Here is a 275,671-nt window from a genome sequence, read left to right as displayed (position 1 = left end):
GTCATTGTAAATTAGAATTTGTTCTTAATTGACTTGCCTGGTTAAAAAAAATACAAGTGTAAAGGTAAGCCTTCACTGTAGATCATTACACTACTCCTATGCCAAAATAAATATATTTGTCAAACTCACTTTACAATATATTATGGCATGTTTATTACAATTATATCCAAAATTGAGATTAAACCTATGGTTTGAACAAAAAATTGCCCCTTCCACCCCCTAAACATTTTTATCAACTGAGGATGCTTTTACATTCACCCTCCTGGCGACCAGGGAAAACCATCCCCTTCCTGTGGGTCTGAGAGCAAACATTGTAAAAAAAAAAGTCAAGTCAAAAGACGCATCTCACTATCAATTGTTCGAATTGCTGCACAAACCACTAAATGACACCAATGGGAAGAAGAGACTTGATTGGGCCAAGAAACACGAGCAATGGACATTTGACGGGTGGAAATCTGTCCTTTGGTCTGATGAGTCCAAATTTGAGATTTTTGGTTCCAACCGCTGTGTCTTTGTGAGATGTAGAGTGGGTGAATGGATGATCTCCACACATGTGGTTCCCACAGTGAAGCACGGAGGAGGAAGTGTGATGGTGTTGTGATTTATTTAGAATTCAAGGCACACTTCACCAGCATAGCTACCACAGAATTCTGCAGTGATACGCCATCCCATCTGGTTTGCACTTAGTGGGACTATAATTTGTTTTTCAAAGGACAATGACCCAATGCACCTCCAGGAGGTGTAAGGGCTATTTGACCAAGAAGGAGAGTGATGGAATGCTGCATCAGATAACCTGGCTTCCACAATCACCCTACCTCAACCCAATTGAGATGGTTTGGGATGAGTTGGACTGAGAGTGATGGAAAAGCAGCCAACAAGTGCTCAGCATATGTGGGAACTCCTTCAAGACTGTTGGAAAAGCCTTCCTCGTGGTTGAGAGAATGCAAAGTGGGAAAAGCTGTAATCAATGCAAAGGGTGGCTACTTTGTAGAATCTCAAATATAAAATATATTTTGATGTAACTTTTTTTTGGTTACTACATTATTCCATGTGTGTTATTTCATAGTTTTGATGTCTTCACTGTTATTCTACAATGTATAAAATAGTAAAAAATAAAGAAAAATCCTTGAATGAGTCGGTCTCCAAATTTTTGACTGGTACTGTACACTAAACAAACATACAAACACAACATTTAAAGTGTTGGTCCCATGTTTCATGAGCTGAAATAAAAGATCCCAGAACCCAGAAATGTTCCATATGCATTGAAAGCTTATTTCTCTCAAATGTTGTACACAAATTTGTTTACATCCCTGTTAATGAGCATTTCTACTTTGCCAAGATAATCCATCCACCTGACAGAAGCTGATTAAACGGCATGATCATTACACAGGTATACCTTGTCCTGGGGAAAATCAACGAACACTTTAAAATGTGTGGTTTTGTTACACAACACTATGCAACAATGTCTCAAGTTTTGCGGAAGCATGCAATTGGTATCTTGACTGCAGGAATGTCCACCAGGGCTGTTGCCAGAGAATTGAATGTTCAGTTCCACAAGCATTCTGGCCCATGTTGACTCCAATGCAACACCCAAAAGGGGTGGACCATTCTTGATACACACGGGACACTGTTGAGAGTGAAAACCCCACTAGGTTTCAGTTCTTGACACAAACCAATGCACCTGGCACCTACTACCATACCTCATTCAAAGGCACTTGTATATGTTGTCTATCCCATTCACCCTCTGAATGGCACACATACACAATCCATATCTCAATTGTCTCAAGGCTTGAAAATCCTTCTTTACCTGTCTCCCACCCTTCATCTACACTGATTGAAGTGTGTTTAACAATTGACATCAATAAGGGATCATAGTTTTAACCTAGATTCACCTTGTCAGTCTATGTCATGGAAAGGGCATGTTATAACTTCTAATAGTAATTGTATCCACTGGAGAATTGGGAGAGAGTGAGGTGACAGCCATCTAAGAGCCAACATTTTTTTTGCTGCAGTACTGCCTGCTACCAGTAATCATCTCTGATTGAGAGATTCAAGGGGCATTCATCGTTAAGTAATATAGTAGATGCAAAGCATGGAATATTTACATTCATGCACTTCGAAATACATTTTGTAACTTTGCCCCAGAAGCATTGAACTGCAGGGCAGTCCCACATCATATGAAGGAATGTGCCAACCTGATTTAAGGGACACAGTGAACAGTTGGCAGTTTGGGCCAATTTCATCATAAAACATTTTTTGGGTGTAAAATAGTCTGCGGACAATCTTAAAATGTATAAATTGATGGTTCGGATTACGGGATGACAAGGTCATATTTTTCCATATTCTGTTCCAGTTAAAGGGTGGTTCAGATTCACATATCTGTGAACCATTATTTTTTAATGGCTCGCTCAGAAAGCTTCCTAAAGTTATAAACTCAGCAAAAAAGAAACGTCCTTTCTTCAGGACCCTGTCTTTCAAAGATAATTCATAAAAATCCAAATAACTTCACAGATCTTCATTGTAAAGGGTTTAAACACTGTTTCCCATGCTTGTTCAATGACCCATAAACATTTAATGAACATGCACCTGTGACACTAACATTTTACATACGGTAGGCAATTAAGGTCACAGTTATGAAAACTTAGGACACTAAGAGGCCTTTTTACTGACTCTGAAAAACACCAATAGAAAGATGCCCAGGGTCCCTGCTCATCTGCGTGAACACGTCGTAGGCATGCTGCAAGGAGGCATGAGGACTGCAGATGTGGCCAGGGCAATAAATTGCAATGTCCGTACTGTGAGACGCCTAATACAGCGCAACAGGACGGACAGCTGATCGTCCTGGCAGTGACAGATCACGTGTAACAACACCTGCACAGGGTCGGTACATCCGAACATCACACCTGTGGGACAGGATGGCAACAACAATTGCCAGTTATACCAGGAACACACAATATCTCCATCAGTGCTCAGACTGTCCGCAATAGGCTAGGCTGGACTGAGGGCTTGTAAGCTTGTTGTAATGCAGGTCCTCACCAGACATCACCGGCAACAATGTCACCTATGGGCACAAACCCACCATCGCTGGACCAGACAGGACTGGTAAAAAGTGCTCTTCACTGACGAGTGCGGTTTTGTCTCACCAGGGGTGATGGTCGGATTTGCGTTAATTGTCGAAGGAATGAGCGTTACACCGAGGCCTGTACTCTGGAGCAGGATCAATTTGGAGGTGGAGGGTCCGTCATGGTCTGGGGCGGTATGTCACAGCATCATCGGACTGAGCTTGTCATTGCAGACAATCTTAACGCTGTACGTTACAGGGAAGACATCCTCCTCCCTCATGTGGTACCCTTCCTTCAGGTTCATCCTGACATGACCCTCCAGCATGACAATGCAACCAGCCATTTTATTTTTTTTATTTTACCTTTATTTTACTAGGCAAGTTAAGAACAAATTCTTATTTACAATGATGGCCTAGGAACAGTGGGTTAACTGCCTGTTCAGGGGCAGAACAACAGATTTGTACCTTGTCAGCTCGGGGGTTTGAACTTGCAACCTTCCGGTTACTAGTCCAACGCTCTAACCACTAGGCTACCCTGCCGCCCCAGCCATACTGCTCGTTCTGTGCTTGATTTCCTGCAAGACAGGACTGTCAGTGTTCTGCCATGGCCAGCGAAGAGCCCGGATCTCAATCCCATTGAGCACATCTGGGACCTGTTGGATCGGAGGGCTAGGGCCATTCCCACCCGAAATGTCTGGGAACTTGCAGGTGCCTTTGTGGAAGAGTGGGGTAACATCTCACAGCAAGAACTGGCAAATCTGGTGCAGTCCACGAGGAGGAGATGCACTGCAGTACTTAATGCAGCTGGTGGCCACGCCAGATACTGATTGTTACTTTTGATTTTGACCCCCCCTTTGTTTAGAGACACATTATTCAATTTCTGATAGTTACATGTCTGTGGAACTTGTTCAGTTTGTCTCAGTTGAATCTTATGTTAATTCAAATATTTACACATTAAGTTTGCTGAAAATAAATGCAGTTGACAGTGAGAGGATGTTTCTTTTTTTTGCTGAGTTCATGGAGATCAGTCCTTTCGGGAGCCCAGATCATTTGTAAATCCCATCATTTGATGGTTTGGTAGCAGGGTTTCCCCAAGGGCCTCTATAGGCAAACATAGAAGACCTAAGTTGTAAATATGGGAAATTAGTTGCCTGGTAATGTTATGTTTCAAATCGTGGAATGTTCTCAAACCATTACTGTCCATATATCAGCAAGGGTATGGATTCCACATTTGGACCAATGGTGGATGCAAATGGCTGCCCTCCAGATCGCAAGGCATTATTGCAAAATTTGAGAGTAGTATGGGCATGTCATTTTGATTCCAAAATGTTTTCTTCAAATTTTCCACCAAATAGAAATGGTGTGAGCAATAATAGGACCAAAGCATAGTTTACATTGTTTAAGGGCTGTATAAGTAAGACCTCCTCTTCCAGGACAATAGGAGACACAATTTGTATCTTTATACTCAGCCAGGGGGCGGAAGATTCATGTCTAAACCAATTAAGGATGGGATGAAATGCTAGTGCCTGTGAATACAATTTAAAGTTTGGTACGGATAGTCCTCCTACATCTTTCCCCCTTTGCAAGTGTTAAGATGGAAATACGTAGGAGGGCTATCTGTACCAAACTTTAAAATGTATTTCCACTAGCAAAAACAGCACAATTTTCAGCCGTGGGTATTTGAAATTCAAACCTAATTTGGACACTACTATAGTGGCCGACTTACTCTTAATTAGGATAGTAATGGATGTACAGAAATAGTAACAGATCATTTCCTGTGAGAGACAAGAGAAGGTCACACGCTGCTGATAGCACCACAGCCCACTGGTGTGGACAATTTATTGGCAGGTAAAGTTTTTTTCTTCTTCACTTTCTTTAAAAAAATGTGAAATAAATAATACAAAAAATGTATGAATGTTATAAAAAAATAATATAAAATGAAAGCCGAAGAATTAAAAATATATTTTTTAAACTAACAACGTATCCCAAAACACACTAGACTGAGCTAGTGTTGTGTTTGGGGGGGTTGAAGCTGTGGGCCACAGCTTGAGGCCAGGATGTCAGAGAGGGACCATGGAAGATGCGGGTGTGGGGCAAGGATAGGATTAGCCTATATTATAAAGGGGAGTGGTAAGGGAACTGGGCTGAGGGTGTGGAGCTGGCATCAGGATACACTGCGGGCGCTGCTCTCTGGTTCAGGGGAATCAGGACAGCGGTCCATATGAGGAGATGTGTACTGGAAGTTACAGCACACGTAGAGGGGGAAGGACAACAGCCGACTGTCCAGGTTCATCACCACATACTCCTGGTAGGAAGAAAATAAAAAAAGAGAGAATAAGAAATAGGGGGAGCACAGAACGTACAGCAATAGTTATATGGTCCGATTCAGGCAATACTTATATAGTGATGTGTTAATTTCAAGAGGGGAGGAAAGTTTCAGAACATGTGGATTACGTGTGGTCTGACTGACCAATAGACATTAAAACAAGTAGATAGTGATAGCGCTGACGTCATTCCACGTTTTCCTATGGAAAACTCCTGATGGCGTAATGAAGCCGGAAGTATTCGAAACGCGCAATATTGCTGAATGGGGCTGAATGCCCCCCCAAAAAAATGTAATTGCAAAGGATCATGGTGAAAATGGCCATAACTAGCAAAGGACCATGGTCGATGTAGTAGTTTTCATCATGCCTGAGAGTCAACCTTAAGTCTATGGAGCACACTACATTTGTCAGCACAACAAATGTAGTAGTCAATGGATCACTATTTAATTAAATATCTTGATTTTCAGTTAACTTTAAAATAATTCACAGTGGGGATTGAACTTGATCATAATAAACCAATTTTAGAGCCCAAAACGGCAGTTTTGGTGATCGTAATTTACAAAAGCTTTCTAAAGCGGACCAGGGCTTTTATGCACCGCTGAGTTGCTACGCAGTAGCTGAGTTAATACGCAGTAACTACACACTCCAGACCGGATACTGTGGGACTGACCTGGTCTTTCTCCAGGGTGAGTAGCTGGTAACCAGTGGATCGACTACACACCAGTTTACCACTGTTATCAAAGGAAGCCAGGCGTAACCTGAACAGGGCGAGGGAGAAACATTGAGTGAGATGTGAGGGGCTAGTCAGGCCTGGTAGAACACAGGTAAATCAAATACTCAACAAACTGGATGCAGTCTATCACAGTGCCATCTGTTTTGTCACCAAAGCCCCATACACTACCCACCATTGCGACCTGTAAGCTCTCGTTGGTTGGCCCAAGCTTCATACTCGTCGCCAAACCCACTGGCTAAAGGTTATCTACAAGTCTCTGCTAGGTAAGGCCCCGCCTTATTTCAGCTCACTGGTCACCATAGCAGCACCCACTGTAGCACGCGCTCCAGCAGGTATATCTCACTGGTCACCCCCAAAGCCAATTCCTCCTTTGGTCATCTTTCCTTCAAGTTCTCTGCTGCCAATGACTGGAACGAACTGCAAAAATCTCTGAAGCTGGAGACTCATATCTCCCTCACTAGCTTTCAGCACCAACTGTCAGAGCAGCTCACAGATCACTGCACATAGCCCATCTGTACATAGCCCATCTGTAAACAGCCCATTCATCTACCTACCTCATTCCTGTACTGTATTTATCTTGCTCCTTTGCACCCCAGTATCTCCACTTGCACATTCATCTTCTGCACAGCTACCATTCCAGTGTTTAATTGCTATATTGTAATTACTTCGCCACCATGGCCTATTTATTGCCTCAACTCCCTTATCTCACCTCATTTGCACTCACTGTATATAGACTTTTTGTTTTCTTTTGTTCTACTGTATTATTGACTATGTTTTGTTTATTCCATGTGTAACTCTGTGTTGTTGTATGTGTTGAATTGCTATGCTTTATCTTGGCCAGGTCGCAGTTGCAAATGAGAACTTATTCTCAACTAGCCTACCTGGTTAAATAAAGGAGAAATAAATAAATAAAACATGGCAGTTATACAGAACATAATTATATCATTACTACTCCACACACAATGCAATGCCTACATTCGAAATCTGTAGCTATGTGTGTTGTGCTGACCACAGCCTAGGTCGTGTCAGCAGATTGGAACACTAACCGGTATGCTAGATGCCTCCGAGGCTGCATACTCACAGCTCCCCCACATGGCTGGCTCAGTGTATTCCTCTTGAACACTATGAAGCGGTTGGTGTAGGTCACCAGCAGGTCAAAGCCAAAGTTGAAGCCTGTCCAACGCCAACAGTACTGAGAATATAAAGTTAAAACATTCTCTTTTGTGATGTTTTGTTTGAAGTTCTTATAGTGTGATTGATGTCCTTATTACACAGACTAATAGTCTGACTCACATCACCATCTTTGGTCAGTTTCCTGCCACATCGCATACTACTTGACTCAAACTCCTCCTTGTTGGCATCCTGTGGGCTACAGACACACAACAACACACGCCTTATTATACAAGCGAAAATATATTTTCAGTCACTGAAAATCACAGAATGAATGTTGTCATGGAGTGATGTTGCTGGTTTGGAGCTCCAGTTCTCACCCATTGTCATTGTCGTGCTCTGTCCGTAGCATGGCAAACCACTGGCTCTTGTACACGGATGTCAGCCAATCTGGTATGAGGAGTTTTACAGAGGACATAAAAATGACTACTAAAACTCTCACAAGTGAATGTGAAACATAAATCACTATCCAAATCATCACCCTTACCGGGTGGGAGAATGTTGTCTCTCTCCAGGATGCGTGCGGAAGCCAAGTCATTGATGATGTATTGAAGGCGCACATGTCTAAAGACAGGAGTAAAGGGGGCGCCGTCCTCTGCTTTTAAAAAGGGCTCCTCCTCTCCCATCTCTGCAACAGCATGCACATAAGAGCTATTAGAAAAGACTGGTCAATCAGTGTCTGTGTGTATATTCTACAGCCCTGTGTTCAGATGGGTGTGTAGCTAGCTGTGGACATGCCCTGTGGAACAGAACGTACCAGTCCTGCGTTTGCAAAGCCAGGCATCGGCATCAGCCAGCAGCTGCTTGATGGGACCGTCCCAGGATGGATTGAGCTGCAGGAACATCCACTGAGGAGAGAGTTACAAAGAGAGGGTATGAATGAGAGAGAAGGGATAGGGAAGGGGAGATAAATCAACGGTCTACAAAAACAGCCTTTAGAAACTGTCCCAAAGGCAGTTACAGTAGTACCTTTTTCAGAGTGGTGTAGACGTCCATCTCCACCTGCATGACGAATAGGTCAGACGACTGGATCAGTAGTTCGATCACATCCACTCTGCAAATACAGCACAGAAACACACACTGCTCACTGACACCAACCACACAACACTTAGACTATTATGAGTATGTATAAATTCTATGGAAAAATAGGAAAACATTTAAGATACACACCCCAGCTCCTTCATGAGGTCAACATTCTGATGGGTCATGAGGTTATTGAGGAGCCATTCCAGACACCTGCAGGAGACACACAAGCATATGCATGTAGAGTGATAAGAACAAGAACAACTGTATTATTCGATTAACTAATATTACTCAATAGGAATGTAATGATGGGGCTTACTTCTTCATGACAGAGTCAAGGCCGTAGATGCTGGCAGAGGAGTAGTAGACACACACAGTTTTGACACCAACGTTCTCCTTCATGGTCTCACCACACTGCTGGATCAGACCATCCTGCAAAGACACACAGGCATATTATGGCCTTTGATCATCTATTCTCGTTCATTAAATTGCATTCCAGCAAGTTCAACTTCCAACTCACACATATCACCATCATCTCAGCATTCCATGTAAAGATCCTGTAGTGTGATATGATGATAATCTACTGACCAGTTGGAGCATACAAGCTGCTGCTAGGATACTGACGACCCTGCTGGGCTTGATCAGAACATCATCCCGGTACAGAGATCCAAACACTACCTGCAGAGCTACACACACACACACACGGAGAAAATCAAGATAAATGTGTATAGTAACGGCAAAAAAGGAGTTCAGTGACATAAACAAAGCAATTTGTAGTGTTTTATTCCTGGCAGTGACTGAAGTCCTCACCCTCTGTGTCGATGTTCTGGTCTGGGATCTCTAATGGAATGACCATCATGTTGGACTCCTTCCAGGAGCCGCTGAACATGCTGGAGAAATACCCTGACTACATAAATAAGAACATCATGGGGTGGGGGGTGAGTCACAGGCATTGTAGATCATTTTTATTTAACCTTTGTTTAACTAGGAAAGTCAGTTTAAAACAAATTCTTATTTACAATGACGGCCTAATAAAGTGTGTAGTGTACACAGAACAATGCACTAACCTGGCACAGGTACACTTTGTGCAGGTTCCAATCCTGCCCCAGGGCACAGATACGGATGTCACTGTTCTCCCCGTTCAGGAACAAGGTCTGATAGATGTACTTAGATGTGCTTTTCAGCTTCTTCCTGTTACAGTTCCAAAACAAACCAGAACAACGCAGGCCAAGGTCAGACACAGGCTGGCCATATGAAAGACATGAAAGATATGTGAATACCTCACCTGTTCTATAAGTGTGTTTGTCTCTTACTCCGGCCTGCTGTGTCTGTTGGTTTATGAAATTGTGTGTATTTCCAGTGTGATGTGTGTGACTCTTCTCACCTCCGTGGTGTGTCCAATAAGGCGTCTTCTTCATCAGGCTCACTGTCGCAGTCACAGCGTGCAGTCCGTTTCCTCTTTCTGCATTCACATCCATGCTTGCCACTGGCACATGTAGTCTCAACTGCTTCCTCAGGATCCTGGGAGGGGGTATGTAACCGGCTGCCCTGGGTGCCCATCTCTCCCCTGCACACTACACACAAAACAAAATCATCTGCAACATGAAATGGATGGATCTATTGTAATTTATATGAACTTCATTACGCAGGGGTATACAATAGCAGGTCACTTTTGTTGTTGAGTAACCATTTCTGAAAGTTATTATTTAGGTTCAGACCAGGAACACTCTCGCGTAACAGTTGTTCATACATGTCAAAAGCATGAATTCCGAACACACGTCCTGTCCTCAGGTCTGGCAACAATAACCTAACAACCTCAGGCACTGTGTTCAGCTAACCTATCATTACATTGTTGTGATTGCAACAGTTGCTGTGGTAGATAGCTAGAAAGCTAAACTAGCCAGCTACCCACACAAGAACTAGTAGCAACCCATAGCTTGTGACCGGGAAAATAACGAATGCAATAGCTTGCTAATGTATTGTATTACAGAAACGTACCTGATGTATCTACAACGCACAAGGCTAACTGGTCGGTTATTAGCAAGTTGTGTTGTCAATTAGGTGGTCTAGTTTGCTAGCCAGATCAACAGTGACAAGTTACTAGAAGTAAACAACAAGCCTTATCAGCTATGTTGCGTTCAAAAGTATTGAACAAAGACAAGAAGATATTACGACGCTAACGCGAATCCGGCCAAATCCGATCTACCAATAGCTGGAGCATCATTATGAATGTTTCAAAGGATATTTCAAGAACACATTCCAAGTTGTCTTTCAATTATTCATACAACAATGCAGATTAGAGTCCACAGGCTAGCTAGGTCCATGTCGTCTTCTAGCGTGCTAACTATAATGTGCCTCTGCGTATTATTGCCATCTACTGTAGTAGTGGCGATATGCCAACGTGGACGGGCTACCTGGTAACTACAGTAGGGAAGTTTGCATTGGAGGATTGTTTAGCCAGATGTATAGATCTTTGAAAATGGGTCGGTGACCACTCCCAGAAACAATCCAACGAGGGGATACGATTATCAGGCCCGGGTTACCCCGGTGGGTAGTTTGCACTGGGTGAAAAGTGATTGCATTTGTTTTGGAACCGGGCTATCTTTTATCTCTCAGGCATAATCCAGGTCCCCGTTCAAAACTCACGGCGAAATCGGCACACAAAAAACCAGAGTGACATAGTTTAGGGATAGGCTAGATTAAGCACGTGGAGTAATGAATAGGATTATGTGTTTTCACATGCAAAAGTGATTGCTTTTTATAAAAACGCTATATCTGCCTTTCCAATGAAAACTAGTTTGAAAAATTCAAACATATATTTTATGTTAAATAGATGTTTTTGAACGATGCACTATGCTGCCTTGTTGACAATATGACCGAGCGGTGCAGATTACTGTTCGATTTGAGAAGGGCGCTCCTCCTTCAACGTTTTTGCCCGTTCACTGTCCATCGTTGCGGACAAAAACCGGGGCACGGAGTCGTCATTAGTTAACACAGCCACAAAGTCATATTAACCCCGCCTATTTCTACATGTTATGTTGTTAAACTCTCATTTTAAATCTAACCACACAGCTAATATATCTTAAATTAAGACCAAAATCACGTTTTTGTTTTCATACATTTTTACGATATAGCCCATTTTGACATTGTGGCTGTGCTTTTTAGTGGAAACCGGTGCACCACGGCTCAGGTTAAAATAACTTCCTCCTTAATTCAGGAGGTAAATATGTTTTTCCCAACTAAAGATCCTACGGACGTCCCTACCCTACCCTAAACCTCAAACCAACCTAAGGTCGATGTCCGAGCCCCCGCGGAAATTGAAATAACAAAATATCAGTTGAAAATAGAGATCTGTTCTTTTGCATTGGTTATGTCTCAATCCACCGTATCGCTGGACATTTTTAAAGATGTTTTTTTAACTGACTTGCCTAGTTAAATAAAGGTTCAATATAATAAAAGGAGTGTGCAAAGCTGTCAAGGCAAAGGGTGGCTACTTTGAAGAATCTCAAATATAAACACTTTTGATTACATGATTCCATATGGGTTATTTAATAGTGAAGTCATCAAAACTATTATTCTACAATGTAGAAAATAGTACAAATTTAAGAAAAACCCTTGAGTAGGTTTAGCAAACTTTTGACTGGTACTGTAAATCTATATATTTTTTGATAAATACTTTCGGTTTTGTACACCAGCTTCATGCCTTCTACATTAGGTTATTCTCATCCCAACCGCTGGGGGCATACAATTTCCGGAATGCCACAAGGTGTAGTTTGTCTCGTGGAAAAAACAACCAATAGACTCTGAGCACTGTTTCAGGTTCCCTGTCGATTTTCCAGACAACCTTCCTTAGGCTAGTACACGGACTGACACGTACCCAACGGTTTACGTGTGTTGAATATCTCATTGGGGTAGGGACAAGGAGGGGAAATTGTACTATTAGGGTGACATCCCTGTCCAAATAGTATATATTTTTTTGCATAACCGAGTTGGAAGCATGGAAGCAGGGGCGTGCGACAATGCTAATGCAGGTATGTAACAAGGGACAGCATTGTTGTTGTTTTGTAACCATTGATCAGCTCTGCTTTCAGTAAATTGAAACAGGGTATATAGTAGTCAGCATACCCGAACCGCTTGCTTTCAAGCTGTGCTAGGGTCGGACAGCATTCTTGTGTATATTAAGACTATTGCCTACCTCCTCACGCCATTTGCACACACTGTATATAGACTTATTTTTTTCTATTGTGTTATTGATTGTACGCTTGTTTATGCCATGTGTAACTCTGTCGCACTGCTTTGCTTTATCTTGACCAATTGTAAATAAACTGCTTCTCAACTACCTTACCTGCTTAAATAAAAGGTGAAATAAATGTTTTAAAAAGACACCAAAGGAGCCTGCTTGGAAAAGAGAAAACGTACCTCAATCCAGGGATGAGAAATGCCTTTTACTCCGAATTGTCCCATTATCCCAACTGTTACACCAATAAGATTCAACTATTCGTTTAAATAAACTACCGTTTTCCTTCTTATGCTAGCAAGCAGTGGCAACCTCAGCCAGAATGGCGAATTGCGTTGAACACACAGCGGGGAGAACAAATATTTGATAACCTGCAAACTCGGCAGTGTTTCCTACTTACAAAGCATGTAGAGGTCTGTAATTCTTATCATAGGTACACTTCAACTGTGAGAGACGGAATCTAAAACAAAAATCCAGAAAAATCACATTGTATGATTTAAGCAAATTTGCATTTTATTGCATGACATAAGTATTTGATACATCAGAAGAGCAGAACTTAATATTTGGTACAGAAACCTTTGTTTGCAATTACAGAGATCATACGTTTCCTGTAGTTCTTGACCAGGTTGCACACTGCAGCACGGATTTTGGCCCACTCTATACAGACCTTCTCCAGAACCTTCAGGTTTTGGGGCTGTCGCTGGGCAATACGGACTTTCAGCTCCCTCCAAATATGTTCTATTGGGTTCAGGTCTGGAGACTGGCTAGGCCACTCCAGGACCTTTTGATGCGTCTTACGGAGCCACTCCTTAGTTGCCCTGGCTGTGAGTTTCGGGTCATTGTCATGCTGGAAGACCCAGCCACGACCCATCTTCAATGCTCTTACTGAGGGAAGGAGATTGTTGGCCAAGATCTCGCGATACACGGCCCCATGCATCCTCCCATCAATACGGTGCAGTCGTCCTGTGCCCTTTGCAGAAAAGCATCCCCAAAGAATGATGTTTCCACCTCCATGCTTCACAGTTGGGATGGTGTTCTTGGGGGTTGTACTCATCCTTCCTCCAAACACGGCGAGTGGAGTTTAGAACAAAAAGCTCTATTTTCGTCTCAGACCACATGACCTTCTCCCATTCCTCCTCTGGATCATCCAGATGGTCATTGGACATGCGCTGGCTTGAGCAGGGGGACCTTGCGTGCGCTGCAGGATTTTAATCCATGACAGCGTAGTGTGTTACTAATGGTTCTTTGAGACTGTAGTCCCAGCTCTCTTCAGGTCATTGATCAGGTCCTGCCGTGTAGTTCTGGGCTGATCCCTCACCTTCCTCATGATCTTTGATGCCCCACGAGGTGAGATCTTGCATGGAGCCCCAGACCAAGGGTGATTGACCATCATCTTGAACTTCTTCCATTTTCTAATAATTGCGCCAACAGTTGTTGCCTTCTCGCCAAGCTGCTTGACTATTGTCCTGTAGCCTATCCCAGCCTTGTGCAGGTCTACAATTCTATCCCTGATGTCCTTACACCCTCTCTGGTCTTGGCCTTTGTGGAGAGGTTGGAGTCTGTTTGACTGTGTTGACAGGTGTCTTTTATACAGGTAACGAGTTCAAACAGGTGCAGTTAATACAGGTAATGAGTGGAGAACAGGAAGGCTTCTTAAAGAAAAACTAACAGGTCTGGGAGAGCCGGAATTCTTACTGGTTGGTAGGTGATCAAATACTTGTGTCATGCAATAAAATGCAAATGAATTACTTAAAAATCATACAATGTGATTTTTTGAATTTTTGTTTTAGATTCCGTCTCTCACAGTTGAAGTGTACCTATGATAAGAATTACAGACCTCTACATGCTTTGTAAGTAGGAAACACTGATGATTTAGCAGGTTATCAAATAATTGTTCTCCCCACTATATATACATTTCCATCATTTTTTTTATTGCAACAATAACAATATTACACATCAATACAGGGATATTCCTGTGAATACACAAAAGGTGAAGCCCCCTCCCACAATTATAAAAAAAAAATATCAATAATCCAGGACATAATTTGATTGGCTGACACTGCCATTCAAAATGGCTGCTGTGGCTTCTGCTGCCGAGCATGAGGACTGAAATGCCCAGTCGTTCAATCTTTTCAGTTTAACAGTTAGGATAATGGTACAACACATTTTAGTCTCTGGATTGAGGTACGTTTTCCGAACCATATCTCGCACCAGCTCCACGGTGTCTTAACATACACAGGCATATGCTTTCCGACCCTAGTGCAGCTGTAAGTAAGCGGGTTGGATCTGCTGACTAGGTTTATAAAAACGCGAGACTGATAGATGCAATGCATCTCACGATAATCAATGTATCACCGTGATTGAATTGCAATATACACATCAGCATATAATCAGGAACATCAAGTTCCTTATGACTTGTAGTACACTGTGGCATAAATACTGCACACATACCCATGGCATTCTTGTGAACCGTAGGGTTAAGGTGTTTCTCTGAAGTGTGAATTGGTATGCATATTTTCCCATTCTCTCATAGGTGCTCCTTTCATTGAGCAGTCCTCAGGACAGGGAGACTTGTCTGGGAGCAGTGATGAGGGAGAAGGCACCATGGACACGGAGACAGTACCAGCAGCAGAGAGGGCAGTGGAGACTGAGAGCATGATGAAACGGCTGTTTGGGTTTGAGAAGGAGGACCTGTCCTCCTGGCATCGCTTGGTGTGTCTCCTAAACCGCCCCACTGACCCTGCTTCTCTGGGCATTTTCCGCTTCCTGTTTGGTGAGCTCTGTCATCTCCACTAAGATTAGTTACCCTTGGTCAAAATGGCTGCAGGGTCTGGCATTTTCATTTGTGCCTGAGAATTGAATTAATCGCATTGAGATGTTGAGTTTCGTATGCAAGTCAAATCATCTGCTGGCGATCAGGTGAGTGTAGACTTGTGCAATCTCTCTTGTTGTGCTCATCTTCTGTGTGTCTTCCCCTGTCTCTGTCCCCCAGGCATGATAATGGCTATAGACATTACACAGGAGCGAGGCCTTAGCCACCTGGACTACAAGTACCTGGATGGGGCTCCCGTGTGCCGCTTCCCTCTCTTCAGCTTCCTGCAGCCGCTGCCTCTTGATTATATGTACCTGGTCTATGTGGTGATGCTCTTTGGTAGGTCAAGTTCTGAGTCAGTGATTGGAACAGCTGCTGTATGTTGTCTCCTTTGTGCAGGTTTATGTGATAGTGTTAATATGCTTTCATCTTTTCAATGTGTGCTGAAAAGTGCCTTCGACCGAGTGGCACATTGGTCTAAGGCACTGAACCTCAGTGTTAGAGGTGTTACAGCCTGGAATCCTACCCATGGTCTGTAGTATCACAACCGGCCGTGATTGGGAGTCCCATAGGGTGGCGCACAACTGGCCCAGCGTTGTTAGGTTTGGCCGGGGTAGGCCGCCATTGTAAATAAGAATTTTGTTCTTAACTGACTTGCCTAGTTAAATACATTTTTTTTTAATTGTCTCTTTTTATAGGTGCTGTGGGAATCATGTTGGGCTGTTTCTACCGCCTTTCCTGTCTCATGTTCATATCCACGTACTGGTACATCTTCTTTTTGGACAAAACAGCATGGAACAACCACTCTTACCTCTACGGACTCATTGGCTTCCAGCTCACATTCATGGACGCCAACAGATACTGGTGAGTTGCAGAACTTTTATGAAACCATTACTATACATTTCTTAAACGTATAATATATTTGGTTGATTGAATCTGTGTGTGTGTTTGCCTGAGTGTATCCATGCATTTAAGTACATGCAGTATATTATTATTTTCAGGTCAATAGATGGATTACGTAATCCCCAAAAAAAGAATTCCCAAGTGCCACTTTGGAACTACACTCTTCTGAGGTTTCAGGTCTGTGCCAAATTCTTTCTATTGAGTTCATAGAAACTTTACTATATCAAGGGTATCTGCCTTGACATGTGCCTGATAAACTTTGAGGACACTACTATAATATATCTTTAATCTTTTTCCTTGGTAGATTTTTATAGTATACTTCATTGCTGGAATCAAGAAACTGGATGCAGACTGGGTAGAGGGATATTCCATGTCATACTTGGCACACCATTGGCTTTTTGACCCTTTCAGGTTAGTTAACATTTTTAATGACATTTTAGTAATTTAGCAGATGATTTTATCTAGAGCAACTTACAGCAGTGAGTGCATATTTTTTCGTACTGGTGTCTCGTGGGAATTGAACCCACAACCCTGGTGTTGCAAGTGCCATGCTTAGGTCCAGGTGTTTTTCTCTTTCTACCCTGCATTACCATCATTTGACCTCAAGAGGCCAATAAAGGCAACTTGTCACACAACCTGTAAATTGTCAAGTGTGCATTCATAGACCAGCGAACAATTTAATTTGAGAAAATGTAGACTTAAAATTGTTTTGCCTTTATTATTAACTATAGAAAAAACAAATGCTGAGGATATGGCTTTTCCAAGCGCCAACACTCAAAAAAGTAGATAATCCCAAAATGTGTGCATTCATTAACACACGTAAAGAACGGAGGTGCAAAATGGTAAAAAAAAAAGCATCTCCATAATAACGGATGAATCCACTGACAAGACTGATATGTTCATTTTTCCAAGGAGAACTGGGTGAAGACGTTCGTTATTCTAGCTAATATAGTATATTTACTTGAATTATTCAAGTGTCAATATTATTCTGAGTAACTGCGCATTCACATGCGCTTTGTAGAGTATGAGAAGCGTATCTCCATACACTGCATTCAAGAGTTGGAGAAGTTGGGTTATTTCTATAACTAATAAAAATAGGCTAGACATTTATGTTCTGAAAATAGTCAACATTTTCCCCTATCAAACCCATATGTTAAGAACTGACAAATACATTGTGAAATGTGTTGATTGATGTTGGCTTGTTATTACGTAAGGATGAGACTGTCGCTATATACTCCACAACCGTCAATGGTAGAAGCATTCTTAATCAAATGCTAAATTGCAGGTTTTGTAGAATATATTGTCTGCAAAGAGTGCCCCAGCGGGGTATTGGCATACTTTTAAAAACATTTTTTTAGCGATATTCTGATATGGAATTTATATTTTCCTGGTTGGATTCATAGTCCCACTTTTATAACCTCCGATCAGGGATTGAGTCTGTTACGCACGCCTCTTGGTGGAGGGAACTCGACTCCCTGTGGAGTGAAAGAGGTATGGGATTGTAGGTGCGGGTAAGGATGACAGAGAATATTACCATTTACAGGGAATTTATTTCCATTAACACGGTAATGTGGGGAAAAGGGTCTGGATGGAATCCAAAGAAAGTTAGAGCCCCCTCTCCTACCTACCCACTACTTATCTATTCTTAACGCACTAACAAAAATACAAGTGGGTAACCAAAATACAAAGTGAACAATTTCAATAATGAAAAACACTGAGTCCTATTGGCACACGCATACCTCAGAAGTAGCGGCTACAAAATACTTTCAACAAAACTGTCTCTGAACAACACAGAACATCCAAGAAGCTCTCTTTCTACTAAATGGAACACAGGCTTTTTAAGCTGCAGAAGGAGTTGGTAATTGCAGACAGCTGTATCTCCTGACGAGAGGGCGGGGTCAGAGCTCCAATCTGCAATGGTGCCGACCAATCAGCTGCTTGGGGGAATCAAGGAAGCCATTTCCTGAAATATACATATACACAAACCCACAACACAGAAACTGGGAAACATAACAGAGGATCAGCTTGAGCAAAGTGAGGTGTAGAATCACTGATCTACAAATAGTAGTCCTTGCCAAATAGTAGGCTTTGTGTAATTAAGATTTGTATGCCACTCTTCCCCTGGTTTAGGACGCACCACCAGACATTGAATGATTGATTGGAGATAGCTTGTGTCAATTAAAGAGAATTTCCAATGATTTTCTGCCTGCAGCAAACCTAGTGGATAATACTGGGGAAATAGTGGTCAAAGAAAACCCTCACAAAATATAACTAAAACGCCTGGCCCTAGCCATGCTCTACTAGCTGACCCACACTGGACCACACAGATGGTATTTGTCAGACTTCAATACAGATGTATTGAGGGCCATGCGCCCTCATATTTTGGAAAAGCTTCTATAAAACTGCAACATGTGGGATTGTATGGATTTCTTCCCCTTTGTGTCTGTCCCACAGGATGATTCTGCCTAATGAAATGGTGAGTCTGCTGGTGGTCCATGGAGGTGGTCTTTGTCTGGACCTGTCTGCCGGCTATCTGCTGTTTTTCGATGCCACACGCCCTTTTGGCATTTTCTTTGTCAGCTACTTCCACTGCATGAACTCTCAACTCTTCAGCATCGGTGAGTCTTTTCAGTCATCATAATGAGAATATCAAATGTTACTGAATTACAGAAGCTACAAAATTCAACACTTTGTATATAGAGTCCATTGTACTCTGGGATGATGTCCTATTTTGAATAGTTGATGTGCAGGTAGCCTAGTGGTTGGAACATTGGGCCAGTAACTGAAAGGTTACTGGATTGAATCCCCGAGCTGACAAGGTAAAAATCTGTCGTTCTGCCCCTGAGCAAAGCCGTAAACCCACTGTTTCCTGGGCGCCGAAGACGTGGATGTCGATTATGGCAGCCCCCGCACCTCTCTGATTCAGCGGGGTTGGGTTAAATTAAGAAGACACATTTCAGTTGAATGCATTGTGAGTGCAAGATTATGTTATAATACTTTTATTGCATCAAATGTTTGTTTTATCCAACAGAATAGAGTATTTTGTTAACTATTGGGTGTGTGTTCTACTAAGTATGGGCCTCTAGGAGATAACACTGACAGGAGATTTACGATGTCTTTTAAAAACCAAAGGGCATTCCAGAGCATGAGTTAATGTTTCTGTTTCATACCAGGGAGAGATGGTTCCAGTTTGGAGTCAGAGGGCCAGTCACTGGTCTATACAATGAAAACCGTTAACACAGCCGTACTTATAATACATAGCAGACAGTATCGTTCATACAAATCTTACCCTTGTGACCCATTCTATATATCTGTTCGTCATGTAGGTTGAAAGGGGTGTATCTTGGCTATAAAATACCTTTTGTACTTTTGTCTCGGGGCTCTCACCGTGAATCGTTGACTGACCAGCCATCATTATCGTAGAGCACTCAATCGATTCACTTTGTTTTATTTATTTGTTTTTTATTTGACCTTTATTTAACCAGGTAGGCTAGTTGAGAACAAGCTCTCATTTACAACAGCGACCTGGCCAAGATAAAGCAAAGCAGTGCGACACAAACAAAAACACAGTGACACATGGAATAAACAAACATACAGTCAATAACACAATAGGGGAAAAAAGTATAAATACAGTGTGTGCAAATGAGGTAGGATAAGAGAGTTGAGGCAATAAATAGGCCATAGTGGCGAAATAATTACAATATAGCAATTAAACACTGGAGTGGTAGATGTGCAGAAGATGAATGTGCAAGTAGAGTTACTGGGGTGCAAAGGAGCAGTATATTGGTAGTATATGGGGCGTTGGTGACAAAACAGATGGCACTGTGATAGACTGCATCCAATTTGCTGAGTAGAGTGTTGGAGGCTTTTTCGTAAATGACAGTTTACAGTCTAACCAGACACCTGGACAACTACAAATACTTAAGTCAGAACCGTCCAGAGTAGTGATGCTGCATGAGAGGGCATGTGCGGGAAGCGATCCGTTGAAGAGCATGCATTTAGTTTTACTTGCATTTAAGAGCCGTTGGAGGCCACGCGAGGAGAGTTGTATGGCATTAAAGCTCGTCTGGAGGTTAGTTAACAGTGTCCAAAGAAGGGCCAGAAGTATACAGAATGGTATCGTCTGCGTAGAGGTGGATCAGAGAATTACCAGCAGCAAGAGAAACATCATTGATGTATACAGAGAAGAGTCGACCTGAGAATTGAACCCTGTGGCACCCCCATAGAGACTGCCAGAGGTTCGGACAACAGGCCCTCCGATTTGACACACCAAACTCTGTCTGAGAAGTAGTTGGTGAACCAGGCAAGGAAGTCATTTGAGAAACCAAGGCTGTTGAGTCTGCCGATAAGAATGGGGTGATTGACAGAGTCGAAAGCCTTGGCCAGGTCGATGAATACAGCTGCAGTGTTGTCTCTTATTGATGGCGGTTATGATATCATTTAGGACCTTGAGCGTGGCAGAGATGCACCCATGATTCAAAATGGTCGGTGATCTGTTTGTTAACTTGGCTTTCGAAGGACCTTAGTAAGGCAGGGTAGGATAGATATAGGTCTGTAGCAGTTTGGGTCTAGAGTGTCACCCCCTTTGAAGAGTTGGATGACTGCGGAAGCTTTCCAATCTTCGGGGATCTCAGACGATATGAAAGAGAGGTTGAACAGGCTAGTAATAGGGGTTGCAACAATTTCGGCTGATAATTTTAGAGAAAAGTCAACTTTATATGAAGGTCCAGATTGTCTAGCCATGCTGATTTGTAGGGGTCAAGATTTTGCAGCTCTCTCAGAACATCAGCTATCTGGATTTGAGTGAAGGAGAAATGGGGAGGCTTGGGCGTGTTGCTGTGGGGGGTGCAGGGCTGTTGACCAGGGTATGGGTGGCCAGGTGGAAAGCATGGCCAGCCATAGAAAAATTATTTTTGAAATTCTCAAATATTGTGGATTTCTTGGTGGTGACAGTTTTTCCTAGCCTCAGTGCAATGGGCAGCTGGGAGGAGGTGCTCTTATTCTCCATGGACTTTACAGTGTCCCAGAACTTTTTGGAGTTTGTGATGCAGGATGCACATTTCTGTTTGAAAGCCTTTGCTTTCCTAACTGTGTGTATTGATTCCTAACTTCCCTGAAAAGTTGCATATCGCGGGGGCTGTTCGATGCTAATGCCGTACACCACAGGATGTTTTTGTGCTGGTCAAGGACAGTCGGGTCTGAAGTGAACCAAGGGGTATATCTGTTCCTGGTTTTACATTTTTTTTGAATAGGGCACGCTTATTTATGATTGAGGAAATCACTTTCAAAGAATATCCAGGCATCTTCTACCGACGGAATGAGGTCAATATCCTTCCAGGATACCCAGGCCAGGTCGATTAGAAACTCCTGTTCGCTGAAGTGTTTTAGGGAGCGTTTGACAGTGATGAGAATTCAGACAAGGCTAGGACATCCGCGTTGGCAGAGTGTGCTAAAGCAGTGAATAAATGTGTGCGTTGTATTGGCCTGCTCCCTTATTAAGTGATTAAAGATTTAGTTTAAGTATAACTCTGACTTGTGTGATAAGTTTGTCTCTCCTCATTTGATAGTAAAGAAATCAACCACCACACTAGGTATCCCCCTTTCCTGTCCCATTATCAGTAGAGGATTCCATTGATAAGGAAATAAGATTAATTTTCGCTTGTACTGAGGGTAACATAATGCATGCAGACTCCTATGTCCCAGAGAGCATTTTCAAAGCAATATTTTCTTTTAATGATCCACTATTTAAGTTAATCTATAACCCCCTATTGATCACAAATGCTACTATTTTCCTATATTTTATCTCCAGGTATGTTTGCCTACACTATGCTGGCCACGAGTCCTCTCTTCTGCTACCCCGACTGGCCCAGGCACTTTTTTGCCCGCTTCCCGGCGATCCTCAGGCCCGTGCTGCCGCTCACGTCTCCTCCCCCACAGCCCAGCACCTCTTGTGTTTACCCAGTGACCCAGCACACATCTACGGGACTACAGGACTTGTCCCCTGCCCCCAAGGCTTCCAAAACACGGTTTAAGCACAAGCTGGCAACCCTGTTCACCATTCTGTACCTGGCTGAACAGTTCTTCCTGCCTTACTCTCACTTCATCACACAGGTACTCCTGTAGAAATGGAAGATGAGTTTACAGTGACAAACCTCTTCTAATCCTTTCCATGTCTTGAATCAAGAAATCAGCAGCATTTGATTTGAATGCCTTGATTTAAATGTCAGCTGTGAGTCACTGGGTGTACGGCTGTCAGCTAAAGTTATTTCCCAACACTACGGATTACCAGAATAATTGCTCAATCAGTGTCAACACTGCTATCAGTCTGCAGTAAACAGTAGTGTAAACTAGCTTGAGTCAGAAAATGGTGGGGGTTGCAGAGGGGTGTGGAAAGAGGCTTTGCATTAGTAAATACTGGTCCATACATCCTGCTGTCCTGATCTGGAATGCATTTTTGTGATTGATTAGCAAAAAAAGTGATTTGATATTCCTTTAAAAAAACATTCTTTTTTTTTACAAATATGTCTAGCTTTTTTCTTTTTGACCTAGGGCTATAACAACTGGACCAATGGCCTGTATGGGTACTCCTGGGATATGATGGTTCACTCCCGATCCCACCAGCATGTCAAGATCACCTACAAAGATGGAAAAACAGGAGATGTCGGATACCTCAACCCTGGAGTGAGCCATTGAACAATATATAAAATCCGACTCATAGGAAGGGTTAGAAAGCATATGGAAAAAGGGAGGAACTTTGGGAGACATGGGGAATGTGACATTAGGGATAATAAGCTCAAGTCGATTATATTAACCATTCAACATTCCAACTAAACAATTATAGCGTGTTTGGTCCCACTTTAAATTAACTACAGCATACAGAACTTCATCATAAGCCTACATACAGTAGGACATTAGCGATATGAACACGCCGGGAATAGAGGTTGTTCGGGAATGGGGGTGGCTCGTAATGTTCATTAATTGACTTAAAATGTATCAAACCTTTAATAGAAAAAATTGATTGCATATTTACATCTTATAATTGAATTAACTTATCTGTGACAATATCTGGGAGAAGGAGGATCTGAGTACCTCATACTGCAAAACTTTTAAAGGTGGTATGACTGGTTCCATAAAGGTGAAGCAAAGTGAAATTGTTATGTGGCGCACCTGTAGGTGTTCACTCAGAGTCGGCGGTGGAAGGACCATGGGGACATGCTGAAGCAGTACGCCACCTGCCTGAGCCGCCACCTGCCTCACTACAACATCTCTGATCCAGAGATTTACTTTGATATCTGGGTGTCCATCAATGAACGCTTCCAACAACGGTACTACATAGCCTTTTTGTGATCTTTTACATCCTCCACATAGATAGAAATGTTATTCGCTGTACAGTTTGGTCTTGAATTCTCTTTCCATCCATTAGTATCTTTGACCCCCGTGTGAACATTGTGAAGGCAGACTGGTCACCATTCCGTCCAAATCCCTGGCTCATGCCTCTGCTGGTGGACCTCTCTCCCTGGAGGACCAAGTTCCAGGAGATCGAGGGCTCGTTGGACAACCAGACAGAGATAGTCTTCATCGCAGACTTCCCAGGTTTGGGGTCTCTCCCTCATTGTCTTCAATTGAGAATATTTCATATGGTGATCACTGATTCATCATTCAAAGTCCATTTCAATCTAGCTCGTATGTGTTGGTTAATTTTTCCTTTAGGTCTCCTTCTAGAGAACTATGTCAGTGAGGACCTGGGCAACACCAGTGTTCAGGTGCTGCAGGGCCAGCTGAATGTTGAGATAGTGGATGAGAAGAAGAACTACACGCTCCAACCTGGAGAGCAGAAGCAGGTATGATCCCTCTTCAACCTACCTGCTTCAGCCAGCCTGTACTGACACCCTTCACCTGGATGACAGCTGTACTGTAGTCATTATCATGGGCTGAAACTTACTGTTAAACATAATGTTCACATTCCAGTTGCCATGGTGTGGCTAGGAGTACTCATTGTGTGTGTGTGTGTGCGCGAGAGCAGCTTCCTGCTGGTGCCTACCATAAGGTGTACACAGTGTCTGAGGGGCCGTCCTGCTACATGTACATCTACGTCAACACCACAGAGGCAGCGCTACAGAGGAACTTCACTAAGCTGTTTGAACTGCAGGAGAGGGTCCGCAACGGAACAGGTCAGGTCTTAAATATACACACGGCAAGAATTAACACATACAACAGGAACCAACACACTTGATGGCAGTGATGAGCCAACACAGCGTTTCGCCCCACAGAAACGGAACCCCTCCCTCCAGAGCTCCAGTCGCTCATCACTGGAGAAAATGAGGGGTCAGAAGCCAATGTGATGGATCCCGTTGTTCAGCTATTCCTACGGCGACAGCGGAGGATGAAAGAAGTAAAGAAGCGCAGAGAAGCCAATGTGTGCGAAAGGCTGAACCGGTTTACTGTGAAAAAGTACTACATGTTGCGTCGAGCGTGAGTGTTGTGTTTTCAGTGCAACTACCAAAACTCATGACAACCATGTGATTCCTCCAGTTTCCACGTGTATCCTGCAGTGGCTTGGTTTAACGTAGACATTCGCTTTGTAGGAGTAAATGTCATAGACTAAATATAAGGCACACGTGTTTGAGGATATCATGCTCTGTGTTGTAGGTTCCTGATGACAGCCATTGCAATGCGTAACCTGGCGGTGGGCCTCCCTCCTCTGGAGCAGCTGACCAGGGAAGTGGCCTTCGCGAACATGAAGGAACCAGAGACTGAGGCCAGCCAGGACCTCAAGGATGAATTGGGCCACGAGGAGCTCTAGGAGTGTGTAAAATAATTTTTACGTGAATGTGCTTGAATAACAGAAGGCACTAGACTGTTACTACACTGGGTACACCAACCCAGTAATCAAACAAAGGATTTTCATTTGAATGGTTTTGAACATTTTGGAAATATGGAAGAGAAATTACTTTAATTGTTTGGGGAGAAGTGGGGTAAAGGCTGCATTGTATTTGAAAATATGTTTGAAATTATGCAGGGGCATGTTTCTGATTGATTTGTCTTATGACTGATCTTGCAGTTTAACTGAAAATACATTCCTAGGTTGTTCAAGATCACATTGTTCTTTTTGGTCTTATTTCGATATTGCCATAAGTATTATAATTGAAAATCCAACATGCACCTTCACAAAATGTATGGTTTTTTTCTATCCCTAACTTTAATGAGGTCTTTTTTTTTTTAGACTGACTCCAGTTGGGAAAAGTGGTGATCAACTTTATATGCTACAGGTAACTGCCAAAATAAAGGAAAAACCCCCTAAGGTCGATGTCCGTGCCCCTGCTGAAATATAATTAGCATAATAAAAAATCTCCATAAAAATGTGTCAGTTTAAGCTAGAGATTTGTTGTTGTCTCAAGTCTCCGCATCCAGGTGACAGCGTTAGAGCGGTGTTTGTCAGACCATGAGACATCCTGAAACATTCTCACACAAGAGTCTTGGGATTTCTGTCTGTAGCATCTGAATAGTTTGGGCTACACACACTAATATGACCCCTCTGTGTTAAGTTGAGACTCTCACGTACATGTCGCTCAGAAGACTCATCTGAAGGTCCCCCGGTACCAGTAGAAAGAATATGGATGTGCAGTATATATGAAGACTGTTCAGTGACAAATAAGGGGTTAAGTACATCCCAAAAAAATGTTTCCTGATTTTTATCTCTGATATAGGATAGACCCTTCAGAACAAACTTCCTTTTAGAGTTTTATTTGGGAAAGTTGTTCCATGTAGTGAATCTGTTATTCATTGCGTTTGTATGGGCTAATAGCAGTAAGGCCAAATCAAATCACAAAATTATCCTTTGACTCTTATAGGTTAATAGGGTGTTGGGCCACCTCGAACCAGAACCGATTCAATGCACCTTGGCATAGATTCTACAAGCGTCTGGAACTCATGTTGGAGGGCGGTGACTCCATTCTTTGAGAAGTTGTTGATGGTGGTGGAAAACAATGTCTCTGGCACTGCTCCAGAATCTTCAAGTGTTCAACTGGGTTGAGATTTGGTGACTGAGATGGCCATGAAATATGGTTTACATGAATGTCATGCTCATCAAACTAGTTGGTGATCACTCTTATCCTGTGGATGGGGGCATTGTCATCCATTCAGGGCATAGCCACGGTAACCAAAATAGCCTGCCCAGCATTTTTATACATGGGATGATTTTTGCTTAATTAACTCAGGAACCACACCTGTGTGAAAGCCCCTGCTTTCAATATACTTTGTATCCCTCATTTACTCGAGTTTCCATTATTTTGGCTCTTACCTGTAGCTTTACTTTCAGGCCAAATTATGAACATTGTTAAACATTGTCACCATTTGCATTCCAAAATGCAGTTGGTACTTTTCAAATAAAGAGCCTGAACATGAAATAAATTGCATTCTCAGTGTTTGAACTTAAAAGCTAATGACCATGCATGTTTCAGATTTTTGTAAACCTTAAAACATGGGGGAAATTATTTGAGGAAAAAAAGAAACCATGAAGGAAATGTCATGCTTTATTGCCATCAGTCTTAATCATGATACTTTACAGATCACTGTGCTCTGCCTAAAGTGCTACATTATCATTACTGGTCGGGTGTCATGGCACAAGATACATACTGTACAGGACATACATATACAAAGTATATACCAAAACAAAAATGGCATGATTTGTCAACACAGGCATGATTTTCTCAGTTGAAGTGGACAGTTCTATACATGACTGCTCAACTAAACCAAGTTTACTTCTCATTTAACAAATGGAAAATCCTCTACTTTAAAGCTAGAATCCTTAGTTATTACCAGGTGAAATCACACATCAAAATGAAAATATACTCAAACATGCTATTTTTTACCTAGAAAATGTGTGCTTTAGTATTGTTTTCTTTGGCAACTGTGGTATAAGCGGAGTAAACACCTCTGTTCTGTACATTACCCTGGAAGAATGAACCTCGAAGGGACTGCATCATCCATTATTTCCAAGGTAATGTCCTGAAAGTTGGCGTTTATCCCTTACATACCAATTAATTCTTGAAAAATACAACTTAAAAATGCCTGACAGCCGTACCCATCAGAACCCAAAATATAAGCTTGTTTTAATCCAATGTTTATAAATGTAAACAAACTATCCTCAAAATATAGTTAAAACGAATGCTGATATCAAAGATGGTCCGTCCTTGCATCCATAGCTCTGTCTATGAATTTGAGTGGCAACATTTCTCCTGCACCATCCCTCAGCTTTTTACTGAAACAGATGCAGGATTACCACTGTTGTTTTAATAAAGGATTCAAGCTTTAAGTGTGTTAATGTTCGCCCGGTCTCAATTCAGAGACCACATCGGATAGAAATATCAAGGATGGCAGAGAACTCTCGTCAATAGAAAGTCCAGACCATCCTCATGTCTTTATTATTAGCCATCCATAATTGTCTAATGAATGACAAGCGCAAAGTAATGTCAGACCAACTAAGCTGAACTTATTACTACGAAAAAGCATCAGCTGTGTATGAGGCTTATCAATTACACACACAGCATTACCATATGCGGAACACTACAGCATCACGAGGAGTTTAGATCTGTACGGCGTCAGTCACTTTAAATTGGATCAAAACTGACTGGCGTGTGAATGGCCTTGTAAGTTTACAGCAGCAGTCCCACGTTCAAAAAGAGCAACAACGAACCACATTGATCTTCTTTAAAATAAAAAGGGACACACTCAAAGTTGAGATAAGGCAGAGACCAACATAAGACATCTTATTACACTGACAGCACAAGTTCAGTTTCCCTTTTTATACTTCAGCTTTTTAATCACATGTTTGAAATGTTTGATCGGTTGCCCTTCATTAATTCATAGCTAATATATTAGAGTTAAGTGTTTGACCTAGTAATGTTATTTCACCGTGTAAAACTTCAAGGTCTCACCTTCATTTGAGTGAAAAGACCATTAGCAGATGGATACAGCCTGTGGGTCCATGAGGCTGAATATATGCATCATCTTCAATGTTGTCATAACATCATGATAGTGTTCATCTTTGAATAACACTCATTCAGAAAATGTATTTCTATGAGTCGTTTCATCTCAAATATTATCAAGATATCCATTAACACAGAAACAAACCACAAAAGATTATATCATAAACACACACAACTATTAGAATGTTTACAAAATTGACTCATACAAGCTGTTCATTTCTTAATCTTCTCTTTCTCTTCATGAGTTACTAGTAAGTCCTCCAAGCTGGCATACAGTAACTCTACCTTGGTTGAAGGTCTGGGAAGAATATTCCATGTATCACTCCTTCTATGACAACATTTGAAAATGTATCTATGGGGAGAAAAAAAGCAAAGTAAAACTGCTTTTTCTATACAATATTACATTCCCGCTTCAAATGATTATTGTATTTACAAGATACATTTGTATTCTAATGAGCTTCTATTTACATATTGTATTATTTTTTTTAAATATTCTTATTTGTTGCATTATTGAGGAGGAGCATTGTGTATCCGGTGCATATGACAAATAAACTTGACTTGATTAAATATGACAAAATAGATTTTTAATATTGCAACCATATTGAATGTATATTCATGGGCAGCCTGAAGATGTGTAAAGATATATGTTACCTTGGGAGGACGGGAGCATGTATGGGTCTCTATGGTAGAGCATTGCTGGTTGGTGGGTCAGTTTACTAGAGAGAGACCAGAGAGGAGAAGGAGAAGTTTCACAAGTCTAATAAAGCCAATGTTCTGACAAGATTATTCAGAATAGTTAGCAATTTGAACTTGCATTTTGGCATTATACTTTCAAGTTAGCCTACAACACATTCACTACTACAAATCTAATCAACATAAAATCACTTAACAAACCTTGCCTCTTCAGATTCAAATGACCTTTAAAGAAAGACAAATAATGCAAGATAGAAAATCAGTTTGGGGATATTATATAGAGGAACTATTTTCTTTCCCAGATGAGATGTTATAAAAGTAGCCTCACTTTTATAGGACACATTGTATAAAAACTCACCCACAACTTTCTGTTTTTGTCAGTGAGGGAAAGTGGCGGATGTTGAGGAAATCCAGGAATATCTTTGGGAGAACTTCATTCTCCATAATTATAGTCTGTGGAATAACGGACACAAGAAAAACAAAAGCAAATGGTAGTCAGGGGAAAAAGGTCAGTGGTCCTATTAATACAAAAGATTGAGAGTGTGTGGATTCAGAATATCTAGTCAATGTAGCCCTGTGGTTGCATTCTCATTACCTGTAGATATAGTTCCAGACCATGTCTTCTCTGCTCTAGAACTTTGGGAATCCAGTTCCGTACATGCTTAGAGGGTATCTCAGGAGGCGTCATACTCTTCTTCAGCTGAAAGAAGCAAATATCAAATTGAGCATGGTCACATGGCAATCTGTGGATGAGGGTAGAGGAGTCTTTAGAAGCCTAGCTCAAGCCGATTCCACTAATTATCACCCCACAAACCTAGACCAGCCTTACAATATCATTGACAATGATGGCTCAGGATGTTGCAGAGTACAATATATGTTTAGAAAGTAAAGTGGGCTCTGTTCTTGCACCAAGAATAGTCAGTCAGTCTTTTGCATGGCCGTGACAGAAAATAATCGATGGTACACAAAAACTCACTATTTTATGGAGGTGATGAAATTCACTGTAGCGCTTCTTCACTGTATGCTGTCTGCCATTCATTAGCACGTCGATTTTAAAGACCTGGAGATGAAAAAGAACCACAGTCATGGTTAGGAAATGTTAAATAAATGTGAACGTACAGGCTGACAGACGTGACCCTGATTTGAACAAATTCACATTTGACAGTCATAGCCATTTAAAACAATACGCTAGTTGGACAAAACTGCTCTTTCGTGACTTTGTTATCAAAATGAAACGGTCGGGAGTTTCACACCCTGTCAGGACTACCAGTCAAAATCTGTTTTTAAGGTCGCTGGTCAAAATTCCTAGAATGGATCGCTCTCAACCGGGGTTTTCTTTACTCCCACTCTAGTCACGTCAAGTTTGCCTTGATAGTAGCTAACATTGTCCAAATTGAAGTAGCTAAGATACTCTTGGTTTGTTTTCAACCATGTGTTGCAAACCTGCAATGCTATGATTGTGGTTCTGCGGTTTTTGCACAGGCTTAACGTTACTGGTGCAGAGGACATTCAAGATCTCTTACCGTGTACCCTTTCTCAATCGGATTGTCCTCTGAACGGAACGATGGAATGAAAATCCTGACGTTATGCATTTTGGAAAAACAACTCCAACACTAAATGCATGAAGCCCCGATATATATGAACTTGTAAACACATATGGAAGTTTTGGGAGCCAGCTAGCTAGTTAATTTCGCTGAAATGGATTCTTCTTCTTGTTTTGACTGTAGCGTATGGAAGTACAATAGTCACACTGCTGCCCTCTACTTGGGTGGAGAGGTATTACGACCGCGAGCCTCATTAATCAATTAACCAACATAATTTGTATCTCAAATTAATCAACTGTGTGAAAACCAGCTACAATATATTTCGAGGGTTTAAATAAGAAAACAAAATCACAATGAATGTCACAATGATTTATTCAAGTAGATTTCCTGGAATACATCAAAACGGTGCAGTTATATGAGCTTTATCATTGCATAAATATCAAACAAAACAGGACAATAGAGATAGCTCGCAGACTAACCATAAGTAAAAGCATTTCACAAAACAAATGAATCCTAATTCTGTTTGAATATTTGGTTCAGAGCACAGGCACAGTATGTACAGTATCCAGTACTATATGGAAAATACTTTTACTCAGGGATGGGCAACTTGTGAGCAAAACATTTTAGTGGCCCACCTCTTGACAAAATTCCTGCAATTCTACACATTTTGCCATGGGGCGTAGAGAATATTTTTCCATTTGATAACTAATTTCATGCAAAAATTTCATTTTTGGAAGTTGATTCCTGGGCCTACAAAAAACTGATCTGTGTACTGCTAATATATACCAATTTTCAAACCCTTTAATGTAATTTAAAAAATCTAAAGTGACCTTGAACTTGAGTTGTAAACATACAAGCTATAGCAAGCAAATGTGAATAATTATAGAAAGAGTGGATTAAAGTGATGATATGTTTGACGTAAAACACATACAACGATGAGGGAAATATGCCATGGTTAAAAAAATAACTGTATCTCACCATGCGCTACATTTTGTGCTTTTTAAGCAAGCTGAAGATGGATTCCATACAATGTGGTGCTGAATATTGTAATTGATATGTAAAAAACAAGTCATTTCGAATTTTGGTGGGGTTTTAACATCTGAAATTCAATGTATTGGTTGGTTTAGACCTTTTAAAACCAACTATAGGCTATGTAATATAGAGGCTATACTTTTAATTCTAAACCTATCAAGTAATTAGATCCATATTTTATTACCTCCTCATTGAACATACAGAATGGCTTTACAAAAACATGCTTAATTTAGGAATAAAATTACCCTTAAAGAGTTTGTTTTTTTACATTAACCGGAAAAATTGGTCAACTGTCAATTTGGTAAGAGTATGGCCATTTTTACATAATTGCAGTTATCCATGTGTGCTTTATCCACAAATTTTCTGTCATTTTCTGCTATGGAGTTTTCACAGAATTGCTTCTCAGTGGTTTGGAGAGTGACATCCCCCTCTTAATAGCTGAGAAGAAAATAAAGAATTCCATCACATACAGCACATACAGCAAAACACACAGCATAATATTTCCTGTAATGTGAGTTCTGATTATTAGATGGTCACAATAAGTTTATAAAGGATTACTGTCTGGCACACTACAGTGAATAAGATGCTGAGTAATCATGTGTTGAAACTTGGGCTGGTTTCCTAGACCTACTCCTACTCCCGACTCCTACTATAAAAAGCATGCACAATGTTATGCAAAATGAGATGAGGGATGTCAAGACTCACTGTGAGACGTGACATCCTGACACATAGGCGTAGTTGCCAGTATAGCGGACCTCACAGCGCACAATGTTGTTGCTGTAGTCAGACTCTGGAACCTGATAGCTGGGGTTCACACTGATCTAAAACACAAAAAGAGACAAAAAAGAGTAGAAGTACAAATGTTTCATAGCGTTTCATAAAAACAACAGAAATTCTTCTTAGAGATGGTATGGGAATGTGTGACAGTGTTCAGCTACAAAGTGCCAATAATGTCATCTGTTTTTGTGACAAACCTTCAGGACATAGTTCCCAGGTTTCACATCTGTAATATCAATCCACTGGCAGTCGATGTCTGCGTTATAGGTATCATAACATCCTGGACTAAGGCCCTATAACCAAAGGAGCAACATGAAACCTCTGATTAGACAACAGTAAGAAGCACCTACATGCCATGACAGAGTATCAGGGTAGGTGTCAATTCTATTTCAATTCCAGTAATTTTCAAGAAGAACATTGAAATTCCATTTATGTTCAATTATTTTAAATGAGGAACATGTGGAATTGGAATTTGGTTTACTTTCTGAATTGACTGGAATTTAAATGGAATTGACCCCAACCCTGCAGAGTATTTAACTGCATGTATGTGTTTTGCTGGACATCATACCCTGGTACTAAACAACTAGTTATACAATCTAGACATTCAAGAAGATCAAAATTGGCACTGTCCAGTTATTAGTTGAGAGACGAGATGAAGCAGGAAAATAATCCATGGTTGGACATTTATGATTTATTTTTTTATTATTAGGATCCCCATTAGCCGACGGCAATGGTGACAGCTAATCTTCCTGGGGTCGGATTGTCAACATGACATAAAGCCACAAAGGTTGTGTTGGTAACCTGGGTGTGTGAGGTGCAAGCAAAGCGTCTGTAGTATCCGTAGTCACAGGAGCTGTCCTCCAGGCAGAAGCTGGCCTTGTGTCCCTCAGCCACACTCCTCCCACCGGAATCCAGCAGGTCATAGTGGCTGAACTCGTCCATGCTGTGGTAATGTCTGGAGAGAATCAGGACAAAGGAGGTTGATCAGTGTAAAATAACTGATTCAATAACTTGGTCATCACTTTGGCTGGCATTCAATCAAACATGCACTGTAGAAAAATTCAAACATGTTGTTCCAATGCTGAGGAATGCATTTTTTAAGGTTTCAGGTCAAGATCCAGTCAATGAGACTGAGACTTACAAATCAGTTGTACAAAAACCAACTACAGGATGTAAGTCAATATGTTAACTGGAACTCTGCCAAACGTACCCCATACTTGATGTTAGTACATTATGTGACTTACTTCAGAGCATAGCTATGGGCTGAGGTAATGTGAAATGCAGACGTCTATGGAATCAAGAGAACTTGCATATTTTGAATGTATACAGGTTATAGACGTCTCTCTCTGAAGGTTCTGGCTACACATCCAGAATCACATTTCTCAGGTGCAGTACAAGTTGTGTTTTGGAGTCAAATATTTTGAAGTGGAAATTGGAGTCAAATACATTACCATAAAATTTTGCAATGCTATATTTGACAGACCAATGAGTCTGATGAGACCAGCATGTTAATGATCAATAAAAGGACATTAATCTACTCCGTAAGACAGAGAAGGAAAAAGAAAGAACAGCACAAACGATACAGTGTTTGTGTAACTGACAGATTGAGACAGAGAAACATACAGATCTGGACATAGGTGGAAAGTCATATAGACAGACTGGGAGAGACTCACTGGTGACAACTGTGCCATTCCCAGGAGTAGCGCGGTCTGCTTGGCAGGAAGTCAGCCGTCCCCTGGTTCTTCACACGTTGTGGGAACCTCAGAAGCATGCGGGTGTCATAGTCTCTTGCTCTGTAGGCTGAACTGCCACACCAACACAACATCACAAACTGAATACACTTTGGACACAGAATTGAATAGAGTGCATTTATAATCCAAATACCTTCTTTTAAATAAAGTGTTTGGTCTTACATTTATGGGAAAGGTTTGGTACAGCGAGTAGTGATTCCTTTTGAGAAGGATATGGGTTGTTTGCGTTAGTTTTGATAATGAGTTTACCCGTTTGACTAGTGATGATTTCTCCATGTAAACTGAGGAGTGTTTAAACGGTTTGTTGAATTCTACCAGTCGACACTTACAACTGGCAGCAGGATTCTATTTAGGGCAAACTTAAACCACAAATGCTCAAGAGTTACAACTCACACAATCTGACTCACACAAATGAAATTATTGGACAATAACCTTCTCTTTAAATCTGTAGTGTTTGTTCCAATAGTACCTTGACAAGCAGTTCTCTTCATTTGCACATCGGAGGTTGTACATAGGAACTCTCTGGACATATGCAGAGGCTTGAATGTAGTATGCATCTGGCACAAGATCAGGCAGACCTAGAGGATATGTATTTGTCTTAATCACAAGTTAATGTTATATGAAGAAAAACAATAACACAGAACTTATCTTTTTAAAGCTACATGTACTGGGAAAATAATTCTGCAGCAAATGCATCTCAAATTCCAACCAATTCAACCATTCTTACCGTTCTGATGGTACCTTGTGCCATATCCAGGTCTCTCTCTGCGCCTGGGACTCTCGTACACGTCATAGTAATTGTAGTAAGGATTATCTGAATCTGAGGTCTTGTATGGGTTGTAAGGATCATCTCCTGCCATCATATCTTCTCTTCTCGGCGATGGGGACGGTTTGTCCTGTGTCCCATTCGTCGTGCCATTGGCCTTCGTTTCTGCAAGGCCACTTGGATGGGCATCCTGTTGCTGGTGCCCCTGTCCCCTAGGGGGCCTTGAAACTCGAGGTGGTATCCAGCGCGGGCGCGCTCCTGCGCCGGACACTGTGTGAATAGATGAGGGAAGCGGTCTCGATGAATCAGAGGGTTTGTTGGCTTCCCCATCGCTAATGATGGTGACAGGTCTCTCTTGGACTTGCTCTTTATCGGCGCCTCTTTGCTTTGGTGGTCGATATTCCGAGCCGTGACTCAGAAGGCTAAAAACTTTACCATTGTGCGCCCATTGTATTGTCTGACGTAATGTACCTGCGGCTTGGTTATTTCCTGGCCTTGTCTCTGGTGGATTCCGCTGAGATTGGACAGTTTGCAGTATGCAAACGAATAAACATACATGCGCACACGCATAAAGCGTGACAAATGAACGCACTCCCATAATACAACTAATTCAACTAAATAGGTTATGACTGATAATTACTAATATTTTACTTTATGTGGTATATCATTTTCCCGTTGAAAATAAAGTACATTCAATGACTTTTCAAAGTAAGCCTAATTTACACTACATTAAATGCTGAAAAACCTGCACCAGTATTGCTATGTTCTCCACGCAACCTCACGTCGTTCTGTCCAGAGTCTAGCAGATGCGCTAAGAGTGGGGAGGAGGAGGAGTTGAACACATGAAGTTTCTAATTCCGTTGTTAGACAAGCCCAGAATGGCATGGTGCTCACGTAACAACTGGATGGATAGGCTACTTGACGCCGACCCTCTTAATGGGTCTACTACAGAGTTTGATAATATAAAACCATGTTATGTTTTTCTTGCACTGTCTGACGTTATTATAACTGTCAGGCATGTGCGGTGTAATTAACATGAGTTTTAGATGTGTAGCCTACAAACTAAACATGTTAACTAACTAACCAGTTAAATTACAAATATTTCTATATGAAACATTTTCAACAGGTCCCTCAGTTAGTAAAATAATCACTATGTCACCTTGGTCATCAAGGTAGAATCACTGATGTGTGGACTTTGCTAATGACTGCTTAGGGCTTGCAAAAGCACATCACAGTATAAACACATAATCACAGTCACAATGCCTTTCTGCAATTACCCCACCCAGGAAATAAATCTGGGAGAGAGCACACACACGCACGCACAATTTTATAAAGTCAGACTACTTAAAACAATTCTGATTTTGCAACAGCAGGCCTATTTCTTATAGTATGCGATAAGAAAATAACAAGCTCATTGGCCAGATCAGCAGGAACGCAAATGTTAGGATAAATAGCACTTACTTTGTTGGATGACCTCTGACAAAAGTGCAACCTCATCGTGCCAAAATGGTCTTTGCACATCAACTTTCTCACAGGAGCTCTAAAATGTAAACATGTCATTGCGATGTTCACTCACATAAACAAAAACTGAACAAAAAATTCCAGCTTCTTTCCCTTTGGTCCTTTTTTTGGCAATGTGTTGCTCTTATTTTTAAGCGTAGCTATATGAATTTATGCAACAGTTATTCTATGCAATAAACTCATTGCGGTCTCTCTGTTCTTTCATTTGGGACTGTTTCAATGTTGCCTCAGATTGCAGTATGACCACGTTGATTCCTAAAGTCCTGGACATATCGGGAACTTTTAATCTTCCCTTACAGTATGCCAAAGAAAACACTTCCCTGTTGTTAACACTAGGGACATAATATATAGTTGGGTTACCTTAAATCAATGGCTTTCATTTTTCTCTGTCATGTCGTCTCGGAAATGTATTTTTTAAATGACTGACCACAGTCACCACGACTGTACTGCAGTACCAGATTTTAAAAAATCACCAGAACGCAATACATTCTAATCTCTCAATCCACAGTCAACATTGCTGGACACTATCAAAATGCATACTATGTCTTTTTTTTTAAATATATTAAAAAAATATACACTAAGATCTTATTTTACATATCCTGAAACTAAAAGGCAGCCATATTATTTCCATACCCACATTTTACACTAGGGGGCAGATTGTAGCAAACTAAAGTAATGCATCTGGTTTCTTACTGTCCCATAGTTTTGTAACAGGAATGTTTTCCATTGGGGACTGGGCACTTTCTATTAATAATGATTCATTAAACCGTATGGTACGTTGCAGTTTTTTTTGGCTAATCAATATATCCACGAGGCCTTTTCATCGACCACACAAAGAGACAATCTGAATGAGAATCTGGAAAGAAGCACTTGTGTATGACCTCCGATAATTATAATAAATGACCATATAATTTATTTTGTCCCTAAATCTTCTTAGAATTTGTCAGACCACACACTGTGGAAAAATCCACATTTATAGAATTGGCTGGCCAGTACTGAATTATAAAATAGTCTTCTCTGCACGTTTCAGACCAGAGTCACATGACTTGACATCATTCCTTGTGTAAGCTCTCTGAAGGCGAATCAGAGCCAAGAGGCATGATTTGATCTCCCCCAGAATGTCCTCCCTCCGAACGTCTTTGAATTGTCTTAGACTCAGAGATGTATAGCAGACGTTTGATCCAGTGAGGTGGGAGTAGCCATCGGCCTCAGATATAATCAAGACACACAGTTCAATCTAAAATAAGAAACAATGACAACCATGGGGATACAATGATCTATTTACGTTTACAGGGCCCTCAAAAGTAAAAATACTTCCCCGTCTTTGGAAAGAACATCAAATCAAATGTTATTGGTCGCGTAAACATATTTAGTAGATGTTACTGCGGGTGTAGCGAAATTATTGTGTTCCTAGCTTCAACAGTGCAGTATTATCAACAGTGCAGTGTTAACAATTCACAACAATAAAGATAAAATAATGGAATTAAGAAATATATACATATTAGAACGAGCAATGTTGAAGTGGCATTGACTAGAATACTGTAGAATGCAGTATATACATATGACATGAGTAAAACAGTGTGTCAGTGGAGGAAAATGTATATTTAAAAAAAGAAAAATGAAAATTATAACTAAAATATAGTTGTTGCATAAGTATTCAGCCCCTTTGTTTAGGAAAGCCTACATTAGTTTAGCTATAAAATTTGGCTTAACAAATCACATAAATTACATAGACTCACTGTGTGAAATAAGAGGGGTTGACATGATTTTTGAATGACTTACCCTTCCTCTATCCCCCATACATACAACATCTGCAAGGTCCCTCAGTCAAGTATTGAATTTCAAGCACAGATTCAACTACAAAGACCAGGTATGTTTTAGAAAGCCTCATAAAGGACAATGATCGGTAGATGGGTAAAAATAACAAATCAGACATTGAATATCTCTATAAGCATGGTCAAGTTAATAATTATGCTGTGAATGATGTATTAAACCACCCAGACACATCTAAGATACATTCATCCTTCTGAACTGACCTGTAGGACAGGAATTAAACTGCCCAGGGATGTTATCATGAGGCCATTGGTGATTTTAAAACAGCTACATAGTTCAATGGCAGTGATGGGAGAAAACTGAGGATGGATCAACAACATTGTAGTGACTCCACAATAATGACCTAAATGACAGTGAAGAAATTATACAAATATACAGAATTAAAATATTCAAAAAAATGCATCTTGTATGCAAACAAGGCACTGCAAAAAAACACAGAAAAGGGATAAACTTTTTGGCCTGAATTCAATGGGGCAAATTCAACACAACACAATACTGAGTAACTGCCTACTTATTTTCAAGCATGGTGGTCGCTGCATCATGGGTATGGCTATCCTTGACATCTGCTAATACTGGGGAGTTTTTCCAGGATAAAAAGAAACGGGATGGAGCTAAGCACAGGCAAAATCCTAGAGAAATATTTGCTTCAGTCTGCTTTACACCAGAGACTGGGAGAGGGATTCACCTTTCAGCAGGACAATAACCTACAACACAAGGCCAAATCTACACTGAAGTTGCTTACCTAGAAGACAGTGGATGTTCCTGAGTGGCCAATATACAGTTTTGATTTAAATCTGCTTGAAAATCTATGGCAAGACTTTGATTGTTGTCTAGCCATGATCTTGACAGAGTTTGAAGAATCTTTTAACGAATAATGGACCAATATTGCACAATTCAGGTGTGAAAAGCTCTTATAGACTTACCCAAGAAGACTCACAGCTGTAATCGATGCCAAAGGTGTTTCTAACATGCATTGACTAAGGAAGCTGCATACTTATGCAACAACTATTGTTTAGTTATTTAACTTTTATTCATATTTAAATCATGTTTGACTTTTTCTTCCTCTTTGACATTACAGAGTATTTTGTGTAGATTGTTGACTAAAAAGTACAATTAAATACATTTTAATCACACTTTGTAATACAATAAAATGTGAAGAAATCCAAGGGGTCTGGATAATTTTGCAATGCATTGTATGTGGTGGCCCCACAAAGCTATGTTAAGATCACGAGCGTCTGCCAAATGACTCAAATGTAAAGTTTTCCATTAGGTCGTATAGGCTACATAGATTTCTTATAAGTAGAGTTCTATTTCCAGTAAAAATCCAACAGATGGCCTATCTTTCCAGAGAAAGAAGAGGGAAGACATTTTAATGATTCATTTTGATTATGTTTTGGACATGATTTGATTGCAGAGACTAGACTCTTATGATTCAGCATACTAAAGTAACATACCATAAGTTCCCCAAAAAGTAAAAATAATGCGCAGGTGTTTTTGGGTTGGTTCTTCTTGGTCCACCGAAACAGAACCATCTGTACTGGTTCATTTTTGTTTTTCCTCGTAACTCATTGAATCACTTCCCATGCAGCCTCCGCACTCTCCGTTAAGGGCAGCAGTGTTCCCTAGACAGTGGAACCACATCTGCAAGCCATTAGCCCAGTTCGTTTGTCCACGTTGCTGGAATTCTCGTTTTCTGACTTCGGGCCCAGACAGACTAGTGGACACACGAAGAATTATTCAAAGACTGACACTTATGGACAGCAAAATCAGCTAAAAAATAAATTAAAAGTTTAAATAAGAAACCATTGTCAGCAGTATAAAATGAGGCAGCAGGCATAGTGGTGCTCCTACTATGACCTTCTCCTCCTCCTCACATTCACCCCAATACAGCTTATTCCTTTAACCCCTGAACTCTTCTATCCAGGCACAATTTCCGCATTTATATCCCCTTTACAATCTCAGTCAAATTATTTATCAATTCTTCACTTTCACATCCATCACCAAACATTTGAAACCAGGTTGCCACTTCTACACTGCAGACAAATAAACATCCAGACAGACAATTTCAATGTTTTCTTTCATAGACAGCAGGTTTCCATTACTCAACTTAAGAGTCTAGAACTGAATCTGGGCAGCACACACATATACACACACCACAGGCAACGTGGCATTCTGCACGTAGGCTGCCAAATACTTGTAGGCCCATACACAGCATCCAGGAGGAGGAGCCTCTCACACTGTACTGCCCTGGCCCACAACTACACTGGAGCTTCTGGTTTCACTCCCACCCCATAATGATCAGTACTTTTCAACCTCATAAAGTATGGCATCTGAAATGCATGGGAGGAGATTGTCTGTGACTCCAAGTGCATGAACCCTGGACTTCTGAATATTTGAACTTTGCACATACCAACCGCATAATGTAATGATGTCTAATTCATTTATCTTCTTTCCCTGGAAAATCATCAGAGTGCATTGTCTAGGAAACATGAAAGCAGATATGGAAAGAAATGTACAGGATGTAGTAAAAGTAGGAATGACAGAGATGTGAGGGGGGAGAGTAATATAAAAGAGAAAGCCAGGTCAGAATGATAACACAAGCATTTTCTCCTACACCCGCAATAACATCTTCTAAATATGTGTATGTGACCAGTAAAATTTGATTTGATAACAGCTTGGACTAAAAATATTGGCCTAATTCAAAGCAAATGTCTTTGAGGTGGTCATAATGAAGTCACAACAACTCACTTCACAATGCATATGAAAAACACATTGGCACCATCTATTGGGCGTATAATCTATTGCAGTCAAACAGCAAAACAGTGCTGTGGTGGCCCTTCAGTTTTGAAGTTATTGGGCAAGGTGCGAATTACAGGGAAACCAGGGGGAGCTCAGGTTCACTGAATGAGAAGTTAGCTCCCATAAATGCTAATCTAAATAATGCTAATTTAACCATTCCCTATTTGTTAAAAAGGTAGTGTTAAATATGTTTTACAGTGGTAAATTAAAATAAACACCTCCATCTATCTGTCATGGTTTAAACCATTTATTTATATGTGGAGGCACTGTCCACTCAGTAGTGTTGAATTTCAACCTCAGCTGAGCCCCTGTCTGCATAGATTTTCCTTTGTATGTCTTAATTTTGCCATTTGTTTGCTAAGGCTCATTGATAAAAAAAATAGCCTTTATTCCAACATATTAGATTTATCCATTGATTTATCATTGTTTTGCTTTTGTCAGCCAGCTGTTTAGAGCACTCATTGTATTGTTTTTCAGGTACACGCAGGTACTGGTGTTCTCCGTGCCCAGAAGTACAAACAACATGAAAGAAATTCTAGATTTGACTGAGTTACAGTTCATATAACGAAATCAGTCAATTGAAATACATTCATTAGGCCCTAATCTATGGATTTCACATGCCTGGGAATACAGATATGCATCTGTTGGTCACAGACACCTTAAAAAAAAGGTAGGGGCGTAGATGAGAATACCAGTCAATATCTGGTGTTACCACCATTTGCCTAATGCAGCGTGACACATCTCCTTCGCATAAAGTTGATCAGGCTGTTGATTGTGGCCTGTGGAATGTTGTCGCAATCCTCTTCAAACGCTGTGCGAAGTATCTTGATATTGTTGGGAACTGGAACATGCTGTCATATACATAGATTCAGAGCATCCCAAACATACTCAATGGGTGAAGTCTTGTGGATATGCACGGTATCTCTGTGCATTCAAATTACCATTGATAAAATGCAATTGTGTTCGTTGTTCGTAGCTTATGCCTGCCCATACCATAACCCCACCTCCACCATGGGGCACTCTGTTCACAATGTTGACATCAGCAAACCGCTCGCCCACACGACGCCATACAGTACACACTGTCTGCCATCTGTCTGGTACAGGTGCACTTGTGTAATGATCATGCTGTTTAATCAGCTTCTTGATTTACCACCTGTCAATGTGGATGGATTATATGGCAAGGAAAAATGCTCACTAACAGGGATGTAAACAAATTTGTGCATACAATTTTGAAGAAATAAGCTTTTAGTGCATATGGAAAATGTCTGGGATCTTTTATTTCAGCTCATGAAACATGGGACCAACACTTTACATGTTGTGTTTATATTTTTGTTCAGTATAGTAGACCATTTATTTAGCTTTATAATTTTTTAGCTTACAGCTAGACACCAATGCACATCCAGTCAATCCAACAAGTAGGCTGGCTACACGATAATGACAGTAGGCCTATAAGGTGATTCTTTCGGTCAGATTATTTGGGATTTGTATGCCCGTGTGGAATGTTTCCACGGTGAAACATAATGAAATGTTATGAAGGCACAGTTACACTTGCAGTGCATTTTCCGAGATCTCCAAGATCCTTGATTTGTACAGGGTTTAAGTTCAATGTTTTAATTCAATTGTTAATATGCCTAATAAAGACAAATAACACTGTAATAAATGTCATTAACATATGGAAAGAAAGGTATTGTTTTGTCACGATATGTGAAGACTACATGCATTAACTCATGAACTATGGACAACTCATGAACTAGGGTGTAAAACATGTTTTGAGTCAACTCATGTATTATATTGAATATAGGCTACATGTTCTGCATGTATTCATGTGTAAAATTGCCTCGGCAAAGAGGGTAGGCTACTGGCAGTGGTGTCTGCCTGGTGGAGGGTAAACGCAAGTAAACGCAGTTATCCAAACCTTTTCAGAAGAATTCACTGTATAGGGAGTTTTTTGTTTGTTTTAGAAGCAGAGTTTACCCACCTATTGTTTTTACCACTACATCACTGGCTACCGGTAAGCCTATTTGAAGGCATGCTGATACACATTGTAGCCTAGTGGAGTAAGTTGACCGTGTGTGTTAGGGTGAACAAATTGAACAAAAAATGTCAATTTGTCAGCAAGAAGCATGTAGGCCTAATCAATGACCATAGCTGAATGTCATTAGGAACACTTCTTGATGTTCTGTAACAGATGTCTACTTCCATTCATCAAATGGCACGAGTAGACATGCAGTTTGGATCCAGGAATTATTTTTGGAATGGAAACATACACAGGTAGCCTACTTTTCGAAGTGATTTGTTTGACAATCTGATGAAAATATGACTGGTTGTGTTCATGACACATTAAAAGGTAATAAATGTTTACCATTTAAATGACGTCTTTATTAATAGGCCCATACAACCATTTCTAGAGCCCCCAGAATGTCATGGTGTAATTCACTGGCACTTGTGGAAGAATAGACAGTGCCACATTTACTCAGAAGTTGCAGGTACCAAACAGTGGTACGTATCTTGGTGGGCATTTCACAAAGCAGTTGTATTTTAAGAGACCTACAAAACATTATTTGTGTCTCCAACTCGCTATGAATGTCGTCTACCTTGTACGGTGGGTGGTTAGGATTGGTTTGTGCAGATTACATTCGTGTGATGTGTCCTCAGTAGTGTTCTCCTCTTACCCTTGGCTTGCAGTCAAGAGGCCCATCCAAGCAACTGCATCAATTGATCAATTTTGAGATAACATTCCATGACACAATGTTAAAAGACATGTAGCTTTAACAGTCATAGGTTGTCTTGCAAACACAGTGCCTTCTCACTCACCTTAAAACAAAAAAACACATACAGCACTGTACAGCTACTATTTGAACACATCCTTTCCCTTCAACCAAAACGACCAGAGGAGCCTGTTTATCAGAAACTGTCATGGTAGGAGATAGCACATTTCCCTCCATTTCAAGGGTATGTCTGGGATTGAATCAACAATGAATGCATCTATGTGCTGCAAGTCCAGGGCATAGATGTCATAGACAGGCTATCCTTTATATTAAAAGAAAAAAAAAGTCAATTGCCAAAGAGGAAAACACTGAAATTGAGATGGCCAACGATGGAGGTAAAACGACAACATATTCCAAGGTAGTTCAGATTATTATGTGTTTCTTTAGTAGTTGGGTGCACCTTGTTTTCATAGAAGGTTAACGCACATGACGTAATTGAAGAGGTCTGCCGAAAGAAGGTGTAAACAAGCATCCACTTAATGTGTCTGCAGCCTGTGACAATACTTATTCATTCATATGATAACTTCTGCAAGATTCGTAAATGCCGCTTTCAATGTCAGGTCAGAGAGAACACCTGTTTTCACATCAGAACACGGAATTATCTGCCTGGAGAACCTAAACTGCATCAGTATCAACAGTCTGGAGAAGGTTTACAGACTCTGGGGAAAGTTTGTCGTTTGTGTAGTCCAGGAATGTGATGAGGGCTGATGTGCGGTGAGTGTGCCTCCCTAGCAGAGTCTCCAGCCAGTTTGAGGATTTCATTGACCAAGTACTCCAGCACGCCAGCCAAAAACACGGAAGCTCTACACCCGACCTGTTCCGCGTACTTCCCAGCCCGCAAAAGTCTGTGAATTCTTCCGATTGGGAATACAAGTCCAGTACGGACAGAGAGATTATTTTCTTTTGCTTTGCCCTTCCCTTTCATACTTTTTATCCCAAGAATCAGAATGTGTGAAAAAACCATACTATGAATAGAAACACAGTCCAGGCCTGCCCTCCACATGCTCTGTACACAAATAATATGCGCATGCGTCTTCCTTTACTTCTTCTTCTTTGGTATCATGGCGTTCGCACATTTGTTTGTGCATCACGCCACCTACCGTACGATAGTGTGTGGATCGTTATCTTTTGTGATACAAAAATAAAAAGGAAGGGGAAAAAGACTCCACCAACTCACCCAACACTTAGATACCACTATTACATACACAAATAACAAACAAAAATACCTCCATTCCACTACTTTGACCCTAACTGATCTTACACCTCTTTCGTTCTACACACGTTGTAACTCTTCTGCAGGAAAATCTTGTACACCCAAGTACTTTTCTGCAGCTGCCACCACAACATATATTTTCTGGGATTTCAAATCAAATTGATTCATAAACCCTTTTTACATCAGCAGATGTCACAAAGTGCGTATACAGAAACCCAGGCTAAAACCCCAAAACAGCAAGCAATGCAGATGTAGAAGCACAGTGCCTAGGATTTATGTTACATTTCTGAGGTACAACTGATTTTTGAATTGTTTAATTTAAGATTTTATCTGTTATTTTACCAGGTAAGTTGACTGAGAACATATTCACATTTGCAGCAACAAGCTGGGGAATAGTTACAGGGGAGAGGAGGGGGATGAATGAGCCAATTGTAAACTGGGGATTATTAGGTGACCGTGATGGTTTGAGGGCCAGACTGGGAATTTAGCCAGGACACCAGGGTTAACCCCCCTACTCTTACAATAAGTGCCATGGGATCTTTAATGACCTCAGAGAGTCAGGACACCCGTTTAACGCCCCATCCAAAAGACGGCACCCTACACAGGGCAGTGTCCCCAATCACTGCCCTGGGGTATTAGGATATTTTTTTTAGACCAGAGGAAAGAGTGCCTCCTACTGGCCCTCCAACACCACTTTCAGCAGCATCTGGTCTCCCATCCAGGAACTGACCAGGCCCAACCCTGCTTAGCTTCAGAAGCAAGCCAGCAGTGGTATGCAGGGTGGTATGCTGCTGGCATAAAACATGTCAATGAATGTTAAGAAGAAAATCTTACTGAAGCACCAATTCACAGTCTGTATTGGCCTAGGCCTACTACTTACCATTGACCCATCATCATCATCATCATCCTCTTCACTGCCTCAGCATATGACACCTTCTATTCTACTCTGACCCCGGCAACCTCAACCTGTATCCCTAGCACTGGGCACTTCTGATCCCCAGCAACATGGGCCTCCCCACAATTGACACACACTGTTTTTTCCACCGACACATTCCTTTGTCTCATGCCCTCCTACACATTTCTCACATCTTGGAATCTCCCTCCTACACACTGCACCTTAGTGGGTTCTTCACAAAAGCTTTCACAAGATAACTGACATATCCTAACATGACTTTGTCAGGTAAAGACTGCTTCAAAACGCAAAAGGACAGACGATGTCTTCTCTGTTCCGCCACGCTGGCCACCGCGTCTGTGTCGCACCAAACGGCAGGCGTCACAGATACAGGGAATCTTCCATTTCTGTTGTTCCACCTCAACACTTAACGCCACCCAAGTAATCACACACCGAGTTCCCAGTTGTTTTGAATGCGGCACGAGTTGCCGAGTTGTGACGTTTCACCACTTACCTTTTACATTTTCAACCAAAAGATAACAATAATTATTTTTTTAAATTACAAACTTATCAAAGTGGAAAATGTAGATAACCAATTTTGACAATATTGTCAATGTCTAGCAAGCTAGTTAACTTTATTATTAGCAACGTTAGCTAGCTTATTAAGCTAGCTAAAATGTAATTGGTTGAAGAATTGGTCCGACTTCAAAACCACTAGAACACAATCATGTCGGCTTTACGACCTTCCACTTTCCAGTTTCCCACTTCCCAAGAGCACATGAATGCCACATTCATGTTGTGAGTGATCTGAAGAATGACTTGTCTGCTTTGGAGGAACGACTTGGAGTGTTCAAGTGCTGGGGGTAATGCAAGAACCATTCTCACCATTTGCAGCTGAAATCACAGCCATGTTTGTTGACATTTTCAGTTGTGCTTGACATCAGAGTTCAGAGTCCAGGGATGATACCTGAGTTTGCTGGTTATAATTACGAGGGAGGGGCGTTCATCTGCATTTTTCCCAACAGGAAGGTCATTTTTACGAGTTCACGACATGAATGCGGCATCTTTTTTTTTCATCTCAACATTTGGAACAAGGAATAAATTAGGTCAACAGTTCACACCATGAAAAATATTTTGCCGTTTTAGTTAAGAATGTTTATTTTCTGATGCAGTTCAAATTTATGCAATAAAACACATGAATACAGTGTTTCAATAAAATAAAATATTTGTGAAATAAACCATAAAAAGCGTCAGAGAAAAAGGATACAGGTGCAGTACACATTTAAATAAGCACCAAATTCAGGAAGTGTGCAGAATCTTAATTTCTATTATTTTGTTGTATAATATTAGTTTTTTTCATTATATATATACAAAACAGTTGATAACTGACTTGAACATCTCACCGAACAATGTTAAGATTTTTTTTAATAAACTAATTACACAATTATAAAAAATATGTTACTAGAATTGTTAGCTAATTTACAGTAGATGCATATAGATGAATTCAGCGCTAGTTTTCATTTTTGTTTATTCATAAATGTACTTTATAATTTGTAAACGTTTAGATTTTTTTTTAAATAAAGTCGTCTTTTTCATTCCTTTTGCACAAATAAATGCATTAAAAAAATTCATACAGTATTCCTTGATTTGTTGACACAGAATGAGTAAACAACACATACAAAGTCACAGTAACAATGGCATAACAAAATATCAGATAGAAGAATGCAAATATATATATATTTTTTAATGCAAAGAAAACTATATCGCCAGGCACCCCTATTTGGAACAACCCCACATTACCTCCAGCGTTTAATTACAACTCCTGGTTCCAAAGTGGCACGTGACTTTTTGAACATGTGTGCTATGATGGCTCTCTACTGTCATTCAATCGATAACAAGAAAAATGTGGGTTAATCATGGTCAATTTCTTTAAATTCTTACAACTAAGAAATCTTATTCATTCACTTCAACAGAATTTGGATTAACCTAAGGCATATAGCATAGAGAAAACACTGAAAGAAGCTGCTCTGCCAAAAAAGTTGATTGCCAAGTTATAACAAGGGTTGATTGTGAAACTCTACCTGATGGTTCAGAACCTATAAGGAACATTTAAACAGATCTGAAGGAAGAAATTGAGGAGAACTATTGATCACAGATATGTGAAAATGTTCATACCTGCTCCTACAACCTTAGACATACATTATTGCAATTCAAGATAATTCATAAGACATACTACACTCCTGCCAAAATGTATTCTATTAATCTAGAAATGTCATATCTCTGTTGGAGATTTGAGAGCTCCAGCCCCATCCCCTGGCAATTTACCAAAACAGTTGTGGGTGACCGCTGTGTTATTGTTATTATTTGATTGCCCCTTTAAAGAATGTGATATTTCTGTGTGAGAAAATTGAGAACCCCAGCTACTTAGTTTGATATAATAAAAAGCTACTATGTATTTTTGTATGCTTATAAAGAAATATGGGTATACAGTAATATGTATCAAGCTTAATAAGTGTGTTAGTTTTGTATTTCTGCTTTGTTGTTTATATGTATATTTTAAACATTACCATAAAATGTTTCCTTCTAAATGTAGTTCAATACATATAATGGAAAGTGGAGAACTGCAGGGTTGGGTTGCTGCTGGGTCCTGAGGGTCAAGCAGGCCTCAAATCAGGGGATCTAGAAAGGAATACAGAAGAAGAGGGTGACGTTAGAAGAGAATGATGAATGGGTTATGGATGGGTGAAATGCCAACTCGGTGCAGAACTATTAACTTGTACTGAAGTTCAACCAATTACCTCATTGTCCTGGTCCTGTTGTTGTTGCGCCTGGTTCTGATCCTCCTGCTGGTTATGGTCCTGGTTCTGCTGTTTGGCCTCTGTAGGTCTCTCCCTCCAGGATTGGAGGTTTAATTGCTGGATAGTGCTGCAGTTGATGAGTCTGTTGTTCCGATTATCAGGGATTCTGAAGGGGTCACGCGGCACGGTCAAAATGCCAGTGTTGTCACAGATGATCCGACCCAGAGAGGCACGACTCAGGCTAGCCCTCTGTGCCGAAGTGAAGACGCCTGGGTTTTCATACCACAGCCTGGGGACAACAGGCAAGATTAGGACACATGCATGCTCTGACAGATGAAACACACTTGAACAACTCCCTACACCACATACAAAAACACACACCTGTCTCCCTGGCGGATCCTCTGGAACTGGGTGGCGATGAGGCAGGCAAAGAGAGGCCCTACGCGGCCCCTGCGTACAAATGGTTCAGCCACGCCCCCCATCCACACGTCAATGTTAGCTGGGGTGCCATAGAGCTGCAGCAGTCTGCGGGCCAGGTCTCTGTTGTTCAGAACTGCACCCAGCTCGGCCTCATTCCTAGGCGTTGAGAGCCCACAGAATGTACGCCAAGCATTGTAGCCTAGGTTAGGGAAGAGAAAGAAAATAATGACTGCATGGAACAGATTGGTAGACATATATTGAGGAAGAGAGAGAGAGATGATTGACATTTTGGAGTTGGTGTTATCAACCCTAAAGCATTAGCTGTAATATGTAAGTAGAACGGTATAGATGTGTTTATCTGTGGTGTCAGTATAGTGGTATGGAGGATAATGCAGGTGTGTACCAGGCAGGCCATGGTCACGTCCACGCTGCATGTTGAGGGAGCCCAGGTCCAGAGCCAGGTGTTCTACAAACTGGAAGAGTCTCTCCCTCACAGCGTCCACCAACATGTGATCTTGGGTGTTCAGCTTTGCTGGGCGACCCACCAGACCACGGATCAGAGGGTCGATACCACCTAAAGAAGGACAGCGAGAGAATAGGATGTTTACATTTGTAACCTTTTCCCCGTTATATACTGTTATTAATCCAGAGAGTGAATTAGCTTACAACTGGCAAGAGGTCTGCAAAGCATCCATCCCCTTGTGTCCCACCACTCACCCTCAAAAATTAGCCTCCAGGGGGTGAAGAAGGCCTTGAACAAAGGCACATTGGGGAACATGGCATTCTCCATGTAGTTGCTGTCCAGGCGGGACAACATGGGCTGGATGGCCAGGTGGGCAAAGCGGTAGGCTGCTGTAGCAAACACGTTGGCAATGCTGGGATCAATATTTTCGTTGTATCCAGGGTAACGGCCCAGCTGCCGGGCCATGGCGTCTGGGCCCACGATGTGCGGCAGGTAGTCCCGGAACACAAACAACTGGGAGGGTGAGAGTAGATTTATTTTTTAGGTGTGTATTTGATAGGGAAGCTGTGTCAATGTGAGAATATTCAAGAATAGTTATTTGTGTGAGAAGGAGAAGCAGAGGGAAGGAGAGCATGTGTTAGAAATTATTCCCTGGATGTCTCGTGGAGACAATGAACTGACACCATGGCTATTAGTGATATATGTCAGCTTGTGGTACCTGGGTGTAGGCGCCCATGATCTTGCGAGCCTCCTGATAGAGTGTCTCAGCATCCCATTGTGGATTGAGACGACTCAAGGCACGGGCCAGACGGTTGTGCTCACGCATGAACATTGTGTGAATGGATGTTAATGCTATGTTCTCATCCACACGGGCATCACCTGGCAAACAGAGACTTACTGGTGAGGCCAAATAGTGATTGAGATGAACATCATACACATTGTGTGTCTGTATCCAGATAACTATTGTACATGAAAGTCAAAGAATGACTCTAGTTTTCTATTTTTGCCATCATTCTGTTCCTTCAACTTTTACCTAAATATACATTGGTCTACTCCTCAGACAAACATACTTAAAAGGCTAACCTGCAATGAAGCAGGGCACCTCTCTGGCATTGGTGTCATTGGTGACTCTGCCGCGGGTGAAACACATGTTCCCCTTCAACTTAGTGAAGGGTAGAAACTCGCGCCCTTTGTCTGTGAAGTTTTTGTTGACACGCAGCAGGCCCCCATTGTTGGTGAGGTCACGGAGGTCACGTGCCAACCCCTCCTCAGAGCCGTACACTTGCCCCAAGTCAAGGAAGGCCGTCAGTGAATTGATCTGCTCCCTCTTCGTGGCCACACCACCGAAATTGAAAGCAGACTCTCCTGTGCCGCATGCGGGCGCTGATCGGAAGACTGGGATGCAGCTGTCTGGGCCAGTGGGCAAGCGTGGGTCTCTGGGAGGAATCTGGGCATGGAGGAAAAGACATGGTAGAGGGTGAAGACCTAATAATCCATGGACCATGGTTAGAAAATACCAATATATACAGGGATGACTGTATACACTAAGAAAAAAGGGTTCCAAAAGGGTGCTTTGGCTGTCCCTTAGGAAATCCCTTTTTGGTTCCAGGTAGAACCCTTTTGGGTTCCATGTAGAACCCTCTGTAGAATGGATTCTACATGGAACTGAAAGGGGTTCTATCTGGAACCGAAAGGGCTCTATATGCAACCAAAAAGGGCTCTCCTATGGGGACAGCCGAAGAACCCTTTAAGGTTCTAGACAGCACATTTTTGTCTAAGAGTGCCTGCTGTAAGTGGTGTGATGTGAGAGCTGTGACTGACCTGGATAGGGAAGCAGGGCTCGGAGCGCTCACATTTCTCGTTACAGTCCAGGCCGTTGCTGAAGGAGCGGATGCTGGGAGAGAAGGGCGTAAATGTCAGGTCATGGTCGTTCCACTGGCCAAAGAGGGTGACAAAGTGTGTGAACTCGCCATCGTTCACTATACCAGAGTCATTGGTTGCCAGGATACGGTTAGAGACCTCCCTTACCTGCACAAAGGGAGGGAAGGAAGGACGGAGGGTAGAGGGAGAAAGATGAATACAATTATGATACTTTATATCTAACTTGTGGCAACATAGTAGCAGTTATTCCAACTATATGCATTGTTATCATACCAGAGGGAGCACAAAGTTGTTGAAGCTCGTGTTTCGGTCCCAGCCTTTGGGTCGAGAGACCCCATCGTCATACTGAGCAGGCAGGAAACGAGTGAAGGGGGTGTTTGAGGCTCCAAGACGAGGGAACTTCCTAATAAGCACAAAGAAAATACACATCAGAATTGAGAAACCTCACTTGAGAAACTCAAGGGATATGGCCTCATCTACTGCGGCCTCCGTAGCCAGACCTCAGACATACACTGATTGCTCTTCCCCTTATATTCCAACCTATACAACGACTGTGCACATTACACAAGGCTATCAAATTGTTGAGTGAAAATATTAAACCCGCCATGCCCTGATGCTCTTACAGGTTGTTGCAGACGCTGGTGGCTGTGCGGTACTTGTTCATGTTGGGTGTGCTGTGGCAGGAGGGTTTGCTGACACGAGCTGCACAGCCAGTTACCCGGACAATGGTGTCTAGCTGCTCTGCTGTGAGCAGGTCTGAGAAACGAGAGAGCGATAAGGAAGACTTGTAATAAAGAAAGTGTACTTATTATGACTGTGTGTGTCTATGTCTGAGTGAATACGTATGGGGAGTTTGTCACAAAGTGAATGTGTGAGTATCTGTGACGGTGTGTGTGACTAACCTGTTGCGTTGAGCGAGCGTTTGTGCAGCCTGTGCGTGCTGTGGACTTTCTCATGGATCAGTCTCAGGGTGTTCTCCAGGTAGTCTGCAGACCGTACAGCAGAGCGTGTGTCCCTGGCAGGCTGCTTCAGGAGACGTAGGACATCAGAGGGCCTGGTGGACTGCCCACGCACTCTCTCCAGACTCCTAGGATATGGATAAGTAGATGAAAAAAAATATGAATAGAAACATGCTCCTATCAGTATACATGTAGATTTAGTGTACTAATCATTAGAAATGACATTACATGTCTCTTCGACTGACTGAGAAAATTGTGCTAGCGCTAGTCATTTCATTTGACACAATTTACAAAGACAGAGATTGACGACTACATCTGAAGAGGTCAACTGTCAGGTTCACTTACTTTTCTCGGGAGTACTTGTATGCTTCATCTACAAGTCTCTTTGCCTGCTCCACTGAACTGTGAATGAAAGGGCCACCCAAACTTTCCTCTGTAGACAGGGCTGGCTGGCTGAACATCAGGTACCATCCCAATGCCAGGAGGGGAGGAAATGGCTTCATCTCTGAAAAAAATGGGAGGATAATCAGATGTCATCCTTTGAAAAAACATCCTGCTTCTTAAATGTAATGTGTGCATCTTTTTGCTAATAACTTGTCTTGTTAACTACAGAGACATCTCTAAAGTATTCAAAAAAATACAGCTTTTGCACACAATATTAGTAACACAATCATGCATGGGTCAGAATTACCATGGACAACAGAAAGAATTTGAATAAAACCTGATTATCAGATGAGACAAGAGAAACACTGTATAAAATTGTTACCTGTCTTTTTATTAGGTCAACTCTTGTCTGAAGATGTATGGTGCGCTCTCTAACTGTTCTATTTATGGTCCATGTTGCAAAGCCCGCCCCCTGTCATCTGTCATTTCTCAGATGGGGTGACTGAGAGTATGTAGTTCCTTCTTACTTCTTCCCTAAAGTCTGCCCTTGTCTTAACCTAATCAAACCATTGACTGATAATATTATTTAACATTTTACTGTAGTGGGCAAAATAAGGGTCACACTGAGTGTTTCTGGGTAGTCTTAAACACATCTACTTTGAAACAAAGGTATACACCTCACACACATGGTTATGGGCTTAAAACAAGAAGACACCTGTACCATGTCAGATTTCAAATTCCAATACTACACTTTCTATACATCACAGAATAATGAAATATAACAAAACTGTTTGACATAGAAACACTGAAATGTTTATTAATTATGAAATTGTGAAAAATATTCATAACATTCCACCAATGAGGCAACTAGTTAGTTTGACTGCAGGACAGGGCAACTATGGTGATATTGATTCAATCAAGGCAAATGGTATTTGATTGAACATGAAAAATAAGACTTACTCTCAACTGTCTTTGCTTAGTCTATAATCTAGCCAGCTGTTTCCTGCTAGAGCCCTTTTGCAGTAACATGAGTTATGTGATTGTGATGATTAGCTATATCTTCATGGTATATGGTCTGGACAAAGAATAATTAATTAATAACTTTATTCTGGGCTGTATACTCAGAGCTTCTCAATATAGGCACACTTACAACCAGCACAATAAAACAAATTTGTTTTGACCTTTGACTGTTTTAGTTTTTTTTGCAAGGGGCTCCCAGCCAACCAGCAAAATGTATAAATAGTTCAGCACTCTTGTTTGCGCTGCATTTCTTCTGTGTATTGTCTTAATGAATACATTAATATATTATTTGATTTTTTTATCTAGAACCTAAAAGGGTTCTTTGCCTGACCCTGTGGGAGAACCCTATGAAGAGCCCTTTTTGGTTCCAGGTAGAACCCTTTTGGGTTCCATGTAGAACTCTTTCCACAGAGGGTTATACCTGGAATCTGAAAGGGTTCTTCAAAGGGTTCTACTACTAGGACAGCCGCAGAACCCTTTTGGAACCAATTTTCGTAAGAGTGCAGTTATACAATATAAAAATTATTCAGGGAAATTGACATCATGCAACAGACTTGTGCATTGTGATTGAAATATGTGCTTTAGGATTGTATCGTAAAGCATTTATCTCAAATCACAATTCAACTTTTCTAAAATTAAAAAGGGTTTGTTGTGGTCAGATCTCAGAGTTAGCTATAGTCTGTTTTTCACACAGGTTTTGCTTTTTGTTGTTGCGTGTATGTTGTCATCATGCTCTTTCAAAACTTGAATTGTGTTGTTAACACACGGAAACTGTTACTTGAGAAAGAGACCTCAATAGGGAAGTTTCTTTCAGTAAACAAAGCAAGGTATTTAACTCCTAACATGACTAAGCTCATTTGCAATTAAATAGACACATAAATGCTTTGGACCTTGTTCAGATATTCACCATCATACTTCCTTGTTTCAGGGAGTGACACTTTATTGATATTATCACGGGAATGGTGTTGTACTGTAACAATGTGCGGATGCACTGAATTTGCACAGGGACATTTGTGGTACCATATTGTTATTTTGTGTTGTTCTTTATGGAATGTGGAATGAGGAAAGACAAAAGGAAAAGCCTGTGGTGATATTCTGCCTGTGATGATGTGTGTTCCATGATTAATCAAGTTTAGGGTTTGTGTCTGGATGAGCATTTAGTCTCCTGTCTGTCAGTGATACTGCAGTATTACCTGTTTCCGAACACTTAGACCAAAACAGAGTTTTACTTTGTCTGGCTGATTACTAATTGCTTGGACATGGCCAATGACAGACATGTAAGACAAGGGTTGCAACGTGCATTGTTCCCTGGGGCATGCCGCTCTGTCGTGTCTGCCAGCCTCTACCTTGCATGTATCTGTTGTAGATTCTCAGAACTCATGTTTTACAGATCCACTAACATAAATATCACTGGGGAAACTATGAGTCCTTCTGTGATACATGGCCCACACAGGAAAGTGTTTCTCCAGTCCGGACAGTTCCCTATATTGAGGTTTTAGCAACATTTACCAAGACATGGTTTCTCGTTGGCTAATACTATGACACAGCAAAAACGAATTAGAAGCCACTTGATTGCAACAGTGGTGGGAGGCTTGCAAACTGTCGAGCAGTTAGTTGCCCCCTAGCCCCTACACCTTAGGCCATATTGCTCCATGGCCTATCCAGTCCTCTCAGAATCCTGCCATATGGGGACAAAACATAATAGGTTTCTTACACCTATGCAAGTCAACACATTGTGGTATCAAGAATCAATGTAAATACCTTGATCTATAGTTAAGGTATGACCCAAGAAGTGGTCTTATTTTACAGTTTTCTTTTCAATTGCTTTGGTGCAGATTTCACAAGTATGTAGTACATTTTCACAATGCTTAGTACAAAAATCTAAACAGATCATCAAACAGGCAGTCGTTTCAAAACTCTAAGACCATTTTTAATTGACTTAGTACAATGCACAAAATTATACAGTAACTTTTTCACTAAACTTGAGTGTTTCATCTAGAAATACCAAATATGGGTAGTTGAAGCCGAAAATGGCGACCGGAGTATGGGCGATTGGGTGTGTGGAAAGGAGTGGGTTTATGGAAAGCGAATCAGCTAACTGGGCAGATTTGCTGCCAGACCCTTTTGCATGGCAGATTGGGCTGCAGGGCGAGTTGATGAGCCGGCGACCAGTGCATCGGTGTTGTGTTAACGTGCCTGCTGACCTGAAGTGCTTCTTACTGGATATACCAGCCGTGTTGCCTTCATTTCTTTTCTCACATGATTTTATTTCAAGATGGATAGCAGCCTACACAAGAAATAACTAATATTGATGCATGGTGACAACTGTTTGGTGGGGCTGTTTTTCATGGTTTGGGCTAGACCCCTCTGTTCCAGTGAAAGGAAATATATATATATATATTTATAATATGTTTAGAATTTTCCAATAAAAATGTTTAGAATTTTCCAATAAAAAATCAACAAAAAAGACAGAGATACAAACATTGACATTCATTGTACTGTTGAATGGGATGGCAAATTTAGAGGACAACACTTAACTCACACATACAAAAATTAAAACAAATTCTATTAGGTGGTACATATATAAAAAGACAGCATATAGTCATTACAAGCAGTGTAGTTAAGCCAAAAATAAATATTGAGTGGAGTACAGCACAGAGTAGCAGCAGACCATCAACCCAGTTATGAAGCGGCACTAGACCATTTATCCAGTATCGGCTGCCATATTTTGTAAAACATTGGACTTCAACTGGAGGGATTGTATCGAATCTTTTCCATATGTTTTACAGTCTCCAATTTCCAAAATTGTAATATGATCCTTTTGGCTAATAGAGTACAAAGAGAGACAGCCTTCCCTTCCTGGTTATTCCCATCAACAGTACCAAACAGAGCGATCAATGGGTCTGGGGCTGTAACTATATCCAATGGCTTTAGATACTGTAAGTAATCAAAAATGAGAGCCCAGTAAGCATGTAACTTAGGACATGTCCAAAATAAGTGGGTCAACGTCTTCACATCCTAATTGTTCCTCTGACACAGTGGTGAGGTGTCTGGGAATATCTTATGCAGATTCACTTTTGAGTAATGTAACTTGTGTATCACCTTAAACTGAACAAGGTTGTGTCTGGCATTCACTGAACTGTGGTTTATATTCCTGAGAGCTTCTACCCAGTCCTCATCTGAGATTTCTGAACCAAGTTCCTGCTCCCAAGCTATACAGTCTAGAGACCGATCATTTTGAATGGGGTTTGACAAGGATTAGGCTATTCAATGTAGGGTTATTTGGCTTAATGCCACACTGTAGGATATGTGTCCTTAAGACATTCCTGATTTGGAGGTATTCGAAAAAATGTGTTGTTGGCATGTTAAACTTACCCTGTAATTGTTGAAATGAAGCTAACTAACCATCACTGTATAAGTTAACAATTGTTGTGAGCCCCTTCTCCCTCCACTGTGAAAACACCATATCATCCAATGCAGGGTGAAAAGCATGATTCAGGCAAATTGGGCTGTCAAGGTATACAGTGGGTATGTGTAGGCCCAGTGAGTATACATTCTGAACCCTGTTTGAAGTCAGTAGGTCACATGACCAAGGAGCTATTGAAATTTAAAAGTTTGAGAAATGCATGTAAAATCGTGTGAAATGAAAACGGACAAACTAAAGAGTGTGCAATATAGAAGGGTAGTCAGTAGGTCACATGACCAAGGAGCTATTGAAATTCAAATATACAAAAGTCACACCCTTTAGTTTGTCCATTTTCATCTCACATATTTTTATATTAATTTTTCAAACTTTCACATTTCAATAGCTCCTTGGTCATGTGGCCTACTGACTTCAAACATGGTTCAGAATGTACACAGAGTGGGCCTACACATTTCACAATTTTTTGTTTGTCCATTTTCATAGCACAGAATTTTACATTAATTTGCCTGCTATGCCCCCGTGAAGGACAGTGTCACTCACACACCTATTCACTTGGGACTTCTCCCATGGGCCTTCCTGACCTCCAGGCAGGCCCCCATTGACCTGGTGACCTCTGACTCCTGGTCTCTAGGCCTACACTCCCTGCCCGCCTGCCTGCCCTCTCCCTGGGTCTGAGAGTGTATAGCTTACTCCCTGGAACTACAGACCTCCAGGCCTCCACACCTACTCCCCCTACCTGGTCAACACCCCTCTCCCCTGGCCTTAGAGTATAGCTTACTTCCTGGAATTACTAAAATGTCTATAGTCCCGCTGTCAGGAACCACATGCACCTTGTAACCCATTACAGGCTCTGTGCACGTGGTAATTTGAAACAGGATCTGTGCACCTGCTAACCCGAAACAGACTCTGTGCTCCTGGTGACCCATCTCCTGGTGACCCAAGTCCCCACTCCAACATCCATGGTGCTGCCCCCAGCCTCAGAGTCCGGCCGCGCTGCTTGGACTCGGAGTGCTCCCCACCTTGACGGAGGCCTCCTTGTGCACCTGGTAACACGAAACAGGCTCTGTGCACCTGGTGACCCACCTGCTTTTATCCGCTCAGAGACTAAGTCCCCAACCCAACCAACATGGCCTGAGTGCTGGCCCCAGCCCCTGAGTCCGGCAGCCCCTGCTCGGACTCTGAGTGCCCCCTGCCTTGGGGGAGGCCTCTTCGTACACCTGGTGACCTTTTGACTTCCACAGCGAGTCCCAACCTGACTCACAGTCCCACCAGAGGACTGTGCTTCACTAATTAGATGACGAGGTATTTGGCTACCTCAAGAGACTCTAAATTATGTCCCGCCGTTTACCCCTGCTTCATCGAATTTCCTCACTTTGACATAAGGGGGTCACAGCCACCCCGAAGGTGGTTTGAGTGCGACCGCGAAGGGTAGCATGTTACAGTCAGATATAATCAAATTGACATCCATAGAGTCACGCCCGGTGGTATCATCAGAGGCTTTTCTGTCTTACAAACTGGGCAGTTGCCCGCTACGAACCTTCAGCGGACTTTAACTGGGTTTTTACACCCAATCGACATCAAGTGCCAGCGCAATACTTACAGGCTTGAGAAGCAAATACCCCTCGCAGTATCTAGCAGCACCATCGACCGGGTTTAGCAGTCGTGGATGAACAGGGAATACAGGAAGGAACTAAGCATGCATCCCTGAAGGGTCCCCGTGTTGAGGGTCAGCGTGGCGGATGTGTTGTTGCCCGAGTAGCTTTGAGAGCGCTATGGTGTTGAACTCTGAGCTGTTGTCAATGAACAGCATTGTCATGTAGGTATTCCTTTCGTCCAAGTGGGAAAGTGCAGTATGGAGTGCAATAGAGATTGCGTCATCTGTAGATCTGTTGGGGTGATATGCAAATTGGAGTGGGAGGGTTTCCAGGATGAAGGTGTTGATGTGAGCCATGACCAGCCTTTCAAAGAATTTCATGGCTACAGATGTGAGTGCTGTGGAGCGCGAGTCATTTTGACAGGTCTCCTCTGCGTTCTTGGGCCCAGGGACAATGCGGGCCTGCTTGAAACATATCCAGGTATTACCGATTGGGTCAGGGAGAGGTAAAACATTTCAGTGAAGACACTTGCCAGCTGATCAGCGGATGCTCTGAGTATGCATCCTGTTAATCCGTCTGGTCCTAGGGCCTTGTGAATGTTATCCTGTTAAAAAGGTCTTCTTCACATCGGCTATGGTGAGCGTGATCAAACAGTCATCCAGAACAGCTGGTGCTCTCACGCATTGTTCAGTGTTGCTTGTCTCGAAACGAGTATAGAAGGCATTTAGCATCCACTTTACCGGACCACTTCCGAATTGAGCGTGTCACTGATACTGCCTGTTCCTGAGTTTTTGATTGTAAGCAGGAATCAGGAAGATAGAGTTATGTTTAGATTTGTCAAATGAATGGTGAGGGAGAGCTTTGTATGCGTCTCTGTGTGGAGTAAAGGTGATCTAGAGTTTTCTCCCCCTCTAGTTGCACAGGTGACGTGCTGGTAGAAATTCTGTAAAATGGATTTCAATTTTCCTGCATTAAATCACTGGCCGCTAGGAACGCTGCCTCTGGATGAGCATTTTCTTGTTGGCTTATGACCCTATTTAGCTCTTTGAGTGCGGTCTTACTGCCAGCATTGGTTTCTGGTGCTAAATAGACAGCTGCAAAAAATGTAGATGAAAAGTCTCATGGTAAATAGTATGATCTACACCTTATCATGAGGTATTCTTACTCAGCCAAGCTGAACCTTGAGACTTCCTTAATATTAGTGATTACACACCAGCTGTTGTCAACAAAGACACACATGCCCCCGCCCTTGAGTTAACAACACACTGCCGTTCTGTCCTGCTGATGCATAGAAAATCCAGCAAGATTTATATTAACCATGTCCTCGTTCAGCCACGACTCCTTGAAGCATAGGATATTACAGTTCTTCAGGTCCTGATGATAGGATAGTCTCCAATGGTGCTTGTCTAGTTTGTTCTCCAGTGATTGTAAATTTGCCAATAGAATAGAGGGCAGAGGCGGTTTATTTACTAGTCACTGTAGTTTCATGAGGCTTCCCCCACGTCTGCCTCTATATCGCCGTCTCCTTCCTTTCCGATTGTCTGGGATTAGGGTCTGGTCCCGGGTGAGCATTATGTCTTGCAACGATGAGTCATTGAAGTAGAATTCTTCATCCAATTTTTGAGGTTAGTGATCTCTGTTCTAATGTCCAGAAGCTCTTTTCGGTAATAGGAAATGATGGGGGAAACAAGTTACGATCATCACAAGAAAACACACAAAATACAGTACCAGTCAAAAGTTTGTATACACTTACTCTTTCAAGGCTTTTTCTTAATTTTTACTAATCTCTACATTGTAGAATAATTGTGAAGACATTCAAACTATGAAAAAACACATATTGAATCATATAGTAACTAAAAGTGTTAAACAAATCAAAATACATTTCATATTTGAGATTCTTCAAAGTAGCCACCTTGATGACAGCTTCGCGCACTCTTGGCATTCTCTCAACCAGCTTCACCTGCAATGCTTTTCCAACAGTCTTGAAGTAGATCCCACAAATGCTGAGCACTTGTTGGCTGCTGTTCCTTCACTCTACGATCCAACTCATTCCAAATAATCTCAATTGGGTTGAGGTCAGGTGATTGTGGAGGCCAGGTCATCTGATGCAGGACTCCATCACTCGCCTTCTTGGTCAAATAACCTTTACACAGCCTGGTGATGTGTTGTGTCATTGTCCTATTGAAAAACAAATGATAGTCCCGCTATCGTGGACGGAGCAATTTGTGTACCAGGACGTGATGCAACCGGTCATGATGCTCTCAATGGTGCAGCTCTATTATTTGGAGAAGACCCTGGGAGGCATGCCAAATTTCTTCAGCCACCTTAGGAAGTGGAGACGCTGTTGCGCCATCTTGACAAGAGTGGTGGTGTTGTTAGGCTATGTCAAGTCCTCTGAGATGTGGGTGCCGAGGCACTTAAGACACCTGTCTCTCTCTACTGCAGTTTGTGGTAGCAGAATCAGAATTAGTTTGGTAACATCGATAAATAAGATGTTTTATTTACATAATAATGCTTATGTGAGATATTAGTCATTAGTATGTCTTCTTTTGGATAATACTGTTTGCAGTTTGCAGTTATCCCTTCTCTGCTCGGGCTTAGTCACTAGGGGCCCAGAGAGGGGAGAGGTCAGGCTTGTCTTCATATGTCAATATACAGTGCCTTGCGAAAGTATTCGGCCCCCTTGAACTTTGCGACCTTTTGCCACATTTCAGGCTTGAAACATAAAGATATAAAACTGTATTTTTTTGTGAAGAATCAACAACAAGTGGGACACAATCATGAAGTGGAACGACATTTATTGGATATTTCAAACATTTTTAACAAATCAAAAACTGAAAAATTGGGCGTGCAAAATTATTCAGCCTCCTTAAGTTAATACTTTGTATTTTTGCTGCGATTACAGCTGTAATTCGCTTGGGGTATGTCTCTATCAGTCTTGCACATCGAGAGACTGAAATTTTTTCCCATTCCTCCTTGCAAAACAGCTCGAGCTCAGTGAGGTTGGATGGAGAGCATTTGTGAACAGCAGTTTTCAGTTCTTTCCACAGATTCTCGATTGGATTCAGGTCTGGACTTTGACTTGGCCATTCTAACACCTGGAAATGTTTATTTTTGAACCATTCCATTGTAGATTTTGCTTTATGTTTTGGATCATTGTCTTGTTGGAAGACAAATCTCCATCCCAGTCTCAGGTCTTTTGCAAACTCCTTCAGGTTTTCTTCCAGAATGGTCCTGTATTTGGCTCCATCCATCTTCCCATCAATTTTAACCATCTTCCCTGTCCCTGCTGAAGAAAAGCAGGCCCAAACCATGATGCTGCCACCACCATGTTTGACAGTGGGGATGGTGTGGTCAGGGTGATGAGCTGTGTTGCTTTTACGCCAAACATAACGTTTTGCATTGTTGCCAAAAAGTTCAATTTTGGTTTCATCTGACCAGAGCACCTTCTTCCACATGTTTGGTGTGTCTCCCAGGTGGCTTGTGGCAAACTTTAAACAACACTTTTTATGGATATCTTTAAGAAATGGCTTTCTTCTTGCCACTCTTCCATAAAGGCCAGATTTGTGCAATATACGACTGATTGTTGTCCTATGGACAGAGTCTCCCACCTCAGCTGTAGAGCTCTGCAGTTCATCCAGAGTGATCATGGTCCTCTTGGCTGCATCTCTGATCAGTCTTCTCCTTGTATGAGCTGAAAGTTTAGAGGGACGGCCAGGTCTTGGTAGATTTGCAGTGGTCTGATACTCCTTCCATTTCAATATTATCGCTTGCACAGTGCTCCTTGGGATGTTTAAAGCTTGGGAAATCTTTTTGTATCCAAATCCGGCTTTAAACTTCTTCACAACAGTATCTCGGACCTGCCTGGTGTGTTCCTTGTTCATCATGATGCTCTCTGCACTTTTAACGGACCTCTGAGACTATCACAGTGCAGGTGCATTTATACGGAGACTTGATTACACACAGGTGGATTGTATTTATCATCATTAGTCATTTAGGTCAACATTGGATCATTCAGAGATCCTCACTGAACTTCTGGAGAGAGTTTGCTGCACTGAAAGTAAAGGGGCTGAATAATTTTGCACGCCCAATTTTTCAGTTTTTGCTTTGTTAAAAAAGTTTGAAATATCCGATAACTGTCGTTCCACTTCATGATTGTGTCCCACTTGTTGTTGATTCTTCACAAAAAAATACAGTTTTATATCTTTATGTTTGAAGCCTGAAATGTGGCAAAAGGTCGCAGGGGCCGAATACTTTCGCAAGGCACTGTATCTGTTAAACCATGTGATGCTATGAAGAATATCAGAAGGGGAGGAGGACAGAATGGAGGCTTGTCTTCTTATGTGGATGTGTCTGTAACTATTGCATGTCCCCTCTGAGGTTGCCCTTATCTTGATTTAGTATATGACCAAAGAGGCTCACTGTCTTTTCTGATCTTGTCCAGGAGGGGGTGTATTTGAGATGGTAGTATCTAGAATTGACAATTGATATATGCCATTGGATGAGGTAATGGTTTGGTACTACAGTGGGGCAAAAAAGTATTTAGTCAGCCACCAATTGTGCAAGTTCTCCCACTTAAAAAGATGAGAGGCCTGTAATTTTCATCATAGGTACACTTCAACTATGACAGACAAAGTGAGGGAAGAAAATCCAGAAAATCACATTGTAGGATTTTTTATGAATTTATTTGCAAATTATGGTGGAAAATAAGTATTTGGTCAATAACAAAAGTTTATCTCAATACTTTGTTATATACCCTTTGTTGGCAATGACAGAGGTCAAACGTTTTCTGTAAGTCTTCACAAGGTTTTCACACACTGTTGCTGGTATTTTGGCCCATTCCTCCATGCAGATCTCCTCTAGAGCAGTGATGTTTTGGGGCTGTTGCTGGGCAACACAGACTTTCAACTCCCTCCAAAGATTTTCTACAGGGTTGAGATCTGGAGACTGGCTAGGCCACTCCAGGACCTTGAAATGCTTCTTACGATGCCACTCCTTCGTTGCCCGGGCGATGTGTTTGGGATCATTGTCATGCTGAAAGACCCAGCCACGTTTCATCTTCAATGCCCTTGCTGATGGAAGGAGGTTTTCACTCAAAATCTCACGATACATGGCCCCATTTATTCTTTCCTTTACCCTGATCAGTCGTCCTGGTCCCTTTGCAGAAAAACAGCCCCAAAGCATGATGTTTCCACCCCCATGCTTCACAGTAGGTATGGTGTTCTTTGGATGCAACTCAGCATTCTTTGTCCTCCAAACACGACGAGTTGAGTTTTTACCAAAAAGTTATATTTTGGTTTCATCTGACCATATGACATTCTCCCAATCTTCTTCTGGATCATCCAAATGCTCTCTAGCAAACTTCAGATGGGCCTGGACATGTACTGGCTTAAGCAGGGGGACACGTCTGGCACTGCAGGATTTGAGTCCCCGGCAGCGTAGTGTGTTACTGATGGTAGGCTTTGTTACTTTGGTCCCAGCTCTCTGCAGGTCATTCACTAGGTCCCCCCGTGTGGTTCTGGGATTTTTGCTCACCATCCTTGTGATCATTTTGACCCACGGGGTGAGATCTTGCGTGGAGCCCCAGATTGAGGGAGATTATCAGTGGTCTTGTATGTCTTCCAACTCCTAATAATTGCTTCCACAGTTGATTTCTTCAAACCAAGCTGCTTAGCTATTGCAGATTCAGTCTTCCCAGCCTGGTTCAGGTCTACAATTTTGTTTCTTGTGTCCTTTCACAGCTCTTTGGTCTTGGCCATAGTGGGGTTTGGAGTGTGACTGTTTGAGGTTGTGGACAGGTGTCTTTTATATTGATAACAAGTTCAAACAGGTGCCATTAATACAGGTAACGAGTGGAGGACAGAGGAGCCTCTTAAAGAAGAAGGTCTGTGAGAGCCAGAAATCTTGCTTGTTTGTACGTGACCAAATTGGGGCATGTTCAATCCTCTGCTTCCTGAAGTCAACAATCAACTCCTTTGTTTTGCTGAATTTGAGGGAGAGGTTGTTGTCCTGGCACCACAATGCCTCGTCGTGGTGTCGTCGACAAACCTGATGATGGAGTTGGTGTCGTGCAAAGCTACGCAGTAGTGGGTGAATAGGGAGTACAGCAGAGGGCTGAGGACACACCTCTTGGGGCACCTGTGTTAAGAATCTGTGTGGAGGAGGAGTTGTTGCCAATCCTCACAGCCTGTGGTCTGCACGTCAGGAAGTACAAGATCCAGATAGATAGATAGATAGATAGAAAGTAGAAGTAATGATAATTGAATGAAATATTTAATGTCCTTCAAAGTTGAATCTCACTTTGCCTTTACCTCAATATGAATTTAGAGAAAAAGCAAGAACATCCTGGTATTAAGCCATTGTTATCTGATATGACATCCTATTACCTTTACTCCATACAGACATCAATCAAAGGCACTTAAATCTTTTGTATTGCCCAATCACCTTCTGAATGACACACATACACAATCCATATCTCAATTGTCTTAAAAAAAGGCTTAAAAATCTGTCTTTAACCTGACTCCTCCCCTTCATCTGCACAGATTGAAGTGGATTTAACAAGTGATGCCAAAAAGGGATCATAGCTTTCACCTGGACTCACCTGGTCAGTTTATGCGAATTTGTGAATTTTTATAAGAATCCCCATTAGCTAATGTCGTAAAGTTATGTGTATCCTGGGATGTCTACCCCAGGATTTGGTGATAGAGGGGAGGTACATGCCACAATGTTAGCTCCCTCTGCTGAGAGTACACGAACTGGGCACCACAACACTCATGACTCCAAGTAGAGGCAATTAGGGGAAAGTGCCAATCAGCCGTGGAGGCCACGCAAAAGGAGCACTGTGGCACACCGTGTGAGAGAACAGAGAGACCAAAACAGAGCAGAAGCACTGATTCAACCCTACGTGATTTCATTATGTTAATTTTATTGACGCGTAAAGTCGTGTTTGCTGACTAGAACCTCCCTGTTTCTGTGTTAATCTCTGGACATCCAACCCAACACCCCACAGTTTAACACAGTTAGCTAATCTTCTTGGTGTCCAACACCAAATAATAAGACATTACAAACAATTCCAAATGAAGACTTAACAAACATTTAACAAGTAGACAATACAGACAATTAAAATACCTGATAGGATACACATTTAACATTCAGTTGATGTTTTCTATTTCCTGTCCAGTCATGCGGTCACATTAGATGTTTTTTTCTTTTTTTTTCTTGAAGGTGGATTTACTTTTTTGCCTGAGAAATATGGATTGGTAAAGAGTTCCATTCAGCTATGGCTCTATATAAAACTATAGATTTAAGGTGATTTGTCCTTGGCTTGTGTTGTTTTAGATGCCCTGAATTGACCTGTTTGGTTTGGTGGTTATGCATGTTGCTAGTATGACTAACTGGCCTGAAAAGTACTGTGTTTAAAAATAAAAAAACATTCCTAAAGAAAATCAGAAGACTGGATGGTAATTTGTTTTCAACGTGAAGACATGGGCTATACTCGGCCTTGTCTCAGGATGGTAAGTTGGTGGTTGAAGATATCCCTCTAGTGGTGTGGGGGCTGTGCTTTGGCAAAGTGGGTGGGGTTATATCCTTCCTTTTTGGCCCTGTCCGGGGGTGTCATCGAATGGGGCCACAGTGTCTCCTGACCCCTCCTGTCTTAGCCTCCAGTATTTATGCTGCAGTAGTTTATGTGTCGTGGGGCTAGGGTCAGTTTGTTATATCTGGAGTACTTCTCCTGTCCTATCCGGTGTCCTGTGTGAATGTACGTATGCTCTCTCTAATTCTCTCTTTCTCTCTTTCTTTCTCTCTCTCGGAGGACCTGAGCCCTAGGACCATAATCTCCACCCGGCACAGCTAGAAGAGGACTGGCCACCCCACATAGCCTGGTTCCTCTCTAGGTTTCTTCCTAGGTTTTGGCCTTTCTAGGGTGTTTTTCCTAGCCACCGTGCTTCTACACTTGCATTGCTTGCTGTTTGGGGTTTTAGGCTGGGTTTCTGTACAGCACTTTGAGATATCAGCTGATGTACGAAGGGCTATATAAATACATTTGATTTGATTTGATTTGATTTGATGCGAGAGTCTAATGCATTTGAATAATATTCATTGTGGGTTGGCAGGTAGCCTAGTGGTTAGAGCATTGGGCCAGTAAACAAAAGGTTGCTAGATCTAATCCCCAAGGTAAAAAAAATCTGTCCTTTTGCCCCTGAACAAGGCAGTTAACCCACTGTTCCTAGGCCATCATTGTAAATAAGAATTTGTTCTTAACTGACTTGCCTAGTTAAATAAAGGTAACTTTTTTTTATTTAAATACAGCGAGAGCAATGAAGATCTAATCTGGTAGCCCTGTTTTGAGCCATTTGGAACTTTTGTTCTATCTTTCTTTGCTGCAGATGACCATATAACCGGACAGTACTCTAAGTGTGGTAGGGATTGAATCACCTGATTCAGAGTGCTAGATGTTACATACTCTGAACATGTTCTTGTAACAGCAATTCCCATACCCATCTATAATAACAATATTTTCCATGTGTTCTGAACATGATAAAGATGCATCCACAATAAGGGCTAGTAGTTGTTGTTTTCACTATGTGCATTCTGGTCAACGACAAATTCAATTGGGGATCATCAGCAAGCATATATCTTCAACCAAATACAAAACATTTCATTTTAGAAGTGTTCAACACCAATTTGTTCATATCAACCCACTCAGACACCATTCTTAGTTCACTACTCAGTACATCTGTCAGCTCATTACATTTTGATGCTGTGCTACACATTGTAGAGTCATCAGCATACATTACCCCTCATGCTTTGTTCATTACTGCAGGTAAATCATTAGTAAAGATGGAGTAGAGAAGTGGGCCTAAGCAACTTCCTTGAAGAACACCACAGTGTATATCTTCACTGTTTGAAAAGCTATTAAAGGACGCCTTTTGCCTTCTCCTGGATAGATAGCTTTCCATCCTGGATAGAGCTGCAGACTTAAAACCATAACATCTGAGTTTACAGTTGAAGTCGGAAGTTTACATACACTTAGGTTGGAGTCATTAAAACTCGTTTTTCAACCACTCTTCAAATGTCTTGTTAACAAACTATAGTTTTGGCAAGTGCATGACACATGTACTTTTTCCAACAATTGTTTACGGACAGATTATTTCACTTATAATTCACTGTATCACAATTCCGATGGGTCAGAAATTTACATACACTAAGTTGACTGTGCATTTAAACAGCTTGGAAAATTCCAGAAAATGTCATGGCTTTGGAAGCTTCTGATAGACTAATTGACATAATTTGAGTCAATTGGAGGCGTTCCTGTGGATGTATTTCAAGGCCTACCTTCAAACTCACTGCCTCTTTGCTTGACATCATGGGAAAATCAAAATGACTCAGCCAAGACCTCAGAAAAACAATTGTAGACCTCCACAAGTCTGGTTCATCCTCGGGAGCAATTTCCAAATGCTTGAAGGTACCACGTTCATCTGTACAAACAATTGTACACAAGTATAAACACCATAGGACCACGCAGCCATCATACAGCTCAGGAAAGAGATGCATTCTGTCTCCTAGAGATTAACGTACTTTGGTGCGAAAAGTGCAAATCAATCCTAGAACAACAGCAAAGGACCTTGTGAAGATGCTGGAGGAAACAGGTACAAAAGTATCTATATCCACAGTAAAGTGAGTCCTATATCGACATAACCTGAAAGGCCGCTCAGCAAGGAAGAATCCACTGCTCCAAAACTGCCATAAAAAAGCCAGACTACGGTTTGCCACTGCACATGGGGACAAAGATCATACTTCTTGGAGAAATGTCCTCTAGTCTGATGAAACAAAAATAGAACTGTTTGGTCATAATGATCATCGTTATGTTTGGAGGAAAAAGGGGAGGCTTGCAAGCCAAAGAACACCATCCCAACTGTGAAGCACGGGGGTGGCAGCATTATGTGGGGGTGCTTTTCTGCAGGAGGGACTGGTGCACTTCACAAAATAGATGGCATAATGAGGATGTAAAATTATGAGGATATATTGAAGCAACATCTCAAGACATCAGTCAGGAAGTTAAAGCTTGGTCGCAAATGGGTCTTCCAAATGGACAATGACCCCAAGCATACTTCCAAATTTGTGGCAAAATGGCTTAAGGACAACAAAGTCAAGGTATTGAAGTGGCCATCACAAAGCCCTGACAACAGTCCCATAGAAGATTTGTGGGCAGAACTGAAAAAGCGTGTGCGAGTAAGGAGTTACACCAGCTCTGTCAGGAGGAATGGGCCAAAATTCATCCAACTTATTGTGGGAAGCTTGTGGAAGGCTACCCGAAACGTTTGACCCAAGTTAAACAATTTAAAGGCAATGCTACCAAATACTAATGTATGTAAACTTCTGACCCACTGGGAATGTGATGAAAGAAATAAAAGCAGAATTATTTATTTCAATCTACTATTATTCTGACATTTCACATTCTTAAAATAAAGTGGTGATCCTAATTGACCTAAAACAGGGAAATTTCACTTGGATTAAATGTCAGGGATTGTGAAAATCTGAGTTTAAATGTATTTGGCTAAGGTGTATGTAAACTTCCGACTTCAACTGTACATATTAACAGTTCATGATCAATTACATCAAAAGCAACACTGCACCACCTAACTTCCTGTCATCCATACACTTTAACCAATCATCTGTCATTTGTGCTAAGGCCGTACTCATAGCATGCCCTTCTTTGTATGCAGACCATTACATGAGAAATAATCCTTAATATGTACAGACACAATTTTTACCAGTCATTTACTTAACAGAGGCAGCAAGCTTATAGGATGACTATTAGGACCAGTGCACTCAACATTCATATCTCCCCAAAAATATATTTCCCTATTTTCATCAGATACCATATCCAACATTTCACAAATTACATCAATATATTTCACATCAGCACTGGTTGGCCTATAGCAGCAACCAACTAGTATAGGTTTCAAATATGGTAAATGCACCTGTACCCATAGTGCCTCTAATCCATTCAACATTAAGTCCTTACGATGTTTTGCTGGAATATGACTCTGCATGTAAACTGCAACTCCACCCCATATCTATTTCTGTTGCTCCTGAACAAATTGCATCCATGTATAGAGATCTCAGCATCCTCAAAAGAAGAGTCAAAGTGAGTCTCTGATATTGCCAATACATGAATATGGTTGACTGCACTAAACAGCATATTTCATGAATCTTGTTCCTTAAACTGCATATATTTAAGTGAGCAATTAACCTCACTAGGGTAGGGTGCACTATTTTCACCTCTGGATGAAAAGCATGTCCAAAGTAAACTGCCTGCTACTCAGGCCCAAAAGCTAGTATATGCATATAATTAGTAGATTTGGATAGGAAACACTCCAACATTTCTAAAACTGTTAAATTAATGTCTGTGAGTATAACAGAACTGAAATGGCAGGTGAAAACCTTCTTTGCCCACTTTGAGGTTAATGCGTTCTCATTATCACCACTTCACCATCAAGCATAATTAACTGTATCAGGTAGTAAAGACAAAATACTTTGTACTCATACCCACCCAGTATGTTAGGACTGTCTTGCAGCTCGCCCACACCCAATTTCTTGGGGCACACCTGGGGATGGAGAAAACCAAGGAGCAGATCGGAAATCATCTCCACTGGCCTAGAATCAAGCGCACCGTAGAGGACTACTGCCATACCTGCCCGGAGTGCCAGATCACATCTCCAAGCGCACATTATAGAAACTCTTTGGTCCCTTGCCCATTTTAGGGGTGCTGTTTGAGTGGGTGGCGATTGATCTGGTTGGTCCATTGGTGAAGACCGTGAGGGGACACCAATCCTGGTAATCGTGGATTACGCCACCTGGTATCCGGAGGCAATCCTGTTATGCACGGCGGCAGCGAAAGGTATTGCACGGGAGCTCTTCCATTTATTCAGTCGGGTGAGTATTCCGCGGGAAATCCTGACGGACCAGGGCACTGCATTCATGTCTCGTGTAATGAAATATGTCTATAATCTTGAGATGGAGGTACTAGAGGAGTCCCAGAGTTAGTGGTCTAGCCCTGTAGTGTTGGTACCAAAACCGGATGGAACCGTCCGCTTCTGCAACTATTTCCGGGGCCTGAACAAGGTCAGTAAATTCTACGCCCACCACACAGTGACAGTTGGGAGTCCCATCTCTGTAGGTTACAGGCGGTGGTGGATGCGCTAAGGGATGCGGGGCTGACCGCGAACCCCCACAAGTGCAAGGTGATATCCCGGGAGGTCTACCCCAGGGGTTGGTTATAGAGGGAAGGTACGTGCCGCGACGTTGGCTCCTTCTGCTGGGAGTACACTGGCTGGGCACCCCGACACTGATGGCCCCAAATAGAGGTAATTAGGGGAGAGTGCCAACCAGCCATGCAGGCCACTAAAAAATATATTTTTTATTTATTTATTTAACCTTTATTTTACATGGCCAGTCAGTTAAGAACAAATTCTTATTTAAAATGACTGCTTACACCGGCCAAACCCTAACCCAGGCGACGCTGGGCCAATTGTGCGCCACCCTATGGGACTCCCAATCGCGGCCGAATGTGATACAGCCTAGAATCTAACCAAGGTCTGTAGTGACGCCTCTACCACTGAGATGCAGTGCCTTAGAATGCTGTGCCACTCAGGAGCCTATAAAGGGAGCACCGTGACACACCGCAAGGAGAGATGTAGAGACAGACACGGAGCAGAATCTGAGAAGAAGGACTGAGCCAAACCTAAGTTATTTTGTTGTTATGTTTATTTTGTTGCCCAGTAAAGTTGTGTTTTCTGACTAGAACCTCCCTGTCTCTGTGTTAATCTCTGCACGCTCAACCCAACACCCCACGGTTTACCACAAGTATTTATATGTCCAAACATGAATCAGCAGAATCTGAGAGAGAGATACTGGAATTAATGTGTCTGTCACTCTTCCTAATTCCTTTGGAGGGAGGGTGAACAATCAGTTTGTCCTCATTGATGAAGATGTCGGACCCTTTAAGGCTGTTGTCAGAATGGTGCTGAAGGGGATGGCTGCCGTCTTATCGGCTTTTAACCAACCACGCTATTTTGTTTGTTTTTTCGCGTTTTTCGTAAATTGTTTTGTACATAATGTTGCTGCTATCGTCTCTTATGACCGAAAAGAGCTTCTGGACATCAGAACAGTCATTACTCACCTCAGATTAGACAAATTCTTCTTCAATGAAGTCGGACGGGAGGGAAATACTACAGACACCGGACTGGGCCCAGATCCCCGTCATTCGCTCTAGAAGGATCAGGATGCCTTGTGAGGATCAGGCAACAAACGGCTAATCTGCCTTTGCCTTCCATCTTGCTAGCTAATGTTCAATAGTTGGAAAATAAATTGGACAAACTGAAAGCACATATATCCTACCAACGGGACATTAAAAACTGTAATATCTTATGTTTCACTAAGTCGTGGCTGAACGACGACATGCATTTAAGAACACACAGCTAGCGGGTTATATACTCTGTCGGCAGGATAGAACAGAGCCTCTGGTAAGACAAGGGGCGGGGGCCTATGCATCTAGGTAAACAACAGCTGGTGCACGATATCTAAGGAAGTCTCAAGGTTTTGCTCGCCTGAGGTAGAGTATCTCATGATAAACTGTAGACCCCACCATCTACCTAGAGAGTGTTCATCTGTATTTTTTGTAGTTTAGTGCCGATGCTGGCACTAAAACCGCACTCAATGAGCTGTATACCGCCATAAGTAAACAGGAAAACGATCATCCAGAGGCGGCGCTCCTAGTGGCCGAGGACTTTAATGCAGGGAAACTTGAATCAGTTTTACCTAATTTCTATCAGCATGTTAAATGTGCAACCAGAGGGAAAACAATTCTAGACCACCTTTACTCCACACACAGAGACGCATACAAAGCTCTCCCTCGCCCTGCATTTGGCAAATCTGACCATAATTCCATCCTCCTGATTCCTGCTTACCTGCAAAAATAAAAGCAGGAAGCACCAGTGACTCGGTCTATAAAAAAAGTGGTCAAGATGAAGCAGATGCTAAGCTACAGGACAGTTTACGTAGCACAGACTGGAATATGTTCCGGGATTCTTCCGATGGCATTGAGGAGTACACCACATCAGTCATTGGCTTTATCAATAAGTGCATTGAGGATGTCGTTCCCACAGTGACTGTACGTACATACCCCAACCAGAAGCCATGAATTACAGGCTCTTGGACCAACAGGCTCCAAGACAGCTTCTACTCCCCAAGCCATAAGACTGGTAAATAGACAGATTAATGGTACCCAATTAATGGTACCCGTACTATCTGCAATGACTCTATCTTGAACTGACCCTATGCACACTCACCAGACTATATACAGTACCTTCGGAAAGAATTCAGACCACTTGACCACATTTCCCACATTTTGTTAGGTTACAGCCTTATTCTAAAATCGATTAAGTTGTTTCTTTCCTCATCATTCTACACCCAATACCCCATAATGAAAAAACTGAAATATCATATTTGCAGAAGTATTTACTCAGTACTTTGTTGAAGTACCTTTGGCAGTGATTACAGCCTAGAATCTTCTTGGGTACGATGTTACAAGCTTGGCACACCTGTATTTGGGGAGTTTCTCCCATTCTTATCTGCAGATCCTCTCAAGCTCTGTCAGGTTGGATGGGGAGCGTTGCTGCAGAACTATTTTTATGTTTCTCCAGAGATGTTCGATCATGTTTAAGTCCGTGCTCTGGCTGGGTCATTCAAGGATATTGAGACTTGTCCCGAAGTTACTCCTGCATTGTCATGGCTGTGTGCTTAGGGTCGTTGTCCTGTTGGAAGGTGAACCTTTACCTCAGTCTGAGGTCCTGAGAGCTCTGGAGCAGGTTTTCATCAAGGATCTCTCTGTACTTTGCTCCATTCATCTGTACTTTGCTCCATCCATCTCTATTTCATCTCTGAAAAAACATCCCCACAGCATGATTCTGCCATCACCATGTTTCACCATAGGGATGGTGCCAGGTTTACATTTACATTTACATTTAAGTCATTTAGCAGACGCTCTTATCCAGAGCGACTTACAAATTGGTTCCTCCAGATGTGACGCTTGGCATTCAGGCCAAAGAGTTTAATCTTGGTTTCATCAGACCAGAGAATATTTTTTCTCATTGTCTAAGAGTCTTTAGGTGCCTTTTGGCAAACTCCAAGGGGGCTGTCATGTGCCTTTTATAGAGGAGTGGCTTCGGTCTGGCCACTCTACCATAAAGTGCTGCAGAGATGATTGACCTTCTGGAAGGTTCTCCCATCTCCCCAGAGAAACTCTTGAGCTCCCCCCAAACTCTCTTTGTACGCTACTGCTACTCTCTGTTTATCATATATGCATAGTCACTTTAACTATACATTCTGTACATACTACCTCAATTGGGCCGACCAACTAGTGCTCCCGTACATTGGCTAAACGGGCTAGTAGCATTGTGTCCCGCCACCCACCACCCACCACCCACCAACCCCTCTTTTACGCTACTGCTACTTTCTGTTCATCATATATGCATAGTCACTTTAACCATATCTACATGTACATACAACCTCAATCAGCCCGACTAATCGGTGTCTGTATGTAGCCTCGCTACTTTTATAGCCTTGCTACTGTATATAGCCTGTCTTTACTGTTCTTTTATTTCTTTACCTACCTATTGTTCACCTAACACCTTTTTTGCACTATTAGTTAGAGCCTGTAAGTGAGCATTTCACTGTAAGGTCTACTCCACCTGTTGTATTTGGCGCAAATGACAAATAAACTTTGATTTGATTTGATTCTTGGTCACCTCTCTGACCAGGGCCCTTCTCTGTGTTCTAGGGAACCTTCAATGCTGCAGAATGTTTTTGGTACCCTTCCCCAGATCTGTGCATCGACACAATCTTGTCTCGGAGCTTAACTGACAATACCTTCAACCTCATGGCTTGGTTTTTGCTCTGACATGCTCTGTCAACTGTGGGACCTTTATAGAGACAGGTGTGTGTCTTTCCAAATCATGTCCAATCAATTGAATTTACGACAGGTGGACTCCAATCAAGTTGTAGAAAGATCTCAAGGATGATCAATGGAAACAGGATGTGCCTGTACTCAATTTTGACACACACACACACACACACACACACACACACACACACACACACACACACACACACACACACACACACACACACACACACACACACACACACACACTCACTCACTCACTCACACGCTTTTACACTCACCATTTGCTGCTGCTACTTTATTCCTAATTTGAATCTTAATATTATCCTGATGCCTAGTCACTTTACCCTGCCTTCATGTACTTATCTACCTCAAATACCTTGTATCTCTGCACATGTATCTGGTACTGGTACTCACTGTATATAGCTCCATTCTTGTGTATTTTATTTTATTCCTCTTTTGTTACTATTTTACATTGAACAAACATAAGCACAACATGTAAAGTGTTGGTCCCATGTTTCATGAGCTAAAATAAAAGATCCCAGATATGTTCCATTGTAACGGTCTGTCACGCCCTGACCTTAGAGATCCTTTTTATGTCTCTATTTTGGTTTGGTCAGGGCGTGAGTTGGGGTGGGCATTCTATGTTTTGTGTTTCTATGATTTTCTCTTTCTATGTTTTGGCCGGGTATGGTTCTCAATCAGGGACAGCTGTCTATCGTTGTCTCTGATTGGGAATCATACTTAGATACCCTTTTTCCCATTTGTGTTTGTGGGAAGTTAACTTTGTTTGATGGCACATAGTCTGAAGCTTCACGGTTTGTTTTGGTATTGTTTATTGTTTTGTCGGCATCATTTTGATTAATTAAAGAAAATGTACGCTCACCACGATGCACCTTGGTCCAGTTCTTCAAACAGCTGTGACAGATCTTCCCACCCCCAACGGACCAAGCAGCGTGGTAAGGAGGAGCAGCGTGAAAGGGACTCCTGGACATGGGAGCAGCGCTATCTGGAGTATGAGACAACCTAGGAGGAGATAGAGAGGTGGTTGGTCGACGCAGGGAGAGTGCCGGAGCCCGCCTGGGATTCTCTAGAACAGTGCGAGGAGGGATACCGGAGAATGGAGTTGGCGACACGAATACGGCTGGCAAGGAAGCCCGAGAGGCAGCTCCAAAAGGTTTTTTTGTGGGGGGCACACGGGAAGTGTGGCAGAGTCAGATAGGAGACCTGAGCCAACTCCCCGTGCTTACCGTGGCGGGCGTTGTACTAATCAGGCACTGTGTTATGCGGTGGAGCGCACGGTGTCTCCAGTACGCTTTCTCAGCCCGGTGCGCTACATCCCAGCTCCCCGCATCTGCCGGGCTAGGGTGGGCATCCAGCCAGGATGGATTGTGCCAGCCCTGCTCTCCAAGACCTCCAGTGCGCCTCCTCGGGCCAGGATATCCTGCGCTGGCTCTGCGCACTGTGTCCCCAGTGCGTCTGCACAGCCCAGTGCATCCTGTGCCTGCGCCTCGAACTAACCCTCCTATATGTCTCCCTAGCCTGGTGAGTCCTGTGCCTGCTCCCAGAGCCAGGCATCCTGTGTGTCTCTCCACTCCAGTGATGATCCATGGCACGAAGCGTCCAGTGATGATCCATGGCACGAAGCCTCCAGTGATGATCCATGGCACGAAGCCTCCAGTGATGATCCATGGCACGAAGCCTCCAGTGATGATCCATGGCACGAAGCGTCCAGTGATGATCCATGGCACGAAGCCTCCAGTGATGATTCATGGCACGAAGCCTCCAGTGATGATTCATGGCAAGAAGCCTCCAGTGATGATCCATGGCAAGAAGCCTCCAGTGGCGAGATATGGCACGAAGCTTCACGTTTTGGTATTGTTTACTGTTTTGTTGGCGTCATTTTGATTCATTAAAGAAAATGTACGCTCACCACGCTGCACCTTGGTCCAGTTCTTCAAACTGCCGTGACACGGTCGTCTGATGAAGAAGGATTGGACCAAAGCGCAGCGTGGTAAGTGTTCATGATTTTCATGACCCAAATCACACCCTGACCAAATCAACATAGAGACATAAAAAGCTCTCTATAAGGTCAGGGCGTGACATCCATACGCAATTTTTATTTATTTCTCTCATATTTTGTGAGCATTTCCACTTTGCCATGTTAATCCATCCACCTGACAGGTGTGGAATATCAAGAAGCTGATTAAACAGCATTATCATTACACAGGTGCACCTTGTGCTGGGGACAATAAAATGCCCCTCGAAAATGTGCCACAGATGTCTCAAGTTGTGAGGGCATGCAATTGGCATGCTGACTGCAGGAATGTCCTTGAAAGCTGTTGCAAGGGAATTGAATGTTCATTTCTCTACCACCATCTCCACCTCCAACGTCATTCTAGAGAATTTGGCAGTATGTCCATGCGGCCTCACAGACCACGTTGTATGGCATCATGTGGGCTAGCGGTTTGCTGATGTCAACGTTGTGAACAGACTGCCTCATGGTGGCAGTGGATTTATGGTATGGGCATTCATAAGCTACGTACAACGAACACAATTGCATTTTATCGATGGCAATTTGAATGCACAGTCATACCGTGACGAGATCCTGAGGTTCATTGTCGTACCATTAGTTCACCAGTATCACCCTATGTTTCAGCATGATAAAGCACGGCCCCTGGAAGTTGTAAATGTCCCAGTTTTCTATGGCCTGCGTACTCACCAGACATGTCACCAATTGAGCATGTTCGCGATGTTCCGGGTCGACGTGTATGACAGTGTCTTTGGCCTGCGTACTCACCAGACATGTCACCAATTGAGCATGTTCGCGATGTTCTGGGTCGACGTGTATGACAGTGTCTTCCAGTTCCCGCCAATATCCAGCAACTTCACACAGCCATTGAAGAGGAGTGGGTATCTGTGACCAACAGATGCATATCTCTCTTCCCAGTCGTGAAATACTCAGATTAGGGCCTAATGAATTGATTTCAATTTCCTTATATTAACTGTAACTCAGTCAAATCTTTAAAAATGTTGCATGATACATTTATATTTTTGTTCAATATATTTGTATTTATTTGTATTTTTAAAGTATGCTTTGTTGGGAAGGGCTCGTGAGCAAGCATTTCACTGTAAAGTCTACCTCAGTTGTATTCGGCGTATGTGACATATACAATTTTATTGTATATTATTGAACAGAAAAGGTGTATTCAGCAGTAGTTTATAGGATCAACCTTGAAATGCCTTTCTTGCAAACACAAGAACAGTAAAAATAAACGTTTTGTCAAACGCAAAGTATAAAGTACGGGCTATACCACGGCTTTCATCCCATTATTCAGCGCTCAAACCACCCGGATTATAACACAGTATATACACTGAGTGTACAAAACATTAGGCACACCTGCTCTTTCCATGATTCAAACCATGTTTCCATCCAACCTTTTTATGCAATAAAGTACGTGTTGGATAAGAAATTTCAACTTTCCAAATGTCCACAAAACAAAATACCTAGACAAGGTGAGATCTTTTTGTGTTGGTAAAATGAATTATGTGCGAAATTTCAGTGGAAACCATTTTATGTGCAAATATTACCATCATATCAAGTAAATTTGTAGTCATGTGATGTGTGGTCCTCCCACTACTAATCGTTGGGAAAGCATGCAGTTTATGGAGGCTATTACAAAATAGCCTCCAACACTCTACTCAGCAAATTGGATGCAGTCTATCACAGTGCCATCCGTTTTGTTACCAAAACCCCATATACTACCCACCACTGCGACCTGTATGCTCTTGTTGGCCTGCCCTCGCTTCATATTCGTCACCAAATCCACTGGCTCCAGGTCATCTATAAGTCTTTGCTAGGTCAAGCCCCGCCTTAACTCAGCTCACTGGTCACCATAGCAGCACCCACCCGTAGCACGCGCTCCAGCAGGTATATTTCACTGGTCACCCCCAAAGCCAATTCCTCGTTTGGCCGCCTTTCCTTCCAGTTCTCTGCTGCCAATGACTGGAACAAACTGCAAAAATCACTGAAGCTGGAGACTCATATCTCCCTCACTGGCTTTAAGCACCAGCTGTCAGAGCAGCTCACAGATCACTGCACCTGTACACAGCCCATCTGTAAATAACCCATCCAACTACCCCATCACCATATTGTTATTTGATTTATTTTGCTCCTTTGCACCCCAGTACCGCTACTTGCACTCATCTTCTGCACATCAATCACCCCAAACTTTTAATTTGCCATACTGTAATAATTTCACCACTATGGCCTATTTATTGCCACACCCCTCTCATCTCACCTCATTTGCCCACGCTGTATATAGACTTTCCCTATTGTCTTATTGACTGTATGTTTGTTTATTCCATGTGTAACTCTGTGTTATTGTTTGTGACGCACTGCTTTGCTTTATCTTGGCCAGGTCGCAGTTGTAAATGAGAACTTGTTCTCAACCAGCCTACCTGGTTAAATAAAGGTGAAATTAAAATAAAGAAAACATGGGTTTTGTTATAGCAACCAAGATACTGAAACTAAAGTTACAGCTTATATTGAATTGGGACCCTCATTACTTTTGTACAACTCAGTTCCGCAATACCAAAGAGAATACAAATAGCTTATCACACTTCAACCTGTGGTTTTCTGTCAAGCTCTGATTGGCGAGGGCTTTCTGCGGCAGCTGGCCCCTGTCTATACCCCAACCCTACATTGAGTGGTTATTCATTTTCCAAGTAGTCTTTGAAAGAGACTGACTTATGATGGCCTCTTTCAAGCTTGCACTCGTTATCTTAATTTCTTACCAGACCACAGGTATGCTATACAATTGCACACAGTTTCGGTTAATACTATAATATATGAATATGATGTTATAGTATATTTAATTCAATGTACATTATTGGCATATACATTCATGTTCTAATTAAACATGTAATTACAATATATAATCTTGTTCATGAGACATTTAGAACCACAAATGGAAAACGGTGTTTATAGAGACACATTTTTAGAACAGATTTTCTTTTTCTTCATATTTTCATCTTTCCCACAGCTTTGGCAAGGGTTGTCGGTGGGGAGGGAACACAAAACGCCTGGGACAAGCTGAAAGTAAGAACTATTTTTATTTTGAAAACAATGATTCGCCCCTTTAACCCACAAAATATAGGAATACCAGTGTATGCAACATTGTGCTGCATACTAACAACCACCTGGCAGGATTCAAAAAGCAAAAAAATAGAGAAATATTATTGTGTTTTACTAAGAGAAAATTACCAGATAATGAGCTCCATAATTAATATCATTACTACAGTATATAAATCAAATAAAGTATAAATATCAATAGCATTATCAATCAGATTAGTTCCCAGGGGTTCCCAAACTTTTTGGGCCCATGATCCCATTTTGATGAATTAAGACGTTTTTTTGTGTTCTCACCAAAGGTGATGTAATCAACGGCCAATTTTTCTTTAATATTTTAATTGGGGCCATGGCAGTCTATTACAAATCAGTCTGACAATACCTTTGACAGTATTTCAAGTTGAATGAAGTATGTTTTTTCGCTCAAGTTTTCATGTATCAAATACACATCTAGAGTTCAGTGGGTTTCAATGGCATGTTCAATGATTGCGTAAAATAGCAAATGTGCCTACTCTGTGCTTGGCACGTGCGCTCTAGCCAAAAACACGCAAATACAGAGCGGGTAGACTGTGCGGGCAGGCTAGTCACATGAGATTATTATGGATAACAGCCAGAATATTTGTATTTGTCAAACGGCAGTCAAGCATCGATCATCATGTCACCAGATTAAGACCCTAAATAGTTATTGGAAAAGAGCATCAAACTCATCGCCGTGCACTTTCACCACCCTCTGAAGTTCATCATAAACTATTTAATATGTAGTTTAAAAACTGCATGGTTTCCCGAGTAGGCCTAGTAGTGGGAGGACCACACAACATGTCATCGCGTGATTCCAAGTTTACTTCGATATGATGGTTATTATTTCAATATTTGCACATAAACTCGTTTCCAACGCCTTTTCTCGAATAATTTTACCGACAGAAAAAAATTACTAACAAATGATCTGTTTGCATTTATAAAATTGTACCGAAACGTCCTATTTCCATCACAGCTGTGTTGATTTTTTTCTCATACAGTATGACTTTACTTGCATAAAAACTGTAGATGGAAACTTTTCTCCCAGTCTGATTTAGTGCCTGGTCTTGTCTTCTCTGTTCAGAGGGGGTAGGTGCCGTTTAAAATGAGGGAGGATAATTGATAATTGTATATTTTATGAGTATGGCCTTATTTTTATTAGAGCATATTGGATGACTGTCATTCATATTCCATTCACCCAGTTCAATGTAACAGCGATAGGTTTATGATACTCAAAATGTCCCTGTTCCCATCATGAGGTTGCTACAACCTAGCCTATGAATGAAAGTTTATAATGTAGGTGCTGTACAGGTTGAGATAACTGAGTAATCAAGGTGACACACAGTAACATATTCAATACCGCCTTGCACACTCTTGCTTGCATCTAGCTGATCTAGGATGTAATCATTAGTCCAACAGTTGCAAATGAGAGTTTCTATTGGAATAATTCAGGTATGTTTATCCCCGTTTCGTTCCATTTGCTTCCGTTTAAGAAACTTTTTTCAACAGAACTGGTGGAATGAATACACCCCAGATAACACACATTCATAGTTGACTTTCATAGCAACCATATAAAAACAGCATGATCACTTTGCTCCTTGAATATATAATTCATTCTCCCAACCATCCCAAGTCAAACCTTCATATCATGACTGTTAACCGTCATTGTCACCTCATAGTCAACATACACAACATGACCAAAAGTATGTAGACACCTGCTCGTCGAGTATCTCATTCCAAAATCATGGGCATTAATATAAATTTGGTCCCCCTTTGCTGCTATAACAGCCTCCACACTTCCGTGAAGGCTTTTCCACGAGATGTTGGAACATTGCTGCAGGGACTTGCTTCCATTCAGCCACAAAACATTAGTGAAGTCGGGCAATGAGGTTGGAATCTGTGCAGTCAAGTTCTTCCACACCAATCTCTACAAACCATTTCTGTATGGACCCGCTTTGTGCATGTGGACAATGTCATGCTGAAACAGGAAAGGGCCTTCACCAAACTGTTGCCACAAAGTTGGAAGCACAGAATCATCTAGAAATGTCATTGTATGCTGTAGATTAAGATTTCCCTTCCTGGGCCTCCTGGGTGGTGCAGTGGTTAAGGGCACTGTACTGCAGCGCCAGCTGTACCACCAGAGACTCTGGGTTCAGGCTCTGTCGTAACCGGCCCCGACCGGGAGGTCTGTGGGGCAAACCACAATTGCCTAGTGTCATGAGGGTGCGGCCGGTAGGGACGTCCTTGTCTCATTGTGCACCAGTGACTCCTGTGGCGGGCTGGGTGCAGTGCGTGCTAACCAAGGTTGCCAGGTGCACGGTGACACATTGGTGCAGCTGGCTTCCAGGTTGGATGCACGCTGTGTTAAGAAGAAGTGCAGCTTGGTTGGGTTGTGTATCAGAGGACACATGACTTTCAACCTTCGTCTCTCCTGAGCCTGTATGGGAGTTGTAGGCAGGATATTCATTATTTTTATTTTTATGAAATTCACTGAGGAGGATGGTCCTCCCCTTCCTCCTATGAGGAACCTCCACTGACCCTGTTCTAATGAAGCTTGCATAGGGAAACAGAAGACACACATACATGTTCTTGAGAATGTTATCTTTCAGTGATGGGGTCATAATATTTTGTGTCTTAATTAGAACTGAGTCAATTTCACTTCTGTTTTCTTTAAAACAGATTTTCAGTCTATAGACTATAGAAGCAGGTATAAATGAGAGGAGACATGTTTTGCAACACAAAATAATATTTCATAGAAATCCAGCACTGCTTTTCAGGGAGTACCTTCAGGAATAATGTCAACTTCTGACTTATATACTAAGTAGAATAAATGGATGTTTTTGCCTCAATATCCCGCCACAGCTTTGAGTTGGCATTCTTCTCTTTCCCTCTCTTCCTCTCAGAAAGGGGACAGCTGCCAGGACTGTACCCAAATAATTGAACTCCTTAAAGACATTATCTCCAACCCGGACATACAGGTGAATGAATTGACAGAACATGCATCCCTGAACCATACATACCATACATTTGAATCATTCATAATAACACCCAGAAACATGCATGTATAACCATCACATCAGTACTACTTGTATGTGCATATGATGCTCCTTCACCTGGGTAATTTTTTCTTCCTATTTGTGGCTGCAGATAGAGCATTCAGGTTTCTTTTCCGCAAACAATGAAAAACAACAGACACTTTCAGTTCCTGAAATGGTTTTCACCTGTTTTTTCCCACAAACCCTCACTCAACACAAGTGGTACAGTTTGTGTTTCTGTTCTGCGTTGCTGTTTTGGAGAGTTAGAAAGCCACTTCCTCTTTTCTATATAAAAATAACTATAAAAGCTGTTCACAGTGTATTTCTGAATTCTAAGTTCCCCTTTCCTCTGAGGCTGGTCAGGCACTTCGGACGGTGTAATCTCACCCCTGAATAGTTCATTCTTCTTAAACACAATCATTGGCCCAACAAACCAGTGGTATGCAAAAAGAAATGTACTTCACTGTAGCTTTTAATACATATTCTAATATGTCTTAATGATTGTAATACACATAATTTACTTAATGTGCCTCAAAATGATTTCAACTGATGCCTCCCACTCCTCCATCCCCAGACCGAGATCAGGGGCGAATTGGAGAAACTATGTGACCTAATGCCAGGCCCTGCGTCCCCCAAACTGTGCCAGGAGCAAGTGGATAAGAACCTCCCCCTGGTCATCACCTTCTTGACCAGCTTCTTCGTACGTGCTGATGGGAGGTTGAGAAAGATCCTGGTTTGTAATTTGTTTTATAATTCTGACTGAATGAGCCTGAATTGAGCCTCTCTCCTCTCCCACAGAAACCCACTGAGGTGTGTACCGTGTTGGGACTGTGTGGCTCCCAGTCAGACAGCCAGCAGCAGAGCCTGCTGACCGATCACATTCAAGCGGGTCTGAAGTCAGCCATGACAATGACAAAGGTGAGACAGAAAGAACAGGACTAATGCACTCTCTCTCTGACCTCTACTCTGTGTCCCTCTGACTTTTTTTGTTTGTCTGTACCTGACTGTTTGTCTGTCTTTATCTTGTTCTCTTTCTCCCTCTGTTTTCTTTCTGTTTTGTCTACTAGGTGCAGTTCACGCCAGAATGTACCTTCTGCATTTATCTTATCAAGTCACTGGAGAGTATGCTGCCGAAAATAAGGACTGAGGTAAGGCATGCCATAGAAATATAATTAGTGCAGGGATCATCAACTAGATTCAGCCAAGGCATGCACACAGGAACACACACACCCCAGCTGTTGTTCATATCTTAAAAATACTGTTATTCAATCGAGGGGTTGCCTGTGTTAGTGTTATCTTTTTTTCAATCACTTTGGCACATTTTTCAGATGTAAGTTGTATATTTTAAAAACTCTTAGAAGAAAACTATAAACTAATAACACTTGTTATGTTCAGAACCTTTGATTGTGTATTCATAGAGGTTAGGGTTAGGGTTCACCCATGAGTCATTCATGCAAAATTAATGAAATGCCATGAGAAAATGCAATTTAGTCACCAATATATCAGGTAATGACAGGCTCGCCATTTAGGCATTTTAACTACCATTTAGTCCAATACCAAAAAATACAGGAAACGCATTTCAAAACTTCTTTTTGAAATGCTGAATAGAAAGAATAGTAGATGGTAAATATAATTTTCCATACAGTATTTGACTATAACTTGCAAAAATATATATAATTTGTACCCAATGGCAGATTGTGAGCATGTTGAGAAATATGTCTGTCAGTTTTACATTTTATTATTCTTATATTGTAAATAGGTAGGACAAATCATCAGAAATGGGGGTATTGTAAAGGAGTTGGCTACTTTGAAACGTAGCGCGGTGTTGTATGTTATTTATGCCCCATGCTACATTTTACAAGATCACCTTATCTACGGGATTTGTCAAATGATACAGTATCACCTATCTATATCTGCTTGAAATTCATCAGCTTACAGTGTATCAATGAAATTCAGATAATGAGTGGACTATATTGTTGTATATAATGCAGGTCTTTCATCAGATCATTGTACAGTACATTATCGTTCCAAATGGTAGCACAGAGTGACTCTTTCCACTTCCTATTGAAGCACACTGGCACATACATATATGATTTGGTTTACCTTCCATCATATATTGATGTCAGATTGATACATTTATGAGGCAAACATACAGTGCCTTGCGAAAGTATTCAGCCCAATTTTTCAGGTTTTTGATTTGTTAAAAAAGTTTGAAATATCCAATAAATGTTGTTCCACTTCATGATTGTGTCCCACTTGTTGTTGATTCTTCACAAAAAAGTACAGTTTTATATCTTTATGTTTGAAGCCTGAAATGTGGCAAAAGGTCGCAAAGTTCAAGGGGGCCGAATACTTTCGCAAGGCACTGTACACTGTAACACTGTTAAAAGGGCAACACTTTGAAAAGTCTTTATTAAAATACATTCTGGTGGTTCTCATGTAAACACTTAAAAAGCATTAAATTGTACATCCACAGTGTTAAGCTTAACAATCAGAGTTTGCTGTGCACTAACACACACATTTGTATCCAAAGCAACTAGGGTTAAGTGCCTTGCTCAAGGTCACATTGACAGATTTTTCATCTAGACAGCTTGGAGATTTGAACCAGCAACCTTTTGGTTACTGACCTAACACACTTAACCACTAGGCTACCTGCCACCCTACATGTGCATACACACAAACAATCCTTTTCCCAATGCCCTGTATCTGTTTCCCCTCCCAGGTGGCTGTGATTGATCTGCTAGGGAAGGTGTGTGGTATTCTACCCATGTCCTACAGGAAGCAGTGTGAGAACCTGATAGAGAAGTATGGTAAGATGCTGATGGACATGCTCCTGACCTACGCCACCCCTGAGGTCATATGCACCCTCGTCGAAGCCTGTCATGGCATGGATACGCCTGTCCTGGGTGAGTTCATGACCACTTCATCGTTCATCCCTCCTGCCCTGCTTTGCATCACCACCATATAATCACTTTTCTCTCTATCATTTCCTCTTCTATATTATCCCCTGTTTTGAAATGTCTCTCTCTTCTTTCCCTCTCTCCTCTCCCTCTTTCTCTCCCTCTCAGAGAGTGCTCCTCTGTCTGACTGTGACTCCTGTCTGACCCTGGCGGTTCTGACTCATCTACAGCTGGGCTTCAATGCTTCAAAGCCCCAGACCTCCTCCTTCCTGGCCTCTGTCTGCCAGCTCCACCCCAAGGCCCTGCCCAAGGTCAGCCCTGCCCCCTGGTCTACATCTCCCTCATCTCACATAGGAGCCTTATAGGAGCCTCTGAGCTCATGTCTTATTTCTCTCTTTTCAGTGTGATGGCTTTACCCAGCGTCATGGGCACCAGTTGAAGGGGGTTCTGGGTAAACCAGAGTCAGCCCTTGATGTGTGTGAGGTATGTCATGTTTAGATTCACTCGACTACACACTGTAACGTAACATGAAAGTCACTAAGGATCTGACCCTTTTTTCAATTATCTCCTAAAAAGACATACCCAAATCGAACTGTCTGTAGCTCAGGACCTGGAGCAAGGATATGCATATTTTTGATACCATTTGAAAGGAAACACTTTGAAGTTTGTGGAAATGTGAAATGTAAGAGAATATAACACATTAGATCTGGTAAAAGATCATACAAAGAACAAAACATGCGTTTTTTAAATTTTTTTTTATACCATCATCTTTGAAATGCAAGAGAAAGGCAATAATGTATTATTCCAGCCCAGGCGCTATTTCTATTTTGGCCACTAGTTGGCAGCAGTGTATGTGCAAAGTTTTAGACTGATCGAATTAACCTTTGCATATCTGTTCAAAATGTTGTATCAAGACTGTCCAAATGTGACTAATTGGTTTATTAATACATTTTCAAGTTCATAATTGTGCACTCGACCTCAAACAATTGCATAGTATTATTTCACTGTTATAGCTACTGTGAATTGGACAGTGCAGTTAGATTAACAGGAATTGAAGCTTTCTGCCCATATCAGACATGTCTATATCCTGGGAATTTCTTTTGTTTCTTGCATTAGCCTACATTAGCTCAACCGTCCCGTGGGGGGACACCGATCCCGTAGAGGTTAAATCTAAATTTCTATGGGGTGGGGATGTACTTTAAGTTTGTTTGTTTCTCAGAGAGTGGGCCTGTGTGGAGGAGTGATAGAGGCAGGAGAACAGGGAGGGGACCCATGCACTCTGGGCACCAGTTACAGTTGCAGAGACCTCAAGACTGCCCTGGAATGCGGGGTAAGGCTACTGAACGCACCAACAAAGTTTTATTTTATTTTACCTTTATTTTATCAGGGAGTCCCATTGAGACTAATGTCTCTTAAGACTAAAGGGGCCTTGCATCACACAATCACACAAGAAATGACACAAAAGGAAATACATCAAGAAAATACAAAAAAGTATAGTAGACATTTCATAACAGAACAAAGGTGTTTAAATCTTTGCATGCAATTTGTCTTATATAGATGGTGTCAATCTGCCAGAAGTTTGCGTGGAAGTAAGAACCTCTGCCCAGTACCTACTCTCAAAGTGGACGGTAAGTTGACTCTTGATGTACATACAGCGCCTATTAAAAGTATTCACCCGTCTTGGATTTTTTTCACATTTGTTGCTTTACAAAGTGGGATTGAAATGGATTTAACTATGACATTTTGCCATTGATCTACATAAAATACTCCATAATGTCAAGGTGAAAAAAAATCCTGTACATTTTTAGAAAAATATGCAAATTAATTAACTAAAATACAGTTGTTGCATAAATATTCATGCCCTTTGTTTTGGCAAGCCTACATTAGTTCAGGAGTACAAATTGGCCTAACAAATCACATGAATTAATAGGGGTTGACATGACTTGAATGACAACCCACTGGACACACACACTGGTTTAATTTTTGTTTCAATGTAATTTGTCAACGTATTGTGACGTAGAATCAACATGGAAATACATTGGATTTGAAAAGGGTCATCAACCAGTAAGGGAGAGGGGTAAATTGAGGGAAAGAGTTAGTTAAGCCACCCCTAGTTTCTAAGAAACCATACACAAAATGTATAATTTTACTAAATATTTAGGAAGAGATCATCTTTTTATACAGTATTATCATTCATTCATGGTTGAATGGATCTTTGGAAGTTTATTTTTTATGAAGGACAGTGGGTTGATCTACAAGTTAGTAATATGTTGGATTTATGTCTCCATCTCAACCAAAATTCTAAGTTGAAGAATAGGACTAAATCAAATAAAACTATATTTGAAGTGCATTTAAGTTGAATTTGATTTAGTGCTATTCATTAACTGAGAGACGTAAATCCAACATATCGATCATTATTTTGTAGACAAACTGGATATTGAATTGTGAACATTTAATTATGAACACAACCACATATCAACATTTGAAGGAGATGTATCTTCTGCTTGGATAGTGTATACATACAGTACCAGTCAAAAGATTGGACACATTTACTCATTCATGGATTTTCTTTATTTTTACTATTTTCAACTTTGTACTTTGAAATAACACATATGGAATCATGTAGTAACCCAAAAAGTGTTAAACAAATCAAAATATATTTTATATTCTTCAAAGCAGCCACCCTTTGAGTTGATGACAGCTTTGCACACTCTTGGCATTCAAACATACCATTTTACTATCAACATTGAAACAAGGTAAAATTATATATGTCTAATCAAATATGAAATTCAACATACACTGAACAAAAATATCAACGCAACATTCAACCATTTCTAAGATTTTACTGAGTTACAGTTCATATTAAAAAAATCAGTTATTTTAAATTCATTTATTAGGCCCTAATCTATGAATTTCACATGACTGGGAATACAGATATGCATCTTCACATAGAGTTGATCAGGCTGTTGATTGTGGCCTGTGGAATGTTGTCCCACTATTCTTCAATGGCTGTGCGAAGAAGCTGGATATTGGCCGGAACTGGAACACACTGTAGTAGACGTCGATCCAGAGCATCCAAAACATGCTCAATGGGTAACGTGGAGGAACTAGGATATTTTCAGCTTCCAGGACATGTGTACAGATTCTTGCAAAATGGGGCTGTGCATTATCATGCTGAAACATGAGGTGATGGAGATGGATGAATGGCACGACAATAGGCCTCAGGATCTCGTCACAGTATCTCTGTGCATTAAATCGCCATCTCAAGTGCAATTATGTTTGTTGTCCATAGTTTATGCCTGCCCATACCATAACCACACCACCACCATGGGGCATTCTGTTCACAACAGTGACATCAGCAAACTGCTCGCCCACAACGCCATTCACGTGGTCTGCGTTTGTGCACATTTTAGAGTGGCCTTTTATTGTCCCATGCACAAGGTGCACCTGTGTAATGATCATGCTGTTTAATCAGATTATTAATATGCCACACCTGTCAGGTGGATGGATTATCTTGGCAAAGAAGAAATGTTCACTAACAGGGATAGAAACAAATGTGTGCAAAAAAAATGCTTTTAACACCTATGGAAAGTTTCTGGGATCTTTAATTTCAGCTGGTTTATATTTTTGTTATGTATTTTGTGTAAATCGCTGACAAAATATATATATATATATTTTATTTATTTATTTCACCTTTCTTTAACCAGGTAGGCTAGTTGAGAACAAGTTCTCATTATTACAATTAAATCCATTTCAATTCCACATTTTAACACACAGGGCCGGTTTAATGCAGGGGCTTACAGGAGCCCGCTCTCAATGTTCAAAATACACCAGAGAGCATAATGTAGCCACAGAGAATAACTGTGGATTAAATGTTATCGCAAGCACATACAGGTAACTGCCAAAATAAAGGAAACACCAACATAAAGTGTTTTAATAGCGTGTTGGGCCACCACGAGCTGCCAGAACAGCTTCAATGCACCTTTGAATAGATCCTACTAGTGGATCTAAACCATGCCAGGGTAATGCACCCCACACACCATACCATATACTTTGTATCCCTAATTTCCTCAAGTGTTTTTTTTATTTTGGCAGTTACAGGTATGCCTTACAATTTGGGCAGCATGCTCGCCAAATATAGAACAGTTTGTTGCATTATGGCCATAGACACATTTCCACAGAAGGGTTTTGAAGCCTCTTACCCTAGAAATTTGACTGTTAAACTCATGGCTACACTAGAAATGGCTGCCAGTCCTGATTTGAATGGAACAGCCATCTATGGATTATATTTCTGTTGTTGGCTGTTAATTTGCCTTTTGCAAATTTAAAAATACAATCACAGGAAAAACAGTTTGGAAAGAAAATGCCTACTGCTGAAAAGAGAAGAATAATCTTTTTGTTAGATTTTTTTTGTTTGTTGAGCGAACAATATCACTATTTTTCAAAGTAGTTTATCTTGAGATATGCTATTGCCACGAACAGCGCATCGGCCATCACCGGTGAGTACTAGCCTAGGCTTCTTCATCATTGGGTGAGTCAGTGTGCCACTTATTTAGTAGCCAACTGTAGCCTATAATATACTGTAAATTTAACCTGGTCAGGCTGTCATGGAAAGAGCAGGTGTTGGTAATGTTTTGTATACTCAGTGTATTTCCTCCTAATATTGTAGGCTTCATTGGCCACAAGGCCAGATTGTTTTTATTGATGCATTTTACACTGTCAGAGTAGCCACTCTCACAGTCATTTACTTGGCATTAAGAGATTCTGGTAATGTTTTGTAGAATTGCATGAAAAGGCACATTTTCCAGACACAGCAACAATTTAAAAAAAGTGGAAATCTAGTCAATTGTAGCCTATGCTTTATTACAAAGGGGCTTTTTCTTCAAGGGTACATTTATCACACAACTAATTGCATTTTTGTGCACGGATTGGGTTTACAAAACATTAGGATGTGTCAGGAAGGGGGGTATATAAAACAAAGACACGGGGCCTATGATTTATTACGCCGACCCTAGTAACACAAATATGAATAAATCTTATGATAGGCATGCTATTTAGGTTTCAGATGAACTGGTTGTCACACACACAAACGACTCGGGTTGTAAATGTTCCGCCCACTCTCTTTTTAGATTGATAATCCAAGACTTTGAGCGAGCCTGAGGCCTTTGCAGCAAAGGAAGATCCCAAAGCTTTCAACATCAAATTACAAATATTCTATTTACTGTGTCAATATTTTTTCTAGATGATAACACTTCTTTAACACATGAACATTGCACTGAATATTTTGCCAATGGATATGATTTTATAAAACTCTTATGTACTTTTACTTTTGGGCAGCACAGTCCGTATTAAATGAATGCATTCCTGCGAGCTAGGGATTAAGAGAACATGATAAAGACAGAAACTATTTAGAGACATTATATTAGCAGTAAAAGGTGGTCTACAAAGCTAAATGTACATATTACCTTGCTTGTGATTTTAGCTTTACATGTGACCTCAATTCTCATATGAATATTAGTTGCGTTCATGCTCATTCTTTTATGGTTACGGACATTATCAAAAACAAATCACGTCATAAATAAAATTACTTTTCCCATTGACTGACCCTTTCGTGGAAATCATTTCTACAAACAGAAGCGATTGTGTCGTGAAATTCCAAACATTGTACATTAGATTGTGTCCTCATTAGGGACATGAGTCTACCTCTCCCAATTAAATGTATTTGTTTCAGTAACAATGGAGGTTAGTGATGCAAATTGAATATTGAGAATTAAAATTAAATTAAGGAATTATGTACAGAACATCAGGGTAGACTTTTATTCAAAGGTTTCACATGGAGCATTTCAAGTCTTTAGGAAATGGGAACATTTGAGCCAAGGGGAGGAGTCTGTAAGCATCACAGGTGAGGGGTTGGAGATAGTAGCAGGAGCAGGCAGGGTGTGTAGTGAGGTAAAAACATTAAAAAGGCACTTTTACACCTTCAGTAACCAGACAGCCTCACCACCAAAAATGTAAAAAAAAAGAAAGATTTAAAATAAATGTAGAGAATGCAAATGATGCAGTCCGCACATACCCAACAGAGAGCATTGTAAACAAGGCCGGTTTCTCTGTACAACACCCGCCAGACTTTTGCTTTTATCAGTGGGCATGTGGGAAGAAAAAAAAAAAAGGTTAAAATACTTCTGCAAAGTCAGTCATCTCCCAAACCCTTGTCGCTAAAATATAGATAACACTGGCAACTGCTTAGCGCACCACCTAGTGGCTGCAACCCAAAGGTTTTCTGTGGACCACTTTAGGAACCAGAGGGTAAAACAATGCTAATGATTTTTAATTGTTGTTTATTTATTTTTTTAAAGTTAACCTTCCTCACTTGTCAGCATCCATGTTAAAAAGGTCCCCAAAGGCAGTCAAAAATGAAGCACCCACATTTGTTTTCAAGTATTGAGTTATCAAATGGTAGAGCCCCTCAACAGACTGAAGAAGTTTCTCTAGCGACACCCAGTGGTCACTGTCTAGAGGGGAAGTGCCTTGCCTTTATCTTAGTCTATCAGAACATTCTAGAACTTTCACATGTAATCTTAATTTGACAAAGGATGTGACAGAGGGAATAGAGATGCAACATACATCCCAACAGAACCAGAGTTCATTAGAAGTTTCTGACTTCTCTGTAACACGTCAGAAAACATGGTCTGAAGGGATGACTGTTCCAAACAAGGTACTATAGTTCAAGAAAACTCAAGTTCTGCAGTTCCACTTTGACAAATGGGTTTTTGGTTACATCTGACAAATACTTAACTTTTAATCAAAAAGAGTTAAGGGGACAAGCTTTACATCCTAATTACCTATTGCAACTCCTAGCATTCTTCAGCGCTAAAATGTGCCATCAATTATTTCTCCAACCAGAGAAACATTGGGTGGGGGATAGGTACGGAAACAGGAGGGAGAAGAGAGAAAATACATTTCTGTGAAGATAAACAACTGTCAGAGGGAAAGACAGGCAATTGATTTCAGGGGGTGTGCAAGCAATTGCAGATGGGTAGAGAGGGTACAGAAGTATAAAATGTTTCCTTTAGGGATGAGAATTTGGGGGTGATTGTGGACATTCATCTCTCCCAAGAGCTTGTAGGTTTTTCTGTAGTACACCCATAGCTCAGGGTGAGGGATTCAGTATTTGAGCTTTTTGGGGACCTCCCAGGGAAAGGCCTCCCGCCCAAAGTGGCCATAGGCAGCAGTCCGCTGGTAGATAGGCTTCTTCAAGTCAAGCTCCCTGGAACACAGAAAGCACAATAGTGTTGAACTGGGTAAATAAATGCACAGATTACTAGAGGGCAAACCAAGCCATCGCCATTCAAATGTAAAACCCCTAGACCCATGAAGACCAGCTCCGACCCTATGGGACCCCTGATAAAATATGTTCCTGGCAGCCACCATTGTTCCACACTACCTAACAATGACACCAGGGCGGAGGTCAAAGTTCTTCTTGACGATGTCCAGCAGCTCCCTCTCGCTCTTCTGAGAAGTCCCATAGTGGAAGATGGAGATGGATAGGGGATGGGCCACTCCAATGGCATAGGCTACCTGACAACACAGCCACTTCTTATTAACACACATGATCAAGATTCACATGACAGGTTGTAAAATATGCTATTTTTTATACTTTTCATCTCATTGTTATACATAACAGTTCTAAGTGAATGACTCATAGCAAATAAAAACCTGAAAACGACCACAAAAGACAAATACAATTTAGGTTGCAGCCATTAGCTCAATCCTGACCTGGACCAGCACGCGCTTGCAGAGCTCAGCCTTCACCAGGGACTTGGCCACCCAGCGGGCAGCGTAGGCAGCAGAGCGGTCCACCTTAGTGTAGTCTTTCCCTGAAAAGGCCCCTCCACCGTGGGCCCCCCAGCCTCCGTAGGTGTCCACAATGATCTTACGTCCAGTCAGGCCAGCGTCACCCTGCGAGGGGGAGAGTCAGCCAAGGAGCCCAGGACAGTCTTAGAAATGTCTCTCGTGTTGACAAGAGCCTACTTTAAAAAACCAATCTGACTGACTATATAGCTACTTGGATAGTCATTTTCTAGAGTCTATTGAGGTCAGTGGTGTACAACACATCTCCCAGTCTCACCTGAGGACCTCCGATGACGAAGCGGCCGCTGGGCTGCAGGTGGTAGATGGTGTCGTCGTCCAGGTACACGGTGGGCACCACAGCCTTCACAACCTGCTCCTTAAGCGCGTCACGCATCTCATCCAGGCAAATTACTTCATCATGCTGCACGGACACCACAACAGTGTGCACACGCACTGGGAGCATGGCCCCACGGTCCTGCCTGTACTGAACAGTCACCTAGAGAGGGAGACATGGTATCTTAAGTGTCATTCAATGAGTACACACATCTGACAAGGTAAGGCAAGGTACTTGGATACCTGCATGTGATTGGAGTGCATCTGAAAAGCTGGCTTCATTACGAAGATCTGGACAAGGGATTTACATGACTTCATTGCCATATTTGGTGCATGGGTGTTCATGGGCTACAGTGCTGAATCTAACCTGAGTTTTGGAGTCTGGCCTCAGCCAGGGGAGGGTTCCGTTGCGGCGCAATTCAGCCATCTTGGCATTGAGCTTGTGGGCGAGGACGATGGTGAGGGGCATACACTCCTCAGTCTCATCAGTGGCATAACCAAACATCAGACCCTGTAACACAAAACACAGTCAAACACTTGGAGCGGGGACAAAAACAAACACTATCATACGGTCAAGGCCCAGTCACTTCCTCACACAAACACTCAAAGACAGGAACATTCTAACCTGGTCTCCAGCTCCCACATCCTCCTCTTTGCGGTCCAGGTGAACACCCTGAGCAATGTCAGGGGATTGCTGCTCCAGAGCCACCAGGACATTGCAGGTCTTATAGTCAAAGCCTGTAGGAAGGGAATAGTCAAACCTCAGTGTTACTTTCTGTACCTACTAAAGCAAACCCTGTGACCTCTTAAAACCATGTTTTCAATGGAAGTGAGCGATTTAATCTCTCATCAGAGCAAATTCGCCATAATACCCTTGGAGGAGTCGTCATAGCCAATGTACTTGATCGTGTCCCTGACGACCTTCTGGTAATCGACGTTGGCCCTGGAGGTGACCTCCCCTGCCAGCAGGATCATCCCAGTCTTAGCTACAGTCTCTGAAGAAAATGCAGACAGAAAGAGAAAGCATGTGAGAGAAAGAAGGGGACAAACAGAAGAAAATCAAGTGAAGGAAAGTGAGTGGGAGTGAGGTAAATATGGGCATTAGCTATTCAGGGTGATAAAGGGGGGACAGAAGCACGGTCATGTTAGTGCAAAATGGATAAATCTATAGAAATGTTTTTAATGGATGCTTGATCATTACCACATGCCACTTTGGCATCAGGGTCCTGCTTGAGATGGGCATCAAGCACAGCGTCGCTGATCTGGTCACAAATCTTATCTGTCAAACAAGAAATGGGAGTTATGGGGTGTATCCTGCTTCATTTTATTTTTTTAAAGACCCCGCTGAACACTTCCCCAGGCAGTTTATCCCTGCAAATGCAAAACCAATAACCTTTAATGGACCAAACTTGCAACAAGCCACTCAGCAGCCATTGCCATGTACATGAGCGACAGCTGCAAAGCACCACAGTAGCCACATTCCTAACCACAGCCCATTCACACCATGGCTGGCACCCCCCAGCCCTGCAAGGAGGGGGACAGTCTTCATAACCAGTCTCTACAAGACTCTCACCAATAGCACCATGTTGGCTTTTAATTCAAAAGATTATCATATGCACTGAATTGTTACAACAGTGACTACTTGCTGAAAGCAGCTTCTTGTGACAAAAGGTACATAATGCGACAGGCTGCCCACAGTTGCACTGCAGTCCCTGGAGAAGAGGCCTAGGCCTATATTTAGGGTGGAGGTAAGCCTAGATAATCAGCTGCAATGGAGCTGTCTCCCTCCCCCAAATGTCGAGTGAGCATTGCACTTAAACCTGTACATGAGGACTGTAGCCAGAAAACCTGGCTAGCTACTGTAATGTAACTGTGAACAAAAATATAAAAACATGAAACAATTTTAAAGATTTTACCTCACAAGGAAATAAATTCATTAGGCTCTAATCTATGAATTACACATGACTGGGAATACAGACATGTATCTGTTGGTCACAGATACCTTTAAAGAAAAGGTAGGGGCTTGGATCAGAACACCAGTAAGTATCTGATGTGACCACCACTTGCCTCATGCAGCTCGACATCACCTTCGCAGAGTTGATCAGGCCGTTGATTGTGGCCAGTGGAATATTGTCCCACTCATCAATGGCTGTACAAAGAAGCTGGGTATTGGGGGGAACTGGAAACAGCTGTCATAAACATTGATCCAGAGCATCCCAAACATGCTCAATGCATGACATGTCTGGTGGGTATGCGGCCATGGATCTGGGACATTTTCAGCTTCCAGGAATCGTGTACACATCCTTGGGACTGTGCATTATGGGGCTGTGCATTAACATGCTGAAACATGAGGTGATGGCGGTGGATGAATTGCACGACAATAGAACTCAGGATCTCGTCACGCTCTCTGTGCATTCAAATTGCCATCGATAAAATGCAATTAATTGTTTGTTGTCGGTAGAGGTGGGGCATTCTGTTCACAATGTTGACATCAGCAAACCGCTCGCCCACACGACGGCATACATGTGGTCTGCGGTCGAGGCCAGTTGGACTTACTGACAAACTCTCTCAAAAGACATTGGAGGTGGCTTATGGTAGAGAAATTAACAACAATTCTCTGGCAACAGCTCTGGTCGACATTCCTGCAGTCACAATGCCAATTGCACACTCAAACTTGAGACATCTGTGGCATTGTATTGTGTGACAAAACAGCACATTTTCCAGTGGCTTTTTAATTGTCCCCTGTAATGAACATGCTGTTTAATCATCATCTGGATGGATTATCTTGGTAAAGGAAAAATGCTCACTAACGGTGATGTAAACAAATTTGTGCACAACATTTAAGAGAAATAAACTTGTCGTGCATATGGATCATTTCTGGGATATTTTATTTCAGCTCATGAAACAAATCGTGATTTGAGATGAAATGAGTACACTGTGGTCTCATGCTTCAGTCAAATCAAAATAAATCACCGACAATTGTTACTATACACGCATTGAAATGAACTAAAATCCACCACTGCTAGAGAACTCCGTTAACCCAGTGACCAGATAACAACAACCTACTTGGTCCGCGCTCGCAGTAGCATTACGTGCACGAGCTCGCAGTCTACTGATGTAATACCGTTGTTCGACTCGCCCAAAATGTGCTAATAAATTCAATGAAAGGAAAAACAACGAATATATAAAAATATGACATTTATGTTACGTTTTTAAATAAACACACCACGTAACACAGGTGGCGACTTGACCATCCAGACAAGTATTTTAGTGTCACACTTTTCTGGATTAGCATGAGCTTCTAGCTAACGTTAGCTAGCACCCGATCCCATGGCGAAGGCAACCCGCGTGGCCTGTCTGTGGCTCGTGTTCCCCATTCACAATATCGGCTGACTCAAAGATCAGCAAATGTGAAAAAAAGTCAAATAGCTAGCTGACTGGGGCATACGAACAATATGTTAGCTAACGTTTATGCGTGTTCGTTAAAAGGACTTGCAGGCATTTGGCAGCACTTTGCTGCTAGTTCGCTGAATCTACCACATAACCTTTCCTTATGTTGGAAAGTAGCTAGCTAAAATAAGACAGACGCAAACTCACCTGGGTGTCCTTCTCCAACAGATTCAGATGTGAACAAAAAGCAGTCTTCATCAATGAGCGAGTTATGGAAACCGTTCAATTGCCCATTCATTTTAAAGGAATTGTTATTTGCAGAGTATATCTAGCTAAACTCGGTGAACTGTAGTTTACAAAATATGATGTATCTGATACAAAGTATATTGCCCAATTTAAAAAATGAGGGTTTCTGTAGATTTAGCAATTTCACCGGTGTTCTTGAAACAATTTGGTGGCGTTGATATTTATCCTTCAATCGCGTCAGTGAGGGACGTCCCCGTGTCCTGTCTGTTTAGCCAATTGCCACGTATAGGAGGGGCTGTTGACTAATGACACGTTCCAGGTAGTCTTTTTTTCGGGGTGGGGGGGGGGGGGGGGGGTAGTGATGATCGAGTACACACTGCGCCCACCAGGTGGTTCTTTTAAAGTGTATTTTTTATTTCACCTTTATTTAACCAGGTAGGCTAGTTGAGAACAAGTTCTCATTTGCAACTGCGGCCTGTTTCACTCTTCCAGAGATTTGAGACTGGGACAGAGCTTCACCTTTCAGCAGGACAATGACCCTAAGCATACTGCTAAAGCAACACTCGAGTGGTTTAGGGGGAAACATTGAAATGTCTTGGAATGGCCTAGTCAAAGCCCAGACCTCAATCCAATTGAGAATCTGTGGTATGACTTAAAGATTGCTGTACACCAGCAGAACCCATCCAACTTGAAGGAGCTGAAGCGGGTTTGCCTTGAAGAATGGGCAAAAATCCCAGTGGCTAGATGTGCCAAGCTTATAGAGACATACCCCAAGAGACTTGCAGCTGTCATTGCTGCAAAAGGTGGCTCTACAAAGTATTGACTTTGAGGGGTGAATAGTTATGCACGCTGAAGTTTTTTTTTTTTTGTCTTATTTCTAGTTTGTTTCACAATAAAACATATTTTGCATCTTCAAAGTGGTAGGCGTGTTGTGTAAATACAATGATATACAACCCCCCCTCCAAAATCAATTTTAATTCCAGGTTGTAAGGCAACTAAATAGGAAAAATGCCAAGGGGGGTGAATACTTTCGAAAGCGACTGTATATGTGTACTAGCTAACTAGTTAGTGTTGTAGCTAATGTTGTATTATCTAGCTTGCTTGTGTGTACTAGCTAGCTAGTTAGTGTTGTATCTTATGTTGTACTAGCTAGCTAGCGTGCATGTAGTGACTTAATGCTTGTTGTGACGTAATGCCAATGGGCTCATGTAACCGATGTGTAATAGCTAGCTAGTTAGCGGGGTACGCGCTAATAGCGTTTCAATCGCTCTGAGACCTTGAAGTAGTTGTTCCCCTTGCTCTGCAAGGGCCGCTGCTTTTGAGGTGCGATAGGTAACGATGCTTCGTGGGTGACTGTTGTCTGTGTGCAGAGGGTCCCTGGTTTGAGCCCAGGTCCAGGAGAGGGACGGAAGCTATACTGTTACATTGATTATGTTGACCCGGATCACTGGTTGCTGCGGAAAAGGATTGACCTTCATATCTTAAAGTAATGATGGTCTGTCGTTTCTCTTTTTCTATTTGAGCTGTTCTTGCCATAATATAGACTTGGTCTTTTACCAAATAGGGCTATCTTCTGTATACCACCCTACCTTGTCACAACACAACTGATTGGCTCAAACACATTAAGAAGGAAAGAAATTCCACAAATTAACTTTTAACAAGGCACACCTGTTAATTGAAATGCAGGTGACTACCTCATGAAGCTGGTTGAGAGAATGCCAAGAGTGTGCAAAGCTGTCATCAAGGTGGCTTCTTTGAAGAATCTCAAAAATAAAATATATTTTGATTCGTTTAACACTTGTTTGGTTATTACATGATTCCATATGTGTTATTTCATAGTTTTGATGTCTTCCCTATTATTCTGCAATGTAGAAAATAGTGAAAATAAAGAAAAACCTTTAAATGGGTAGGTGTGTCCAAACTTTTCTCTGGTACTGTATGTAATGGGTTTATGTAATGCTGGATGTGTGATAATGTATAAATGTCCCTTGAGATGATTAAGTCTTATTGAATTGACTTGAACTTAGTGGAAATAATGCCCTAATATTTTTTTTTTAAATTGAACCTTTATTTTATCAGGGAGTCATACTGAGACCAAGGTCTCTTTTACAGATGAGTTCTCTTCTAAAGTTTAGTAAAGATGTTAGGTAGAGTGCATTTGGAATGTATTCAGACCCCTTGACTTTTCCCACATTTTGTTACATTTCAGCCTTATTCTAAAATGGATTAAATAGTTTTTTCCCCTCATCAATCTACACACAATACCCCATAATGCCAATGCAAAAACAGGCTGGTAGAAATTTTAGCAAATGTATGGTATATGTAAAGCTGAAATATTACATTTGCGTAAGTATTCAGACCCTTTACTCAGTACTTTGTTGAATCACCTTTGGCAGCGATTACAGCCCTCTTGTCTTATTGGGTGTGACACTACAAGATTGGCACATCTGTATTTGGAGAGTTTCTCCCATTCTTCTCTGCACATCCTCTCAAGCTCTGTCAGGTTGGATGGGGAGCGTTGCTGAACAGCTATTTTCAGGTCTCTCCAGAGATGTTCGAACAGGTTCAAGTCCAGGCTCTGGCTGGGGCCACTCAAGGACATTCAGAGACTTGTCCCCAAGCCACTCCTGTGTTGTCTTGGCTGTGTGCTAGGATCATTGTCCTTTTGGAAGATGAACCTTCACCCTAGTCTGAGGTCCTGAGCTCTCTGGAGCAGGTTTTCATCAAGGATCTCTGTACTTTGCTCCGTTCATCTTTTCCTCGATCCTAACTAGTCTCCCAGTCCCTGATGCTGAAAAACATCCCCACAGCATGATGCTGCCACCACCATGCTTCACCGTAGGGATGGTGCCAGGTTTCCTCCAGACGTGATGCTTGGCATTCAGCCACAGAGTTTAATCTTGGTTTCATCAGAACAGATAATCTTGTTTCTCATGGTCTGAGAGTCTTTAGGTGCCTTTTGGAAAACTCCAAGCGTGCTGTCATGTCTTTTACTGAGGAATGGCTTCTGTCTGGCCACTCTATCATAAAGGACTGATTGGTGGAGTGCTGCAGAGAAGATTGTCCGTATGGAAGGTTCTCCTATCTCCACAGATGAACTCTAGAGCTCTGTTAGAGTGACCATTCGGTTCTTGTCACCTCCCCGATTGTTCAGTTTGGCTGGTGGGTCAGCTCTAGGAAGAGTTGGTGGTTCCAAATGTCTTCCATTTAAGAATGATGAAGGCCACTGTGTTTTTGTGGACCTTCAATGCTGCAGCATTTCTTTTGGTACGCTTCCCTAGATCTGTGCCTTGACACAATCCTGTCTTGGAGCTCTACGGACAATTTTTTTTATTTAATCCATTTTAGAATAAGGCTGTAACGTAACAAAATGTGGAAAAAGTCAAGGTGTCTGAATACCTTTCAAAGGCACTGTACATTGGGACTTTTTGTAAATGTACTTTATAAATGAAAATAGCAATATATCAACTGACAGGACATCAAAGATGGCCAACCAACTTTCTGGTCAAGAACGTAGTGATATGTACTAAAATTGAAGCCGGTAATAAAGCGCAGAGCGCTACGATAAACTGCATCTAACAGCTTTAATGAGGTGGCAGCTGCTTTCAATAGATGATGTCACCATAGTCTAGGACCGATAGGAACTTCGACTGAATAATCTGCTTTCTACTACTTAGCCAGAGGGAGGACCTATTTCTATAGAATAAGCCCACTTTTTAAGACAGTTTTTCATATATCCAGATGCCCAGATATTTATAAGCTAGACACGATCAATATGGACATAAGCTTAAATCACCAGAGTTAGTTTAATGCAGTCTAGAGAACAACATATATTTAGTTTTACCTGCATTCAACAATAATTTCAGATCAATAATCTGTTTCTGTAATACAATGAAGGCAGACTGCAGTTCAGCTAGAGCCTGGTCAACCGTTGGGGCAATAGCATACACAACAGTATCATTGGCATACAATTATGCCAATGATATACAAATATTGTTAATGTAAACAGTCAAAAGTACAGGACCCAGAATCGACCCTTGCAGGACACCATCAGTTGATACACATTGAATTCTATCTGTCAAGTCATTTTTAAACCAGTTACATGCAGCCTTGTCTAGGCCAATTGAGGAACACCACTAATGCACTGAATGAGAGGGAGCACTACCTCCTGTCCTGTGCTATAAAGGTCCAGAGTCCAGACACCAATTGTCTGGGGTAGAAGGCCTACACAAAACTGTGGTGTTGTTTTGCCTAGTCCTCCATAACCTTTGTTATTGTTCGTCATAATCAATCATCCTGTTTTCATCAATATCTTCTGATGTCCTTCCTTTAAGATGTTTACTGTGCTAACCAAATAAAATGTTATTGGTCGCATACACAGATGTTATTGTGGGTGTAGCGAAATGCTTATGCTCCTAGCTCCAACAGTGCAGTAATACCTAACAATCCATGCAAATAAAAATAAATAATGAAAGAGGTCATTGAGTGCCAGGGAGGGAATTTTATAAGATGACAACAAACTAATGCCGCAGTGTGTTGCCGTTAATTCCACTGTCTGGCGCACACTCAGAAGATTGCTGTGGCATGGAGAAACAGAGGCTTTCATGTATTTAGTCAAACATGCAATACAATACATGACCAAAAGTACGAGGACACCTGCTCGTCGAAAATCTCATTCCAAAATCAGGGGCACTAATATGGAGTTGGTCCCCCCCTGTGCCGCTATAACGGCCTCCAGTCTTCTAGGAAGGCTTTCCACTAGATGTTAGAACATTGCTGCTATAACAGCCTCCGCTCGTCGGGGAAAGCTTTCCACTAGATGTTGGAACATTGCTACAGGGACTTGATTCCATTCAGCCACAAGATAATTAATGAGGTCGGGCACTGATGTTGGGCGATTAGTTCTGGCTTGCAGTCGGAGTTCCAATTCAACCCAAAGATGGGGTTGAGGTCAGGGCTCTGTGCAGACAAGTCAAGTTTTTCCACACCGATCTCTACAAACCATTTCTGTATGGACCTCGCATTATGCACAGGGCATTATCATGCTGAAACAGGAAAGGGCCTTCCCCAAACTGTTGCCACAAAGTTGGAAGCACGGAATCGTCTAGAATATCGTTGTATGCTGTAGCGTTAAGATTTCCCTTCACTGGAGCTAAGGATCCTAGCCCGAACCATGAAAAACAGCCCCAAACCATGATTCCTCCTCCGCCAAACTTTACAGTTGGCACTATCAATTGGGGCAGGTAGTGTTCTTCTGGCATCTGCCAAACCCACATTCTTCTATCGGACTGCCAGATTGTGAAGCGTGATTCTTCACTCCAGAGAACGTATTTCCACTGCTCCAGAGTCCAATGGCGGCAAGGTTTACACCACTCCAGCCAATGCTTGGCATTGCACATGGTGATCTTAGGCTTGTGTGGGGCCATGGAAACCCATTTAATGAAGCTCCCGACGAACAGTTCTTGTGCTGACATTGCTTCCAGAAGCAGTTTAGAACTCGGTAGTGAGTGTTGCCCTTCAGCACTCGGCGGTCCCGTTCTGTGAGCTTGTGTGGCCTACCACTTTTTGCTCCAACACCTTTCCACTTCACAATAATAGCACTTACAGTTGATTAGGGCAGCTCTAGCAGGGCAGAAATATGAATAACTGACTTGTTGGAAAGGTGGCATCCTATGACGGTGCCACTTTGAAAGTCACTGAGCTCTTCACTAAGGCAATTCTACTGCCACTCTTTGTCTATGGAGATTGCATGGCTGTGTGCTTGATTTTTTGTTTGTTGCTCAAAATAGAGGAATCCACTCATTTGAAGTGGTGTCAACATACTTTTGTACATATAGTGTAGTTCTGGCCTGCATTCAAGAACAGGATTATCCTCAAATCAAATCTAGTGGCACTATAAATATTTAGAGTTTGAGGACATACTGTTCATGCTCTATTTATACTGAAGAATGTGCTTATTTTTGTAGCAGACCATTTTAAAGATTATATACAGTTGAAGTCAGAAGTTTACATACACCTTAGCCAACTCCATTTCAACTCAGTTTTTCCTGACATTTAATCCTACTAAAAATTCACTGTCTTAGGTCAGTTAGGATCACCACTTTATTTTAAGAATGTGAAATGTCAGAATAATAGTAGAGAAGGATTTATTTCAGCTTTTATTTCTTTCATCACATTCCCAGTGGGTCAGAAGTTTACATACACTCAAGTATTTGGTATTTAGTATTTGGTAGCATTGCCTTTAAATTGTTTAATTTTGGTCAAACGTTTCAGGTAGCCTTCCACAACCTTCCCACGATAAGTAGGGTGACTTTTGGCCCATTCCTCCTGACAGAGCTGGTGTAACTGAGCAAGGTTTGTATGCCTCCTTGCTCGCACACGCTTTTTCAGTTCTGCCCACAAATTTTCTATTAGATTGAGGTCAGGGCTTTGTGATGGCCACTCCAATACCTTGACTTTGTTGTCTTTAAGCCATTTTGTCACAACTTTGGAAGTATGCTTCGAGTCATTGTCCATTTGGAAGACCCATTTGCGACCAAGCTCTAACTTCCTGACTCATGTCTTGAGATATTGCTTCAATATATCCACATACATTTCCTGCCTCATAATGCCATCAATTTTGTGAAATGTACCAGTCCCTCCTGCAGCAAAGCACCTCCACAAAATGATGCTGCCACCCTCGTGCTTCATGGTTGGGATGGTGTTCTTTGGCTTGCAAGCCTCCCCCTTTTTCCTCCAATCATAATGATGGTCATTATGGCCAAACAATTCTATTTTTGTTTCATCAGACCTTAGGACATTTCTACGAAAAGTATGATCTTTGTCCCCACGTGCAGTTGCAAACAATTTTTTTTTATGGTGGTTTTGGAGCAGTGGCTTCTTCCTTGCTGAGCGGCCTTTCAGGTTATGTTGATATAGGACTCATTTTACTGTGGATACAGATACCTTTGTACCTGTTTCCTCCAGCATCTTCACAAGGTCCTCTGTTGTTGTTCTGGGATTGATTTGCACGTTTTTCACCAAAGTACGTTCATCTCTTGGAGACAGAACGCGTTTCCTTCCTGAGCGGTATGACGGCTGCATGGTCCCATTGTAACGGTTCTCGTCTGGTGAAGGAGAAGCGGACCAAAATGCAGCGTGGTATCTTTGATACATGTTTAATGACGATGAAAAAACACGAACAATACAAAAACAACAAACGGACCGTGAAAACCTATACAGCTTCTCTGGTGACAACAAACACAGAGACAGGAACAATCACCCACGAAATACTCAAAGAATATGGCTGCCTAAATATGGTTCCCAATCAGAGACAACGATAAACACCTGCCTCTGATTGAGAACCACTCCAGACAGCCATAGACTTTGCTAGATAACCCAACTAAGCTACACACCCAACACCCCACAAAACCCCAAGACAAAACACACCACAATAAACCCATGTCACACCCTGGCCTGACCAAATAAATGAAGACAAACACAAATTATTACGACCAGGGCGTGACACCCATGGTGTTTATACTTGCGTACGATTGTTTGTACAGATGAACGTGGTACCTTGCTCCCAAGGATGAACCAGACTTGTGGAGATCTGCAATTTTTTTCTGAAGTCTTGGCTGAGTTCTTTTGATATTCCCATGATGTCAAGCAAAGCGGCAGTGGGTTTGAAGGTAGGCCTTGAAATACATCCACAGGTACACCTCCAGTTGACTCAAATTATGTCAATTAGCCTATTGGTAGCTTCTAAAGCCATGACATAATTTTCTGGAATTTTCCAAGCTGTTTATAAGCACAGTCAACTTAGTGTATGTAAACTTCTGACCCACTGGAATTGTGATACAGTGAATTATAAGTGAAATAATCTGTCTGTAAACAATTGTTGGAAAAATGACTTGTGTCATGCACAAAGTAGATGTCCTAACCGAATTGCCAAAACTAGAGTTTGTTAACAAGACATTTGTGGAGTGGTTGAAAAACGAGTTTTAATGACTCCAACCTAAGTGCATGTATAAACTTCCGACAACGACTGTAGATATGAATATATTTAGATATGTTTTGTATTTTTTACTTATAAAATTAAAACCATTATAATTTTTACAGAAACATTGCTTTACAATGTTATACTGTAGTTGCCCAGGACAGGATTTATAATCCAGTACTAATCTATAGTGAAGTTTGAAAATGTGTTTTATCACATCTTTATATACCAATAATGCTTTACCTTGTAAATGTAACAAAACGTAGGCTAAATAGCTCTCTTCTTCTCCCCTTCTCTCTCGCCTCTCTCTCTCTCACACACACACACACACACACACACACACACACACACACACACACACACACACACACACACACACACACACACACACACACACACACACACACACACACACACACACACACACACACACACACACACAAACCAAGATGAGCTTATGGGCAACACTTGAAAATTCCTCAAGTTGTGGTACCCCATGTGACTCTGTACTGTACACCCTGTGATGTCTCATGCTGCTACAGAGCTTTAGTCTCAGATTATCCTCTTTCTAATCCTTAGAGTAATTATTCTGATTGCTAAAGAACAGGGGAGACTACAGCTACCACACAACATGTGTGCATGTTTCTCTCAGTCATGAAGTCATGGCAGTGACTCCTCACTCTGCTACACCACAACAGCTGGGGCTGCTGAAATCAACTGTCAGATTCATTTTGATTGTATGCCATGCCAAGGTGTGACTGTGCTGCCTACAGTAGCTTTTGTATTGGGAGAAAGTGTGTGTGTTTGTGTGAGGAGACTTCTCAGCATATTCAGGGATTTACGACAGGATAAGCTGCTTTCCATTAGCCTCTGTCTCAAAGCCCCCTCTCACTGACAGATCTAAATACCCCTTTCCTTGCCTCACAACACTCTCAATGCACGCACACACACACACACACACACACACACACACACACACACACACACACACACACACACACACACACACACACACACACACACACACACACGTATACATGTATATGTGCCTAAGAGCATTAGACAGATACAAAAGGCAATCCTCTTATAATTGAAACAAATCATTCAATTGGATACAGTGACTTGAACCGAGTGACACGTAAAGGCTACTGATCTAAATGAAATGTTTGGTGCTTTTCCCCAGTTCTATTGTTCTCTATCACAGTTCTTGATTCCATTCTTTAGTTTTATTCATTTGAGTTGACAGACGCCAGTTTCTTTCATTGTTTTATAAGATGATTCAAGACCATGAGATGCACACAATGCACAAAACTCCCAGGATGGAGACAGAGTCAAACCTGATATTTATAAGTCCAAATATGACTCAAGACGCAGGAAAGGAGATAAGGCACCCGATAAATCCAAAGAACTTTTGAACAATTTTTAACATACAGTGCCTTCAGAAAGTATTTTCACCCCTTGACTTTTCCCACATTTTGTTGTGTTACGCCCTGAATTTAAAATTGATTAAATGTAGATTTTTTTGGTCACTGGCCTACATACAATACCCCATAATGTAACTTTTTTTTACTAATGAATTAGAAATGAAAATAACTACCCACAAAACACAGGTGGGAAAGGGCTACCTAAGTATGGTTCTCAATCAGAGACAACGATAGACAGCTGTCTCTGATTGAGAACCACTCGATCACTCAACTCGACCACTCTGTGTGTCTGGTTTTATCCCTTTTGCTGTGACTACAAGTTCAATGATTTCAATCTGCTTTAGTCCAATGATGTTGTTAAGTGTCAGCCCTCTGTCTTGGAATCTTTGGTTCACTTTCTCTTTCAGCGAAGACAACAACATCATCCATGTAGCAAACTACATCTTGTAATCCACATAGCATAAATTCCACGGCTTTCTGGTAGGCCTCAGGTGCGCTTGATTCTCTTGTTCTAGTCCTGTCTTCATCACTATAACAAGTAGGTAATCTCAAAACAGTCCAATCACCATACTACAAGTACCAATATACACAATATGTAAATATTTAATGGCCTCCTTGAGGGGAAATGTCAGGTATGTGCACATCTTTGTTACAAAACCTGTTAAGCTAGTGGCAAGGCCCCCACACTTTTTAGATACCTCTACCCGAGGTAGAACAAACACAACCATGTTGTTTCACATTCATGATGTCTCCCATTGATGAAAGAAATGGTTGTGTAAAAATATTTTACTTCAAAAGTACTTTGTTGAAGCACCTCTGGCAGCGATTACAGCCTCAAGTCTTCTTGGGTATGATGCTACAAGCTTGGCACACCTGTATTTGGGGAGTTTCTCACATTATTCTCTGCAGATCCTTTCAGCTCTATCAGGTTGGAAGGGGAGCATAGCTGCACAGCTATTTCAGGTCTCTCCAGAGATGTTCGATCGGGTTCAAGTCCAGGCTCTGGCTGGGCCACTCAAAGACATTCAGAGATTTGTCCTGAAGCCACTCCTGTGTTGTCTTGGCTGTGTGCTTAGGGTCATTGTCCTGTTGGAAGGTGAACTTCACCCCAGTCTGAGGTCATGAGCACTGGAGCAGGTTTTCTTCTCTGTACTTTGCTCCGTTCAGCTTTCTCTCGATCCTGACTAGTCTCCCAGTCTAGTTCCCACAGTGCAGCAATATCTAACAAGAAATCTAACAATTTCACAACAACTACCTAATACACGCACATGTAAAGTGATGTAATAAGAATATGTACATATGAATATATGGATGAGCAATGGCCGAGCGGCATGGGCAAGATGCAATAGATGGTATAAAATACAGTATACATATGAGATGAGTAATGTAAGATATGTAAACATTATTAATGTGGCATTTTTTTTAAGTGACTAGTGATCCATTTATTAAAGGGATTACTGCACAGTTCCCCAGACCAATGCATCAGTCACCCCAACATGAGAAGTTATTATTTACATGTGAGTCCAGTTCAGGTTTCACATGGGTTGGCCAGTCATGGTTGGTAGCAAAATAGGTAATAAGAGGGCAACGCACATCAGCACTTTCTAGATGGTATTTTGGCTGTTGAATGGCCCTCTGACCTGTGGCAGTCCAGTTTTAAGGTGTCTCTAGTTGAAGTAACTGCCAGAGTGGAGGACTGATGGTCGGATTGGGCCTATTGAGGACAGTTCTGGGAGATTCAGGATGGCATTAACATTGGAGAGATTCAATTCTTATCATATGCGAAGGCCCAGTAAGTTGATGGCATTTCTTGTCAATGATTGTCAGGTTGTGTTGGTTCATTGTAGTGAACACATACCTGCCTTATGCGCTTGTAATTATGTGTGGTTGTATCCTACCCATACACCATCATGTCACCAAGTCAACATCTATGGGATCTCCAGGACAGACAGCCAGGATGGTAGACATGGGTTTCTGGAAAAAGTAGTGTTAGCTCAACCTGAACAGCATAGGAGTGCACCGGAATATCACAAATGCGCTTCACAATTTAGTGAGTCAGAGGACGGTCATGTTGGTAGTCGTATTGGACTAGCCATGAAACAAAGTTAATTTCTAAATGATAGCAAGGTGACTTAAGAGCCCAATCCCGGAGGCACAAGTTATACCACAGTGAGTGCAAGATGTAGAGTTAGGGAGAGGGTGTCAAGAGTCCAGAGTTAGATTCTCTTTCCTTTCGTTGGACCCTCTGAGTTGTCTCATTGATCCTCAATGATTACTTAGTGTTGCCATGTCAAGCAGTCTGCTGCCTTTTCTATATCCAGACAAATGTAATTATGGCAGGTATATTGGAACAAAGTTGAATTACACAAAAATAGTATTGAATACAGGTCATAAGAACAGTACTGTAGAAAAGGCCAGGGGCGCTTTTTCAAGTACACACATCTGAAAGATTTACATGTGATTTAACCACAATTGAATGGTATTGTGGCAGCCGTGTCGGATTTTGGATGCCATATTGGATTTAGAGTCAAATTTAGGTGGGCCTCCTAATGTAATTGCAAGAGTAGGGGTTGAACAAACAAAATCCAGAGGAAACTGTTTTTTTGTGTCTGACCCAACTTGTTTGTCTTGGAGCCGATTAGATTACAATAGCCACAACATCAAAAAACATATCTAACTGTATGTATTCTTGTCAGACAGGACCATACAGCACTGAATGAGAGCACATTTGAATTGGAAAGTTGTCTATTAATCAGCTATCAAAAGGTAAAGCTTACATTCATCATAAATATTCATAGTTGACATTTATACCTATTGTCTCTCTGTGTCTACAGGACTGTAATTCCAAGATGCATGAAGATATCCCGACGATGTTTGTTTGTGTATGTAGCGCAGACAACTGACTACTTGTATAGCAAGGTCTAGCAGCATCAGAGCTTCAATATTGAGTTGCATGAGTTTATGTGGCCCACCCTCCCCCCCTCCAGCCATGAATTATTCAGCACTTTTTGAGTTCAAGGGGTGTTTTCTTCAGAGCAGATTACAATAGCCACAACATTTAAAAAAATAAACATGTAAACTGCACAGTACCTTCAGAAAGTATTCACACCCGTTGACTTCTTCCACATTTTGTTGTGTTACAGCCTGAATTTAAAATGGATTAAATTGAGATTTTGTGTCACTGGCCTACACACAATACCCCATACTGTCAAAGTGCAATTAAGTTTTTAGAAATTCTTACAAGTTCATAAAAAATGAAAAGCTGAAATATCTTGAATCAATAAGTATTCAACCCCTTTGTTATGGCAAGCCTAAATAACTGTAGGAGTACACATTTGCTTAACAAGTCACATAATAAATTGCATGGACTCATTCTGTGTATAATAAAACATTATTTTTTAAATCACTACCTCATCTCTGTACCCCACACATGCAATTATCTGTAAGATTCCTCAGTTAAGCAGTGAATTTCTAACACAGAGTCAACCACAAGACCAGGGAGGTTTTACAATGCCTCGCAAAGAAGGGCACCTATTGTTAGATTGGTAAAAATAAAAAAGTAGGCATTGAATATCCCTTTGAGCATGGTGTTATTAATTACACTTTGGGTGGTTTATCAGTACACCCAGTCACTACAAAGATGCAGGCGTCCTTCCTAACTCAGTTGCAGGAGAGGAAGGAAACCGCTCAGGGATTTCACCATGAAGCCAATGGTGACTTTAAAACAGTTACAGAGTTTATTGGCTGTGATAGGAGAAAACTGAGGATGGATCCACAACATTCTAGTTACTCCAACATTCTAATACTAACCTAAATGACAGAGTGAAAAGAAACATGCATTCTGTTTGAAATAAGGCACAAAAGTAAAAATTTGACAAAGAAAGGAACTTTATGTCCTGAATAGAAAGTGTTATGTTTGGGGCAAATACAACACAATACATCACTGAGTACCACTCTTCATATTTTCAAGTATGGTGGTGACTGCGTCATTGTCACGATCATTTTGCAACGGACCAAGGCGCAGTGAATGTTGAGTTCAACATAATTTATTAACGAAAACAATTAACTAACAACGAACCGTGACTACAGAGGTGCTGCATACACTTACTCAAAATACAATATCCCACAAACACAGGTGGGAACAAACACTACTTAAATATGATCCCCAATTAGAGACAACGATTACCAGCTCTAATTGGGAATCATACAAGTCACCAACATAGAAACATGAAAACTAGAACACCCACATAGAAATAATAAACTAGACTAACCCCCCAGTCACGCCCTGACCTACTCCACCATAGAAAATAAAGACTCTCTATGGTCAGGACGTGACAGTACCCCCCCCCCCCCCCCAAAGGTGCGGACTCCGGCCGCAAAACCTGAAACCGAAAGGGAGGGTTAGGGGGTGTCTAGTGCCGGTGGCGGCTCTGGTGCAGGACGAAGAACCCGCTCATCCCACAGATCCGCCAGCATCGGGGGCGGCTCTGGTGCGGGACGAAGAACCCGCTCATCCCACGGATCCGCCAGCATCGGGAGCGGCTCTGGTGCGGGACGAAGAACCCGCTCAGCTCGCGGATCCAGCCATGGACCCAGGCTGAACACTGTGCCTGGACTGGACCAAAATGCAGAGGAAGGCTCCTGCCATGTAGCGGGACTGAACACCGGCGCAGAGGAAGACTCCTGCCATGGATCTGGACTGAGGTTCCGGACCGTGGACCGTCGCCGTAGGTTCCGGGCCGTGGACCGTCTCAGGGGGTTCTGGGCCGTAGACCATCTCAGGGGGTTCCGGGCCGTGGACCGTTGTTGGAGGTTCCGGACTGTGGACCGTCGTTGGAGGTTCCGGACTGTGGACCGTCGTTGGAGGTTCCGGACTGTGAAACGTCGCCGGAAGCTCCAGACTGGGAACTGTCGCCGGAAGCTCTGGACTGGGAACCGTCGCCGGAAGCTCTGGACTGGGAACCGTCGCCGGAAGCTCTGGACTGGGAACCGTCGCCGGAAGCTCTGGACTGGGAACTGTCGCCGGAAGCTCCGAACTGGGAACCGTCTCCGGAAGCTCTGGACTGGGGATCATCGCAGGAAGCCTGGTGCGTGGGGCCGGCACTGGTGGTACCGGACTGGTGACGCACTTCAGGGTGAGTGCGGGGAGAAAAAACAGGACGCACTGGGCTGTGGAGGTGCACTGGAGACCTGGCGCGTAGAGCCGGCACAAATTGTACCGGAGCGGTGACACGCACCTCAGGGCGAGTGCGAGGAGCAGGCACAAGACGTACCTGACTGGGTACACGCACTTCAGGGAGAGTGCGAGGAGCAAGCACAGGACGTACCGGACTGGGGACACGCACTTCAGGGAGAGTGCGAGGAGGAGACACATGACGTACCGGACTGGAGAGGCGCACTTGAGGCCAGAAGCGTGGAACCGGCACAGGTTGCACCAGACTGCTAACCGGATCCTCTGGTCGGACGTTGAGCAGAACACACTTGCACAACATCTCTCTCATCTCACTCTCTCCCAACTTTGCCATTGCCTCCCGGACAGTCTCTGGCTCTTTCCTTTCACTCTCCTCCAGTTTCTCCCTATTCTCCCAGACTGGCTCTGGTTCACTCCTCGGCTCCGCCGACCACTTCATGTGCCCCACCCACCCAAAAATGTTGGGCTGTCTTTTGGCTTTCTCTGTGGCCCCGAATCCCGGCGTCGTCGCTGTTCTCCCTTCTCTCCTTGCGTCTGCTGTGACTCCTGCCAAGGAAGGATCACCTGTCCTTCCATTATTTCCTCCCAGGTCCAACTTATTTTCTCCCTGATCTCCTCCAAAGACTAGGATGCCATTTCCTCCCGGGCACGCTGCTTGGTCTCATTGTGGTGGGATATTCTGTCACGATCGTTTGTAGAAACGGACCAAACGCAGCAAATGTTGAGTTCCACATAATTTATTAATAGTGAAACCTAGCAAAAACAATAAACAATAAACTAACAACGAACCGTGACTACAGAGGTGCTACATACACTTACTCAAAATACAATATCCCACAAACACAGGTGGGAACAAACACTACTTAAATATGATCCCCAATTAGAGACAACGATTACCATTGGGAATCATACAAATCACCAACAAAGAAACATGAAAACTAGAACACCCACATAGAAATAATAAACTAGACTAACCCCCCAGTCACGCCCTGACCTACTCCACCATAGAAAATAAGGACTCTCTATGGTCAGGACGTGACAGTCATGTTATGGGTGTGCTTGTCATCGGCAAGCACTAGGGCGTTTTTTAGGATAATGCAGAAACTGAATAAAGCTAAGCACAAGCAAAATCCTAGACACAAACCTGGTTTAGTCTGCTTCACAACACACAAATTCAGCTTTCAGCAGGGCAATTACCTGAAACACAAGGCCAAATTCACACTGGAGTTGCCAACCAAGATGACATTGGATGTTCCTGAGTGGCCTAGTTAGAGTTTTGACTTAAATCGGCTGTAAAATCTACGGCAAGACTTGAAGAATTGTAAAAAATAATAATGTGCAAATATTGTACAATCCAGATGTGCAAAGCTCTTAGAGTCTTACCCAGAAAGACGCAAAGCTGTAATCGCTGCCAATGGTGGGATATTTCTGTATATCTTTTTTTTTTTTTTGTAATTGAAAGAAATTCTAAAAATATGTTTTTACTTTCAATTAATCAGTTTTGAATTTAGGCTGTAACACAACAAAATGTGGAATAAGCCAAGAGGTATGAATACTTTATGAAGGCACTTCATTTATTTATTTCAGGCAGGACCATATAGAACTGAATAAGAGCTTATTTTACTTGGAAAGCTGTCTATTAATCAGCTACCCAAAAACAAAAGCTTCCATTCATCATAATTTTTTTAGTTGGTAATGATTTAAAGGTCTATACTTCCAAAATGCTTCAAGAAATCCTTATGCTGTTTTTGTATGTAGGGCAGGCAACAGACTATGTGTATTCCACATTTTATCAGTATTAAAACTTGCAATATTGGGTTCTGTGAACTTATGCAGCCGATCCCCTCTCCAGCTCGGCATTATTCTGCACTTTTGGAGTTTAGGATGTGTGTCATATTTTCTATCAATTTAACTGGTTTTGCAGTAAAATATTTTTACACACCCATCCATTTCATAAATTGGAGACAAGAGATGTGAAAAAACATGGCTATGTTTTGTTCTACCTTGGGTAGGGATATCTCAAAAAACTAAAGCCCTGTTTGAGGATTGGCCATTAGCCTGTGTGGACTCTGCACGTTATAATTACGAACTGTCCCATTGAATGTTCTGTGGATGATATCAAAAATCTATAGTATTTTTCTCAGGATTATCATTTTATTTTCCTCACACAACCAATATGTCCACAACCAAAACAAACCACTAAATCATTAGAATCCTTTATCACTCTGAAAATAAGACAGGAATGTTTTTTTTCTCTCAAACATGTACAATTCTACACACATATACACAAGATGGGGGAGATTCAGAAACAAACCGGTTGAAGTGGTTTAATATCAGTTGGCGCTAAGGGGCATGGAAAGATGGATATCATACCACACCAAATGATCCGGCCCATATGGGTAGGGCATATAGACATCCTTTCAACTTACCATAACAACAGCAGTACTGTACATTGCAGATTTACTCTTGCTTTGGCTTTACATTTATTGTGTGCATAGAGTATTGATATGAGTCTGCAAAAGCACTTCTTGGGGTAAGACTTAGACTGTTATCGATTTGGACTAGCTCCTGACTCCAAAGTACACACAGTGTATGTATGGGATGAAGTCACTGATAAGTAGATTAAGAAACAGAGACAACTGGTTCACTACCATGTGGAATGTTGCAAACTACAAGTCATACAATGCACTGCTTTTATGAGCGCAGTGACAGTGTGGGGTCAGATCAGCATCAGAATAATGGACCATATCAGCCCTAGATTCTATCATCATATGGTCTTTACTGGCCTCATTTCAACAGTCTTATCTCAATGTCTGTGTACATTCATGACCCCACAGAGATTGTTGCTTGGGCTTCTCATAAACTTGTCTCTCCAGTCTTGCCTGGTGACCTGCCCCCTGTCGGGGTGACCTGAGTTGGCCTGTGTTCCCCCAGGATGGCAGCAATCAGAGCCTCTGGGGCTGAGACCCCACCCCCGGGTGACACAGGGCTGCGGGGCGTGAGTGGGCTGATGGGCGACGGCAGTGTGTCCTGGGGGGAGACCAGGCGCTCCTTCTTAGCTGCAGAGCAGGGCGAGCGGCTGCTTGGTAGGACCTCTAGGGGACGAGGGTGCAAGCTGAGGCCCTGCAGGGAGGGCATGGGGGTGTTGGAGTGAGCAGGACTGCGGCTGCGGCGGTGGTGTTTGCTTTTGCCAGGGCTTGGGCTGCGGGAGCTAGCAGGGGCCAGCAGGACCAGTGTGCTGTCATCCTCCGAGCTGACGTCAGAACTGTCTGAGCGGCATACTGGTGGGGCTGTCGGGCTGCACACAGGAACATGGATCTATGGGAGATGGAGGGTTGTTGAAGAGTGTAGAGGAAAGGGTGGGAAGCAATTGCTTTATTCTATGTTCATTGAACAACACAGGAAGGAAAACTGCAGGAAGGGTCCTGACCTGAAAGGGCAATGTCACTCCGATAATAGTATTCATGTTGTTGCTATAGAAACCCAAAATGTATTCCCCTGCATCCCTGGGCAAATCCTCCTCTGTAAATGTTACCTGAGAAGAGAAAAGGAAAAAGAGAGAGAAGAACAAAATAGAGAAAATGGAAAGATAGCAAGTGAGTGTGTTTGTAATGTTATTATCTCAATGGATCTCTGAGGTTGGTTGTGAGAGTATGTCTGTCAGGCTTTGTATCATACCTGTGACCCATGATCTGCCTTGGCCCACACATATGCTACATAGTCCTTGTGATGTTTGAACCCAACCTGTGAAGAAAAACCACAGATATCAATTAAGCCCATATTGACAAAGTGGAAACATGTTTTTAGAAATGTTAGAAATGTATTGAAACTGAAATACACAAATATCTAATTTCCATAAGTATTCACACCCCTGGGTCAATAATTTGTAGAAGCACCTTTGACAGCGATTACAGCTGGGAGTCTTTCTGTATAAGTCTTTAAGAGCTTTCCACATCTGGATTGTGCAACATTTGGCCACTATTCTTTTCAAAATGTTTCAAGCTCTGTCAAATTGGTTGTTGTTCAACTGTTTTCAGGTCTTAGATTTTCAAGTAGATTTAAGTTAAAACTGTAACTCAGCCACTCAGGAACATTCACAGTCTTCTTGGTAAGCAACTCCAGTTTAGATTTGGCCTGTTTTAGGTTACTGTCCTGCTGAAAGGTGAATTCATCTCCCAGTGTCTGGTGGAGGGCAGACTGAACAAGGTTTTTGCCTGTGATTAGCTCCTTTACGTTTCTTTTTTATCCTGAAAAACTCCCCAGTCCTTAACTATTACAAGCATACCCATACCATGATACAGTTACCACTATGCTTGAAAATATGGAGAGTGGTACTCAGTAATGTGTTGTATTGGATTTGCCCCAAACATAACACCTTGCATTCAGGACAAAAAGTTAATTGCTTTGCCAAATGGATGTATGTTTTCTAATATTTTATTCTGAACAGGTTTCCTTCTTTTAACCCTGTCAATTATGTTAGTATTGTGGAGTAACTACAATGTTGTTGATCCATCCTCAGTTTTCTCCTCTGCCAGCCATTAAACTCTGTTACTGTTTTAAAGTCACCATTGACCTCATGGTGAAATCCCTGAGTGGTTTCCTTCCTCTCCGACAACTGAGTTAGGAAGGATGCCTGCATCTTTGTAGTGACTGGGTGTATTGGTACACCATCCAAAGTATAATTAATAACTTCACCATGCTCAAAGGAATATTCAATGTCTGCTTTTATTTATTTTTTACTCAACTACCAATAGTTGCCCTTCTTTACGAGGCATTGGAAAATCTCCATGGTCTCAGGGACCTTACAGATAATTGTATGTGTGGGGTACAGAGATGAGGTAGATTAAAAAATTATGTTATTGTTATTATTGCACACAGAGTACTCATGTGAGTCCATGCAACTTATTATGTGACTTGTTCAACACCTTTTTACTCCTGAATTTATTTAGGCTTACTATAACAAAGGCGTTGAATACTTATTTGGCACGTAATCGAAAGGATGCCGGATAAAATCCCAGAGCTGACAAGGTAAAAATCCGTCATTCTGCCCCTGAGCACAGCAGTTATCCCACTGTTCCTCGGGTGCCGAAGACGTGGATATCGATTAAGGCAGCCCCCCCCCCGCGGAAGACACATTTCAGTTGAAAGCATTCAGTTGTACAACTGACTAGGTATCCCCTTTCTCTTTTCCTTACTGACTAAAGACATTTCAGCTTTTAATTTTTTTGATTAATTTATAAAAATGTCTAAAAACACAATTCCATTTTGGCGTTTTGGGGTATATTGTGGAAGCCAGTGATAAAAAAATACATTTTATCAACCAAAAGATTCAGGCTATAACAACATTTTTTGAAAAAGTCAAGAGTGAATACTTTCTGAAGCCACTGTACTGTAGGTATGTGTGAGAGCAAATATGAACTCTCACTGGTTTAAAGTTGAAGTCACAGTTACCTTGTATATTGCAACCCAGTCCCATGAGCTGCGCTGGAAGTTGGACCTCACAGTGAATCTGACTGTAGCATCAGAAACTTTAGTCCACTCCTTCTCATACTCTAACGTTACAAGAGGAAGGTCCACTTTGAATGGGAACTGGGGGAGAAAGTATGATAGTGAAAACAGACACAGAGACAGATGGAAAGGAAGATCATTTCTGAGGCTGATTCTAACGATGTGAGGTCATACTAGTGTTATAATGTGTCAGTAACTGTGAAGGTTTTCACCATATCTGGATGAATATCAAACAGTGTGACTGCTGGGGTGAGAGTTCAGGGGTCACAGGGAGGTTGGACTTACATGTAATGAGAAGACAGCAGAGACCGGTTTGTGGTCACTGCAGGTGTAGCCCATGTGACTGCGGTAGGAGTGTTGCACCACCTTGGTTGCCCCACCCAGCCACGAGGTTAGGCCACGCTGCAGAGCGGCATTGTGGGTAGGAACAGGGGAGCCCGTACAACGCAGACGCCACAAGATACGGTCTGTCCATGCTGGCTTTCGCTTCTTACTGCTGTGAGAGGTACAGAGAGAGAGATAATAGTGGGAACTAGAGGTCAGTGAATCAGTTAATGGAGGGAGCATCACATCAATCACAAACTGTGTATTTCTTTACACAGAATCACATACCTGGTGTCGTATGTGTGTGTCCCCACATCAAACTTATATGTGGGGGGGAATTTGAGAGGGCCTTCCAAGAAGCCATCTAAGATGGACTCACTGTTTTTAGCTATGTTGAGCTGCAAAACAAATGAGAGAGAGAAATAGAAAAGAGAGAGATGGAAATAGAGAGAGAAAGGGAGAGAGAGAAAAAATATATATATACCAATGAATCATCAAAGTAGCTTGTTTGACTTGATGTAGTCACTGAGTGAATAAATATTATTGGGCGTAGGTTAATTTTTGTGGTGCTATAGCTCCCTCTGTTGGTAATGAATCAACACTCTTTGTTTCCAAAGATAATCATGACTTCCAGAAAATTCCATTTGGACTTTTTTTAATGTCAAATAAGTAGATTCTACAGCTTTCTCACCTGGTCTCGCTCCCACAGCAAAGGGAGCTTATTGCTGTCAATGGCACTCTTCACCACATGAATGTCATAGTTCTCGATGCGGAAGTTAAGATCCCCAAACCAGAACACCACGCTGGGAGAAGAACAAATAACCATTTCATCGACCATCCATGAGCCAACGACTGATCATTAGACCACATAATTAAGAGTATTTCGTGACCATATGACCAAGGAAAAACTCCCAAAGGTCAAATAAGGGGGTCTTATATTTGTTATGTTTCACACATGTACATGTGTGGTGAAATGGAATTGTGTTTTTTACATATCCCAACTACCTCAGAGAGTGGAGTCACGGCATGGTATTGGCCATTATTGACAGCAACCCGGGAGAAATTAGGGTTACGTGCCTTTATCAAGGACAGAGCGACAGTTTTACTTAGTCGGTTCAGGGATTCGAACTAGCAAACTGTCGGTTACTGGTTACAAGGATCTAACCACTAGGCTAACTGCCGCCAGGTGGACAGGTGGGAAAAACTTGTGGCCCTACACATATTGTTTACATCAGCCCTCCCCCATCCAAATGACCCACTCGTGGTCCAGCACACCCGAGGCGGTCGCGCCATCAAACTGCTGTTGCTGCAGGATGCTCTCAAAGTCCTCCATGCGCTGCTCCAGGTTCCGCATGTGAGCCGGCAGGTGGCAGTTCAGGAAACACACCGGGTGGCCGAACATCGTCATCCTCGCACTTACACCCCCTTTATTACCCTGGGGGCGGGGAAGAGAGCGAATGTGAAAATGTCACACACATTGATGGATTAAACATGGATGCTCTCCAGGTCTATGTAATCAAACATCCATTGTGATAAGCATGAAAGGACAGATGGCATGGTATCAGAGAACCAGACAGCCTGACAGTCCTGCTGCACTGACCTCAGAGAAAAGGAGACTGCACCAGCAGCCAGTAGTCATGCTGACATCAACATGCACAGGAAGGTCACACACACACACACACACACACACACACACACACACACACACACACACACACACACACACACACACACACTCTCTCTCTCCCTGGCATTTTAACATATTTTTATGCAATATAAAAACTATTTGTGTACAAGGGTTTTTGGACTGTGCATTTACTGACAAGCTCCTATTTTAGAGCAGGGGTTGCCATGGGTGACACTCACCCAGTAGCCCCCGAGGCCTGTGCGTGTTTTCTCTGTCTGCACCCCCCTCAGGAATGGAAGATGGCAGAATTTAGAGAACACCAGCAACAGAACCCCCTGCATACGCTGGGACGCCACCTATAGTGATTAAGGAGGATGAGAAGAGAAGGGTAGAGAGAGAGAGAGATAAAGAGAGATAAAGAGAGAGATAAAGAGTGAGAGAGAGATAAAGAGAGAGGAGAAAGAAGAAGTAATCTTACAATAAGAAGACAAACCATTAGATAAGATGTTTGACATTATACTCTGTCACGACTGTCGTGAGTAACTGTCCCGATAGAGATTGAGACAGTGACATCATAGTGCGCTAACTCCTTACTGACCAGCACATATCCAAAGCGACTGAGTGTGTCCATGCAAAGCTCACTCCACTGGTCGTGGAAGAGAGCGTCCTTCAGCCGCTTGTTGATCATAGAATTCATTTCCTGAAGCCTGAGTGGGGAGGAAGAGAGGAAGAACAACTCATAACTCAGTGGGAGCAGAAGAGCAATGAGCAAATGTTTGGATGGATAGATGAAGTAGTAGAGGAGAGATCAGAACAGTGATAGAGATATGATGGAGGAGAGACATTCAAGGCTGTCTCCCTGGCACCGTTGTGATTGGAGCAGAAGCTCACCCAATGATAAACATGTCTGTACTCCCATCGCCAGCATGCGGCCCAAACAGAGATGTGACGTCATCAGGGGGAACAGCAGAGCCCACATTCCATGTGACAATGTGCACCCTATTAGAGGACAACACAGGTGGGCATGCACATCCTACATTATCACTAGTTATGCAAACACATTCATTACTTTCCCGTTACAGTGATTTGCAATCATAACTGTGTAGTCACAATGTAATTATTATGTAATAATGTATAGCTCAATGTTAAGTGTTGAACCCATACTGTACAGTGACCAGTGGGGGTTCTGGGACCTCTGTCAAGGAAATGTACAGCCTGCATCCATTCTGTCCACTTCAGACAGCTCTTACTGAGATGTATGACATTTGATTCATGTGACACACTGGCTCAAATCAACCCATCATGCTGCAAATGACTTCAATCACTGAGGCTGAGTTCTGCCTAGCTGGTCTGCCAAGAAAGAGAAAACTATCTCCATGGAGACAACATGTTACTATATTTAGTTAGGGTGTAGAAACTTTAGAACAAATGTCATACAGTGGGCATGCTACTAAAATAGTACTTGGCATCATCAGTCGTGATCTGTCTCACCTGAAACCGTGATCCGTTTCTCCTTCAGTCTGTGGCTGATTTTCCATAGCACCCAGAGGGGAGCTGGTCCTCTGGGACTGTGGACTGGAGCCTGGTTTGGGGCTGAGGCTGGATGGTGGGGTGAGGCAGGGCTGAGGCAGGTTAGGCTGGGGGGTGAGGTAAGGCTGGCCGGTGTAAGGCTGAGTGCTGTGAGGACTCTGAGGGCTGTGGGACAACAGGGAAGACTCTGTAGGGGACTGGGACAGGGAGATGGAGCTGTGTGGTCCAGGAATGCGGTTTGGAATAGAGGCCTTATCCTTCATATCAGCCTCTGAATCTCTGGAGGAATTTAGTGCAGTAGGTCTGGGACGGCTGAAATAGACTGGAACTGCAGGACTGGACCCAGGTTGTACATGCTCCAGCCTCACCTGATCTGGCATCTGACGTACACCTGAGGCCAGTCCTGGGAGTTTCCCAGACCCCCCTGTGGGACTGGGGATAGAGGTGTCCTGAGCTGTTGGTCGCCGGGGTAGAGCAGGTGCTGGAAAAGTATTCCTCCCAGGTTGTCCAGATGGTCTGGCTGGATCTGTGCTGCTTTGTTTATGCTGCATTTGATCCATCAACCTGGTTAGTAACCACAAATCATGGTGAAGGGATGGGAGAGCGATTGTGAGATAGAGAGAGGAATGTGCAGTCTGCTGGGCTGGGTGTGTAATAGAGGAGGCTGGTGAGACAAGCTATGGAAGGACAGGTTCATTGTAATGGCTGAAAATGAATCAATGGAATGGTACCAAACACATCAACACATGGAAACAACGTGTTTAGCTCTGTTCCATTGAGTCCATTCCAGCCATTACAATGAGCCTGTCCTCCTATAGCTCCTCCCACCAGACTCCTCTGTTGTGTAACTGATACCAATGTAGAATGAGAAGATGAGTGACCTGTGTTTGTTTGTCCTTCACAACCCCCTCCCTTGTCCTCCCTCTGGTCACAGACCATCTCTCCATCTATCACAGAGCCCTGTGGCCCGACAAGAGGGGGGATTGGCATGGAGCCAGAAGCGGGTGGGGGGAGCTGGCTCACATTGAGTACCTGTCCACCTCCTGCCCCCGAGTCCTCAGACACCACTGCTGACATCACCACCATACTGAACCACAGGCAAGCTGGTGGGTACCATCTTTCTCCCCCATCCTGGTCTACTTCCCTGTTGCTTAGCAACATATTTCAGTCCCCCAACCCCCTTTCTACCCCATTCCCTCTTTGTGTCTTCCCTTTCAACTACTGTATGTTTTGGAGATGGAGGGGGAAGATTGGCTTTCTGTGCATGAAACCAATATATCATGCTCCTCTGCCTCAGGTAGAACTAGCTAGGTCTCTCTCTAATACACTCTAACTCACACACGTTCTGTGGCAGCGAGAGTGTGTGTTTAGAGATGCAACACTAACCCACTGCAGCAGCAGATATAGAGGGACACAGCGCACAACACAAATGTCAACAGATGAGCCACATACTGGTCTACATAGTCCCCCTCTCTATGAGAAGTAGCCTATAGGCCAGTGGCAGAGGGGGGGGGGGGCTCAGTTGTGGTCTCAATTTACTGTTGAGAGTTAGAATAGTAGAATACACAAGGTGCAAGTTCGAAATTTGGTTGTGCATCCTCAGTGTTACTCTCGTTTTGTCAGTCACTGACAGTCACAACCAAATCTCATTTAGGGCCCCCAGAATGCTAGAGCTGGCCCTGACCCCCATAATTTATTTATGACATTCAGAGTGGCTCTGAAAATTGAAGGGCACATGTGACCACTTGCTTGTGCAAGGGTAGCCTAAACATAATAGATTGTGGTTGTGGTCATTGAAGGTGTGTCAATACATCAATATATTGGAAAGTGAAAAGCCACCACAAATGTTGTTGATAATGGCTATTTCAGCAGAGGTGGAGTCAAATAGGTGGATTAAGAGTGTAATGGCCTGGGGATTCTATTCTACCCATCTGTCACACATCAACGTTTATAACAGATCTATAACATCACTTAATACAGCTCTCCTCGGCCATGCACCTCTCTGCTGGGGCACACTGACATCATAGAAAATAAAAAACAAGAATGTATGATCATCAACCAACATACAATAATAATCACATAGCCTATAGGCAGATGTATGGTTGCGCACACAGACAAATACATTACCTTTTATCTGAAATGTGTACAAGGAATCGGTCTTAAACTGGCGCAAGGCAGGGCATGGTAAAATAGACTTATCCAATTGAATCGGTCCAAGATACGGACAGAAACATCTACGCTTTCTTTCAATCCTCAAAAAGACAGGACTTCACGGTATACGGTTTTCTTCGACGCGTCTGAAATATATACTACGCCTCGAGGAATGACAAATAGATACCGTAGAGAGACAAGTACATACCGTGGAGAATGACAGCAGTCAGTGACGCTTGCGCGAGCTGTCAAAGGTAATAAACCTGGCGCCGGCCCCGGTACGCGAGTTTAGTGGCATAAAACGTGAAAAGACAGTAACCTAGTGCCTTCTTTCCAGTAAACATATCCTTGAGATGTGTGTTTAGCTCATTTACATAAATAGGCTACTAGAAGAGCATCTGTACGCGTGATGCAGACTGCCCAGTTAACGGGACAGCTGCCTGCGTCTCGATCCTGCTTACCTGCTGCCTGACCGGTGCAACTGTTTTCCTAGAGAGGAACCCACATCACTCACACAGCGCCCTAATAATATCTGATTGAGAATAGAGTCAGAGTGAGACCGTAAAAAATGCACCCAAGAAATCACAACCTCCAAATTCAGCAGGCGTTGTGACTAGGTTTCTATAAATGAACTGCGCAGAATGAAAATGTCAGGCTGGTAGGCTATCTTAACGTGCACAGCCGTGTAGCCTATAGCCTAGCTGTTATTCTACAGGACACTGCGCAAGAGCACCCGGAGTTGGGGCCCCGCGTGACCACTATGCTTGAGCGCATTTAAATGATGTTATCTCTGCTGTCAGAGTTATCTTACTTGTGAAATTATTGCTTTAACCGTTATGCGAACTATGATTGTCCGTTGAAAGCGTAAAATGTAGTGAAAGATACCCGCACCTGCTGTCTCTAAGTCTGAATGCTTAGCTATGAAAAGCCAACTGACGTTTACTCATAAGGTGCTGACCTGTTGCACCCTGGACAACCACTGTGATTATTATTATTATTATTGTCTATGAACGTTTGAACATCTTGGCCTGGTACTGTTATAATCTCCACCAGCACAGCCAGAAGAGGACTGGCCACCCCTCAGAGCCTGGTTCCTCTCTAGGTTTCTTCCTAGGTTCCTGCCTTTCTAGGGAGTTTTCCTAGCCACAATGCTTCTACAGCTGCATTTCTTGCTATTAATGGTTTTAGGCTGGGTTTCTGTATAGCACTTTATGACAACAGCTGATGTAAATAGGGCTTTATACATGCATTTGATTGATTGATTGATGATGTGACCATCTGCACATGGGCAAGAAGAAGACACCCCACCACGTCAGAGGTGCGAGCTGTGTTATGTTATTTTATTGTCTATTTATTGTGTATATATCAGTCCAAATTGACACACATACAGTGCACTCTATTGGATGAGTAGGCTTGGTTTGTTTATTTAACTGTTATTCACTGATATACATTAGCCTTCACAGTCTGGTGAGCTAGAGTAAAGTGCCAATATTTTGAAGAATCACTTCCAAATTGTATGCATTTGGGCTACATAATGTAGGCTATATGACTAACAAGGTATGGCAACTCTGTGTTTATATAGTATGATTATAGTCTGTCTCTGAGCACATGGTGGTCCTGAGTAGCTCAGCCAATAATAAGTCAGTGTTACTGCGAGCCAGTCACTGCATTTTATTTGCCCTGGACCATGATGCCTTTGGGTCTAAACTTTGATGGAGTAGACTTCAGGGATATTTTCCATTTTTAAATAGTGACCAAATACAGTAATGACTTGGCAACAATCCTCATTCAGGCTGAAAATGGTGTGGGTTCCCCGTAATATAAATGTAGTAGTACTCTATAATGTGATCAAAACAAAATACATGTTCACAAATCAATCATTACATTTGACCTCTTGTATCTTTAACCCATACATAGCCTACCCACAAAAAGGCATTGTAGTCAGGGCACAGCAGCACCATAAAAAGCCATTCCCAGATTCTCCATGGCTCTGACTGAGATTATATCAGACGTGTAATCTCAGTGGAATGTACTGATCCTACGTGCCAGCTGTCCTCTCAACACATAAACAGAAAGTGTCAGCTAATACACACAAACCAATACAAAGATACACACAGTTAATACAAAATCCCAGCTATGTGCTTAAAAGGCACTGCAGCAAACTACAAACTCTTATATGCCCTCCCCATCCCCATATTGTGAAACATCCGTCTCTAGAGTTTCTTTTTGGTTTTAACTAGGCCTTTCTCCACCAGGCATCGATAGAACTCCTGGATGTATGTGTACACACACTTCCAGTCAGGCTCACGCATCCCCAGCAAGTCTTCAACGTCCAGCAGAGGGGGGCAATCTGCCAGCCTTCTACAGCCAAAAGAGAGGAGAAGAGAGAGACACATGCCTGAGCAATCACAATCATTGTCCCCAGGCAGGATCCACTGGCAGCTGAGCTAGTGGACAATACAGTTTTTTGTTTTTTTCCTGAGAGAAGGTATTTTTGTCAAGTTCAATCGATCACTGCACAGCCCTTGGGGCCTTCTTGTGCATCTGTGAGTAGAAAGTGCATTTTGTCAGAGTAGGTTTTCTGTGGCTGAGGGTGTGTGTTTGTGTTTCAATGTTTGTTTAGAATAGATACATAGGAAACTCACTCTGCAGTGCTGAAGGCCAGCTCAAAGTTGTCTTTGCGTGCGTTTGGGTTGAGTATGGAGTACTCAAATGCATCTGGGAAGAACCTGTGCACCAGTGCACAGAATGCTATGCCATCACTCCAACTGGAGGAGAAGTTGCGGATTTCCACCCCCTGCACATGGTAAGGGAGGAGGGGACATAAAAGGGAACACCAAAGAGTTCGAGGAGAGGGAGTGGATTTACAAAGACATTGATCAAGTGAAGTAAGGTTATTGGTATGCTGGGGACACTGTGGGTATAAAACAAGAATATATTCATGTAGATATAAGATAGTGAGTCCTCAAATGCTTACCTCATATGGTTCGGTTTTGGCCCTGCACCAATCCAGTAACATCTGCTTGACATTTTTCATGTTGGGTTCTGCAACGATAGGGGAACACTGATGGGCTGGTGCCATAGCTGGGTTGGCCATGCTGAGGAGAGAGGATAAACACGTTATTTAACACACTCCTAGTATCACAACTTAGACATGCAGAATTTGATCAATCACACGTGAAGCAAGGCTGGCTGTTAGCTCAATGACTCACCTGCCAGTTGTTTTAGTGAAGGAGTTGGTGGTTGATGCAGAAAGTTGGCTGTGCACTGTAGAGAAACAGAAGGGGGCATGTAGTGATTTTGAGTAGGGAAGCAGGTCATCTCTCACAATCCCACTTTGATTTGAAAGCTTGGAGAGAGATAGAGAGTGTGAGAGCGAGAGAGAGCGCGAGAGAGAGAGAAGGAACAGCATGTCAGAAATCAGCTCAATGTAATTGAAGAATCCATAGACTCTAACCACTTCTGGGAAAATTGGAAAACACTAAACAAACAACACAAATAATTATCTATCCAAAATGGAGATGTATGGGTAAACCACTTCTCCAATCTTTTTGTCTCTTAAACAAAGAATAAAGAGCAAAAACATATACATGATCAAATACAGATCTTAGAATCAACTATTAAAGACTACCAGAACCCACTGGATTCTCCAATTACATTGAATGAGTTACAGGACAAAATAAAAACCCTCCAACCCAAAAAGGCCTGTGGTGTTGATGGTATCCTCAATGAAATGATCAAATATACAGACAACAAATTTCAATTGGCTATACTAAAACTCTTTAACATCATCCTTAGCTCTGGCATCTTCCCCAATATTTGGAACCAAGGACTGATCACCCCAATCCACAAAAGTGGAGACAAATTTGACCCCAATAACTACCGTGGAATATGCGTCAACAGTAACCTTGGGAAAATCCTCTGCATTATCATTAACAGCAGACTCGTACACTTCCTCAATGACAATAATGTACTGAGCAAATGTCAAATTGGCTTTTTACCAAATTACCGTACAACAGACCATGTATTCTTCCTGCATACCCTAATTGACAACCAAACAAACAAAGGCAAAGTCTTCTCATGCTTTGTTGATTTCAAAAAATCTTTCGACTCAATTTGGCATGAGGGTCTGCTATACAAACTGATGGAAAGTGGTGTTGGGGGTAAAACATACGACATTATAAAATCCATGTACACAAACAACAAGTGTGCGGTTAAAATTGGCAAAAAAACACATTTCTTCACACAGGGTCGAGGGGTTAGACAGGGATGCAGCTTAAGCCCCACCCTCTTCAACATATATATCAACGAATTGGCACGGGCACTAGAAAGGTCTGCAGCACCCGGCCTCACCCTACTAGAATCCGAAGTCAAATGTCTGCTGTTTGCTGATGATCTGGTGCTTCTGTCACCAACCAAGGAGGGCCTACAGCAGCACCTAGGTCTTATGCACAGATTATGTCAGACCTGAGCCCTGACAGTAAATCTCAGTAAGACCAAAATAATGGTGTTCCAAAAAAGGTCCAGTCACCAGGACCACAAATACAAATTCCATCTAGACTATGTTGCCCTAGAGCACACAAAAAACTATACATACCTTGGCCTAAACATCAGCGCCACAGGTAACTTCCACAAAGCTGTGAACGATCTGAGAGACAAGGCAAGAAGGGCATTCTATGCCATCAAAAGGAACATAAATTTCAACATACCAGTTAGGATTTGGCTAAAAATACTTGAATCAGTCATAGAGCCCATTGCCCTTTATGGTTGTGAGGTCTGGGGTCCGCTTACCATCCAAGACTTCACAAAATGGGACAAACACCAAATTGAGACTCTGCACGCAGAATTCTGCAAAAATATCCTCCGTGTACAACGTAGAACACCAAATAATGCATGCAGAGCAGAATTAGGCCGATACCCACTAATTATCAAAATCCAGAAAAGAGCCGTTAAATTCTATAACCACCTCACAAACACAAAAGGAAGCACGATTCCCAAACCTTCCACAACAAAGCCATCACCTACAGAGAGATGAACCTGGAGAAGAGTCCCTTAAGCAAGCTGGTCCTGGGGCTCTGTTCACAAACACACCCTACAGAGCCCCAGGACAGCAGCACAATTAGACCCAACCAAATCATGAGAAAACAAAAAGATAATTACTTGACACATTGGAAAGAATTAACAAAAAAACAGAGCAAACTAGTCTTGCCCAATGTATGACCATATTAGAGAGACATATTTCCCTCATATTACACAGATCCACAAAGAATTCGAAAACAAATCCAATTTTGAAAAACTCCCATATCTACTGGGTGATATGATACTAACTGTGGGATCTTTGCTGGTGGTTGCTGGTCTGGCCTCTGTTCATTCCCATCCGTCCTGTGCCTGCTTTACTCAAAGCCTGCTGCCTCAGGTCAGCTTGCCTGGACCCCCGCTCTTTCTCTCGCTTCTCTTTAGAGAGAAGTAGAGGGAGAAAAAGAGAATTGTAGTATTAGAATTGGAAGTAGGTCAGCGAGTGGACATTCAAAGGGGTTGTCAGGAGTGATAGCAGAGATGCAATTCTGTCACATTTCACGTTAAAGCTCTCTGATCTTACCTCTCTTCTTCTTGAGCAAGTCCCTCAATGCAGCGCGGATCATTCGCCTTTCATCAAAATCCACAGCTTTATCCAACTGTCAGAGATAAACCCATGTAGAAACCAAAAGATGAGGAGACCAAGGCTGAACTCAATAGTAATGTAGGCAATAACTCCACCATGGTTTGTTGTGTTATAGCCTGAATTCTAAATTATTAAATATATTTTCTCACCCATCTACACACAGTACCCCAATATTGTTATTTTTAAAAATGTTAGCAAATTTATTGAAAATAAATACAGAAATATCTAATTTACATACGTATTCACACTCCTGAGTCAATACTTTGTAGAAGCACCTTTGGCAGCGATTACAGCTGGGAGTCTTTAAGAGCTTTCCACATCTGGATTGTGCAACATTTGGCCATTATTATTTTAAAAATTCTTCAAGCTCTGTCAAATTGGCTGTTGGTCTTTGCTAGACAACCATTTTCAGGTCTTGCAATGTATTTCCAAGTAGATTTTGGTCAAAACTGTAACTGAGCCATTCAGGAACATTCACTGTCTGCTTGGTAAGCAACTCCAATGTAGATTTAGCTTTGAATAACTCTGAATGCTCGGCTATGAAAAGCCAACTGATATTTACTCCTGAGGTACTGACCTGTTGCACCCTCTACAGCCACTTATTATTATTATTATTATTATTTGACCCTGTTGGTCATCTATGAACGCTTGAACATCTTGGCCATGTACTGTTATAATATCCACCCGGCACAGCCAGAAGAGGACTGGCCACCCCTTATAGCCTGGTTCCTCTCTAGGTTTCTTCCTAGGTTCTGGCCTTTTTAGAGAGTTGTTCCTAGCCACCGTGCCTCTACATCTGCATTGCTTGCTGTTTGGGATTGTAGGCTGGGTTTCTGTATAGCACCTTGTGACATAAGCTGATGTAAAAAAGGGCTTTATAAATAAATTTGATTGAAATATGATTGATTGTGTTTTAGTTTATTGTCCTGCTGAAAGGTGAATTCTTCTCCCAGTGTCTATTGGAAAGCAGACTGAACAAGGTCTTCCTCTAGGATTTTGTCTGTGATTAGCTTTGTTTCTTTTTTATCCTGAAAAACTCCCCAGTCCTTAATAATTACAAACATACCCATAGCATGATGCAGCCACCATTATGCTTGAAATATGGAGAGTGGTACTCAGTAATGTGTTGTATTGGATTTGCCCCAAACATACCACTTTGTATTCAGGTCAAAAAGTGAATTGCTTTGCCAAATATTTCACTGTGTTACTTTAGTAAACAGGATGCATGTTTTGGAATATTTATATTTTGTACAGGCTTCCTTCTTTTAACCCTGTCAATTATGTTAGTATTGTGGAGTAACTACAATGTTGTTGACCCATCCTCAGTTTTCTCCTCTCCCAGCCATTAAACTCTGTTTTAAAGTCACCATTGGCCTCATGGTGAAATCCCTAAACGGTTTCCTTCCTCTTCAGCATGGTTTTTGTAGGGTTTTTGGATAAATGCAGAAAATAAGGTCTGTGGTAAACCAAGGCATAGGAGATCTTATACAATTACATCAGCTAATGTCACTTTTTGTGAATTTTGAAGCATTTATGTCATTAAAAAACCCATAACGCACATACAGGCTTCCAAATTCATAAAGGTCATGTTAACTGACTGATACCTTATCATCTCATAGATCAAAACGTATAAGATCTCATAAGCCTATCCTTTCTCCATTCATTTTGCCCATCGGAATGGCTGAACGAACTAGAGGTAAATCATTTCCGTTTTTAGGACTACAAGCTGGCGAGATTTATAGTAAAGTTTATGGAAATACTGACAAGATACATGTCTCCCCGCCCTAACAATGGGAGTCGTTGTGTACAAAGTGGCATGGCAAGCTGTCTATCTCTCACCTTCCTTTGGATTGGCGGATATATCTCGTTATTGTAATCCTTATTTGAATATTTGAAAAGGGGTTGTTGACCAAACCAAATTCGACACTCATTAACCTCCATACTAAAAACTCCTTACTTGGTGTGCGAAACAACAACAAAAAGGTCACCTGCTGTCTATTGGCAGGTGTCATTGACCCAGCTTTACTCTACAAAATATGTAATGGAAATTGCAGATATAGGATAAATTATCTAAAGATAGCCTACACTGGATTTTCTTTATTACGACAAATGTTGATGGAAACAGTGTTTTTCCGAATAAGAAATCATTGGCGAATATTCTTGCAGGTTGGCAGAGCACGTGATGTCATCATGTGGCCTTACTATACCCTCCACTCCACATTTCATTCTAAAAGCCTACTGCTTGCAAAAAAAAATGTTTTCAACTATAAACAAATAATGCTTCTTTGCAGGACAAGGATTGCCCTGACTTTCAAGAATGTCTGAATTGTTTCACCTTGCTTTTCTGGTTGGCTGGATGCAAGTTTCACCATCCAATTATTACAGATCTACAGGAGTGCAAGTCTCACCATGGCACGGACAGTGGCGATACATTGGCACATGATAATTATTAGAATATGGCAAATATTAGTAAATTATTGTATTCTATCCATGTTGGCTTGCGCGGGCCACCTGAGACATAAAACAGATAGGTGGAAGGGCACACAGGCTTTCGCAAATGTATTAATTCTCAATTTTCCTAAAAGGGTAATGGAAACACTTCAACCACTACATTTTTATAAGACACTGTAGATTTTTGCAAATACACAAAAAGGTCAGCATCTTCACTGTTGCCTCTTCACGGTCAGCATCTTCACGGTCGCTTCTTCACTGTTGACATTGAGACTGGTGTTTTGCAGGTACTATTTAATGAAGCTGCCAGTTGAGGACTTGTTGAGCCAGTTTGCGCTGTTCTGTGAAGGGAGTAGTATACAGCATTGTACGAGATCTTCAGTTTCTTGGCAATTTCTTGAAAGGAATAGCCTTAATTTCTCAGAACAAGAATAGACAGATGAGTTTCAGAAGAAAGTCCTTTGTTTCTGGCCATTTTGAGCCTGTAATCGAACCCACAAATGCTGATGCTCCAGATACTCAACTAGTCTAAAGAAGGCCAGTTGTATTGCTTCTTTAATCAGGACAACAGTTTTCAGCTGTGCTAACATAATTGTAAAAGGGTTTTCTAATGATCAATTAGCCTTTTCAAATTCTAAACTTGGATGAGCTAACACAATGTTGTCAGGATTTGGCCAGGGTTGTTCCGGTTTTTGGTCACTCGATGCCCCCATAGTGCTTTTTGACCTTTTGCTTTCCCTTGATCCCCATTATTATTTGCACCTGTGCCTCGTTTTCCCCTGATTGTATTTAAACCCTTAGTTTCCCTCAGTTCTTTGCTCTGTGTTTGTATGTTAGCACCCAGCCCTAGTATTCTGTGTACTCTTGTTGATCCCGGTTCTTGTGGAATTCTGTTTTTTGTTCTTGTTTATTTATTTTTGAGTATCTAATATATAATAATATATTTTGAGGCTTTTTTTATGCTTTTACCCCACCTTTGGAAACAAGGACATTTTTGTACCTACCACCTTGAGGATTTACCTTGTGGAGGATTACCTTGTGGATTACCTTGTTCTTGTGGAATTCCTTTTGAGGTTGTGGAGTTACATGTTTTCCTGAAGGACTTCACTTTTTACTTTATTAAATACACCGTCTCAAGTACTGCTGTGTCTGCCTCATCTTCTGGGTTCTGCTGACTATTCGTGGCTCAGTTGGTTAAGTGACTGTTTCTCACTCAGGAGACCCGGGTTCGTAACCGGGTCCTGACAAATGTGCCATCAGAACACAGGAGTGATGGTTGCTGATAATGGGCCTCAGTACACCTATGTAGATATTCCATTAAATCTGCCGTTTCCAGGTACAATAGTCATTTACAACATTAACAATGTCTACACTGTATTTCTGATCAATTTGATGTTATTTTAATGGACAAAAAATTTGCTTTTCTTTCAAAAACAAGGACATTTCTAAGTGACCCAAACTTTTCAACGCTAGTGTACAGTCGTGGCCAGAAGTTTTGAGAATGACACAAATATTAATTTCCACAAAGTTTGCTGCTTCAGTGTCTTTAGATATTTTTGTCAGATGTCACTATGGAAAACTGAAGTATAATTACAAGCATTTCATAAGTGTCAAATTGATTGACAATTGACAATTACATTTATTGACAATTACATGAAGTTGATGCAAAGAGTCAATATTTGCAGTGTTGACCGTTCTTTTTCAAGACTTCTGCAATCCACCCTGGCATGCTGTCAATTAACTTCTGGGCCACATCCTGACTGATGGCAGTCTTGCATAATCAATGCTCGGAGTTTGTCAGAATTTGTGGGTTTTTGTTTGTCCACCCGCCTCTTGAGGATTGACCAGAAGTTCAAAATGGGATTAAGGTCTTGGGGAGTTTCCTGGCCATGGACACAAAATATCAATGTTTTGTTCCCCGAGCCACTGAGTTATCACTTTTGCCTTATGGCAAGGTACTCCATCATGCTGGGAAAGGCATTGTTTTTCACCAAACTGTTCCTGGATGGTTGGGAGAAGTTCTCGGAGGATGTGTTGATACCATTCTTTATTCATGGCTGTGTTCTTAGGCAAAATTGTGAGTGAGCCCACTCGCTTGGCTGAGAAGCAACCCCACACATAAATGGTCTCAGGATGCTTTACTGTTGGCATGACACAGGACTGATGGTAGCGCTCACCTTGTCTTCTCTTGACAAGCTTTTTTCCGGATGCCCCAAACAATTGGAAAGGGGATTCATCAGAGAGAATGACTTTAACCCAGTCCTCGGCAGTCCAATCCCTGTACCCTTTGCAGAATATTAGTCTGTCCCTAATATTTTTCCTGGAGAAGTGGCTTCTTTGCTGCCCTTCTTGACACCAGGCCATCCTCCAAAGGTCTTCACCTCATTGTGCATGTAAATGCACTCACACCTGCCTGCTGCCATTCCTGAGCAAGCTCTGTACTGGTGGTGCCCTGATCCCGCAGCTGAATCAACTTTAGAAGACGGTGCATGCTGGCGCATGCTGAACTATCTTGGTCGCACTGAAGCCTTCTTCACAACAATTGAACCACTCTCCTTGAAGTTCTTGATGATCCGATAAATGGTTGATTTAGGTGCAATCTTACTGGCAGCAATATCCTTGTCTATGAAGCACTTTTTGTGCAAAGCAATGATGACGGCACGTGTTTCCTTGCAGGTAACCATGGTTGACAGAGGAAGAACAATGATTCCAAGCACCACCCTCCTTTTGAAGCTTCAGTTTGTTATTCAAACTTAATCAGCATGACAGAGTGATCTCCAGCCTTGTCCTCGTCATCACTCACACCTGTGTTAACGAGAGAATCACTGACATGATGTCAGCTGGTCCTTTGTGGCAGGACTGAAATGCAGTGGAAATGTTTTGGGGGGATTCAGTTAATTTGGTATGGCAAAGAGGGACTTTTCATTAATTGCAATTCATCTGATCACTCTTCATAACATTCTGGAGTATATGCAAATTGCCACCATACAAACTGAGGCAGCAGACTTGAAAATTCATATTTGTGTCATTCTCAAAAATGTTGGCCATGACTGTATATACAGTGGGGAGAACAAGTATTTGATACACTGCCGATTTTTCAGGTTTTCCTACTTACAAAGCATGTAGAGGTCTGTATTTTTTTTAATCATAGGTACACTTCAACTGTGAGAGACGGAATCTAAAACAAAAATCCAGAAAATCACATTGTATGATTTTTAAGTAAGTTAATTTGCATTTTATTGCATGGCATAAGTATTTGATACATCAGAAAGGTAGAACTTAATATTTTGGTACAGAAACCTTTGTTTGCAATTATAGAGATCATACGTTTCCTGTCGTTCTTGACCAGGTTTGCACACACTGCAGCAGGGATTTTGGCCCACTCCTCCATACAGACCTTCTCTAGATCCTTCAGGTTTCGGGGCTGTCGCTGGGCAATACGGACTTTCAGCTCCCTCCAAAGATTTTCTACTGGGTTCAGGTCTGTGTGTTTGTGTGTTTGTGTGTGTGTGTCTGTGTGTGTGTGTCTGTGTGTGTGTGTGTCTGTGTGCGAGATATCATTACGTCCAGCTGTTTTTCTCAACCCAAGATAAATGGAAACATACCCTAGCAGGCAATTGTCACATCTACTTTCTAAACGTCGACAAAAAAGTAATTGGACAAGATAATGGAAACAGTTTATGTGAAGTATGCACTACTACTGCCTCACCAGTTTATTCAGGACTTCTTCATCCTCAATAGCAGATAACTGCTGACTGTTCAGTATGCCTGACGGTGTGTCACTGGGGTTCGTCTCGGAGGTCTCGTTTGCAAGCACAGCCCCCGCCACTCCCTCATCAGGTCCCGCCTCCATGTCCAACGTACTGTATGGGACTTCGAAATAAGGTAAAGAACAGAGATAAGGAGGCTCCAATGGCAAGAACTCCTACACAAATATCCAAAGAGCCAGAACAAATAACATCATTAGTTTGAATTTGTATGTATTATGGATCCCCATTAGTTGCTGCCAAGGACATCTTCCTAGGGTCCAGCAAAATGAAGGCAGTTATATACATTGTTCAAAACTATTACATTTCAAAAACAGATTTCACAACACATTAAGTGTGTGCCCTCAGGCCACTACTCTACTACCACATATCTACAACACAACATCCATGTGTACATGTGGGTGTGTATGCATGTGTCTGTGCCTGTGACCCTTCACAGTCCCTGCTGTTCCCTAAGGTGTATTTTTATCAGTTTCACAAGTTACTTGATGTGGAATAGAGTTCCATGTAGTCATGGCTCTATGTAGTACTGTGCACCTCCCATAGTGTGTTTTTGACCTGGGGACTGTGAAGAGACTGGTGGCATGTCTTGTGGGGTGTGCATGGTGTCTGATCTGTGTGCTCGTAGTTTGAACAGACAGCTCGGTGCATTCAACATATCAATAGTTCTCACAAATACAAGTAGTGATGAAGGTAATCTCGCCTCTACTTTGAGCAAGAAGAGATTGACATGCATTTTCATTGATGGATCCATGGCAAGCAGTTGCATAGCTAGCAGACATACAGGTAACTGCCAAAATAAAGGAAACACTTGACTAAATGAGGGATACGAAATATATTGTAAGCTGGTGCTTCCACGCAGATGTGGTTCCTGAGTTAATTAAGGGACAGATCAACATTTACATAATGGGTATCTGAAGGAAAATGGGGGAGGGTCATGCTTTTTCAATTTCAGTCAAGGGGAGGTTTTAGTAATTTTTTGTATCTAGTCCAGGGGAGGGTCATGTAATTTGTAATGGATGAAATTTCAATATTTCTCAGTGTTTTATAATTAGTTGCTTATTAGCCTATATATCGATGTGTGCCCGATACCACCCCTCATCTCTGATTCTCAGCTGGGGCTATATCAAGTGTGCCTATAGGCTATTTAGCGTGGTCTCAATCAAATTATCCATAGCCTATAGGCTATGAAGTGCATTCTTAGAGAAGCACAGAGCAGAGTTCTATTTCTAAGATAGCTGCAGGGATGGTGTAAATATATCTAGGCTGCATTGCACACTGCAAAGGACATTCCAACCCTGAGCCCCGGCCTGCTCTGCTCTTGCTGATCAAAAACATTTTAGTGTACTGCCTAACCAATGGTTGTACTGTGAAGTCCTACAGTGGAAGTTCAGGAGGAGAGTCAAAGTTTCCTTCTGTAAATAGTTTTTGATTAGGCCTAGTCCAAAAAATGCTTTATCTTGCGCACGGACTAGCCTATAGCCTGTGTTCTGTTCAGTTTGAGGAGAGCATGAAGATAAAGAGGACCAGAGGTCAACTTTGATAGCTTGCTACTACTGTAATTGAATTTATTAAAAACAATATGTTTCTTGCCCATGATGTATTTATCAGAGTTATTGACCTCACAATAAACCAGATTTGAGTAACATTATTGTGCTGAAACTTGAAGTAGCAGCCACGGCACAATCAATCAGAAATGGAAGCTCATTGTGCTGAAAGTAGGCAAATTCGAGTTGTCATGTAATGCTGACAGGACAAAGAATAGTTTCTATAACTGCATATCTAAGGCTCTGGTCTGTCCAAGAAGTGAGGGTAAATGGTAGACATGTTCTCTGCTATCCACTTTGTTGTAATTATATTTTTGGGTATAGTGAAGGGTTCAGGGAGGGTTTAGGTAAAGTATACTTTGCTGAAGGGAGGGCCATCCACTTTCATTTCAAAGAGGTCCAATTTTCTCCATGTAACCCTTATTATAAATAACATTAATTCCCTAAGCAACAACATGTATAAAAATGCCCAGTTGCCCATTATTTTAGTTACCATGGCTTGAAGAGATCTCAGTGAATTTGAAGAGGGGTCTCAAGTGTGCATAGGGGGTTTAAAGTGTGTGTGTCTCAGTCACCAGATCTTAACCCAATGGTGAAGGTGCATAAAGGTGGAGGAATTCAAATATGACGTCATTGTTATTAACACCACCCACAGAGTTCTTAAACTACGGTGCACAACATGGTCCTGTAAATCAGCACAAACAACTTTTTCGTTTTTTCTAATTGCCGCCGTCATTGAACGAGAATCATGTATACTGTGTTAATGCTGATACAAAAGAAGAGTAACGGAGAACAATGTACAATACATAAAATTTAGCAAACAAGGCATTTGTGGTAAGTACATGGGGGCCTCCGTTTTTATGCACCTTCACTATTGAACATTTATGGGAGATTCTGGCGCAGCGCCTGAGACAGCATTTTCCTCCACCACCAACAAAACACCAAATGATGGAGAATTGGTGTCGCATCACTCCAGACACTTGTAGAATCTATGCCAAGACCCAACGCCCTGTTGATGCCCCATTAAGACACTATATTGGGACTTCATTTATTTTGGCAGTTACCTGCACATAGGCCTACATTAAACATATGATCATCTTCAACCATCTCTCTCTTTTCCCTGAACCAGAGGGACATCTGAAGAAAGGCAGACTGACAGAGTAAGACAAGTGGTCAGAGGTTGAGGATAAAGTGAGTGTGTGTACAGTATTTGCGTGCTAGAGATAAAATAATGTTTTTGGTGTGTGGAGTTGAGAGGACTAGCCCTGTCTACATGCATCATTATAAGTACACACCATCATTAATTTAAGCTAGTTATATAATTACATTCATAAAGCTAACAGGGTTAGGCAGCATTGACATTTAGAGCGCTTGGGACTATAAGGTTCTATCTGCACTTTTGTCTAAATGAAGTTATTGATGTAGCCTTGTTCTGTTCAAGGCTCTCTACCTCTATAGCACTAGAAATACCACAATTTATATTAAGGTCAAAAGAATACTAGATACAAAACAAATTGCTGACACCATTCATACTAATTAGGGTTCGGAAATTTAAAGACAATTCTCAGAATCATCTTTTTGCAAATGGAACCTAAACTAAACTCTAGATTTAAGTTTCAACACCCAGTGATGTGCAGATAGCAGCGTTCTCATAATGTAAACGCATAACACCATCTGTTCGACTTGTAGTCTGTCCAGTAATCTGAATATAAACAGTGAGTGGGTCTAAACTGACATAAACCATGCTGCTCTAGAGAACTGTTTGTGTTAACACTGAAGTGCCCTTATTCTCTCTGCAACCAGCCTAGACCAGCACACAAACAGTATAAAACATGTACAAATATAGTAATCTAGCTTCGAACATTGTAACACCAATCATCCATGAAATTTGCAGAGAGGACAATAGATGGATAGAAAGACAGATGACAGACAGACTGATATTACTACACACACAGTAACTAAACATACAGTACATTAAGGGTAACATCAATTCATATAGAGGAAGCTAAAAGCTGTTATAGGAATTGAGACAACAGGAGAGTCAGAGTGATAGTCACACACCTACCTGTTTTGTGGGTTCTGTCTGTGTCTTGGCGGACAACGCAGCAGCTGTTTGCGACAGGGGATGGAGACTTCAGTTTTACCGTGATGTTCAGTACCCCTGTCCCACTTTCTCCTCTTCCTCAGACTTGCACAGGAGAGTGCTCAGCCCTTTAACACCACACTCCCTGCCTCAGAGTTGGACCAGGATGGAGGAGGAGGAACAACAGAATGAATCATGGGACTGTCGGTCCTCTCCTCCCTCACTACTTCCTTCAAAACTCTTCTCCTCAATTGACTCTTATGTCATGCAAAACTTTAAGAGGCATAACTAGAGAGAGTATCATGTCTTTGTAATGACACCATTTTGACAAAAAGCTCTTAATCAACTCAGCGGGTGAGTGAAGAGTTGTTTAGAGAGCCCTATATACAAATAATTGGAAAGGAAGTGAAAGGGTTAAATACAAGGGAAGAAGGGGAGCAACAACACTGCCTTATTCAGGCAAAAAAGCGACTGTTCACTGTTTACAGAGAGCCAAGACATCCCTGTATGGAAAGACAGAACACACACACATTTGGCAGAAGATGGATAGCAAATCCAATCTACTCTCATTATGTTATTTTCTTAAGGTTGAGACTAGTGATGGGAGGGAGGGGGGGGTTGATACAATTACGTAGAGATATTTGACGATATACAGTGCATTCGGAAATGATTCAGACCCCTTCCCTTTTTCCACATGTTGTTACTTTACAGCCTTATTCTAAAATGGATTAAATAAAAAAAACATCCTAATCAATCTACATACAATGAAAAGCAAAAACATGTTTGTAGACATTTTAGCAAAAAAACATTAACAGAAATACATAATATTTACATAAGTATTCAGACCTTTTGCCATGAGACTCAAAATTGAGCTCAGGTGCATCCTGTTTCCATTGATTATCCTTGATTGGAGTCCACCTGTGGTAAATTCAATTGATTTGACATGAATTGGATTGGCACACAGCTGTCTATATAAGGCCTCACTGTGACAGTGCATGTCAGAAAAAAAACAAGCCACGAGGACAAAGAATTGTCCGTCGAGCTCCGAGAAAGGGTTATGTCAAGGCACAGATCTGAGGAAGGGTTGCAAAAGATTTATGCAGCGTTGAAGGTCTCCATGAACACAGTGGCCTCCATCATTCTTAAATGGAAAAAGTTTGGAACCACCAAGACTCTTCCTAGAGCTGGCGGCCTGGCCAAGCTGAAAATCGGGAGAAGGGCCTTGATCAAGGAGGTGACCAAGAACCCGATGGTCCCTCTAACAGAGCTCAAGAGTTCCTCTGTGGAGATGGCAGAAACTTCCAGAAGGACAACCATCTCTGCAGCACTCCACCAATCCGTCCTTTATGGTAGAGTGGCCAGATGGAAGCCCCTCCTCAGTAAAAGGCATGACAGCCTGCTTGGAGTTTGCCAAAAGGCACCTAAAGGACTCTCAAACCATGAGAAACAAGATTCTCTGGTCTAATAAAACCAAGATTGAACTCTTTGAACTCTCTGAATGGGAAGAATCACGTCTGGAGGAAAACTAGCAACATCCCTACTTTAAAGCATGGTGGTGGCAGTATCAAACTGTGTGGATGTTTTTCCAGAGGCATGGACTGGGAGACTAGTCAGGATCGAGGGAAAGATTAACAGAACAAAGTATAGAGATCCTTGATGAAAACCTGCTCCAGAGCACTCAGGACCTCAGACACGGGGGCGGAGATCAATCTGCAAAAATGTCTAAAAACCTGTTTTACTTTGTCATGAGTTAGTGTGTAGATTAGGGGACAAATCATTTTTTAATCAATTTTAGAATAAGGCTGTAACATAACAAAATGTTAAAGTCAAGGGGTCTGAATATGTTCCGAATGCACTGTATTGTTTTGACAATATCACAATATTATTTTTGCGCTAGTTGGCTGTACCTGCACCACAACTCCAGTATTTCTCCTTCATAGCTTGTTCTAAATCCTCTTAAATAGGGAGCACTTTTATTTCCATGTACCTCTACAGTAGACATTTGTTGAGCAATACATTTGGAACATTGAATCACTATATCGCATGTTGGTACCGAAGTATCATGGTAATATCGTATCGTGAGCTCACTGGCAACTCCCAGTCCGAGTTCAGACTGGGGGATTTTGAGGTCAAACATATCAGTAACTGGGAAATGCCTCCACCACGTGGTGAGCTCAACTAAATACATACAGAATAGTACATCGGTTAGTGCTATCCGGGAACCATGGGACATCCCTACCCTTACCATACCAGTAGTGTGGCCATCTACTTTACCAGTGTTTTCAGTTCGTTTTTTAAAACTGTACTTTGTGTGTTTGCTTAGTGTGTCTAGACATGCCATTTAGCTTTTTGTTAATCTAAAAATAAGACAGGAAATATGTTCTTGAACCAGTATATATTTGAGCCAGCCATGATTGTAAAATACATAAATATAATAAAATGATTTACATTTAACTTTTGCAGACATCAAAAACAGTACATACACATGAGCCCTATGCTGTAAAGGCAGCATCTCCAAAACTCGTCAGTGCAATATGAGCTTTGCCCCACCCTCAAAAGATAACTCCGTATGAACAAATCAAACCACGATCTGTGAAGCTGGTACAGTCAGATATATATATATATATATTCTAAGGGCTGTGTGATTGAAAAGCCCTCATCGTCAATCCAAAGGTACTAAATCAAATTGGCTTTTAAAAACAGTAGGCAATTTAACAGATTATAAACAGTTGACAAACCGTGGTTGTGGGCAGACATGCTTTCAGCTGCTTGATCTCTCTTCAACTGCTAACTTACATAAGTTATTAAACAAATGGTCTTTAACAAGCCATGTTGAAGACTGAGGTATTTAAACTAACATCAATAACAAGACCCTCTTGATACAACTCTTGAATGTTAAAACAAATGGGTGACTGGCATGAATCTGATCTTCATTCCAACGTCTCATTTATCAGGTCGAGGCTGGCAACAAATCATTCTGTGTCTACTGCTGTGCATATGGCAACATATTAGGGGGAAAAAGAACAGGTGGGTAACAAAATATATATATAACCATTTCCCATTAGAGAGCAACTTTGTTGTCCAGTGTCTATCCGAGGCTGAACTGAACAGAAGCTAAACAAAGTAGTCAATGTTCGGCACACTGGAAGGTTATTTTGACTGGGGAAGGAAGATTAGAAACATCTTCATAAGCTCATTTCTGTACATTGACTATACATGCAATTTTACACCTGGATCTGAGTTATGCAAGACCTCCAGTCACATGCCTGTTTGCCAAGTGGCAGACCAGTTGATTAGACCTCCAGCTACTGAGTGACCACTGTCATGTCAGTGCTATAGACCAGGGTTTCCCAACCCCCCCTCCTACACAGCTGATTCAAATAACCAACTCATCATCAAGCTTTGATTATTTGAATTAGCTGTGTAGTGGTACAGGCAAAAAAAGCTCCAACCGTACACCCAGTCGGGGGGGGGCAGGACCAACTTTGGGAAACCCTGCTATAGACAAGATACTGTAAGCGCTTTCAAACTTCAATTACATATATATTTTTTTTTTAAACGTAGATGGCAAAACTAAAACATCCTTTGTCCTTTCTAAGACCCATAAACAGCAAGGTCCCTTACCCAGTTCAAAAAGCAGAAGAAAAATAAACAATAAAACTAAAATGTCTTAATAAATATTCAAATGTATTGTAATGGGATTTACAATAACACTGTCCAGCAGAGGTTAAGGGAGACTAAACGTAAAAGGTTAAAAATAGAGGCACCCTCTGAGTGGAGACATGAAACCTGGCAGAGTAGACATTTGTTCGGCCCAGGAGTAGCAGTAAGGAGGATCATGAAATCCTTTTTATGATCTCTCCCAGAAGAAAAGAACTGTACTAAAGATGAGTGAGACTCCTTAGAGTGAATGGGCCTAATAATAGAGGTTTTCTGCAGTGAGAACTGCTGTTCAGGTTGGAGGTTATTAAACTCATTATAATAGGTTCCTTTTATTAAGAGGAAATGCAATAAGAGGTTGCTGAGCAGGACAAAGTGCTTGCCTCAGATCTGCGCTTCACCATGCAGTAGATTAACAGTGTGGCTCACTGACCTCCATGCCTACAAACAGCCAACAGAAATGATATGATGACCCTGTTAGCTTGCATGTCTCCGCCATTGTAAACGTTATCTAGACAAAAGCTATAGCACTAGAACAAATGCTACACCCCCATATTAAGATCCACCACATAAAAGCTGCCAGGAAACCTCATTCACACTGATACAAGACCAGGGGAAGGATAGGTAACAGTACCATGCTTATTTTATTTTATTTGTGCCCAACTATAGGAGGTGTTCCTAGTCCTTCCCTCCCAACAACCCATTGAGCACTCACTCATGTTGAACATTTTCACAGTGGAGTAGTGAGAGCAACACCTCATGAGATATATCACATTGTGTGCTAATGCATGCATATACCAGGATGTGTGCACGTATGGGTATTAGAACAGTGAAAACTCAACTGTCACTTTCATAAAGGCATCAGATTTTTTTTGTCAGCTGGCCTAGACTGACTTCTATGAGACCATGGCAGAAATAAATACATTGGCACAGTGAAGAGGTAAAAACGACCCAACAAACAAGTTCTGTCACTCATGTCATTATCAACTATGACCTCGAGGTTGAAGCTCATCTCCTGATCCTCTCCACAGAACCACCTGACTTAACTAACCCCGAAGGACAGGGTTGCTGTAAACAGTCCAACTCCTATCCTCCTTCTCTGTCAGTCTATCTTGTCCTCTCGCTTGCCATCGGCATCCCTGCTCCCCTGCTGGTCTTGGGGGGGTTGTGATGGGCCAGCGATGTCCTCCTCCCTCCCACGAATGAGCGCCCTGGCTTTGTCTCGCCGTGCGTCCATGTAGTCTGAGATAAATTCAGAGTTCTGGTAGATGAGCATGCCGGAGAGTGTGAGTGCCACGCCGACGCAGCTGAGCGCTGACATCTCGTTGCCGAACAGCAGCTGGGAGAGCAGCAGGTTGCCCACCACGCTCAGGTTGCCGAGGATGTGCAGGGTGACGGCGGAGGTGAGGGTTATGACGCAGCAGCTGGCCAGGTTGTACATGACAGAGCCCAGGCAGCTGAGCAGGATGAAGAGCCACAAGTTGTGGTCATAATGCATTGGAGACTCGAGCACGGCCCAGTTCTCCAGGGCCAGAGCAGCTACGGCCAGGATGCAGAAACTGGGGATGGACATCAGGTAGAGCAGGAACACAGAGTTGATCTTCTCCTCCTGGAGCAAGATACCTGAGAGACACACACAAAGAAAACCATTTAAATACAACCTACATAGAGACAGAACACACACACAAAAGTAGGCTTAACACGCAGTGGTCAAATGCATAGTCTGCCACACCTGCCATGTTCAGAACATCAAAATGTCAAAGGTTTGTTAACTCAGGAGTGGATTTGACATCATGAGACGAACAAGCTCATTATCATTACAGCTCTGTACAGTACACGCTGTACACTGACAAAACAAGTAGGTCAACAGCAAATATATGAACAAGTTCATACTGGTCAAATACAGAACCAGGATTCAAATGACACATTGTTCCTTTGAATGTAGCTAGGAGGTTGGTCAGATGATTTTAACTAGGACACCACTTAAGCCAACATAAGCCTCCAGCTGACATCAATTCCTAGTGGAAACAGAACACATCCATGATTCCTTACCTACGTTCGGTATTCATAAGCGGATGGACATTCTGCGCTTGACAGTGTGTAATGTAGTGATAGGACTTAATTACGGTAAACAGGTTGGAGCTCTCGGCCTGTTTTTTTGAGTGCTCCAACCAATGTTCCCTCTGAGTTACGGGCCTGCGAGGGTGTGTGCAGCTACCCCCAGGACTTCGCACAGAAGAAATAAGCGCGCGGAGAGAAGCTAGAGTTTTCCCCGTGAACACGATCAACGTTTCACTTTACTGCAATACTAGCCACTTTCAATGCAACAGGCCAATACAAAATGAACTATGCAGTACTTAGCATGCAAAATAACTATGCAAGAGATTTTGTTGTAGGCAGAATGCATCGGAGTAGGACTATTGCATTGACAGGCACTACTCAGGCCCGTATTCTACACAGACCGGTGCACCATAAGCAATCAGAGCTGTAGTAGGCCTATATCCAAAACAGACCATTACCATATATAGATCTGTGCCATTCCCTTTTTTATTCATTTCACCTTTATTTAACCAGGTAGGCTAGTTGAGAACAAGTTCTCATTTACAACTGCGACCTGGCCAAGATAAAGCAAAGTGACACAAACAGCAACACAGAGTTAGTTACACATGGAATAAACAAACATACAGTCAATAATACAATAGAAAAAAGTATAAATACAGTGTGTGCAAATGAGGTAGGATAAGAGAGTTGAGGCAATAAATAGGCCATAGTGGCAAAATAATTACAATATAGCAATTAAACACTGGAGTGATATGCGCAGAAGATGAATGTGCAAGTAGAGATACTGGGGTGCAAAGGAGCAAAATAAATAAATACATTATGGGGATGAGTTCGTTGGATGGGCTATTTACAGATGGGCTGTGTACAGGTACAGTGATCTGTGAGCTGCTCTGACAGCTGTTGCTTAAAGTTAGTGAGGGAGATATGAGTCTCCAGCTTCAGCAATTTTTGCAGTTCGTTCCAGTCATTGGCAGCAGAAAACTGGAAGGAAGGGCAGCCAAAGGGGGAATTGACTTTAGGGGTGACAAGAGAAATATACCTGCTGGAGTGTGTGCTACCGGTGGGTGCTGCTATGGTGACCAGTGAGCTGAGATAAGGCAGGGCTTTACCTAGCAAAGACTTCTAGATGACCTGGAGCCAGTGGGTTTGGCGATTAATATGAAGCGAGGTCCAGCCAACAAGAGCATACAGGTCACAGTGGTGGGTAGTATATGGGGCTTTGGTGACAAAACGGATGGCACTGTGATAGACTCCATCTACTTTGCTGAGAAGAGTGTTGGAGGCTATTTTGTAAATTACATTGCCGAAGTCAAGGATCGGTAGAATAATCAGTTTTACGAGGGTATGTTTGGCAGCATGAGTGAAGGATGCTTTGTTGCGAAATAGGAAGCCAATTCTAGATTTGATTTTGGATTGGAGATGCTTAATGTGAGTCTGAAAGGAGAGTTTACAGTCTAACCAGACACCTAGGTATTTGTAGTGGTCCACATATTCTAAGTCAGAACCTTCCAGAGTAGTGATACTGGACGGGCGGCAAGGCGTGGGCAGTGATCGGTTGAAGAGCATGCATTTCGTTTTACTTGCATTTAAGAGCAGTTGGAGGCCACGGAAGGAGACTTGTATGGCATTGAAGCTCGTCTGGAGGTTAGTTAACACAGTGTCCAAAGAAGGGCCAGAAGTATCCAGAATGGTGTCGTCTGCATAGAGGTGGATCAGAGAATCACCAGCAGCAAGAGCGACATTATTGATGTATACAGAGAATTGAGTCGGCCCGAGAATTGAACCCTGTGGAACCCCCATAGAGACTGCCAGAGGTCCGGACTACAGGCCCTCTGATTTGACACACTGAACTCTGTCTGAGAAGTAGATTAACCAGGTGAGGCAGTCATTTGAGAAACCAAGGCAGTTGAGTCTGGCAATAAGAATGTAGTGATTGACAGAGTCGAAAGCCTTGGCCAGGTTGATGAATAAAGCTGCACAGTATCGTCTCTTATCGATGGTGGTTATGATATCGTTTAGGACCTTGAGCGTGGCTGAGTTTCACCCATGACCAGCTCGGAAACCAGATTGCATAGCGGAGATGGTACGGTGGGATTTGAAATGGTCAGTGATCTGTTTGTTAACTTGGCTTTCGAAGACCTTAGAAAAGGCAGGGTAGGATAGATATAGGTCTGTAGCAGTTTGGGTCTAGAGTATCTCCCCCTTTGAAGAGGGGGATAACCGCGGCAGCTTTCCAATCTTTAGGGATCTCAGACGATACGAAAGAGGTTGAACATGCTAGTAATAGGGGCATTTTAGAAAGAAAGGGCCCAGATTGTCTAGCCCGGTGATTTATAGGGGTCCAGATTTTGCCGCTCTTTCAGAACATGTGGGAGCAAGCTGTACATATAGGGACAAACATAATACTGTAGAGCAAAGGTGTACATTAGACCACAAGAGGAAGATACACTTAGAGTGCATTTGCCATTCTGGTAAAAACAGGAAACCAAGAAATAACAGATGTAATGGCCAAAGCCATAAAATGCATAAATGTTAAATTGTATAGGACAGGAAACCAAAGTAAGGCCATGAGAGCATAGGACAGCTGGACTTACCAAGGTCAGAGGGACACACAAAGGAGGGGGTCAGCCAAATGACCAACAGATGGACTATAGACATAGGACATATATTTTTAGGACATGAAGAGAAGAGACACAATCTACTAGTCCTAATAAGGACAGACATACCAAAGAACACACCAAACTAAACATAAGGGGCCCATAGGATAAGATGGGGATGTATTATTTTTGGGACATGAAGAGGTCCTGCCACCATTATAACGTAACTGAAAGCAGATATGAGCGTTGTTGGGCGTGAACAAGCAGGAAGCACAGATTGAAAGATAATGGTGGCAGATGGACTGAGGGAAGTAACTTCATTTGCATGTGGGATGGACTCATATGCTGTATGTGTATAAATACAGAGCCAGTGCTCTGGAAAAGGGTGTGTTCCGCAGACCATCTAGGCTTCTGATATGTTTGTATTAAAAGCCTATATTGAATTCACAAGTTCTTGTAAGTGTTCTATTTTGTAACGATTCTCCACGACAAACATCAGCTATCTGGATTTGGGTGAAGGAGAAATGGGGGGGGGGGGGGGGAGTTGTTGTGGGGGGTGCAGGGCTGTTGACCGGGGTAGGGGTAGCCAGGTGGAAAGCATGGCCAGAGAATTGCTTAATGAAATTCTCAATTATCATGGATTTATCGGTGGTGACCGTGTTTCCTAGCCTCAGTGCAGTGGGCAGCTGGGAGGAGGTGCTCTTACTGAACTGAACTGTTACATATATCCTGAACTGTTGTTTATATCCTTTGTTCGTTAGTAAGTTATTAGCCCAGTTATAGATCATTTGTAGGCAGCAATGGGAGAGTGATTGGTTCCTACAAGAGCACCAAACTTGTGCATTTCTAGACATCCTTGAAAAGCCAGTCAGGTAAATAGATTTTTTTTGTCCTAAAGGGGCAGTTATATGGGAATAATTATACATTTTATTTTGTAAAGTAGTTTCTTGCATCAAACACCACAACAACATTTTCAGTCACCTCATTGTCCGATGGACAAGTGGATAAACAGGTTAATGTCAAGCCCTGCATGTCTTTTTCTTCAAAAGTCTCATGGAATGTAGGCCTACATTGAACACCTCACATTGGTTGCTACTGTAGGTTGAACGATAGAACAGCTATTTCCATGTTAAAATGTTAATGTCTCCATAGTTTTTGATGGTAGGCCTACATTATGATCAAATAGCCACAGTAGACTACTTGACCACCATTAAAACTACCTTAAAATGAGTACAGCCTCAGTGTTCACAGTAAATGTGAGCCGGAAGTTGCACAGAAAGTTTGCACTCAGCAGACCTGAAATTTGCTCAGTGGTGAAAAGAATTTTAGAAACATTGGCTCGAACCGGTTTACCAGGCAGGGACTAGTCCTTTTTGATATGTTTTCCATGGGTAAACTCGTCAGTAGTTTTGAAAGTTTCCTTAGCAACAGGCAACACAACATCTCTAGCTAGACTGGGTGTGTCACTTGAGGAGTGACTCAGAGCATCAGTGAAATGTTCCAACCCTAACTGCAGTGTGGGAAGTTTAATATAAACATAGGATTGAAGGGAACACCAAAACTACACTGATAGAGTATTTCAGTTAGGGGCATTATTTTCCACTCTCTTGAAGGGAAACTATTAAAGTACACAGGGTCATTCTGATTTATTCCAACATAACACCCATACATTAATTGCTTAGGCCTACCACAGTTATACAGACATTGTGTCAACACCCATCAGAAATGCAACATAATAACTATTATAAAAGCATAATAAAAAGGTAGCAGCTGGGACTTTACTCACTTTGCTGGATGGTTTTGACACCTCTCAACATTGTCGCAGCGAATACGAAGAAGCAACCGGTCTGGTCATACTGGACCTCGCCCATGATGCTGAACGAGGCTCCCAGACAGATGGGCATCATGGCCGTGTATTTCAGGATGTGATGCTGCTTGCCCAAGATAAGGGTGGAAATCGCCAGGGTGAAGATTGGCGTGGTGGTGTAGATAATTTGGGCAAATGACAGCTGGACATAGTTCAGACCCACGTTGCCAAACGCAATGCTGGCACAAAATGTCAAGCTCAATAGAAACACCTTCCATTTGGCGCTGTTGGTAAGGTCTTTATGCTTGTCAACACCGCCTTTGTGCTGGAGCATTCGAAGTTTAATAAGCCAAAAGTCCACCACTATTGCTGTCAACATGTGCAGGGCCGATAGCAGTAAGGGGTACCTGAAGTTGTACACTGCAAATATCCATTTGTTAAGACTGGAGATGGTCGTCCCCGTCACAAGCCAGACAATGACAGCGGACAGAAGGTGCAACATCTCCCCCATAGGCCTTTTTCCCGTCTTGCGCCGGGTCGCCTCGCATTTAGAGAGGCCATCGGTGCTAATCATGTTCTTTTCATCCTCTTTTCTGTAAGACAAACACATCTTGACTTCGTAATGCAAGAACAACACATTCGTGTCTGCACAAACTGTCCCGATTGCGTAACCCTTTTCGATACGGTCGGCGTTAGCTAGCCGTTTTCAGCTGTATAAAATGTCTCTCATCCTGATAATCGTCTCACAAAATAGATCTAACCTTAGCTAACTAACTTACTTGAGACTATTCTGTCGATTACATATCCATAGTTTTCTGTGTTGTTTTGCTGAGGTAAACACGGGTTTTTTACACCACGCTGAGACACGTGTTACTGTTTTGCATAGGAGATGGTTGTGTAACCAAATAGTAGTGACAGATGCTAGCTAGAGAGCAAGACAAGTGCGAAGTGGTAGGTAGCAGGAGATTGTTCTTCCTTGGAGAACTGCGGACCCTCCTACATCCTCTACTGGTGCGTCCGTGATTGGTTACAATTTAAAATCCCCAAATGATGACACAGAAAAGTTTTCAAATGGTATTATATTGGCTACATCCAGCTGGCTATATTTATCCTACCGTTGTTTGCCATGAATTACGTCGCCGGCCCGGAAATCAAACGGCCACTCGCTCTTGCAGCGGCTACAGTTGCAAGTAATGCCCATAGATAGAAACTTACTTCATGCGAGGGGTCTCGTCCTATCAGCAGAACTACGGCAATTCCTATACATACATTGTTCACGCATTGAAAAGATGAGGCCCCGCAAGGTCCTACACAGCGAAATGAGTGCACTGACCAAGCGTCATCTTTTTTTTTTTTTTTTTTTTTTTTTTTTTTTTTTTTTTTTTGCACGGACCTAGCGTCATCATTACGCCCTATTTCACATGCTTTGCGTCATCCGTGAAGTACGGAGGTAAAACTAGTTTATATTGGATATTAGGTTCTCTCGTCAAAGCATGCGATGGAGAAAATCCACACTTTTTAAAATGTATTATATATATATATATATATATAGCTTTCAATTTAACATCTCTTACACCAAGCGTGCCATGACAATTCAAATGATATATTCTGAATGAGGGAGTGGGCAAAAAATCCACCGTCTTTTGTTGTTGTTGAAATGTATTTATTTTTTTATTTGCATTCAAGCTTCAATAGCACTTACACAAAGCGTGCCATGACTATGAAAATGATTTATTCTGAATCGGGGAAGGATGGACACATTTTTTTCCTAATACATTTTTACAATAAATATATAATTATCATGATCATGGCACACTAGGTGTAAGAGGTATTGAAGATTGAAATCCAAAATCGTATTATTTAAAAATAACAATAAAAGTAAATAAAAGGGTGATGATTTCTCTCCATCCACCCCTGATTCAGAATATACCATCTTTATAGCAATGGCATGCTTGGTTCAATAGGTATTGATGAGAAAATCAATATCCACCAAATATCGAATATGTCGTGGCGATGTTGGCTAGCTAAACTCATGCGCAGAAATAAGTCATCGGGTCAAACGGTCGTCTAGCGCCGAACTGCGCATGTGCACGCCATCAAACACAAAGGTGTGACTTTCACGAGGTTGGAGTAATAACATGTTCAACTACTTAAGACATTGGCTCCAATCGAGGTTGTGCCTTTAGATTGCGAAAATGAACAGCTAATGCATTTTTTTTTTTTTTACTTCTCAAACCCCGGTGTGGTCTGCTTGACAAGCGTTCCAGGAAGTCTCGCGATGTTGCGTCTCTGGGTTTAGAAACTCTGTGCCTATTCTATCAGCTTAATTTATTATATAAACTACCCGTATACCTAAACAAGTCCGATTCAAACGTACTGTCGGACCAGAAAGGCCTGATAAACGATCATAGAATCGCCAGCTAATGTTGCCCACTGCAACAATTGACCAGCTAAAATAGCGAACGTGAACCATGTTCCCCAAATGTAACATCACGCGGCAGCATAAAGGCATTAATGACTATTAGTTGTGCCTTTTGGTTACATTTACCTCTGTAGTTGTGTATCTTTGTCTTGGTAACATCACAAAAAACATCCCAGGCGAACGAGCTGAGCTGACTGCTCGTCTGCCTCAGTGCCTCGTTATCGCCCGATCAGCTGTACCGCTCACGTCACTGCTCTCTAACTGCAACCAATAGATATTGTTACAACTCTGCAATCAGAGATATTACAACACTGTGTATATACATAATATGACATATGAAATGTCTTTATTCTTTTGGAACTTGTGTGAGTGTAATATTTACTGTTCACTTTGTTTATCACTTTCACTTGCTTTGGCAATGTTAACATATAACCCAGCCAATAAAGCCTCTTGAATTGCATATATATTTCTTAATTAAAGGAAGAGATAAGAATCCCTGCGGGAAATGAATTGAGAAACATAACGCTCCGCCCAGCAGACTGTTGACCAATCGCGTTCACGTTATCATGCTGTGTCACGCGGTTGCTAAACTAATCGTCAAGCAATCCCTTCTAAAAGCCAGGGTATGAGTCGAGAAACGTGCTTATTTTCTTCGAAAGAACGCAATGTCACGATTTCAAAGCTATACGATATTGCAGAGAACAAGTTCATTATCACATATATCGGAAAAGATTTGTAACGTTGTACCTCTTGTTCACGTAAGTCATGCTAATGTTGTTTTTTTGAGCTAACGCCCAAATAACTCCCATTTACTCCTTGATGGAGCGATCTCCCTGTACCGGAATCACCCAGACTCCACCGCGCGGCCAATTGACAACGTATGGGCAAATTTACACACGACGGGCGTAAATACGATTCCAATGGAGTTTCTCATCTCCTCAAAAGTATTTCTGCTGCAATCACCCTCATATTATTATTCTAATTATCAAAAGTGTTGGAAAAACTTCTCAATAATCAACTGACTGGCTTTCTTGATGTCTAGTATTCTCTGGTATGCAATCTGTTGCTGCTATTTTTATTGACTTGCCCAAAGGTTTTGATACGGTAGACCATTCCATTCTTGTGGGCCGGCTAAGGAGTATTGGTTTCTCTGAGGTGTCTGGGCTGGTTTGCTAATTACCTCTCTGAAAGAGTGCCGTGTATAGTCAGAACATCTGCTGTCTCCGCCTCTGCCTGTCACCAAGGAAGTACCTCAAGGTTCGATCCTAGTCCCCACGCTCTTCTCAATTTACATCAACAACAGCTCAGGCAGTAGGAAGCTCTCTTATCCATTTATATTCATATGATACAGTCTTATACTCAGCTGGCCCTTCTCCGGATTTTGTGTTAAACGCTACAACAAAGCTTTCTTAGTGTCCAACAAGCTTTTTCTGCCCTTAACCTTGTTCTGAACACCTCCAAGACAAAGGTCATGTGGTTTGGTAAGAAGAATGTCCCTCTCCCCACCGGTGTGATTACTACCTCTGAAGGTTCAGAGCTTGAGGTCGTCACCTCATGCAAATATTTGGGAGTATGGCTAGAGGGTACACTTTCCTTCTCTCAACACATATCAAAGCTGCAGGCTAAGGTTACATCTAGACTTGGTTTCCTCTAACGTAATTGCTCCTCTTTCACCCCAGCTGCCAAACAACCCTGATTCAGATGACCATCCTACCTATGCTAGATTACGGAGACGTAATTTATAGATCGGCAGGTAAAGGTGCTCTTGAGCGGCTAGATGTTCTTTTCCATTCGGCCTTCAGATTTGCCACCAATGCTCCGTATAGGACACATCATTGCACTCTATACTCCTCTGTAAACTGGTCATCTCTATACCTGTCGCAAGACCCACTGGTTGATGCTTATTTATTTAAAAAAACTTATGCCTCACTCCCCCCTATCTGAGATAACTACTGCAGGCCTCATCCTCCACATACAACACCTGTTCTGCCAGTCACATTCTGTTAAAGGTCCCCAAAGCGCACACATCCCTGGGTCGATTCTCTTTTCAGTTCGCTGCAGCTAGCGACTGGAACGAGCTGCAAAACACACTTAAACTGGACAGTTTTATTTCCATCTCTTCATTCAAAGACTTAATCATGGACACTCTTACTGACAGTTGTGGCTGCTTTGCGTGATGTATTGTTATTTCTACCTTCTTGCTTTGTGCTGTTGTCTGTGCTCAATAATATTTGTACCATGTTTTGTGCTGCTACTATCTTGTGCTGCTGCCATGTTGTGTTGCTGCTATGCTATGTTGTGGAGTAACTCTTGTCGTGATGTGTGTTTTGTCCAATATTTAAATTTTTAATCCCAGCCCCCATTCCCGCAGGAGGTTTTTTGCCTTTTGGTAGGCTGTCATTGTAAATATGAATTTGTTCTTAACTGACTTGTAAAATAAAGGTTAAAAAATATATATATATATTCTGCTGCCACCTACAGTATTGACTGCATCAGCATACTATTCTGTAGTATGAATTCATTACACTTTGTAAAAAAAATTGCCCTACCAACTGTCCCTGCACCCATTACAACCTCACCACTTTTCCACTACTTTGGCCCTATCTGATCCTACTCCAGGCCTGCAGCCTGGGAGGACGGGACACTATAGTTCAAAATGTCTGGTAACTATTTTGCAGTAAAATCTCGTATGCCCAAGTACTTCTCTGCAGCTGCCACCACAACATCTATCCTCTGTGATTAACGTTCCATTCCTGCTGTACAATTGACAACCATGGCCATGAATGCCAAAAAAACAACCTTAATGAAGCACATGTTATTTCTATCACACTCTATTGGCCTTGACCTACTCACAGGGTTGTCTCTCACTGGACACCTCTGATCTCCAGTACCATGGGTACCCCTAGTTTACAAACGGTGGCTGTCAGACACTGGGCATCTTCAACTTGAGTTGATCCTCCACAACACGTAACGGCACTCCAGTTATCACTTCTGCCCTGCTCCGGAGAGGAAAGCAAGTCACAGTTCTTGTCCCCAGTCACGTGGTGTGGAGCACACTCCCTCTGGATGGCAGAAACACAAATGTACACAATTCCACTTCGAGTCACTTTCACCGACCGAACATTCCCCAACTTCTTCTCCACCCAACCTTACACCACATATGGATCTCCCTGAAGGCATGGATCCATGCTCTCCAAAAATCTTACTCCCACTAGGCCAGAATCATCTTTGCCATCATCAGGACAAGGCTCAAATTCGGTCTTCACCGCACCTTTCACCGCAGTTAATTCATCCTCACTCTCCTCACATTCAATTTTCTTCTGTAGCTCTTCCAAAAGTTCTGTGTGATCCTCCACTCCATATTCACTCAGAACATGTTCCACTTTTATCCTTTTTTTTCCCTAACTCCCACCTCATGTCCACACCAGGGGCCACAGTCTGATAAAACAATCCCCCCTCTCTTTGTTTACTGGGACAGTAACAAAGAAAAGTTTGCCTCAGCCTGGACAAGAGCTCATGCCTATAACTTTTACAGTGGGCTAAGCTTAGGTAAAAACTACATAAAACATCACACACTCACAGCTTACTTGCCTCTTAGGGCTATCCAACTTATATCTTTGACACTTATGCGTTGCCCACGTTGGTCCCTGATACAGTATAAAATATCAGTCTATGGCCATATGGCTACATGTCTAGATAGAAATAGGCCTCACCTAGAAACCTGCCGATAGAGAAGTACGGAGGAGCTGCAGAGTGAAACACATACTGAAATGCAACTGAGAGGAATAAGAAGCATTACTTTATTATGCAGTGTCAGCACATACAGCACACTTCCTCTAAAGGTGTTTTTATATAACACTTAATAAAACATGTCTGCACAAATATGAATTAACCTAAACAGAGCACTCAATGTGCAGTGAACAAATGTTGATCTACTGACTGTATTAAAAAACAAACGATCCATCAATGCAAATATAGCACATGGGACAAATCGCAGTGAGATTGTTCCCCCCTTCACCACACCACCTTGCATTCCCACCCCTAGTGAGGAGTTGTATGTGAAAAACAGAATGCATGATACTCTGCCTCAGTTTGGAACATTCTGTTCTCAGTGTAGAATACAATACAGATGTTATCTAGCCAGTGAGCACTACACCACCGCCTTAAAACAGCCAAAAGGACTATGTTGACTGATCAGCAACAAACTGTGTAAACTTTCACATTTGTTCAGATAGAATTACTGCCCGATGTCAGAATGAAGCTTTTTTAAACTTTAAGTGAACATGGCATTACATCAGCAATATAAAAATGTAGGCTATAGTGGCACCTGCTGGATGTAAGTGCAACTGCAGCAACAAAAACAGAAAAAGTATTTTTCATCCTCAGGTTGAGGTCAGTTGAAGACGAATATTTATCATGATTACAAATCTGGCAAGCCAATAAAGTGCACATAATTAGTTTGAATTGCTTTTATTGAGTGGTACCTTGAATACATGTGTGCTAGAGCCAAGATGACGTCAAACGAGTAATGTGGAGTGTGCAGCCCCATCAGACCGGCTAGCCCAGATCAGACAGACTGTCCCAGGGAAAATCTCCTCTTGGCTTGAGTCTTCAACTTGGCTAATTTAGTTTTCATCTATGTCTTGAGTTGAGAACTGCATGACACAAAAAGCTGGTTACTACATTATATGCCATCTCTGATAACACTGTGCATGTTTACAAAGACCACATTGAGACAGTTTGTTTGTTCAAGCAAAAAAAAGTCAATTTTCGAAGACCTAGGGCACAAGAGGTGAATTCACACAATGTTCTTCTGTGAGTGAAGTCTAGAAACGACTATTGAGGCTAATGCCTAATTAATACTAGGCAGCAGTGCATGAGCACATTAAACCATGCATTAGCTACAAGTGGTGCCACAACACAGGTCTGAGTTCATTGATGGTGCATGTTTAAATGCCTGCAGTCAAACACAAAGATGTGTAATAATTGGAGTACACACCTCCTTTGCACTGTGCAACTCGACATTACACATCCTATAGTATAATTCAGACGATTTCTTAATATTTAAAAAATATATATAAGACATTGAAACATTTCATTGCACAGGGTGGAATCATTTGTTAAGATTTAACATTTTGTCTGTTCATAATGCACCCTCATCAACATTTGAGAAACCAAGACATTAGAACACAATCGATATTGTTTACGAATGATCATAATCGTGGGTAGCTTCTTACATACTCAAAATTCCCCTAGTTTTTGGTCTGTACTAATCGCTCATGGAAAGACGCATGTAACATAACTGGTAAAGACTTTAGTTCTTGGTTTCTGAGATGAGGTCTGTACAGATCAAACGTATTCAGTGATATCAGCGTCCACTACATGGGTGTTTTCATGCACTTCAGAAATGCACTGTTAAGTTACAAATCTGGGGAGTGCCTCGCTGTTGCAACAGAAGGAAACACTGGCACTGCACAATGTTACATATAGATATGCATAGTTACATATAGATATGCATAGTTACATATAGATATGCATAGTTACATATAGATATGCATAGTTACATATAGATATTAAAGTGTTCAAAACATTAGGAACACCTGCTCTTTCCATGACACGGCATCCAGGTGAAAGCTTTGATCCCTTATTGCTGTCACCTAAAAAAAAATCTGCTTCAAATCAGTGTACCTGGAAGAGAGGAGACAGGTCAAAGGAAGATTTTCAAGCCTTGAGACACGGTTTGTGTATGTGTGCCTCTTTGAACAGGGTATGGTAGTTGGTGCCAGTCACACCGGTTTGCGTGTGTCAAGAACTGCAATGCTGCTGGGTTTTTCATGCTTAACAGTTTCCTGTGTGTATCAAGAATGGTCCACCACCCAAAGGACATCCAGCCAACTTGACTCAAATGTGGGAAGCATTGGAGTCAACATGAGCCAGCATCCCTGTGGAACGCTTGACACATTGTAGTCCATGCCCCAACGAATTGACGCTGTTCTGAGGGCAGCAGGTGGTGCAACTCAATATTAAGGTGTTCCTAATGTTTTGTACCCTTGATATATATTGGAGATAGTTGCTCAGACTGGAACAGGACATCCTAGAACCAAAACACAACCTCTTTCACTTTCCCCCCTACTTATCCATACAATTGTACCAATATTATTCTATAATATTATACACTTACGGTAGCTATTACCTTATTACCAGATCAATGGAGCACCAGGCACCACTAGACATACCACCTCAAATAAACATGGGTTTCCATGCAATAGCTCTATTTTGTAACTCTTAATCAAAATATCTCAAATAGGTTGTCTCTCTAACTTACTCTGTTGCGCCACGCACGCGCACACACACACACACACACACACACACACACACACACACACACACACACGAGGCCATGCTTGCAAAACACACTGGTCAGTGATGGGGACAGAGAATGTTCTTGAAGTTTGGCATGGAGGGCTCCGTCTTTCTGGAACACACACAAATGGACAAAGAGTTGGCCACATGTCAATGTGTTTGCAGCATGTGGACCCCTCCCTCTGCTTGTCCACCAGTCCCTCAGCTCTGCCCTCCAGTGATGTCACAGTCCCAGGGGTGGAGCCTTAGAAGATTTCAGGGCATTGGCTCCAGTCCTGTTTGTCTTTGGCCTCCCAGTATCCACCCCTGTACACGTAAGTGCTCTCCCCCGTTGAATCATCTGTCCTCCTCTCAAACCACAGTGGCTGGAAGCCCTCGATGTCTTGGCCTAAGGAGTCAGAGACACAAACATACACATATGTAACTCAATATGGGTAACATCTTGCTGACATACACTGTATTGCAATTGTCACACTTTTGCTTCCTAGTTTCTATACTGTAATCTCTCTTGAGATGTCCTTTATCATGTCCTTCCACTACCCTCCTCACCTTCTTCCAGGACCTGTGTTGCTTGTGCCTCCCTCTTCCTCCTCTCCAGCCTTTGTCGTTCCTCCAGACGCTGTTTGTGGGCGTTGGCCTCATCCCAAAGCCCCGCCTCCATCAGCCGTTGGTCGGGCCTCAGGCGGCTGTCAGTCGGAGCCACGCCCTCCTCAGGCTCGTTCAGTGTCAGTGCCAGGGAGGAGAAGAAGTGCATGTTCTCAGAATTTTCCCTGGGGAGTGGAGAGAAAACACTGAGGTGAAACAGATAGATAGGATGGACAGAGAGGGAGAGGGCGAGGAGCGACGGGTAGTGATGTGGGAGTAAGAAGTGGAAGCAAGGATGCAAGAGGAGAGGAATCAAAATGGTTGTATAAATAGGTTTACGTGCTTAAGGCTGACTTGATAATATGCAGGCAGGCTGATCTTACGGGAGAGTGTATTTCTTCCACAGCACTTTGGGCTGGAGGGTCTGATAGAGGGTCTTCTGTTTGCCCTCTGACCCTCCACATCCCCGGCTACTCTCCACTATCTTGGCGCTCTCCATCTTGTCGTCCCAGGTACCAGACATAATGTGATGGGCCGTGCCCTCGCTATCTGCTACCACACCTGTCACCTGGAGTCACAACATCAGAGGGAGGGAGGAGACATTGAGGATGTGGGAAGGACTGCCTCTGTTTCTAAAACCATAGATTTACCTTGCGTGAGAGGTCTCTGGAGAAATAACTGTAAGGGACAAACTTGAGGTGGCAGGTGTCCTTGGTCCTGTGGTTGACTATTTCAATGTCCCCAGACTACAAAGAGAAAAACACAGGCTATTTATCCCATGCCACAGGCTGATGATTCTTCTGGTGGAAATTAGCTTCAGCATTATCGACACACGGTCAACAATATTATTACAAAATACTTCTGGTTTATCAATGTTAGCAATATATCATAATCATTACTATTGGTGTCATTAATCATGAGGGACAATGTTGAGAGTGAGGACAGCAAAGCAGGACAGGGAGGGATGAATAGATGGGAAAAAACAGATTGGATTGTGTTTTTGGCAAACATGGAGACCTGATGATTCATGCAGGCATAATGAGAGAGAGCAGAGTGAGGCAGATTCTCTACAACACCACCCACCACAGGAGGCTACTGAGGGGAGGACAGCTCATAATAATGTCCGGAATGAAGCAAATGGAATCAAACGCATGGAAACCATGTCATTGTCTCTGCCTGGCCAGTTCCCCTCTCTCCACTGGGATGATTTTCCTCTAACCCTATTACAGGGGCTGAGTCACTGGCTTACTGGTGCTCTTCCATGCCGTCCCTAGGAGGGGTGCGTCACTTGAGTGGGTTGAGTCACTGACGTGATCTTCCTGTCTGGGTTGGTGCCCCCCCTTGGGTTGTGCCGTGGCGGAGATCTTTGTGGGCTATACTCGGCTTGTCTCAGGATGGTAAATTGGTGGTTGAAGATATCCCTCTAGTGGTGTGGGGGCTGTGCTTTGGCAAAGTGGGTGGGGTTATATCCTGCCTGTTTGGCCCTGTCCGGGGGTATCATCGGATGGGGCCACAGTGTCTCCCGACCCCTCCTGTCTCAGCCTCCAGAATTAATGCTGCAGTAGTTTATGTCGGAGGGCTAGGGCCAGTCTGTTATATCTGGAGTATTTGAGTATTTCTCCTGTCTTATCCAGTGCAGTGTGTGAATTTAAGTATGCTCTCTCTAATTCTCTCTTTCTTGCTTTCTCTCTCTATCGGAGGACCTGCGCCCTAGGACCATGCCTCAGGACTACCTGGCCTGATGACTCCTTGCTGTCCCCAGTCCACCTGGCCGTGCTGCTGCTCCAGTTTCAACTGTTCTGCCTGCGGCTATGGAACCCTGACCTGTTCACCGGACGTGCTACCTGTCCCAGACCTGCTGTGTTCAACTCTCTCGAGACAGCAGGTGCGTTAGAGATACTCTGAATGATCGGCCACCGTGCTTCTAGAACTGCATTGCTTGTTGTTTGGGGTTTTAGGCTGGGTTTCTGTACAGCACTTTGAGACATCAGCTGATGTAAGAAGGGCTTTATAAATACATTTGATTTGATTTGTTTGATGTATTCGATACCATTCCACCCCAGTCATTACTGTGACCCCGTCCTCCTCAAAGAAGCTGCCTCAGCCTCCTGTGCCGCACTTCATTTGATCACTCTTTTGTTGCTGAAAATTGTCATGCGCCGCAGGAAATGCAGAACAACTTTGTGTTTTACATAAATTCACTGAAAACCCACAGTTACATTAAGAGTATTGCACTTTTCATGCAGCCTACTTTTGGCCAGCCAATAGCTTAACCACCAATCAAGCATCAAGCACCATTAAGGACTAAATGTTCAAATCCTGTTGCTGCAGGATTACATAGCTGTGACAATATAGGTCTTTTTTTTCTTCATTTTTCATCCTACGTTTGTATATAAACAATAGGGATAAACGGACTGTATACAAATATACAAACACACATTAAATATGTGAGACACTCACCTGGTCAATCCACAGTTTGCCCACTATGATGTTGTGCACCGTGGAGGTGACTTTTCCCCACACATAGTGATTCCCACTGGAGTGGAACTGCAGGTGGATGCAGCCTAGAGAGAAAGATAATTCAAATAAACAACGTTACACAAAATGTCTAATTAATATGGATTTGAAATAGCTATGTGACATGATTCTGTATATGTAACCAGTATTTAGTGCATATTGGAGTACAATGTACATACTGGGTATGCACGGCTCACCTAATGGCATTACAGAGATGTATTTCCCTCTGAACTTGCTGTCGATAGTGATCTCCTGCCACAGGGTCCAGCCTCGTTGTGACGTCACATGGTGGGCGGCGGCTGGGGGGTGGTGACTGACCTGAGAGAGCAGGAGGAGGAGGGTGACATTGTCAGTAGTGCGTGGGCCATTCTGTTTGTCTCTGTGCATCTTAGACATGCTTCAGAGAGAGAGCGTGCCGGGGTGTTCGTTGTGTCTGACCTGTTCGCAGATGGAGCGGTAGCCGAAGTCATCCAGCCGGTCCAGCTCGTAGGTCTCCCCCAGCAGGGGATTGAAGGGCTTGGCAGTGCGGTGGATGGTGGTGGAGTAGGAGGACACAGAGAAGGCTGCCACCAGGCACATCTGCTCCAGGGACGATTCGCAGCGAGACGCCCGGTCCAGCAGGTCACTGTACTCCAGATCCTCAGTTAGACGCTGCAGCATCGACAGGGGCTCGTTGAAGTTTACCTGAGGTCACAATTGCAGGCAGACACACATTGGAGTTGCGTCCTGCGTTTAATACACAAACACTAGTACAGACCGTATAATCACTTCTCGTTTCTCTTACAGGCATGGGGATCTTGGACAGCTCCTTGCCGATGCAGTTCTTCATGATGCTCCACAGGTTAAGGGAGTAGTTGGGTTTGTTTGGGATGCGGCTCCGTCTAACTCTACGCAGCTGGACGTTGTTGGAGCCAGAGTCCTGAGGAACACATGCATGGTCAACCACAGTTAATCAGGTAAGCAGAGGTATTACAGGATAGACATCAAATATTATTTCACCCTAAAGTATTGTATCATACAATCCCTGAGGCAGGGTTCCCCAACTGGTGTCCCACGGGCACTTTTATTTGGCCCCCCAAGTTTTCTGAGAAAAAAAACGTATTCCCACACATAATAGAGACACATGTGATCGTATACAAATGTAAGCAAGGTTTACATTTAATAGGTTTTAATTTCTTGTGGTTAATTTGCAGTTTATTTACAATAATACAAATCATTTGTAATTAGGTTCCGGCCCCCCAGACCATATACTCATGAAAAACAAATTGTCCCGCAGCTGAATCTAGTTGATCCCTGCCCTAAGGTAAGATAACCTTGCCTATGATTTACTAAACCTCTGTATGTAAAGAGGTGGTAAAGCATAAGACTGCAGACTCACATTCTCATTGTGGCTCCATTCACTATTGGGTAATCCTCCACTCATGATACTCTGGTTACTGCCAGAGCGTCTGAAAGACAAACACACTGCAACTACCATATACACAAAACACAGTCAAATGAATTCATTATACATAATAAAGCCTAATGAATTATGCTAGCATCGTCATATTACATAGCTACATGAATTAATTCTACTTGGCCCCATGATCAGTAGAGATCAGGTCAGTGACCCGGACTGGTTCTGAATCCGATGCAACACATGTAATAACTAATGTTTCAACAGCAAGCTTCCTTCATCAGGGTTTCATCCCAGTGACTGACCTGTGCTGCGTGTGGTCAGAGGCGGTCACTGTGATGAAGGCAGGGGAGTCCTCCATGGCATCAAAGAACTCTGTGTCTTCATTCTCATCACTGGCGTCACCCTCCTGCGTTCTCTCACCTCCGTCTGCCAGGTACACAGGATAATTACAGTTTGAGTTAGGGTGTTTTGTTTGTGTAGATCTTATTTCTCAAACCGGAGTGCATTTATGCTACAATAAATGACATTCTGAAAGATAAACCAGCGACAACCCACTATGAATGCAGTACCAGGGATGACCAGAGGAGGGACAGTTTCTTGTGAGATTCCAATCCATACCAAGCAATAAACTGCACCAAACTACCTTCACGGTAGGAGCTTAAACCATTGAGTGTTTTCTAATCTTAATCAAATATGAGAGAACAGACTGGTGTGTGTGTGTCTCTGACCTGGGTGTGTGCTGGGAGCCTCTCTCCAGGCCCTCTCCAGGCTGTTGTGCTGCTTGGCTAGCTGTTCAATAGTCTCCTCCAGGTGGTGGCGCTGTTCTCTCTCATACTGCAGGGCTCTCTGCCACCTCCGGCTGTGTGTCTCTGCTACGTCCAGGAAGTCCCTACAGGCCTGAGACCATACAGAGGAGAGGGCAGCCACAGAGGTGACAATATATCAATGACACCTCTAAAGTTACAGAGCATAGGTACAACACACAGTCCAATATAATAAACACTCCTATTGATCATGGCATTAAGAGTTCTTATTGTTGTATTGATCAAAGCAGTAGGATGACTACTAGCATTGGTTATACTGAAAAATCGATTGAAGTAGCCAGTAGGCACTGTACTGAAATGTTGGCAAAGGTTAGCAAAGTGAGTCGGTCCTCACATTGATCATAGCATTGGAGGTGATGCGGAAGAGTGTGGCACGCTCGTTGACAGTCTTGAGTTTGTCGGTGCCGTCAGTGGCCGAGCGCAGGTCCTCGAGCTCGCTGAGGGATCGCTGCAGGGCGGCGCCGTGCTTGCCGATTAGCTCGTTGCAGGTGCTCAGGTCGTCCAGCTTACTAGCCAGGGTCTTCAGAGCCCCCTGGGTCAGGGCTCGGTCAGGCTGGGGCACAGGGGCCTCGTCTCCGGAGTCATCTGTACAGACAGAGGGTGGTAGGGATGGTTAGAGGGAGCAGCACTGAATTTGTTCCATTCATTCAGGCATTTGCTTACAAACCATATTCTTAAAATAGCATAGACTCTATAAATCTGCAAGTGGAGAAGACATGATGATTGATTTGAAGGGCGGAATGTGTTCTTTCCTTTCGTGCCCTCGGACGGTCATACAGTTTCCATTATGGACGAGAAGATGAGGTAGAGATATTGTAGACAATTATAGTTGTGATGCAGGCAGAGGTAAAATAACTTATCACTGACAAATAGATATGGAAACGAAGATGGAGAGATTCTACAGAGATGTGAAGTTATGTATGGGAATAGATTGAGAGTGTGAGACGGAAAGAGAGATAAACGCTTGTGACCCCCCCCGACAGGAAGCTATGAATTACATTTCTATGGTCTCTGTGGAAACACAGGCCCAAGCAATTGGAGGACTGAGTTATTTTTAGCAGTGGAGGGAGAAAAACAATGACGCACTTCACTTCTCTCCGCTCCTCCCCCGTGTTGGTACCATCAGTTATAGGCAGCAAGAGGAAATAAATCGACCAGTACCAGCAGAGGCAGACATATTCCTGGGGTGCAATCATTATGTGGATTTTAATGAGCTCAGAGAGAGAGGACAGGCGGAACAGACAGACACGTCTCTCAGTGAGAGCAGCAGTGTTACAGACATCTCAGAGCTGCTGGAGCCTGGTGTCTGAGACACCCGCCACGGTCACCTAGATCTCCACAACTCTGCCATCTGCATCCTACAACAACAAAGTAATCTGGAGTCCTACCCTGTAGACTAGATTATTGACACCTCATAACTGGAATCCTACTGTTCAGTGGTAGTCTAGGACATTGGACAAGATGGAACGCTAGAGAAAACCACATTGTAAGACCCTTACACTTTACATGGTGCCAGAGGCATCAAAAAGCCCCAAATCAGAACAACTCAAATTATAAACAACCCTTGCTGTCTAGAAATAAAAGCTAGGCTACTCATCTCCATATCGACAGAACTTTGCCAAACTCAAACACTACTGTAGCGTGAATCCAGTGGTTGTAAGTAAATGTCAGAATAAACAATGTAAATATCACAAATACCTACAATAGATCCTACCGTAAAAACACAGATCTGGGCCAAATCCATCAGCTTCTGCATTTGCCTGCTTCATGTGACATGCATGCATATATAAGCTACCATCTCCCAGCAGGTTGTCTGACTCAAGGCCAGTGTCAGGCAGAGCATCCTTGGAGCGCCAGACAACAGTGAAGGACTCCCATGCTGTTATTAGAGAAAAAACAAAATATTGGAAAGTGGATTTATGAGCTCTCAGGGGAAGATTAAAATGAGAGTGAAAACTCCTTCAGACATCTGCAGTGGTCTGATGAAACATGGGGAGACAGACAGATAAGAGCACCCAGGAGAGAGAGAGATAGATCTCTCTCCTCTGACAGCTGATCTACCAGTGCACAATTGTTTTAGCATAGTCACCAAACCTGTGACTCTGAATAGAAGCACACCTAGGAAATGTCTGTGATAATGTAGCCTAAATGCACTGTGATAATGTAGTCTAAATGGATTGTGATAATGTAGTCTAAATTAACTGTGAGTAATATCTGCTACACAGTAGAAGGAGATGAGGAGGGCTGCATGGTATGTGTGTGCGATCGTTAAGTACACATCATCATCTGTCGTGTGGGAGTCAGAGGAAAACATGTCAGCAGATAATTGATAGAGATGGCCATGACTCATACATCTGAATGACTCATGTGTGACAGTGATCCGCCCCTACAGGTGATGGAGAGGGAACCCACAATGGGGATGGGCAAAGGAAAGATGCCAGGAGAAGGAGTAAGGAAAGAGGAGAGGCAGGTGGTGTGAGCTACTGTAAGGTGTTACGAGTGGACACTTACAGTGCCTTCAGACGGTATTCCCATCCCTTCACTTTACCAAATGTTGTTGTGTGTTACAGCATCAATTTCAAATGGGTTAAATTGAGATTCTGTATCACTGATCTACACACAATACCCCATAATGTTATTATTTAGGCTTTGGATGGTGTATCCTTCCTAACTCCGTTTCAGGAGAAGAAGGAAACTGCTCAGGGATTTCACCATTAGGCCAATGGTAATTTTAAAACAGTTACAGAGTATAATGGTTGTGATGAGGAAACTGAAGATGGATCAACAAAATTGTAGTTACTCCACAATACTAACCTAATTGACAGAGTGAAAAGAAGGACGCCTGGGGTCACCATATTTTCAAGCATAGTGGTGGCTGCATCATGTTATGGGTATGCTTGTAATCATTAAGGACTGGGGAGTTTGTCAGGATGAAAAAAGAAACAGAATGGAGCTAAGCACAGGCAAAATCCTAGAGGAAAACCTGATTTAGTATGCTTTCCACCAGACACTGGGAGATTAATTCACCTTTCAGCAGGACAATAACCTAAAACACAAGGCCAAATCTACACTGGAGTTGCTTACCAAGAAGGCAGTGAATGTTCCTGAGTGGCCGAGTTATAGGTCTGACTTAAGTACTTTACAGCACTGAGTAAATTTAAGTAAAAATACTTCAAAAAGTACTACTTAAATAGTTTTTGGGGGTATCTGTACTTTACTATTTATGACAAATTTCTAAAGACAAATATTTACTTTTTACTCCATATATTATCCCTGACACACAAAAGTACATTTTTAAGACTTAGCAGGACATGAAAATGGTCCAATTCACACACTTATCATGAGAACATCCCTGGTCATCTCTACTGGCTCGGATCTTGCGGACTCACTAAACACAAATGCTTCATTTGTAAATGACGTCTGAGTTAGAGGTCAACGATTATGATTTTTCAACGCCGATACCGATTATTGGACGACCCACAAAAAAAAAAGCCGATACCGATTAATTGGCCAATTTTTATATATTTTTTATTTATTTTACCTTTATTTAACCAGGCAAGTCAGTTAAGAACAAATTCTTATTTTCAATGACGGCCTGGGAACAATGGGTTAACTGCCTGTTCAGGGGCAGAACGACAGATTTGTACCTTGTCAGCTTGGGAGTTTGAACTTGCAACCTTGCGGTTACTGGTCCAACGCTCTAACCACTAGGCTACCCTGCCGCCCCAAATGTATATATAGTATATATATATATACTGTATATATAATAACAATTACAACAACACTGAATGAACACTTATTTTAACTTAATATTATACATCAATAAAGTCTAAAATAAATAATGAAACATGTTCAATTTGGTTTAAATAATGCAAAAACTAAGTGTTGGAGAAGAAAGTAAAAGTCCAATATGTGCCATTAAAAAAAGGTAATGTTTAAGTTCCTTGCTCAGAACATGAGAACATATGAAAGCTGGTGGTTCCTTTTAACATGAGTCTTCAATATTCCCAGGTAAGAAGTTTTAGGTTGTAGTTATTATAAGACTATTTCTCTCTATACCATTTGTATTTCATAGACCTTTGAATATTGGATGTTCTAATAGGTACTTTAGTATTGCCAACCTAATCTCAGGAGTTGATAGGCTTGAAGTCATAAACAGCTCAATGCTTGAAGCACAGCAAAGAGCTGCTGGCAAACGCACGAAAATGCTGTTTGAATTAATGCTTACGAGCCTGCTGCTGCCTACCACCGCTCAGTCAGACTGCTCTATCAAATCATAGACTTAATTATAATATAATAACACACAGAAATACGAGCCTTAGGTCACTAATGTGGTCAAATCCGTAAACTATCATTTCAAAACAAAACGTTTATTCTTTCAGTGAAATACAGAACCATTACGTATTTTATCTATCAGGTGACATCCATAAGTCTAAATATTGCTGTTACATTGCACAACCTTCAATGTTATGTCATAATTATGTAAAATTCTGGCAAATTAATTATGGTCTTTGTTAGGAAGAAATGGTCTTCACACAGTTCGTAACAAGCCAGGTGGCCCAAACTGCTGAATTTACCCCGATTCTGCTTGCACAGAACGGAAGAAACATGACGATTTCCCTAGTTAAAAGAATTTCATGTTAGCAGGCAATATTAACTAAATACGCAGCTTTAAAAATATATACTTGTGCATTGACTTTAAGAAAGGCATTGATGTTTATGGTACACATTGGTGCAACGACAGTGCTTTTTTCATGAATGCTCTTGTTAAATTACCCGTTTGGCAAAGTACGCTGTGATTCAATGACAAATTAACAGGCACCGCTTCGATTATATGCAATGCAGGACAAGCTTGATAAACTAGTAATATCATCAACCATGTGTAGTTAACTATTGATTATGTTAAGATTTATTGCTTTTTAGAAGATAAGTTTAATGCTAGCTAGCGCCTTACCCTGGCTCCTTGTTGCACTCGCATAACAAGTAGTCAGCCTGCCACACAGTCTCCTCGTTTCTTGCAATGTAATCGGCCATAATTGGTGTCCAAAAATGACGATTACCGATTGTTATGAAAACTTGAAATCGGACCCAATTTTTTTTTCATTTTTTTTCTCCCCAATTTCGTGGTATTCAATTGTTAGTAGTTACTACCTTGTCTCATCGCTACAACTCCCGTACGGGCTCGGGAAAGACGAAGGTTGAAAGCCATGCGTTCTCTGAAACACAACCCAACCAAGCCGCACTGCTTCTTTACACAGCGCACATCCAGCCCGGAAGCCAGCCACACCAATGTGTCGGAGGAAACACCGTGCCCCTAGCGACCTGGTCAGCGTGCACTGCACCCGGCCCGCCACAGGAGTCGCTAGTAGGCGATGAGACAAGGATATCCCTACCGGCCAAACCCTCCCTAACTCGGACGATGCTAGGCCAATTGTGCGTCGCCCCATGGACCTCCCGGTCGTGGCCGGCTGCGACAGAGCCTGGGCTCGAACCTAGAGTGGTGGCACAGCTAGCACTGTCGACGCAGTGCCTTAGACCACTGCGCCACCTGGGAGGCCGAAATTGGCCCGAATTAAATCGGCCATTCCGATTAATCGGTCGACCTATAGTCTGAGTGTTGGAGTGTGACCCTGGATATACATAAATACATTTTAAAAAATAGAATAGTTTGGTTTGCTTAATATAAGACATTTGAAATTATTTATACTTATAGTATAGTTTAGCAATTACTTTTACTTTTGATACTTAAGTATATTTAAAACCAAATACTTGTATATTACTTACTGAAGTAGTATTTTAGTGGGTGACTTTCACTTTTACTTGAGTCATTTTCTTATAAGGCATCTTTACTCTTACTCAAGTATGACAATTCTGTCCTTTTTCCACCACTGAATCCGATTGAAAATATATGGCACGACCTGAAAATGGTAGTGTAGCAATGATCAACAACCAATTCGACAGAGCTTGAAGAAATCTGAAAATAATAATTGGCAAATGTTACACAATCCAGGTGTGGAAAGAGACTTACCCTAAAAGACTCACAGCTGTAATCACTGCCAAAGGTGCTTCTACAAAGTATTGATTCAGCAGTGTGAATACTTATATAAGTTAGATATCTGTATTTAATTTTCAATAGATTTGCATAGATCAAGGGGTATGAATACTTTCTGAAGGCACTGTAAATCAAGGGGTATGAATACTTTCTGAAGGCACTGTAAATCAAGGGGTATGAATACTTTATATCGATGGGTTGGCGGGACTTTTAAACATCTTACCAAAATTATGACCAGGTCGGTTGGCGGAAATAAAAGTACAGGCTTTGTTGCCGGCAATACCTTTCAGATATAAAGGAAAGTCGGCAAAAACCTGGCGGCATGTTAAAGTTGCCAGCAAAACGTCTTGCTCTGCTGCAATCATCTAAGACAACTGGTGTGTCCATCTATCATCATCTAGAATCTAATTTGTGAAGACCTCTGTTATAATCAGCAGATCTCACACACACACACACACCTTCAGTAAACAACAATCAAATTAACTCCCCCTGGTACAAAACAATACCACAACAACAATAACAGCTCCTAAATATGGGGGCAACTCTTCAACGGTGCCCAATCTCAGTGACCAGGGAATTAAAGCAGAGATCATGAGGCTAATACCCAATTAAAATCCACATTTCTGCGAGAGGAATGTTTACTATTATTGCACCACAAGTGTCCATTGTCCTATATTACTGAAGTTTCAGCAGTTTCTGGGCCATGGGCGAATGGGAGAATCATCTAAATGGGTCCAGATCCTACAAATGCTGTTCAGTGACTTTGACCATAGCCACTTGCCAGGTTGTTATTGTAAATAAGAATATTTTCTCAACTGACTTCCCTGACTCACCAGGATGTAAGAATTTGTTTTTAACGGACCCATTAAATAAAGGTTAAGTAAACAGATGACTTTAAAGTTTAAACCCATGTCCATAAACACAAGCATACACAGACAAACCCTTCAGAGGTTAAAAGTACTGTGGAACGAAGCAGAGGCACAACCCCTCTCCTATGAATGAATGCAGATCCCTGAGAAAATCAGTCATAAATCCAATCTGTAGAAAAACGTGCATTACATGTATTACCACCATCTGTCATATCTAGGTCAGTTCAAATCAGTAAGGAGCTAAAGATAGAGCTCTGACTGAGCATTGCTTCAAAGAGAAGCAGACACATTAAAGATGCCAAATAACATTTAATAATCAGGTACTCACATTTGTTCCAGTGTGCAGCTGATAAATGAAGTCTACCCCACTGACTGTCAAAGTGAATTACCATGAGGACACAGTACCACACAGGGAATGAATCCACTCACAAATACACACACCAACCCCTCCACCATAGCTAACTTGACAATTATTTCCTCAATATAGTTATTGCAGGTAATAAATACTTACAGAGGAAATCTCATTAGGAGGCTGCACTGAAGCTCTTTCTCTACAGTGCAGATAGAAAGAAAATAGTCTTAATGGAAATATGAAGCATCTCTCTCCCCATAGCAGTGGGAGGAGGAGTATAAATGCTGGAAGGTCTCCGGCTGTCGTCATACTCAAAAAGGGAGGGGTATGGAGAGAAAGAGAGAGCAAGTGTGTGAGGGAAGATAGAAATTAGATGTAGAGCCGAGAGAGAAGAGAAAGAGAGTGAGATGTCATTACAAGCTGTGCCCTTGTACCATCCTTCACAGTCACCCTCTTTTCCACAAGCTCACTAAGTGCATATCAGAGAACTGGACTTAAACCAGCAATCGGTGGAGACAGCTCAAAACTACAGTTCAATCAAGAAAATGAATTCTCAAGGACACCAGAGCAGTGCCCACTCTTAGCAATGCAATTAGCAAAAAAGCCACACGATAGCTTGTTGAAATGACTGATAAGTGACCGTCTCCATTGGAGGTTTTTAATGGAACAGAACCAACCACCAAAAGAATTATATTCAAATGTTGCATTATACGGCAGGGTAGTCTAGTGGGGCGGCAGGGTAGCCTAGTGGGGCGGCAGGGTAGCCTAGTGGGGCGGCAGGGTAGCCTAGTGGTTGGTTAGAGCGTTGGAGTAGTAACTGAAAGGTTGCAAGTTCGAATCCCTGAGCTGACACGGTACAAATCTGTTGTTCTGCCCCTGAACAAGGCAGTTAACCCACTGTTGAAAGGCCGTCATTGAAAATAAAAATTTGTTTTTAACTGACTTGCCTAGTTAAATAATGGTAAAATAAAAAATTGAGAAAACAGGAACACTTGTGCCAAACGGTCAACATTTATTGAGCAAGCCACCTTGTGGTTGATTGCATGAATGACGCTGGTAACCTTGACACGGAACGCTACATTATAAGATTTGTTTACCTCGGGTGCCTAACCTTAAATTCCAAAAACAGAACCTGCAGTTAATGTCCCAATATACATTTTCACCTCCAATGAGACAATGTAAAGGTAAGGTAAAAGGTCAAATATCCTAGTCTCAATACTTCGGCATAACTTTTTCATAATGTAAATTCTAATTCCTTTCAAAAGGGTCACAAATCACTGTGTCATGTACAGCAGTAAAGCCACAAATCATAGTGTTTTCATAATTTATTTTGAATGTAAGCTAAACATTCTTCACCCACTCTACCATTTAAAAACATCCCAATCCACTCAATCATATAATTTTCCACTGTCTCTCACCTGATTGGTGCATCATGTGACTGGCGTTGGCCTTAGCCTGTTGGAGGGCAGAGACCCAGCGCTGACTCTCCCCATCTGAGGTGGCCTTCAGGTGGTAGCTCCGCCCTCCGCTGGTTAGCACCAGGTGGCACGCATCACCCACTTCAATGTGTGCCGTGGTCAGGGAGATGGTGCCACGGCAAGTGTGGGCCATCTCTGCCTGAGTCCTAATGCACAGAGACGCACACACACCAACACACGTACACACACAGAGACAAGGGAAGAGTCTGCTGACTAAATCTAGTTCTACAGAGACAGAAATGTCACAACACGGCACACACACATGCACACCACACAAATCCAGCCACACACACATGCAATTATTTATGTTTCATAGGAGTACAGTATCTCATGGTTTGTTACACCTGCACCTACTTGAGCATAGCCGATGTGAGTGCTTGGCAGTGTATTTGTGTGTGCATGTCAGTGCAATGTGCATGCGTTGGTTATGCCAGGGCATTTAACTCTATTCTGTGCTGGTACTCAAGAGTTCAGTGACATAAACACACATGGCAGAGCAGTCATGCATTCCCATCAAACACTGTAGGGCAGCCGGGGAAAGTGGTGATGTCCAAGTGTGTCTACACACACCTCTGACAAATACCTCACATTGAGTTCATAACAGTCTGGCTGACATCCCTCTTAACTGGTTTTAGGGAACTGTGCCTAACAACTGTGAAGGCCGTTACTGAATTAGAGGACCACATGTTCTAAAAGTATCAGATAAAACATGTCAGACATCTTATACATCATAAAGAAATGTAACGACCTAGATGGTTCTCGTAGGTTGCTACATAGATATGCAGTGTCGTACGCGCTGACAGTCATTCCTGTAAAATAACCCCCCACCCACAAAAAAAAGCTCTTCCAATATGAATCTCACCTAAAATATTATTCACAGCTTCATCTATAACAGTTATCTACATGAAATGTGCAAATGTCATCATATATGCAACCATAAATATAGACTCATTGGTCAGTTTATTAGTTACACCATCCTGTTCACAAAAATGTGAACAGTATGGCTAGAATGGGCAAAACGAGTGACCTAAGCGACAGAGCGTGGTATGATCGTCGGTGCCATGCGCGCTGATTCCAGTATCTCAGAAACGGCCGGGCTCCTGTGCTTTTCACGCACGGCAGTGTGCGACAAACAAACATCATCCAGTCAGCGGCAGTCCTGTGGGCGAAAACAGCTGTTGAGAAAGAATTGCAAGAATTGTGCAAGCTAACAGGCTGGCCACAAACAGGCAAATAACGGCGCAGTACAACACTGGTGTGCAGAACGGCATCTCGGAACACACAACTCGTCGGTCCTTATCATGGATGGGTTATTGGAGCAGATGACCACACCAAGTTCCACTCCTATCAGCTAAAAACAAGAAGACATGGCTCCAGTGGGCATGTGATCACCAACATTGGACAATTGAGGAGTGGAAAAACATTGCCTGGTCCGACGAATCCCGGTCCCTACTGCCTCATGCTGATGGTAGAGTCAGGATTTGGAATCAGCAGCATGAGTCGATGGCACCATCCTGCCTAGTGTCAACAGTACAGGCTGGTGTAATGGTGTGGGGGAGTGCCTTGATACCAATTGAGCAACGTTTGAACGTCACAGTGCACCTGAACATTGCCTCCATAACAGCCTGAATTATTCGGGGCTAAGGGGGGTCCGACCAAGTACTTGATGGGTGTACCTAATAAACTGTCCACTGAGTGTATATGCATTCATTTAGAGTCTGATAAGTTTATTTTTTTCTGCTTTTGCCTAATTGTCTCCCACACATTCTGTATTTATGCCCAGTCATTGACTGATTAGAGAAATGCCTTACTGTGGGATGATGTTCATCATGGCATGCTATTCTCAATTGCCAAATATCTTAACAGACTTGTTTTGGTGAGTAATATTGGTCCAACTACAGCAGTTCTAAAGTCACCTGTTAACGTTGCTGCATTTATATTAATTATGCACGCCAAACAGTCTATAGACTGTCAACTACATGATTAATCTGAAATTACAGTCACTATGGGATTGGTTCTAAACTGCACTTGACTTTGCTTGCATTAACGCAGCTAGCTATCTAACTAGCTTTCTAGCGGTAGCATAGCTAGCTGCTAGCAATTACCTGTAATATGACAGAAGGCCGTTGCTAAGGACAAACCACCGGCGTTGGTAGCCCTTCAAGTAGTTAGTCCATTTATACAGCCAGCCTTTGTAGGTGTCAGACCCCACAGGTTGCCCCCCTGAAGAAGTAGGGGAAGAAAGCAAACTCTTCCCCGGTTCACTCATTTGCACCAGTGTCAGCGGTAGATGGAGTCAAAGGAATCAACACTGAGCTGCTAACGTTAGCAGGCTACTAGCTAGCTTGCCTATGAACGACCGCGACACCGTATCCATGAAGTAACGCCGAAGAGGTAACCCACTGTAGTTATTTACTAGTAGTTCAGCTCGACGGAGTGGGGCTACCACGACAATGGAAGCCGTGTTTAGCTCGCTTGATTCTCCCGAGCCGAGCGTTCAGCACTGATCCTGGTGCGAGTAGGGGAAGAGAAGTGTGTGGCGTAGATGCTCGGCCAAGTCCAACACTGGTTTATGACAAAGACTGTCTATTATATTGACAAGATATTCGAGTAACCGCTTTTGCAAAGGAAATACATGTCCTCAAAGATGGGAGGAAGCGAGATCAGTCTGCGGTCCAAACACGTTATTTTTTTACCCCTCAACCCTCGCCACTTTCCCTCCAGGAATTCCCGTCGAAACCGGATGCAGTTTAATTGCCATTTTAAGTGGAGGTCCCAATTCACAAACGTTACCACCAAAGCGTCTGGTCTATATCTTAACATTAATAAATGTGAACTTATAGCTGTCAAAAATTGTGTGACACCTTCATATTACGGTATTCCAGTAAAAGAAGAACTTACATATTTAGGCATAACCATTACAAAGGATCAGAAGTCTAGAGGCTTACTAAATTATTAACCCTCTTATCAAAAAACCACAGAAGAAGCTAAATCAAGGGCTACAGGGGGACTTATCTTTAAAAGGTAGAGTCCTAATAACCAAGGCTGAAGGTATCTCTCGACAAACATATGGTGCTCTATCTTTATATCTTCACAGTAAATAAGGAGATTGACCAGATGCTTTTCAACTTTCTTTGGAAAAAACCGTACCCATTACATTAGGAAAGCTGTTGTAATGAACACTTATGAGAATGGTGGACTGAATTTACTGGACTTTACTACTTTAAATAATACTTTTAAGATCAATTGGATAAAACAATTCCTAAGAAGACCCACTTCTATCTGGAATTTTATTCCTCATCATGTCTTCTCTAGTTTTGGTGGCCTTAACTTCATGTTGTTTTTCAATTATAATATTGACAAAGTTCCAGTGAAACTTTCTGCTTTTCATCAGCAGGTTTTCTTATCATGGTCCTTAATTTATAAACACAATTTTTCTCCACACAGATATTATATATGGAATAATCGGGATATATTGTATAAAAATACTTCTTTGTTTTTAGAATATCAGTTCCCGAAATAATATCCTATTGGTGAGCCAACTGGTAAGTGCAGAGGGTCTTTTACTCAGTTCTAAGGAATTCTTATCACTTTACAAGGTCCCTGTAACACCTAAAGATTTTGCAATTGTTTTAGATGCCATTCCCTCAGGTGTTGCTCTGTTATTCAGGAACGTGTCAAGACCTGACCCTCAGAGCCTACCTTCTATTGACCCTTTTTGACTAATCAGTAGGAAAGATTTGTTTCTCTTTTGGTCCATTCAACAACAGAGTGATACGAACCATGTTTCAGCAGGATGTTGTATCTATACGTTATGCCATGCCTTATTGGAATGGATTTTTTGATAATATCTGTTGGAAAAAAGTTTGGATGTTGCCACACACATACCTACTTGTTAGCAAAATTAAGGAAGTTTCCTTTAAAATTATTCATAAATATTATCCTGTCAACCACTATATGAAGAAGTTTAAGGAAAACATCAACTCAAATTGCTCCTTTTGTAATGACCACCCAGAAACAGTGTTGCATTTTTTTGGCATTGTATGCATGTAAGAAAACTGTGGCAAGACATCAGTAGGTTTATAATTTAACACATTTATGAAGATTTTACACTATTGTGGAGAGATGTACTGTTTGGATTCTTAACATAAGTTAGAAATAAGCTGAAACATTTTTATGTAATTAATTTAATTATTCTTTTGGCCAAATTTCAGACACAAAAGTAAAATTTACAAACAGAAAACCACATTTTCTTACCCTACAAAAATAAATTGAACTTTATTTTAAGACGGTTAAATGCTCTACTAACAAAAAAGCTGTTAGAATTGTAAGTATATATATGTCCCTTAAGGTCCTTGTGTAATTGTAATGTGATATTGTACCCCCTAGCTCGATTGTCCATTGTTTGTAATCTATGTATTCTTGTGTTCCCCCATGTGCTTTATGTATTGTTTTGTTGTTAATAAAAAATACAAATAAAGTTACCCCCTCGGCTTTTGATTTAGCTCGAGGGAGCGAGTAAAGAACTTTGATCACTTGTGGGGTTGATAAAACCCACAATTCAATCCAAACTGCAGTCACCTGTCAAACAATGGTGGCCGCGAAGTGTCAAATTTAAACAACAAAGCTACATTTTCAGGATAGTCGGGCAAAATAATTTTTTATCCCGATAAAAAAAAATCTATACAGTACCAGTCAAAGGTTTGGACACAACCTACTCATTCAAGGGTTTTTCTTCATTTTTGCTATTTTTCTACATTGTAAAATAATGGTGAAGACATCAACACTATGAAATAACACATGAAATCATGTAGTAACCAAAAAAAGTGTTTAACAAATCAAAATCCACTACTGTTTAAAAGATTGGGTCACTTAAGGAATGTCCTTGTTTTGAAAGAAAATAGACATTGTAGACATTGTTAATGTTGTAAATTATTTTTAATGGAATATCTACATAAGCGTACAGAGGCCCATTATCAGCAACCATCACTTCAGTGTTCCAATGGCACGTTGTGGTAGTTAATCCAAGTTTATAATTTTAAAAACCTAATTAATCAATAGAAAACCCTTTTGCAATTATGTCAGTGGAACCGATGTGAAATGGTTAGCGGGGTGCGGGCTAATAGCGTTTCAATCGGGGACTTCACTTGCTCTGAGACCTTGAAGTAGTTGTTCCCCTTGCTCTGAAGGGCCACGGCTTTTGTGGAGCAATGGGTAATGATGCTTCAAGGGTGGCTGTTGTCTATGCGTGCAGAGGGTCCCTGGTTAGAGCCCAGGTAGGAGCGAGGAGAGGGACGGAAGCTATACTGTTAAATCAGCACAGCTGAAAACTGTTGCCCTGATTAAAGAAGCAATAAAAAATGGACTTCTTTAGACTAGTTGAGTATCTGGAGCATCAGCATTTGTGGGAAGATTACAGGCTCAAAATGACCAGAAACAAATAACTTCCTTCTGAAACTCGTCAGTCTATTCTTGTTCTGAGAAATGAAGGCTATTCCATGCGAGAAATTGCCAAGAAACTGAAGATCTCGTACAATGCTGTGTACTACTCTTTTCACAGAACAGCACAAACGGCCTCTAACCAGAATAGAAAGAGGAGTTTTTTATTTTTTATTTTACCTTTATTTTACTAGGCAAGTCAGTTAAGAACAAATTCTTATTTTCAATGACGGCCTAGGAACAGTGGGTTAACTGCCTGTTCAGGGGCAGAACGACAGATTTGTACCTTGTCAGCTCAGGGATTCAAACTTGCAACCTTTCGGTTACTAGTCCAACACTCTAACCACTAGGCCCCGGTGCACAACTGAGCAAGTGTACAAGTACATTAGAGTGTCTAGTTTGAGAAACAGATGGCTCACAAGTCCTCAACTGGTAGCTTCATTAAATAGTACCGCAAAACACCAGTCTCAACATCAACAGTGAAGAGGCAACTCCGGGATGCTGGCCTTCTAGGCAGAGTTGCAAAGAAAAAGCCCTATGTCAGACTGGTCAATAAAAAGAAAAGATTAAGATGGGCAAATGAACACAGACACTGGACAGAGGAAGATTGGGAAAAAAGTGTTATGGACAGACAAATTTAAGTGAGGTGTTCGGATCACAAAGAACATTTGTGAGACGCAGAAAAAATGAAAAGATGCTGGAGGTGTGCTTGACGCCATCTGTCAAGCATGGTGGAGGCAATGTGATGGTCCGGGAGTGCTTTGGTGGTGGGAAAGTGGGAGATTTGTACAGGGTAAAAGGGATCTTAAAGTAGGCTATCACTCCATTTTGCAACGCCATACCCTGTGGACAGTGCTTAATTGGAGCCAATTTCCTCCTACAACAGGACAATGTCCCAAAGCACAGCTCTAAACTATACAATAACTATTTAGGGAAGAAGCAGTCGGCTGGTATTCCGTCTATAACGGAGTGGCCAGCACAGTCACTGAATCGCAACCCTATTGAGTTGTGGGAGCAGCTTGACCGTATGGTATGCAAGAAGTGCCAATCAAGCCAATCCAACTTGTGGGAGGTGCTTCAGGATGCATGGGGTGAAATCTCTTCAGATTACCTCAACAAATTGACAACTAGAATGCCTAAGGTCTGCAAGTCTGTAACTGCTGCAAATGGAGGATAGCAAAGTTTGAAGGACACAATTATTTCAATTAAAAATCATAACCTTGTCCATGTCTTGACTATATTTCCTATTCGTTTTGCAACTAATTTCATGTATGTTTTCATGGAAAATGACATTTCTAAGTGACCCCAAAGTTGAACAGTAGTGTATATTTTCTATTAATCAGTTGCCTCCATAACAGCTTTGCACACTCTCAACCAGCTTCACCTGGAATGCTTTTCCAGCAGTCTTGAAGGAGTTCCCACACATGCTGAGCAATTGTTGGCTGCTTTTCCTTCACTCTGCAGTCCAACTCATCCCACTTGGTTTGTGGTCAGGTGATTGTGGAGGCCAGGTCATCTGATGCAGCACACCATCACTCTCCTTCTTGGTCAAATAGCCCTTACACAACCTGGAGATGTGTTGGAGCATTGTTCTGTTGAAAAACAAATGATAGTCCCACTATGCACAAAGCAGATGGGATGACGTAGCACTGCAGAATGCTGTGGTAGACATGCTGGTTAAGTGTGCCTTGAAATTCTCAATACATCAGTGTCACCAGCAAAGCATCCCCACACCATCACACCTCCATGCTTCACGGTGGGAAACACACGCAGAGCCCATCCTTTCACCCACTCTGCGTCTCAGACAAAAAGCGCAAATTTGGGTTTAGACCAAAGGACAGATATCCACCGGTCTAATGTCAATTGCTCGTGTTTCTTGGCCAAAGCATGTCTCTTCTTATTATTGGTGTTCTTTAGTGGTTTCTTTGCAAATTGACCACACTAGCTTCTGTACTTGAGAAGACTCATGAGCCCATAGGCTTACTGGTAAAATTACCAAGGGGCATTGTAATTTTTCACTTGAAGCATGATGTCGCCATAGGGTAAGCATAATCAATGTTCAACTCCTTTGAGCAAGCATACATCTTGGGTCCATCTCTCAAATGTCATGGTAAGCTAGACAGTCTGCGTAACTATCCAGCCGTCCACAATGAGACGTCAACATTTCCTTAAATCTGTAGTGAAACAATGATCATTCCATTACTGAAGCAGTAGACAAACCCCCTTTTCCAGGAAAGACAAGAGACTACATTTTTCACATTTTTTAATTCAACATGGTCAGAGGGGAGGGCAGAATAGGTTAAAAAAAATGTTTTGCTTATCACAAGGTTTCACAAATACAATCTCACAATTTATCTGTACACAACAGCATGCATTTGCCACAGGTTCACAAATGTTCAACCAGACAGGAACAAAAAGACAAATAACACTGGTAAAAATAAAAATGGTCACCAAAGTCAACTATAGAACCACAAATTCCCACCATTAACCATTTATAAATATGGAGATACAAGTTTAAAATGTTCATTTAAAAATAAATCCTGTATAACATGGGAATTTATTCAAGCGTTGTATCCTTCAGTAGGGACGACCTCTGCGGTCCTGGCGATTGTCTCCCCTGGAGGGAATAAACATTTCCATTAACAACCTTGACCGATTTATTCAAAACAGCTTTCAGAATTTCTTTTGGACTTTCCCTTTCCATTAATTCAGGCTTACAATGAAATCAAGTAACTTCTGTTGCCAAAATGTGAAACTATGTGGGGGTTTAAATGTGAGCACCCCAAGTGGGCATTAGAAGCTTGTTTGATGAGAGCTGGCTGAATGTGAATAATACTTTACTCACTTCATTTCCATCATCTTGCCAGGGGGGCCCATACCCCTCCTGCCTCGGCCACCCATGTCATCCATGGGAGGGCCACCACGGCCCCTGCCGCCGAAACTTCCTCTTTCCATGCCACCACGTCCTCTGAATCCACGATCACCACCCCTGCCTCCACGGAAGCCTCCAGGGCCCCCTGGACCGCCACGGTCCATCCCTCCACGTCCACGCATGCCTGGGCCACCCCTACCACGATCGCCACCTAGAAACAAGACAATGTGTTGGTTGGAAGGAAGACAATGTATAGCTTTTCCCTACTACTTAAATGTATCCTTCATGAAGTAAATAATTTTTAAGCAAAGCATTACCTGAAGGGGAGAAGGGAGGTCCAAAGCCTTCTGGTTTGGGTGATTTGCACTGGTTACACTCCATTCTCCAGGCAAAGTTCTGGTTACCGCAGCCCCTGCAATCATAAGCCTCAGTCAGGACTACCAAAGCAGAGAAAGGCAGTTAAACACAGAACAATTTACTTTGTTAGTACTCACTCTTTAGGGCACTCCCAGTCTCCTGCTCTCTGCTGCATGTTGCCCCCTGAGGGACCACCTCGACCCATGCCATGAGGACTGCCCATGCCACGGGGACCACCCCTGGGGATAAATCCGCCACGCTCCCCACCGCGTCCCATTGGACCACCACGGCTCATCATTCCTGGTCCTAAGATTGACCAATGGATAACAAACAGTCAGTGTTCAGAATGTTACACTAAGTTTGAGATCAACTTTTACATCTCAAATATATTTTCTATCTACCAATATGCAAATTGGTAAGGGCCCAACAAACAATTCACACGGAAACAGAAAAGCAATTAAAGTGTCTACTTTCAGAGAACAAGTATATTATAAACATGATTAATCTCAATACTCCGAACTTTCTAAAGCACAAACAGAAAATAGTGCCCTGGGGTGGGGAAGTCAGGCTCGTTGGTCTGGGTTTAAGATTCATTAAGATACTCTTTAGTTTCCTGGTTTTGGATTTCCCCATTATTTTTTCCAGGGTGGCTAACAGTGTTTCATGTGATGGGAGAGTTTGTAAAGCAAATGCCCACCCGATTGATACAAATCATATCATTCTGCCAGGTAGGCCTACTTTGCAGTCAATATTTCATAGGGAAGATTTTTGGGAAAACCTTTAAAAATTACTGGTAAGGCATGCTAAGTGGCTACACAACACAGGTGCACAGAAATGTGTATTACTTCTGAAAGTGGCAGGAAACATGAATCACCAATGCATTATTTTCCTACATTTTTAAACTAATCAATAACTACTTTTGTAATAAGTTCACCACGTTTAACTTTGCTCAGTCCATAGGCATGATTCACGTGGATGGTCCATTGAGATAAAAACGTATTGCTTTTTGGCAATCTCCGTTACAGCCCTAAAGATATCCTAAAATGCTACAAGTGAAACAGAACCATTTGGAAATGTCCATTCCAGATGTGTGGAACAGGATTTGGCAGAACATACCCCCACGGTTCATCATGCCTCCCCGGTCACCCCTCATGGACATGCCTCCTCGCATCATTCCCATCATGGGCTTACGGCGAGCCATCGACACCTTTAGCTTCTTCCCCTGAAAGTCTTTGCCTAGGTAGAAGGGTAAAGAGGTACATATTCAATACCAACATCTACTGAAAGAACTCTGCTAAGATTATGCATGAAGCCCTAAAAACTATCAAGGGGCAATCAGAGGGCCTGTTAGTACCCCCCCAAAAAGACACTCACCATCAAACCACTCAACTGCAGCTTTGGCGCATGGGGGCTCATCATAAGACAAAGTACAATCACCCTTTGGTTTCCCCGAATCTTTGTCGGTGTAAATGTTGATAGCAGGCAGACCTGTGCGCTTGTTGATCTGAAAGATGGAAAACAGTTAAATCACCCAATACTTTTCAAAAGCCTGCGATAACATTTAGGAAAGGCCTCCAAACTGCATCAGAGTCCAGTACCAACCCTGATTATTCCACTGTGCTTGAAAAAGTCAGCGACTTCGGGCAGCGTTGCATTCTCCGTCAGGCCAGTGATGTAAATAGTGTTGTTCTCAGAGTCATCCTGTTCCTCTGGGCGTCCTGTGGACAGAGTAAGGCCTGTTTAAAAAGAAACATGTATAAAATTGACGCAAACATTGCTGGGTTTGATACATGGCATGATGAACTCACCTGTGTCTGAGTCTGGTCCTATTGCCCATCCACAAAGAGAGAAGACAAGAGACCAAACGTTAGTAAGCACATTTGCCTGATCTATCCCACATGCTGCTGGTTGACTTTACCCTGGCACACATGCTCCTCTGAGCATTCCCCTTTGTATAAAAATAAACATTGTGTTGCAACCTTAGAAATTAGATTCTTGAAACCCAATTTGGGCAAATATATAAAAAGTGTTTAAATGAACTGAACACCCAAAACACCTAAGGCTGAAAATTAACCTACTTTGAAAGTTAAATAATCAAAAGACCACATTCACAAAATAAATATTTAGAAAAGTGGTGAAAAGCCTAATGGCTTCATTGGCTTGGGGCAGCATATAAAAAAATATCAGTGGGAACACTTTAAAAATAGTAATCAAGTGGACGCGTGATATTGAAAATACCCTCAAAGCAGTGTGTGAGAAAAACCCTAATGAACCAGCCATATATTTTTTGTTTTCCCCTTTGGCTAGAAAATACAACACAACAAGTAGATACAAATGTATACATGTGTTAAGTGGTCTAGTGTATTATCGTCTTGTAATTGTCATTAAACTTACCACCAGGCTTACTGAAGCCACCTCTGTCTCCAGTGATGCTGGGGGAATAAGCGGAGATATGAAGACGATATCCCTTTAACAGCCACTTTGTACCACATAGGGATGGGGGAGATTTGGCACAGTTCTGACTAGCTCTTATTTATAAAATGCCCAAGAAACTAACTTAGCCATTAACCCCCCAAAAGACACTTTGAATCTTTAAAGGAACTTTAGAATCTTGACAGGGGTAGGGGTCTATACAACGTTTGTGATCTATGGGTTCCCTTGCTGAATACAATATATGAACTCAAGCGGCATAACTTTCTACGAGTATCAATGTTTGGCATAATGGAGTGGCTTTAATCTTTATTACCTCTGGGGTCGAAAACCCTTGTATTTTACACAACAGGATATATTTGAATTGTTTCAGATGCAGCTCAAGTTACAGACCAGTGATCTAGTTGGATTTGAAAATTACTATACAACCATAATTTGTTCATAGACTTCAGGCTTAGAGGATAAGGTCATTATAAAAACTAAGCCCCATCACAAAATGCCGTAACATGGGAGCCTTTACTATTCAGAGCTGTACCTGAGACAATTGTTACAAATAACTTATGGTACATTCAATCATTAAGTAAAATTTCAGCCAATAAAACAAGTTTTACAATATTTTTTTGATTACACAAAGCAAAAAAATGCAACCAATAATTGTCACTAAATAACATTTTGCCTTCTAAAAACGTTTCCCCCCCTTGATGACATTGACTTTTTGGGGGACATTTTTGACCACCTCTTGTTGACACCACCGATATTGTCCCCTTTTCAAAAGGCTGCTGGCACAGACCCAGAACTGAGTTGTGGTACTGTAAAAGTATTGGTGTGTTTACATGGATCTCACTTTGTTACCTGTAGCATATAAATGCGACAAAGCATGTTAAAGAAAAGTGCACTTCAGCAATACATTTGAAGTCATACCATTTACACTTATTTGTTTCTTACCTGTGTGTAAGAAAGGTGAATGAATTGCATTTGTGATTATTGGGGTAATTAAACATTAAGTATGTTCAGTGCAAACTAAGGTAAAGGTGCCTCTGATTTTAAACCTTTTGATTTGACCAATACAATAAGCACTGGTAGACGATAGCAATATAAATAGATAGCCTTGAAGTGACAAAGCAATGCATTCACCTTTTTTTTTTTTTTTTACAAATGCAACCCCCCAACTCTGAACAAATATTCAGAGGTGTATGCTTTAGACCATTTCACTAAAATGTTGACATACTGAACAACTATCATCAAAACCTAACATAGCTAAATGCATAACTGTACTTTATGTATACAGGTTGAGCTAGTGGGGCAAAAAAGTATTTAGTCAGCCACCAATTGTGCAAGTTTGCCCATTTAAAAAGATGAGGCCTGTAATTTTCATAGGTACACTTCAACTATGACAGACGAAATAAGAAAAGAAATCCAGAAAATCACATTGTAGGAATGTTTATGAATTTATTTGCAAATTATGGTGAAAATAAGCAAATAGCAAAAGTTTCTCAATACTTTGTTATATACCCTTTGTTGGGAATGACAGAGGTCAAACGTTTTCTGTAAGTCTTCAAGGTTCTCACACACTGTTGCTGGTATTTTGGCCCATTCCTCCATGCAGATCTCCTCTAGAGCAGTGATGTTTTGGGGCTGTTGCTGGGCAACACGGACTTAACTCCCTCCAAAGATTTTCTATGGGGTTGAGATCTGGAGACTGGCTAGGCCACTCCAGGACCTTGAAATGCTTCTTACGAAGCCACTCCTTCGTTGCCCGGGCGGTGTGTTTGGGATCATTGTCATGCTGAAAGACCCAGCCACGTTTAATCTTCAATGCCCTTGCTGATGGAAGGAGGTTTTTCACAATACATGGCCCCATTCATTCTTTCCTTTACATGGATCAGTCGTCCTGGTCCCTTTGCAGAAAAACAGCCCCAAAGCATGATGTTTCCACCCCCATGCTTCACAGTAGGTATGGTGTTCTTTGGATGCAACTCAGCATTCTTTGTCCTCCAAACACAACAAGTTGAGTTTACCAAAAAGTTATATTTTGGTTTCACCTGACCATATGACATTCTCCCAATCTTCTTCCGGATCATCCAAATGCTCTCTAGCAAACTTCAGACCTGGACATGTACTGGCTTAAGCAGGGGGACACGTCTGGCACTGCAGGATTTGAGTCCCTGGCAGCGTAGTGTGTTACTGATGGTAGGCTTGGTTACTTTGGTCCCAGCTCTCTGCAGGTCATGCACTAGGTACCCCCGTGTGGTTCGTGGTTTTATGCTCACCGTTCTTGTGATCATTTTGACCCCACGGGGTCAGATCTTGCGTGGAGCCCCAGATCGATGGAGATTAGTGGTCTTGTATGTCTTCCATTTCCTAATAATTGCTCCCACAGTTGATTTCTTCAAACCAAGCTGCTTACCTATTGCAGATTCAGTCTTCCCAGCCTGGTGCAGGTCTACCATTTTGTTTCTGGTGTCCTTGGCTCTTTGGTCTTGGCCATAGTAGAGTTTGGAGTGTGACTGTTTGAGGTTGTGGACAGGTGTCTTATACCGATAACAAGTTAAAACAGGTGCCATTAATGCAGGTAACGAGTGGAGGACAGAGGAGCCTCTTAAAGAAGGTCTGTGAGCCAGAAATCTTGCTTATTTGTTGGTGACCAAATACTTATTTTCCACCATCATTTGCAAATAAATTCATTAAAAATCCTGTGATTTTCTGGATTTCTCATTTTGTCTGTCATAATTGAACTGTACCTATGATGAAAATTACAGGCCTCATCTTTTTAAGTGGGAGAACTTGCACAATTGGTGGCTGACTAAATACTTTTTTGCCCCACTGTATAAGTTCCCAAGTGTATGTCCAGCTCACACAATTGTAGCATGGTATACCTAAAGGAGTGCCAAAGTCTGCACACAAACTAAATACCTTCAAAAATGAAAAAATGGCTAAATCTATAGAAAATTTCCTGAATTCAAAAAAATAAAGACGAGAAAGATTTCATTAATTTCACTCATAGTCCCATTATAATAACATGTGGTTGAATAGCCTATCCAAAATGCACTCCTTCATGACCATTTACTTAAATGTGACCAGAAGTGCCCTCATTCAAAAAGGCCTACTGGCACCTTTGTAGAATAAACATGCCTGCCACTTATTATCCCAACTGACTTTGGCTCTTGTGTGCTCCTGTGATTGAAAATAATTTCCCTCAACATTGGCTACCCAGAAGATGGCCAACTGGTACTTGCTTGACAAAGTTCAGTTGGGAGGGTCGAGGTTATATCTCAAACTAATTCCACGGATGGCCGAGTGTCAGCGGATTTACACTCCTTTTAACTCAATTGAAGAATTAAGGTCACCAATTAATAAGGAACCACCCTCACCTGGTTGTCTCGGTCTTAATTGAATGAAAAAATTAAAACCAGCAGATACTATGTCATCCGTGGAATGAGTGACCAAAGGGGAGATATTTGCTGATGGTCGTGGATACCTTCTTACCTTTGGCCATACAGTGTGAGGGCTGAGAGCAGCAACCAGTGGCACAACATACATCTACAAGGGTGATGACTGATTTCACATAATATTTTAAAGGATGTGGTCATCAAGCTATACTGAATAAAAATAACACAACACGCAAAAATGTCAAAAGGAGTTACAGTTCATAAGGAAATCAGTCAATTGAAATAAATGTGTTAAGCCCTAATCTATGGATTTCATATGACTGGTCTCAGATAACTTAGTGTTTGTTGTCCACAGCTTATGCCTGCCCATACCATCACCCCACTATGGGGCACTCTTAACATGGACATAAACATTAAATTATCTGGCAACAGCTCGTGGACATTCCTGCAGTCAGCAGGCCAATTGCATGGCAATGGAGAAATGCTAAATAGGGATGTTAACAAATATATACACATTTGAAAGAAATAAGCCTTTTGTACATATGGAACATTTCTGGGATCTTTTATAGTAACTCATGAAATGTGGGACCATCACTTTACATGCATCATTTATATTTTTGTTCAGTGTAGTATAAAATGTAACCTACATCCCATGCCTCAACTCCCCACATAATTCCAACAGCAGATATGTGTATCATGCCTTTCTGCTGAGCTTAATTTGACTAACTGCCCTATCCAGTGAGGGGTGATGTGCCACTCTCAGCCCTGTGCAGGCCTCACTCTGCTCCTGTAGGAGAAAAGGTTTGATGAAGTGAGAGGACGGGCGAGCACTTACCCCATGCCTCTGCTCATTCCACCACGCATGCCGCCACCACGCATCATCCCGCCGCGGTCAAACCCTCCACGGCCACGGCTCTCCCCCCCACCCATGCCTCGGCCCCTATAGCCACCCGACTCTAGCCCCGAGTAGCCCCGTCCGTTGGAATGATCCTGCCTGTAGTTGCCTGGGGAGAGAGCAGACAGTTAGGACCCACCACAATTAAGAACTATGAAGATAAACCAGTATAAAAATCATACAATGCCATAAGACTTACTGTACTGGCTAGGTGTTCTATATTCACCCTGCTGACCATAGCTGCCTCCTGGTCCACCCTGTTGTCCATACTGGCTGGCAGGTGGCTGACTGTAGGACCCCCCGGATGTGGGAGCATAGCTGGAAGGTGGGGCCTGTTGCTGGGGTGGAGGGGCCTGTGGCGCCTGGTAACCGACACCTTGTTGGGTGTAGCCACTCTGCTGGCTCTGGTATCCACCACCTTGTGGCGGCTGGGAGTATGAGCCCTGCTGGGGTGCCTGAGAGTAGGAGTTCTGCTCATAGCTGGTGGGTGGCTGACTGCTGGTGCTGTAGCTGTGGGGACAGGAGATGAGGACAAGAGAAATTGGGTCAAACCTCCAGATGGCATAATGCAGCTTGGTCTTTCTCAGATTAGTAAATACATGGCATTTGGCTTCACTCGCAATAACATCTGCTAAATGTGTATGATCAATAACATCTTATTTGATGGGTGGGTTACTACCAACTTCCCCGCCAAGGATCGTAAGTTAAATTCCCAGTACATGCATGACTAAGTTACTTTGGATTAAAGTACCTGCCAAATGGCACATACCAGAACACTGGTTAATATGATAAAGGAACTTGAGCTGACAGGTAAGCAAATGGTTAAGAGTGAAATTTGAGGGCTCAAAGACACACCTGGGTGGTGCTCCAGCGGCCGGCTGCTGCCCATATCCCTGGTATGCAGTCTGGGCTCCATATCCACCCTGGACCCCATAAGAACCCTGGCTGCTGCTGGTGGCGGCGGCAGCAGCAGGGGCTGCAGCATACCCTGCAGCTCCATACCCCTGGGTTGGCTGGCTATAACCCTGGGGGGCAGCAGGAGTGGTGGCATAACCAGCTGAGAGGAGAAAAACAAAAAGTCAGTGTTAAACTGCGTACACAAGTCCCAGCTGCCCCACAACAAACTGGGACTAATGCAGGGGTGGGCAATTCCAGTCCCCAAGGGCCTGATTGGTGTCAGTTTTGCCCCAGCTAACACATCTGACAAAAACAAAACATAAAAATCACCTAATCATGACCTTCAGTTTAGAATGCCATTTGAATATCAGCTGTGTTTGCTAGGGATGGAGAAAGCCAGGCCCTCGGGAACTGGAGTTGCCCACCCCTTGGCTAGTGGCATAAAACTGAACATTTCAGTGCGTGCTGGGCTCACAAAAAGTTGTATAGCTTCTGAATACAATGCATTTCAGTTAGTGGACCATGTTTTTAATAGATAGAAGTTACCACCTGCAGCAGGTGGCTGCTGACTGTAACCCTGTTGAGCGTAGCCACTTGAGGTGCTACCACCTTGGGGATAGGTTGACTCAGTCGGCTGGCTGTATGACCCATATCCCTGCGGTTGGCCATAACTCGGCTGAAAAACAACAGATGTCAACTATCGATAATCCAACACCATTACAGATCAGTTGTTTCTTCAGAAAAAAAAACTGAAAACTGCCCTCCCAAACTCAGGAGAGAAGCTTCAGATTGTGTTAATTCATTGAGTCTGTTCAGATCATTGAACCCTAAAAAGCTAGGGGCTATGGTCAGAACAAAAGTAGCCCACCTGTGTGTTTTGTCCATAGCCAGCCTGAGAGGGAGGAGCCACATAGGAGCCATACCTACAAAAATAAAACAGCCTTAGTCTCTACTTCACCCCCCACCATCTTCGTTGACTCGTCAAGACAACACTTGTCGTCGTGTCAGACAAATGTTCTGGGGATTACTATCAACGCGATAAACAGTTAAATTATAAACATTCGTTTTTCAGTGCAAAAATACACTTACCCCGGTTGGACTCCTGCCTGTCCATAGGAGCTGTAGTCTGCAAAATACAACAACCATGAGGACAGTTCCATTTTGATAATAAATGGCATCATGAACATGCCCCTTTAATTCTTTAGCATGTCAAAATTACTAATTGTTTGTGGAAAATGCAGTCTCCAAAACCTGGCTATTAGTTGACAAACAAAGCTCAATTCAAGAAATGGCCGCCTTTATCAGCTTGTTTTACAGTGTCCATACCAACTAACGTTAAAACAGGCGCGCATTCGCTCAGCTAACGAAAAAGCTAACTAGCTAACGTTAACTAGTAAGAGCCATCGGACAATACTATAGTTAGAACTAGCAAACTAGAGGAATGAGATGCAAGTTTCACGGGAAAATAACTCCCAATCTGTTCAAAAACAGTTATAGGCTTGGGGTTTTGAAAATGTAATTCCAAAATGCAATAACAGTTATAGCTAGTTAGCTAGCATTAAAAGCTAGCGAAAGAACCCCTCCCCCATACAAGGTAATGTAGCTAAATGGCTCGTACTGCATATAACGGTACTTAACTGCTGCCTACATGTCTAATACCTAATTGAAATTGATAAACTGATATGTAGACGAAGTAATACGGTTTCACAATCCTTACCTGCTGCTGATGCCATTTCAATGTCTGGTCTTCACAGAATGTTCTTCTTTCTATTCAGGCACGTGCAACTGGCCTGGTTTTAAACGAAGGCGGACCGAACTGAAAGGGACGGTCTTCTTCTTGTTCGTTGTGGGGGGTTTATCGGCGGTTGGCATACAACGCTATGGTGCATTACCGCCACCTATTGCACTGGAGTGTGGGACAGAGACATGGAGATAATGAATCCTACCTGCCAGCCCTGTTACTCTTAAAAAAGATAATACAATATTTGAGACTATATCTAATGACGTTCTACTCAATATACTCTGTAAACTAGGCCGTCATTGTAAATAAGAATTTGTTCTTAACTGACTTGCCTAGTAAAATAAAGGTTAAAAAAAATAAATCTCAGGTGTGTCTTCGGGACAGGTCTCTGAACATCCTTGAGTGGCAAAGCCAAAGCCCGGACTTCTGGAATATTTCTGGAGAGACCTGAAAATAAGTGTGCAGCAACGCTCCCCATACAACCTGACAGCTTGAGAGGAACTGCAGAGAAAAATGGGAGAAACTCCCCAAATACAGGTGTGCCAAGCTTGTAACGTCATACCCAAGAAGACTCACTGCTTTAATCGCTGCCAAAGATGCTTCAACATAGTACTGATTAAAGGCACACCCCAAAAAATTATCTAGGGTAGCCAGTTTGGATTTGGCATCACTCCTATCAAATCGCATTGAGGGCATATGTCATTGGCAGAAACAACTTTAGTTGTTGCATCTCGTTGTGGTTGTGTTGTTGTCCTCGGTGGCTAGCTAACTAGTTAAAATTGTCCCTTTCAATTAATTAGCCAAGAATGAAAATAGGGATATGGACTTGTGATTTTACATATTGGCAATGATTCTAACGGTGATTCTGATCCAACCATTGATTCACACATTGTTGAGCTACTGGCCTGAGAGGATGGAAGTTCAATATGTAGCTAGATGTAGTAGGCTAATGTTAACTAGCTAGTGTTGCGCATGAAAGGAAGTTAGGCTAGCGAGCAAGCATTTTAGCCAGGTAGCCTAGGACCACAGAAATGAAACTGTGTACTGTATAACAGAGTGATAGACAGTGTACTGCATGACATAGTGATAGACCATTTACTGTATGACAGAGTGTTAGACAGTATACTGGTCAAATTTATTCTGCTTGTCACGCCCTGGCCATAGTTTACTTTGTATGTTTCTATGTTTTGATTGGTCAGGGTGTGATCTGAGTGGGCATTCTATGTTGGATGTCTTGTTTGTCTATTTCTGTGTTTGGCCTGATATGGTTCTCAATCAGGGGCAGGTGTTAGTCATTGTCTCTGATTGGGAACCATATTTAGGTAGCCTGGGTTTCACTGTGTGTTTGTGGGTGATTGTTCCTGTCTCTGTGTTTTGCACCAGATAGGGCTGTTTTCGGGTTTCGTATGGTGGTTATTTTGTTAGTTTATCGTGTATAGTTTCCGTATTAAATCAAATGAATCACAACCAAGCTGCATTTTGGTCCGCTCCTCCTTCCCACAACGAAAGTCGTGACACTGCCACTGTGTCTTCTTATTGTCTCTGCCTTTAGGCCTATATATAATCACAGTGGCAAGGCATATGAACTAACAAGTTATAGAGAAAACAACGCAATTATCACAACACAGGTTGTAATAAGGCTTTTTTCCTAGCTTCCCCAGTGATTTTACCTACGCATCGCTACTGCTCATACCCCCATAATATCAAGCTTGATTAACAACCTCTCCTTCCACATCATATCATATGCCTTCTCCACATCAAAACAGACAGCTACAACAGTCTCCTTGTACACCTGAGCCTTCCTGACCTCTGATTCTAATCAGAGCACTGGGTCCATAGTTCCGCTCCCCTTCCTGAACCCACTCTGATGTAGCGATACTAGCCCCCTTCCCCTTCAGGAAGTAAGTTAGCCTTTCCGTAATCATACATTCCATAATCTTACATACATGTGATGTTAAAACTATTGGCTGATGGCTTCGTTGGGTCCTTCCCTGACTTCCGGAATGGTACCACTACTGCCTCCTTCCAACCTCCTTCCGTCCCTCTAAACTTTCAGCTCATACAAGGAGAAGACTGATCAGAGATGCAGCCAAGAGGCCCATGATCACTCTGGATGAACTGCAGAGATCTACAGCTGAGGTGGGAGACTCTGTCCATAGGACAACAATCAGTTGTATATTTCACAAATCTGGCCTTTATGGAAGAGTGGCAAGAAGAAAGCCATTTCTTAAAGATATCCATAAAAAGTGTTGTTTAATGTTTGCCACAAGCCACCTGGGAGACACACCAAACATGTGGAAGAAGGTGCTCTGGCCAGATGAAACCAAAATTGAACTTTTTGGCAACAATCCAAAACGTTATTGTAACGGCTTTCTTCTGTTGAAGGAGGAGCGGACCAAAATGCAGCGTGGTACTTTTGAGACATATTTATTGAAGAACGAAAAAACACGAACAATACAAAAACAAAAACGGAAACGTGAAAACCTAAACAGTCCTATCTGGTGAAGATACAGAGACAGGAACAATCACCCATGAAAACACTCAAAGAATATGGCTACCTAAATATGGTTCCCAATCAGAGACAATAATAATCACCTAACTCTGATTGAGAACCCCCTCAGGCAGCCATAGACTATGCTATACACCCCACACAACCCCAAGACGAAACACACCACAAAAACCCATGTCACACCCTGGCCTGACCAAATAAATGAAGATAAATATAATATATTTTGACCAGGGCGTGACAGTTATGTTTGGCGTAAAAGCAACACAGCTCATCACCATGAACACACCATCCCCACTGTCAAACATGGTGGTGGCAGCATCATGGTTTGGGACTGCTTTTCTTCAGCAGGGATAGGGAAGATGGTTAAAATTGATGGGAAGATGGATGGAGCCAAATACAGGACCATTCTGGAAGAAAACCTGATGGAGTCTGCAAAAGACCTGAGACTGGGACGGAGATTTGTCTTCCAACAAGACAATGATCCAAAACATAAAGCAAAATCTACAATGGAATGGTTCAAAAATAAACATATCCAGGTGTTAGAATGGCCAAGTCAAAGTCCAGACCTGAATCCAATCGAGAATCTGTGGAAAGAACTGTAAACTGCTGTTCACAAATGCTCTCCATCCAACCTCACTGAGCTCGAGCTGTTTTGCAAGGAGGAATGGGAAAAAATTTCAGTCTCTCGATGTGCAAAACTGATAGAGACATACCCCAAACGACTTACAGCTGTAATCGCAGAAAAAGGTGGCGCTACAAAGTATTAACATAAGGGGGCTGAATAATTGTGCACGCCCAATTTTTCAGTTTTTGATTTGTTAAAAAAGTTTGAAATATCCAATTAATGTCGTTCTACTTCATGATTGTGTCCCACTTGTTGTTGATTCTTCACAAAAAATACAGTTTTATATCTTTATGTTTGAAGCCTGAAATGTGGCAAAAGGTCGCAAAGTTCAAGGGGGCCGAATACTTTCGCAAGGCACTGTATCATAACCGCCATTGTTTAAAGACAGTACTGTGCAGCCGTCTTCATTGACCTGGCCAAGGTTTTCGACTCTGTCAATCCCTGTATTCTTATCGGCAGACTCAATAGCCTTGGTATTTCTAATGACTGCCTTGCCTGGTTCACCAACTCCTTCGCAGACAGAGTTCAGTGTGTCAAATCGGAGGGCCTGTTGTCCGGACCTCTCGCAGTCTCTATGGGGTACCACAAGGTTCAATACTCGGGCCGACTCTTTTCTCTGTATATATCAGTGATGTTGCTCTTGCTGCGGGTGATTCCCTGATCCACCTCTACGCAGACGACACCATTCTGTATACATCTAGCCCTTCTTTGGACACTGTGTTAACTAACCTCCAAACGAGCTTCAATGCCATACAACACTCCTTCCATGGCCTCCAACGGCTCTTAAACACTAGTAAAACCAAATGCATGCTTTTCAACTGTTTGCTGCCCGCACCCGCCCGCCCGACTAGCATCACTACTCTGGACGGTTCTGACCTAGAATATGTGGACAACTACAAATACCTAGGAGTCTGGCTAGACTGTAAACTCTCCTTCCAGACTCATATTAAACATCTCCAATCTAGAATCGTCTTTCTATTTCGCAACAAGCCTCCTTCACTTACACAGCCCAACTTACCCTAGTAAAACTGACTATCCTACCTATCCTCGACTTCGGCGATGTCATCTACAAAATAGCTTCCAATACTCTACTCAGCAAACTGGATGCAGTCTATCACAGTGCCATCTGTTTTGTTACCAAAGCCCCTTATACCACCCACCGCTGTGACCTGTATGCTCGTCGCCAGACCCACTGGCTCAAGGGTTATCTATAAGTCTATGCTAGGTAAAGCCCTGCCTTATCTCAGCTCACTGGTCACGATAACACCCACCCGTAGCACGCGCTCCAGCAGGTATATCTCACTGGTCATCCCCAAAGCCAACATCTTTTTTGACCGCCTTTCCTTCCAGTTCTCTGCTGCCAGTGACTGGAACGAATAACAAAAATCGCTGAAGCTGGAGACTTATATTTCCCTGACTAACTTTAAACATCAGCTAACCTATTGCTGCTTCTGTATATAGTCCATCTGTAAATAGCCCACCCAATCTACCTACCTCATCCCCATATTGTTTTTATTTACTTTTCTGCTCTTTTGCACACCAGTATCACTACTTGCACATCTATCACTCCAGTGTTAATCTGCTAAATTGTAATTACTTCGCTACTATAGCCAATTTATTGCCTTACCACCTCATGCCATTTGCACGCACTGTATATAGACTTTCTTTTTTTCTACTGTGTTATTGACTGTACACTTGTTTATTCCAAGTGTAACTCTGTGTTGTTTGTGTCGCACTGCTTTGCTTTATTTTGTCCAGGTCGCAGTTGTGAATGAGAACTTGTTCTCTACTAGCTTACCTGGTTAAATAAAGGGAAAATCAAAAATAAAATACTGTCGATTCCTCCCATCATACTGGATGCCAGATTGTATAAGGGCACAAGGTGACACCCAGATGCAGACCTAGGAGGCATATGAATTGAGTCTTTGATATTTATTATAATCCAAACAAACGGGTAGGCAACAGAATGGTCGTGGACAGGCAAAAGATCAAAACCAGTTCTGAGTCCAGGAGGTACAGAGTGGCAGGCGCGCTCGAGGTCAAGGCAGGCAGAATGGTCAGGCAGGCGGGTACAGAGTCCAAGGCAGACTCTTTCCTTGTGGCTACATCAATCCTGGTCCCTCAGCCATCACTCAGGTACACCAGCTCTTTCATTTCTGTCAGATCACAATTTCCACCCATCTGTTCCCCCCAGAGCATGTTGTGGGCATTAAAATCCCCACACCACAATACTATACTTCTATCCTGGCCAATCACACCCTCTCCAGCACTTCCAAGTCCAATATCCGACAAGGATTATATTAGTTCACTAGCACCCCTCCTCTCAACATCCACCACCACATATTCCTCTTCAATACCTTGCCTAGCACCCCCCCTCCCACCACCACATTTCTGTCCCTACAAACTGTTGAAGGAATTTAATTCCTCGGTTTTAATTCCCAATTAAAATTAAACACTCTGTCAATTCATAAGAATTTATAGGACCCTTATTTTATAGGAATGGACAGAGCCCTGGTATTAAAGTCAAGTAACAGCCTTCATTCAAGAGAGTACTGAGTACACACACATTTTACCACAGGGTATAAACTGAAAATGACGTCAGCATTTTCTAAATGTTCCGTCTCTTCTTCACACTGGTAGAAAGGCTCTATAGCTCTCAAGCCTTCCCTCCTCGCCTAGAGCCAAGGTCAGTCAGTGTAGATAAGCATTCTAGTCAGTCTGTAGATATAGTTCATTCATTTGTACAAAGGAACAGACCGTCATTGTTCTAAACTCTTGACCACATTCATACACACATTATTTTCAGTACTGGGATCAAGAAAGAAAACTCATACATATACAGTAAAATTTAGTATTCTGATTAGTACATCCTGATTGAAATGTATACATAATTAGTCATTATAGATAAAAATTCCCTTAACACAAACCAATACATATCCCTGTATAATAAACTCCACAGTCGGTTTAAGCCATGTTTCCTGCACACAAAACGGGACTGGTCATCACTAGTTCTTCTTCTTCAGGATTGGTTTAGTGGATCGGATCCAGCTTTCAATGTGCATACATTGACACCTACTGTGCTGGAGTGTGAGGCCAGTCACAGCCTAACTATACTGAACAAAAATAAGAACGCAACATGCAATGATTTCAAAGATTTTACTGAGTTACAGTTCATATAAGGAAATCAGTCAATTGAAATGAATTCATTAGGATGTAATATATGGATTTCACATGACTGGGAATACAGATATGCATCTTCTGATCACAGATATGCATCTTCTGGTCACAGATACTTTAAAATAAAAGGTAGGGGTGTGGATCAGAAAACCAGTCATCATCTGGTGTGACCACCATTTGCTTCATGTAGTGCGACACATCTCCTTTGCGTAGAGTTCCTCAGAGTGTTGATTGTGGCCTGTGGAATGTTGTCCCACTCCTCTTCAATGGTTGTGCGACGTTGCTGGATATTGATGATAACTGGAACACGCTGTCATACATGTTGATCCAGAGCATCCCAAACATGCTCAACAGGTGACATGTCTGGTGAGTACTAGACCATGGAAGAAGCAGTTTATGCCTGCCCATACCATACCCCCAACTCCACCATAGTGCATTCTGTTCACAATGTTGTCATCAGCAAACCGCTCGCCCATACAATGCCATACATGTGGTCTACGGTTGTGAGGCTGTTGGACGTACTGACAAATTCTTTAAAACAATGTTGGATTTGGCTTATGCTAGAGAAATTAACATTCAATTCTCTGGCAACAGCTCTTGTGGGCATTCCTTTCGTCAGCATGCCAATCGTACACTCCCTGGAATTTTATTGTCCCCAGCACATGGTGCACCCGTGTGATGATCATGCTGTTTAATCAGCTTCTTGATATGCCACACTTGTCAGGTGGATGGATTATCTTGGCAAAGGAGAAAAGCTCACTTACAAGGATGTAAACCAATTTGTGCATATGTAACATCTCTGGGATTTTTTGTTTTAGCTCATGAAGCATGGGACCAACACTGTTGCGTTTATATTTTTGTTCATTGTACATTCAATTATCTTCATTAGTCCTGTTCCTCTAAGAAAGTGAACTAGAGCCCTAGACATCAATTCCTCTCCCCCACTACACCACCCAAACCCCAATCCCATCCAGCCTCTCTAGCCCTTTCACATAAGTAGAGATTATCTACATTTTTACATTTTACATTTAAGTCATTTAGCAGACGCTCTTATCCAGAGCGACTTACATCATACAATTCCCAAAATATCAACACATGCTCCACTGTTTCCTCCACTAAACACTCATCACACAGACCTGTTTCCTGTTTCATGTCTCCCAATAATCCATATGGTATTCAAACCTGTGTGCCCAAAAACCGTAGTCTACTCCACACAACTTCCTCTGTCCTACATCCCATACTCCTCACCTCTTCCTTTATTGACCGATCCACATGATAAAATTGCCTCCCCTTACTACTAGCATCCCACTCCCTTTGCCGAAGATCGAGCCCTTTTGCCCGGATCAGGACTTGACATCCCTTCGGCCCAGTGGGACCTGCATATCTACCCCTCTCTCCTCACAGCACTCTTACCCTCCACACCTCTCCACAAACAAGTCTACCCTACCCGACCTGCCTGTCTTCACACTACTCAACACTGCAGCCAAATCAGAGCAGATCACCATTCTGAGTGGTTTCACCTCCTCCACCCATCTCAGACCTATAATCATGGCCATCAACTCTGCCACATACACTGCCACATAATCAGTTAACCGCTTACATACTCTGACATTGAAATCTGGGATATACATCCCAGCCCCCACCTTTCTACTGACTGGATCCTGTGAACCATCTGTCCTTAAAAACAAATAAAAATTAGTATCTATATATCTCTCCTCTCAGGTCCTCACCCCATTCTCTCCTGTCCTCAGTCATGTCCACATCGACATTTGGTTTCGGGAAACAGCCATGTAGGAATGTTCCCCAATGCAATTGCTGGCCCTATCTCTCTCTCCCAAAGTCCATATTCTACCACCTTCTGCTCGATTGTCCACCTGTATGCCCTATGCTAATGTCTCCTCGCTCCGTTCATTCCCCAGCTGCCGTGACAGCGGGATGTCCTTCTGAACTCCCTTTCAACCTTGCCCAGTACGCTAATGCAAGTTTATCCTGCCTTATCCTCAGTGCAGTTCCTCACTATCCACCTGCAATGCCTCAACAGGCGTTGTCCTGAAGGCACCCATACACAATCTCAGAGCCCTTGACTGTATTCTATCCAGGCACTGTAGCACCGTTTCGGCTGCTGATCCATACACAAAGCACCCACAATCCAAAAATGACCTGATCAATGCATGGTACATATACAACAGTGTTAGTCTATCCGACCCCCAATCATATCTGCCACTGTTTCCATGAGGTTCAGCACCTTCCTACACTTATTTTCAATATGCTCAACATGTCCATGTAATCCACTCATCAAACCACATACCTAAATAATTCAACTCAGACACCATGCCTATACTGTATATTGGCAGCCTAATATCTTTAACCTTCCTCCTAGAAAACACCATAAAGTAGGACTTGGCCACAGACATCCTAAACCCCCATTGTTAGAGACCAATCTTCCACAACTCCCACAACTTGCATTTTCCTCATCACACATTTCACATTCCCACCTCTCTTCCATACAGCCCCATCATCAGCATACAAGGACACACACACTCCCTGTCCCACCTCTTTAAACATGTCATCTATCATCAGGGTGAACAAGACCTGATTAACCACACTTACCTGAGGAGTAACATTGTCCACTTCAAACTGCATTGACAATTCTGACCCCACCCTCACCCATATGACTCGATCGAAGTTCATGATCCGGTTATACAGATGTCCTCCAATGTCCAATGCACTCAACTTGATCAACAACCCTTCCCTCTACATGGCATCGTAAGCTTTCTCAATGACAAAAAACACAACACTCATCACCACTTTTATTATCAGGGCCTTGGCTATCTCTGTACTAACTGTCACCAGGGCATCAATGGCAGACATTCCTCTCCTGAACCCACTCTGTGCAGAGCTCATCAAACCCCTAACCTGTCATCACTAGTTACCACAGCCACAAAGTCAAAACTCTTCCCATTTCTAGCGCTTCATCCTCTTTGATATTATGGCGGTCTGCAAACAAATGTTATAGGTGCATGCCGCCACATATTGTATTGGTTGTGTTTCAGCCTACTATTTTGTAGTATGAATTCATTACAATTGTGGGAAAAAAATATATATACAGTACCAGCCAAAAGTTTGGATACCTACTCATTCAAGGGGTTTTCTTTATTTACACTATTTTCTACATTGTATAATTTTTATTTTATTTTTTATTTTACCTTTATTTTACTAGGCAAGTCAGTTAAGAACAAATTCTTATTTTCAATGACGACCTAGAAACAGTGGGTTAACTGCCTGTTCAGGGGCAGAACGACAGATTTTGTACTTTGTCAGCTCAGGGATTTGAACTTGCAACCTTTTGCTTACTAGTCCAATGCTCTAACCACTAGACATCAAAACTATGAAATAACACACAAGGAATCATGTACTAACCCAATAAGCGTTGAACAAATCAAAATATATTTTTTATTCTTCAAAGTAGCCACCCTTTGCCTTGATGACAGCTTTTGCACACTCTAGGCATTCTTTCAACCAGCTTCACCTTTAATGCTTTTCCAAAAGTCTTTAAGTTCCCCCATATGCTGAGCACTTGTTGGCTGCTTTTCCTTCACTCTGCGGTCCACCTTATCACAAACCATCTCGATTGGGTGGAGGTCTGGTGATTGTGGAGGCAAGGTCATCTGATGCAGCACTCCATCAATCTCATTTTTGGTCAAATAGCCCTTACACAGCCTGGAGGTGTGTTGGATCATTGGTCTGTTGAAAACCAAATGATAGTCCCAATAAGCGCAAACCAGATGGGATGGCGTATCACTGCAGAATGCTGTGGTAGCCATGCTGGTTAAATGTACCTTGAATTCTAAATAAATCACAGACAGTGTCCCCAGCAAAGCACCCCCACACCATCACACCTCCTCCATGCTTCACGGTGGGAACCACACATGCAGAGATCATCCGTGCACCTAGTCTGCGTCTTACAAAGACATGGTGGTTGTAACCAAAAATCTCAAATTTGGACTCATCAGACCAAAGGACAGATTTCCACTGATCCAATGTCCATTGCTTGTGTTTCTTGGCCCAAGCAAGTCTCTTCTTATTGGTGTCCTTTAGTAGTGGTTTCTTTGCAGCAATTCGACCATGAATTGCTGCAAGTGCTCCCGAGTGGTGCAGCGGTCTAAGGCACTGCCTCTCAGTGCAAGAGGCGAGAGGCGTCACTACAGTCCCTGATTGGGAGTCCCATAGGGCGGCGCACATTTGGCCCACCATTGTCCTGAAGGCCTGATTCACACAGTCTCCTCTGAACAGTTGATGTTGAGATGTGTCTGTTACTTGAACTCTGTGAAGCATTTATTTGGGCTGCAATTTCTGAGGCTGATAACTCTAATAAACTTATCCTCTGCAGGATAACTCTGGGTCTTCCATTCCTGTGGCGTTACCCATGAGAGCCAGTTTCAACATAGCGCTTGATGGTTTTTGCTACTGCACTTGAAATTCTTGAAATTTTCCGTATTGACTTAAAGTAATGATGGACTCTCGTCTCTCTTTGCTTATTTGAGCTGTTCTTGCCATAATATGGACTTGGTGTCACGAACCTCGCCGAGGATGGTGCCTCTTCCTGTTCGGGCGGGGCTCGGCGGTCGGCGGTCGTCTATTAGCTGCCATCGATTCCCTTTCCGTTTGTTTTGGTTATTGGTTAATTGGGTACACCTGTTTTGTATTAGGGTTTTGTTTGTAGGTTATTTAAGGGCACTAGGCCCGCTGGGTATTTGTGCGGCTTGTTTTTTGTTACTCTGTGTTGGATGGTGTTATTTTGTTCATATCCTTATTCGCCGGACTATTTCTGTCCTATTGTTTGGACTGGCAACTTATATACGCCCTGTGTGTTGGCGTAACCGTTTTTGTTGCGCTGGGGAATAAATTTGACAAAACGACTGAACCCTGCTCTCTGCGCCTGATTCCACCCACCACTCCTAGTTTTCGTAACACTTGGTCTTACCAAATAGGGCTATCTTCTGTATACCACCCCTACCTTGTCACAACACAACAATTTGGCTCAAACGCATTAAGAAGGAAAGAAATTAAGCTGGTTGAGAGAATTCTAAGAGTATGCAAAAATGTCATCCAGGCAAAGGTTGGCTACTTAGAAGAATCAAATATAAAATAAAAATACTTTGATTTGTTTAGCACTTTTTTGGTTACTACATTATTCCATATGTGTTATTTCATAGTTTTGATGTCTTCACTATTATTCTACAATGGAGAAAATAGTAAAATAAAATAAAAACCCTGGAATGAGTAGGTGTGTCCAAACTTTTGACTGGTACTGTATATATTTTGCCCTACCAACTAACACTGCACCCATTACAACCTCACCACTATTCCACTACTTTGGTTCTATCTGATTCTACTCCAGGCCAACAGCCTGGGAGGACTGAACACTATAGTTCAAAACATCTTGTAACGCTTCTGCAGTAAAATCTCGTATACCAAAGTACTTCTCTGCAGCTGCCACCACAACATCTATCCTCTGTGATTTACATTCCATTCCTGCCGTACAATTGACAACCATGGCTATGAACGGCAAAAAAACAACCTTCCTGAAAGACATTATTCCTATCACTCTGTACTGTATTGGCCTTGTCCTACGCACAAGGATCTTCTTAAAATCTCTCACCCTGGGCCCTATCTTCCTCTACTACTCTCTTCACTGCCTCAGCATACAACACCTTCTGCACTAATGTGATCCTGGCACCCTCAACCGGCCTTTCTCTCACCAGACACTTCTGATCTCCAGTACCATGGGTACCCCTAAAGTTTATACACACAACTTTTTCCATCAATACTATACACTGCTTTGTCTCATGTCCGCCTGCACACTTCTCACGTCTAAGAATCTCCCTCCTACACCCTGATGCTTCTACTACCATTCATCTTCTTAAAATCTGATTTTAAACCTAATCCTAACCTCAATCCTAACCTGTTTTCATGAATATTTATGATATAGCCAATTTTCACTTTGTGGCTGTGGTAACTAGTCGAAACCCTGGGGAGTGGACACAGTCAAAGGGAGTCTATTATACTGACAAGATAGTCAAGTGACTGCTCCAACAATGGAAATAGATGTCCTCAAAGATGTAAGATTAGGTGGGACCATTCTAGCCAATAAGAGGGCAGATACGCATGTGAACAACAGGCCATAGAGATAGAGGACTCATCTTTGTATATGTGCCATTATGCTGTCTGTGACAGCATGGGCAGCACCATTGAGGCTATCTTTATTTTAAAGTAGTACATTTTCTTCTTCATTGGCTGATTTCTCCCAACTCAAAGGAATCCTCACTCAGTTGACTACTTTAAAATGGCAGAAGCCCTCAATGGCAATGTTCTTGCTAAAATGGGTTATATCCATGATGAATCTTCTATCCAGCTCTATACCAGCAGTCACAATTAAGTTTTTTTTTTCAAAGTTGAGAAATGCCACATGCGTCCATTTATATCAGTGCATTCCTAACATCCAAACCATTACAAAACGTATATTCAATCAAATAACCCTCACATGGAAAATTGGCAATTACATTGTTTGTTGACCAAATTTGACACCATCATTGACCTCCATACAAAAATTCCTAATTTTGTAGGCTTATTTTCGTGGGCAGATTTTGAGCTGAGTAAAACTTCTCGCTTTGCCTCTTCCTCTCTGAAATACTTCAGTAAAAGTGTGAATGGACATGGCATCAATCTGAAGAAAACTTTAATCCACACAGGAACTTGTTAGTCAGCCACTTGGAATACCTATTGTATTCATGGAATATTAAATGAGATATATTTACAAGATCTAGAAAATGTCATTGATTAGTCTGTATTCATGGTATTGAGCATTGACTCTTTATTTTCTGGCATTTGTGCATCACATCCAAAAACTAGGTCTAAAAAAGGATTAAGATCTTAATTTCTTAAAAATACATAAATAAATACATGAAGCTAAATGACATGAATCATGATGATACCAGTGATCCATTTACCAACTATCAAATAATTTGCACCTCCCTTCACTATAGACACCATCCAGACGGATCAAACAGTCTATGGTCAGAGTCCAATTAATGTCTACAAAAATTATAATTTGAGCTTCAAGTCAACTTCAGTGGATGTCCTTCACCACCAACATTTAAACAAATATTTCAAGCCTGTGCAATTTGTCTTGGTGTAAGTATCTCCTAACATTTGGCATCGTCAGAGTAATAGTTATTAGTGAAAATGCTGACTTTTATTGTACAATCATTTCTGCATTGTTCTTTGAAAAGTGCTCTGTGGCAATGTCCTCTGCAAAAACTTGTAAATGAGCTGTCATCTTTTATCCTCCCGAAATGTCACAAGGAGTGTATAATGGCAAAACTGGAGGAACATATGTTCTACAAGTTTACAATTCATTAGACAATACTATTTCTTCAGAGTTGTATTCATGTGTATAAGCACTTTGAAAAACTGCACAATTAGCAGCCATGGTATTCGCATTTGTCATTATCGGGAAGAAATTGTTATGGCACTAGAAATCAGGATATTTGATAAGACCTCTAGTCCTTTATGTTTTGAATCTCTATATTTTTTCTTCTGTACTTTAAAGTTGCCTCAGATGAATATGAGTCAAGTAATAAATTAGCTTTAAAATACACTATAATTTTCTACAAAAAGCAAATAAAATGCTCAGAGCCACCAAATTGGCTTAAAGTGACCACTATATGAGATGAATCAATTCCTCCAGAATATGACAAAGTACATATCAACAGACCTAGATGAAAACTTTTGAATCCCACTGAATTGAGGTTAGCTGGTTATGGACACAATTATGATGTAAGGAAGTCAGTGCAGCCAATAGTGTCAAAAGTCATATGCTGAAAGACTTTGCTACAAGTCATCCCACCACTGCCCTGCAGTTTCTCCTCTTCATCAGTGTGCCATCTTGTTCTAACTCAGAGCATCCTTCCTGGTACATGATTTCCTATTCAAATCCAGTGAATCTCGTTGTCGCTGGTCACAGTAAACCGTCCTGCTCAAAGACTGAGGGCAGGACAGAGAAGTCGAAGGGGGAAAACTTGATACCCGTCCCATGATAGAACTTATTCTGGAACTCCACCCTACAAAGGAGAGCATTCACATATGTAAATAACCAGTATGAATACATGCGTGAATAAATGACTGAGTGAATAATTAGAAGAGAGTTAAAGATTAAAAAAGTATACAGAGTAGGTGACCACTGGGGAATGAGAGAGTATGTGAGAGTGGATGAGTGATTAACAGAGAGTGATTGATTGACCGACTGAATGGGTCATTCAGTAAGGCATCACTTAGTTAAGAATACAGATAGACTCACCAGTGCAGCCGGAGGGCATGGAGGAACGCTGAGAGTCCTTCCATGACAAGCAGGATGGACACAGTGAGCACAGCGAACAGGCTGAACACTGGTACCAGAAACAGCACCCCCAGTCTGGAGGTCATCCTCAGGCCTAGACGCATCACCATGGCCCACAGCACCTCGGAAAGCTCTGACAAACACATAGATGGACACACAGTAAGAGGGAGATTTATGAATCAATATCTGAACATGGAGACAGTAATTGATAGTAATTGCCCCCCTGTGGACTTTTAAAGGTGTAGTGAGTACGATCCTTACGAGCATGGGCTAAACTGAGGGCCCAGAGACGTAGGTAAGACGCCGTGTTGGAGATGCAGCCCAGGCAATACTCTATGGTGTGGATGGCCTGGTGCAGGAACACATCCCCAAAGTCAAACTGAAAGATGTACAACACATTGACTAGATAGAAAGGAAACAGTGATGACTGAAATACAACTGCTTTTACTCAAATGTTTATATGAGATGTATGTACAGTTGTTGTTATGACCTCCTTAGGCTGGGTGTCCCTGCTGGTCATGAGGTCATCAAATCCCTCTTCCTCATCATCAGCGTAAGCTGGTGCTTGGGACATATCATCCTCACTCACACGCCGAACTCTCTCATAACCCTAAAATACAGACAACAGATGTTAAAATGCACATATATTATTCACTAAAAACACATGGGTAACAAACTCATGACACGACTCTTTCCACCATACTCACCCTGCGCAATCGCAGGCTCTTCCCTCCCCGGTGCAGCCAGTAGAGGTAGACAGGTTTTCCTAACAGCAGCACAGGCACAGACAACAGAGCCACCACCACCAGGAAGACCTGCAGCCCAGTCTGTGGAGCAAAATACACAGGGTCAAACACAGAGCCACATGTACAGAGACGTTCAAAAGAGACATTCGGAGATTCAGATAGAGATGCTGAGAAAACCCAGAGTCAGGGGGGACACTCTGAATCATGACTCCATCACTAACACCCACCTGTCCGGGGTAGAGAGGGGTGTTGTCCCCTCCCTGCATTAGGAACATGTTGATGAAGTGGATGAGGATGCTGGGGGCCAGGCGGGAGTCACGTGCACCAAAGGCCAGCCACTTGTAGATTATCATGAAGACCAGGTAGCCAAAGAGACACATCAGGAACAGAAACTCAGGGAGAAACAGCAGGTAGATGTTGAACCTCTGTTTGAAGTGCCTGGATAAATGGAAGAGAAGAGGGAAGGGGAAGAACAAATTTATATAAATGTAGAGGAACTCTTTCTGATGTTTTGTATTCCACAGTAGTGACTACTGTTAGGAACCACTAACTGGTCACTCACAGATGGTTGAATACACTGAGCACCACCCCAAAGCTCATGTGCATGACCCCTATGATGACAGACATCTTCATCTTGTAGGAGTTCAGGAAGGACAGGCGATTCACTGCCATGTTCCATATCTGTAGGTGTGATACAAAGCATAACATGAACATAACATTAGACAATATCAATACCTGTGTCACGTCTACCCCCGCTCCCCCCTCCGGCACTCAACGTTTCATGTCTACTAACCACCGGTCCTGGCAACCCATCATTTCATCACCTGGCAACCATCATTACGCACACCAGTGCCACATCTTTAGGCACACCTGGACATCATCACTTCCCTGATTTCTCCCCATTTATTTAGCATTCTGTTGTTGTTACCCATCAGGCAGTGTTGTTTATGTTCAGATGCTACGCTTGTTTGTGTATTCACTTTATGTTCATTCATATTAAACTCACCGACTGCACCTGCTTCCTGTGTCTTCGTTACAGAATACTGCCTCCTAAAATGGAAGCAGCTGCCAACCCGAGACATCTCCAAGATGGTCGACGAACAGCCAGCTGGCGCAACCGGGGACTGTGATGGATGAGGTCCTCTGTGTTCTTCAACGTCTAGATCTTCCTCAAGAGGTGTTACCTCCAACGAGCGGAGGATCCTCTACCATGAGTCGACCCAGCGAGCCAGCACCTTAGCCCATTCAGCATCCGGCCAGGTCAGCGATGCCTGTTTTTCCCTCCCGGAAATACATGACGGGACACTATCCAAATGCTGTGGCTTCTTACCCAGGTGCTCACACTATATTTCTCATCAGATGGGAGCCCCTGCCACTGAGAGGTCCAAGGTTGCCACGGTTATTGGAGGGCAGAGAGGGGGGTAAGCGCCTACTCCAACTACTGCAGGATGGCCAGACCGCTGCAGAGTACACCCTCAACTTCCATACAGTGGCAGCATCCAGCAGCTGGAATGTGCCGGCGCGCTGCACCTTATTAAGTAGAGGATTGTGCGAAGAGGACCAGACGGAGTTAGCATGCCCATACGACACCCTCTCGCACTCATCATGATGGCCATCAGTCTGGATATTTAACCTTCCCATCGCCTCTCTCCCTGCTTCGTTAACCGTTCTGATTCAGAGCCACACGCCTCCCCGCAGCTGAGCAACACTGTCGGAGACAGCTGTGGCTCTGTTCCTGTTATTGCCAGTAGGGGCACCAGCTTCAACGGTGTCCACTACTTCCCAACCCAGGATCCACTAAAGCAGAGGGATGGCCCCATGATCATCCATCTCCGGTGGTAGGCGTGAGTCATCACTTTCCGCCAAACCCATGCTTGGGCGCCAGGTGGTCGTGTATATCGACGACATCCTGATCTACTCGGCCACCTTGGAGGAGCACATCGCCCACGTCCGGGTAGTTCTGTGACGCCTCCTGGAGAACCATCTCTATGTCAAAGCGGAGAAGTGCCAGTTCCATCAGGCCGTTGTCTCCTTCCTGGGATACCGGATCAGCCCGCAGGGAGTGGTTATGGAAGAATTGAAGGTTGAGGCAGTCAGGTCATTGCCAGTCCAAACATCCATAAAGGGGCTACAATGGTTTTTGGGGTTTACCAACTTCTACCGCCACTTCATTAACTTCAGCTCCATCGCCTCACCTCTCTCCTCAAAGGTGGTCCCGTAAGTTGTGGAGTCCTGCAGCCGATGAGGCCTTCTGCCTACTGAAGGGGTGTTGCACCTCCGCCCCGTTGCTGAAACACCCAGATCCTACGCTGCCCTTTGTGGTGGAGGTGGGCGTGGGGGCTGTCCTGTCACAACGCCAAGGTAACCCACAAAAGTTGTATCCATGTGCATATTACTCTAAAAAACTAACTCCTGCAGAGAGGAAATATGACGTCGGTGACCGGAGCTCCTGGCGGTGAAGTCATTCCACTCATTGCCTCTGTGCTCTGGGACGTAGACGTGGACATCTGCCAAGCTCTGGTGGGGGAACCCGCACCTACTACCTGCCCTCCGGAGCGCACCTATGTGCCCACGCAGGTAAGGGCTCGCTGTTGACCTGGGCGCACACATCCCTTGTTGCTGCACACCCAGGTATCCCCCACATCATTCAATCCCATCTCCGCTAAGTACTGGTGGCCCACCTCTCACCCTCTTTTCACTTTTCCCGGTGGTTGCTGATGCCGTACCCCACGACCCCCCCCCCCTGCCTTCTCTGAACATCAAGGGAAGCCCCGGCTATGCTGTCAGATCCCTCCTGGTCTCCCGATGTCCTGGGGGTCGGCTCCAGTACCTGGTGGACTGGCATGGGTACAGTCCAGAGGAGCAGTGTTGAGTTTCAGTGGATGACATTCTAGATCTCAACATCATCTGAGATTTCCACCTTTGCTGTCCGGCCCGCACCTCGCCCTCCTGGCCGGCGTCGTCCTGCAGCTGGGTACTGCCACGTCTAGTCCCGCTCTCCCCCCTCCAGCACTCGATGTCGCCGGTCTACTAACCACCGGTCCTGACAACCCATCATTACGCAAACCTGCACCTCATTAGGCACACCTTGACCTCATCACTTCCCTCATTTCTCCTTTTTTATCTAGCACTCCATTGTTATCACCCATCAGGCAGTATTGTATCTATGGTCATGTTCAGACGCTACTCTTGTTTGTGTATTCACTTTATGTTAATTCGTATTAAACTCACTGACTGCACCTGCTTCCTGTGTCTTCGTTACAATCTGGATATTTGAGATCTGTGAAAGGCACAAGTGTAACAGTATAGCTTTCATCCGTCCCTCTCGCTCCCACCCGGGCTCGAACCAGGGACCCTCTGCACAGAGACAACAGTCACCCACGAAGCATCGTTACCCATCGGGCCACAAAAGCTGCGGCCCTTGCAACAACTACTTCAGATCTCAGAGCGAGTGACGTCACCCGATTGAAACGCTATTAGCGCGCACCACTGCTAACGAGCTAGCCATTTCACATCGGTTACACAAGGAAGAGTATAATTGTGTGTAGCATCTGAAACTATCCTGTGCATGTATACTCACAGGATCAATGCCAAAAGGGTATGGTCCAACGAAGACACCACTGACATTAGGGTCAAGGATGAGCAAAGTATTTGTTTGGAGTGTTTCATTTCTGGAATAAAAGGTGAAGATGAGTACAATAACCTCAGCCAGTTACTGCTGAATGAAAACTACAGGTACACTACCGTTCAAAAGTTTGCGGTCACTTAGAAATGCCTTGTTTTTGAAATTAAATCACTTTTATTTTTGCCCATTAAAATATCATCAAATTGATCAGAAATACAGTGTGGATATTGTTAACGTTGTAAATGACTATTGTAGCTGGCAACGGATTAAAAAAATAAATAATGAAGGAATATCTACCAGTCTCGTCAACAGCGAAGAGGCGACTCCGAGATGCTGGCCTTCTAGGCAGAGTTCCTGTGTCAGTGTTCTTTTTCCCATCTTAATTTTTTATTTTTATTGGCCAGTCTGAGATATGGCTTTGCCTAGAAGGCCAGCATCCCTGAATCGCCTCTTCACTTTTGACGTTCAGACAGGTGTTTTGGGGGTACTAATTTAATTAAGCTGCCAGTTGAGGACTTATGAGGCATCTGTTTCTCAAACTAGACCCTCATGTACTTGTCCTCTTGCTCAGTTGTGCACTGAGGCCTCCCACTCCTCGTTCTATTCTGGTTAGAGCCAGTTTGCGCTGTTCTGTGAAGGGAGTAGTACACAGCGTTGTACAAGATCTTCAGTTTCTTGGCAATTTCTCGCATGGAATAGTCCTAATTTCTCAGAACAAGAATATACTGACGAGTTTCAAAAGAAAGTTCTTTGTTTCTAGACATTTTGAGCCTGTAATCTAACCCACAAATGCTGATGCTCCAGATACTCAACTAGTCTAAAAGCCAGTTTTGTGGTTTTCTTTCAAAAACAAGGACATTTCTAAGTGACCCCAAGCTTTTGAACGGTAGTGTACACTGACAAGATGTACGTGCGTACTGTGCTTGTGCATGTTTTTGTGTGTTAGTTTAGACTCACGTCCACTGCTGATCTGTGAACATAGCCCTAACACTCCAGCCTGAGCCAAATATGTTGAGTGACTTGGAAAAGCAGTCATTGTAGATCAGCCCCGTGTACACAGAGAAAAGGCCCATCATTAGTATGATATAACGTCCCTCGAAGAACATTGTCCAGATCTAAGGACAACACAGAAACCAATATTAATGGAAATCTATCATTTTACGCAAGAAAATCAAGATGACCACTAAAACGCAGTCGAATGTGATAGAAATTTCCTTTTAAACATTCTTACCTCATTATCAGAGCGCTTGCGCTTGTGGCTCTTCTCTGTCAGCACCATCCACAGGGCAAAGCATGCCATGACCATGCCGTGACCAAGGTCCCCAAACATGACCGCAAACAAGAACGGGAACGTAATGATGGTGTAGGGGGCTGCCAATCAGAGATAAACATGATCAGAGTGGACAACTTTGCTGGCCTTCATTCAGTCCTATATAACTTTGCTCAACCTGACCTGTCTGCCTTACATGAAGTGGTTAGTCGTACTTCTAATGCTATAAAAGTGCTCAGCTGTGCTTGCCTAAATATTGTGTCTGAAGTGTTCCAAACTAGCTTACCTGTAGGTCTGTCTGTGAACTGTATTTGTACTCACCTGGACTAACCTCCCTGTAGTCTCCAACCCCATAAGCCTCTACGATACTCTGAAAGCCAGAGGTGAACTTGTTTGTTCTCAAGAGCGTAGGCGGAGTGTCATTGCTTGGGATTCGGTTTACAAAGGATGGTACAGTGGCGTCACCTTTTCTCTGATAAGGGGAAAAATCCATGTATTACATTTATACACTACTGTCAGATTTGACGAAACACGCTGTGTCTGTAGCTGGTTAGCATTTATTGGAATGACTCACGTACTGTAAGCAGCTCTGCAAAGTGGTGACAATCTGGCACAGCCACAGTCATTAAAATCAGATTTGAAACCTAACCCTAACCTTGACCACACTGCTAACCGTAATGCCTAACCATAACTTTAAATTAAGACCAAAAAGCACATTTTTGTTTTCATGAATTTTTACAATATGGCCAATCTAGTGGAAATCAAACAGGACAAGACTCATCCCAATAAACGTTGATGTGCGTATCTGTAGGACTACAGTATCCTCAACAGCCTCACTCACCGAGCCTTCCTCCAACGCCCCCCGCAGGTTGGTCAGGTCATTGACAGGGCACCACACCTCAGCTATGAGACACTTGTTGGTGACGTCAAAGCTACACAGGTTGAGGATGTGGTAGATGGCCTTCATCTTCTTCACCTGCACTACCCAGGTGAAGGCTGACTCTGAGGCCTTCTGCAGCACCTGTCTCAGGTACTCCTCAGTGCGGTGGAGCACCTGGTGAAGCCAGGGGACATTTACAAGATGTTGCACGTTCAAGCATTTGCATGTAGTATTGTTACTAGTGTTAATGCAAATCATCTAGCCATCCTCTGTCATACATTGTTTGGGCTTTGCCTCAACATAAAAACAGAGACATATACATACATTGTTTAAGTCCTGGATGCGTGTCCTTAGGCTGTCCATCACATCTGCCCTCTCCTCGTCGTTCTCAGGGTGGGGGTAAAGGTGACAGTGGTAACTGGAAGAAAATAATAACAGATATAATTGTGGCCTGATACAGATCAATGACAGACAGGCTTGTCAGATGATGCAGATCTGATGCTGATAATGGATGATTTTGTCTGTTTTGTGATGACAAAAGTACACTTACCAATCACAGATCTTCTGGACCTTCTGTCCAATCTGGTCTCCCCAAAATGAGATGAGGAACACCACATTTGTGCTGATCTCACCCTGAAAGGGACACACACACACACAACACTTATAGTATTCCTCTTATTATGACATTAATTGATATGGTGGACATAGATTCCTGAAATCCGTATTGCTATCTATTTCTACTCACCGTGTCCAGGTCAGCGAGGCTCTCACCCAGCTCTGCATAGCTGAGGATAGTGTAGCCCTTACACACCCTCCACAACATGCGCTCAAAGGCCTCCACCTTCACCCGATGGATTAGACCTGACACGAACCTACAGCCAAGAGGAATACTTTACTCTTCAGGACTCAAGCTGATTCTGAATGTGATTAGCTACACATAATGTGAGTGTCTATTTCTCTGTTAAACTCACCCCAGCTTGGCTCCCAGTCTCTGCATACCAGTGCAGCCTGCAGAGTCTGACTCAATGGATTGGAACTCTTCATACTGGGGGCCAAGGGCCTCATGCTGCATACAAGGAAAGACCAGGTTAGCATTATCAACACACAAACACCAGTAGCCTATATTTAATAAAAACAATTGGTAATTCTTTCAAAAATTGGTAATGATTAAATAAAATGGTGTTTAAGTAGTTTTTAAATGTTAATTTATTAGTTTATAGATAGTTTGTAAATCTGTACTAGAAAAGTTAAGACATAATGGTTGAACTTCATTGCTACACCTATTGTCAAGTGTAGCCTATAATCTGCAAGCTAAAAACAATGCATCATAGGCTGTGGAATCACATGACCAATTGACATATTTTGTTCATTGTTCAAGGTCAGGTGACATTCATGCACATGGTGTGACTGTATCATGTCAGCACGGTCTCTGCTTCACCCTGTCTTATTCCAGGTTCTGGGAACTCACACGGAGAGGACAGCAAGAGCCAAAATATGGTGTCACTGTCAACAAACAAATGCATCTGGGAGTGCAATAGAGCAAAGGGTGAGTCTGATAAGAGTATGTGTTACTTAAATGGCATGAGGTAGTTATGAGGCGAGGTCATGTGATAGTAGAGTGTATGGTGTAAATAGACATGATAACCTGGCACTAACCCGGGAGCGGCTGTGTACGAAGGTGCGAGTGATCCTCAGCATGTGCGTGTACTCAGTCAGCTCCAGAAGATTCCGCTGCAGCTTCTCTTTGTTCCTGGCCACCTCACTAAGCTCCACCTCCAGCCTCTGGAGCTGCTCCTGGGGGACCACAGCAGACAGACCATACACGGTCAACTCCCCTTAACCACAGCAGAGAGACCACACACGGTCAACTCCCCTTGACCACAGCAATCATATGGGAATAAGTTCCCCTCAACCATTATTAACACAAAATCAATACCCTAAACCCTGCTCGATACTATCTCGAAACATTTACCAACTCAGTGATTCAACCTAAACACAGTGCACTCAATGGCAGTGCCCATCAACCACATCACTCACTTGTTTTTACATGACAAACAGCATCTCAGACCTACCATGATCTCAAGGACATGTTTGGGGGGAGGGGCGACTGGACAGATTTCGTCATCTTCTGGCACTGCAATATTTGCCTTTCTGATTTCCCTCAAAAGGTATCCTGTCCAAACAAAAAAAGTTAAAAAAAATAGTTATTGTTTAATCAGTTAAACAAACACTGACTGAGCACATAAGAACACACAATCATTATGGGAATCTGTTGAAACATCCACATTTAGAAAAACCAGACAGGTTTGATCAAAACATAAAGAGGCCTTGCTAAAAATATTTGTGGAGGAACAACTGAGATCTATATCTAGCACAAAGCTAGTCTTTCACAGCAAAAAAATATATATCATTAGCTGATAATACATTCTCCTGCTGTTGTCATCACTATATTTAGCATGACTTGTAATTCAATCTGACTGCATGGCTGTTACCAAAAGCAATCTGTCATTCTGTAGAGTAGACCAGAGCCTGATCAAACCCCACCAGTAAATCAAACGTATGGTGGTAGTAGTCCTGCTTTAGTGTCCATCTCAGTGACCTCACCCAGAATTCTCTCCATCTCCTCGCATCTCTTGATTTCACTGACGAAACGGCGCTGGAACGAGTTGACACTGGGGTTGAGCTGAAACCAGAGGAGCACAGTGGTTAGGTGACATTGCTAGGTGGAGCAATGCTCACACCATGGAATTCATCAAATAGATGCCTTTCCAGTCCATTTTTTCTATTCTGCAGAATGTATCACTGAAATATCAACATATAATTTTGAAAGATCGAAATCCATTGCTTTTAAAATCTAGGCCAGGTCAGTTCAATTAGACTAAACAAACCATGTGACCAAGGTACCTGGGTAAGATGTTTTTGGAGCCCCTGAATCTAGTCAGACCATACAGCTGCATTGAGACCTCCATCAATACTACCAGTCAATCACGGAATAGGCGGAACAACGATATGTGATCCAATTAGGCTTTTAATGGTTTGCTTAATCAGCTTGTGCTACTTCCTTGACAAATAATTGGTCAATAAGTATCACATTAACTAGACTGATAGACAACCGTATGATTAATGATGATAGACAGACACATGTAGGATGAATGATGATAGACAGACACATGTAGGATGAATGATGATAGACAGACACATGTAGGATGAATGATGATAGACAGACACATGTAGGATGAATGATGATAGACACATTTAGGATGAATGGTGATAGACAGACACATGTAGGATGAATGATAGACACACATGTAGGATGAATGATGATAGACAGACACATGTAGGATGAATGATGATAGACAGACACATGTAGGATGAATGATGATAGACACACATGTAGGATGAATGATGATAGACAGACACATTTAGGATGAATGATGATAGACAGACACATTTAGGATGAATGATGATAGACAGACACATTTAGGATGAATGATGATAGACAGACACATTTAGGATGAATGATGATAGACAGACACATTTAGGATGAATGATGATAGACAGACACATTTAGGATGAATGATGATAGACAGACACATGTAGGATGAATGATGATAGACAGACACATGTAGGATGAATGATGATAGACAGACACATGTAGGATGAATGATGATAGACAGACACATGTAGGATGAATGATGATAGACAGACACATGTAGGATGAATGATGATAGACAGACACATGTAGGATGAATGATGATAGGCAGGCACATTTAGGATTAATGATGGGGGCACTGGCAGTCTTGTAACACACACAAAGATGCAGACTGACAGGCAGACAGACATACAGAGAGGCAGACAGAGAGACAGACAGACACACACACACACACACACACAAAGAAAACAAGAACATGTTTGGTACAGACACAATTGACAACTGACAGGCACTGAACAGGCCTAACTGATATACACTTGTGCTGGTATTATTGCATTGCAAGTCTGTACATAGGCTCGACAGACAGGTGGTGTACTTACATCTCGAAACTCGACCAGACCCATTTCTCCCAGCTCACTTATGCAATCGTATGCAGAACCGGACTGCAGAAACAACTGCACCAAGCACATCTCCTCACTTCGGAACACCGAGCCCATCTTATCTGCCACCGGCACCTTGCTGACGAAATCTCCGGCCTAGGCCTATTAATTTACACTACGTGAACTGTAGCAGTTGCCTAGGTGCTTGCGTTCAATAAATCATAACAACGCGACAACACAACTCTGTCTGTTTCTACTATGCCACGTTTCGCAATAACGTTTCCGAAAATTAATACATTGTATCGAGTATGAGCTCTCTCAATTTTGCTGAATTACTCTGCCTGGTGACAGTAGCCGTCTTAGTTATTTAATCGATAATAGCGCTCGAGCTCTTAGATCCTTAGGTCCCCTAAAATATGAGAAAAAAAAGAATACACTATAACCCACCCTAACCCTTCTATCGCTTTGCACCTATTTTATCGAGCGAGCCACATACTACGCGTCATCCTGTACCTTTAATAGCTGTCGCTATCACAACGAGTCAACTCTATCCCCGTCGCAATGCTGGGCAAGACTGCTCATTATGCAAAACAAAAATAATATATATATATAATCAGATAATAATATATAATCAGATAATAATCAGATAATATCCAAAATTATACATATAAATAAAAAGTACAAGTTACACTGTGGGTAAATATAAATACAGCCTTGATCCCAGTACATTGACCACCTATAGCGACAGATTGCGACTGGTTGCCAGATATTTTTCTTTCAGCAATGATCTTTAGATTTTACATAGGGCGTTAGTTTTAAAAGTTATTCTTACAAGTGTATAACTACACCCATAGTCTATACACTCAAGTATGACCACATTTTGATTGCGAAATTACTAATACGCAAATGACACATTATTCTCGATAAGGTTTATGAGCCCTTGTGGCAAGAGAGAAATTAACACATCCAATAGGCCTGGTACAGTCAATATATTTTTCTATAACATTTCCAAAAACACGGAGAATTGTAGATTAATTGCCATTTAATGTGTATTAGTCTATATTTACTTCTCAAGAAATTGTCACTTTTCTGATAGCCTGTATGGGGACTAATACATCGGGACTAATAAACACCATAGCTACAATGTGGACCTATTCTGGCAACCAAGGCATCCTATGATTTATTAAATTCCATCATTCAAATTCGGGCCGACCATCTCCCCTTTCTTAGTCTGTGTAGGCTTGTGCGATGATTTTAGGTCGTGGTAGAGTCAAATATTATCCACTAGTTTATAATTTTAAGTCAAGTCAAGTGTATTTCAATCAAACTGTTTACTGTGATGTTTTTTTTCCGGAACCCACTTTGATCTCATCAGCACTTTGCCTTCAAGACCAGATTAGAGGGTAGAGTGTAATTGTTCAGTTCGTCATCACCCGAATCCTTAACCCAAATAGCCTAATCTATCCAGTTGGGTAACATGTTGAATGAGGCAGACAGGATTTCTGACATCATTGTAACAACTGTCTTATATATTTTTTCTGCAGGTTTACCATGATTTGATAATTTTATTGATGCTAGTAGCAATTACAAAAACAGTGTTTACTAAATAGTGGTATTGGATGTTATAATTTTGCACACCGGCTTTACACAACTTGTTTCAACATTTATTTGTGGGTATAAATATTCTCAGTTCTGACACTTTGTAAATCAGTGATAAAAAAAATGAAGATTGATGTCGTGTCCATCAATGATCCCGAACTCGGCATAACTTTTGCCAAGAATGGATAAATGTTGCACAAAGGTGTGCATAAAGATTAATGGCAATTTGCTGCCTAATGTGCTACTCCCAAGTATTGATTCAAGCAATAGTTAAGCAATTAAGAAATCACAGGTTATTTGTTTTTAATCAATTGTAGAAATTAAAACTCATGGTATGAATACTTTCACAAGGCACTGTAAACATGTATTTTCTCGAGCAACATCATCTCTTACAAAGTCCTATACTAGCCAAGAAGTACACAGTCCGAGAAAAATGTAATTCACTTAACATATCAGAAGCTTAGCCAAGTTTATCCAATAAATTAGGTGCTTCAAGTGGAGATTTGTTTTGACTGGTCAAAACAACTGACCTCCACTGGAAAGAACCACTGTGCTGCATATACAGGACCAGCCGTGGCTAAATGACAGACTGTTCAACACCTCAGAAGCCCATTTCCAGTCAAACTGTCACCGGAGGCTCTGAGCCAGTCTATTGAGCTCCTGTGAGAGAGCAGTGACAGTGTCCAGGATCCTCTGCTTGTCTCCATCCGCCAGCCGGGCCCCACAGCGCTGGGCAAACCTATCTGGGTGCCAAACGGCCTGCTGGCGCCTGAGAAGTTTACGGAACACTGCAACATCTTTCTTGTCTGCGCCATGCAACATCACCTCCACCATCTCCTCCACTGAACCCTTCGGTGCCGGCCAGGGGATGTCCCCATAACTCAGCTTTGTGGTGACTGCTGCTGCAGTGTCAGTGCTGAAGGTTGCTGCACATCGCTCTTCATAGTGCTGTTTTTTCCCCTGACGTGTCTCCTCCTCTTTTTGTGCAGCACGCGCCAGGTACTCTTCATGCTCCCTTTGTAGCCGCTCATGCAGCTCTCTGTTAGCACGCTCCTCCTCCTCTGCCTCTTTCTTTCCTTTCTTCCTCTTCCCATGAGAGCCTGAAGATGCCAGTCTTTGAGCTTCTGCGTGCCGTTTTGTGACATACTCTTGTCTAATTCTATCTGCCCAGTCTTGAAAGTCCTCCTCACCGGTATTCTCCTCAAATAAATAATCTGCTGTAAGAGAGGGGAAAAAAAGAAGAAAAGACAAATGGACAATGATCTAAATGAAATCAGATTATTCAGGAGTGAAATCTTGTCACCTTACCATCATATGGTCCAAAGGTTTCAAAGAACTCATCCTGGCATTCCCCAAAAAGCTTCTCTTGCCACTCTTTCTCAGCGTCTTTTTCTTTAGATGTGTTTCCCTTCGGTGCAGTCTTTTGGAGAAAAGAAAGAATCAGTGCTCAGGGATGTACAGTACACACAATACAACCATACCCCTAGCTTCATAATTACCAGACTGGTTACCAAATGTGCAAGACTTCTGGATGGTTGTACGAGGTTATGTCCCAGCACTCTCCTAAAATACATATTAGCAACTCATACATATGGCCGAGACATTCATACCTTCTCAAATTTCATCCATTGCAGTAGGTCATGAGGTGTAATTCCTGCATTATTTGGTGCAACCATGGCTTCTGGGCAACTCTTTTGAAGGGGCACTACGAGGTCATCATATACTGGTTAAAGAAGAAGAACAAGGTTAAGGCATGTTTTTATTATTCTACACATTTTTGTTGTTTAGTAGCTAATATTGGCATTCCATTACCTATTTTGCCATGTTTCAGAGCCTTGTTAGCAGCAATGTGTAGAGGCGTGTCCCCTTTTTTGTCTTTCAAAAGGATGTCGGCTCCATTTTTCAACAAAAGCCGGAGGATGGCGTCATCACCAAGCGAGCAGGCCAGGTGCAGGGGAGTCCTGCGCTTTTTCCCCTGGGAGAAGTTGACGTCAAGGTCGGAGTGTTTCCGCAAGTATGACTTCAGCTTCATCAAACTGCCCTCTTCCACGTATTTTATCATCTTTTTCTGTGTACGAGTCACCATGACTTGCCTCTGTATGGTGATTTACTGTAATCTGCTGTAACAACAATAGCTAGTAGTTTGATAACTCAGCTACCCAAATTAGCTAGTCAACAACAACAAAAATAATATCTAGCTATAGCTTGTCATAAAATACCAAAAATGGATGGCGTAATCCTATTACCCGTCTCTGGTGCATAAAGCCTTTTGTCAATTGATTAAGCCAATGTCAATGGCTCGCATCCCCCATTAGTTAGCTAGTTTGCCGATTAGCTAATGCTTGTAACCTCGACCAAATTTGAGGTAGCACGGACAAATAACAATGTAACACAAAGTCAATATCATGGGAAAATCTCAAATCGATTTCCCGCGTCCTCAAAACCTATTGGATAATAAAGCCAGAGATCCCGCCTCCCTGACCTTCTCTTCCAATGGGGGTTGAGAAAGACGCGATGAGAATTGAATTGAGATTCCTCCCATGTCCTATCGTTAACTCCCCCTGTATATTTCTTCCGAGTCATTCAGTTCCGGGTGGGTTGTAATTCTGTATTTAATCACCAAGTGGCGGTATACTGCTATAATCAAAACGTTAAATTACTGACTTTATGCACTGCACTTAATTGATATCTTAATCTCTTGTTCTGATTGCTCGTGTTTAAAAGAAGATTAGTAAAAATAACGTCAGTTTTTAATCCAAGTGATCATACTTTTCGAGATAGACCACTTTAGCAGGGGGGAGCTGGTGATCCCCTGTGCTGCTTTAAATAGCAATGTGAATTTGTGTGATTGATTGATTGTGTGTAGGCAACTGATATAAATCTTAGCCATAAATTACATAACATATGATGTAGCTATAGAGCTGAAGTTTGTTGAGCAAGTGTATTTTTCTCTTTTTAATTGTTTGTTGGCCCCTAACATCTTTATATTAAATTATTTTGGTCTGATCATCGTTTCTCATCTCAAGTTCCTCCTTTCTTCTCATTTGGGTGTTGATGCTCTGCAATGCATCTGTTCTGGAGGTCCTTTCAGTTTACCACCTGTCAGGAAGAGGATACTATATAGGCTATGAGAGAGCATCTGTCTGTCTCTGTGTGGGTGTTGTAGGTGTGTTGGTGGGTAGCAGCTAGTTGTTGTCGCAGGCACCAACATCAATGGCGCCAGAAATAACAGAATAACATAACCAAAATGTGGAACATCAGACTAAATCTATTTTTTTTACAAGAGTAATTTGTTTTTCAAGTTTCAAAGTTTATTTGCCACGTGTACAGGATACAATGGGTGTAAAATAGTACAGTGAAATTATTACTTTGAGAGCTCTTTCCAACAATGCAGTGATAATAAGAATATTTTGTATCTGTTTGTGTGCATTTGAATGTGAGTGTGTGTGAGGGAATTTTGATAAACACAGATTTCGCCACACATTTTAATGCCGTCCCCCATTTGTATTAATCATAACTCATCTGAAAATGTCTACAAATAGTAAACAGTGCATACAGTGCATTCGGAAAGTATGCAGACCCCTTGATTTTTGCACATGTTATTATATCACATGAAATATTACATTTACATAAGAAATCAGACCCTTTACTCAGTACTTTGTTGAAGTTCCTTTGGCAGCAATTACAGCCTTGAGTCTTCTTGGGTATGACGCTACAAGCTTAGCACATCTGTATTTGGTGAGTTTCTCCCATTCTTCTCTGCAGATCCTCTCAAGCTCTGTCAGGTTGGATGGGGAGCGTCGTTGCACAGCTATTTTCAGGTCTCTCCAGAGATCAGCTCGGAAACAGCTCGGCATTTAACACCATAGTACCCTCCAAGCTCGTCATCAAGCTCGAGACCCTGGGTCTCGACCCCGCCCTGTGCAACTGGGTACTGGACTTCCTGACGGGCAGCCCCCAGGTGGTGAGGGTAGGCAACAACATCTCCACCCCGCTGATCCTCAACACTGGGGCCCCACAAGGGTGCGTTCTGAGCCCTCTCCTGTACTCCCTGTTCACCCACGACTACGCGGCAACGCACGCCTCCAACTCAATCATCAAGTTTGCGGACGACACAACAGTGGTAGGCTTGATTACCAACAACGACGAGACGGCCTACAGGGAGGAAGTGAGGGCCCTCGGAGTGTGGTGTCAGGACAATAACCTCACACTCAACGTCAACAAAACTAAGGAGATGATTGTGGACTTCAGGAAACAGCAGAGGGAACACCCCCTATCCACATCGATGGAACAGTAGTGGAGAGGGTAGTAAGTTTTAAGTTCCTCGGCATACACATCACAGACAAACTAAATTGGTCCACTCACACAGACAGCATCGTGAAGAAGGCGCAGCAGCGCCTCTTCAACCTCAGGAGGCTGAAGAAATTCGGCTTGTCACCAAAAACACTCACAAACTTCTACAGATGCACAATCGAGAGCATCCTGGCGGGCTGTATCACCGCCTGGTACGGCAACTGCTCCGCCCACAACCGTAAGGCTCTCCAGAGGGTAGTGAGGTCTGCACAACGTATCACCGGGGGCAAACTACCTGCCCTCCAGGACACCTACACCACCCGATGTTACAGGAAGGCCATAAAGATCATCAAGGACAACACCCACCCGAGCCACTGCCTGTTCACCCCGCTATCATCCAGAAGGCGAGGTCAGTACAGGTGCATCAAAGCTGGGACCGAGAGACTGAAAAACAGCTTCTATCTCAAGGCCATCAGACTGTTAAACAGCAACCACTAACATTGAGTGGCTGCTGCCAACACACTGACTCAACTCCAGCCACTTCAATAATGGGAATTGATGGGAAAGGATGTAAAATATATCACTAGCCACTTTAAACAATGCTACCTAATATAATGTTTACATACCCTACATTATTCATCTCATATGTATACGTATATACTGTACTCTATCATCTACTGCATCCTTATGTAATACATGTATCACTAGCCACTTTAACTATGCCACTTTGTTTACATACTCATCTCATATGTATATACTGTACTCGATACCATCTACTGTATCTTGCCTATGCTGCTCTGCACCATCACTCATTCATATCTTTATGTACATATTCTTTATCCCCTTACTGTGTATAAGATAATAGTTTTGGAATTGTTAGTTAGATTACTTGTTGGTTATTACTGCATTGTCGGAACTGGAAGCACAAGCATTTCGCTACACTCGCATTAACATCTGCTAACCATGTGTATGTGACAAATAAAATTTGATTTTGATTTGATTTGAGATGTTTGATCAGCTTCAAGTCCCGGCTCTGGCTGGGCCACTCAACGACATTCAGAGACTTGTCCCAAAGCCACTCCTGTGTTTTCTTGGCTTTGTGCTCAGGGTTGTTGTCCAATTGGAAGGTGAAACTTCGCCCCAGTCTGAGGTCCTTAGCGCTCTGGAGCAGGTGTTCAACAAGGATCTCTCTCTACTTTGCTCCGGTCATCTTTCCCTCGATCCTGACTAGTCTCCCAGTTCCTGTCGCTGAAAAACATCCCCACAGCTGCCACCACCATGCTTCACCGTAGGGATTGTGCAGGGCTTCCTCCAGACGTGACGCTTGGCATTTATGCCGAAGAGTTCAATCTTGATTTCATCAGACCAGAGAATCTTGTTTCTCATGGTCAGAGTCTTTAGGTGCCTTTTGGCCAACTCCAAGCGGGCTGTCATGTGCCTTTTACTGGGGAGTGGCTTCCGTCTGGCCACTCTAACATAAAGGCATGATTGGTGGAGTACTGCAGAGATGGCTGCCCTTCTGGAAGGTTCTCCCATTTCTCCAGGGGAACTCTGGAGCACTGTCAGAGTGACCATTGGGTTCTTGGTCACTTCCCTGACCAAAGCCCTTCTCCTCGGATTGCTCAGTTTGCCTGGGCGGCCAGCTCTAGGAAGAGTCTTGCTGGTACCAAACTTCTTCCATTGAAGAATGATGGAGGCCATTGTGTTCTTGGGGACCTCCAATGCTGCATAACTTTTGTGGTACCCTTCCCCAGATCTGTGCCTTGACACAATCCTGTCTCGGAGCTCTACGGACAATTCATTTGATGGCATGGCTCTGAATTGAATTGACCACAGGTGGACTCTAATCAAGTTATAGAAACATCTCAAGGATGATCTATGGAAACAGGATGCACCTGAGCTCAATTCCCAGTCTCATTGCAAAGGGTCTAAATACTTATAAATAAGTTATTCTGTTTATATTATACATTTGCAAAATTGGTAAAAACAGTTTTTTATTTCTCATTATGGGGTATTCTGTGTAGATTAATGAGGGAAAAAAGTAATGCAATCAATTTTAGAATAACGCTGTAATGTAACAACATGTGGAAAAGGTCAATGGGTCTGAATACTTCAATGGGTCCGAATGCACTGTATTTGTATTACAAACTTACCCTGTGATCAAATAAGGATGTAATCAGCTGAGCTAACTCTTGTCCTAAAGTGCAGCAAACCTCACACATTTGTACCTGTCTCCAGGTCTGGCTGTCAGTGTAGCTGTCAGTCCCTGAGATGCAGTAATGTTATGCTCATAGGGCTTGAATGAGTCCAGCTGAACTGCCTCTGTGCTGGGGCTGATGACAGGGGCTTCATTTAGTCCCCTGGTGGGTCTGAGGGAGGGAGAGGCCTTCTGTGCAGAGAGAGGGCTCCCTCACAATGGAGGGGATAGAGGAGATGAAGGCGTGCTTTGTGCCCTGGAGAGCAGGATCTGTTCGGAATAATTCAGTTCCTCACACCAGTAGATCCGGAGCGGTCCCCCAGTCACAACCCCCTTCCACCCACATGGCTGTCGGAAACGACGTGACTCCTTTAACGATACCCCTCTTGTGTGAAAGCCTTTGAAATGTCAGAGAGAAGGCTCCACTCTGTCACCTCAGGTGATTGGGTCACATGCTCACCTCAGGTGTTTGGGTCACATCCTTACTTCTCTGTAGAGACTAGGCTGAAAGCGATAGATGTGATTCTCACTGACAGTCTGTTTCAGCAAGATGAGCTGGATCACCTCCCCCCATACCATTGCCTCAGAGTCATGTTCCAGGTTTGATCAGATCATATCACAATGTTACGTAGCTGTTCCTGCGAACATCCTGAACTCCCATGGGGTTAGGCAGGGCATGCGTCGCTCGGGCCAGGGGAATGTAGCAATACTGCTGAAAGACAGGATATCCCTGGACAGGAACCCTTACCTTGCCCCAGCCTCCTCTTGTCTGCCCTGCCTGGCCTGCTGACTCTATCCTGTCCACTGAGGTCCATCACCCTGCAGAGAGGGAGAAGGGGGAGGGGAATGGGGAGGGTTAAGGCAGGCAGCAGGAAGGCAGGGGTCCTACAAGACGCTCCAAGGGTCATCTCCCTATACCGCCAAAGCACATCTAGGTCTGGCCCCAGGTCCGGTTTGTGGCATGGGCTACCTTCTCCCCATTGTTCAGATGGAAGAGAAACGTCCACACACTTCCTCTGGATCTGTCTTTGTCTGTTTTTTTTTGCTCTGATTTAGGACAGCTGGAGATATGTGTAATGTATGACATCCCTGTTTTAATAGCATTACCCCATTGTGAAAGTTGGCTGGAGTCACTCATAGCATGTAGAGCAGTTGTGGAGGACTGTAGTGAGGGAAGGGTGTTTGTCTGAAATGACTCATCTCCTGAACAAGGGTTTGAAGAGGGCCATTTCAATGTCACCATTATTGCCCATAAGGATGTCAAGGCGGTTTTCACACCTCACATGCAAACCACAGCCTTATTTACAACGATTGTAAAAACACACTCCTGTTAACAACATGTCAACAAGGAATAAACTCTTATTTGACCCACAATGTGCTATGGTTGGTAAATATTCCTTGGAGTTTTCCTGGGTGTGGTAACACCTTCCATACAGTCTATCAGGGGCATGTCTACTGATGATAGCCATTAGGCTAAAGGAGATCATCACTAGGACACTTCAATTCTACTACTCTCCCCTAGTCTAATGACATTCAGTGGTATATTCAACCCTGACTATTTTCTAAAGGTGAAATGATTTCTGTGCTGTTTCACATTTTTCTATGTTTGACATTTTACTGTGAGGATGCCTTTGCAGCCTGTGTGTACTGTGTATTTGCCATCATTTCTATTCCATTGGAAATGGGTGACTTGATATCGGTAAGGCAGAGTGGTCTTGCATTTACCGCTCATACTACTTGAAAACATTAAAAATAGTTGAAGTACCCTTTGATGCTTGTCTTTACACAGGTAGGGGCTACAATGGTCATCTAGATGGCTTAGTGGGCTGTTGATATGTTTATCTTACAACAGCAGAAGGGGCAAACAGAAAAGATGAAGGATCAGTTGCACCAGTGGCATTGCAGAGCTGTGCCTGTATACCTTGATCAATAGCTACAATATACAGTGCTCATTTTCTTGCCTGTCAGAAAAAAAACTTTGTTCATACTGGCGCCACAATGTCAAATGAGTCGGTTTGCTAAAGTGTCAGCAAAGCTATGTCGAGAATCTAAGACTAAGGCCCTTTGTGGGTCTACAAGTAGGGTGGCCATCTAACATTTGAGCTACATCGGAGTATATGTTGAACATCTTGCAAATGCATAGAAGCTTCCTACAGTACCTTTTAGCTATTGGAAAGAGGGTTCCAGAGAATTCTGATCTGGAGGTAAAGCCCCTTTGAAAATAAAAACTCTACCCCTGTCTTTCTCTCCTTGTTTGTCTGTAGAGTCATTTTGTGAACTTTTTTGTCATCCAATGCAAAGTTCATTAAGATAATCAAATGAGAGGTGTTTTGAATGGGAAATCCCCATGGTACGGCATGTTGCTGTCATAAATATAGGCCCACTTGAATCTCACACACTTATTACATAGGAATGTTGATTTGACATCTCTTGTGCAATCTATTTTGAAAAGTTCTCTACGCCATACCATCTATGCCATCTCACACAGGGACCAGAGGGGTGCAGGGAACAGACACACAAACACTTTTCATGTTACTATGACTAAATGCCCTCTCTAGCTCAAAGAGAAACCATGTTGCCCAGCAAATGCAAGGTTCCGGCCATGAAATCTGTACAATATGATCAAATTACCTCCATAAAACTTGACAACCGCAGAGCATAATCTATTCAGATTCTTTCACACTTTTTTTAACCCTTCTTTGACCCTCCCGAGTTGTGCAGCGGTCTAAGGCACTGCATCTCAGTACTAGAGGCGTCACTACAGACCCGGGTTTGATCCCGGGCTGCATCACAACCAGCCGTGATCAGGAGTCTCATAGGGCGGCGCACAATTGGCTCAGCACTGTCCGGATTAAGTGAGGGTTTGGCTGGGGTTGGCCGTCATTGTAAATAAGAATTTGTTCTTAACTGACCTAGTTAAATAAAGGTTAAATGAAAATAAATAAAATACAATTGTGGAGTCGGCAGATGGGGTCATGTTTTTACATGGTGAGCGATGCCTGGTGTGTCTGATGTGGACCAGGTCAGGACAGCTGCTGATGAGGAAGACATGGGGGCTTCATGTGATGGGTGAAATCTCCTGTCTGATAAACAAACCTAACCTGTATCAGACATGAGATTAGTTCATACTGTAGCAGTGATTTCAATCTGTCTATGGGCCTGCGTTCTGTGCGATGGGTTTAGCATGCACGAGAAAGAGGCAGAATAAATGTGTGTGCATTTGTTGGGCTTCTGAAACATGCAGAGAATTCCAACATGGTGGTAGAATGACAGAGGACATGTTTGGGTTGTAGATTAGAGACAGGGATGAGGTTTTCTAATTGGGAAGAGTTTTACTGGTGTCTGTACATTTGAGACTATGACAAATAAACAACAGACTGAGAAATAACTTCCAACTGGCCTCCAGTTCCACACTTTAACTGTTGAATCAGGTTCAGCCTCCACCAAGCCCAATCTATCTTGTCAACAAAGGCAAATATTGTCTCACAGGAGGAGTGAGGCGTCCATAAGTGACCCAGGATTAGTAGCCCACTCCTCCTATCCCCCCTACTGTCACTGATTACATCCTGAAGCTCATTACAGCCAAATCAGTTAATCATGGTGATCGTCTCTTCCAGGTCAATGACCCGCTGTACGCACCACGCTTGTTTGCAAATGTCTCATACAGTATTTACATTATCGTTATTGGCTTGAACTGGATTCAGTGCAAAGTCTCCCAACAGTGGAACATGATATTAGTACACTACACTATTGGCACTTGTTTCAAACAAGGCGTGAATATTACATATTTTATTTTCAAATAAGCTACTGAAGCTTATGTGTTGCTTGAGGGAGTGAGGGAAAGATGTGGTAGCATGGTTGCAGTGGTTCACACAATTAACATGTAAGTTCTCTGAGAAGATTGTCCTCTGTGAGTTTATACTGTATGTCTAACAAATCTTCAACACATTTCTGTTAATCGTCTAAGGGAAAAGGAGCAAAGAAATAAACAAGTTGGAGGGGGAAATGGAACTCAAACATGTATTTCCTTTAGACAGCTCTGATTATGGTCTGACTGCACACAATGGGAGGGAGACTGCCACCCTTCAACCTTGTGTGCTAACAGGAAAAAACACATTCTACTGAATAGTGTTTCCATGACATCATAACCAGCAACAGAGTGACATGAAGATTTTAGTTAAAAAGATAACTTTTTTTATTACAAATCACACACATAAAAGCATTATACAGCATGTAATCACATCTTTGTCAAATAAAGACAAGTTAATTCATGCCTTCTCCAATTCTAATTCAATAAAAACACATACAAACACACACTAAAATGTAATCTGTCAGAGCAGTCACCTATTAGTTAGCCCTTCTCCCCCTCTACGTCATTTGTCAGCTGCCATCTGTCCGTCTGGAACCCCCACTCGCCGTGCCCTTGTCTCCCCTTCCAACTCTTTAATCAAACTGCAACACCTTTCTTTGACTGGCTGACTGGGGCAGATAAGACAAAGACAGTCTGGACGATGGGGTCTCACCTCTTTCCAATTAGCAAGTGCTTACAAAATAAAAACAAGAACAGCATGGTACACAGGCATGAATAATACATTCCACCAGTGTTAAAAGCCAGAGCCTTGGGACCCCCATCCAAGAGCTTGCCTTAAGTCCACACAGGACACCAGCAGAACAATATGAGCTACTTTGTCCTTTTGAAATACATTCAACTCTGTCCAAAATGTCTGGGTTCTGGTTTGCATCACCCTGGTATGGAGCTTGGTCCCCTGTATCAAGCAGTTCAAGGGATTTGTACAAACTTCTCAAACACTGAGGGTGGGCTTGGAGGATGTTAGTGAGTCTATCAGTTTCCCCACGCACTCAGTCTGCAGTCCACATGTATGGGGCAGGCAGATGATGACAACCCCAGGAACTGACTGGATAGGTAATCATGCACCTCTGAAGTCTTAGATGTACCTGCAGTGTTCAGGTGGAGGCAGGGCAGCTGGGGAACCATTCCCTCTGGCTGGCGTCCCTCTCCTGTGCCCTGACTACAGCACCAACATCACATCTTAGTGGCCAGCGATTGGGCTTCTGTCTTCTGGGAGGACAGGGAGCTATTTGGGCTGGCGTGCATGGCCTTCTTCAGGTTGAGCAGACAAAGGCACTGGGAGCGGAATCGCAGGTCGAAGAAGGCGTACAGGAAGGGATTGAGACAGCTGTTGACGTAGGCCAGGCAGGTAGCGTAAGGGTGGGCCAGCAGGAGGAAGCGGAGGAAAGCACAGGTGTTTGGAGCCAGGTTCAGGTAGGAGAGGGCATCAGCGCTCTTCAGCATGTGGAAGGGCATCCAGCAGGCAGCAAACACAAGAACCAGGGTGGTGATGATTTTCAGTAGACGCCGTTTCCTCTGGTCCTCCTTACGCAGACTGTTGAAGTGACGTGTCACGGTGCAGCCGATGAAGCAGTAGCACACCATCATGGCCAGGAAGGGCAGGAGGAAGCCCAGAGCAGAGGAGGAGATGCTGAGCCCTGCGATCCACATGAACTCCTGCTGCTTCAATACATTTGATTGATTGATTGTTTGATTGTCCCCACCCAACACCAGGCTGAAGTCCATGCCACAGGAGATGCGGTCGCTGTTCTCGTCGTACTTGGTGGTTCGGAAGATGAGGGTGGGGGTGGCCAGCAGGCCGGAGAGGAGCCAGATGGCCGTCAGGGAGGACTGCAAGTGAACACGGGTACACAGCTGGGTGCTGGACAGAGAGTGCACGATGGCTAGGTAGCGGTCAAAGCTCATGGCGGTGAGGCAGAAGACGCTGGCGTACATGTTGAGCAGCACCACGTAACTGCTGATCTTGCAGAGGGCCACACCGAAGGGCCAGTGGTAGCCTAGCGCAGTGTACACTGCCCACAGTGGCAGAGTCAGCACGAAGGTCAGGTCAGCCATGGCCAGGTTGCCTATGTAGATGTCTGCTGTCCGGCGCTTGGCCTGAGACCTCCACACAGTGAAGATGACCACACCATTGCCAGAGAGACCCAGGATGAAGATGAGCATGTAGAGGACTGGGATGACCGAGTAGGATGGCTCCCACTCAGAGTAGTCACACATGGTGCTGTTCTCCTGCTCTTCATAGTCATAGCCATAGTAGTCAGGGCTCTCGGTGGTTGTCCACAGCTCCATTCTTTCTTCTCAGAGTATCCTTTCCTTTTTTTCTTTCAGAGTTTCTATTATTTGATCAGTTTTAAATAATTTGATCTAATATATTAATAAAATGTATAAAGCAATTAGAAATGTAGTCCAAATATGTGTGCAAGAAGTTCAGAAAAAGCACATGAGTTTCAAAATAGTTCCTGCTCAGTCGAGGGTAATTTCAGGTCTGGTGTCACAGTGCCGGGGCAGGCTGCCTTTTTAAACCTAGTCAGTTCTGCACACACCCCTCTGTCCCCTCCTCCCAGGCCGATCCCAGCACTCCCAACCCCCCTTTCCCATACGCTCTCGCTCTTTCACCAGCACCCATTCCCCCGGTGAATCCCTCCACATGCCCTTTGAAGATAACTCTCCAATAGCCGGTAAGCAGGGCTCAATTAAAAGCGAAACCGTAATGAAATTACAAATAGGGCATGAAAAGATACACTATTGCAACTCTTATGAAGCACACTTTTACAATCTTCGAGACTGTAGCCTATTTGTGAAAGCCCATCTTGTGGATCTGCCACACATTTTACAACCTTCAGAAGTCATAAGAAGTAGAATGAAATTGATTTTAACACCATTCGTTTTATTGCCTTCTTGACAAGCCACTAGTCTAACATTTGACAATTACAATAATAAAGTGACAGCATTTTGAGGGGAAACCACTGCTAATTTGGCAATTGTACACCCAAATTTGAATATACACTACCGGTCAAAATTTTTACACAGTTTTACACCTACTTATTTAAGAGTTTTTCTTTATAATAGTGAAGACATCAGAATGATGAAATAACACATATGGAATCATGTAGTAACCAAAAAAGTGTTAAACAAATCAAAAAAAAATTATAATTGAGATTCTTTAAATAGCCACCCTTTGCCTTGATGACAGCTTTGCACACTCTTGCCATTCTCTCAACCAGCTTCACCTGGAATGCCTCTCCAACAGTTCCCACAAATGCTGAGCACTTATTGGCTGCTTTTACTTCACTCTGCGGTCCGGCTCATCCCAAACCATCTCAATTTGTTTGAGGTCGGGGGATTGTGGAGGCTAGGTCATCTGATGCAGCACTCCATCAATCTCCTTCTTGGTAAAATAGCCCTTACACAGCGTGGAGGTGTGTTTGATCATAGTACTGTTGAAAAGCAAATTACAGACCAGCTAAGCACAAACCAGATGGATGGCGTATCGCTGCAGAATTCTGTGGTAGCCATGTTGGTTAAGTGTGCCTTGAATTCTAAATAAATCACAGTGTCACCAGCAAAGCACCCCCACACCATAATACCTCCTCCTCCATCCTTTACGGTGGGAAATGCACATGCAGAGATCATCCGTTCACCCACACGGCGGTTGGAACCAAAAATCTCTCATTTGGACTCCAGACCAAAGGACAAATTTCCTCTGGTCTAATGTCTATTGCTCGTGTTTCTTGGCCCAAGCAAGTCTCTTCTTATTATTGGTGTCTTTTACTAGTGGTTACTAGTGGTTTGGTCTCCTCTGAACAGTTGATGTTGAGATGTGTCTGATACTTGAACTCTGTGAAGCATTTATTTGGGCTGCAATTTCTGAGGCTGGTAACTCTAATGAACTTATCCTTTCCAGCAGAGGTAACTCTGAGTCTTCCATTCCTGTGGTAGTCCTCATGAGAGCCAGTTTCATCATAGTGCTTAAGGGTTTTTGCAACCACACTTGAAGAAACTTGAAAAGTTCTTGAAAGGCTCTCTATTGACTGACCTTCATGTATTAAAGTAATGATGGACTGTCGTTTCTCTTTGCTTATTTGAGCTGTTCTTACCACACACAACCAAACAAACGCATGCATACACTCACATGGACTTGGTCTTTTACCAAATAGGGCTATCTTCTGTATACCCCCCTTACCATATGTGTTATTTCATAGTTTTGATATCTTCACTATTATTCTACAATGTATAAAATAGTAAAATAAAAATGTAAAAACCTTAAATGAGTAGGTGTTCTAAAACCTTTGACTGGTAGTGTATATTTCCATGTCAATGATCACACAATAGCGGAGGTGCATAAAGTTGGTGGCCCCCATGCACCTACCACAAATTCCTTGTTTTGCTGGTTCGCTGTATTGTACATTGCTCTCCGTTAGTCTTTTTTTTGTAAGGTCATTAGCAGGTTATACATGATCCCAATTTTAGTTTCAAGACCCCGCCGGCATTTAGAAAAACTGAAAAAGTAGATTATGCGGATTTATTGGCACATTGAACATATCGCTCACTGTAGTTTAAAAACTCTTTGGATAGTGCTAAAACAATGACGTCAAATCGGAATTTTGCCACCTTTATGCACATTCGCCATTGCAACGGTCTGCTTGTTCAAACATGTTGCTTGTATCCTGTGCAATGTAACAAATGAAATATGTTATTACTGCAGTGCTATATGAGTATAACACAGTATTTAACATAATAAATGTTAATAAATTATCAATTATCCTGGTCTAGCAAATAGACATTGATGGAGAAAATTGGCTCATAAAATATTATATTATAAATATTATATTCTCTTTTGAATGAGAATTTGTTGTTCTGCATGAAATAAGACTGAAAAGGGTATTTGCCTATGTTGTACATATACTGTTATGTACAGTAAATGTTTAGCTTACTGTTTTCTTATCTGACCATTAGATGTCTTTGCGTGGGGTCTACCCTATGTTAGTCTTAAAGAACAAGAAAATATTATTTATTGTAATTTACCTAAAAACAACCCCAAGAAGCAGCATACTTTTTGGATATAGGCAGCCAGGAAGACTTGGTCTGCGAGGGCTCATCAGTTCAGACATATTCCCACGTCCAGGACAATGTTATTGTTGGCCATCACTACCTGATATCAAATTACACTACATGACCAAAAGCATGTGGACACTGCTCGTCGATAATCTCACTCCAAAATCATGGGCATTAATATGGAGTTGGTTCCCCCCTTTGCTGCTATAACATCCTCTACTCTTCTGTGAAGGCTTTCCACTAGATATTGGAACATTGCTGCGGGGACTTGCTTCCATTCAGCCACAAGAGCAATAGTGAGGTCGGGCACTGATGTTGGGCGATTAGACCTGCCTCGCAGTCAGCGTTCCAATTCATCCTAAATGTATTCGATGGGGTTGAGGTTGAGGCTCTGTGCAAGCCAGTCAAGTTTTTCCACACCGATCTCAACAAATAATTTCTGTATGGACCTCGCTTTGTGCATGGGGCATTGTCATGTTGAAACAGGAAAGGCCCTTCCCCAAACTGTTTCCACAAAGTTTTAAGCACATGATCATCTAGAATGCATTGTATTCTGTAGCTTTAATGATATTTCTTCCCTGGAACTAAGGGGCCTAGCCCAAAACATGAAAAACAGCCCCAAACCATTATTCCTCTGCCACCAAACATTACAGTTGGCACTATGCATTGGGGCAGGTAGCGTTCTCCTGGCATCCGCCAAACCCAGATCTGTCTGTTGGACTGCCAGATGAGGCGTGATTCATCACTCCAGAGAATGCCAATGGTGGCGACCTTTACACCACTCCAGCCAAAGCTTGGCATTGCACATGGGGATCTTAGGCTTATGTGCGGCTGCTCGGCCATGGAAACCAATTTCATGAAGCTCCCGACAAACAGTTCTTGTGCTGATATTGCTTTCAGAGGCAGTTTGGAACTCGGTAGTGAGTGTTAAAACCGAGGACAGACAATGCGGTACATATGCGGCACTCATCAGTCCCGTTCTGTGAGCTTGTGTGGCCTACCACTTCGCGGCTGAGCCATTGTTGCTCCTCGACGTTTCCACTTCACAATAACAGCACTTACAGTTAACCGAGGCAGCTCTAGCAGAGCAGGAATTTGACAAACTGACTTCTTGGAAAGGTGCCATCCTAAAGGTGCCATCCTATGACGGTGCTACGTTGAAAGTCACAGCTCTTCAGTAAGGCCATTCTACTGCCAACGTGTGCCTATGGAGATTGCATGGCAGTGTACTCAATTTTGTACAACTGTCAGCAATGGGTGTGGCTGAAATAGTCCAATCCACAAATTTGAAAGGGTGTCCACATACTTCTGTGTGTGTATATTATATTTATATATATATATATATATATATATATATATATATTAGTGTACATCACAACAGACTTGCTCATCATAACATTTTTTTCCCTGACTGATCTGGTGCTTTGGGGACAGTCAGACATACTCATTATCCTGTGGGTCAGTGTGCTACTGTGAGGTTGAGAGTTGAGACCTGGCCTTATAATTTTAAATACAAGTGCTCAATAGTTTGTCTAATATCCACTCAGAAATATGATTTTGTCCAAATGGTTTAGTTAGTGAGAATCATCAGTTGACTGATGTAAAGTGAATCTGATCTAGTGGCTGTATATCCACGTTGAAGGAGCCCAGGTGGGAAGGCCCATTCTCTACCCTCTGTTTCTCAGTAGTGTGGCAGCAGTGGCGCCACAGACCTGACCCTCTCAGACACAACTATTACTCAACAATCTGCTCAGCTGGTTCCCTCCTCCTCCATCCCCCTATTCCTATCTCACCCACAGCTCTCTCTCTCTCGCTCTCCATCCCCCGACCCCTCTCCACTCATCTCTCTCTTCCTCTGATGACAAGCCAGAACCAGGATATGTGAAAGTTTCTGGTTCTCGTCAGTACTAGACTTCAAGCATCACTTACCCTACATTGACCAGTTATTTTTGTTACTTATTGTAGTGGTTTGTGTGGTGAGTAACCTGGTCGAATTGTCTTTATCTCTTTGCTCTGTCTCCTAACCCACTCTCTCTCCTTGGAGCTGTCACCTGAGCTCTCTTGCAGCTCGGAGCAGGAAAGGAGCAGAGTGACTTGAATCAAAGCAAGCTTCCCCTGTTCTAAAGGGGCTCTATTTATATGTGAGATTGTCATTTGTTTAGCAATATAGGGACGTTGGGAGGATATCCTGGTCAGTGCCGTGAAATCTAAAGTTAAATAAAAGATTACACCTAATCCCATTCACACCCACCCACCATTCAGCACCATAGACTTTATCAACCCTCTAACGAGCAGATAGGCTAATTTGACCGAGATCGGATATAAGAAACAGATGGCTAATGCTGATGATTAACATGAACGACACCTTCCAATCTTCTTATGTCCATTGCAATGTTGCCTGATGTGTTGACCCATGTTGCCCTGAGAGATTCACTGATATCCAAAGGAATTCTAACTTTTCATTTTGTCAGTCAGTGTGAGCTTAGTTCTGTTTTTCCAACATTCCATTGGTGTTTTCTCTCTAAATTGCCCACCTGTTTTTTAATAGATTGTTTTTGCTACTGTGTGCTGTTTATTTTGCTCTCATCCTCTCCTGTGTGGCCTTGTGTAGTAAATCATGCACAGGCAAGACACCATGAAGCTTCCTATACATGTGTTCTGCTGTTGACCACATGACATCTCGTCATCTCCTGTTCTCACCCAAGGTCTTCATCTATAATCCGTTGGTCTACATAGCAAGTTTTGAACAAGTTTTAGAATGTTGCTATACTGAAAAAGAGAGGGATAAGAATGGAGACCACACACAACCAAACAAACGCATGCATACACTCACACACAAATTCAAGAATGTACAAACGTACACACACACGCTACACATACAGACAGAGGGTCTACATATGTCTGCATGGCAGCTGAGAGCTCCTTTGATGTGTGTTTATGAGCCAGTGTTCTGTTGTGTTTTTTTCACCAAATGAGTAGGAGGTGATACGGCAGGGTGTGTGTGTTGTGTTTTGGTGTGTGTGTGTGTGTGTGTGACAGAGAGAGGGGGAGACAGTCAGACAGTTTGTGTGTGTGTGTGTGTGTGTGTGTGTGTGTGTGTGTGTGTGTGTGTGTGTGTGTGTGAAGCTGTCAGAGACCACATACATTTGCCCCCTGTAACTTACTGTGACAGCTGGCTCTGCGGGGATTGATTTGTGAGCTGACCAACACTGAGCCAGTCAGTCACTACTACAGCCAGTGACATACATATCTGTTTTATAACTTTATATTTAGAGTGTACAAACACATAGCAAACACTGAGGAGAATAATATTGAAGTCACACCAGTGAATTAACATCAATGTCAAAATAAGACCGATATTGTGTACAGTCTCCAAAACGAACACCCCTTCCCAGTTGGAGTGCGCACATTTGGGCACCTTTATGGTTCATCCCCCTGTCTTCTCCACCTCCCTTCAACCAGGGGGATGAGATGGTTTACACCAGCCTGATAAGCACTGGGGCCACTGCTGGGGAGTGGAAGACCACATGACGGAGAGTGTGACCGTCTGTTTGGACATGTAAACAATCATAATGCATGCGATTGATTGGACATGTATCTGCTGTGAGACCTCAGACTGCCTGATACCCTTGGCTGGTGCCGAATGTTCATGTGACAAAATGTCATAACACTTGGATGTGTTCTACCACACAACACAACCCATATGAATTGCTGCTCAAAAGCTTGATGAGAAATAGGCCAGGCATTGTAATGTCATGTCAGGTCATATTATGTCTCATGTCTGCAAGGAACATGGGTTAGCTGGGAGAAACACTTGGACAAACCGGCCAGGACCTGTGTCTTGTTTCACTTGTTAGGAAAGAACCCACAAGACTCCGGCGCCGACAGAGATGGCCGCCTCGCTTCGCGTTCCTAGGAAACTATGCAGTTTTTTTACGTGTTATTTCTTACATTAGTACCCCAGGTCATCTTAGGTTTCATTACATACAGTCGAGGAAAAACTACTGAATATAAGATCAGCGTCAACTCACCATCAGTACGACCAAGAATATGACTTTCGCAAAGCGGATCCTGTGTTCTGCCTTTCAACCAGGACAACGGAATGGATCCCAGCCGGCGACCCAAAAAAACGACTTCGTAACAGAGGGAAACGAGGCGGTCTTCTGGTCAGACTACAGAGACGGGCACATCGTGCCCCACTTCCTAGCATTCTTCTCGCCAATGTCCAGTCTCTTGACAACAAGGTTGATGAAATCCGAGCAAGGGTAGCATTCCAGAGGGACATCAGAGACTGTAACGTTCTTTGCTTCACGGAAACATGGCTCACTGGAGAGACGCTTTTGGATGCGGTGCAGCCAGCGGGTTTCTCCACACATCGCGAAGAGGGGCGGGGGCGTATGCCTTATGGCTAACGAGACGTGGTGTGATCACAGAAACATACAGGAACTCAAATCCTTCTGTTCACCTGATTTTAGAATTCCTCACAATCAAATATAGACCGCATTATCTACCAAGAGAATTCTCTTCGATTATAATCACAACCGTATATATTCCCCCCCAAGCAGACACATCGGTGGCTCTGAACGAACTTTATTTGACTCTTTGCAAACTGGAATCCATACATCCTGAGGCTGCATTCATTGTTGCTGGGGATTTTAACAAGGCTAATCTGAAAACAAGACTCCCTAAAATGTATCAGCATATCGATTGCGCCACCAGGGCTGGCAAAACCTTGGATCACTGTTATTCTAACTTATAACGCATATAAGGCCCTGTCCCGCCCCCCTTTCGGAAAAGCTGACCACAACTCCATTTTGCTGATCCCTGCCTACAGACAGAAACTAAAACAAGAAGCTCCCACGCTGAGGTCTGTCCAACGCTGGTCCGACCAAGCTGATTCCACACTCCAAGACTGCTTCCATCACGTGGACTGGGACATGTTTTGTATTGCGTCAGGCAACAACATTGACAAATACGCTGATTCGGTGTGCGAGTTCATTAGAACGTGCGTTGAAGATGTCGTTCCCATAGCAATGATTAAAACATTCCCTAACCAGAAACCGTGGATTGATGGCAGCATTCGCGTGAAACTGAAAGCGCGAACCACTGCTTTTAATCAGGGCAAGGTGACTGGTAACATGACCGAATACAAACAGTGCAGCTATTCCCTCCGTAAGGCTATCAAACAAGCTAAGCGTCAGTATAGAGACAAAGTAGAATCTCAATTCAACGGCTCAGACACAAGAGGTATGTGGCAGGGTCTACAGTCAATCACGGACTACAAGATGAAATCCAGCTCAGTCACGGACCAGGATGTCTTGCTCCCAGGCAGACTAAATAACTTTTTTGCCCGCTTTGAGGACAATACAGTGCCACTGACACGGCCTGCAACGGAAACATGCAGTCTCTCCTTCACTGCAGCTGAGGTGAGTAAAACATTTAAACGTGTTAACCCTCGCAAGGCTGCAGGCCCAGACGGCATCCCCAGCCGCGCCCTCAGAGCATGCGCAGACCAGCTGGCTGGTGTGTTTACGGACATATTCAATCAATCCCTATACCAGTCTGCTGTTCCCACATGCTTCAAGAGGGCCACCATTGTTCCTGTTCCCAAGAAAGCTAAGGTAACTGAGCTAAACGACTACCGCCCCGTAGCACTCACTTCCGTCATCATGAAGTGCTTTGAGAGTCTAGTCAAGGACCATATCACCTCCACCATACCTGACACCCTAGACCCACTCCAATTTGCTTACCGCCCAAATAGGTCCACAGACGACGCAATCTCAACCACACTGCACACTGCCCTAACCCATCTGGACAAGAGGAATACCTATGTGAGAATGCTGTTCATCGACTACAGCTCGGCATTTAACACCATAGTACCCTCCAAGCTCGTCATCAAGCTCGAGACCCTAGGTCTCGACCCCGCCCTGTGCAACTGGGTACTGGACTTCCTGACGGGCCGCCCCCAGGTGGTGAGGGTAGGCAACAACATCTCCACCCCGCTGATCCTCAACACTGGGGCCCCACAAGGGTGCGTTCTGAGCCCTCTCCTGTACTCCCTGTTCACCCACGACCGCGCGGCAACGCACGCCTCCAACTCAATCATCAAGTTTGCGGACGACACAACAGTGGTAGGCTTGATTACCAACAACGACGAGACGGCCTACAGGGAGGAGGTGAGGGCCCTCGGAGTGTGGTGTCAGGACAATAACCTCACACTCAACGTCAACAAAACTAAGGAGATGATTGTGGACTTCAGGAAACAGCAGAGGGAACACCCCCCTATCCACATCGATGGAACAGTAGTGGAGAGGGTAGTAAGTTTTAAGTTCCTCGGCATACACATCACAGACAAACTAAATTGGTCCACTCACACAGACCGCATCGTGAAGAAGGCGCAGCAGCGCCTCTTCAACCTCAGGAGGCTGTAGAAATTCGGCTTGTCACCAAAAACACTCACAAACTTCTACAGATGCACAATCGAGAGCATCCTGGCGGGCTGTATCACCGCCTGGTACGGCAACTGCTCCGCCCACAACCATAAGGCTCTCCAGAGGGTAGTGAGGTCTGCACAACGTATCACCGGGGGCAAACTACCTGCCCTCCAGGACACCTACACCACCCGATGTTACAGGAAGGCCATAAAGATCATCAAGGACAAAACCCACCCGAGCCACTGCCTGTTCACCCCGCTATCATCCAGAAGGCGAGGTCAGTACAGGTGCATCAAAGCTGGGACCGAGAGACTGAAAAACAGCTTCTATCTCAAGGCCATCAGACTGTTAAACAGCAACCACTAACATTGAGTGGCTGCTGCCAACACACTGACTCAACTCCAGCCACTTCAATAATGGGAATTGTTGGGAAAGGATGTAAAATATATCACTAGCCACTTTAAACAATGCTACCTAATATAATGTTTACATACCCTACATTATTCATCTCATATGTATACGTATATACTGTACTCTATCATCTACTGCATCCTTATTTAATACATGTATCACTAGCCACTTTAACTATGCCACTTTGTTTACATACTCATCTCATATGTATATACTGTACTCGATACCATCTACTGTATCTTGCCTATGCTGCTCTGCACCATCACTCATTCATATCTTTATGTACATATTCTTTATCCCCTTACACTGTGTATAATATATTAGTTTTGGAATTGTTAGTTAGATTACTTGTTGGTTATTACTGCATTGTCGGAACTGGAAGCACAAGCATTTCGCTACACTCGCATTAACATCTGCTAACCATGTGTATGTGACAAATAAAATTTGATTTGATTTGAGAGGGGATCCAATGAAATGTGAATAACTGACCTCATAACAGGCCTCTCTATTGAGTTCACCTCCAGGCTGCTTTGGAGGGTTTAAACTTTTTAATGAATGTGAAAAAACCTAGTTAAAATTAAATGTGCATAATTTCCTTATTTTCTTAACTGCTTCCTGCAGACAGAGAGCTATACAGAAAGCTATGTTCTGTCCTAGATTTGGTCTTGTCCCACAGTGACCCAAGCGCTGAGAATACTGAATGAGCTTTTTGAGGCTCATCACTTTTTTTTTTCTCTGCTTCCTCTATATATAAAAACTTTTGAAATCATTGTACTGCACCATGAGGATTTCCATTTCAGCGTTCCCCAGCAAGACTTTTTTTGCGTGCCTAACACACTTTAACGAGTAGCCGTGCATTTAAGCCCCTCAACATCCCAAACACACACGTGTGGCTGGACGATCACACGCACCCAGACCTCCGGTCTGCATCGTCCTGATGACTGAGCACCGGTGATTAGAAATCTGCATGATTGGGCCTTTCCCTCTGTCAATTAGATGAGGTGAAAGATGGGAGCTCCCAGCTGCTGAGGAGGAAGCATGCAACCAGTGCTGTGTTCACTTAAATGTCCCTTATCATCCCACGTCAGAGAACCTGCGACTAGGGTTGCAAAATTCCCGGGAACTTTCAATAAATTCACTGGTTTTCCCAAAATCACGGTTGGGGGATTCCCGGAATCAGGAGGGAATAAGCAGGAAAACCAATGAATTTATTGAAAGTTACTGGAATTTTGCAACCCTACCTGGGACAAACAGAGGAGATAACGGGCCCAGAGCATGTCCCCTTACTACAAGATTTCCTCCCTAGCTTTTTATGGCATTCCATGTGCATAAGCGACATGCCAGTGGAAAGGGAAGTCCACTCTTAGTGGGTGCATAGTTTCTTTGTCTCATACTGAAGCTTTCTTATGGCATGCTTGAGAACAGAGGGGGTATGGTGGGAGCGACAGTTTAGCCAAGAACTTTCAGTGATCCTCAGTGAAAGTAAAGCAAATATACAGTAAGTGAAAGTAAGACACAACAACACTTAAATAAATATAGGCATACAGTATGTAGACATGGTTTATTTTGTGCATTACAATGATGTGAAACTAAACTGTACAATTTAGTGCCAACATAACTGTAACTTTGTAATGATATGCCATTTCTGCATTTGACAATACACCACAACCTTGTAGCATAAAGTTCACCCCTAAACGGTTTGAGCTTAGTTGTATAGACAATGTTGTATAGACAAAGCTACCCAGAGCACTTTCTATGTCAGAAAACAACATAAAAAGACCCTCATAGAGTGTATCCACTGTAACCACTCTGTTTCAGCACCCCAAGAATAAGGTTCACAAGGTGTTTTTCTGACCTCATTGCCCCCATGCCCACTTCCTGCCCTTTGGACAGACAAAACAGCGAGAGCTATCTTGAGCTTTGCTTTAAACCCTGGCTGACGCACCAGTGTCCGGTCTCTGTTTGTGGGCCACACTTCACGACGCTGGCTACCTTGTTCAGATTAATCATCTTCCTTTCACTCGGTTGTTGTCCTTATAAAGGGGGACTGTGTAATAAAAATATTTATAGCAAATGTGTGCACAACAGGAGAAATCCCCATTCATTGTTTTAATATTGAGTATAAATAAATAGCTCACTGTTCAGGGTCAGCAGTGAGAGTGCAGCAACTAGCATGTGAAGATGGGGAGCCAATGTCTCTCTTAAGCAGGAGAGACGGCAGAGTTTAGACCCCAGAAGGAAGAGGAGAGAGCGATTCAGAGCTAGTTGGCTATAACAATTGGGACAGCAAAGCAGCAGGGTCAAAGGTTCAATAGGGACTTCCTGTCTGGCACAGGATGTGGACCAGTGCTTGAGGAGATGATCTTTGTTTGGGTACCATAAGATGTTGTTTTTGGGGAGTAGGTAAGGCCGTGTATAGCAATAGTCATGTAAACACTTTATTCTGCTTATCTTAATAAGGGTAAGGTCAAAATCGAACCAAGCATACGCAGATTAAAATACCTAGATTTCTGAGCAATCTTTCAAATTATTAGGACATGTAAACAGCTTAATTGGCATTCCAGCTGTGTATGTGATCTGCACATTTGCTGGTAGCGCAAGCCTCCCTCTTACACAAGAGTGAGTTCAGAAAAACTGAAAGTAAGTGTCTTAGAAATAGTTCTCACATAGAAACTTTATATGTCCCAACTCAAATACGCATCACAAAAATAACATGGTCGCTGTGGTGAAACATTTATTTTGATTGCTGATTTTCTTCCTTTACCCTGGTCTCTGGGAGTCACTTAAATGGCTATATTGGTTTGCTTAATTGTTTATCAAGGGCTTTGTGGAGATGTAACAATGAAGCATTGAGGCAACATACACACAGCAGACGTTAGGTTTTGTTACCTGGTTGATCACAATGAGGATGCAAAACACTGGCTGATTCCTTTGGATTGTATTTCATCTAGGAACTGGATTTAAATCCTAAATGGCACCCTATTCCCTTTATATTGTACTACATTTGACCAGGGCCCATAGGGAATTGGGTGTCATTTGCTACGCAACCTGGGCGAAGATAAAATATGACTCAGGGGGCATAGAGAAGAATAATCTAGAGTAGAATATGATGGACATTTTTCTCTGGCATCACCATTCAATAGTCTACGGCAAGTTTCAGTTTAATGCCTAGCTCTATAGTTGTTGAGCTGACTCAATAAGACAGTGAAGAGGACCTACTTTTTAGGTCAGTATTTACTGTAATTGCTTATTCGCATTGCTTATTCCGGTACGATTGGACCCGAGGACAGTAAGACCCTATTCTGAAGAGGTCTGTGGAAAAACCGTCCTAAACAGACCCGCGCCGGTTCGGATCCGAGAGACCCGTTCAGATCCAAGAGAGGAATAAATATCAGACTGGGCGCTGCAAGCATCATCACTAAATGAGCGATATTGGCCAAATGATCCACACTTATATGTCCTTAAACTGCCTATATCATATTTAAAAATACATTTATTGTGTTTCATGTGTAGCATTTTCAAATCTTTTCAGCCTATTGTTTTGTTGTTTTTTACTTTCCTAAAACAATAATTGTCCACCTCATGGTTCAGCTGTCAGAGCTTTGAGCACTAAATGCATCAGGGCATTGCATGCATAGACCTATAGGCGTCCACTGTATGATTTTAATATTTAAAATATAAATGCATTTCTTTACAGGTTACTTATCAGTTACTGCTATACAGATACAGTATAGGCAAATAGAAGGAGACTAATTCCAAAATGTTCAATCAGAATATGTTTTATAAAGATAAGTGTTATATTGTTAGATTAAAGGAGTAACTCTGGTAGGCCTAAAACATTCTTCTTCACCTCATATTCAACTGTGCGCACTGGAACCCTGGTGTGTACTGTCTTCTTAGGCCTCCATAGCTAAGCCTAATAATAGCCATACTGCACCAAACCTTCATAAAAGTTTCTGAACTTTATTGGGGTAATATCAAAAGTCAAGTCATTGTTTATAGGAAAAATATGAACAGGTTATTATATAGCTGCATTCAATTAAGTTTTGCATCTTGCCCTCTTTTGGTTTTTCATTTTCATGGTTTGAGTGTGAGTAGCCCTATAGGCCTACCGGTATTTCTAAATATATTGAGGCAATCACAGCATGAACATAATTTGGACAAAGAATATGGATTGGCCTCCCGAGTGTCGCAGCGGTCTAAGGCACTGCATCGTAGTGTTTGAGGCATCACTACAGACCCAGGTTTGATCCCAGGCTATGTCACAACCTGCCGTGACCGGGAGTTCCATCAATCTTAGCCCTCGTATTTTTGTGTTTATGTGTGTGTGTATGCGTGTGTAAAATACAGCACAGCATATTGCAAATACACAAAGTGCTTTGGCTCTTGTACCTGAATGCAACACTAGTCAGTCAAGCAGCTAGGAGAGACATACATGAAAGAATTTCAGCAGCACTGAAATCAGAGGATACATCCCAAATGCCACCCTATTCCTTATATAGTGCACTACTTTTGACCAGGGCCCATAGTGCACTATGTAGTGAATAGGGTGCCATTTGGAACAGACACACACGCACGCACACATACACCACTGTGTTGGGATGATTTATGCATCAGTGGCTACGTTATTCCCCAAATCTGACGATATCCCTCAATGGGCTCTATTCGTTGCATTTAAAGTAGTGTTTTGCTCCCTGTGTTTAAAATGTAAATCAGTGGAATGGAAAGACAACGGTTAATTAAACACGGTCTTCCTCCAAAACGGCACCCTATTCCCGATTTAGTGCATTACTTTGGATCATGGCCCATAGGGCTCTTGTTAAAAGTAATGCACTCGATGGAATATGTTGCCATTTGGGACTCAAAATAGTCTTCCTGCTGGAATAATGTCAAATTGTCTAGATGAGAACAGGAGAGAAATACAGCAACAACACACAGAGACTAGCATCAACAGTGAAAACGCTTACTTATGGGTCCTTCACAGCAATGCAAAAAGAAAGAAAATAGAGAACTAATCAGGACCAAGTTTATGTTGTCTAACAACCCAATTCACCATGGAAACACAGACAGACAGACAAATCTCGTTACTTATCTCTTCCTCCATATTTCTACCCCCTCCCTTCACCATGGCTGGTTTCCCCAAAATCCTGGTTGGAGGATTACAGAAATCAGGATGGAATAAGCAGGAAATCCTGTACCACGATTTCTGGAAAACCAGGGAATTTATTGAAAGTTCCTGAAATTTTGCAACCCAAAACATGACCATTGACCACCCAACCTCTGACCACCCAAACTCTGTTTTGAAGAATATAACCTACACATGCATCACAAATTTAACTAAATTCTCATATCCTGTCAGAAACCCAAATATAAGTTGTAAAACTTCAAAACATGGTTGTGTAGGGTATAATGGGTATTTAACATTAATTTAAAAGTAAAAAAATTGATGTTTTAAATGCAGATTGCATCTTTAAAGAGGCAAGAAAAAGTATGTGAACCTTTTGGAATTACCTGGATTTCTGCATAAATTTGACATACATTTTCACAATAGACAAACACAGTGTGCTTAAACTAATAACACACAAATTATTGTATTTTTCTTGTCTATATTGAATACATCCTTTAAATATTCACAGTGTAGGTTGGAAAAAGTATGTGAACCCCTTGGCTAATGACTTCTCCAAAAGCTAATTGGAGTCAGCTAACCTGGAGTCGAATCAATGAGATGAGATAGGAGATTTTGGTAAGAGCTGCCCTGCCCCATAAAAAACATTCACAATATTTGAGTTTGCTATTCACAAGAAGCATTGCCTGATGTGAACCATGCCTGGAACAAAGGAGATCCTCAGAAGGCCTAAGATTAAGAATTGTTGCCTTGCATAAAGCTGGAAAGGGTTAGAAATGTATATCTAAAAGTCAGTCCACGGTAAGACAAATTGTCTATAAATGGATACATTTCAGCACTGTTGCTACTCTCCTAGCCATCCTGCAAAGATGACTGCAAGAGCACAGCGCAGAATGTTCAATTAGGTTAAGAAGAATCCTAGAGTGTCAGCTAAAGACTTACAGAAATCTCTGGAAGATGCTAACATCTCTGACGAGTCTACAATAACTGAAACACTAAACAAGAATGGTGTTCATGGGAGGACACCATGGAAGAGGCTACTGCTCTTTCATGGTGTCTGAAGTTTGCAAAAGAGCACCTGGATGTTCCACATATTAGCTAACGTCATAGTCAACATAGCTACTAGAACTAATGTGTTAGTAAACCTTTTAGAATTATGCAGTACAGTGTACAGTCAGCAAGCAGTTTAGCATTACCGTCAGGCCCCGGTGGCAATAAATTAATACAACCAAAAGCTTATCTTTTGAGTTCCAAAAGAGTTCCAGTGTTGGAAAGCCATATCCAGCCAGCTAACGTAGCATCTCCCTCTGTTTGAGCCATGTGTTTGAGTAGGCTAAAGTATCTACAGTATATATACAAAGTATGTGGACACGCCTTCAAATTAGTGGATTTGGCAATTTCAGCCACACCCGTGCTGACAGGTATATAGAATTGTGCACACAGCCATAGGCAAACATTGGCAGTAGAATGGCCTTAGTGACTTTCAATGTGGCCCCGTCATAGGATGCCACCTTTCCAACGTGTCAGTTTGACAAATTTCTGAACCCTACTAGAGCTTCCCTGGTCAATTGTAAGAGCTGTTATTGTTCATATTAAACATCTAGGAGCAACAATAGCTCAGCCGTGAATAGTAGGCCACACATGCTCACAGAATGGGACCACCAAGTGCTGAACCGCATAGCGGGTAAAAATGGTCTGTCCTCGTTTGCAACACTCACTACCGAGTTCCAAGCTGCCTCTGGAAGAAATGGCGGGAGCTTCAGGAAATGGGTTTCCATGGCCGAGCAGCCACGCACAAGCTTAAGATCACCATGCGCAATGCCAAGCAACAGCTGGAGTGGTGTAAAGCTCGCCGACATTGGAGCAGTTGAAACGCATTCTCTGGAGTGATGAATCACACTTCACTGGATGCCAGGAGAATGCTACCTGCTCGAATGCATAGTGCCAACTGTAAAGTTGGGTGGAGGAGGAATAATGGTCTGAGGCTGTTTTTAATGGTTTGGGCTAGGCCCCTTAGTTCCAGGGAAGGAAAATCTTAACGCTACAGCCTACAATGACATTCTAGACGATTATGTGCTTCCAACTTTGCGGCGGAAAATCCCTTTCCTTTTTCAGCATGACAATTCCCCCTGCCCTGCCCTGACCTGACCTCAACCCAAACAAACACCTTTGGATGAATTGGAACGCCGGACTGCAAGCCAGGCCTAATCGCCCAACATCAGTGCCCAACATCACCAATGCTCTTGTGGCTGAAAGGAAGAACGTCCCAGTAGCAATGTTCCAAAATCTAGTGAAAAGCCTTCCCAGAAGAGTAGAGGCTGTTTTAGAAGAAAACGGGGGACCTACTCCATATTAATGCCCAGGATTTTGGAATGAGATGTTTGAGAGCCCTCGGTTCTCTATGGTGTTTAGGTCAAAGCGTGAATAGGGGGGGTGTTCTAGTCATTTATTTTCTATGTTGGTGATTTGTAGGGTTCCCAATTAGAGGCAGCAAGTAATCGTTGTCTCTAATTGGGGATCATATTTAGGAAGCCCTTTCTCCCACCTGCTTTGTGGGATATTGTTTTGTTGAGTGCTGATGTTCGCTCTGTTTGTTCACGGTCGGTGCTCGTTTATTGTTTGTTGTAGTTTCACTTTGGATTAAAAGTATGTGGAACTCAAATCACACTGCGCCTTGGTCCGTTCATTCTAATAACTGTGGCAAGGTCCAAAGCATTTCCTGTGCATTCAGAAAGTATTCAGACCCCTTGACTTTTCCCACATTTTGTTAGGTTACAGGTTTATTCTAAAATTGATTTAATTGTTTTTATTCCCTCAATCTACACATAATACCCCATAATGACTAAGCAAAAACATGTTTTTAGAATTTTTGCAAATGTATTTCAGTTATCCATTTTTATTTCACGTGTACATAAGTATTCAGACACTTTTCAGTACATTGTTGAAGCACCTTTAGCAGAGATTACAGGGTATGACGCTACAAGGCTAGCACACCTCTATTTGGGGAGTTTTTCCCATTACTCTCAATTAAGTCAATTGGAGGCACATGTGGATGCATTTCAAGGCCTACCTTCAAACTCAGTGCCTCTTTGCTTGAAATCTAAATAACTCAGCCAAGACCTCAGAAAAACAATTGTAGACCTCCACAAGTCTGGTTCATCCTTGGGAGCAATTTCCAAGTGCCTGAAGGTACCACGTTCACCTGTACAAACAATAGTACACAAGTATAAACACTACGGGACCACGCAGCCGTCATACTGCTCAGGAAGGAGACGTGTTCTGTCTCCTAGAGATGAACATACTTTTGTGCAAAAAGTGCAAATCAGTCCCAGAACAAGAGCAAAGGACCTTGTGAAGATGCTAGAGGAAACAGGTACAAGGCACTGCTCCAAAAAGGAAGAAGCCACTGCTCCAAAACCACCATAAAAAAGCTAGGCTACGGTTTGCAACTGCACATGGGGACAAAGATCATACTTTTTGGAGAAATGTCCTCTGGTCTGATGAAATAAAAATAGAACTGTTTTGCTCTAATGACCATCGTTATATTTGGAGGAAAAAGGGGGAGGCTTGCAAGCCGAAGAACACCATGGCAGCATCATGTTGTGGGGGTACTTTGCTGCAGGAGGGACTGGTGCACTTCACAGAATAGATGGCATCATGAGGAGGCAAAATTCTGTAGGTGTATTGAAGCAACATCTCAAGATATCAATCAGGAAGTTAGAGCTTGGTCACAAATGGGTCTTCCAAATGGACAATGACGCGAAGCATACTTCCAAAGTTGTGGCAAAATGGCGTAAGGACAACAAAGTCAAGGTATTGGAGTGGCTATCGCAAAGCCCTGACCTCATTCCTATAGAAAATGTGTGTGCAGAACAGAAAAGCGTGTGCGTGCAAGGAGGCCTACAAACCCGACTTAGTTACACCAGTTCTGTCAGGAGGAAGGGGCCTAAATTCACCCAATTTATTGTGGGAAGCTTGTGGAAGGCTAGCTTGTGGAAGGCTACCCGAAACGTTTGACCCAAGTTAAACAATTTAAAGGCAATACACTCAATTAGTATTTGGTAGCATGTAAACTTCTGACCCACTGGGAATGTGATGAAAGAAATAAAATATTAAATAAATCTCTCTCTACTATTATTCTGACATTTCACATTTTTCAAATAAAGTGGGGTGCTCCTAACTGACCGAAGACAGGGAATTTTTACTTGGAATAAATGTCAGGAATTGTGAAAAACTGAGTTTAAATGTATTTGGCTAAGGTGTATGTAAACTTCCCACTTCAACTGTATATTGGAATGCAAAATCTGACATGGTACACAGGTGTCTTTGTTTTAAAGCCCATAACTGTGTGTGAGGTGTATACTTTTGTTTCAAAGGAGATTTGTTTCAGATGACTAAGAATCCCTCCGTGTTACCCTGATTTAGCCCACTGCAATAAAAGGTGAATGTGTTCCCAGTGGGCATACACTAGTAGAATCAACATTGTGTCCACGTTTTTTCAATTAAATTTAGCTGAACCAACGTGGACATTGAATTGATCTAATAGCACAACCCAATGACCTGGATTGCAGTTGAGATTACATTAAAAGTACATTGTTCAAGATTCTGCACAGATTATTATAGCAACTGTGAACATCCCCACAGACCTGCCACCTATGCATGCTATTTTGGACATGCACACTTTCTATGATTACATACAAATAAATGTATAGTAGGCTAACCTCAATGTGATGTGTTACTAATGGATGTGTTACTAATTTTAAGGTTGAATAAAAACTGTTACATTAGTTTGTAAAATAGTCTTTTACTTTAGGCTATTTACTGTCTTAGAAAATAAATACGGAATTGTGTTTGGTTGACAATGCAACCAAATATCAACATTGAAAGGATATCTAATGCTTGAATAGTTTTATCAGTCACTGAACCAGTCACTGGTTTAATCCTATTCTTTAACTTTTAATTTTGGTCCAGTTGGAGACATGAATCCAACATATAATTTGATAACTTGTCGACAAGTTAATAGATTATTTACTGTATTGCAAAATTGATATTGAATACTGTTTGGTTGTCAACGCAAGCAAATATCAACATTTGAAGGAGATGTGGGCCTATCTTTTATGCCACTAACTTCGTCTGGCTTTAATTCCAGTTTGTCTACAAATTCATTATTGATATTGTCTCCATCTCAACCAATAATTTAAGTGAAAGAATAGGACTAAATCAAATCAAACTTTGTTAAATGCATCTAAAGTTTGATTTGATTTAGTCCTATTCTTTAACTTAAATGTCTGGTTGAGATTTTGACTGTTGATGTTCACTTGTGGTGAAGCTGGTGAGAACCAACCACTGGTGATCACTGACAGAAACTCTAGTAGCACTGCACATCTTAATTCAGCTTGAGATAATTTATTATAAATAGCATGAAATATATCAAGTATGACATTTAAGTATTTGAAGAGTTTATTTCCAAAACATTATCAACAAATTGTTCACATTTGTGTTTTTTCATCAGAAATGATTGCTTATGTGTGCCTTCATTTGTGTGTAAAATATTGCTGCTCTCAGATTTTTTGAGCAAAATGCTATAAAGAAACTCTTCACACCCCTTGACTTTTTCCAAATATTGTTGTTTTTCAGCCTGAATTAAAAATGGATTACATTTAAATTTGTTGTCACTGGCCTACACACAATATCCCATAACGTGGAATTATGTTTTTCAACATTTTTACAAATTAATTAGAAAAGAAAAGCTGAAATGTCTTGCGTCATTAAGTATACAACCCCTTTGTTTCAGCAAGCCTACAACATTTCAAGAGTAGAAATGTGCTTAACAAGTCACATAATAAGTTGCATGGGCTCTCTGTGTGCAATAATAGTGTTTAACAGGATGTTTGAATGACTACCTCATCCTTGTACCCCACACATACAATTATCTGTAAGGTCCCTCAGTTGAGCAGTGAATTTCGAACACAGATTCAACCACGAAGACCAGGGAGGTTCTCCAATGCCTCGCAAAGAAGGGCACCTATTGGTAGATGGGTAAAAGAAAGCAGACATTGAATATCCCTTTGAGCATGGTAAAGTTTTTAACACTTTGTAATTGTATCAATACTGCCAGTCACTACACAAATATAGGTGTCCTACCTAACTTAGTTGCCAGAGAGGAAGGAAACCGCTCAGGGATTTCACCATGAGACCAATAGTGAATTTAAAACAGTTACAGAGTTTAATGGCTGTGATAGGAGAAAACTGAGGATGTATCAACAACATTGTAGTTACTTCACAATACTAACCTAATTGACAAAGTGAAAAGAAGCAAGCTTGTACATAATGAAAATATTCCAAAACATGCATCCTGTTTGCAACAAGGCACTAAAGTAATACTGCAAAAAAATGTGGCAAAGCAATTAATTTTATGTCCTTTAAACAAAGTGTTATGTTTGGGCCAAATCCAATACAACACATTACTGAGTACCACACTCCATATTTTCCAGCATAGTCGTGGCTGCATAATGTTATGGGTATGCTTGTAATCGTTAAGGACTGGGGAGTTTTTCAGGATAAAAAATAAATGGAATGTGGCTAAGCACAGGCAAAATCCTAGAGGAAAACCTGGTTGAGTCTGCTTTCCACCAGACACTGGGATATTAATTTACCTTTCAGCAGGACAACCAAATTTACACTGGAGTTGCTTACCAAGAAGACAGTGAATGTTTGGCGGAGTTACAGTTTTGACTTAAATATACTTGAAAACATATGGCAAGACCTGAAAATGGTTGTCTGGCAATGATCAGAAAACAATTTGACAGAGTTTGAATCATTTTTTATAGAATAATGAGCAAATGTTGAACAATCCAGGTGTGGAAAGCTCTTAGAGACTCACATCTGTAATCGCTGCCAAAGGTGCTTCAACAAAGTGTTGACTTCTACAAAGTATTATTGACTTCTACAAAGTGAAAATGTATGCACATTTTATATTTTTGTTTCATTTTCAATAAATGTGCAAACATTTCTAAAAACATGTTTGATGTATTGTGTGTAGATGGGTAAGAAAAAATATATATTTCATTTTGAATTTAGGCTGTAACACAACAAATTGTGGAATAAGTTAAGGGATATGAGTAGTTTCTGAAGGCGCTGTATCTATTGTTTAGCTGGAATGTTCATATTCTGTATATTTATTTGACTGTGATATGTGGTTGCCTCTAGCTTAACATGAATGCACTTACTGTAAGTAGCTCTGGTTAAGAGCATCTGCTAAATGACTAAATTGCCAAATGTTTTACATACAGATCTCTTATTACTGTATTGAATAATAAAATATATACATATATTGATGTCATAAATGTATCATTTGTTTCATTTGACTGTGTTAAACCTAGCAGTTCAACTTATTTATCTGAGAAGGATGGCGCTGCAATGGATAGCAGCCGTTTTATGGGCTCCTGACCAATTCTGCTATTTTGTCAGTTCTTTTCCACTGATCTTCACTTTTCTTGTACATAATGCCTCCGCCATCGTTTCCTATGACCGGAAATGGGTTCTGGACATCAGAACAGCCATCACTAACCTTCCATTCTACTTCAACGAGTCAGGGGCGCAAGACATATTGCTCATATTGACCAGGCCCTAATCCCAAAGACTCGAAGACAAAGGCAGTGTAAGAGAGGCCGATGTGCGGGCACCCTGACGAACTACGTACATAAATAACTTCTACCCTCCACTATTGGCGAATGTACAATCGCTGGAGAACAAACTGGACGAGCCCCGTTCGAGACTATCCTAAAAACGGGACTGGAAGAACTATAAAATCCTATGTTTCTCAGAGTCGTGGCCGAACAAGGACATGGATTATATACATCTAGCTGTTTTTCTATGCTTTCGCCAGGACAAAACAGCTGATGCGCAATCTCTAATATTAAAGATGTCTCGAGGTTCTGCTCGCCTGAGTTTAGAGTTTAATCTACAGTGGCAAGAAAAAGCATGTGAACCCTTTGGAAATACCTGGATTTCTGCATAAATTGGTCATAAAATTTGATCTGATCTTCATCTAGGTCACAACAATAGACAAACACAGTCTGCTTAAACTAATAACACACAAAGAATATGTTTTATTATATTGAACACACTGTGTAAACATTCACAGTGCAGGGTGGAAAAAGTACGTGAATCCTTGGATTTAATAACTGGTTGACCCTTTTTTGGCAGCAATAACCCCAACCAAACATTTTCTGTAGTTGCGGATCAGACCTGCACAACGGTCAGAAGGAATTTGGGACCATTCCTCTTTACAAAACTGTTTCAGTTCAGCAATATTCTTGGGATGTCCGGTGTGAACTACTCTCTTGCGGTTATGCCACAGCATCTCAATCGGGTTGAGGTCAGGACTCTGACTGGGCCACTCCAGAAGCATATCTTCTGTTGAAGCTTTCCTGGTGTTGGTTTACTTCTGTGTTTTGGGTCGTTGCCCTGTTGCATCATCGTTGCCCTGTTGCATTCTGTTGAGCTTCAATTGGCGGACAGATAAAGACATTTTGCAGGAGAATGTTAGGCTAAACTTGGGAATTCATTTTTCCGTTGATGATTGCAAGCTGTCCAGGCCCTGAGGCAGCAAAGCAGCTCCAAACCATGATGCTCCCTCCACCATACTTTACAGTTGGGATGAGGTTTTGATGTTGGTGTGCTGTGCCTTTTTTTCTCTACATAGTGTTGTGTGTTCCTTCCAAACAACTCAGCTGTAGTTTCATCTGTCCACAGAATATTTTGCCAGTAGTGCTGTGGAACATCCAGCAGTAGCTTCTTCCGTGGTGTCCTCCATGAATACCATTATTGTTTAGTGTTTTACATAGCATAGACTTGTCAACAGAGATGTTAGCATGTACCAGAGATTTCTGTAAGTTTTTAGCTGACACTCTAGGATTCTTCTTAACCTTATGGAGCATTCTGCGCTGTGCTCTTGCAGTCATCTTTGCAGGACGGCCACTCCTAGGAAGAGGAGCAACAGTGCTGAACATTCTCCATTTATAGACAATTTGTCTTACCGTGGACTGATGAACATCAAGGCTTTTAGAGAGAATTTTTAACCCTTTCCAGCTTTATGTAAGTCAACCATTCTTAATCTTAGGTCTTTGAGATCTCTTTTGTTCGAGGCATGCTTCACATCAGACAATGCTTCTTGTGAATATCAAACTCAAATTTTGTGAGTGTTTTTTATAGGGCAAGGCAGCTCCAACCAACATTTCCAATCTCGTCTCATTGATTGAACTCCAGGTTAGCTGACTCCTGACTCCAATCAGCTTTTGGAGTGGTCATTCACATACTTTTTCAAACCTACACTTGGAATGTTTAAATGATGAATTCAATATAGACAAGAAAAGCAAACTAATGACAAACAAATTATTGTATGAATACTATGTTTGTCTATAGTTGTAACTTAGATGAAAATCAGATCAAATATGATGACCAATTTATGCAGAAATCCAGTTAATTCCAAAGGGTTCACATACTTTTTCTTGCCACTGTATATTTTTCGTAGCTGTTTATTTACCACCATAAACCAATTCTGTCAGTAAGACCACACTATCCCCCTGATTCCTGCTTACAAGCAAAAACTCTAACAGGAAGTGATCAGATGAAGCGGATGCTTAGCTACAGGACTGTTTTGGGATTCATCTGATGGCATTGAGGAGTTTACCACATCAGTCACCAGCTTCATTAATAAGGGTATTCACGACGTCGTCCCCACTGTGACCGTACGTACATAGCCCAACCAGAAGGCATGGATTACAGGCAACATCCGCTAGAGCTGCCACTTTCAAGGAGCGGGACACTAATCCGGACGCTTATAAGAACTCCCGCTATGCCCTCCAATGAACCATCAAACAGGCAAAGCATCAATACAGGACTAACATCGAATCCTACTACACCGGCTCTGACGCTTGTCAGATGTGGCAACGTTTGCAACCTATCACAGATTACAAAGGGAAACCCAGCCGTGAGCTGAGTTGCCCAGTGATACGAGCCTACTAGATGAGCGAAATGCCTTCAATGCTCACTTCGAGGCAAGCAACACTGAACCATCCAGAACACACCAGCTGTTCCGGACGACTGTGTAATCACGCTCCCTGTAAGACTTTTAAGTAGGTTAACATTCACAAGGCTGTAGGGCCAGACATATTACCAGGATGCATACTCAGAGCATGCGCTGACCAGCTGGCAAGTGTCTTCACAGACATTTCTAACCTATCTGTGACTCAGTCTGTTATACCTACATTTCAAGGAGACTACCATAGTACCTGTGCACAAGAATGCCAAGTTAACCTGTCTAAAGGACTATCGCCCAGTAGCACTCACATCTGTAGCCATGAAATGCTTTGAAAAGCTGGTCATGGCTCACACACCATCATCCCAGACACCCACTCCAATTCACATACTGCCTCAACAGATCCACAGAAGATGCAATCTCTATTACACTCCACTTTGGCCTCTCCCACCTGGATAAGAGGTACACCTATGTGAGAATGTTGTTAATTTACTACAGGTCAGCATTCAAATACACAGTACCTTCCAAGCTCATCACTAAGCTAAGGACCCTGGGACTGAACACCTCCCTCTGCAACTGGATTCTGGACTTCCTGATAGGCCGTCCCCAGGTGGTGAGGGTAGGCAACAACACGTCTGTCACGCTGACCCTTAACACTGGTGTCCCTCAGGGGTGTGTGTTTAGTCCCCTCCTGTACTACCGGTTCACCCACAACTGGTACGACTCCACACCATCATTACATTTGCAGACGACACGACAGTGGTAGCCCTGATCACTGATGATGATGAGACAGCCTGCAGGGAGGTCAGAGACCTGGCAGTGTGGTGCCCGGACAACAACCTCTCCATTAATGTCAGCAGGACAAAGGATCTGATCGTGGACTACAGGAAATGGAAGGTAGAGAATGCCCCCATCCACAGACGGGTTGTAGTAGAGCAGGTCAAGATTTTCAAATTCCTTTGTGTCCGCATCACTAAGGAATGATCATGGTCCAAACACACTAACATAGTCGTGAAGAGGGCACGACAATGCCTCTTCCCCCTTAGGATGCTGAAAAGATTCAGCTTGGGCCCTCAGATCCTCAAAAGGTTCTATAGCTGCAAAATTGAGAGCATCTTCACCTGCTGCAAAACCACTTGGTATGGCAACTGCTTGGTGTCCGACAGCAAGGCGATACCGAGGATAATGTGTACGGCCCAGTATATCACTTTGGCCGAGCTCCCTGCCAGGAGGTCAGAAGAAGGCCCTAAAAATTGTCAAAGACTCCAGCCACCGAGGTCATAGACTGTCCTCTCTGCTACCGCACGGCAAGTGGTAACGATGCACTAAGTCTTGAAACAACAGCACCCTGAACAGCTTCTAGCCTCAAGCCATAAGACTGCTAAATAGTTATTATAACTATTGGCATTGACCCTTTTTGCACTAACTCTTTTGACTCATCACATACTCTGCTCTTGCTGTCTATTATCTATCCTGTTGTCTAGTCACTTTATTAATATCCTACAGTATATGCACATATCTACCTCAATTACCTCGTACCTCTGCACATCGACTCGTTCCCCGTGTATATAGCCAAGTTATCGTTACTCATTGTGTATGTGTTCCTTCGGTTATACTTTTTCAATTTTTCTATCATTTATCATATTACTTATCATACTTTTCTCTGCATTGTTGGGATGGTTCTGTAAGTAAGCATTTTACTGTTAGTCTACACCTGTTGTTTATGAAGCATGTGAGAAATGAAAATGTAATTTTTTTCTACAGAGAGAACAAGTACGTGTGCACATGTACACTGTCGCGACTAGGGCGTAGCTGCTGGGAGGTTCAGGGTTAAAGAAGGCCTCAGTGTCCAGGAAACCCAATGTAATGAAAACCTTCAAAACCACATTTAGTAGTGTGCGTGTGTGGGAGATCAACCACTTAACAAGTCATGGCTTGTCTTTGAGTCGTCGTTACTCACTATGACCGAGTGACTCTGGTGATCACCATGGTAAACTGGAACAGACAGAGATGGAGAGAGATTTTCCTCGCTACGATAATAAGAACATATAGGGAGCAGAGCAGCATCCATTTTTCAGTACTGCAGTATTATTCTATATTCAATTCTGGAGCTCTGTCTGCTCTGTAAATTTCATACCCAGCCCTTCTGCCACTCCAGGCAGGCTAAAGCAACCGCCTGAAGGATTTGACTTTGAATATGATGTGAATCCAAACCTCAGTATTTTTAATACATTGTGGCAAATACATAAAAAATAAAAAACAGATACCTCATTTACCTTATTATTCAGACCCTTTGCTATGAGAATCGAAATTGAGATCAGGTGCATCCTGTTTCCATTGATCATCCTTGAGATGTTTCTACAACTTGATTAGAGTCCACCTGTGGTCAATTCAATTGATTTGGACATGCTTTGGAAAGGTACACACCTGTCTATATAAGACCCCACAGTTGACAGTGCATGTCAGAGCAAAAAACCAAGCCATGAGGTCGAAGGATTTGTTGTTAGAGGTCCAAGACAGGATTGTGTCGAGGCACAGATCTGGGGAAGGATAACAAAAACATTCTGCAGCATTGAAGGTCCCCAAGAACACAGTGACCTCCATCATTCTTAAATGGAAGAAGTTTGGAACCACCAAGACTCTTCCTAGAGCTGGCCACCCGGCCAAACTGAGCAATCAGAGGAGAAGGGCCTTGGTCAGGGGTTGACCAAGTTCCCGATGGTCATTCTGACATAGCTCTAGAATTTCTCTGTGGAGATAGGTGAACCTTCCAGAAGGACAACCATCTCTGCAGCACTCCACCAGTCAGGCCTTTGTGGTAGAGTGGCCAGACGGAAGCCACTCCTCCCTAAAAAGGCACATCACAGCCCGCTTGGAGTTTGCCAAAAGGCACCTAAAGGACTCTCAGACCATGAGAAACAAGATTCTCTGGTCTGATGAAACCAAGATTGAAATCTTTGGCCTGAATGCCAAGTGTCACGTCTGGAGGAAACCTGGCACCATCCCTACGGTGAAGCATGGTGGTGGCAGCATCATGCTGTGGGGATGTTTGTCAGAGGCAGGGACTGGGAGACTAGTCAGGATTGAGGGAAAGATGAATGAAGAAAAGTACAGAGAGATCCTTGATGAAAACTGCTCCAGAACGCTCAGGACCTCAGACTGGGGCGAAGGTTCACCTTCCAAAAGGACAACGACCCAGAATGTCCTTGAGTGGCGCAGCCATAGCCCGGACTTGAACCCAATCAAACATCTTTGGAGTGACCTGAAAATAGCTGTGCAGTGACGCTCCCCATCCAACCTGACAGAGCTTGAGAGGATCTGCAGAGAAGAATTAGAGAAACTCCCCAAATACAGGTGAGCCAACTTGGTAGCATCATACACAAGAAGACTCGAGGCTGTAATCACCGCCAAAGGTGCTTCAATAAAGTTCTGAGTAAAGGGTCTGAATCAGTTAAAATAAAAACAACATTTGCAAACATTTCTACAAACCTATTTTTGCTTTGTCATTATGGAGTATTGCATTTATATAATGAGGGGGAAAAAACGACATAATCCATTTTAGAATACGGCAGTAACGTAACAAAATGTGGTCAAGGGGTCTGAATATTTTCCGATTGCACTGTAAGTGAGGGATGGGAAACGTATTGTTATCAAGCACAATTAAAAAGGCAAATACACTTCCTGTCATCGGTCTACTGTAAAAGCATCTGTTTGACCCCTGACCCCTACTAGTCTGAACCAGCTTCCTGTCCCACACGCTCAGGAGGAGACTACTGGAATCTGGTTTCATCAAAGCTGTTTCCCACAGACATGAAGGACGTGGAAACATCACATGAATGGGTTGGGGAACTCACATTTCATCTAGTGGCGGCATTGTCTTACCTGCTTGGTTTAGGTCAATCAGACGTTGACTAACAAAGTGACAGTTACATTAAACTTACCCCCTCAGAGGGAGTGTTCCATTTGACAATTGTAAAGATAAAATCAGATAACCTTGAACTCATTTGCGTGTGACAACTGCATTTATATGCTGCTGTGTTTTATGGCTGGTATACTGTAATATAATTGAACCTTTCAGAAAGCATTACAATAGTGGTGATCCTCACTACCAATGCAGGAAAAAGTGTCAGATGCTGCATGCTAGATCAACCAATAAAAACAATAAGATTGTCGTAATCACGTTGACCTGTGCCGTTGAACTCTAGTTTCTCTCTGCAGCCCGTCATGGGCAGTGAGATATTGGGCTAAGAAGGGGGTGACTGACGAGGATAATAGAATAGTGAGACCCTAAGTAACCAAAAAGCTTTAGAGGAGCTTTAGGGCTCATTAAACCAGACTATAATCCCCCAGACGGACGCTGTCCACATATGGCCCTATGACATCATTCCTCCACACCGCTATACATACATACACACACGCCCTATAAAGTGCTATAATGCACAAACACATCATGGAAAGATGATGAGCAAGGGATTCATAACACAGGATCCAAATCTTATAAAACATGAGTGTACTGGTATCGATGCCTTGATTCACTGGGATATACTTTATGACAAGGAAATGTGGAGTGTCTGGCTGGTTTTATTCATTTTTTTAAATTCATATTTATTTCACCTTTATTTAACCAGGTAGGCCAGTTGAGAACAAGTTTTAATTTACAACTGCTACCTGGCCAAGATAAAGCAAAGCAGTGCAATTAAAAACAACAACACTGAGTTACACATGGGATAAATAAAAGTACAGTCAATAACACAATACAAAAATCTGTATACAGTGTGTGCAAATGAAGTAAGGAGGTAAGGTAATAAATAGGCCAATAGTGGCGAAGTAATTACAATTGAGCAATTTACACTGGAGTGATATATGTGCAGATGAGGATGTGCAAGTGGAAATACTGGTGTGCAAAAGAGCAGAAAAACAAATATGGGGATGAGGTAGGTAGTTGATTGGATGGGCTATTTACAGATGGGCTGTGTACAGTCTTTTATCGATGGCGGTTATGATATCGTTTAGGACCTTGAGCGTGGCTGAGGTGCACCCGTGACGAGCTCGGAAACCAGATTGCATAGCAGAGAAGGTACGGTGGGATTTGAAATGGTCGATGATCTGTTTGTTAACTTCGCTTTCAAAGACTTTAGAAAGGCAGGGCAGGATGGATATAGGTCTGTAACAGTCTGTCACCCCTCTTCAAAGGTCTGCCTCCGCCTTTGAAGAGGGGGATGACCGCGGCCGCTTTCCAATCTTTAGGAATCTCAGACAATACGAAAGAGGTTGAACAGACTAGTAATAGGGGTTGCAACAATGGCAGATAATTTTAGGAAGAGAGCGTCCAGATTGTCGAGCCCAGCTGATTTGTAGAGATCCAGATTTTGCAGCTCTTTCAGAACATCTGCTGTCTGTATTTGGGTGAAGGAGAAGTGGGGTGCTGTGGGGGGTGCAGAGTTGTTGGCCGGGGTTGGGGTAGCCAGGAGGAAAGCATGGCCAGCCGTAGAGAAATGCTTGTTGAAATTCTCGATTATTGTGGATTTATCAGTGGTGACAGTGTTTCCTAGTCTCAGTGCATTGGGCAGCTGGGAGGAGGTGCTCTTATTCTCCATGGACAACAGTGACCCAAAACTTTTTGGAATTAGTGCTGCAGGATGCAAATTTATTTTTGAAAAAGCAAGCCTTTGCTTTCCTAACTAACTGTGTGTATTGGTTCCTGACTTCCCTGAAAAGTTGCATATCGTTGGCGACCATTCGAAGCTAGTGCAGTACGCCACAGGGTGTTTTTGTGCTGGTCAAGGGCAGTCAAGTCTGGAGTGAACAAAGGGCTATATCTGTTCTTAGTTCTACATTTTTTTGAAGGGGGCATGCTTTTTTAAGATGGTGAGGAAAGAACTTTTAAAGAACAACCAGGCATCCCCTACTGACGGGATGAGGTCAATATCCTTCCAGGATACCCGGGCCAGGTCGATTAGAAAGGCCTGCCCACAGACGTGTTTTAGGGAGCGTTTGACAGTGATGAGGGGAAGTTGTTTGACCACGGACCCGTAACGGATGCAGGCAATGAGGCAGTGATCGCTGAGATCCTGGTTGAAAACAGCAGAGGTGCATTTAGAGGGCAAGTTGGTCAGGATGATATCTATGAGGGTGCCCATGTTTATGGATTTGGGGTTGTACCTGGTAGGTTACTTGATCATTTGTGTGAGATTGAGGGCATCTAGCTTAGATTGTAGGATGGCAGGGGTGTTAAGCATATCCCAATTTAGATAACTTGGCAGTACGAACTCTGACGATAGATGGGGGGCAATCAATTCAAACATGTTGTCCAGGGCACCGCTGGGAGCTGAGGGGGTCTATAATAACAAGCAGCAACAGTGAGGGACTTATTTCTGAAGAGATGGATCTTTGAAAGTAGAAGCTCGAACCGTTTGGGCATAGGCCTGGATAGTATGACAGAACTCTGCAGGCTATCTCTACAGTAGATTGCAATTCTGCCCCTTTTAGCTGCTCTGGCTTGACGGAAAATGTTGTAATTGGGGATGGAAATTTCTGCATTTTTGGTGGCCTTCCTAAGCCAGGATTCAGACATGGCTCGGACATCAGGGTTGGCGGGGTGTGCTAAAGCAGTGAATAAAGGAAACTTAGGGAGGAGGCTTCTGATGTTAACATGCATGAACCCAAGGCTTTTACGGTTGCAGAAGTCTACAAATGAGAGCGCCTGAGGACACACAGGGCCTGGGTTAACCTCTACATCACTAGAGGAACAGAGGAGGAGTAGGATGAGGGTACAGCTAAAGGCTATAAGTACTGGTCGTCTAGTGATTTGGGAACAGAGAATAAAAGGAGCAGATTTCTGGGCATGGTTCAGATTCAGGGCATAGTGTATAGACATGGGTATGGTAGGGTGCGAGTGGGGGTAAACCTAAGCATTGAGTGACGATGAGATAGGTTGCATCTCTCGAGGCGCCAGTTAAGCTAGGTGCGGTCTCCACATGTGTGGGGGGTGGGACAAGGGGGCTATCTAAGGCATGTTGAGCAGGACTAGGGGCTCCGCAGTAAAATTAAACAATGAGAGCTGCCCTAAACAACAATATACAAGGCATATTGATATTAGAGAAAGGCGTAAAGCAATCACAGCTGTTGATTGGGAGAGCTAAGACAACAACGGGTGAGACAACATGGCGATGAATGGGCAGAGAGGGTCAGTTAGCTACAGACAGGGCCTGGGTTCGAGGCTGGAGCCGACAGATAAACAAAATGAAGTACCGTGTTAATGAACAGTCCAGCAGGCATCAGCTGTGTAGCCGAGTGATCATAGGGTCAAATGAGAAGCAATAGATGAAACAGGGAGGCGCTCGGTAGTCGAACGGCTAGTGGTTACAGTGACCTACACTGTTACAGTATGTCCTATAAGTTGGGTTGGTTCTAGAGGAATGTCTGGGTCGTTTCTTGTCCTCCACAGATCAGCTCTGATGCTATTCACTGTTCTCTAATTACACTCCCTGTAATCTGGGCCCCTGTCTGAATGTCCCTGAGCAACAGAGGAGACAGGTGGAGAGCAGAAGGACATGCATTGTTTACCCCAGTAATCAGGAGAAAGGCCAAAAGGAGACAAGAGAAACCATGCAATAGCTTCCAATGACTGGTATTCTCTGATTGTTAGACACAATGATGGTGGCTCTGAGGGCGGCTTATCAATGCCAAACACAGAGGAAAGAGAAAGAAACGTACTCCATCTGATCTGAAATTCATATCATCTTGTCTTCTGGCTGTCTGTGGAAGTGAGGATCCCTCTCTCCTTTCCCTTGGGGTATAGTAAATAAATCTTCTCCTTCATCTCAACGGTGAACTGTTGGGACTCCCGAGTGGTGCAGTGTTCTAAGACACTGCATCTCAGCGCAAGAGGTGTCACTGCAGTACCTGGTTTGAATCCAGGTTGCATCACATCCGACTGTGATTGGGTGTCCCATAGGGCGGTGCACAATTCGGCCGGGGTAGGCCGTTATTGTAAAAAAGAATTTGTTCATAATAAAAAATAATAAACGGAAGAAGCAATCCACACAGGCCCTACAATGTATTATGTTAAGTTAAGTTTCAGTGCATCTATGGCAGGGAGACAGAAACATGAAAGTCCCCAAAAAATGTTTGGTACAGTATGTTTAGATGCAAATTATGTTGAAGAGAATAACCTGGCCTCAGGGCAATTAGTAGGATGTCGGACAGTGTGAAACGGCCTTTTCTGGTAATTATGACTGTCTAGATAAAAGCATCACAGTGAGGAACGCGGCAATCCTTATTGTTTGGCCGTTGCACATTTTACAGGCCCTGCACATCCATTAACGGGTGATGGGAAATAGTTGGGGCGAGGCGTGGTGGGAATCTACCGTCTTTGAGATGCAAATACCGCTCAGAGCTGAAAGACCCAGAGAAACAGGTGTTCAAGGAAGTGCGTTAATGTGCGTATGTGAGGGTGGTTGGATGATTGGGGGAGTATATAGAGATCACATGACCCTCTATCCAGTCATCTTCTGTTCTGCCACCAGCATCTTTTGCACCAAATGTTTTACTATATTGAACGAGAAACAGACATAACTGATTAGTCCAAGAATATCACATTTTATTCATGTAAATGTGAGTGGCTTGGTTCATACACAGCTGGTAGATACAAGGAGATGTAGTCAAATAACAAAACTAAAATGGAGTGTGCCTTTTTACTATCTCTTCATCATCACCCATGGCCATATGGAAAGTTGATAGCTATATTCTTCTGGTTCCTCCTAAGTAAAACCTAAAATGAGACCAACATAATGCCTAATTTGTTAGCATTTAGGTTCCAAACATTGACCATTCTTCTTACAGATGAAGTTCCAGCAACAGAGAATCTCCCAAATGTGCTTAATCTATAACTGTTTTCCCATACGTACCACGTTCCTCAAAAATCCATGCACACTTAACGTGGTTGTAGAAATATGACCCAGGATCAAGACCCAGGATCATTAGCACATTTGAGTAGGATTAGACCCATGCTAGGATTTCCTGTTTAACAAAGCTCAATGTACACACCAGTATTTAAAGAGCTGAGATACCCTTCTGCACATTTCACCTTCTATTGTGTCAGATTGTTGGTAAAATATATATATATATATAAAATATATATATATATAAAATATATATAAAATATATATATATATAAATATATATATATATATATATAAAATATATATATATATATATGTGTGTGGGAAATCTATATCCACCTGAGTTCTGACACATTTTACCAACAATCTGACACAATAGAAGGTGAAATGTGCAGAAGGGTATCTCAGCTCTTTAAATACTGGTGTGTACACATCCACCTGATACATATACATATATGTATTCGGAAAGTATTCAGACGCCTTGACTTTTTCCACATTTTGTTACGTTTCAGCCTTATTTTAAAATGGATTAAAATAGTTTCCCCCTCATCAATCTACACATAATACATACAACATAATGACAAAGAAAAAGCGATACATTTAAAAAAAAAACTGAAATATCGCATTTACATAAGTAAGACCCTTTGCTCAGTACTTTGTAGGAACACCTTTGGCAGCGATTACAGCCTCAAGTCTTCTTGGGTATGGCACAACAAGCGTGGCACACCTGTATTTGGGGAGTTTCTCCCATTCTTCTTTACAGATCCTCTCAAGCTCTGTCAGGTTGGATGGGGAGCGTTGCTGCACAGCTATTTTCAGGTCTCTCCAGAGATGTTCGATCAGGTTCAAGTCCGGGCTCTGGCTGGCCCACTCAAGGACTTTGAGACTTGTCCCAAAGCCACTCTTGGCTGTGTGCTTATTGTCATTGTCCTGTTGGAAGGTGAACCTTCGCCTCGTCTGAGGTCCTGAGCAGGTTTTCATCAAAGATCTCTCTGTACTTTGCTCTGTTCATCTTTCTCTCGCTCCTGACTAGTCGCCCAGTCCCTGCTGCTGAAAAACATCCCCACAGCATGACACTGCCACCACCATGCTTCACCGTAGGGATGATGCCAGGTTTCCTCCAGACATGACGCTTCAACCGAATGGCTTGGACTTTTCTCTGACATGAACTGTCAACTGTGGGACCTTTATATAGACAGGTGTGTGCCTTTCCAAATGATGTCCAATCAATTAAATTTACCACAGGTATACTCTAATCAAGTTGTAGAAACATCTCATGGATGATTAATGGAAACAGGATGCACTTGAGCTCAAATTCACGTCTCATAGCAAACAGTCTGAATAATTGTGAATAAAGGTGTTTTTTTTATTTTTAATACATTTGCAAAAAAATTGAAAAACCTGTTTTCGCTTTGTCGTTATGGAGTATTCTGTGTGAACTGATGAGGAAAAAAAATAAATAATTGAATCAATTTTAGAATAAGGCTGTAACGTAACAATGTGGAAAAAGGGAGGTGCTCATAATACTTTCCAAATGCACAGTACACGAAACAAAAATATAAATGCAACTAGCGACAATTAGAAAGATTTTACTGACAGTACATAAGGAAATAAATGTATTCATTAGGCCCTAATCTATTGATTTAACATGACTGTGTAGGGGTGCAGCCATGGGTGGGATTAGGCCCACCCACTTGGCAGCCAGTCCCAGCCAACCATTATTAGCTTTTCCCTACACAGGGGCTTTATTAGATAAAGTACCCCCCCCCAAGGATCCCGCAGATGAAGCCAGACGTGGAGGTCTTGGGCGGCATGGTTACACATGGTCTGTGGTTGAGGCCAGTTGGACATACTGCCATATTCTCCAAAACAACATTGGATGCAGCTTATGGTAAATAAATTAACATTCAATTCTATGGCAACAGCTCTGGTGGACATTCCTGCAGTCAGCATGCCAATTGTACGCTCCCTCAAAACTTGACAATAGTGGCATTGTTGTGACAAAACTGCACATTTTAAAAGTGGCCTTTTATTTTCCCCAACACAAGGAGTACCTGTGTAATGATCATGCGGTTTAATCAACTTCTAAATATGCCAGTCAGGTGGATGGATTATTTTGGCAAAGGAAAAATGCTCACTAAAAGGGATGTTAGCAAATTTGTGCAAAAAAATGTGACATAAGCATTTTGTGCGTCTGGAAAATTTCTGGGATTTTTTATTTCAGCTCATGAAACCAACACTTTACATGTTGTGTTTACATTTTTGTTCAGTGTATATACACACACATGGACAATTTTAGAGAAGACAATGTTATTGTTCATTCTATTCTTAAAGGGATTGACCAGGGACAAAGTGCTTCCTCTTAGACAAATATAAAATCTATAGTATATTACATTTCATACTACGCTATGTGCAAGTGTGAAAATCTACAGCAATTTTTATGGAAATCATCCTTTTACCATACAAAAATGTGCAATCATTTTTTTTACCCAGTTCTTCCCTTCAGAAACATCCATTTCAGCAGGTGTAATCTTATCTACAGGAAAATATTTGACCGTGACACACATTTATGTGAAACATAGATGATTGTATACAAAGAAATTGTGCAGAGTTAATAAACAGCTATACACAAATAGCTTATACTTCTCATCAAAACGGCTAAATGAAATCGACATGGCTGAGTATGATAGGAGTGGTCTATCGACTGGCATTCTACCATGTTTCTCCCACTGCCTGACCACACACACACTCACTCTGTTCTCTGTAGCTCTGCAAAGAATCAAACACACTCAGGAATAATTCAGACAACATGGCTCTTACAACACATACTATATGTCAAAACATCAAGCTTTGGTCTAGTGACAGGAATTGTCCAGCAAATGTTAATTTCCTTAATTTAAAACTATGACGATGATATAGAGATGATTGATTTTCCCTCAACCAGTCAATCAAGTTCTTTCATTGGTTAGGGCAGGAAAATGCCCCACAGAGCCCTCTAGTGTTCATCAACATCCACTACAAACAGAGAGAAAGGATGCGCCAATGAGTGAATGACAATAGCATTCATCTTTATACAGTATGTTGGCAACCTATGTGAGTCAAAATATTCTGCTGGGATTACAATTTAATTGACATTCCCTGTGACTGAGAACTAAATCTAACAATGCTGGATTGGTGTGTGTTGGCATTGTAGTGTCTCATACTACAGTATATATTAGGTGGAATACGTAAATAGGCAGTGGTCCAGCCTCCAGATCCACAACTCTTGGCTAAGCAGACTTCATAGTTATGTCATCTGATATTGACTCAGTCTAAGACTTCTTCAGTGAGAATAGATTGAGATAATGAACTGATATGATTATACAGCCTGCCACTGAGCTCAATCTACCCTCAGCCCAAGTGCATGTATACCCGTATGTCCAACTAAACTTTGGTTAGTGCTGCACTCTCCCAACTGATTGAATTGTCATCTCGCATATGTGTGAGGAAAAACAACTACTACTTGGTCTATTGCCAGAAGCTTCCAATTGTTTTAGAGTGTTTTGCTATGGATGGAAAGGGTCAGTCAAGAGGTGTGGGACCTGATCGTCAGGGCAGAGGTGGGGATGGGTCAGAGGGTAAAGGTATACTAGGGATATGGAGTCAGTGAGCAGTAAACAAGTGTTGACATCTACCCGCTACAGGTAGGTGTCATGGCTATCCGTACCCGCTACAGGTAGGTGTCATGGCTATCCGTACCCGCTACAGGTAGGTGTCATACTCTGTGCTGCTCAGGCTCTGATTGGAGCCCAGCAGGGCTGTGTCTTTGAGGAGGGGGGATGGCTCGCTGGGTTCAAGGTAGGCTGCCACTGGGGTCGGAGAGCTGTTTTTCTTCCCATTCTTCTGCTCTTTGGTATTTTTCCTTTCCTTGTCCTCCCCATTGCTCTTGGTTGCCAGGGGCGACTCAACTATGATGGTGGGGTTCTGTCTCAAGTCTTGGCGACCGGGCGGCTCGGCAGCCATGATGGCCTTGGCGCCGTGCATTCTGGGAAGGGACTTGCAGTGCAACTCACCCCGGGTCTCCTTCCAGCGCCGCACTGATGCCAGGTGCTCCTTCTCAATGTCACGCTCTGACACCGGCAGCTCTAGAATCTGGGACAGAGCACAAGGAGTAGTGGTTAACCAGTGGTCTTAGCAGAAATCATGTCTGTAATAGTGTTTTATTAAAGTATCACTAGGTGGCAGCAGGGTATTTTTTTCAGTTTACACCATAACCCTTAGCATGCAATGTGGCCATGATAGTGTCGTCATTCTCAGCTATTCTTAAAGTGACTAAAAAACATGACACTGAGCATTCTCCAGTAATTGATGTTTCTGTTCTATAAGTAGGTCTGTGGGTGGTTGTACCTCCCGCACTAGAAACCCCTCCTGCATGTAGCGTGTATCTATGGTCTTTAGCAGCTCCATAGTCTCATACTGGCCCTGACACGTCTTCAGCTTGTCCTGGGAGCCCAGCATGCACTTCAACAACACCAGGCCCACCCGAAAGATGATCTTCACTCCTGGATGAACACACACCAGACAGCTTAAGTAAAAATACTTTAAAAAAAAAATACTGAAGTAGTTTTTGGGTATCTGTACTTCACAATTTATATTTATGACAACTTTTACTTCACTACATTCCTGACACTCAAAAGTACTCGTTACATGTTGAATGCTTAGCAGGACAAGAAAATGGTCTAATTCACATACTTATCAAGAGAACATCCCTGGTCATTCCTACCACGGACTCACTAAACACATGCTTAGTTTATAAATGATCTCTGAGTGTTGGAGCGTGCCCCAGGCTATCCTTAAATAAAAAATAATGTAAATGCTGCTGTCTGGTTTGCTAAATATAAGGAATTTGAAATGTATACTTTTACTTAAGTACATCTTCACAATAACATTTAATTTTGATAATTAAGTATATTTAAAAACAAATTATTTTTTAAAACTATTTTACTGGGTGTATTTTACTACTTAAGACACAGAGTGTCCTGAGATACAGATGAAGAAGTCAGAAGTTCACATACACTAAGGTTGGACTTATTAAAACTTTGCTTGACCTCATGGGGAAATCAAAAGAAGTCAGCCAAAAATCATAGACCTCCACAAGTCTGGTTCATCCTTGGGAGCAATTTCCATACGCCTGAAGGTACCACGATCATCTGTACAAACAATAGTACGCAAGTATAAACACCATGGGACCACGCAGCCGTCATACCGCTCAGGAAGGAGACGTGTTCCGTCTCCTAGAGATGAACGTACTTCGGTGCAAAAAGTACAAATCAATCCCAGAACAACAAAGGACCTTGTGAAGATGCTGGAGCAAACAGGTAGAAAAGTATCTATATCCACAGTAAAGCGAGTTGTATATCGGCATAACCTAAAAGGCCACTCAGCAAGGAAGAAGCCACTGCTCCAAAACCGCCATAAAAATGCCAGACTTGGGTTTGCACCTGGGGACAAGTATCGTACTTTTTGGAGAAATGCAAGCCAAAGAACACCATACCAACCGTGAAGCACGGGGGTGGCAGCATCATGTTGTGGGTGTGCTTTGCTGCAGGAGGGACTGGTGCACTTCACAAAATAGATGGCATCATGAGGTAGGAAAATGATGTAGACATATTGAAGCAACATCTCAAGACATCAGTCAGGAAGTTAAAAAATGTTTGCAAATGGGTCTTCCAAATGGACAATGACCCTAAGCATACTTCTAAAGTTGTGGCAAAATGGCTTAAAGACAACAAAGTCAAGGTATTGGACTGGCCATCACAAAGCCCTGACCTCATTCCTATAGAAAATTTGTGGGCAGAACTGAAAAAAACATGTGCGAGCAAGGAGGCCTACAAAACTGACTTATTGTGGAAAGCTTGTGGAAGGCTACTCGAAACATTTGACCCAAGTTAAACAATTTAAAGGCAATGCTACCAAATACTAATTGAGTGTATGCAAACTTCTGACCCACTGGGCATGTGATGAAAGAAATAAAAGCTTAAATAAATAATTCTCTACTATTATTGACATTTCACATTCTTAAAATAAATTGCTTGATCCTAACTGACCTAAGACAGGGAATTTTTACTAGGATTAAATGTTAGGAATTGTGAAAAACTGAGTAACACTCCTGAGACAGGTGTGTGTGTTCCTTTGTATGTTTCAATGTGTCTATGATGTACACTACCGTTCAAAAGATTGGGGTCACTTAGAAATGTCCTTGTTTTTGAAAGAAAAGCACATTTCTTGTCCATTACAACAATAAATTGATCAGAAATACAGTGTAGAAATTGTTAATGTTGTAAATGACTATTGTAGCTGGAAACGGCAGATGGCAATTTCTCACATGGAATAGCCTTCATTTCTTAGAACAACAATAGACTGCCAAGTTTCAGAAGAAAGTTTCTTTGTTTCTGGTCATTTTGAGCCTGTAATTTAACCCACAAATGCTGATGCTCCAGATACTCAACTAGTCTAAAGAAGGCCAGTTGTATTACTTCTGTAAATCAGAACAGTTTTAAGCTGTGCTAACATAATTGCAAAAGGGTTTTCTAAAGATGAATTAGCCTTTTAAAATGATAAACTTGGATTAGCTAACAATGCGCCATTGGAACACAGGAGTGATGGTTGCTGATAGATGTAGATATTCCATAAAAAAATCTGCCGTTTCCAGCAACAATAGTCATTTACAACATTAACAATGCCTACACTGTATTTCTGATCAATTTGATGTTATTTTTTTTTTTTTAAAAGAGAAAAAAAGTGTTTTTCTTTCAAAAACAAGGACATTTCTAAGTGACCCCAAACCTTTGAACGGTAGGGTATGTAATGAGTATGCCGGCGTGTGTATGTTTCCGTCTGTCAAAAGCGCATGCCTCTCAGAGTGCACTCATGTCTATGTTTACTGTGTGGAATGTCTCTCTCACCCTCACAGAGGAACATGTCCCAAACGCGCAGCACGGACACCCAGGGCAGGGTTCTGGAGAAGGCACACATGAACCACTCCGTCATGTACAGGATGGGGTCCAGCTTGTGCTTCTTCAGGTGGCGGTGGGCCAGAGGAGACACCCGCTTCAGCAGAGTAAACAGGATCTCTCCATCCAGCTGGAGCGCCTCCTACAGGAGCACACAGGAACAACAGTCAGAAAGGAGAGCAGACTCCTTCCTCTGTTAAATCTAATGGTTGCATTATCTGGACCACATTGTCTGGTCACCCGATCACTCAGGGTATTATGTCATTAGCATGTCACGGTCACAGACAACAAGCTACAGGTATGCAATGACAGCAGCACATGCCATTTAATATGTACTGCAGGCCTGCATTTCAACATGATTTGTCACCTAAAATTGTACAGCTGTTCTTTTCCAAGACACAGGTGTTCCTGACAATGATAAACATGCTGAATAAATGTTTCATTTGATTTTAGTGACAGGTAAGTTCTTTGAGTTAACCCAATTAACTGTATCCCGTATGCCTGATCTTTAAACCCTAGTAAAAGACCTCACCCTGTCACAGCCAACAGTCAGCAAATTCTCTAAAGCACATGATCTGGGGTCATTGTATTTTTGTGTATGTGTGTTCTTTTACAGTATAAGTATGAGTGAAGGAGAGAGAATGTGTAGTTTGAAGTAACGTGCATCTTACCAGCCCTGCACTGTAGTATCCGGGAAGGTACTTCTCACAGATCTGGACCAGACCCCAGAATGCATCCTGTCAATAAAGCACAAACATAAATTAAACATGCAACATTATCAGAAAACATTGTGGTGCGAGTAACAGTATGTGTGTGTCTGTGCAGGCTCACCTCAGCAGGCATTTGCATTAGCAGCACAGCAGCAATGGGAGCCTGTGCCTGGCAGTAACCCTCCTCTGGCCGGTGCAGAGTATAGGCCTTCAGGACACGGTAGAGGTCCTGCTGCCTAAATACATAGTAAGCACAATTCAGTTACTGAAAAATACTGAGACAAAGGCACAAGTAACACCAACAGAAACAATGACAAACAACATCCCATTCACATTGCTTACCCATGGCCTCCTCTTGCCACAAACATTTCATGGAAGGGGAACTGTCTGTGGAGGTCCCTCTCTATCACATCCACCCACTTAGGGTCTCCTGCCTGGCTGTCCAGCTCCTTAAAAACAAAACACAGCTATTTACATGCTACACTATGTGTAAAAGTATAAGTGTGTGTGTGTGTGAGACAAACTGGTATTAACGGTGGACAGTAGTGAGTAACCTCAAATTTGCCCTTGTGCTGCTCCCTCTTCACCTTTCCTCCAGACAGGTAGAGCCACGCCCGGCCTCTCAGAGAGGGGGGTATGCCCTTCTGACAGCGCAGCTTCATCTGGGGATAGGGAGTTAGTGCTACGGTTACAGCCACTCATTATCATGGACGGTCAGATCAGTTTAAAAATCACAGGAATTCCATCAGTGTAATATATTAAAATATCAAGCAAGGGGGACAGGTTGTTCAAGTATGTGTTCAATGACTTTCCTTCTACAGTTCATGACCTAAGGACTTTTCTCCAGGCTGGTTTGTGTACACTGTGTGTGTAATAATAAATGAGCTGAGTTGCAAAACAGGTGGGCTGTGGTGACTGGAATGTGACCTGACAGGTACATACTGTAGTATCCAAAGCAGTCACTCAACAGGATTAAAAGGGGTGACACATGACAGCTTGCAAGGCTACCTTAACATGCTTATAGAAAAGACCAACACAGGAATTTGCTGTTATCGTCAGCAATGGGATTTGTGTAGATCAGCCAGTGTTTGACTGACTTACCTTCTTGTGTCTCTTTGCCATCCACTTGTCCCAGTTGTTGAGCATGTCCAGCCATTTGGCCTCCCTCTGCCTCAGCACCTCAGGAGGGATGTTTTCAGCTCTGTGGGAGTCAGGAAGACAGACCGACAGACCCAGGGTCACACTACAGACACATACATCTGTCTCTCTAAACAAACACTCAGGATTTTATTACTTTAGACATGAAAAGCAAAAAGGTAGTCAAATGGGCAATCAGACTTTTTACGTCGACCCCACACCCCTTTGTTTTACACTGCTGCTACTTGCTGTTTATTATCTATGCAGTCACTTTACCCCTACCTACATGTACAAATTAACCCGACTAACCTGTACCCCCACACACTGACTCGATACCGGTACTCTCTGTATATTGCCTCGTTACTGTTATGTAAATCTTGTGTTACTTTTTGATTACATTTTTTTACTTTATTGAGTAAATATTTTCTTAACTCTATTTTTTGAACTGCTTTGATGGCTCAGGGCTTGTTAGCGTTTCATGGTACGGTTGTTGGTACCTGTTGTATTCGGCGAATGTGACAAATACAATTTGACTTGATTGTCAACACAGACAACAGTGAAACAAGAGGAGAGTGAGGGGAGGGAGGGCCGGGGGCCAAACAGGAAGCGCCATCCATCACACAGGAAGTTGTCTTGGAGAAAAACAAAAATACAAGCTGCTTCCTGTTGCTTTTTAAAATCATTCGACCAGAGGAGCCTACATTGTTTCTTTCTGAAACAACCCTTTCGCTAGAAAACTTGAGCCATATGATCACAGTGTCCGTTGAAACAAGAGTGGAAATTGAAGAAAATATAAAAAAGACAAGGACAATGGCTGCCATTGTAGCGCCTCTCCAGATGAAAAGAGACATAGGAGGAGAGCTGGGCTTGTGCTCCTTCCCTTGGAAGAGAGAGAGCAGAGAATAGAGGCGAGGACAGTAGAGTCGAGGGCGGTTCAAAGAGGACCCTCAAGAGGCTGCGTGCGTTTCAGAAGGCCTCTGAGAAAGAGCATCTTTATTGCACCCAGCAACCTGGAACGACTGTGGTCAAGTTAGCCAAGGGGGATGGAGGAAGGAGGGGTGAACTGTGTAGATGGCGCTGCAATGGCAGTCTTACGGGCTCCTGACCAATTCTGCTATTTTGTGCTTTTTTTGTGCTTTTTTTGTAGGCAATGTTTCCACCATACCAAGCGGAAATGAAACCGGTCAGGGTGCACTTGATGGTGCAGCTGTAGAACTTTGAGGATCTGGGACCCATGCCAAATCTTTTCAGTCTCCTGAGGTGGAAAAGGTGTTGTAGTGCCCTCTTCACAACTGTCTTGGTGTGTTTGGACCATGATAGTTTGTTGGTGATGTGCACCAACAGGACCCTGAACAGCTTCTACCCCAAGTAGTGATGGGAAGTTCAGCTCTTTTTACCAACCTTGATATTTTTGGGTCGTTAGATCAAAATAATTAAATCATTCAACTACTGATTTTCAAATGAATTAAATTAATGCCCATTCACTTGTCCTTCACCGTAGAGGCTAATTTGATCTGTCATTTATAACTGACCTGTAAAAGTGTGCTTTAAACAAATGTTCATTTGCTGATTGCTAGGCATACAAATAAGATTATTTCTTGATACATTTGAGACGAGATCTAGTTGTGGCCGCAACCAGACTAGATTGTGAATGACACGGAATGCATAGCTTGACTGCCGTGAGAGTGATTCGCTCAATATAGTTTGAACTGCAGCCCCCCAAACGATTCATTACCGAGTTAAAGTTTGTTGAGCAGAGGTTGTGTATGTTCTGGTTCTACAAAGTTGTGTCCATCATAATAATTAATTGCATTCATTTTTGCACCATGCGATCAATAATCAGTTCTAAACATGTATTTTTCTTCTCTATGCTGCCTGCAGCATGATCAATTTTCCCTAGCGGACATGATAGACAGTTGCTGGTCAGAGCAAGTCTCCAGAGGCGCTGAGCCGGACGACCATGTATTTATCCTGCTGCAGAATTAATTACGGCCAGCTGGTGAAATTAATGACTTAAATGAACGAGTCACTCAGGAAAAAATTATCTTGACTCGAGTCAGCAAAGAGTCATTCAAAAAAGAATAATCCGCGAACTGCACATCACTACCTCCAAGCCATAAGACTTCTAAACAAGACTGCTAAATAGCTACCTCCATTTACCCTTTTTTTGCACCAACTCTCGATGACTATGCACACACACACACACTGGACTCTACCCACAAATATACTGTACTTACACCAACACACACAAAAGCTGAGACGATAAACTGAAAAAGACTGACAACGACTATACCGACCATTTATTGTGGGCATTTTGCTGATATCGTTCACTATGATAAGTAGCCTATACTAGAGAAATATGGGTGACTTAATGGGAAAATTGGTAGCTACAAACATTCAAACTAGTTGTTTAAAGGGTCAGAAAAAAATGTAGTTTACATTTAATGTTGTACATGTCTTGTTTTGCACACTTTGTACAAAATAATAAAATGCAGTACTGCAGGATATTTCTTAACGTAGCTCTTTACTAGCTAGCTATAACGGGCATGTTCACCTATCGCCAGCCAGGCTCAAAACGACCATGACCTAACCATTTGGGTGGTCTTAACCAATCATAGCACAGTATGATATGGCAGTAAAATGCATCGAATTACAATTCAGTATGTTTACACACATGAATATTACATCCCCCTTCTTTTAAAACAAAAGAAAAATGTTTACATATTCTAAGGGTTTCTTTTGAATACATGCTCTGTAGTAGTTTGAACTCAAGGTAGGTACCCATTTATACTGCCTACTACACCAACTGAATCAATATAGACTGAATCAATAATCCAGCATACTGTTACATTTCAAACAAGGGATTCTCAGCAACTCAGCTTTCACTGTAGAAATAACATCTTAACATTTCAAACAAATACAATACCAAAGCATTTCAAGTGAACTTTCAATAACAAGTTTACAGTCTGGAACTCTTTTAGGGCAGCGATCCGCCTACACCCTTTGACATTTCACAGGTCTAGGACAGCTCTGGGCTTGACCTCTCTTCCTGACCTTGTGCGATATGATGCTGAGCATGCTTCTGTGTCAGTCAACAGTTCTTGTGGTGTTGCAGGATTTAGCGAAGTCTGCGGCTCATCAATAGCTGGGCTGGGGATTTGAAGTTGTCAACTGGAGTGTTGCGGTATTCAAGGAGACTGAGGTAGGGTCTCTCGTCTGCTTTTGCTTTGTCCATGAGCGATTTAGCAATCTGCACCGATTTTTCAGCAAGGCCATTACTTTGAGGGTAATGTGGGCTTGTGGTGACATGTGTGAACTCACATGCTTTTGTGAAGGATTCAAATTCATTTGATTTGTAACAGGGCCCATTGTCAGATATTAAAGTCTCTACAATGCTATGCCTGGCAAAGGCTGCTTTCAGCTTGTGTATCACAGCTGCAGATGTGGTGCTGTGAAGCTTGTTGAGTTCGAAGTATCTGCTGTAGTAGTCCACCATTACGATGTAGTCCTCGTTGTTCCAGGTGAACAGATCGGTTGCCACGACCTGCCAAGGTCAGTCTGGGATACAGTGATGTAACATCGTCTCTTTGGTGTTTGAGGGGCGTCGTTAAAGACATATGGCGCATTTACCAACGATGTCCTATTTGTTTGCACATTCCGGGCCAAAACAAAAATGTCCCATGCTCTCCGTTTGCACTTTTCCATGCCCATGTGTCCAGCATGGATCTTTGTCAAAATCT

The 275,671-nt window shown here is 42.4% G+C and overlaps 16 protein-coding genes across 31 annotated transcripts in view; 2 read left to right on the top strand and 14 right to left on the bottom strand.

Moving 5' to 3' along the window:
• Positions 1 to 4,867: 4,867 nt before the first annotated feature.
• On the bottom strand, positions 4,868 to 12,830 carry LOC135544374 (germ cell-less protein-like 1). Of its 6 annotated transcripts, none has more exons than XM_064971933.1 (15): positions 12,731 to 12,830; positions 9,696 to 9,885; positions 9,379 to 9,502; positions 9,122 to 9,218; positions 8,900 to 8,997; positions 8,631 to 8,743; positions 8,459 to 8,524; positions 8,258 to 8,342; positions 8,046 to 8,136; positions 7,776 to 7,916; positions 7,609 to 7,678; positions 7,412 to 7,487; positions 7,165 to 7,310; positions 6,056 to 6,143; positions 4,868 to 5,366 (listed from the first exon to the last, which is right to left on the bottom strand). In XM_064971933.1, the coding sequence occupies exons 2-15, from the start codon at positions 9,869 to 9,871 to the stop codon at positions 5,226 to 5,228; spliced, it is 1,512 nt and encodes a 503-aa protein (XP_064828005.1). In that variant the 5' UTR covers positions 9,872 to 9,885; positions 12,731 to 12,830; the 3' UTR covers positions 4,868 to 5,225. The 6 variants fall into 6 exon arrangements, 5 of the variants coding, with proteins under 5 accessions (XP_064828005.1, XP_064828004.1, XP_064828002.1 ...); XM_064971932.1 differs by lacking the exon at positions 12,731 to 12,830 and adding an exon at positions 10,726 to 10,899; XM_064971930.1 differs by lacking the exon at positions 12,731 to 12,830 and adding an exon at positions 10,062 to 10,711.
• On the top strand, positions 12,104 to 26,673 carry ggcx (gamma-glutamyl carboxylase). Of its 4 annotated transcripts, XM_064971928.1 has the most exons (17): positions 12,104 to 12,342; positions 15,082 to 15,321; positions 15,541 to 15,699; positions 16,059 to 16,224; positions 16,362 to 16,440; positions 16,568 to 16,674; positions 18,718 to 18,881; positions 22,073 to 22,374; positions 22,813 to 22,944; positions 23,437 to 23,588; positions 23,687 to 23,856; positions 23,974 to 24,104; positions 24,287 to 24,434; positions 24,534 to 24,735; positions 24,913 to 25,068; positions 25,487 to 25,532; positions 26,115 to 26,673. In XM_064971928.1, the coding sequence occupies exons 1-15, from the start codon at positions 12,309 to 12,311 to the stop codon at positions 25,064 to 25,066; spliced, it is 2,340 nt and encodes a 779-aa protein (XP_064828000.1). In that variant the 5' UTR covers positions 12,104 to 12,308; the 3' UTR covers positions 25,067 to 25,068; positions 25,487 to 25,532; positions 26,115 to 26,673. The 4 variants fall into 4 exon arrangements, with proteins under 4 accessions (XP_064828000.1, XP_064827999.1, XP_064828001.1 ...); XM_064971927.1 differs by lacking the exon at positions 26,115 to 26,673 and having other exon boundaries at positions 25,487 to 25,564; XM_064971929.1 differs by lacking the exon at positions 26,115 to 26,673 and adding an exon at positions 14,339 to 14,398 and having other exon boundaries at positions 24,913 to 25,564.
• Positions 26,674 to 26,768: 95 nt separating this feature from the next.
• On the bottom strand, positions 26,769 to 30,659 carry LOC135544376 (sorting nexin-24-like). 2 transcript variants are annotated; one of them, XM_064971935.1, is made up of 7 exons: positions 30,467 to 30,659; positions 29,920 to 30,003; positions 29,539 to 29,643; positions 29,302 to 29,396; positions 29,145 to 29,168; positions 28,902 to 28,966; positions 26,769 to 28,602 (listed from the first exon to the last, which is right to left on the bottom strand). In XM_064971935.1, exons 1-7 carry the CDS (start codon positions 30,533 to 30,535, stop codon positions 28,532 to 28,534), a joined length of 513 nt encoding a protein of 170 aa, XP_064828007.1. In that variant the 5' UTR covers positions 30,536 to 30,659; the 3' UTR covers positions 26,769 to 28,531. The 2 variants fall into 2 exon arrangements, with proteins under 2 accessions (XP_064828007.1, XP_064828008.1); XM_064971936.1 differs by lacking the exon at positions 30,467 to 30,659 and adding an exon at positions 30,197 to 30,386.
• Positions 30,660 to 30,841: 182 nt separating this feature from the next.
• On the bottom strand, positions 30,842 to 35,643 carry loxa (lysyl oxidase a). Its single transcript, XM_064971923.1, has 7 exons — positions 34,775 to 35,643; positions 34,517 to 34,625; positions 33,970 to 34,101; positions 33,098 to 33,251; positions 32,494 to 32,589; positions 32,225 to 32,340; positions 30,842 to 31,957 (listed from the first exon to the last, which is right to left on the bottom strand). Exons 1-7 carry the CDS (start codon positions 35,409 to 35,411, stop codon positions 31,951 to 31,953), a joined length of 1,251 nt encoding a protein of 416 aa, XP_064827995.1. The 5' UTR covers positions 35,412 to 35,643; the 3' UTR covers positions 30,842 to 31,950.
• Positions 35,644 to 47,562: 11,919 nt separating this feature from the next.
• On the bottom strand, positions 47,563 to 53,234 carry LOC135544371 (eosinophil peroxidase-like). The gene is made up of 13 exons (XM_064971922.1): positions 53,127 to 53,234; positions 52,706 to 52,865; positions 52,304 to 52,488; positions 52,025 to 52,157; positions 51,675 to 51,804; positions 51,342 to 51,548; positions 50,604 to 50,967; positions 50,239 to 50,399; positions 49,775 to 50,033; positions 49,461 to 49,631; positions 49,019 to 49,256; positions 48,638 to 48,926; positions 47,563 to 48,518 (listed from the first exon to the last, which is right to left on the bottom strand). The coding sequence occupies exons 2-13, from the start codon at positions 52,861 to 52,863 to the stop codon at positions 48,510 to 48,512; spliced, it is 2,304 nt and encodes a 767-aa protein (XP_064827994.1). The 5' UTR covers positions 52,864 to 52,865; positions 53,127 to 53,234; the 3' UTR covers positions 47,563 to 48,509.
• A 26,226-nt stretch (positions 53,235 to 79,460) lies between these two features.
• On the top strand, positions 79,461 to 91,431 carry sftpba (surfactant protein Ba). Its single transcript, XM_064971921.1, has 12 exons — positions 79,461 to 79,557; positions 79,796 to 79,851; positions 82,800 to 82,874; positions 83,506 to 83,631; positions 83,730 to 83,849; positions 83,999 to 84,079; positions 85,654 to 85,837; positions 86,000 to 86,142; positions 86,234 to 86,314; positions 87,051 to 87,161; positions 87,389 to 87,459; positions 90,961 to 91,431. The coding sequence occupies exons 1-11, from the start codon at positions 79,503 to 79,505 to the stop codon at positions 87,422 to 87,424; spliced, it is 1,068 nt and encodes a 355-aa protein (XP_064827993.1). The 5' UTR covers positions 79,461 to 79,502; the 3' UTR covers positions 87,425 to 87,459; positions 90,961 to 91,431.
• Positions 91,432 to 91,634: 203 nt separating this feature from the next.
• Positions 91,635 to 97,926, bottom strand: mat2aa (methionine adenosyltransferase 2Aa). The gene is made up of 9 exons (XM_064971920.1): positions 97,613 to 97,926; positions 95,217 to 95,294; positions 94,888 to 95,010; positions 94,641 to 94,753; positions 94,383 to 94,526; positions 93,960 to 94,178; positions 93,608 to 93,790; positions 93,276 to 93,409; positions 91,635 to 93,098 (listed from the first exon to the last, which is right to left on the bottom strand). Exons 1-9 carry the CDS (start codon positions 97,701 to 97,703, stop codon positions 92,996 to 92,998), a joined length of 1,188 nt encoding a protein of 395 aa, XP_064827992.1. The 5' UTR covers positions 97,704 to 97,926; the 3' UTR covers positions 91,635 to 92,995.
• A 15,037-nt stretch (positions 97,927 to 112,963) lies between these two features.
• LOC135544367 (inositol polyphosphate 5-phosphatase K) lies at positions 112,964 to 124,259 on the bottom strand. The gene is made up of 13 exons (XM_064971919.1): positions 123,361 to 124,259; positions 121,195 to 121,797; positions 120,595 to 120,702; positions 120,302 to 120,410; positions 119,943 to 120,059; positions 119,336 to 119,511; positions 118,768 to 118,879; positions 118,365 to 118,474; positions 118,038 to 118,248; positions 117,696 to 117,833; positions 115,923 to 115,988; positions 115,675 to 115,779; positions 112,964 to 115,562 (listed from the first exon to the last, which is right to left on the bottom strand). Exons 2-13 carry the CDS (start codon positions 121,791 to 121,793, stop codon positions 115,101 to 115,103), a joined length of 2,313 nt encoding a protein of 770 aa, XP_064827991.1. The 5' UTR covers positions 121,794 to 121,797; positions 123,361 to 124,259; the 3' UTR covers positions 112,964 to 115,100.
• A 455-nt stretch (positions 124,260 to 124,714) lies between these two features.
• LOC135544366 (smoothelin-like) lies at positions 124,715 to 139,079 on the bottom strand. The gene is made up of 8 exons (XM_064971918.1): positions 138,877 to 139,079; positions 135,207 to 135,370; positions 128,984 to 129,059; positions 128,713 to 128,838; positions 126,597 to 126,651; positions 126,362 to 126,482; positions 126,030 to 126,181; positions 124,715 to 125,745 (listed from the first exon to the last, which is right to left on the bottom strand). The coding sequence occupies exons 2-8, from the start codon at positions 135,348 to 135,350 to the stop codon at positions 125,598 to 125,600; spliced, it is 822 nt and encodes a 273-aa protein (XP_064827990.1). The 5' UTR covers positions 135,351 to 135,370; positions 138,877 to 139,079; the 3' UTR covers positions 124,715 to 125,597.
• Positions 139,080 to 141,274: 2,195 nt separating this feature from the next.
• On the bottom strand, positions 141,275 to 151,691 carry LOC135544365 (solute carrier family 35 member E4-like). 3 transcript variants are annotated; one of them, XM_064971917.1, is made up of 3 exons: positions 151,568 to 151,691; positions 148,999 to 149,612; positions 141,275 to 144,177 (listed from the first exon to the last, which is right to left on the bottom strand). In XM_064971917.1, the coding sequence occupies exons 2-3, from the start codon at positions 149,591 to 149,593 to the stop codon at positions 143,657 to 143,659; spliced, it is 1,116 nt and encodes a 371-aa protein (XP_064827989.1). In that variant the 5' UTR covers positions 149,594 to 149,612; positions 151,568 to 151,691; the 3' UTR covers positions 141,275 to 143,656. The 3 variants fall into 3 exon arrangements, with proteins under 3 accessions (XP_064827989.1, XP_064827987.1, XP_064827988.1); XM_064971915.1 differs by lacking the exon at positions 151,568 to 151,691 and adding an exon at positions 150,135 to 150,556; XM_064971916.1 differs by lacking the exon at positions 151,568 to 151,691 and adding an exon at positions 150,235 to 150,555.
• A 4,204-nt stretch (positions 151,692 to 155,895) lies between these two features.
• LOC135544364 (oxysterol-binding protein 2-like) lies at positions 155,896 to 174,610 on the bottom strand. Of its 2 annotated transcripts, XM_064971913.1 has the most exons (15): positions 173,986 to 174,610; positions 171,821 to 172,026; positions 164,844 to 165,008; positions 163,464 to 163,714; positions 163,034 to 163,202; positions 162,608 to 162,731; positions 162,285 to 162,354; positions 161,691 to 161,825; positions 161,345 to 161,590; positions 161,104 to 161,224; positions 160,850 to 160,953; positions 159,040 to 159,135; positions 158,773 to 158,957; positions 158,354 to 158,574; positions 155,896 to 158,192 (listed from the first exon to the last, which is right to left on the bottom strand). In XM_064971913.1, exons 1-15 carry the CDS (start codon positions 174,147 to 174,149, stop codon positions 158,050 to 158,052), a joined length of 2,400 nt encoding a protein of 799 aa, XP_064827985.1. In that variant the 5' UTR covers positions 174,150 to 174,610; the 3' UTR covers positions 155,896 to 158,049. The 2 variants fall into 2 exon arrangements, with proteins under 2 accessions (XP_064827985.1, XP_064827986.1); XM_064971914.1 differs by lacking the exon at positions 164,844 to 165,008 and having other exon boundaries at positions 173,986 to 174,609.
• A 4,955-nt stretch (positions 174,611 to 179,565) lies between these two features.
• Positions 179,566 to 189,981, bottom strand: ewsr1a (EWS RNA-binding protein 1a). Of its 2 annotated transcripts, none has more exons than XM_064971910.1 (16): positions 189,877 to 189,981; positions 189,249 to 189,285; positions 189,028 to 189,082; positions 188,709 to 188,835; positions 188,118 to 188,319; positions 187,462 to 187,772; positions 187,203 to 187,371; positions 182,943 to 182,980; positions 182,357 to 182,374; positions 182,151 to 182,266; positions 181,923 to 182,052; positions 181,665 to 181,784; positions 180,686 to 180,854; positions 180,509 to 180,603; positions 180,165 to 180,402; positions 179,566 to 179,936 (listed from the first exon to the last, which is right to left on the bottom strand). In XM_064971910.1, the coding sequence occupies exons 1-16, from the start codon at positions 189,890 to 189,892 to the stop codon at positions 179,897 to 179,899; spliced, it is 1,881 nt and encodes a 626-aa protein (XP_064827982.1). In that variant the 5' UTR covers positions 189,893 to 189,981; the 3' UTR covers positions 179,566 to 179,896. The 2 variants fall into 2 exon arrangements, with proteins under 2 accessions (XP_064827982.1, XP_064827983.1); XM_064971911.1 differs by having other exon boundaries at positions 187,489 to 187,772.
• Positions 189,982 to 203,061: 13,080 nt separating this feature from the next.
• LOC135544362 (V-type proton ATPase 116 kDa subunit a 2-like) lies at positions 203,062 to 215,735 on the bottom strand. Its single transcript, XM_064971909.1, has 20 exons — positions 215,163 to 215,735; positions 213,735 to 213,813; positions 213,203 to 213,303; positions 212,787 to 212,924; positions 212,102 to 212,196; positions 211,876 to 212,002; positions 211,681 to 211,763; positions 211,455 to 211,548; positions 211,092 to 211,304; positions 210,572 to 210,722; positions 210,212 to 210,351; positions 209,938 to 210,095; positions 208,936 to 209,026; positions 205,918 to 206,036; positions 205,583 to 205,793; positions 205,317 to 205,436; positions 205,100 to 205,219; positions 204,871 to 204,988; positions 204,571 to 204,742; positions 203,062 to 204,334 (listed from the first exon to the last, which is right to left on the bottom strand). The coding sequence occupies exons 1-20, from the start codon at positions 215,277 to 215,279 to the stop codon at positions 204,232 to 204,234; spliced, it is 2,550 nt and encodes an 849-aa protein (XP_064827981.1). The 5' UTR covers positions 215,280 to 215,735; the 3' UTR covers positions 203,062 to 204,231.
• Positions 215,736 to 216,813: 1,078 nt separating this feature from the next.
• Positions 216,814 to 219,125, bottom strand: LOC135544361 (NF-kappa-B inhibitor-like protein 1). 2 transcript variants are annotated; one of them, XM_064971907.1, is made up of 4 exons: positions 218,574 to 219,125; positions 218,372 to 218,484; positions 218,070 to 218,181; positions 216,814 to 217,978 (listed from the first exon to the last, which is right to left on the bottom strand). In XM_064971907.1, the coding sequence occupies exons 1-4, from the start codon at positions 218,845 to 218,847 to the stop codon at positions 217,389 to 217,391; spliced, it is 1,089 nt and encodes a 362-aa protein (XP_064827979.1). In that variant the 5' UTR covers positions 218,848 to 219,125; the 3' UTR covers positions 216,814 to 217,388. The 2 variants fall into 2 exon arrangements, with proteins under 2 accessions (XP_064827979.1, XP_064827980.1); XM_064971908.1 differs by having other exon boundaries at positions 216,814 to 217,975.
• Positions 219,126 to 227,428: 8,303 nt separating this feature from the next.
• On the bottom strand, positions 227,429 to 229,598 carry LOC135543905 (apelin receptor B-like). The gene has a single exon (XM_064971219.1). It carries the CDS (start codon positions 229,409 to 229,411, stop codon positions 228,296 to 228,298), a length of 1,116 nt encoding a protein of 371 aa, XP_064827291.1. The 5' UTR covers positions 229,412 to 229,598; the 3' UTR covers positions 227,429 to 228,295.
• Positions 229,599 to 264,621: 35,023 nt separating this feature from the next.
• Positions 264,622 to 275,671, bottom strand: part of LOC135544360 (TBC1 domain family member 10A-like) — a 24,730-nt gene continuing 13,680 nt past the window's right edge. The window contains exons 2-9 of one of the 2 annotated variants that reach the window (XM_064971906.1): positions 271,896 to 271,995; positions 271,382 to 271,456; positions 271,137 to 271,243; positions 270,916 to 271,030; positions 270,756 to 270,821; positions 270,037 to 270,226; positions 267,479 to 267,633; positions 264,622 to 267,223 (exon numbers count right to left, since the gene is read on the bottom strand). In XM_064971906.1, the coding sequence (XP_064827978.1) occupies positions 266,834 to 267,223; positions 267,479 to 267,633; positions 270,037 to 270,226; positions 270,756 to 270,821; positions 270,916 to 271,030; positions 271,137 to 271,243; positions 271,382 to 271,456; positions 271,896 to 271,995 (1,198 nt within the window). In that variant the 3' untranslated portion in view covers positions 264,622 to 266,833. Of the gene's footprint in view, positions 267,224 to 267,478; positions 267,634 to 270,036; positions 270,227 to 270,755; positions 270,822 to 270,915; positions 271,031 to 271,136; positions 271,244 to 271,348; positions 271,457 to 271,895; positions 271,996 to 275,671 lie in introns of both variants that reach the window. The other variant, XM_064971905.1, reaches the window with a different exon arrangement.

The sequence above is a fragment of the Oncorhynchus masou genome, chromosome 8, assembly GCF_036934945.1.
Source record: "Oncorhynchus masou masou isolate Uvic2021 chromosome 8, UVic_Omas_1.1, whole genome shotgun sequence".
Taxonomy (NCBI): domain Eukaryota; kingdom Metazoa; phylum Chordata; class Actinopteri; order Salmoniformes; family Salmonidae; genus Oncorhynchus; species Oncorhynchus masou.
Note: the sequence above shows the minus strand (reverse complement) of the source record. Positions and strands in the feature narration are given on the sequence as shown.

Bases quoted from the DNA above. Each gene is read 5' to 3' on its own strand.
- ggcx (XM_064971928.1), top strand. From the start codon at position 12,309: ATGGAAGCAGGGGCGTGCGACAATGCTAATGCAG. The intron at 18,882-22,072 runs GTGAGTCTTTTC...TTTTATCTCCAG, and splicing joins CTCTCAACTCTTCAGCATCG to GTATGTTTGCCTACACTATG. The intron at 22,375-22,812 runs GTACTCCTGTAG...TTTTTGACCTAG, and splicing joins ACTCTCACTTCATCACACAG to GGCTATAACAACTGGACCAA.
- sftpba (XM_064971921.1), top strand. From the start codon at position 79,503: ATGATGGCCTCTTTCAAGCTTGCACTCGTTATCTTAATTTCTTACCAG. The intron at 83,632-83,729 runs GTACGTGCTGAT...CCTCTCCCACAG, and splicing joins CCTTCTTGACCAGCTTCTTC to AAACCCACTGAGGTGTGTAC. The intron at 83,850-83,998 runs GTGAGACAGAAA...TTTGTCTACTAG, and splicing joins CAGCCATGACAATGACAAAG to GTGCAGTTCACGCCAGAATG.
- LOC135544364 (XM_064971913.1), bottom strand. From the start codon at position 174,149: ATGAGTGAACCGGGGAAGAGTTTGCTTTCTTCCCCTACTTCTTCAGGG. The intron at 165,009-171,820 runs GTGAGAGACAGT...CTCTAATAACAG, and splicing joins TCACATGATGCACCAATCAG to CATGGGAGTCCTTCACTGTT. The intron at 161,826-162,284 runs GTGAGTCTGCAG...TGTGTTCCTCAG, and splicing joins AATGGAGCCACAATGAGAAT to GACTCTGGCTCCAACAACGT.
- LOC135543905 (XM_064971219.1), bottom strand. From the start codon at position 229,411: ATGGAGCTGTGGACAACCACCGAGAGCCCTGACTACTATGGCTATGAC.
- LOC135544365 (XM_064971915.1), bottom strand. From the start codon at position 150,220: ATGGGCATTACTTGCAACTGTAGCCGCTGCAAGAGCGAGTGGCCGTTT. The intron at 149,613-150,134 runs GTAGGATAAATA...TTTGTCTTACAG, and splicing joins GTAATTCATGGCAAACAACG to AAAAGAGGATGAAAAGAACA. The intron at 144,178-148,998 runs GTGAGTAAAGTC...TGTGTCTCTCAG, and splicing joins TGTCAAAACCATCCAGCAAA to GTATCTTGCTCCAGGAGGAG.
- LOC135544376 (XM_064971935.1), bottom strand. From the start codon at position 30,535: ATGCATAACGTCAGGATTTTCATTCCATCGTTCCGTTCAGAGGACAAT. The intron at 29,644-29,919 runs GTGAGTTTTTGT...TGCTTCTTTCAG, and splicing joins TTCATCACCTCCATAAAATA to CTGAAGAAGAGTATGACGCC. The intron at 28,967-29,144 runs GTTTGTTAAGTG...GTCTCTCTCTAG, and splicing joins TTTGAATCTGAAGAGGCAAG to TAAACTGACCCACCAACCAG.
- LOC135544374 (XM_064971930.1), bottom strand. The intron at 7,311-7,411 runs GTGAGTCAGACT...TTATATTCTCAG, and splicing joins AACTGACCAAAGATGGTGAT to TACTGTTGGCGTTGGACAGG. The intron at 6,144-7,164 runs GTTAGTGTTCCA...CGCCCTGTTCAG, and splicing joins CGGAGGCATCTAGCATACCG to GTTACGCCTGGCTTCCTTTG.
- loxa (XM_064971923.1), bottom strand. From the start codon at position 35,411: ATGGGAGTGCGTTCATTTGTCACGCTTTATGCGTGTGCGCATGTATGT. The intron at 34,102-34,516 runs GTACTATTGGAA...TTGGTGTGGCAG, and splicing joins GAAGAGAACTGCTTGTCAAG to TTCAGCCTACAGAGCAAGAG. The intron at 32,590-33,097 runs GTTACCAACACA...CTTTGGTTATAG, and splicing joins CTTGCACCTCACACACCCAG to GGCCTTAGTCCAGGATGTTA.
- LOC135544371 (XM_064971922.1), bottom strand. From the start codon at position 52,863: ATGAAGCCATTTCCTCCCCTCCTGGCATTGGGATGGTACCTGATGTTC. The intron at 50,400-50,603 runs GTTAGCCTTTTA...TCTGTTTGCCAG, and splicing joins GGTGCCCTGCTTCATTGCAG to GTGATGCCCGTGTGGATGAG. The intron at 49,257-49,460 runs GTACACACCTGC...TCCCTAACCTAG, and splicing joins ACGTGACCATGGCCTGCCTG to GCTACAATGCTTGGCGTACA.
- ewsr1a (XM_064971910.1), bottom strand. The intron at 182,981-187,202 runs GTAAGTGCTCGC...TTATTCCCCCAG, and splicing joins GGAATGAGCAGAGGCATGGG to CATCACTGGAGACAGAGGTG. The intron at 181,785-181,922 runs GTGAGTGTCTTT...CCTTCTACCTAG, and splicing joins TGCAGTTGAGTGGTTTGATG to GCAAAGACTTTCAGGGGAAG.
- LOC135544366 (XM_064971918.1), bottom strand. From the start codon at position 135,350: ATGGAGGCGGGACCTGATGAGGGAGTGGCGGGGGCTGTGCTTGCAAAC. The intron at 126,483-126,596 runs GTGAGTCATTGA...CTCTCTCCTCAG, and splicing joins TTCACTAAAACAACTGGCAG to CATGGCCAACCCAGCTATGG. The intron at 126,182-126,361 runs GTAAGCATTTGA...TACCATGTGCAG, and splicing joins CCAAAACCGAACCATATGAG to GGGGTGGAAATCCGCAACTT.
- LOC135544367 (XM_064971919.1), bottom strand. From the start codon at position 121,793: ATGGATCAAATGCAGCATAAACAAAGCAGCACAGATCCAGCCAGACCA. The intron at 120,060-120,301 runs GTCAGTAAGGAG...TAATCACTATAG, and splicing joins GTCGCTTTGGATATGTGCTG to GTGGCGTCCCAGCGTATGCA. The intron at 115,989-117,695 runs GTAACTGTGACT...TTTTCTTCACAG, and splicing joins ACTGGGTTGCAATATACAAG to GTTGGGTTCAAACATCACAA.
- LOC135544362 (XM_064971909.1), bottom strand. From the start codon at position 215,279: ATGGGCTCGGTGTTCCGAAGTGAGGAGATGTGCTTGGTGCAGTTGTTT. The intron at 212,197-212,786 runs GTTAGTGCCAGG...CCTTGTATGCAG, and splicing joins TCGTACACAGCCGCTCCCGG to CATGAGGCCCTTGGCCCCCA. The intron at 204,743-204,870 runs GTAAGGATCGTA...TGTGTTTGTCAG, and splicing joins CCTCAGTTTAGCCCATGCTC to AGCTTTCCGAGGTGCTGTGG.
- LOC135544361 (XM_064971907.1), bottom strand. From the start codon at position 218,847: ATGGTGACTCGTACACAGAAAAAGATGATAAAATACGTGGAAGAGGGC. The intron at 218,485-218,573 runs GTAATGGAATGC...TTCTTTAACCAG, and splicing joins TCTGAAACATGGCAAAATAG to TATATGATGACCTCGTAGTG. The intron at 218,182-218,371 runs GTATGAATGTCT...TTTCTCCAAAAG, and splicing joins AATGGATGAAATTTGAGAAG to ACTGCACCGAAGGGAAACAC.
- mat2aa (XM_064971920.1), bottom strand. From the start codon at position 97,703: ATGAATGGGCAATTGAACGGTTTCCATAACTCGCTCATTGATGAAGAC. The intron at 94,179-94,382 runs GTTAGATTCAGC...CTCCCTCTCTAG, and splicing joins GGCCAGACTCCAAAACTCAG to GTGACTGTTCAGTACAGGCA. The intron at 93,099-93,275 runs GTAGTGTGGAAC...TCTGTGTTCCAG, and splicing joins CGCCCTGGTGTCATTGTTAG to GGAGCTTGACTTGAAGAAGC.